Source organism: Atractosteus spatula, chromosome 15, assembly GCF_055471065.1.
Source record: "Atractosteus spatula isolate fAtrSpa1 chromosome 15, fAtrSpa1.hap1, whole genome shotgun sequence".
In the NCBI taxonomy this organism is placed as follows: Eukaryota; Metazoa; Chordata; class Actinopteri; order Semionotiformes; family Lepisosteidae; genus Atractosteus; species Atractosteus spatula.
Genome location: NC_142720.1, coordinates 18,040,448 through 18,286,822, shown reverse-complemented (window position 1 = coordinate 18,286,822; position 246,375 = coordinate 18,040,448). Strand labels below are relative to the sequence as shown.

The window sequence follows — 246,375 nt, the reverse complement described above, 5'->3', positions numbered from 1 at the left end:
TCTCTTCAATTGGGCTGTAAAGTTCATGTTGACTATGCCTCTTGGAGCTTGAAAAGTCGGGGAGTTCTTCAATAAGTAAAATGAGATGATCTGGGGAGATTGTTTATGAACTTGCCTGCAATGGACAACCGAGATTGTCATAATATTTACAAGCGGATTAGTCTCCTTCCTTGAAAACTCTCACAATCGTAGGAAAATCATTTTGATTACAACTGTGAAGAAAGGAGAAATTTGACTGCAGAAATTGCAGAGGGATCAAAATTTCATGATTGCAGTAGGGAGGGCGATATTGTGATCAACAGCAGCTTTTCAGAAACTGGCATCTGGATCAATGAAAGGACACAGCACAGTAAATGCATTTAAATGTACCCGAACAGCAAAAAAAAAAAGTCTTTATCCAATACAATCCAAAGCAAAGTGATGTATAATAAATTCTTTGTGCCCTTAGAAAGGAAACATGGGTTAAACTTACAAAAGAGTGGGCCTCTCTGTGTTCACTATGGAGACAGAAGGGTGGGTGCCTCCTAGTCTGTCTCGAAAGAGAGAAATAGTCACTGCACTGATCTACACTGTTCTGAAATGTATTTACATTAAATGGTTGCTGATAACACTGCCTGCATTGTCTATTGATATCAGAATACCACAGCTCCATTTCCATCTGTTTTTTTATTTCTGGCTGTGAAAAAAACATAACGGCACTTATTGTAGCCATTACTGAAATATAACTGCCTTGATGTGTATGTTAATCTACATATCGGGCTTCAACTAAATGTCTCAGCACCTGCTATGTTTGTTGAGCCTGCTAATACTCTTACATTAGAAATCCTCAGGTTTCAATTGTTTTGACACTTTCCACATTGATTCTGTTTTTTGTAACTGGTCTGGAGCCCATATTCATTATGGGATCTTTGCATATGCTGTTTTAAATATGTGAAATATACAAAGAAGAGCAGACTGCTCTGAATCGATGATACCAACCATTTTCATAAACGTCGGCATCTTCACCTCCCTAAATTAAATAAGCAAAAAAATTAAACTGTGCGATTCCTGCTTTTCATCTTCCCATTCAAGAAGAGACATGGGGAAATTGGTTCAGTAAGTACGGCACATGCAAAACACCACTGATGGAGCCCAAGAGATGAAGAATGGCCTGGGTCCATCTTGTTCTGTTTGATGGAGCCGGCTTGGATCCCTGGGGCCACCTGGCAGTCCCCCATGACTTCCCTCCTGATGTCAGCATGGCGTTCCTGTGGAGCTCACAGCAGACAGCTCTAGCCGTGTACAGTCCCTGAGAGTATAGACAAAAATGTCTTCATCTTTCATTTATGTTCAATTTGTTTATTGTTTTTTCAGGGAAAATAAAGAATATTACATGGTACTATATACAATAATGAATAAAAGTGAACAATCATCATGGCACCTAAACAAACTTTGTAAGTTTCCTCCTTCTGTTATAGACCAGGCATTCCTCCTTTGGAGCAATAGACGTGTTGTATCTTACAGAGACCTATTTATTGATGGTTGTTTTGCTTCATTTGAGCAGCTATCCATCTTTCATTTATGATCAGAAATCCACTTAAGACCTCAATACCTATTTCAGGAGATTTCTGAACAACAAGCCAATAACAAGACAAAGTCTTTTTCCTGTATAAAGGGGCACAGGTGCAATTTGAACTTAAGGAAGAAGAAACGGGAGAAAAAACAACTCGGACTAGTAGGACATGCAAATTCCAACCCTGGTACCCTGGGAAACTAAAGGTTTGAAGGAGCAATTTCATTCAGGTCTGAGAGTAGCTAACTGCTATACTCAGGCAATCTAAGCAGGGAAAGAGGGAATGTTTAGTTTAGCAGGGGAATGGATCTGCAAAGCATATACATTGCCATTGTTTATTATTGGAAACCCAGATGCACATTAATTATGATCTGGCTGAGGCTGGGAAACGTCAGGCCCCCAGCTCTGTGTCAATCTTTTCATTAGTTTACATTGCCCTGGGATGCAGCTCCCACAGAAACACATCCTAGAATCTCCAAGCAGGGGAAAAAGGTTTAAATTTTCATGTGAAAAACATAAGAGGAAGAAAATACTTACCTCTCTACAATCAATTAAACAGATTAATGCAAAAAAGGCAACAGTTTACTTTCATAGTTCCAGGTTAGATACATTCATATATTATGCATACACAATTTTTTCTAATTAATATATTTGACAACACTTTTCAAAGTTCTACAAGCTAAAAGAAGCACATTAAGGCAGATGGCAGAGCTGTAAATTATAGTGAATGCTGCTTTGAAAATGGAAAAAGAGTATACATTTAAAATTTAAATGTCTTTGTGCATCAAATGTTGTTAAGCTAATTGCTTTGCGACAACTGTTTCTGTCTTCTCCATGTTGACATCCCTGCAGTGACATAAACATGACACTGTTTACAACACCCCATGAGGAATAACAACATCCAAGAATTAAGTGTACTGATTATGGAGTGTTTAGTCAAAACTTGGCTTAACCCGCTTGGCTGAGGGCTATGCTTTTGATCACAGGAGGAGGAAGCTGGGACCCCCCATGCAAAGCGAGAAGTGAACAAGGGGCAGCTGCAGAGGTGAAGGTGTGATGCAAAAAGATATATGCAAGGGAAAAACAGTATACACGTACAGTATTTTAAGTGTTTTAAGAGAGGAAATGATATCAGGAGTGATCGTGAATTATTGACAGCTGAGTCTGATTGAATCCCTGCTGAACTTTCGTTATAAACTCCATTAAATAACCTGACATGCAACCATCACACCCACAAAACTCAACACACTACTCAACGAAGCAAACTTTACAAAACCTGTATCCATCGAACACTGTATCAGGATTCCCTGATACAGAAGGACCAATCCCACCCTTCACGCCCTTCCCTCTACCAAAAACTTAATGGGTTGCAAAAATGTCCAAGACAAACGCATTGACACTGACCGCACTGTTGAGTTAACTGGTTTTGAATTCCACTCATGGTGAATGGTGAGAACACTACTGTATAAAACATATTCAGGATATAGTCTTCTCCGCTCAACAGAAAAACCCACCTCATCACTTTTTTGCACAGGAAATGTGAACTTACGTTGACAAGTATTTATATAATACCACTCTGGAAGCTGTCCAGATCATCATATTGGCATTCTTGCACTTTCTTTTCTTGCACTTTCAACCTGCTAGGCTGAGTGCAGTGTGATTCTCTGGCAAGGAGCTCATTTCAGTACTTGGTTCTTTTTAAGCTTTGTAGGATTTGTCTTGCATTTTAACAATTTTGCAAGACCTCATGTGGGTTAGCTAGTATCTACTGTAAAAACTATTATTGGTATTAAATCATTTAGAGGACATTATTCAATAAACATGACATCATACTGTTTGTACCATATTAATTGCAGTATTATTAACATGAAGTACAATGAATGAATGAAAATAAACTCAGAATCATTGCTTCCGTTAACGCAGGCTGGCACTGGCTCCCCCATGACCCTGTTTTGGATAACACATTTAGAAAATGTATGGATGGAATCATTACACTTGGAACTAATGGAGTTGCTGAGGAAAAAATTACCAAAACCCCGACAGGATTTGCTTTTCACCTAGTTAACAAGCTTCTTCCACATTCACAGCAAATCTACCGCCATTACCACAGTTAATATTGGCAATAATAACTCTTTATATATCACAATGAGTAGTAAGCATAAGTCTATTAAAGTATGAGCCCGAAGATATTGCATATACAGTACCTGAGCATGCAAAGGACTATGTAGTTAAGACATCTTGCTTATTGCCGCAGGGTAATGCACTACATAGAGAACATGATTGCATCTATCCTTTTCAAGTCCCTCATTACTCACCTGCAATTCACAAAATGAGAACAAAATGCCCTAAGCTCTTCTTGTCAATCACAACAAAAGGGAAAAAAGAAAATTAACTCAGATTGCCTGACAGCTTTTAGAAGAATATGTAGACCTACTGTGTATGACGCACTTTTAATAATCATAGCATACCAGTCATAGATCTATCAAAGAGAACATTTTCTCATATCATTTAAACAATATCCATTGGTGGAAAATAAAGATACATAGTGTCTACTAGACTAAATTTGAGGCCTCTTATAACATCACTCAGGTAGACTCTGTTTGCCTACTGTTGTTATGAGAGGCATACACCGAACTTACGAGTTATGTAAACGATCTTCTTCTTCGCATTTTCCCACTTATGTGGGGTCTGCTTGTTTGCACCGATTTTTCCACTTCGTACGGTCTGCGGCGTCTCGGCGGGTGACTTTTGCGAGGCGCATGTCGTCTTTCAGCCGATCCAGCCAGCGCGTAAATGGTCGTCCACGGGGCCGGCGGCCTTCCACATTCAATTCGAGGGCGGTCTTTGCCATTGACGTGTCATTGCTGCGGAGCACGTGTCCATACCATCGCAGGCGCCATTCCCTCATTTTCTCAGTGACTGGGGCGACTTTGAGTGTTTTTCGCACCCCTTCATTCATGACATGGTCTAGTCTTGTCAAGCCGAGGGTCCATCGCAGCATCTTCATTTCCATCGTATGGAGTGCCTGTTCATGTAAACGATGTAATTAGTTATTTTCCTACCCCTTATATAGTTCAACGCAATACCTTTTCACAACAGCAAAACCATTCCTAACTTTGGTTCCTACGCCTGGGAGATTTTCAGTGAAGTATCATTTCTACTTTTTGTGTCTTCTCTAATAGTCTTATTTTATCACATAGCCATAAAGTTTCAATTCTAAATACAGTATGTCTGCAGTCCTGCAAACAAGCTGTCCCATCAGTCTGCAGTCGCAGTGCTGATAATGTAGCCCTCAGTTACACCGGGACCAGCACTGGACATATCTTATCTCTCTGACCCTCAGAGGGAAAATCTGAGGAATGCAGACTCTGGTCATTGCTGCTCCAGGGCTATCAGGCATTCTTTATCAGCCATTGATTTGACAGACCTTGTCTGAGGCTGTTCTGAGTAAACCGGAGGTTATAAATTACAGCCTTGTTTGATTTTTTTTGTACTTTATACTTTTTTCTTGGCCCACTTTAAACATGCTACCATTGCACTGATTCAACTATGTCAGAATACCTTTATCAACAAGATGACCGTTATGGGAGATGACTTCAGGTTTAAGCATTGCAGAGAAACCGCAAAAAAATAAGACCATCACATCAATAAAGCTCATAAAAATTCTCATCTGTGTCACACAGTAAGTAAATCAGGGTTTGTTTTTTGGGGGTGCTTGCTTTGCTAATGAAAAAAAAACACACATACAGTACAAATATGCACATATTTACATGTGAATTCCTGCTGCCTTTTCTTTTTCTGGATTGCGGACAGAAGATCTGTGATTAGCTCTGTTACTCTCCTCATGCCTTTCATGAGATGTAAAGAAAGACAAATATAAAAATTCACATCGTGAAACACTTTCTTGCCAAGCATATTTTATGACTTTGATGTTTCTGAACAATGAAAAGAAATCAATTGATGTACTGGCTTTCATTTTAGTACATCAGAAGCTTATTCTAATTTTGAACCTGTGCTTGTTATTTTTTGATGGATAAGTGCTGTAAAGAGGTAAGCACTCATTCAGGCTCTTCAATTGTGCTTTCTGTGTCACAAGAACCAGGGCTTTCTGGGGATTGTGTTAGTACAAGCAGGGTATAACAAAAGGAGTTTAAATGCAGAACACTTTTTGTTTGATGTTTCTGTTTGCTACTTCACTGACGCTTACAGGCTTGAGACACAGAAAACATGAAAGATTAGGGCATTTTGTCTGCCTTTGATTTTAATGTCAACAATTATAAGAAAAAATGTGATCTGCTTTGAAAATGGTTGAAATAAAAGAGAGCAGTGATGGAGCTGTTTGTTCAAGAAAATACAAAGCATGTATACCTGAGAGCTCAAGTATTAACATGACCTCTATTAAAACAAAAGAAAAAAAAATAGCTGGTTGATCCTTCAGCAGCTCAGTAGAATTAATTATTATTCCCCTATTAAAATTCACATACTGTATTCTGATCTGAAGGTCTGATAAAACATGAGAAGCACTGACCGTAACATAACCTGAGTGGTTTGTCAGGCAGCCGGTACTCTAAAATTGAAAACGATGTGCTTCATTTCATTGCCATGCTCTCCACACAAACACCAGGCCCATCGTCATAAGAATTCTACAAACGTGTCTTGCCGTAACTATGGTGCTTGTCAGCAAAGGGAATTTTGCTAAGCAGAAAAAAAGAAAAGAAGTGCTTTACTACAAAGATCAGCTGTTTATCATGAATGAAATGTGAAGTAAAAAGTCTCTGGGAGAACTCCTTGCACTTTCTTCCTTTCTGTCTCCTCAGAGCATAAAGCATTTCAAGATCACAGCTCCCAGCTCTTCATTATTTAATGGGCTGACATTTGCACCCACTTTGGAAAGCTTTAAGATTAGTGACCCGCAAAGAAAAGCAAATTCTATGAGGTCAGGGCTGTCCGGAACTAATAGGACTCAGAGTGCTGTTGCCAATGCCAGAGTTACACAGGAAAGAAGAGACTGAATTTCCTGTTGCTAGAGATACTGAACTTAAACAATCATGCTGGTATTCCACATACTGAACACCAACATATTTTGAAATCATGTTGACCTTGATCATCACCTTGAAACCTTAAAAGTGTAAGAGTGCAAAACTGATGTGTTGACTCCCACTACAGTCTCTGTTTAATTCAAATACTCAACAGAGCTCATGACTGTAATGAGTGAGTAAAACGCCTGCTATTATTCATGACACATGAATTGATGGATGAATGCCATGTAACTCCTTGTGTATCAGAGCTTAATGCACTGTGCGAGTAACAGAAGTGATGTCACCCCTCTCTGAAATCTAGACAGTGTCCTTTGGCATGGCAGTGTTATCCTCTTTCTGGGTGTTTGGAGCCCATGAGCAACCAGCATCATATCCCGGCAGGGGCAGAGAGCTACATTCGTCACACTTGCTTTGTAACAGTTTGTTGTACTAGCGAAACAGACTACCTCTTGTTTCAGTTCACTCTGGTTTCAATCCATGGATATATCAAAGGCTCAGCAGAAGAGAGATTTGTGAGGAGCTGCAGGAGTACAGAACCAGTGTCTAGCTCAGTAGACAAGGCCTCCCACAGCTGGAGAGTTGCAAGACACACATGGGAATGCTCTGATTTGAGTCTTTCAGCAAGATACAAGCCCCATACGGAGAGTACTGATTTATCTTTCGTCACGGAGAGGACTCGGTGCAGGACCCTAGAGATTCATCAGATGTGTAGCTGTGGACTGGCCATGCAGAGATCTGCTGCTTGACCTCTGACCATTAGTGCCATTAATCCTGGGATGCAGGCCAAGGCAGGCTGACATGCTGGGCTTGCCACTTGCTTGCTTCACACATTCACTCTCCAGCCCTGTAGGCAGAATTACCCCACTTTGTAATCAGCGTTGCAAGAATTCCACCCCATGTTGCATCTGTTCACAACACAGGGACAGCATCTGCTTTGCTGCCTCTAAAAATATCAGTGAAAACGTTTCATGTAATCCATTATATGAGAAACAAAGAATTACAATTTTGGAAATTCCTCATTTTATGGGTCTTTATTTATGCCAAATGCTTGAAATATAGCAATAAAATACAGTACATACAGTTAAAACATACAAAGAAAGAAAATCTGCAAACTGAAAAAGCAATACATTTTAATGGTAGTGGTAACATTCAGGCCAATACTGTTATGCAAACAATTTGTTACCACCTTCAATGCAGTTCTAAAATATAAAACATATATTCCAGATAAGTATTTGGACAGATTTGTGTGGTGAATATAAAAATGACTTTGTCTGAGAAAAAAGAACAATATAGGTGCCCTAGGAAGATTGCTCACATACCTTTTGTTCATGTTTTTCAGAATGTTGCTCTATTTAGGAACAGTAAGAATAAAACAAAATAAAGGGCAAATAATCCATCCCTGTTTCTGACAGATTCTTTAGAGTAATTTCACAGTTTCACACAACCCTTTGTCTTGTGAGTCAGATAACATGGCAAAAAGCTGAAAGCAACTACTTAGCGAGGATGGAATGGGAAAAAACAATGCAGACTCAGGCGAGTGAAGGGTTAAGGGCCAGTGGACTTCAGCCTCTTTCCCTCAAAAGACCTCACCAGCCAGGGTGATGTCAGCTCTAAACACCCCTGGCCTCCCAAATGGAACACACAATTCCTGGCAAACCATCTAATTCAAACTAGAGCCTGAGCTCAGCTCCCAAACAGCCGCCGTGAAATTCCTCATTTGAATGCCCCATTGAAAGGCCCAGCTCATCCTTCCATAGTGCCCCAGACCCCATTGAAGGTTAGGCAAAAGAATGAAACAAGTCCATTCTGAACAAGTGGATACTTCATAAACTGCTGGAGTGTGTCACCACCATCTACTAAGCAGGCACTCCTCTCTGATGTGAATGGAACAGGAATGGACATAGTTTTCACAGATAAATTGCAGTTCTATCAGGCCTACACAAGTACGTAAATGCATATTGACTGTATTCTCCCTGGCACATAATAGGGAGTGCTATTTATTTAAGTCCTTATTTATGTGATGGCACGACAATTTCTAGAGGAAAATAATACAACATTTAACATGTTTTTGCTATTTGCCGTGCCTTTAATACTCTTTTAATATTAAGAGTTTAATGATACTTGTTTCATTAAATATCCAAAGCCTAGCATTGAAAGTTTGGAAAACTTGGAAAATGTTTGTAAGAAAATGTATTGTTATTTATAAACATGATTGAAACATATACACCTGAAACAGAACTTTCACACTGTGAGAAGACCATTTTTTTAAACAAAAAAATGATTTGGTTACAACTGCTTCAGCTATGTATTTCTGAAAATATCTGAATGCTAATTGAAACTGTGTCAAAGTACATAGAAATATTACACATGCAAATGTCAATTGACAGGACTCCTTGTTTAGTTTGCAAATCAAGCACCTTTGGATTTATTGATTTCAGCACTTGAAAAGCTAACTCCATAACCTGCCAGGAGTTGATGATAAAGACTGAAAAGGAGCTAAGTCAACAACTGGCACATCACATCGTTTAATAAATGAAGTTCTGAAAGCTATTGCTGTACCCCTGAGTCATGTCCAGTTATTTGAGTATTATATCTAGTACACAATTACGGAGAGCCATGGGGTTTGTGGCTTAAATTGGTCCATTTTTCATTACTGATGAGATCTGAACTTAAAAGACTGCCGACACTTTTCCCCTTCTGGTATTTCCAGTCCCCCTAAAGATCAGCATTTCTGAGTTGTGTGTGCAGTGTGGTATTCTACATGTTTAATTTCCTGTCTGGGTAATGGATTAGCTGCAATTCTTTCGTTAGTCAAATTCTTTTGCTGTGCATGTTTGAGTGTGTACAGAAATAATCTGTTCTCCGCAGACCTGGTTGCAATGTGACTGGGAAATTGTAAACATGCTGGATCTCACTGATTGTGAACATTGTCAAAGTTATCTGATATCTTTTAAGGCAACCCTAATATATAACTTTAGCTTTGAGCCTCTTCCTTATGGAAATCTGTCTTCTCGTTCACTATGAATTTCGCCCAATAATAAAAACTGAACAGAATATATCTTTGTAACATGAGTAATGGCATCACACTGTTTCCAGGCAATATCCAGAGACATCTGTTTCATCCCAGCAGCTGCGTGAAGCATGTGTGGGGAAAAGACAGCAGATCCATGACTTCATGAATGGCATCCTTGAACTGTAAAGTGTGAACAAATTACCATGATTGAAGAGCAGGCAAAAAGAAAGTCAAAGCAATATAACACTCTTAAATGCTATGTGAAACATAAGACATATTTAGGCTGATGTGGGAAAAGTGTAAATAGAGGAATAATGGAAAATCTTTCTAATTTGGCAGTGTGTCTTAAGGGATGCATTATTCTAGTTTTATTTGGACAATGTCTTAGTCTACAGCTGCAGTCGCATGGGGTAGAGTGCATTTATGCTGCAGTCATACATAATGGGGCTCTGTATGGTGTCAAGGTGTACATCCATACACTAGGCACAGGCTCAACACACAGGAGTTCCATAGTGGGTAGGAGCAAACAGGGATTTTTCCAATCACAGCAGTGAAAAGCAAAATGCCTTGACCATGACACCACATACTTTTAGTTCACACATACATTGGTTTTCCGTTTTTCCACAAAAGAAGTGTTATTAATCATCTCTCTCCCACCACCCACTTTCTGTTTACTTTGGGTAGCAGAGTCAGCAATCAGTCCAGTGGCTTCAGCAGCACATTAAGTGGAACATCTGTTTTGATAATCTGGAGACCAAAACAACAGCCTTGCTAATGCATCTCGCTATTTGAAACACTCCCAAACAAGCATTCCATTAGACCCGGCAGCAGTGTAAATATGTAACCTGCTCCTGTTTATCAGTTCTGCCTAATGCTGTCATAACAGGCAACCGCCCCCCACAAAACTCTACCCCAACTAGTGGAGGTGTCTCTCACAGTGTGCCCTGTTGAGAACCCCCCCCCCCAACACATACTACTGCCCCCTCTCTTTAGTTCTCTAACAGGCACTGCAAGCTTCAAGAGCCTTTGTGGTTGTAGCTCTGCCTTGAATCAACTTCAGAGACAGTGTCCAAATATTTGCCTAGCTTTGGAAAGATGAACACTGTTGATTTATGGGCCAAGGCCATGGAACGTTAAAGCATCCCCTCTGTCATACAAATGGCTATTGTACAGACAGCATTGACCAGCATTTCTGCAAGGCTGTGCAAGAAAAGGAAGCCAGGGAGGATGATTCAAATTAGCAGCATGAGCGTCACATGACTCTGTGTGCTCTGGTCAGGCTGTGGTCTGAACCCCAGGAAAACAGCTGCAAGGAAGGGAGACAGAGACATATATCCAGGCAGACATAAACCAGCATTTCCTGTGTGCTTTGGACAGGTTTTAGACCTTGCTAACCAGATGAAGTAGCATACATGGCCCTGTTTCTGCAGGGGTAACTACACTGTGAAGCAGCAGACGTATACACCTTGAATTATCCCAGACTTATATGTTGAATACACATATATGTGTCAGTTTGTATTACAACAAAGTCCCACTCCTGAAATTCTACAAAAACATAAATGTTTCATGTACAGTACTGTGTTGCTAGCCTTGTCAGACTCATTTAATTCAAAACAAGCTGGAAACAAAGATAAGATACATACTGATAAGATGAGAACACACTGGTGCCAAAAGTCTTTATCTTTGGAATTCAAGGTTTTCCTTGCATGCCAAGTGAATAATGGTCAGTGTTTTCTGGGTTTACATGTATATTACATAGTGTATCAGCAAAATGCCCAGGACACACATCCACTGTCAGTGATTTCATCTGAACAAGTATCTTAATCTTTGCTATGTGCATGTCATTTTCACTGAAATAATCGATATAAATGTATTAGAAGAACCTAGACTCTAAAATGATTGTAATGAAACACCACTAGATAGTAATCAAACTGACTGAGAAGAATTAGGAAGCAGGTTGTAAGAGGAAATGTTCTGTAAACCACAACCAGGATCATGGGAGCTGAAAACATTCACACAGAGCCTTTCTGGCCTCTCGATAAATCTTCTGTTAATCCCAAGGTCAGAGGAGGATTAATACAGAGAATCAGCCCCTTGGAAAGCCCATCTTAACCAGTTGTGTTCTCTTTCAAACAATGGAATTTTGTTTTAGCTTGATTTAGCAGTTTAAAAGAGAAATCCTGACATATGAGTTGGGTTTAGTTACAAGTTTCCCTGAGACATCTGTTTAATTTAAGCTTGCTTTATGTGCTGTTAAGCGCTCCTACCGTCTGGAGAACATTATATTCACAAGATTACCCTCTAATTTGCAGAGTTGTTACCTAGACACCAGGTTTGTGGTAATAAGACAGAAACAGAATAATGCTTGCATTATTCTGCATTGGATTGGATGTGGAATCTGAAGCAATTGTGATAACCTTTGATTCAAGATAAATATTAGATTAGATAAAGTTAAGTTTGTAGCCATGAGATCATTTCATCATTTGTAAACAAGTTTCTGAAAGTACAAAAACATCTTGCGCTGTGATGTTTGAAGTGCTTTGAAGTGTGTTGCTTCTAAGTTTGTCAGCAGTACCTGGTACATCTCTGATTACCACAAACACAAGCATTCAAGTACAGGCTGAAAAATGCTTTAAACATGGCTCACAGGAATGTTTTACTCTCTGCTGTGCCAAATTAGCAATGCTTTTTGATAGTGGTTGATATTGATGTTCACATCAACTCTACTCGGCCCATGAGTCTTCATTTGGATTAAGATATAGCAGACTGGTGCATAACATTGAACCCATACTGAAGTGGGAAGTCTCGATGATGGCTACAGCATCAGGAATAATCCTCTAAAAGGACTGGATTATACTCATATTAGTGTTGCTTTCACTTTATTAGCCACGGGTTTCAAGATGTGGACAACATTAAGCATTGCAGTGTGAATATCCCAAAATTTGCATTAATGTGCTACTACCACCAAAGTCATGCTGTTCCCTTTCACCCACCTCAATGGGGGAAACGTTTTTCAAATGGGTTATGGAGACATGAGCTTGAAAAGAATTGGGGAGATGGACCCATCAATTCAAGTCACTGTTTACCTGCTCAAAATATTATCTATTAGCTGTTTATTGTTATGTAATGGAAAGAAGAGCAAATCTCAATTCCAATGTACCTGAAATACATGACCAGTTAAACAAGTTATTTTTCTTAGGACAAAAATAGCATATTGGAAAATAATGTCTCGTACTCTCTGTCTCTTGGTACTTTGTTGCAATCGATAGTCAACAAATTATAAACAGCAAATTACAAAATTATTATTAATTCTCTTAAACAATAATTTAATTGAAAGAAATGCATAAAGTGTATTAGAGAACCCCCTAGTTTCCTATCTTGACAGCTGGCATAAGCTCCAAACAAGAAGCTAGTTTACCGGTGCTTGTTCAGTTCCAATGCTGACATTCAACCGTGTCAACATTCTTCATTAGGAGGCTATTGCAGCATGAGGAAGCCGAGGGCCATCCACAGATCTGTTGCCAGCTCCCTCCTAGCAGTTTGATTTGCAGCCAAAATCTTTTTAACTTCAGTCACAGATCATTGTACTTTCAATGGAAACTAATTACAGAACGAAAGAAGCAGCACTTGCTGACAGAAATATAGTAATAATACATTTTATCATAAGAACATTTCAAAAGCTGTAATGCAGTGTACAATACTATAAGCACCTGTGCAGTATAACAAAAATGTATCTGTATGCAAATATCTAGCTGCTAATTGTTTCTCAATCTGCTGATAGACTTTCATACAGTAGCTTTACAGTTCTATGAAGACACATTATTTGCAATGATTTTATTTAATAGACTAGATTCTATTAAATTTGACCTAAGGAAAAAAGGCAACAATGGGCCTCTAAGAGGTATTATGTGATTTTTTCTCTATGCAGATCCCAAGTCCTCAGATCAGACAGATCAAGGCAATTTTTACCTAAACATAGTACAACTCGGTCATGTTGGCATCAACTCCTGCTTTGTGTTTGCTCCATGTTTGAAGTCTGTCCATATCAGAGATGTCTGCCAGAGCGAGAAGGGCTTGAAAGAAAAGAAAATGAGAAGCAGCCTGGTGCCTGGGGACCCTGTTTTTATATCTGCAGGAGCTTCTCTGGGGCTCACTTAATTGTTAAAACAACTGTTCCTCAATTCATGAACCTGAATGCAGAACTGCTCTTCGCTGGTAATATTCACCGGCAAATCTCCTGTGTGCCTGAAGGCTCTGTCGTTATTATCATTCTTTAAAAATCGTTTGGAAAGCACAAGCAAGCCAGAGGAATTGCTGCTAATCAACAGTCGGCATCGTCGGCTGCCTGTGAAGGTGCCTGGTAATGGGGAGTGATCATGAGTGCGCTGTCAAAGGCTCCACTTGCACAGAACTGAGAGGTGGTTATTTACAGCTCCTGGGAGACGCGCTCGGGCAGTGCCCTGTTCCCTGACACGCACAGCTCAATACAGCCTCAGAATCTGTAAAGACATAAATCAGAACACCAACAGCCCAGAACCATTCTCAAAGGCATTCCTTAAAAATTCATCAGTTTTCTGAGAATGACAGAACAGGCCCCTTCTCACCACTGCAGCAACACCTTCCCTGAAGGCAATGTGACTCGTTACTCGTTAACGCATGGCTCTGTCAAGAGAATTAAATCCAGTAAACATTTCTTTTTGAACATTTTGTTAAAAAACCAACAATGTCTCGGTCATGCAACAGCTAGCAGTTCTCACCCATCTATTAGTGTGAAAAGAAATCAACAATCTTCACTGTGACAGTAAAGTCTTACGCAAATTATGAAATACTGCAGTTATTCAATAGTCCTTTGATGCAACGTTTATTAGTTCAGTCAGTAGTTTTCAATAAAAAAAGAAATGGGGGCTGTGAAGATGGAGTTCATCTGCCTATGATGCAGCTCTGCCAAGACTACTCCTCTCTGAAACAGACTGGTCACCATGCTGCAGGGGCAGAACAGTGAGTTTGCCTGGGACCCTCCTTTCTCAAGCTGCATCACAGCTGGTTGTCAAGGACAGTTTCACATTCCACAGGCAGCACAGCAACAAATCATAATCCGCCGGATTAAAGAGCCCCACCAGGCCACTAAGATTCACTCCAGCAACCTGCACTGTATCTGAAGGGGTAGGATGATCATTTGTAAGTTTTGAAGAAGTATAATTGCCGAGAGCCAAGACCAAGAGATAATAAAATGAGTCAGCTTTTATAGTGCGATATCTTGGCAGGAACACCTACCAAGTTGGAAAAGTGTTGAAAAAAGAGTTATGAAAAACAATCAAACAGCAGAAAGAGCAAATATTTCCAAATTAACCTATATTTAAATTAATGTTTTGTTAAAGTGATGCAGTCACAAAGTACAGGACCCTTAATGAGAAGAAATTTAGCCCTCTTTAAACAAAACATTTCAATATTTTTTAAAGCATTTACTGGCCACTAATTGGAGTTTTTAACTATAAAAGATAGCTTGCTCTCTAACTGAAGCTGAATGTATCTTATCATCTATCAAAAGCATTGCAGGTAGTGTTAACCTTTCAGGAGATTACCATTACTATGACCAACAGATTATACTATATCCGTACTGCAGGAAGATCATTTTTAATACTAAACAGAAATGAATAGTATTCATCCTTTAAGCCTTTACCTTAAAAGACATTTAAAAGACTCTTTTACCTTAAGAGTCTTTTTAAGTTCATGTACTGTAATGCTTCACTTATGCTACACAGATCTTATCTGACAGCCAGACAATGGTGATCAATGGCGTGCAATTTCTTATTTTGTGAATGCTTGGACTCTGACAAGACAACCTTATAACTCTTTTCTTTGGAAGTTAATCTGCATGATGTTTTCATTCTCTATACTGTATGTAAGTGATTTTTACTGCATATATATTGTAAGAGGGCAGATCCTTGTCTGAACCACATTCCCCAGAATGCTTTGGGGAATGAGCTTCTGTCCACAGTCACCTGACCAGTTGTGATAAGACAATTGGTCAGGTGATGATTTAAAAACCAGGAAGCAGAGGCTTCCAGGGTCAATCTGTGACCTTTGTACTATGGAACTTGAGTTACTGTACAGTGAGTAACTTTAGAAGAGTCTCATTGTGAGACCTTATTTGGAAGCCAGTAAGCAGTTTATTTGCCTGCTATGACTAGTGAGGGACTTAGGAAGCAGTCAGTGAGAAGCTCAAAGAAGAGCTAGGATTTTGTTTTGTGTTTTGGTGCTTTCCCGCATAGTAAATAAAGTAAATGTGTTTTTCCCGCATAGTAAATAAAGCACCAGCTTCATACATTACAGATGTGGTTGTGTCTTTTTCTTGGGAGTGGCTATGTAAAACTTGTTGGTTTAGAAAACATTTCTGTGAAAGGGACTTAGAATGCACTTCCTTTTTGTTTTTAGAGAAGTAAGAAGAGAAAGAGAAACTGGATACAGGAAAAGATCCAATTGTTTTGCCATAATTCTGGCCTTTAAACAAATTACCAGAGTGATGTCATTGCCTTGTTAGAAATGGTAGTTATTTCATCTTAAGTTTTCAAATTGAAAGTATCACCGCATTTAAATGCAAGAAATTGTTTGCAATTTATAATAAAGTAGAATTTTTAGTACCTCCCCAAAACCTCACAACTGTTTAAGAGCGTAATGGCTGATAATAATTGGAATTGTTTCTTCCCTGTGATGTAAAGCACTTTGATTTTGTAAAAGAATCCCCCAAATTAATACCTGACAACAAATTATTCTATATTTATGGAGTTTCACAAAGCCAATAATTTTCAAGCCATCTCTGCTTATTACAGTATTGCATACAGTTTTCATTATGTAAGCAGATATGAGCAACAATTTTAAGAGTAAAAGTTAATACATTATGGTTAGCTTTCATCAAAATGGAAACCATATTTTGCTGGAATGTTTGTAAAATCCTTGCTGTTCCACAAATAATCCTGGCCTAGTAATGAAATTACACAAAATTAAATAGTCTAGGACTTGTGCCACTGGTTGATTGTAGTTTCAAGTCATAGCCGAGAGGTCTGTTTACCATACAGTTAAAATGTCATGATGCCTGATCAGTGGCACACGTCTGGCTAACACTTTCTGACAACAGTGGAGGGTGATTCACAAAGAGAACATTGTCAACACTCTGACACATTCCATACACTCACAATTCAAAAATAAATACCTCTGAAAAATACTTGATTGCACTAGTGGTGCAAGAACAATGTGAGTTATAAGGATTAAGATAAAACTCTGGAATTTACCGTCTTGTCCTTCTCTCCACTTGACTGTATATATCGCATGTGCATACGTCAAGAAGACATCATTATGTTTGCAGCAGAAAGCTGGAAGAGGCCATCGCAACACATAACTAGGGAAACCATCATCCATATTAGCAACAGGTCTACATGATATAAGAGAAGCAAACAGACAAACGTGTCAAGGGGAAAACAATAGAGCACACATTTTTCTTTTTCTTTTGGAGACCACGTGTCTATTAAATGAATACCTGCTGTCTGGTAAAAGAGTCGCAGAAAACGTTTTTTCATTACTTGGGACCCAAAGGTTTGTTTGGAGGAGCATGTTTATTTTGCTGAGACCCTTCAGACCTTTGACATAATCCAGTCCCATTTCTGTGGCAGTGGGGGAGTAATAACAGGTTGGGACTGCCTGTGTGGAAGAGTCACAGTACTCTCTCTCTCTACTCTGGCCTTCTGAGGGGAAGCCTGAGACAGTCCAGGCCTGGACTGGGGGTATTGCCTAACACTAGGACTACAACACAGCTACTCTGTCTCCAGAAATAGATCAAGACCAAGCAGAAACATCAGATTGGAACAGCAGGATAATTTTGGCATGGCAACCCACTGGTTGTACCCAGAGCCTGGAAACATCATGATATCCTGGATTCTAAAAACACAAACTCGCATTTATTTTGTGATCTCAGCAAAAAAAAGGTCTTTTTGATAATTAGGTTCTGGGCGCCTTTCTGAGATAAACCAGGTTTATCCTGCGGTCACTGAAGATAATGTGGTAGTCCTCAAATGAAATCATGGAGACATGAAGAAAGGCAAAGTGAGAGTTATTTTGGGCTTATCCCAGTAATTCCTTTTCCTTATGTCAGAAAAGTAGCAAAGGTATTCCCATTTGAAAGAAAGTATGCAATTTTGAGCAGTCAGGGTGAACAGATGGATTATTATATTGTGTAGATTTAATAATGCAGAGTTTTCAGATCATGCTAGTCCTCGTCTGGTTTTGTTGTTTCTGTTTTGTCCTCATTTCCATCTATTGAGGCACTGCGGAAGCCTTCATATTTTCTAGACCCAGAACAAAGTGTTCTTTCCATATATTCCACCATGCCATATTTATTTTGGAAGTCAGCTTAGTGTCCTAACTAAACCAAATTCTGTTTTGCAAGTGTAAAGCAAACTCAACAGCAAAATGCTTTGTATGTAGGAGAGAGGTCACCCACTGTACAGCTGAACAAGCTATACCTTCTTAATATCACCTAACAATTTTCTTTTCATTGTGTACGTTTGACAAGATCAGTCTTCAAGGCCTTTTGCCTGAAAAGACTAGGCTACTCAAAATCAACACTCTGTACCGCTTGCAAGTATGATTCTTTATCTCCAAAGAAGTTCTTCTTTCAATGGAATTTGACAGGAATTTCAATGAAATTCTGTCCTAATATTCAGCCGTCTTGTTAGAGTGTTCCAATCTTCCACACGTCTTGTAAAATCCTAAATATTTAAATAGCAGCTGTGGCTGTAGTTTTTTTTTATAGCTCCAAAAATGTTGCACCTTCTTGAGGGCTGTATCTGCTCTGTGGGATATCAGGTGTGAGCAGAGGGACTTTATCCAGGTTGCAATGTGAATGCCAGGAGTAGAATGGAACTGCAGAACAGTTCTGAGTGGTGAAAGGTGGAAATGACCCAGCTATTCTCTAATGATGACAAAACACTATTCACAATGTTATTCATTCCAGAATGTTGTAACCACCACTCCTCTACCTCTAAACATTCTAAAACTAAAAATAAGCATTTTGACCCTGCTTATTTTTCAGACCGCTTTGACATACCAAAGCTTGGGTGTTTGAACTAAAGCTTCCCTGACTTTCAAACATGAAGTGGTTAATGTAACAAATGAGAACAGAATTATCCTGTATGTCAGGCTGCAGTTAATATTTCCCTGCAGTGTTATCTCTCACCCCCTGGTGGCTGTGTTGTTTTGTCCTGTTTGACGCCAGGCTCTGGGCTCTGTATATTTTCATGGCTGGCTAGAATTTCTCCCCTGAGTAGCGGGACAAATAAACCCACACATTTTTATCACTTAGCAAATGGAAGATCACAACACAACAGACTCACGCATTGCACGCAGGTGCCTATTTGGAAAGAGTCTCAGTAGCTTATTGCCCATAGATTGAATTGATCTTTTGAATTGATCTTTTAAATGTCATACGGGTAATGTGTGTTCTTGCATACATTAACAACATTTAAAAATGAAATCAGTGGAAGAAAAAGGAATTCATATATATTTTATATATATTAAATATTTTAAGTTGCTTTGAAAATATGTATATTTATAAATGTCCCATTTATTATCATTTGCAGTGGTGCATGGTGCTGTATAGATCTAAAAGATAGAAATGGTAATAGCAGCAGTAATTATATTACTATAGATCACTGCCTTATTGAAAACAAGACATTTGTCAAATATACTGCATTTATTTGCAATGTGGGATGAAAGAGTTAAATGGTACAATAATAACATCAACAAGCATTGCATGTGTGATTCAACACTTTAATGCAAATGGACTAAAATATACCAGTTTAGTTTTGACCTAATAAATGATACACTTGTCTACAATTAAACTAATGAGGTTTACATACACCTGACGTCTATACTGCATTTTAAATGATTTATGTACTAATGTGTATGTGAAGGGGTGGCACATTGGTTAACTTTGCTGCCTCGCAGTGCAGGGGCCTTGAGTTCACTTCTGGACCTTGGGTGGCATCTGTGTGTAGTTTGTATATTCACAAATGCTCACGTGGATTTCTTCCCACAGTCCAAAACCATACAGGAAGATTGACTGGATTCTGGGAACTTTTGTCCCTGATTTGCGTGAGTGCTGGTATGTGTCTGTGTGTGTGTGTGTGCCCTGCGATCGACCGGTGTTCCTTCCAGGGTGAATATTGCCTTGTGAACATTGCTTGCCAGGCTCTGGCTTAATGTGAATCAAAGCAGAGCTGTCAATATACAATTTAAGCAATTACAGGAAAGAGTGATGACACATCACTGAGAAGCCATAGCTACATACCACCTGAAGTGCAACTTAACTGAGAAGGAAGTAGGCCAATTTAATTTCTGTATGGTACTTATTATGGATATAATTGTGCAAAAACACATAGCTTCTACACATTGCAAAGACTTTGGAACATGTTTTGGCACCTTTCACATCAAATGTAAAATGAGAGAACAGAGGCTTGATAACATTAATTTTCAAACAACCTCTCACCGGAGAAAAGTTATGAAAATCCTGTTCCAAAAAAAGGGATCATCCAGGATAAGCGCAGAGCAGTCAGCCTGCTAGCTGTGCAGACAGAAGCAGAAGCAGGGCTGGGAGGAGAAAGGAACAGCGCCTGGCTGTGTGCTGCACTGCGGTGAAGCCATGAAATTGTCTCTGCAGAGGCAAAGAGGGGCGCAGAGCCCAGACAGAGAGGGACAGCGCCGCGCGGCAGAGGGGGAGGTTGGGCTTTGAGGGAAACAGCGGGTGGCCCATGTCAGGTCACGCTTCCATTCAACTGCGCCTTGTTCTCTCCCCCGAGCTGTCACTCACGTTGTCTAGGGGCTGACAAATGTCTCCCAATACTGCAAGGGGAAGAGGAGGACATTCTGAGCTGCTCCCAGTACGTCTTTCACGCAATCATATTTACTAATACTGTCCTCCATTTAACAGGCATCCCAGAGCACCTAACAGGATTGCAAACAAGTTTCACGAGTAAACTGCTACACAAAAGCTTTTCAGTTTAGAAAGTAATTTCACAGGTAAGAAAGTAGCTGAATGTACAGCCCTTGTCCTTAGCACAAGAAACTCACTTGTAGTTTGTAACCTGAAAGAATGATGTACTGCAGATTAAGCAATACCTTAACATATGAAGGACCTAGCCCATGAAGAATGAATATAGCGAAATACAAATTATATCCATATATTTAAGTATTTGGCAATTCAGAGCTGATCACAGGTAGCCGTCAAGACTAGGTGACTAGGTTGCTAGACAGGTAGCCTTAGTGACTAGAAAGATGTGAAAATCCAAAATAGTCTCACTGAGATGTCACTTCTTTTAAAAAAGAACAGTGAAAGAGAGACGTGGACAGAAACTGTGACAATACCTCGATCCACCACTGTTCACAAGGGAGATACACCGATGGGAAGAGTCTTTGGTAATTTCTCAGTAAAACATTTTCCTTGTCCTGTTTTGTTTTAAGGCATTGGTGTTCATGTCAACACTTTTGATTTCAGACATTTTGCCTGCTGATATAATAATAATAATTCCTTACGCTATAACATACCTATTTATTGAGACAGTTGGAAAATGAAAGGCTATGGTGGGAAGAGTTTTTGTTAGTAGAAAAAGCTGTATAAGCAAGAACAGAAATGACACCTTTTATTATCACAGAGTAGTACAATTTGGTGACGAGCACAGAATGATATAGAGACATCCCAGACTTTCTAATAGGCTTAAAATGCCTGCTAATTCATGCTAGGCAGATTGACACTAGATGCTTTCCTATGAACATCAAAAGGTTACTGCCCTGGGGAGTATAATTGCTACCCCTGTTGCTATTAGTCTAATAGCTTCCGTCTTTAAGCATAAAAAATGGAGCAAATTCAAGTCTCCTGATTTGTGACAAATTACCACCCTTTGTTTTTCTTTACAGCTTTAGTGAATGGGTCAGCTACTGTTGAGCACTAAGAGCAATTTTTAAAATTTAATTCCAAAGACAAAACAGTGTTCACTCATTTCATCAGAGTAGACGCCTTTTGTTCCAGAAACGAAGGAGAAATATCTCGGTATATCCTTTACTTACTGTTTACAATTGGAGGTAACACTAGCACACTTATCCAAATTCAAAATTCCGTCAATATAATAAATGGTTAAAAAACTGAAAAGAGCATATATAGTGCTAAAGGTTTATATGTAATGTCCTGTTCAATTATCATTTTATAATTATATACTATCACAATTTATTTTCTTTCTTAGTACTCCAGGGCTGAGCAGCACAGCTTGGTTTTTTTTTTTCAGGTAAGAAAACAAGAGCAGAACCTGTTAACAGCACCATCTGGAGTATAAGAGCTAGAACTGACATTACTGTCAAGAGCATCATTTGTTCCCAAACTCCTGAGATGTAGATCACAAACACAATCCTCAAAGTTAGGGAAGAGTTACATATGGCTTCCTGAATTAGTTAGACCAACCCCAGGTCCAGCCACAAAAGTGAAAATTATTTGCTTATGGGGCATGCACTGTATATATTTGGAATACAATTCAGATTGTTCTGCTTTTGATCCTAATTTGCTCCATCTGCAAGTCAGACACTACTAAGGCAGCTTTAATGTAGCATAAAATAAGCAGATTCATATGAGCTGGAAATCTCTACTTTTTTAATGAGACAGTTCTAAGCCAGCTCACGAAATCCTGCAGTGGCTATAGTTACAAAAGGCAAGCTTTCTCATCTATTCGGTGTCAAAGACATACAAATGTATAAAACCTCTGAACGAATGTACCTTTAACACAAATACCAATTGCATATTTTAAATTTCCAAGCATAAAAACATTAAATTATGTTCATTCTGACGGCATGGTCATACAGTGAAATACTGCACTATAACAGAGTGGTTTTAAACAATGAACCATAACATATCAAAATTCAGAATAAGAAAATAATCCAGCAGTGAATTAGCTGTACAGCCTCTCTGCTGGAGAGAAATGATTTAGGATTTCTCAATACTACACTAAAACTGAAGCAACTAATTTACTGTTTAGTCTTATTTCAGCTAAATTAACAGCAAGCAGTGGATTTATACAGCTTTTGCTACATACTGAATCTCTTGATGATAAAAGAAGTATGAAAAAGAAAACCATAAAGTGTCTTAAAAACACTCTGCAAATGTATTTCCTGATACAAATCCAAATTTCAGGGACTGGTGGAACAAAAAATGTACTTACAAGGCTGTACTTCTAGTAGATTAACAATATTTGTGATTTATTGGGTTGGTTTTGAAATGTGTTGTCATAAGCATACTTGAGGTATTTTATAATCAATAAATGATGTCTCTTGTACAGTACATTAAATTATCTTTCCACCCATCCATTTTCTAACTTCCTTACAGCACCAGGGGATTGCAGGTGAGCCAGAGCCTATCTTTGCAAGCGACAGATGCAAGGTGGGATACTCCACGGTTGGGACACCAGCCCATCACAGGGCACACACAGACACAGACACAGACACAGATACGCACACATTCACACCAGGGGCAGTTTTCTCCAGAAGCCATCTTCCTACCAGTATGTCTTTGGACTGTGGGAGGAAACCAGAACACATGGAGGAAACCCACACAGACATGAGGAGAATGTCCAGACACCACGCAGATAGCATCACAGGTCTAGAATTGAACCCGGGACCCCAGCAATGCAAGACAGTATTGCAAATCACTGTGCCAGTGTGCTGCCTTTATTTCTTGCCTGTCTGCCTTTTATTTAATCTGCTTTTTTATTCTAAAACCCGTTAATCTTAATAAGTGAGAGCAGCTACCTACTGTTAAGTTTCACACAGTCACTTCACCTATCATGGTCAAAATTCATAATTACTGCATTAGGAATCTTTAAGCTTTATAATGGAGGCTGCCAGGAGGTATTCAAAGGTTATCAGCAAGAAACAGGTAGACACAAAGCCCTGGGCTCTAAACAGTAGTGACTGTCTCTCTTTCTGAGTCATATTCAGTCTCAGAGCTGCAGCTTTCTGAGATAAGGAACGATAAAGAAATTCCAGGAACCAGTGCCTCTGCTGATCCTGTCAAGCTTTCTGAAATTCCTACTTCATATGGTATTTAGAGTACATACTTCACATAAATTTAAATTAGGTTCACAGGCTTGTTATCTACAGTGCATTGATTGATATGAAAATAAATAGACCATTAAAAATAAGAAAATTAAATAGCTTAACTTGATAATAAAGTAAACAAATATTGTGGCATCAGGGACCAAGTGGAGTTGGAATTTGTCTGGATGGCCGTCTGGGATCCTCTGAGACTTCACTGGGCCCGTAGACTAAACCCTAAACACCACTAGATATAGAGGTGTGTAAGACTGGTCCTATAATTGTGCTAAAGCAAATGTGTTGGCCTGTCATTTTATTCTTTAAATTCTAGTAGCATTTTTATAATGCTGGCAGACTGCAAATTGATTTTTAAATTAGGAACCATCATCGAGAAGGATTTCTTGAAAAGGTATCTCAACTGAACGAAACATAAAATCGCTGACTCACGGGTCTTTGTGATCAAACAGGATAAATATGAATGAATACACACATCAGAGATATATACAGTGCACTACTGCTTTATATTGCTTTGCTACAACATGTCTGATAAAGATGTTCCAACAAAGTACAGCATGTAACTGGCCACAGCCCCTACCCTTGAAAGGCAGGAACTTGAGGTAATGTAAGCAGGACTTCCAGCACCAAGAAATTTCATGCTTCAATTCAAAATCCATTTTCCTTTCTAAATATCTGAACTTTCCTGTCAGTTACAGATGAGTTTTGAGGTCTAATGCCATTGCGCTGCAAGAAACATTTTTTTATTAAGACATGTTTTGATTCGAAACAGATTCTAAAGGCCACATTTGTGGGAGATTTGCATGCCAGAGGAGGAAGTTGAAATTGTAGGAACATATTATAATTGATGCCGTAGTGAAGTTCATATATAAATAGAGGGCAAGTGAGTTAAAGCCACTCAGGGTATTTAAAAATAATTATCTATAGTTTATGTGTGAATAACAAATGTAGAGCTGGTGTACATATCAATAACACAAGTCACAATGTAGCCATAATAGTAAAATCATCTGCATCGCTCATTTAAAGGGTCACTTTTATTATTTAGTTCTGAATCATTTGACTGCTTTTAGCTGATTCATCTCAAGAATATAAAGTTTATCTGACTTTTGCTAGTACCAGCAACTTTTTCAGTCATCTGTTCATTTTGGTTTTCGTTTTAGTAACTAAAAACAGCACATGTAGCGAGCAAAATCACAGAGTGCCATTCTGAGATAAACTATATTAATTAGATCATGCTTTCCTGAAACACACACACAAACCCTCCCACACATACAATTAAACTGCCTAAACAATGAATGCTTAGCTTACTGTTGTGTGGCGGCTGTCAAGCGGTTACAAGATTTTAGGGTTTTGCCCACATGAAAGTAATAATTAAAATTCTTCGAGTAACAATTTCTTGAGTCATGCTTCAGACCGAATTAGCTTGAAAAGCCCTTATGCTTCCAATATAAGCATGACTTAATGCTATCATAAAACCACCAAAGCACTGCAGGTATCTTGCAGTAATTACCGCACTGGAATCTGCTAAGGATGGGCTATTCCTTTTCAAATACATGCTGTGAGAGCTCTTCAGTCTGGGAGGGTGATTTGAGAACTGTCCTAATAACAAAACCTGTGGGTTGCGGGTTCAAGTCCCCACTGAAGATACTGCTGCTGTACTTTGAGCGAGGTGCTTTATCCCGACTTCTCTATTCCACCTAGCTGTATGAATTGGATCCAGCATTGCTGGAGTTAGGTTCTGTGATGGACTGGTGTCCCACACAGTTAGTGCTCAGTGATTGCTTCACACCTAGAAATCAGGATAAGCTCTGGTATGATGAGCCACTGTGTGTGGCTCGAATGGAAATACCTACCTAATAACACAAAACACAAACCTCTGGTGATCACTTTTAGAACTGGCCCATGTCTTCCGACACTTAAAGTTGCTGCAGACTACAAAAATAATTGTGAGAGAATGAGCTCACTTACAGTATGTTTATTTACAGTAAATGTAATACTGTGGGAGAGGAAATCTTTGAAAAAAATAGAACCTATTTTTTCTTAATTTTATTTAAAAAAAGTAAAATGTAATGAATCGTCTATGGTAAGTACTCTTTTTTTCCATTCTGATGATTGCTGTCTCACCTGTGTTTGATAACATGTCAGTTTATAATGATTGGTCCCTTTGATACATCATAAAAAAATAGAAATCATATTTTATTTAAATAAATCCAGAATTTTTTTGCATTTATACACATTACACTTCAACAGAATTCTGTTGTGAAGAGCAAGTAACCAACCTTGTGTGAGAGTTTATATGGCAGGGCAGGTCAAACCCACACCTGAATTGATTGAAACACCCGACTCATTGATTGGAATACCTGACTGCGATAACGCTCTTTTCAAGATGTCTTTATCCGAGAGGTTCACATACTTTTTCCATCAATGACCTTGATTGTTTAAACTATTTGTTCAATAAATGTATGGCAATGTAACATGTTGTGTGTGTTGTTTGTTAAACAAGACTGTCTCTATTTATTATGATGTCTTAGATGAAGATCAGATCACATTTTAGCAGCCATTCATGCAGAAATCCAGATCATTCCACGGGGTCCACAAACTTTTTCTCACAACTGTAAGGCTTCTCTTTTACATGCTTTTATCCAATTACCTCCTTCCGCAAGAATGGCTTTCAAATATAAATGAGAAAGTAGGAAAGTCCTAGGAAAAAAAAGAAGTAGAAGAGTTTCAGTTCATAAAATGGACGTTTTCAACTGAAGCTCGGGAAGGATGACATCAACCAAGCCTATCGCCCCAGCTGTTCTCAATCATAATCATTCCTGATGTCATTTCTCAAAGCCATGTATCAGGCACAAATCCCTGTTCTTTTCACATTTCGCCTCACGTGTCCCTCCTCCACCCCATCTCCACCTTTGCAGAGACCCCTTGGTTAACTCCTCACTCTATGGGGGTCCCAGCCTCCTCATCCTATGGCCAGGGGGCTGGCCTTCAGCCAGGTGGGTTAATTAAGCAAAAATCTCACTACTCCTAAATGCTCAATAAACATCCTCAGGCACGTCTAATTCTTTGGTGCTGTTATTCCATGAGATAAAGAGATTGATGATTGTGGTTGTAACGGTTGTCTTTGGTAAGAATGTATTACTCAAATACCAAGAACTTGAAAAGAGTGCAAAGGACATATATCTTACCAAAAAAGTACAATGTTTCCTAATGTAGAAATAAAAAGAGAGGTAAATAGAATGTTACTTATAACATACAGGACTTCTAGGACTCTTTTGAGGACATACAGTACATTTGGTTATTCAGAAAAAGAAAGACAACTGCCTTGATCTTCAGCTGATCAGATGTAATTATCATTTTTTTCCACAACATTACAAACTATCGTATAACTCAGGAAAAATTATGTTTTACATTATCGTAGACGTGGTCATCTTAGTTGTCCATGCTGAAAGACAATAAGAAGATCCTGTACAAGAGAATCTTCTCTTATAATGGATTCACATGTAATAGCTATAACACCTTATACACAACTTAATTCTATTATTACAGAATGAGCAATTATTTAATGTTTAGACAGAAATCCTGTTTTCAAATGCCAACACTGAAACAAAAAAAGTGTGTGCAGTGAAGTGTGTGGCAAGTGTACATTCATTTGATCATTAGATTAGATTGGCAAAAAAGAGATGCTTTCCTGATCTCCTAACGTGTTACTGTACTTCAGGGGCGTAAGTGACTTAATCATAGATATTGGGTAACATCTGTGGAAGTATTTAATACTGTATAATTACATGATAATCAGTTATGAATAAAGGATGATCGATTTATAATTCCACTGATTTAAATTAAAATAAAGTCAATACCTCTTTTGTCAGGGTCATGCATTTTCCATCATGTGGAATAAATCATCCTCATTAAAACTGCAGTCAAACTCAGTAGCAGTGACCCGGGCAAGGCCAAATGAAGTTCAGCCTGCTATTGGGGAAAAGCGGCTTTACTTTAATTCTGACTTAATCCTCTGCATACTTCATAACTCTTTCTCTAACATTAACTCCAGCCTCAGCCCTGTGTGCCTACATATCACACTGCAGATTTCCTACTTTCATTCAAGGATGACTTTTCCCATTTTTTTTCTGCTTAAGGTCAAAACATTCAAGCTTATGACGGACAGAAAAGCCGTTGATGTGACAAAAAACACAAAGACAATAATAACAACAAGATAAGAAGAGTTATCTTACAAACGACATGTAAGAATGAACCACTTGGCCAGAGAAGAAATAACAGCCAGACATAATGATGACAACCAGAATGATGTTATTTCTTTCCCTTTTTCTACAAATGAATAAAGAAGCAAAGCTATAAAGTGATGTAAAGAGGATGGAAACCAAATGTTAAGGTCTTAGACTGATGCCTTTCAACCTGTTAAAAATAGAAGCTGAGGTTGGACCTACAGTATATTCTAAAATATTGATTAATTTACAGTAGCTTACTTAATAAAATCAAATCATTCAGCTTGTTTAGATTTTCTGTAGGTAATTGATTTATGTATCTCATTCAGCCATTTTTTGAAGGAAGCCAGGGATTCATCTTCAACAACATTGCTGTGCAGCATAATACACACTCTCGCGACTCCTTGTGTAAAGATGTGCCTTTTATTTTCCGTTAAATGTACAGTACTTCCACGTTTTCACTGTTGATTTTGAACAGGCTTATGGATTGATTTTGTCCATGTCTTTGAGGATTATGAGTATTGAATCAAGTTCTCTCAAATGAAGTGGACAAAATGAAACAGATTCAGTTATTTTAGCCTGTCAATTCACAGAATGAATTGTGTTACTCCTCTTTTAAGTGAATCCAAAAAAGCAAATTTATTTTTTAATGTGGTTACAAAACAGTCTGAAATGGCAAAAGTGAAAATCTCACCGGCTTTGTTTTGTTTCCAAATGTTTAAGGAGTAACTTTGGTACAAACATCCATCCTTACGTATAACTGCAGAAGTTGTCTCTTTGATACTTCTGTGGTCATGTGGATGTCAGACCATTCAGCAGTGAAAGCATAGGTTGAAAGCAGGTAGGAATACACACCTACTTTGGTTTCAAAGACTGATGATTATTGGAACTTGCAAGGAAGTGCTAATTGTTGGCTCAATGGCTCCCAATTGGCTCCATGTTTATCCAGCTCTTCATCACTCAAAAATTTGTAAGAGATTTGGGGAGAAACAGAAGGAGAGCTTTAAACTTCACGAAAGCTCTGACTCTGTATGCCCTGGTATATTACAGCCAGCCCACCTACAAGGTAACAAGCACAGAGCAGAATACAATTCAGAATGGGATGCAGCATTTCATATGGAGTCTAGGCTCAAACCTCATCCTTGTGTCTTGTGATTGCTTATGTGCTCCTACACAAATTGAATTGCTTTTCTATTCCCAGCACATGAAGCAGAACAGGAAGTCCTGATTAAAATGAAAGACTCATTGTGTGAGCACATCTGTGACATGGATGACCTGAAGGGTGAAGAAGGATTAAGTTGGACTGTGTGGACTTTGTACCATGTAGGTGCACCAGATATGCCCGGTTGTGTGGGCTTTCCAGCAGCCCCCATTGCCTGAAGCTGTCCAAGCCACTGAGAAGGAACAATTGATTCCATGTTGTTAAGCTAGATTGTAAATGACATGTACGTTTGAACACTACCACACTTAAGCAGGGCAGTATGGCATCTAATGTTTTTAAAACACATGTAGTACTAACAAGTCTTACACACATACTTGCTGTTTCTTTCATCTTCTGAATGTTATTTTTCTGCAATGGTATTATTCAAAAGGATCTGGGATCATTTAGCATAAAAAGAACTATATAATTGAGGGGTAATGCAACATTATTATAGCTGGCTCTAAAGAAGTAAATTTTTCATATTACCCAGGTACAGTTCCTTGCAAACATATTTAGGCTCCTGCACAGTTTTCATATGTTGTTGCTTTAAAGATTGTGTTTGTGAAACTTTCAAGTTAATATTCTTATATACAGTACACGCAACTTAATCCACACATTAAAAGCAAAAAAGAAAAGTAAATAGAAAAATGGAAAATTTTATCTTATGCTTAGATGTCCCCTGTTTGAGCGTTCAGGGCAAACCTTATATTTTGAGTAAAATATTAAGTTTTTTTAAAAAATGTATCTTTTTGTAATTTCTAATAATGGTACACCATGAAAACAGTCTGAATATTTTTTCAAGGTACTGTATATTCCCAAGAAAAATGTGCTATGATCCATACAGATTGCCCTCCAACTATATTCACAATTTCTAACAATTAAACTGTTGAAAAAGGACTCTTTATGTACCATGCATTTACTTTATCCACACTTCTCCCCTGTCTGAGTCTGCTGGAAAGGTATGGTACATGTCCGTCCTGTACACAGTATTTTGAACTGTTTTGAAAAATGAGAACCGAACTATTTCAAAGAGCCAAAGTTCTCAGAGGCCCCTGTGTATCTAACCCAAGTCATCGCAAGTTCATCCCTGTCTCAGCAGCTGTGCATTTAACAAACAAAGAAAATAAATAACTGTAGTGCTCCAAACAGCACCATAAGGAGCTTCTCAAATAGGAAAGAAAGATAGATCCTGTTAACAGTGTGTTACATTTACAGGCAGGCGGAAACAGTATAAAGATTTATTTGGCACTGTGCAAAACCAGCCAATTTAGACAAAGAGAAATGCATTTATGATTTATACTGAAAGGTTTCCAGTAGCACTTTTGGGTTTCAGGTTTCAGCTCTGAGGTTTCTGCCACACTGCTCCTTCTCCTTCGTTCCTCCTATCTCTCTTAGTTGCATTCCTCCTCTCTCTTTCTCTGTTCCTTTCCCATTCTCTCCCTGTACATTCAGCGTTTGATGCAGCTGAAGACAGATCTGCGTCTGATGTAAAGACCACAAGCCACACTCAGAAACTGTAAGCTTAGACACAGTCTTGTGGAGAGTCCCTTGTTAAAGCCAACTGTCAGTATGAGATTCCTCTGATGAGGTCTTAGCAACTGTAGTTTGGATGGTTATTTCTGCACTTTACACACAGATTGACTGATTGCTCTCTGTAGATGATTTATAATTTTTTCCTGGGTTAGAATATTTTTTATTCTATGTATGATGGGTGAGCCTCAGTCATAGGGATACAATCATGAAAGAGAGTTAAGTCATTGAGAAATGAATCAACATTAAATGTATGCGAAGTTTGTTTGGGCTTTTCTGCATTTAACAGTTGTTTTAATAAAAATATAAGGACCAACTGCATATGAATATATGGCAGGATAGTACACTTCCTGCAGCATACTTTTGTTTCCTGTTGGTGAATGTAATCCCTTGCAATAGAAGAGGGGTATAAATGCTACATCTCAGGCTTTTACAGTCAGATTCAAAGGATAGGAGCAGATAATGAGACCCTGAGAGAGTCTTTGAGTGTGAGTCACAGTGACAGCTGCAGTGATGAAACTGCAAGCAGGCTGTAAATTGAGTGACACCATCATGTTGTTATCACGTCAGCCAGGCGATGCTCAGTACTTAGAAAATATCGAAAACATCCTCACACAGAACTGCAGTGGGTGCAGAGGTTGCCAAATGGGTCACATGACACCTGATTCCACAATTGCAGGAGACAGTACAGGTTTTGAAATGGGCATTGAGCTGAAGGGAGTCAGTATGTTACTGGAACTTTATTTGATTGGTATTTTTGATTAAATGCCAATAAGTACTACCTGCCAATAATATACCTGTTCTGTATAGGACACAAAAAAGATACGTTTTTTCGGCTTTTGTTTCATCTATCCAGCCATTATCTTTCTATATTAGTGCTTAAACTGAAAGAAATAATGTACCCATTAAGCACAACACATTCATCAAATTAAATGTTGTTGCTTGATTAGCCTGCTTGGCACGTCATTGTAATCACAGTTGTAAAAAGTTACAATAATGATGATTAATTAAATGCTTGAAATTGCTTGTTTACCCAAAAAACCGCGGCCAGGAGCCTCAAAACGGGCTCCCGACTGGAGCTGACGGAACTCTGGAAAGAAACAATGGGGGAAGAACGTCAGAAAAAGATGACTGAGATCCACAAGCTTACAGAAGAATGCAAGGGTGGGCCAATGCAACCAATACATCACCATGGTTGGACCTAAAGAGTAAGGAGCAGAGGTACAGTCAGACAGCTCTATAAATAGGTCAATGTGCCATCAGGAGCCTGATGTGAGAAGCAGTGAAATGACCAATAAAATATGGCCCTCAGATGAAAAAGAGTTTCAGGCAGAATTAGTAAGATTTATTTAAGGCATTCAGTCCAATTATCCCATTTTGTTCTTTGCCTTATTTCACCTTATTTTAAATTAAGAGTTAATCTGCTGTTACTTACTACATAGTCACACAAATTTTCAGTAACATCGGTCAGCTGCTTACTTGCTCTGAATTGTAGAAATGAACATTGATCATTGATGTGTTTGCTTGCACTATAATTAGACAATGTTAATCATCTAACTATAAATATCAGTCACATGCTTGCTTAGAAAAGTTCTTAACCTACATCAGGTGTCTCCAAACCTGGTCTTAGAAGGCACGTTCTAGGTCTCTGTAAAGTATCAGCACCTGAAGAACTGTTTAATTAGTCCAATTAAGTCCATAATGAGGTGTTTTTGGTTACTAAGAGATGAGTTGGAATGAGAACTTACACACAAACTGCTCATCTGTGGTCTGCACACTTGTTGTTTTTTGGTTTAAAAGGCAACTTTAAAATTGTATCTAGTCGCAAAACATCTAGAGATTTATGAAGACATATTCCACATTTGAAGCTTGTTATCTCACTATGGTGACCACTAGGCCCTCTAATTTCAGGACACCTTTCGACAGTACTACTGTAGCTATAAAGGACAACTGTAAATTGAAAGCAATAAAGGTAAACCTAAGCATTAGATATTTAATCAAAATATTTTGCTACTTAAGCCAAATCACAATAATAGTCTTTAAAAAAAAAACTTACATCTTTGTACTTTAATTTCTAACTTTTTTTAATGTTGGCATTCTTGTTAATTAACAAATCTGCATAATTGGAGCCCTCTCTATCCAGTTGGGGATATACAAATTAAAATATAATAATGCAGGAAAGTGCAAGAAGCAAAACAACAACAAAAAGGAGCTTAGGGTTTTGGGCCCCAGAGTAATTCAACCCATAAAAGCACACAATGGTCAGAAAGCTGCCAGAGCAGGGAAGTGATTAGTCAGCCGGTGATCTCTGAGCTATCAGCACAAGAGCAACTACTGTGACTAGCCAAGCACTTGCTGGCTTGTAGTGACATGTGCGCCACACCACCAATTGGTGCTATTGGTGCTAAATCGCCTGAGTGTTAATATCCAGTAGAATAGTATCCAAAAGTGAAAATGATGGAAAGACGATCAAGCAAAACTAGTAGTAAACCCAAGGTGGTTTACCTAACAGAACAGTTTTCTGGTTAAGCACAAATGGGCAGAGGGGACAGCAAAATCATGGCTGATAGTCTCTCTAAAAGAAACAAACTTTCTGTTTCTGTTTCAATGAGCTGGATAAAAAAGCTTGGAAACCTGCTATCTCATCAGATCCCAAAGTGCAGTATGGTTAAAATACTGTAGTTATAACAAACTGCATACTGGCTTGGTCAACCCAAGTAAACAAGGATCACTTACCCTTTTGAGAGATCAGGAAAACTGCCCTTCTTGAATTGGCAGTCTAATGTCTTTTGACAATACTTTGTAGTCCAGCCAGGCCAGAAGCATAGATTAAGAGTTAATGGACTCTTTCTACTGGTGGGAAAGGGTTAATGTTTTTGTGGCTACCTCTGAATACAGGCTGAAGGTTTCTACCAACAAATAGCAATTAAAAATGGATTTATTCTTCCACATATTGGGAAAGGTGAGGTAATGCTCCTTCACATTTTTTTCACTCCATCTCTCTTCACAGCGGCCTGCTTTCCTGCTTTTGCTCATGTTGTTCGCCACAGCTCTCTCAATCCATGTAGGTGTAAGATCTTAATTCAGTCTGTCTCCTGTTTCAGACGAAAGCCTTTGTTTTTGAACTCTGGTTGCTGAGCATAGCAACAAAGGTAGAAGACAAAATCTGTGCAGGTATCCAGGAACTGACATAGATGAGGAAAAATATTTTTGGTTATCCACACCTTTCACCAGAGCACCCAGACACAACAAACCCATGTGGGATGACAAACTGGTCATGAAACAAATGTTTATTATACTTGCAAAGCTTGAGAGCTTAAGTTTCATTAAATCTGTTAACAAGAACCTTGTTAACAGAATTTTGTAGCCAAGAACTTCCACAGTAGCCTACAAGCCATTACAGTTATTTTTTATTTTTATATTTGCAGTGTTATATAGCAGGAGTAAACACAATAAAAATAGACCAGTACAATATTATCAATTGATTTTGCTTGTCAGAGAAGCTGAACACTCCATGGAGAGCCAGAGACTTTATCACCATAAATGTTCAAGGTCTGAAATCTGAAAATAATTCATATCACTTCAGTAAAACAGAGATGATCACAATTACAAGATGGTGAACTATTTTGTGTAGGTATGGGGATAAAATGGTATAAAAGTATATAATAAATGTATGAAATATACTTTTTATTCAAATGTTTTGAATAATATACAGTATTTTTAGATAAAACATAATGTATATGTTCCCATGAAAAAATAGTGAATAATTTAATTTAATAAAAAACAACAGAAACAGGGGATGACTATTGATGAAAACTGCTGTCCAAAAGATTTAGCTATTTTGCATTCTTCTGCTCTTTTAACTTTGTTCTTTTTTTACTTTATGCAGGAACTATTCTATTGAGATGTCACCATCTGCCATTTTTAAACTGAACTTGGTTTCTTCACACACAAAGCTTCTTCACAAAGATAAGATGCATTAATAATTACGCTGTTACAATAATATGAAGCATTAGTGCAAACCCTGACTTGTTGATCTTCCAAACATACATATATTGTGACACTTGATAGTGCCTAAGATTTGTAAGACTTTAGCATATACAGTACGTCAGTCTTAAGGCATGAAATGGTTTTTGCTCCTTTATAGCCCATGGAGTGCTCATGTGTTTGCCATATTCTAAATCGCTCAGGTTGAAAAGCTGCTAGAAGCTTTCTTTTTTTGAAGACCAAAAAATGATAATTATTCTATGTTTTGATTTAGACAGCAATTTTTGTCTGGTCTATGACCTTCGTATAGAGAGATTGTTGTTGTTAATAAAGTCCTGTTGAGCTTTTGATCAGCAGAGGATGGTGTTGTGACTAGTGTGGTTCCTGGACTGGTCTCTGGTTTTTCAACTTTTCGGTTAATTTTTCTGTACATATTTGCCCGTTTCTATTTCCTGTTGTTTGATCACGATGCCTGGTGGGGGAGGGGAAGGGTGTAGGGGGCAGATCTAGCTCTTATTAATTGTGAATGCACCATCTTGCACACACAGTCAGACAGGCCAATACAGGCAGTGAACAAGTCATGTGTAATTCTAACTTGATGTGTGCACCTTAATATAACTCAAAAAGTATTAACTGCAGTTAGGGACCATTTTTGGTAACGCAAATGTTTTTGACAAATCCGGAACAACTAGATGATCAAAATATAAAAAATGAAAATATTTTTTTCTTCGGTACATTATAATTGCTGATAATATGTTGTTTTTGTAAACCTGTTGTCTTATGATTACAGGTCACCATCTTTTTAGTTTCCCCTTATGTGTCTCCTAAATTGTCAGAAAAACAAAAATGTATTTTTAACATTTAAATTCACATGCCTTTTGACAATGTTTTGTGTGGTTCAACACATGCTCTGCTAACTCCATCCTTTATGTTGAGTTCTCAGCTTAAAAGAAACAAAAAAACAAAGTTCACATCTTTAAACTATAAACAGCCTTGGTAATTAATTTTGCCCGGGTTTTCCCAAATGACAACTCAAGTCCTTTCAGCACTGTAGACTGTACAGCACAGCTGGTAACAGTTATTGAATAATCACAAATAAAGACATGTTTGTGGTGGAAATTTACATTTTCCAGATTAGTCCGAAATATCCAATATTTGACTATTTATTTTTCTGCCTTCTTGCCATCAGTTCATGCCACTCTGACATAATTACCGGCGCAGGAGTGCTATGCATAGACCTTGCATCTGGATTCTGTGATTGTGTCAATGAATTGGAAGAGCCGGGAACACAGCTTGAGCATAACTTACATAACTTACTGCAAGCATGCAGTGTCTAGAACTTTATCAATAGTCCACATTCTTCACAGGAACAAGTTGAGATTAATTCCATGTTGAAAAGTATAACAAAAAAAAAATAATGTTTGGGCCTTTGAGCCTTCTACAGGTGTGAGGTTCCAAAGCTGAGATGCTGTGATTCTCCTTTTTGCTTTTCTGTGTAGAATTAAACTCTACTTGTTCCTTTGCAGTTCGCACAATGACACAATACTTCACATATACTGATGCATATGTTATCTATGTATTGTATATATTCATAAAAATCTACATCACGTTAAAGCAAGTTTTACTTTATTTCTATTTATTCCAATAGATGTTATTTCACACACTGCATATGATATATTCTTGATACTGCTGATATATCATGTACTGTTTCCCTTCATCTTTATAATGGCTAATCTGGGGAAAGGGAATTTTTTAGAACAAATCTTGCAAAATAAAACAAGAAACACTGTGTTAAAATGAAAAATAATGTTCCACATCAAAGGATTATGCTTTATGTAACAAAACAAACAAAAATACAAATGAGTCTCAAGTTTAAATATATTGCAAAGTCAAAGTCTTTTGTCTGGACATATTACATTGAAGAGCAAAGTCATACAGTAAAACCTTTCAATTCCTGACAGTTCGAACTGCCACTTTGAGCAGCTATCACATTTTGTTTCTATCTTCTTTGTTTTCAAATTCCTAAAAGGGAGAACATTAATAGCTATACAGTACAGAAGAAGATAGAGATATCTAGAACAAAATTAAATAAAATTACATTTCCACTGGCATGTTTTCTTATTTAGATAATCTCTATAGTACATGAAGCTGTGCTGGAAAATGCACCAAAAACAGTAATTCAAAAAACAACCAAAGAGATAACTAGCCATTGGATCTCATTTTATTCTTTCATTGTATTAATACATTTGAAAAATAACGATTGAACATTTAACTGATTAACATCAGTTACATGTTTTTACTTATAATTATAAAGAGGGGGGATTATTACAGTTGGCTGTCTCCATTGCATTGCCCCACCCCATGCAGAATTGAGTCTCCCAGATCAGCTGGGTGTGAGTTTGCCCTTGTCTCAGCCGAATCTCGCTGAACAGGAAATGAAAAACAGCATCCTGTTGCACGGCTGAGAACGGCACTAGGCCTGCCAGTTTTGGATCTGTAAATTAAAACCAGGACATGCTTGAGAGGGAAGACGCGAGGCACTGCGCCCACTGCAGACTGAAATTAGCTGGTTTCTAGATCCATCTAGTGGCAATGTCGCGAAATTGCAGAACTTTTGACATGCATTTTGGAATTGAGTATTGGAGATTTTCTTAACAAATTGAAAAATATGAAAATCCGTATTTAGTGCATTTACAGATTATGTAAACGAGCTTGAGGTGGTTTTAAAAACAGCATAATTCTTTAAAATAAAACAATAAACATGATCTATGTCAACTATCAAAGTTCACCTCCCTTTGTATTTTTTCTGTTGATTTTCTGAATAATGACAATATTATATATTGTATACATACAAGACGAGACGTCCAGGGGAAGATTTCACAAGAACTGTTGTTCTAAATGATCATGCAAAGATCCCATGACAGAATAAACTGCTAAGCAAATCTGTAGCGTTAATCCTTGATCAGCATGGTTCATTTTGACCATTAGATAAGCAATTACAGTCTTTTTACAGCAAGTGAGTAAATAGCAGCAGTATTTTCTTTTATCACATCATTTTGGAATGGGATGATTTGGCAACAACTGTCAGATTGTACGATTAAAAACAACCAATAACAGGCAAAACAACATACAAATTCAAACAAGCCGCCAGACCACACTGGCTCATTGTGACCGGAAAATGACATAAGAGTCTATAGTAAAAACATATTTCTCCAACCATTGTTAATGTGTTTTGTTTGCGTTAGGGTTGCATTTTACATTTAATTGTTTTTTGAGGGTGACATGCTGGCTGGCACGTTTGAATTAGCTCCTATAATACTACATATTGGATGCTTGGATCAGATTTTTTTAAGCTGGGTTTCTTAAAGAAAATTGTGCTCTGTTACTTCATCATCCTTCCAATAATTAACTTTTCACATATCTGTCTTGCAGCAACAACTTAATGTTCACATTGTGCACTTCAAGGGCAGAAAAAACAGGAAAGCACCCCAGCTAAACTCTTCCACTGCAGACTGCAGCCAGGTGGAATGATGTTTACATTGAGTCCACTGAGCGTCAGCACAAACAGGGTCCAGGAGGAGAAAGGGAGCTCAGAGCATAAAGGGTTTCTGCAAGAATGCCTTGAAACCCAATCGCAAGGGTAATTAGCACAATGAAAACAGGCCAGGAAATCTGGCAAACTTTCCAACAAATCTTTACCCCCTCCAACGTAATTGCATTGTGACTAATGTACAGTAACAGTGACAAATGGCATGGCACACAGTGTGACTTGACTCCTGATGTGTCAGATAACTGTGACAGCTATAGCATCTTAGAGCGGGGTCTGTCCAGAAGACGTGCTTCATAAAAACACTGTGAGTCTACAGAATATACTGTAGGAGCTCTGCTACTCTGACACACATCAAAAACCTCAGGCTAGAAACCTACCCATCATACTCTACTCTGCTCTCTAGATTAATTCCTACCTCTAATGAAATAGGAAGAACATTTATTTTGTCATTTATTAGAATGACTTATGGTTTGGACAGTACTGTATGTCAGTATGTCATTATGAGTCGATAAAAATTGAAAGCTGAATCCCAGGTCAGGTGGCTCAGAATAGCATTTTTGGTGATTTGCAATAAATAAAAGTGTCACATTTATTTACATTCATTTACACCTTTAATATTTATTTAAAATATGAACAAAACAAAATCTAAAGTAACATTCGGCTCTTTCAAAGGAGGCCTCTGCAATGCTACAGTGGCCTTCAGAACTTTCATTTTTCCCTGGGATATATATTTTAATGACACTACCTAAATCATTTATCTATAGCCTCATGAAGTTAGTTAGCATTTTCTGATGTATAAATGTTGAAATCTTGAAACCCTGGATCCCCTCATATAATAATAAAATCCATGATTTTTATAGTACCTTTCATGGCATGGATCTGATCCTTCATTAAAGCATAGTGTGGCCACAGATGGGTAGAATAGATGAGGCATTTATTTTCACAGAAGCCATCTAGAAAAAAACTACAAAGACACAGTAAGATATCCAGTGTTAATCATCACCTCTCATTCATTGCATGGGAGCAGTGCATGAAGGGTGGTCTCCTGCCTTCAGATTTAGCCAGCAGCTCTGTGTGCCGTTCTGTTCACAGCCCTTGTCTTCCCATCTCCTGCCCATCAGCTTGAAATGATTTTCCAAACAGCATGAAACAAAAATACCAGGGAGAACGATCATTTCAAAGCATAACTCTGTGGGCAATTAGAATGAAAAATGGAGTTTAGATGAGGTTATGAAAACAGAACTAATGACTAGTCTGTGATCATACAAACATACCTTTCAAAGCTAGAGTAAAGCTTTTTATAAGGTTGACAGCTGTGATTATATTTTAATTATTATTGACTTCATTATTGACATTAACGCTAATAATACTAGTGTAGGTTGTGGGATGTAACTGTAAAATTCCAGTAAAATTATTCTGGTTGAAATACAAGTTTCAAGTTGTTACTTTCACTCAGACAGAATTCATTAACAGAAAATGTTCAGTGCATAACAACGTCAATGCACAGTTGAGGTCGTTTCCTTTATAAATCCTGCATTTTGTTTTTGGAGCAGTAACAGTCTTCCCTAGGTGCTTACAAAAGTGACTTTTCTTAAGAGAAGGGCATTTTGAGTCAACAAAAATTGAAAGCTGAATCCTAGGTAAGGTGGCTTAGAATTGCAAACTTTTGGTGGTCGCAATGGAGTGGGGGGTACAATTATCATTGAGGTAATTATGGTTCAGTTTTAATAATGATATTTAGATAAGACAAGTTAGGATATGTCAATCTTTTGATAGTATTGTCAAAAATATAGGACTTGCTGTGGTGCTACATTATAATTACTGGTACTTTACATTATGATGGTAATCTACTTCATGCACCACTGAAGTGCAGTCATACCTAGACAATGCAATACAGACATTTTGCATCAACAATCCCAGGTGACAGCGGCTCAGGTATACAGTAGAAGTGACAAATGACTTGAACTCAAATTGAATTAAGGAGAATCTTAGGGAGGACAGGTCCGGAGAGGAATTTAATTAGGACATTAGGGTTTACACTCCTACTTTTTAAACAGTGGTATATGATCCTGCAGCACACTGTCCCAGGTCTCCAATACTGGGGCAGTGATTTGGAAATTCTGTTCCAGAGGCAAGAGGACCACCTACTGGTCCATCAACACCACTTAGAATAGTAACCTTTTCATACTTCCATGACCCTTTGCGTAGAGAAGTGCCTCTTGTCCTCAGCTTTAAAAGCATTTTCACATACAGGACTTTCCACATTTGTCTTTTTTTGGTTCACATTTCCATGCTTCTGTCCACTTTACCCACTATGCTGACTGTGTCACTCTCGTTGAAGATATTTAATTACTTGGCTCAGTTCCCCTCATTGTCTTAAATCAAGGCAGTCACGTTCTTTAGCTCTTGAGTAGGGTATCCTGAGTTTACAGCCACCCTCTGGTTCCCCTGGAGACTATTCAGCTTCAAGCTTCCCAGTGAAGACAGCCCTCCAGGCTCCTGTGAGGTCTGAGGGGGACAGTAATAATTTATAATAATAAATAAGTTGTTCCAGAATATTGGTCGCTAATACTTTATTTAAAATACCAAATCCAATACACAACAGAGTAAAATGAGGAGGTTGGCAACATCACAGACTGCATTTTGAGATCATGCCAAAGGTGGCAAGACACTATAAAATACGTAAGAGCATTACGAAAGATACAACCAGGACGTTCACCACAAATGTTATGAGGCTTGCAAGTTGTAGGTATAGGAAAGTGATTAAAAAGAAGAGTTTGCTGCTTATTTTTAATTCAGACCTTATTAACATTTTACAAGTGGAACAATACATTATGACAAAAAAAACAAACTAAGTTTCCAAAATTAAAGACCCTGGATCCCCCTTGTCCCCTGTGTCTGGTTTCTTGGTGTTGTGCATGAGCTGGGCCAGAGAATGAGGGCTATACACAAGGGAGCTGTTTCTAAAAAAGGTACAGAAGTACTCTGGGAACAATTTCTCTGGACAATTTCACTGCCATTTGGGGGAGTTCATTTTTAATGTGATATGACTGGAGAGAGAGCATTGTTTAAATACTCCAAACAACATTTTAGAATTATTTCCTCCTAGCCCGTCTGAGAAATCCAGTCCAGTTTCACTGAGATTACATAATTTTGACATCAAGGTTATTTAAGATAAACAATTTGTCAAGTAGTTTTCCGGATTTTCCGTGAGTCAGGATTAATATGAACTAGACTTGCATTAGTTTACATGGGTGAAATTAGAAAATAAACACATGTATTAATCTACGATAGTGAAATTTTACCTCTTGGTATGTCTTATGTTATCTCATTTACCTTCTTATTTAGTAAGTTTTTTTTTGTTTTTAATATCTTGTACAGCCCTATTTTGTATAGTTTTCTTTTAAACCTCTTTAGAAACAGTTTAGATTTACTCTGGAAGAATATTATTATTATTTGCACAGCTAGCACACTGCTAAAAAATGGCTAGGTTTTGGACTATCGGTTGCCATTTCGCAGTTGAATTTCTCACCTGAGGATAGCTGCAATGAGAGAAATGAGAGAATTTTTTTCAAAAGTCAAATACAGAAACTTTGTAACTTTTGTATGCTAGAACACTTTTATCTCAGTTATGTTGTGATACAGACAAGATTTGCAGACAGACAAATCTTGGGTATGTACATTTCAGGGGAATGAGGCAACTTCAGGTGCATTAAAAGCTACTAAACTTTTATTCCCTACAACATTCACATTATATGTGTCAACATGGAATAATTATTTTAGTAAAACACCTTTAAACCTTATTTTTTTATGTCTCATCGCTGGCTTTCCTCCAAACCCATTTTGCTGTCTGCAGTGTTGTTGCAATAACCTAGATTGTAAAACAACTGTTGCTGAGGGTGTGAGTGAAAAATACTCCACTCTTAATTTGGGTTCTAGTTCTGCAAAGTCATATTGTATTTGACCTCTGTGTGGGAATTTTAGATTTTTGTGAAAAGTCTGGCAGCAGTTATGACCATTAATAATAAAAACAACTAACAACAGCTAACGGAACGAGAGAGTGATCCGCATAGATGCAAAATCATGGACGTTTAAATGCTATGTCTATTTTAACCACTAGGAGGAGTGGTTGCACTGGCAGAAGCTTTGCTTTTTCCGACCACAGGTATTTTTAATGTAGTCCTTGCTATCATTACAGCAAAGAGAACAATTAAAGAGAAGAAAAGCAGACGCAATAACAAAAACATCTGTGAGCGAATGAAAGCACGCCAGCTTACATTGTAAAACTGTTGCTGCGTTGTTTAAGATTAATTTTTGCAAACCTCTTCTGAGATTCATCTGTTGGTTTTCATAATTATCGATGCGATAAAAATCTGCATATTACTGCTATTTCACATTACAGTTGCCTCCTGAACAATTAAATATACCATTCTCGGCTCTTGACAGAATATTTGTTATGACTGATGTTGTGATCAGTAAGCTTCACTGTTCTACTAACTCTCTTTCAGGATTGATTTCTCTCAGCTCTTGACATACAGATAATGCCGCCTTTTCTTTTCTATTCCACCACCTTCTTTTCCAGTTCTCAGTCCTTGATGCCGTAATCCAGCAACTCTTCCTTGTGTTTGCAAAACTGAACTATTTATACATTTGCCTGGGAACTAGTAGAGGTTCATTCCACACTGAAAAGTAAAAAAAGAAGGAAAGAAAACACCACTGAATCACTTTTCAGCATGGATTTAAACTCTGCTTCTTCTGTTGCAGTGCAATGTGCTGCCGGGTGGAAGCTCGATATATTTGAGCTTCTATCACAAATTCTATCGTGACAAAATAAGCAAAATGTTGAGAAGATCCCGCTGTTAAACAGCTAGGGCCCCCAAAATCTTGATGCTCACTGCATCTTGAAGGGAATGGGGTAGAGCATTCTGAACATGAGTTAATCTATTAAGAGCTTCAACAAATTATACACCTCCCCCCCCCATGTCAGACTTCATCAGAGAGATGCCACTGACCCAAGGCTGTGTGATAACTCTGTCCTTCATGGATACATGACTCAAGGCCATGGCACCTCAATAGATTCTGGCCAGCCCACGCGTGCCTTATGTCATTACAATTAAAAACAGTAAGAGATTTCACATGTTTCTTCTTCTTTTGATTCATGGAGCTGGAATGAACATGTCCTTTGTGTTATCCAGTGGCAAATAATGTGAGGAAGGAGATGGGTTATAGAGGTGGTGAAAGATCAAGAAAAAGGCCCAATGACTTCAATCCCATGACTCATTTGCAGGTCAGGAACCCCCTTAAAATGAACAGGAGCATGAGAAACAAAATAAAAATAAATGAAAAGAGATGCTTCTTTTAAAAGATATTTCCATTCCCCCCCCCCCAAAACCCTTTTTGTTTTCCCCATAAAGTCTTCCTTTGTCTGAATTGGACTGGAAGGCTGTGTTTCACAGCAAGCTCTCAGACACAAGAGAACTTTCAAAATTGCCAAACCTACAACATTATAACTATGGTCTCTGGAAGGTTTTAAGACGGATACAGGATTATACGGTTCTTGAAGAGAATGTACAGTAAACAAGTTTTAGACATGTGTCCTGTTTGTTCAGCTAAACTAAAAACTAAATGTGAAGATTTTTCGAAAAGTAATTTATGTTGTAGACTTTGAGCAGCATTTTTATGTGTTATCTACAAAAATCAAATATTAGATTGAATCTGAGGGTATTGCTTGCCTTCGCTATACTCATTGCAGTACAATGATGGTACAGTTGAACATCAGTAAGCTTGTATTAATAAGACCTAATCGACAAGTCATTTTCTTTATAGGTTTGGTGGTGAAAGACGTCACTTGAAGGTTTAGAGGAATGGCAGACACACAATACCAGAACAAAATACCGATTGAGGAGACAAGACAGCGACGATAACTATGTGAGCATTAAAAAAAAACACGCTGATAGAGAAGATCTTTTCTTACTCGGTTTCCAGTTCACTGAGCTATGCGAACGCTATGGGTTTCCGTGCAAGACTGAGCAGCAGAGAAACAAACGTAGGCTGATTTTTTTGGCCACCAGCACATGTCTGATGGCTTCCATCGCTGGTCAATCCTTTGTGGTCAGTTCTCCTTAAAAAATCCAACCCTACCATGCACAAACCTGTTACCCAATCCAGGAAAGTGCATGCTGTATATAGAGATATGTCACGTTTTAATATATATACGATCTCAGCCACTCACAAACGAGAAGCGGGGGAAGCTCCTTTTGCCAAAGCAGGCGGAGTCGGAAACGCGAAAGCTGGGAACTGCCTACCTACTCTCCTCCGGCAGAGGTGCGTGATTGTGGAAGCCCAGCGAGAGAGCTTGAGCGAGTACCCGCGAGTAGCGCAGCAGAGTTGGGGCTGAGAGTTACTGCGACCCGGCAGACGCCAGCATCATTTAGAGCAGCGGCCGACTGCGGCGAGTGGAAGCTTTAAGTTTGCCCGCTGGACGCTCATCCTTTTCTTTCTCCTCGGCAACAATTCATTAACACCACAAAGCAGCAGCAGCCAGTAAATACAGGAATAACTCCTCGTGGCTGCTTGGACATTTCTTGTAGAAATGGACGGTTTCGCCGGCAGTTTAGGTAAGTGACTCTCCAGCTAAAGCATGATGCACTATTAATAGAATATCAGTCCACGGTGGTTGAACTGGGGTGAAGGCAATTTAAAGATCGTATCGCTCCACTCGTTGAGGGAGCACTGAATAACAGATCCTTGTAAGTATTGTTGCACATCGCCTCCTTTTTTTGTTCATTTTTTGAACCATTGTTTTACTGGGTGCACGATTTGATTTTTTTAGGTTGATGCAGATAGTTGTGGCTTATATACTGCTGAGGGTTCTATACAATCGTTGGCATTTAGTTAATATTTTTGGTGCTTTGCTTTCATAAGCTTTTGATTGCCAAATTTGGTGTCAGTGCAATAATGTTCTAATATATAAATGAGTATACTTTACATCTGTGAAAGTCTTATAAACATTGTTTTGACTTTATTTGTAAGTTAAAATTGCAGACGAATTTAAACTACTACAATGCATTTCTAAAGCAACCAGATCTCCACTTCATTGCTTGTGTGCATAAATCTTCAAAGGGAATAGATGAAGCATCGCACTGTAGTTCTTGGGCATCCAGTGCTAAATTGCGTCGAGTTGAGTATGCAGTTTTTCTACAGACTGTATTGTCATACCCGTGATTTAGCCGATTTATAGTTTAAGGTGAAGATGATTTTTTTTAATGCGAAGAAAAAACAGGGGAACGTTTTTGATGTATGACAGTTTAAGGCTCCACTGAAGTTTTAGATTTTAAGTCTTTATTTTTCAGATGTAATGTTCGAAACTGAAGGAAGGAAGGGAAAAAAACAAAGTTAGCTTTCCGTCAGAAAATGCAACCCTCGGTTTTGCTGCTCATCCTTTCTGTGATAACGTGAAGGCGCCGAGCAGCGAGGTTTGGTGCTGAGGAAGTTTTGTTTCAGATTGAAGGTGAAGTGGAGGCAAGGACAAGATCTTCCAACGATAATAGTCCGGGCCCTTTAAAATCTGAATTTTCCAGCGATACTGCGAGTGATTTTGTTTTATTTTAGTAGTGCTTTGGTTACAAATATTGTATAAAGTAAACATCTGGCGCTGGTATCAGGATGTTTATTTAACGTGGGTAACTCTCAATGGAAAACATTGTAATCTTTGACACAATTGGATCATGAAACGGAAACTTTCTCTATTGCGAGTCATTCTGCACATGTTTCATTGTAACGCACTGCTCGACACTTCTCACATACTGTACATCTTTTTAAACATTAAACGCTAGTACGTAGAGGGTGTCAGTCATCAGACACCCAAATAAATTAGCGGTAAAGTAGAACACGTCAAGGAAAGATCGTCCCTGTTCTGTCTTGGGGATTACTAAAGCAAAGCCTTAGCAACTCTCCTCTGATATTCCCTGCTGTAGCTGAAGCCAAGTCCGAACTAAAATATATCCAACCCTTACAATAAAAAAATATGTGTTGAAGAGCGTGGTTTGGAAACATTGTCTCCTTAGTTCTCCTTAGTGGCTTGAAGCAATCGTTTCAGGTCCACAGTGACACCCATTGTCAATATATTGCAATAAAAATACAGTACTACAGCAAAACGTCCCTTGCACTATACTACAGATAGATTTATTTTAGAAACTAGTAAAGGTTTGTTCCATGCTGAAAAGAAAAGAGACACAACCTTTCGCCTGTGGAGCCTTCTTCAGGTGTCAAGATTTATTTTACGCACAGACTAAAACAGGCTGATTGTAAACCAATGTGCTAGACAAACATATGACAAGATCACAGAAATGTAATCAGCTTCATGCCATTTCAGTTAACAGATTAGAAATTGGAAGTATATCTAATCAATTTACGTGTTGTTGAAAATGGTTTAAAAAAGTCAAGTAATAAATAACGTGCTTCTGTTTGCACAGACCTGCAGCTGATTTTTCCACCTTTAGTATTTTTTGCAGTCCCTCTGCACAGTATGCTGTGTTCACCTGAGATGTTGTATCCCAGAATGCTCTGCTGCTAGCCTTACAGGGCATGGAGGAAGACAGCTTCATGAACGAGTGCTTCCCAGTAACGGGTGTGCTGTATGCTGTGCCAGCTGGTACATACTGTAATAGACTCCACCATATGCATCATTTTCGGAATTCCCTATGCCTTTCCTAAAATACAATCTCTTAACCTTTTGTAAATGATTTACCTATTTTATAGTTTTGGGGTTCTCTGTGCTTCTGGCTAGCATGTGATAATGACCTATTCCCAAAATGCACGTGAAAAATATGCTAATAATCTTCCTGCCATCCTGTGTATTGTTGTGTCAGTTTATCTGTTCACTTTGGACCTGTAACTGATTTTCAGTCCTGGGTGGTGTCAGGGTTAGTGAGGGCAGAGGGATTAATGTCTGGCAGAGGACTGAGTCTAGATTAAACCAAATTCTAGATTGACCTGGATGAGTCTCATCCTTGTTTGTATTTTCTCTGCAAACCCAGCCCTCTGTCACCAACCCATCTTCATGGTGACACTTTGAATAACAGCTAAAAAAACAAAGCATGAAAGCTTAGCTGTGTATCCATACTCATACTGCAAGTACTGCACATTTGACAGCAATGGCCACTGTGTTGATTAAGGCAGAAGTGAAGTTACTGTTACTCCGTCCCTCTCTCATCCCTGGCTGCCACATTGTAGACTTTGTCAGAAAGCCTGGTGCAGTCAGTCAGCTTTTTAACTGTCCGATAATATCTTAAAATACATTCCTAGTAAATCAGGTGTGATTGTCATTAAGCAACCACTGAGCAGTGGTTTCCATAAGGTGTAGCGAGCCCAATCTCCTAAACAGCAGAAAAGACAAGGAGAGGATTAGGTTACAAAATTCCTTCATCTTAAAAAAAACACAGAAAACATTAAAAAAATCCTCTCCTGAACCCCAGGCTGCACGTGCTCTTGAATGTTTCCAGATGGAAGAATGCTGCCTTTTGACCTCATGCATTTTTCCCTTTTCTTTTCTCAACAATGTATTCGACTGCAGCTGATGTGAAAGTGATTGTATTTTATTTTAATCCTGAGGTCAGAAATTGGCTTATATTCATTTTGCTGAAATGAAATCTCGACATCTACTGGAGAAGGGCGTTATAGACAAGTGTGAGAACCGTAATATGTCTTATACCCCTTTAAAACATTTTATAACCACTCAAAGAAAATATAAAACTTTTTTTTTCTTACAAATAAAATAATGAGGTAATGACTCCCCTGTCACCAGAATTTACTTGTGCTGTTTATTTGCTTTCCATTAGCCACAGAGGTGCAGTTGGAGACTTCAGAACTGGCACCACCTGTATCTTAAAAACAGTGAAAACTAGAACCTTTGCGTTGCTGCTTTATTGGATGACTATATGTTCAAATAATTTTAACAAGTAGCAGAAAAGTATTTGAATATCTGAAATGTGTAATGTTGGTTCTGGCCACCTTGGCACCCCTCCTAATGAGTGCCAAACCTACCTCAGCAAAGAACAAGTGACCTGCAACAGGGCTTGTGAATGCTCTTGACAGGCATGGGATGTTGATTTTACTACAGCAGTCTCATTCGGCACTGTTCAACCTGTTAGGAGTATGTGTAGCTATACTTAGTATTCTAGATTTAGTAAAATGCCTTGGGGGCAGTTATTATTTAAAGGAGCTATAGCAATCTAGAGAGAATGCAATCGTATTTGCCTGCCTTTTGTCTGTCTCTGTTCCTGTCTGATGTGTATATTTTTGGTGATTTATTTGTGGCTTGTGATGGGAGGGCCTGGCTGACAGCGAAACCTATAGTTTTGGAGGGCTAGCATGAAAGCTGGCCACTCAGACTTGTTGAGTTAGATGAGGCTTCAGTTTCACAAATAAAAGTGAGCATCTAATAAACATTTCGACTACAATCTTCTCTCAATCCTAGAAATGTACAATCTTTCAAAGTATTAATGCGTGGGATTTAAAATATAATGGTCTTTCCAAATACGATGGAGACGGCACATATGGCAGGGTTTTTTAAAACTAATTCGAGCTTCCTCATGTTTAATTTTGTGTCCTTTTCCCCACTGTAGGTTGCTACTGTACTTTCTGTTCCCAAATTGCCAAATACTTCCTTGAGCTCTCACTAGAGGGAAGCATGATGCACTTTGACTGGTTTTAGTCAGTCTGATTTAGACACTCTAACTGAACTCAGTGGGAGGTGGCCAAGCATTCAAACCCCATCATTTTTCAAGAAATAGACCAATAGTTCCACAATCCTTATTTAACAATGAAGTATGGAATTTTAAATGGTTCACAGTGGCTTAAGGCAGCGTGGGATCAAAGACATATTCTTCACTTAAAATGCCTTATTAAAGATTTTTATTAATTAATGATTTCTCTGGATTCAGTAAAATGAAGAATATATTCACACTTCTCACTTCAAGCCTTAAACCATCTTCTGTTTTTTTCCCAATTTTACCTTGAATCAAATTTGATAAATTCTCAAAATAGTAAGTTCCTAAAATAGAAAAGAAAACACTACAGTTCAGCTGACAATTAAACAAGAGAAGCCAAATTAGAAGCAGACGTTAGAAGAAGCATGTGTCTTTGGAGGAGCGGATTTCCCTCTGGAAGCAGAGAGAAGCACGAAGAAGGTGGATTCTGATAGTAAGTGAGCCACCACAGGTATGAAATAATCTCCTTGGCAGTACAGGGGTTAACCCACCCACGACAGAAAGAGACCACTGGGCTAGAGGCTATGCTGTTAAACTTCCTGCCTCCAAATATAGCCAGGCTTTACACAAACCAGATGGAAGGCTTAAACATTCCTTTTGAAGAACCTTCCTGCATGAGACTTTCTGTTAATTAGGTTTGCAGCCACAATCAGACAGTCAGGTGGTTATGTCATTAGAGTGCTTGGGTTTCAGTGTAGATCATGGCAGAACAGTATGTTAAATATCATTTCTTAAAGATGACCGCCCCACCCCACCCCAAATAATTGTATTTATTGCTGTATTGATCTGGTAGCAGGCTGCCTTTGTTTTATTAATCAGGTTGGGTTTTGCATAGGGCCTGGGTGATACAGATTTGAGACTGCTACACTGTATATAGTGAAATCTATGCCATGTATGATGCACAGAAGCAGATTGTGGAGTGAAATATATGTAAAAAATTTATATAATATGATACATCAGCTTTTTTTTCTGGTAGTTAATATTTCATTAAGTTTGAACTTTGACACTCACTGACACACTAAAGCTCTAAAACCACATTGTCCCAGCATGTGTGTTTAACAGAAAACCATATGGAAGTATTCGAACTCCCTAATGAGGCCTCCCACATTTAGCAGAGTGTGGTCTGGAGGCTTAATGCACTGTATTACAGGTTTTGATGCATGATATCCCAGCTTCTTTTTAAATAAGGTTTGCTTTAGCTAATCATGCTCTCTGATAAGGTGTGTCAGAGGGATATAATCCCACCACCAGCCTGGAAGTAGGTCACTGTGAAAAAGGGTGAACTGGGATTCGTCTGTAAGAGGGCTGATTGACACAAGGATCAATCATAGTTAATATTTCCAAGACACTCTGCTTGTTCATTGTTGTTATCTCCATGACATCAAGGGGAAACAAACTAACACAGTATTGTTTTTGCCTGAAATATCTATCCATTTTGATTTTCACGTAACATATGTTTTTTGTACTATAGTCTAGCTTAGAAATCTAAATCCATCATCACAATTTATCTGTTCATCTAGCCATTTTCAGAAAGCTTTCTATTCCTGACAATGGTCACTGCAACCACAAAGGTGTCCTGCAACAGCTTCTACCTCCAGGCAATAAGACTGCTAAATAGCCAACCTGCAGCTCCTTCAGCAAATCACCATAATGGCTATATGAACATACAGTTTTCATTGTATTCAGCATACCGCACTACTTGGACATAATATATTGCATACACCCTGGACACATAGCAGCTCTATTTATATTGAGTTTTGTCTGAGTTTATTTTATTCAATTTCTATTGCATTATTATCTATTATTATATAACCTTATTTTGTAACCGTAATTTTGTGATTTTTATCTCCCCACCCCACCCCGGTGAGCTCGTAGAAAAGACATTTCATTGCCAGCAACTACTGCTGCATGCTGTATTGTTGTGCATTTGATAAATAAACCTTGATTGATGGATTGATTGAAGCACAGGGCACAAGGCAGGAATACACCCTGAAGAAGACAGCAGCTCACTTGAGGGCATACAAACACCCAAGCCAGAAGGACGCATTAGAAAAAACAGTTAAATCTGCCAGCATGTCTTTGGGAAGGTGGGAGATAACCCAAAATTCCAGGTGGAAAGGGAGAGAATATACAGTATAAATTCTACACTTAAGAACAGCCCCAGTCTGACTCAAACTCCCTGGACCAGTGAGCTGGGCTGCATCATTGTGCCAACTGCAATCACATACATTGTTTTGAATTCTGTTATTTAAAAACAATACATGTGTAAGATTGGAATTAAAGAGAAAGCAAAGTGTTCTCACTTGTAGATTACAATAAGTTATCACATTTTAAACAACCTTTATTGTGTCAAACCATTAACAAAAGGGTAAGGTTTGCATAATGTTGTGATGCAAGAGCTTTCAGAAATAGTTTCCGGAAATACCTGTGTTGTAGAGCTCCAGTTGTGTCCCTGTTTCAAGTGGCTTGCAGGTCTGTGCATGGGCTGTGAATGCTTTTGAAAGACGTGCAGCTGTTGCAGTGTGTGGGTGGACCTGCATCTTATTGCACTGTGAAACCGTTCAGCTCTTCATCGTCCTAATAATGATCTCCCAGTGATGTCAGCAGCGTTCATGAGCCTAGACGGATGGGGCATTTGAATGCTGCTTGGACATGGGCAGAGAAAGGAAGGGGTCATGCTGTGCTGCATTTCCAGTGGTCATTTTAGGGAGAGGTTTGATGTTTGTGTAGTTGAGCTTTGTGATACTGCTTTTCTCCTATCACTTGTGCTTACAAATTATTTTTCTTGTCAGTGTGGTAGGCCAATTTCCTGTGCCTTCACTTGTTTGTCATGACAGTTTTAACATTACCCAAACCTCTCTTCTCCCTTTCTCTCTCTTCCACTCCTCCTCTCTCCTCTTTGTGGAATGGGGGGTCTACTGTATTTCCAGCCTGCCCCCAACCCTATCTGATAGCTGGAGTATAGAAAAAAGCAGTTGCATTTCCTATGTTTACACGTTACTTGTTTCCTGCCTCAGCTGATGCAGTCAGTTAAATGCTTTATTCTTAGATCCTGTTCAAGATTTTCCTTTCAATAAAATATAAAACAAAACGAATACTACCCCCTCCACCCCTTTTTGCACCACAAGGCAGTGCCACAGAAAGGAACATTGGTAAGAAAACTCCTCCATTGAATGCCTGAAATATAATAGGATCGCAGACTGTATATAGCAGGCTTAGACTCTGCATCGTCTCCTGTCTTGGATAATTCGATTTATTTTACTTTTGGATGGAGTGGAAGTTAGCTGTGAATTTCCTACCCCTCAACTCAATGACAGTATTGTGAGGCAACCCTTCAGCACCAGCAGGGTTTTTCAGAGCACAATGAAAAGGACTTTTGATAAAGACTGTGCTTCATGTTATAACACGCTGTCCCTCTCAGGGCTTTTAATTGTAAATGAGTTTTTTTACATGACTTGACTGCTCCCTGTCCCCTACTTATACAGACTCCTCAACCCCTGGCTTCTGCCTTTTTTGGTGATTTTTTTTTTGTTGCTTCCTTTTTTTAAAATATTTACCCCAAATAGTTTCCCTCTACTGACACCCTACAGCACATTCTGATTTGTAAAACTTGGTGTTCTCTCCTGTATTCAGCTTTCTGACATCAGTAATTGTTTCAGTTGCTTCTGACCCTTAAAGGTTAATGGAAGAACAGTCAAACAGCGGAGAGGACAAATGGGTTGTTAAGAACTGAAGAAAAGCAAGTAAATTTAATGAGCTATGGCTGAAAGAGATGTCCCCTTGGGATGTGTGGATTGAACAAAAGAGTATGAATCAGACGCTTCACGTAGTATGTGAAAGCTCACTTCAGTGTTTAATGTGCTATTTTAAACATTTGATTGTTTAGGGTTTATTTATTTTATTTGTAGTTTTAGGTTTAAAAAAGGCATAAGGAAAAAAAGCTACAGTACATTGTAGGCCATGCAGGACAGCACTGGAGTGGCAGACTGTCATTGCCAGAGAGGAGAGCCCAGCTGAACTGCAAGTTAGGCCAGCTGGACACATGCATCCCTTGGACTCCTAAGTGTGAGAGTGTTAATAGGCTGGAAGGTTCCATTCAGTTTTTTTGCGGGTGTGGGGGTTAGAGTAGGGCATTAGCAGTTGATGTTTCTCAAGCTGTAATTCCACTGGCAGGGAGCTCGGATCCTCACATGCTGCAGGGAGCTTTGGTTTTTGTTCCACGTGAACCCCCAGTGACCTAATCGTAACTGACTGAATTGAACAAATTGAGAGCATTGCCTCTGGTTTCCTAAGCAGTTAGTACTTAAAAGATGCTGTCAAACAGCCTGCAGAACTGCAGACTGGAGTTATCCCCCAGCTGTCTTAATCTGCCCCTGATGTGTTGCTGTGATGTAGCGCTGACCATGAGCTGCAAATCCTCAGAACTAGTTTACTGGTGATGTTTAGCCAAACTGGATTTTGATGTGTACCTGAAAAAAAAAAAATCTGAGGAGATAGAACGGGGGTTTATTTAAACTCATTAACTTAATAAACTGCTTGTGAAAACCCAAGCTTAACAAAATGTATAATGGTACAGATTTCCCTCTCTTCCCTGACTCTGCACAACATATGTCGCATACAGTTCCCGGCTGTCGCACGAGTTCTTAGTGTGTGGAGAATCAGATCAACTGTGAATGCTAAAGCAGAGGCTTCACATAATTTGCTTTTTTCAGTTTTTCTTTTGTAATACTATATAGAGTCACATTGTTCTCTTTTTATCAGTTTCCTACTCCAAGGGAGGAATAGTCCGGGTATATACAGAAATAATACAAAGAGAACAGTGGTTCCTTGGTCATGGTTAACCATTTTTTATCAGTAATTGGTTTTGTCTTTGAATGTCTTTTTCATATCCTTCTGTGATCATACTCTTCATTTTACTGACCTGCAGTGTTGGTATAACCAGCCTGAACTTTTTTAAATCCTCATGCTCTTGTGAAGGGTGGTTGTGATGATGAATTCAGTTCTAGAAAGGCATCTGATAGTTTGTTTGGATCAGTGCAACATTTATGTGAAGAATAACCAGAGGGGACACAGATGAATAGAAACAGAGCCCAATTAGTGATACCCATGTGCATGTTTGATCAAGCCTAGTACTGAAACTTGTTCACTGGTTTTGTATAAAAGGACTTGAGTTTGGGGTGGCTTATGTATGGAGATTCTTTAGTAAAGCCACACAGTGTGTACATCTTCAAAAGCCTGCAATGCCTTTTTCCCCTCTGTAATGGGATTGTTGGAGCCCTGCTGTACCTCAGCGAAGTCTGGTCATGTCTTGAGAAGCTGCCAGAGCTGGAGAGGCACCAGAGACTAAATAGCAAGATTAGAAGGACAAGAGAGGACTTTGTCTGTTTGCTGTGTAAAAACACTGAACCCTCCCCCTGCTTGAGAGGGGCCTTCCTTGACATCACAGCTCAGAGCTTTTCCTGTTCTCAAGGCTATTAAGTGAGGACAGTCATCCTGTTCTGACGAAGAACAGTGCAGATTTCTGCTTTGAAAATGCTTTGCATCCTGGTGAATGGATTCTAACCACTGACAAAAATATTCTGTCCTGGGTAGTCCTAGGGTCAGACACAAGTGCTTTTGCTTTTAAAAACAACTAAATACCAGTATCTTCATTTTGCACTTGAAATGAGCAAATTCTAAAAGAAGTATTTGTGTTTGCATATTAAATTCATATTAAATTCATAAGTATAGTGTATGCATTGTCAACAACCATAATATTCAAGGAAGTCACCTATGAGGCACTTGTTCATCAAGGTGAAACCTGCAAATCACACTGATGCAAATTGCAAATTATCGATTATCACAACAAGAAGAGAGAGAATACAATTTTGTAAGAAAAGAAGATCATTTTTATTATACAGTTGATATCAAAATAAATATAGAAAACTCTCAAAACAAGAAAAATACTGAACTGAGTAGGCCCTATTTTTAATATGATTGTGTAGCATTACTTATTAATGAGTGGTATCTGTTTATTATATGTATTGTGTGTTTCTATCCCACATTAAATTGTGATCATATGTTTGCAGTTGCACATTTGTTAATTAACAGTGCAGATTGGGAATAATAGATTCCAAATACATGTTTTATGTTTGGACACATGTCAAAAACTGGAAGTCTCAAACTTTTTTGAACCTACAGTAATTGTTAAACCTTGAATCAAGACATTGAGCTCGGTGACTCGAGGAAAGAAAATCAATGAATCAGTCAACCAATACACGCAAAATAATTAATATCCCAGAAAAGAGTAGAAGACCTAACCCAAAGAGATAAAATACACCTGAAAGTCTTTGGTGTGATGCATTCTATGACTGCTGAAAAATGCATTTCCACTTCAAATATACAAAGATGCAGCACCATGGACTGTTCTGTAAGCCTGCCCTCCCCTTGGGTCTGAACTCTCTGCCAGGGAGAATTAGTGTCTTGAGCTTTTCCTTTTTTTTGTCTTCATTATGCATGAACATTTTTCACCATGATGAGGAATTCTATCATTAGATCAATACTGAGGTATCAACATTTGATTGCAGGTTTTTATAGTCCATGTGAACAGTACTTGACAATAATTACACTTATACAGTATAGTGCTTTTCTGGACACTGTGGGGGGAGAACTAAGTAATGAAGCAATTTAGTAGATTATTATTAGGAATTATTTGGAGGCAATGATTAATAAAAGCCAGGGGCAAATTTGTCTAGGACACTGGGGTTAATACCCCTATACTTTTTTGAGAAACATCCTCGGATTTTTAATAACCATCTCGGTTTTCCATCTCTTCTGAAGGACAGCACCTTTTTAACGTATAGTGTCCCTATTGCTATACTGGGGGCATTAGAACCCACACAGACCACAGGGAGAGCTCTCCCTACCGGTCCCACTAACACCTCTTCCAACAGCAACCTTAGCTTTCCCAGGAGGTCTCCCATCCAGGTACTGGCCAGGCTCACACCTGCTGAGCTTCAGTGGGCTGCCAGCGGTTGTGAGTTGCAGGCTGATAAAGCAATGACGGGTAGATTGATGGATTTATGATATTGGCTTTCTTCTGTTCAGAAGTCACAGCAGTATCCCTTTTGCTAGGATGGATGAGAGTCAGCTGTTGTGATATAAGACCCACCAGCCTTTGAACCTAGTATAGAATGTGGTTAAAAGGGTACAACAGGATCTATGTTCTTTGTCCAAAATCGTCCCAGTGTGTGTGAGACCAACTGATTACATTTATTTCAGTGCCATTCAATCTGCTGGTGCCAAGTCTTCCTTCATGCTCATGAGTCTCAGTCAGGCTTTCATGCTTTCTCTTAATATCAATCAAGAGAATCAGGTCTCCCAAAATCTCATTTACTTCTTTGTTTTGAGCTGATTGATAGTACAACACAAGCAATAAACACCTTGAAACTGAATTCCTTAGATCATGTAGTTGATCTCGATGTGTGATTCTACATCAGTCTTGCTTGTACTGTAAAATATTTATTTTATTCTGCTTTGGCCATCTGTTGTTGTAGTTAATACACCGAGCAGTTTGAGCACATAAAAGTGATGTACTTCAACACTCGAGTTTCATTTACCATGAATATTAAAAATGTTCTTTAAACTAGAGCTATTCTCTTCTCAGAATACAGACAGTACACAGTATTATATACCAGGACATGCAAAAGCTTTTGAATCTTAAAAATATAATAAAAAATATATATTAATTTATTTTTGCTTTCAAAGCCAGAAGCAGGAAAATCTCTGATACAGTATGTGGTGGTGCATGTAACGCAAGAGCCTTAATTAAGGATGACATTTTCATCATAACAAGATTAAAAATTCATATTCAAGATCTAAAATTCAACTTCAAGAAAGATGGAATTTCTGTAGCCCTGAAAGCACACTGAGAACAGTCTGGAAATTAGTTATTAAAATACTAATAAAAAGATTTATAACTGTTAGAAAGTTTATCTTAAAGCATTTTTAAAATGTGAGTTCAGAGCTGTAAGAAGTTATTTTCAAAGTCAAGGTGACGAGTGATTGTTTTTTTACCTATTTTTTCTGAGCCCGTGGTGCTACAGTTTAAGTGAAACAGTTTTTTAAGCTTCCATTTTCCCGTCTCCCTGTTGTTGTTTTCTTGTCTTAAGTAAATAAGTACGGTCAATTCTGACATTCAATTATATCCTTTTCCCCACTGCTGTAACAGTCTAAGCTGTAAAACGCTCTGTTTCTTTTTAAAATCGTGGTCTTACTTTAAAAACCTTTTTCCCTGTGCTGAGGCTGTATCAGTACGGTGCCATCTCTTGTCAGATCTCCTGTGGGGTATGTGTTCTGCGGAGTTGTGTGGGTTACCCCGCCCCTCGCTCACTGTCACAAACGTCGACACTCTGCCTTAGTCAGCTTGCACTGCAACCTGCTTATTTTTAGCCGTTTGTCACCTACAAATCATGAATATGCTGTGTTGTACATTTGCTGGTGATCACGTTGTGTCCCAGCTTGCTGCAGGCAGCCTGTAGCCTTTGCTGGACCTCAGTGTCTGACCCTTGCTGTTTCTTGTGCACTTCAGTCATGCAGCAGCATCACTTGTTCACTGAACATCTTTTTCTGTGCTAACAATCTAACATGCTTTGTCAGAATATTACACTTTAAATTGGTGTTTATGTTGTAACAATGCCTACACTTTTATAGAAACATTTGTACTACATTTGCAGCGTGACTATGCAGTGTATAAGTCTGCAAGTCTGCACTAGGGCTGCTGTATGTGTAATAAATAACTTGAACAGCAGCACAGCAGAATGAGGGAGCAAGATTTTTCCCACAAAGCCTTTTTTTCAGATTAGCAATGTCTGCAAACTGCTTAATTTCTTGCTTTTATATTTAAGGGTGTGGTGGGTTTTCAAAAATCTATTTTAAGAGATTCAAAGTACATCATTACATACAGTATATTACATCACCTCTGTATGTCACTGTTTCTGAAATGTGATATGGAAATCCAAAGACCAGTACATCTATGAAGGCAATCAACCTGTCCTTAATATTTTAGTTGAATTACTGGTTTTTTAAATGGAAATCATATATTTTTCCAGTTGGAGAAAATGAAGCATAACATGTAAAGCATGACCAAAATATGTAATGTATTATCCATTTATGGAGGTTCCATCTGTATCAGATGGAAAACCTGAATTTTTAGCAGATCGCTTTATTTGAAATATGCAGTCTGCTTCAGTAGTTTTCTGCTATGACTGCATGCATATTCGAACAGGATAGTGTGGTGCAGTAGCCCGTGGTTTTATTCACAGCCTCAGGTGGAGTATGATAATTTCTGAAGAAGTCCACTTAGTGTGCAATTTGACTTTTGGGCTGCGTGTAGCTGCAATACCTTGTGTTCTTGGCAGGGGATGCTGTCTGTCTGGCTAATTATTCAGTGGTAATGAGGGATTTTATAAGTTTGTACAGTACAGAAGAAAACATTTGTCCTCATGTCACAGTGCAGGTGAGATGGCATTGTGTTATTTACAGTATATCCTGCCATGGGCACACTTGTGGGCACACCTCATCTTGTGGAGGACTGAGTGAGCTGGAGATGCCAGTCCATCCGTAAAACTTTACTTAAAATAATCACGTCAGGAACTTGTTTTTACACAGAATGCACCGTGAAATGCTAATGGACCTTGAGATAACTAATAATAAGAGTTAATAAAACTCCTTTAGTAGTCTTTGATCAGGAAATCAGGGTTTTCAGTTTAACATCTGGGCATACAGCACACAAGTAAAGTTCAAATGTTAAACATTGCATTTCATTCACAGTACTGCTAGTATTATGGTACTCTATACTATTTTCCAGTAGGGTAATTTTTACTTTTTAATAGCCAGAAAAGGGACTGTGAATGTAAGGAAATATGGTCCTTCACCCTGTGAAAGAAAGGCATTTCTGATTTTCAAGCTACATTTTTGGTATTTCTCAGGAAGTATTGCAGTGAGCAGAAGGTTTCAAATTAAGAGATAAGAATTAAGGGGAGATAATGTGTTAGTAAATTCCTTACTAGCTATGTCACAGTCTGTGTAGTAGTGAATGCTGCCTTCCTCTGTCTTTCACAATCAGAGGCAGACTTCTGTTGGGATCTGCTTTAAAGAAGGTGAAAAATGCTGGTCTGCAGAGCTAGGAAGGGCTACATCACTGTGCTTCTGTAGTGTGAGCCACTCTGTGTTAGAGAGGTGTACAATGCATCTGATCTTAGTGAATCAGTAATAAGCTGCAGTCTGTAACGGAGTCAGTATAGTGTCGCTTCACTTTGCACTTCACTCCTTTAGCTTGTGAGCAGTGTGTTCAGTGAAATTATGGACTACAGTGCAGTTCCATTACAACACTTCACAAACCCCTTCCCCATTGGACAGAGTCTGTAAGACCCTTTGGTTTTTGCAACCAAAAGCCTTGGTGGCTGTTTTTTGAAACGTGGAATTAAGTCCCTCTGCGCTGAGCAAAAGGAGCAGTCTTTTCTTTAGCCTTGTGTCATTGTTCGACATTCTTGGCTACAACATTGGAAGGCTATGTTTTCGATAAGTCTGCCTCCCTTCTTTTGTCTCCAAATAGCATGTCAGAGGGGTAATTCTTCAGAGAATATTGTTTTGGGATGCCTTTGTGACGAAATGCAGCACACAGCTAAAGTTCATCACAGATGCTCCTCTCAACCTCACTGCACATACCAAAAAAACAGCAGTGTTTTTTCTGATATACGAGTTATACATTTCGGTGTTGTACTGTACCTTCTGAGGGCTGGTCTTTAACTGTAACCGCATACAGCACCATCAAAAACAGCACCACACCTGTAGTAGGTTTAGAGCTCACCTGACGTAATTTTATTATAGTAATATTACCAACAGGAATTTCTTGAATTTTAATTACTAGTAGATGTGCTGATTGTATGATTAAATATGTGCTGCCAAGAGGATATTCTTGAAAATGATCTTAATCACAGTTACATTATGTGATTTAAATGAATGAAGCAGCACAGTGCCCAGTGCTGAGGTTTACTGTGTTGAGTTTATAGAAACTTCATTCTCCTGTGACTAAATACTAAACGTTTCTGAATGCAGTGGTTCAAATTGTTTTACTAGCTTTGGAAAAACAAAGCTATTGTGTTATTGTAGTTTTGTATACAGTATATGCATGTAAATATCTATAATATTATATAGTTATATTGCATCTCACAACTGTTATTGTATTTGTGTTCAGACTTAATACATTTGAATCCCTCAATGGTGGCACAGTTATGGTTAAAAAAAATCTTTATGATACTGTTTGTTTTTTTGGGTTTATTGAACAGGGACAGCGTACAGCTCTTAGGCTGTACCAGAGTTTGCTAAAGAGCTAATTTATATCTGCAGGACAAAACCAACCAAGATAAGATATATGCAGACATATAAAAAAACATATCAAGACATACTGTATTATATGACAAATAGAAAATATTATAAATGGTGACATGCACAAAATTAATGGCATGTTAAATTAATAAATATATCAAAGTACCGTATGGTACCATTCCAAATGCGAAGACAGCAGTTTGGTTATGTACTGTAAACACCCATTAGCAAATTCCTGTTTGCAAGCAGAGACTTGATCTAAAAAAGCATTACGATTTGGATTATAGCAAAACACAGCACTGTTTTGTGATAATTAGTGATTTGCATTCCTGATAGGAGAAACCTAAGGAAATTTACCCTGAACAGGCCTTTAAGGTATTTGGCTGGGTTTCCTTCACAGTTGTGTTTGTCTCTTTGTTAATGGTGTGACTCATGCAGCATGCAGTAAATGTTTTCCTACTGCAGCTCTGTTGGTCTGTTTGCAGGTCAGCTGTTCTCTCTCCCAGTGCTTTCCAATCCTGTTTATGACCTCTGAGCAACAGATGTGATTTTTTCCTTATCTCTGTAGGAGTACTTTGTGTGGATTTGAGGGTGTGTGTGTGTTGTGTGTATGGAGAAGTGTTTTTTTTCCTGCCTCTTCCCATTCTGACCATGATGAGTTTTACTTTGTGTTACAGCTGACAGCATGCTGCCCTGTCCTGTAGAGGGCAGACAACTGCTGTAGCTTAGGTCTTACTGCATTACGTCTTTATTGATCATTCTTGATAAATAGATCTTATCCTCTGCAAACTGAGAATAAGGAAGAATTTTCCTAGGTATTTTAAGCACTTGTGAAAAACATCTCGTTGCTTTTATGAACATGGGATATAAATAATAAATATTCTTCTGAGGCAATTAGAAACCAATAACCACTCTTATCTTTCTGAAGCAAGTGCATAAGTTAATACAATCCCTATTTATTTTAAAAATAAATTTAGAATTTTCATCCATCTATGCATTTTCTAACTGCTTCATCCTATTCAAGGTGACAGGGGAGCCAGAGCCTATCTTGGCAAGGCAGGGTACACTCTGGATGGGACGCCAGTCCATCGCAGGGCACACACAAAAACAAACACTAAGCTACTAGTACAGTCTGTGGACTGTGTAGTAACCAGAGCACCCAGAGGAAACCCATGCAAATATGAAGAGAACATCACACAGATATCTCCCCAGGTCCAGAATTTAACCCAGGGCCCCAGCACTGCAAGGCAGCAATGCTAAGCACAGAGCCACCGTGTTGCCCTTAGCATTACCAATTAAGTCATTATACAGTATACCTACCCAATTTAGAAACTTACCTCATGAGTGTGACTCCTTAACCATTGTATAGGGAGAATGAGGAAGTGCAGACAGGCTCCTTTGACCTGCCTGCACATTGTGTCTTTAAAACATTCTGCATGCTCTGCCATGACTTACTGGAGACTGGACTGGAAGAGAGGCACATCCGTAACTGTGACATCACTGCATGCCTTCAGGGCATGTATTCCTCTGGATACTGAGTGTCCTGGCTAAGAACCCTGGTAGCTTCTGAGCCAGTTATGTGCTGTTGCTGGAGGATTCAATGACTTATTGTGACCCAGGGTAGAACCTTCAACATCCTTAATCATGCAATCCCAGAGTTAGAACCTTTACTATTTAAACTACTCCAGATTCCTGAATCAGACAGTTTACTGCATGTGAAATGACTTCTTTTTCCAGCTGTTCAAGAGGAGAAACTCTTAAAATAAGTCTGTTTTAACTGTTTTATACTGTATATGAGTTTTCTGTTTTTGTCAATGTTGGGACATTTTGTGACTCACTGATTTTTTTCCTAGGTAAAAACTGGGATCCATCTCATTTATCCTGTTTAAACAAATAACAAAATGACTCCCAGTCACAACAGTACAATACTCTGGAAGATTACAGTGTTTTTTTTTAAGCTCTTGAAGGTTGTAAACAAGATTGCAAAGTTAGTTCTGGAAAATTGGATGAAAACTTGTGAAATGCGAATTGGATCGATTGGAATCAGAGTGTCACCCCTTGAGTAAAGTCAGGGGAATAAATTTGTTGCTGTGTGAGTGTATGCCCAGAATCCTGTACTCTGTTCAGGGCAGCTGGGAGCCTATAGCCATGCTGTGACTTGTTGTATCACCTTCGCAGACTTTGAACTGGTCTTGTTTTGCATTTATTCTGAGCTGACCCAGCTACCAGGAGAGACTGTATACACCGGCTTGTAGTCATAAGGGTCTTAAATGCACACTTAGGGTACCACAACACTAAAGCCGATTGCACACTGCTTCAATTTTGATTGTTTCTATTGCTGTACATTATGTACAATACCTCTTCCTCCTTTCTCTATGGGTTCTAGACAGGTGGAGGAAGATTTCTGGCTGATGGGTTTTGTGAATTTGGATACTGGAGCTAAAGTTAAAGTTTAACATATCTCTGATACAGTGGTGTCACATCTTTCATCTCGGCCAAGTGCAGTGTGGTTCTGTTTTCCATCTTGATTTTAACAACCAAATTTTATTTCCTTTTACCATATAACCTTGTTGGATTTATCCATTATCAGAAAGTCATTTATTCTTAGTGAAGGTTGTTTCAAGACTATATAGCTGATAAGATTGGATATTGACTTAGCTGTCTTGTAAAACAAACTTTTTTTGTCTTGCAGGAAGATGCTTTAAGTCATTTGCTTCAACTATGTAAAGTCCAGGCAGTTTGTACTGATCCTCATCCTCTGTCCTGTGCTCTTGTGAACTTATTTTCCAAGAATCTGAAGCTCACAGTAGCGTAGGACATCCATTACTTTTTCTTTCCTTCTCCATCAGCTATTCAATACGATGAAATATTGTGTGCATAGTATTACATATAAAGGAGAAAATAAATAAGAAACTATCTTCCAAAATTAAAATTGTGTAGAATAACACATTTGAAATTGTACTCTTCCCAAAAAGACAGTAACTTGTTCTTCTTTGTTTAGCATAGCAAGGTACACGTGTGATACTTTCTGCCAAAAGGGGGGAAGAATAATATTGTAACGCTTACGGCCGTCAGGTACTGTGTAAGAGCCGGCGTACCAGAGCAGGTGACGTCACCGCCCTTCCCTATGATAGCAGGACTACAGCTACTGGGCTGTTGAGAGATCTCTCTTTAGCTCACGGGGTTGGGTCGCTGCAGAGAGACGCGGAAGTCCCGGGTTCGAGCCACCTATACTTTGGGCCGACCAGATGCGGCAAGGGCGCCCGCCGGAGCCCCCGTTGCGTTACAATATCAATACAAGTCTGAACTGGTCAAAATGTATTTTTGTGTTCAAAACCTGTTATTTCCCTGAAGCATAGATCTTGCTGAATATAAGTCATTTACCTTATGCCAGTGATCCAGGAAAATAAATAATTTGATTATCCCTTGACAGTTTGGCTATATTACGTGTTTCCTTTTGAGAAATGTAGCAGAACTAATCGTTCAAGAAAAGGTTTAGCAGCATGAGACCAAGAATAGTGAATTAGATGGAGCTTTGAGAGCATTCAACATTGAATGTAAAGGCACATGTTTTGTGCAGATAAAAAACAGTACAATAATAGCTGAGTTTGTTTTAAATTTTTGCTTAGTTGTTTAGTAGCACAAAAACAAATGGCAAAGAAAAAATTATAAAAATAGAAATTGCACTCCTGATTAATATACTTTTTCTTTAAACATAATTTGAACCTCAGCAGAATCATTACAAAATGAGAAGAAACAAATGCCTGCTCTCTACTAACACTTACATGGAGAAAATATTAACCCCAGGACAAAAGACTCTAATATCTGTAGAAGATGTGAATCAATGGGTATATTGCGTTTTAATTTCTATTAAATGAAAAACCGTGGACACTTTTAAGTTTTTTTTTCTCTCCTTTAATAAAGTGTGGGCACTTCTGCTATGGTTTAAATTTAATTATATAAAAACTTTTTTTGTAATTTGTGAGTTGTGTTCTTTACAGTACAGTTTATGTTCCAAAAAAGGCCATAACCAAAACCAGAAATAATTCTGCAGAACATTTATTCTACACTCTTTGGAAATCTGTAAAAAAATAAATTTCAATTTATGTAAAAAGCTTCTCATAAAAAACATGAAACATATTGTAGTGTATATTTGCTGCTCTGTCTGTCACAAATCATAAGCTTTTATGAAATCATTGACACCTCAAACGTCTACAATTTAACAATACAACTTTGTATTTTCTTTATAACTATAAATGGAAATTAATTTTAGTCTATTCTTGTGTTAAAATTAGTCTGCACCTTAATTATGTGGGGACTGACTGAAGAAGCCACATAAATGTAAAATCGCACGAGGTCATCCACACCTACGTGAATCTATCTATAGTTATATTTTGTGAATTGTCACTGTTTTAGGGTTGACGTAGTTCACACTTATGCTAGTGTGTTCATTAAAGCTATATTGTGACGCAGTTCAATATTTCCATATTTTGCATAATCTATTGAATTTGGCGGATGTTCTGCAGGGCCAAGTGAATTCTGAGCATTTGCAGTCCCATCTGCACTCGTGTTCTGTTTGGCTCTGGATATGACTCATTTGCACAGTAACTGTTGATGACCAAAGTAATGAAACAGTTTTGCTGAGAGAGTTCCTTCATGAAGAGCGTACATCTGTTTCCTTTGAAAACTGATTACCTTACAGCCATTAAACATATTATTACAACTATTATCTGCATGGTTGTTCATGTATATACAGTGTAGAAAGTAACATGCACATTTCTTGTGCTATATTGAAGGACTTTGCATATGAAACCTTTTATCACCTTTTCTCAATTCTTTTTAGTTCCCAAGGGGTTTTACAATCAAAGATTTAAAGAGAATTGCTCATTTGCCTGAGCATCGTAAAATGAGCTCATCAGAGTGAATAAAGGAGAAAATACTCATAGTTTGCTTCAAGCACATATATTGCTTCGCCATCTTTTAAAAGGATTCTTTAATGATTACTGGGAGTTACGTTGAAATGTTCTTCACCAAAACTCAAATGTCACTGAAACTGTTGAGTTTAAAACATTGGAAAAGCCATTGCCTGGTGATCTGAGGGTTAATTAATGACTTTGATGAATCAGACATCCAGTGTTTGGTAGTATGCAGATTAAATCAGTGATTTACAAGAAAAAATGAAGTACTCCTTTGCCTTTCTGAAGTCCGTCTGTATCAGTTGTATGCATGTTTTCTTGCATTGAGGGCAGTGTCATTTGCATTTCTTATAGATGAAATTCTAAGGAGTATAGTGCTTTCTCAGGTGTTAGAAATAATGTAAAATAGCTCAAATGTTCCATTAGAAATGTTTTTATGTGTAATTTGTAATCTGTTTTCGATTAATTTCTTTTATGTTCAAATGCTTCCTACACTATACAGTGTAGTCATGTTTCTTTAATTTGAATCTTTTTTAGCAATTCAGGCTAACACCTTTCTCCAAGCCCCGAGCTCTTTCAAGGTTTGGATTGTTTTAAGTCAGATAGGCAAATGTACGTTTTTTCTTAGTTTGTAGTTTCTGTTTGTGTGCTTTTAAAACAACGTCTTAGATTAGATTGTCTTAGTTTCTATTAACAGTGGGCTTTAAAGGGATTTGTTCCACTTCCAGTTAAAATGCCACAAGCTCACAGCTTTACCCCCATTTTCATTAGTGTTCTGATCAGAAACGGGCCTAGCAGGAATGCAGGTCATGCTTAAGGATAAGCAGTGAAGAAGGCTGAGGGGACTCTTGTAGGCGATACCCCTGTTCGTACCCATAAGACCAAAAGCATGGCCTCCTCTGAGGCCTGAGTGGTCTGCTAAACCTGTACTGAAGAACAAGAAGAGAGGGAGCACTCTATTTGCTGTAGCTCAACTCTTAAATCAGATTATTTTTTTCTAAATTTCATTCAGGTAGAGACGTGCAAAATTGCTTTGCCAATTCAATGAATGGGGAGCTTTGGCTAGGCCAGAGTGGGCATGCGTATAATCAGATTTAGTCAGGACACTGGAGTTAACGTGCCTACTGATATAATGTTTCTTCCAAAGGATGGTACCTCCTACTGCCCAGTGTCCCCGTCAGCATACTGGATTTTCGAAATTCTGGTCCAAAAGGAAGAGTGGCACCAACTGGTCATCAACACCACGTCACTACTTACTGAAGTAAACAGCTTTTTCTTTGAGGTTTCCCAATTACTGCCAGGCCCAGCCTTGCTGCGCTTCCAAGATTTAAGGAGATCAGACCAGAAGAGGAAAATAATGCTTCTTTCAGTGCAAGATCAGTTTAGCTCTTTCTTACTGTTAATGGAAATGGGGACAATTGTTCTTCTTATTTAGTCATTGCTACAAGTGAAAAATTAAAATGAAGGCTTTGTAGTTTTTTTTGATGAATGACTTTATGCAGTATGTGTTTTTACAGAGAAACCCTTTTTGGTTGTGTCAGGAGTCTTGACATTTGTCTTGACATCAGGCTGCTTAAAGTCTTGAAAACCCATCGGAGCATCTGATTGTAAATCTGTGACATGCATGTCATCTTGACAAGGCTGCCTGTGGAGAACAGGGGTTTGATGCTGGAGTGTTCATCACTCTCTCTGCTCCCTTGTTATCTCTGACACATGCACAGGTGAGGAGAGAAAGAATGCTTCGTGAGCCCATTAACTGTTGGCAGGTCACACACCTGTGCATACTGTACATGCTGATTTCCAGAACATTAAAAACTGAATTGGAAGATTTATCTCCCTAGAATGTGTCCCGTGGAGTGGAATTAAGATAAATATGAATAAGATAAATATCACCTATAAGATAAGAACCAGGTTGGGTCCTGACAGCAGCTTGCAATGCAAGTAAATTATAAATATTAATTTCACCCCTATTAGTCAGGGAATACTGAACATATCAAAGTGTGGGTTTTCTTCATTCTTCATCAAGCTTAAAAAGACAACTACTCAATAAAACAAAAACACATAACACAGAACATTTCCCAACTTTTTATTATAGATATTTCCCAACCCTGACTTCTACATAATTCAGTAAAACATTTCATTCTCCTTTAAACTCTAAACACCTTAAAATGGCAAAAAAGGAACCTGTGTCCTGTTAAAAAAAGATTTTTCCCAGTACTACATATATCTGGAAAACCCATTTCTCTGTTCCAGACAATGGCTGGTTAAGCAAGTACAGATTTCTTTAGCCTGTAATTCCACAGATAGGAAATCAGTATTTACACAAATGTATAAGACAACATACCTTTACTTAAGAGCACAGTACTCACCCCATGCTAAAATCACCTGGACAGATCCTGGTCCCTTATTCAATATGGAGGAAATCTCTCTCGCGACCAAGTTGCTTCTCTTGTCTTCATGGCTTTTTTGATTTTCATGGTTCTCTACCCTCCATGTTTACTGTATGGTTCTAGCGATCCTGTTTTGAGGCCCACTCAAAACCTTCCCTGAATGATGAAGGTTTGCTTAATGACCTTACACAGGTCAGTGATGGTCACAGTTAAATATTGATGCTCTAAGTAGAGGCTGACGATTGCTACCACTATTTGACGATGGTTACTGCCGAGTTCCTTGGACAGCTGTGTAAACATGTTCAGAGAATGCCCATTGGATCTTCCTTTTAGAATGGGGTACATTTCTTGGAAACTCCAAACATGTGGCTACATCCCAAATTGTAGCAACATGTTAGAAGTCCGGCCAACAACAATCGGACTCATCCTGGGATTTAGAGAATGACTTCAGAGGATGGATTGCTGGAACTGAATCTTCTCTGTACTGCTGGGTAGAACAATTTAAAGGAAATGAATTAAGCTATCAGTGTTATGTAAACATGTTTGAGACTGGAGTGTGAAGATTTTATTGGCAATGAAAATGGAAACTTGTTGGGGAAAAAAAAGTTCTTAAAAGTATGGCTTCCTCCTCTTCAACTTCATATACGTAGGAACAAAAGGAGTTACACTTGAAAAGTGTAAGGCTGTTATCCCAGTGTCCTGGCCAAATTCCCCATTGGCCTTTACCTGTCCCGACTTCCTAATAATTGCCATCTATGAACTGGCTTCATCATTCTGTTCCTCTCCCGACTGATAGCTGGTGTGTGATGAGCGTATTGGTGCACTATGGCTGTAGTCACATCATCCAGGTGTGGCTGCACATTGGTGGTAGTGGAGGGGATCCCCCATTGCCAGTGAAGTGCTTTGAGAGGAGTATCCAGAAAAGTAACAGGTAACTGGTTTATTCCATTCTGAAAAGAAAAGAAAGAAAAAATGTTACGCCGGGCATAACAAAAACACGACACAACACACCTGAAGAAGGCTCCACAGCCGAAACGTTTTGTTCCCTTTCTTCTCTTTTCAGCATGGAATAAACTCGTTACCTGTTCCTTTGCAGCCTATGCATGCTGACGCAGCTACCTACTTGAACTAATCCGGAAAAGTGTTGTCTAAGTCCAAGGATAATTATTTTGCTTAAAGACAAGGGATCAAACTGCTGTTTTAGCAGCACTGCTCCAGACCTGTGCCATTTCTGGGATTGCACTATTGTTTTTTTCTGGGGTGGTTATGGGGCTTACTGTGTGCAGGCAGACTTGTCTGTTTGAATGCCAGTGCTGACAGAAACATAACCAAAACAAAGTCTAGCGAGGCCAGAACCAGCACAAGAATTCCAAGCACGCTGTGCTGTGCAAGGACCTGCTGTTTACCATCATGGCAGGAACTCCTGCTAAAACTGAAGTGTGTGCTTGCTGTTCATACACTGACCACTCTGGCTTAACATAAGGGTGGCCCTGAAGGTCTATTTGTGGTCTCTTTGGCACACATGCCATGCAGCACACAAGCTACACGATGTAATCTGTAAACCAAATGAATACCCTGTTCCCTACGATAAACTGAATAGGATCTTCAATAATCAGCCAAATGAAGTCTGACCAGACTCCTTTGGTGTGGTTTTGAATGAAACGTTTTGCACTCATTATGATATTCTGTTTTGTTGTAGTTTCTGTACCTTAACCACTGCACTAAGGGAAAGTTAAAAGACGTTTAAGGTTTGTTATACTTTATTAGAATCACTGCAGACACTGCAAAATGGAAAGTAAAGGGTTATGCCAAACTTTTGGCTTGAAGCATTCTTTTACGTTAAGCAATCTCTAACATTGAATACAATCTGAAAACCTTAAAAAATAAAAACTTGAATATAAAAAGGAAATTTCTTTCATCTTTATTTTATCAGTGCAGGTACAGATCAATAATGAGTAAAATTATTTAAAAATGAAATAAAGACAGTTTTTTTAAAACAGTTCTTCACATTTTTTGCAAACAAGGTCAGATTTTTGGGGGGAATGAAATTGGAACTGAATTTCTTTTGAAGTTTCTTGTATTTTCATTTTTTTTGAATGCCAGAGCATTAATTGGTCCTCCAGGAACTGGAATGCAGAGACTTCAAAGGTGTTGGTGGTTTGTCAGTTCTATTTGTTGATGGCCTGGTTTAGAAAACAACAATTTTTGTTCTTCTCTGTATGGCTGTGACAAAATTTCACACCCTAAAAAGTATTTGTTTTGTCTACAACTTTTCATTGGTACTTGTATTATAGTTTCACAAATACATACACTATAAAGGAACAAGTAATAGGTTTATTCCATGCTGAAAAAAAGAAGAAAGAGAACACAACGTTTCGGCCGTGGAGCCTTCTTCAGGTGTGTTAAATATCAGTAAGTATCAGAAGAATAGATTTTTGGAGACTTCTAGCTGGCCATATATTTTTGTGGACATAGTGTCTCTACTGTGGGACAAGTGCGCAGGTACCGTGTACTTGATCACATACTTGAATAGGACATAGCATCTGGAAATGAACTGTGCATCTGTGACACCTGAAGAAGGCTCCACGGCCGAAACGTTGTGTTCTCTTTCTTCTTTTTTTCAGCATGGAATAAACCTATTACTTGTTCCTTTGCAGCCTACGCATGCTGACGCAGCTACCCACCTGAACTACTACTACATACACTATATCTAATTATTATTTCTCTGACATTTAGGCCTTTCTGTGATAGGGATGATATGGCAAATGATTTGCTACTAGTAGTAATTCTTTCTTTGTACTTTCCATACAGAAAGATCGCCTAGAAGCTTTATTGCTGAAGGGGTTCATTTAACCACCTCTGAATTACAGCGACTGAACTGTTTCACATGCAAAGTCATTCTATGCCAAAAGGAACAGTCAACAGAATTGGTTCAGAATTTCTAGCTCAGCCAGAAGTGTGGCACCTACTGGTTCACAGATGCACAGTTCATTTCCAGATGCTATGTCCTATTCAAGTATGTGATCAAGTACACGGTACCTGCGCACTTGTCCCACAGTAGAGACACTATGTCCACAAAAATATATGGCCAGCTAGAAGTCTCCAAAAATCTATTCTTCTGATACTTACTGATATTTAACTGCTTGTCCCTTTGTTTAAAAGTAAGTATTGCTAAAAAAAAACAGCTTTTCCATTCACCCCAGAACCGTTAGGATTTCAAGAAGGGCCAGTATATGTTACACCTCCATTGTGCGGTGCTAATCTGCCCTGCCGGTTTATTAATGAACTCCCATGACTTTACCTCAGCTGTGCACATGCAGTGAGCCTCTTGGAACAGGTTTTATTCTGCTAAATGATCTTCATGTGGTTTGTAGGTCTTGTAGGTGTTTGTGCCCTCTGCCTTGCAGCGATATGAAACCAAAGACAGGGCGAATAGCTCTGGTTTCCAGCTAATACAGGAAGAACTTGGCCACCCTTTGTACAGGAGAAGCTCACCCATCAGGAAATGAGCACAACATTCCTATTTTTAGATGTTTTAGGGTGACAAACTTTGAAGGAAATGCCTGTCAATGCCATATGCAAAGCTAATTTGTCATATCTGCCAAGAGTTATGGATTTAATGCCAATTAATATATGTTGTGTCTCTTATTTCCAGTGCACCGAATTGGAGTATACTAACAAATGTGCTGTGCTTCAACATGAACTGGCAGCGGAAGGCTAGACAACTCATTGTGCTGGCAGTGAAAGCGATGTGCTCTTTAATAACACACTCAATTTATCAGATCACGTTCCCTTTCTGGGACAGGCTCTTGCATGTCAAAGCTTGAAAACCATTAGGCATAATAAGACACGGCTAACAACACTGCGAAACAAGGAAGGAGAGTGTGTACATGTATTTAAATAGTAAACTGACCTAATTTTCATTTTTTTATGTTCCTGGGGGTACACTCTGATATGTGGTGAAAAATAATTTTGAAATCTGAAAAATCATTTAAAACCCTGCCTGTATTAGTGCCCTATTTAAAGTAATTGGCCAAAGTGCACAGCTTTCCTGGAAATCTCTGGCAGAAGGGAGAAATAAAGAGGATTGGATATCATATCCATAAAATTATAATGCGGGGAGGTTCTGTTTTGAATTTGAGATTTTGAATGTATGAGAATTGTTCTTGTGATTACTGTATGTTTTTGCTGGGAATGGTGAAGCTGTTAGGTATGGCTGATTAGTATTCTATATATAATAATACTGAAAATAAACTGAATATTGTTTTCTACTATAAAATACGTTTTTAAATATCGTACCTTATTTAAGTAACTACCTTACTTGATGTTTTATTATATAGTGAATCAGTCCAGTTATTTGGTTGAAATTTTAAGAAGTATTTGATTTGCATATTAATAATATATAGGGAAAATAAGGCAGTGGTTTGTTTTTTCATTTCTTTTTTTTTACTGCTAGTGGTTTATGTTGATCTAATCTGATTAACCAGTGATGCTGATTAAAGTATTCTGTTTGTTCCTACTGCTAGGTTAGTACCACAGTGAACTGCTGTCTTCTGCATGGTACACAGTTAGCCCAGTATCTTGGTTGTCTGTAAGGGTGCACTTACAGACAAGAACTGCTTAGAACTTGAGCAGGCAAAGCTTATTTTACTCTTTCTGCAGTGAACCTGACCTTATTTTTTTCAGAGGACAGAGCACTGACACAGCCCCATGGCTTGTCCTTCTGCAACATTGTCGAAAGAGCCAAAGAAAGCAATTGCACACATTTTTTTTTCATACCACGAATGTGAGCGTGCAAGGCTTCAGCAGAACTTAGGAAAAATCCGTTTTTGATTTTTCAGTTTGTAAGTGGTATATCCTGAGCTGCTGTTAAGGTGTGCCTGAAGAAGCCATGCTTTGGCTCCTGTTATTTCTGGGGTTGGCATTTCAGGGTTGTCTGGTTGCCACCAGGAAATGGGAACAAGAAGCTGCCCCAGCAAGAGAAGACAGGCAGGTCCCATATCTGGCAAAACATTGCATCCCCCCAGAGCCCAGCAGTCATTGCATCCAGAGACTGGGCAAGGAAATGCCTCAGGAGGGAATCAGATGAGGCCATTCTTAATTCCAATTTTTCTCTGACTTTCTTTTTTGATACTATACCATGATACAAATTAGTGACTCATTCGGTTTTTAGCAGTTAAAACCGGTTTCTAGTAGCTGAGATTCAAGAGTGAATCTATTAATACTTTCTTTCTTCTCACATCCTCTCTGTACACCTCCGCTCTCCTTTATTTAGACAGATTTCAGTGCTTTTAGACCAGTTGTTAGATGTAGAGGCTGGAGGCGTCCCCTACTTTTTCATGCACAAAGAAGCATCTTGCAAAATTCTGCTCACATTAGCTTCCTGTCAGGCACCTGTTTTCAAGTTACTTCTGTCTCGGAGATTTGTAACTCCATTTTAGGGGAAAGGACCGTTCTAAACATAATGTTTCTTAAAATCCTGCCTTGCAAAATGGATGCACGTAGCGTGCCAAACATACATTGACAAGAGCGCTTGTGTGGCGTGAAGATGCACAAACACGTGGCACTGGGGAGGGCTGAGAACCTAAATCTCGTTGATTCCTGTGTAAATAATTAGTGTGTCAGGAAGAAAAACAAGCAGGATGGAACAGAGCTGGTTGTATCTCCTGCCTCTCCCCCTGTTTGCTCAAGACTTTTGGCACAGTCATCTGCACAGGCTGGCAAAACAATAGAGAACCACAAAAAAGCACCAGAGACTTCCACTGTGTGGGATGGCTGGGCAGGAATGCTGCCCTCCCCTGTAGTGCTGAAGGGGGGGTGTTTCGCGGCACAACACAAGAGGAATTCTGGGGACCTGGGCTTTGAAGTGATAATATCAGAACCTGAGCCTGAAACAACATCTGCATCCCTGGCTGCTCTGCCGTTTTTTTTTTTATTGGCTTCACCGTTTTGCTGGGAAAAACTCGGAGCTGAGAGACCCGCTGTTTCTTGGGGCTCTGGACATTTACACAAAAAGCATTTAAAGCCGACTTCACAAAAATGCCCGACTGTGTCACACCCCTCTGTGCTGTGAAGCAGAACCGATTTGCATGCTTGCTCAATGTGGAAGTCCAGCCAGTTAGCCTGTGGTTATTTATGAGACAAGTTTTTATAGATTTCATTTTTTAAGTATCATTTTCAGTTTGAAAGGATTGCTGAAGACTAAATATGGCTTACATAAGGAGATTTTTGTTTTCCTTTATTAGCTGCTCATACGCACTTGAATTCTTAAAGTTGTGGATCTAAATCAGCCCCGCTGAGCAGTCGTTTTGTCCAGTTTGTTAAAAAAACAACATGGAATATTGGAAGAGATTATTGAAACAGATGACAGAGTGGCTTCAATGTGTGTAGAATTCAAAATTATATTTTGTAAATATGCACAAAAATACACAATGCATTATTACTGAAAATAAGCACAATTGGGTGAATGCATTACTCAGAACATTAATATTTGATGTGCATTTGAAGAGAGTAGGGATGTTATCCCGGTGTCCTGGCCAAATTTCCTCCTGGCCTTTACCAATCATGGCCACCTAATATTCCCCATCTGTGAAATAGCTTCATGACTACTGATGTGTGGGGAGCATACTGTGGGGATACACATTGGTGGTGGAGGGGAGTCTTACCTTTAAAGACTTTGAGTGGAGTATCCAGAGTGTTACATTGTACAAGTGTAAGGAATTATTTTTTTCCAGAGTCTTACAACTTCATCCCATGGGGATCAGCGGCCTGATCCTGAGGGAATGGGTCATCTGGTCTTTTCTGTTGGGAGACTGGGCGCCTTATGCAGGCCTAGTCGCCTCTTCTCCACAAAGCTTCTCAAGCAGCTACACACATATTACAGCCATTTAACATTCATGCCTGTGTTATTTTTCTTATAAACATTAACATTTGTACTGGTAGCAAAGTCATTTGCACTTTTACCTGTTATGCTGAGATTTCAATGTGAGGAACCTCACGTCCCTTTTGGGTAGTTTTTCTTCCTTGACCACTTTTATCATGTACCGGTTTCACAAATTATCTTCAGGGTCCACATGTGGCACTAGGTAGAACGTGAGCTTCATCTATTGTGTTTTAAACTCTAAAATAATTTCACTGCCTATACTTTGTAGTATCATGCATTACTTAGGATTTGTGCTCCTTTGACATAATTAGATTATGTTACAAAGGAACAAGTAATAGGTTTATCCCATGCTGAAAAAAAAGGAAGAAAGAAAACACAACGTTTCGGCCGTGGACATCAGAACACCTCACACCTGAAGAAGGCTCCACGGCCGAAACGTTAGGTTTTCTTTCTTCCTTTTTTTCCAGCATGGAATAAACCTATTACTTGTTCCTTTGCAGCCTACGCATGCTGACGCAGCTACCCACCTGAACTATTAGATTATGTTGTCAGGCATCTGATGACATTTGGCCATGTCAGCATAACACTGCATATACTTTGCACCAAATCATATCCTTTGAACGGTTCCTTTCCTATACATTACAGTACATATCCCCTGTACTGTTTTATTATGATAAGATTAGTTTTCATCAGGCAATTATTCTGCATGTGCACAACAAGAAATTGTAACTTAAAAAAACATTCATAAATGATTGTGTTCAAACTTGTTGAACAACAGTCCCTAAACAGACTGGGGTTTTTATCTATTAAATGTGACTGTCACTTCAATGGTACACAAGCTCAGGCCAATGGTAAGGCAATTATATCCTCATTAGGGCTGATTTCTTTCGCCTGTGTAAAATTAGAGCTACCAGAGCACAGGGGTCTGAATACTTATACAAGCAGCATAATTCCGTTTTTGACTTTCTATAAGGTATCTGCTGACAAATAACTAATTTTGTGTTTAGAATTTTCAACCTGAGTGGTTTGCAATAAAAATACTGATTGGGAAAAGATTGTAAGTGTCATTTGTAATCTAGCAGTATTCCAAAAATGTTAAAGGGTCTGAATACTTTTGCAAGGCGCTGTATATGTTCTATACTTTGCAACTTATAATTGTAAACTGGGTTTTCCCCCAAGCAGTAGTACACAACTGACTGAGTGCCTCCAAAGATAGGGTGGAGAAGAGCTGGCCAGGGATCTCTCAGATCTCTCTGCTTCCTGGAGTCTTGAAGTCTCTGACATCTGGTGATATAGAGGAGCACCATAGAGGCCTGTGACCTGAGTGGCTTTCTCCCTGTGTGCGGTTACAGCCTTCCTGAGCTGTCAGCCAGGCTCAAGGGCTGAATGTGTGCAAAATAAACACTTGTTTGTTGGACATAACAGAAATAACACTGGACTGTGATGTCTTGTACAAAGTTGCTACACAGTCACCGAGGATACGGTGCTTCTCTACTTGCACACTGCAGTTTCCATTTATAATCTTTCCCATTAAGCATGGCTCTCGTGATTCCTGTTTCCATTTGCTCTCTCGGTTCGAAATGTTTCAGCTGAATCTGTTTGACATGCTGCAATGAATATGTTAACAATCTCACAGTAACCTGTTTACCCTGCAGTTACTTACAAAGGATGTGATGGTGGCTGCTATATCTAATGCAGACTAATAGACCACTTTCATCCAGATCCGTTTCTGTCATTTCATCTAGTGCATGACTTGTGGTTCCTGAATGATAAATAAAAATAGCCAGATAGAAACTGCTGTGTGCTGCAGAGTAAAAGATCATGGTGGTATATTATGATACGTCCTGTATTTTTATAATCCTTCTCTTGGGATTTGTTTGGATGTCTTAAGCGCACATTTAGGAAAAATCATAAATGCACAGCCTTGTATTTTCCAGACGGCTAGAGTCATTTACTTTTAAATTCTACAACCATTTAAAATGACCATTTTGAAATTAGGTTTATGTGCAGTTTCTACTTTTAGTAAACATTGACACATAGTAACACTATGTATGTTTATTTTATAATACTGCACACTAACTTAACATAAAAGTTAAATTTCAATGCTTTTATTTGCATTTGTTTTCACATCAGAACGAATTTTATTAGATAAATATAGAGAGAATCTGCTCTGAAATTAAGAGTGGTGAGTCACTTTTCAGCGCTGGTTTGGTCTGGCTGATAAACACAAAAAATAAAGTTTAGGAGGTTTCTATATTGCCTCAGCCAGTGAGCCTTAGCAGGTTTTCAACCAGGTCTGCATTCCAGATGTGTTGTAGACTAGTTTGGTGTTGGCTCTGAGCTGTGCAACAAGATGACTGAGATTCACAAAGCCATTTACTGTACAACTGGCTGAGCACTGCCAGGGCAGGGTGGGCATGAGTAGGCCAGGACTTCCTACAGCAACTACCTGTGGGACTTTTTAGGTACCGGCAGGCTTGCCAGTTTTGCTGCTGAGAGCAACGCCTTTTCAACAGTGATTTCCACATGGTGACCAGCTAAAACAGCTGGGCAATATCAGAGCTGGTAAGCAATTGCAGATCTGAAATTGGTAGGTTGTTGAAAGAAGAAAGTAAATGAAGTCCAAGATTTATTCTTACAGCCGGGGTGATCCCCTGCCACTACCCTTGATGGTAAGCAGTCAGAGGATCAGAACCCATCATGTATTCATGACAGAGCACTTGGACTTCCATGTAATGTAACACAGCTGGTCCACATATTACGATAAATAACTGATGCTCTTCAATGCTGTGTGAACCACATACAGATTTAGAGATGCTAGGTGCAGTCTTTTCTTCACATACCCACTCAAAGTCAAAGCAGAGGGTTTGGCAGAGGGGCAAGCACTATTATCTGTTCCGGCAGCTGTGCTATGCCGCCTCTCAGAACAACTACAAACCTTTTTGAAGAATTTGTAACATTATTTCCACCAATTTTACTTGGAAACGGGCAACTCGAACTTCTCACATTGTTATTGTGTCCAGAATAAATCAAAACCCTGACAGGATATCTGTATTTTTTTGGCAAGCAGCAACGGCCATGTTTGACGGAATAAAATGAGTCTTGGAGAGCACTTAGACGTTTTTAGAGATGTGAATTGTTTGTTTTAAATTTTTACTTCCTCTTTCCCGAAGGTCATTTCCATCTCTGTTAAAAACAGTGATCCTTTTCCAACTTTGCTTTGTCCCTTTCTCCACATACGGCTGTGATTGACGGAGCTGGGAGAGGAAAAGGAGAGAGGAATTCTGTGGACTCCCTGTAGCCAGCTTCTTGTCTATCCCCTTGACAGTGGTGTGGCCTGCAGAAGGACTTAGTCATCTGGCCACAGATTGTTTTTCTGCTGTTATGCTGAAAACAATGTCTTCCTTTTGATTACATGTTGTATCTGAGAAAATAAGTTGGTTCCAGAGTTGTTTTTTTTAAATCTGATTTGATTCTCCTTGGCTAGAACAGACGTCTTACACAAACTACGAATTCACTGGGTTAACCTTTCATTATGACCAAATTGGAAGGCATTAATGATGGTTACCAGGACGTTTTTGAGATTAAATATATTTTATTCTTGGTTCCGGAGGTATTGAAATTCCAGTTATTGTTTTTGACAAACGATAAAGTGCTGTCCTACTGGTTTTTTGGATTTTACTAGGAAACAGTGAAAACTCCATAGGATATAGTTACTGTAGAAAACCCTTTCAGGCATTAGCTCTGAAACAGCTAACAGGTTCTTAAAATGACAAAGTGGGTATACTGCAGGCTCCGGCTCTTTAATTTGTGGCTTTAAATTTGCAGGCCCACTGTGCCAAGATGACTTTTGACTATTAGGAGACCCAGTGGTTAAGAGGTAGAATTAGCTTGAATTTTCAGTAATAAGAATTTAGAATATTTATTTTTTTAATGTTTCTACATCTTAATTGTATTGTTCTCTTTTTTGTAATTCATACAGTACATTCACTTGTATTATATAAAGAATTTTAGTCTGACTTTGGCAGCAGCTTTTTTCAGTGTTCACACCTTCATTACTAGTGACAGGATCAATGTCCCTGTTACATTAGCTTTCTTGAAACTCATTCTCCTGAAAAGAGGTGATAATTGCATAATTATGAAACTTTGTAACAAGGGGTTGTGATGCCCCACTGATGTGTCAGTATTGGAGGCCTTAAAAATGTGGTTAACAGTCTAAAATTGTGCCCACATTGACTGTTGGCAACATTTCCTGCCATATCAGCATGCTGCATACCACTTATGGTTTTTCTGTGAACTCTGAAAGAATGATTTTTATTTTTGGCGGCAGTTTTTTTTTTTAGACAGTAAAGCCTCTGTTTCACTTCTTCAAACATGCCCGTCATTTTGAAGTGTGTCTTCAAATCTCAGGATGTGTGACGGTGCTTTCCACCACCCCCGGCCTAGAAGTCTTCAAAGTTTCACAGACAAATCAAAACGAAAATGTATGGAGGAGCAGAGGAAGGCAGCAGGACAGTGATTGAGTCACGGCTGGCACCCTTCAGCAAACAGAGAGCACCTTGTAGCAGAGTTCTGCAAACTGGAGGCCAAAAAGAAGGAGCATATGCACTGTTCTGTTCATACGACAAGTGCTGAATGTGATTGGTTTTTAAAATATGAAATTAAGTTTTTCTGTTGTAACACAGTTGTTCAGAATTAAAGCAGAGGTTACTTAATGTCTTGCACAATCAATTCCTTTGCATGACATTTTGTCATAAACTCATAAACTGTCATAAACTTTTCTTTGGTCATTTGGTAAATTCAGTTACATCAGAACTGTATCTGAATGATTGGGGATTGTTTCAGCTCTGGTTTGCATAGGCCTGAGTGACCTTAAGTATTTTTTTAATTGGGTGGCCAGTACAGTAATTTCTATTTTAAATTCACCCATTTAGAATTTTTCAGACGGCTACCTTTCTCAGAATCTTTCATCTTTTGACCTGCTGCAGGCTCCACAGAGCCATAAAGGAGAAATATCAATGATGGGAGGGTGACACATAATTCATCTTCATCACTGCTGAAGTCTTTGTAAGTTTATAAGCACCTGGCAGTGACATATGGAGTATAGTACTCAACCTGCACTCCATTTGAGTTGAGCCAAACAGGAAACCTTTTCACTTAATTCAATCGTTTATCATCTGTTACATCAGCTCTCTGGCTGAAAAAATGTCCTACACTGACAGACTAAAGAATCTAATGTTCTTTTTCTTTAACGGAGAAGACCGTTGAGACCTGATTCGACCATCCCAAGGGTTTTGACAAACTCAACCTAAGGGACTTATTCAGAATCAACAGTGAAACGAGAAAAGGATGAAATCTTAACTGTGGGAAAGTGTGCATAAAACTGAGAAAAGGTATAGATTATTTGCCCAAAGGGTTGTTTGAGTCTGGAACAAGCTTCTATCAAGAATTAGCTGGATAAGCACCTTAGATCAATTAGCTACTAACAATCAAATAAATTAGTTGGCCTCCTCTCATTTGTGACTTAACATGTGATATTTGTATGTTTTACATAATAAGGCAGACATACTGATGGGTTTGGAGATGTAAAGAAAAGTTTAAACCTCCTACATTGCCAAAAAAATAGTATGAGCTCTGACTCCCAGAGCAGAACATTTTAAAATCACAGCCCACTATGTCTATAATTGGGTTTGACATTTCTCCTCAGAGTTATTACATTATTATTATTTCCAGCATTAAACAACATGGTCTGACTCACTTTGGGCCCTAGTTTGTTGGGTTAGCGGCAGGAGGGAGGGGTAGACTCAATCTTCATGTCTTGTTATATTTCTGATTCTTATTACAAATTTAACTGACACCTTTTGCCTGCTCAGCAGTTACTGGACTATTAAACTTACCATAGTACGTTCTTACCAGAGTGCATTCTGTAATGTAATATAAACAAACTTTAACAGTTCTTAAAACCGTTAACCTAGCAGACAAAGGCTGGCCTAGAAAGAAATTTAAAGTCAGTGACTTTTGAAATACAGTATATTAACAAAGCATAAGTTCTGAAATTTCCTCCAGTACAATCCACCAGTTAATATTAATGAACCTGCCAGACCTTGTCTGCTTTCTATCTAAGAATTAATAGGAAGTTTTAAAGTCAAGGTTATGGGGCTCAGTAGCCAGTTATGCTTTGACAGCTGCCTTTATCTTATTTGAATGCTTCCTCTTTTGCTACAATGCAAATGTTGCACATTTTCTTAAAATGGTAAATAGCTGCTAACACAAACTGCTTTAGAAAAAAAAGGTGATGCAGTTTTTACAGTGTTGCAGAACAGTGTTAAAATTCAACTGTAGCAGCTTCTTACATTGCCTGGGGGTTGTCATTGTTGGGAGTGAAAAACAATTACACCTACATATCTAACAAGAATGACACCCCCATTTAAAAGGGCGATTAGCACTACATTAGAAAAGATGAAAAGAAAGCAGCAAGGCAGAAATAGCATTTAATGTTTGCTCACTAGAAAGGATGTACCAAAAATGTTGCAAAAAGAAACCAAGAATTAAAACATGAAAAATTAGGCAATTGTGAAAGTCTGAGATCTAGAAGTGGAAATGCCCAATGTGCATTTAACATTAAACATTTGGCTTAACAGAGAATTTAACTGAGTATCAGTCTAATATATGTTAGCTACAGTATTTGAAAGACTTATCTGATTAACATCTTTCCGTCTGCTACAGGCCTTATAAAAATGTTCCATGCTCTGTTGCTATAGAAGCACAAACTGTGACATTTTCTAAAGAGATACCCAGACAGGACGCTGATAAATGTAATCTGGTTGTTTTTTTTAATTTAATGTACCCATAGTGCAATGAGGGAGGCATGCATCTTTGAACATTGAAAGGTGGTTGAGTAGCATTGAGTGGTTTTGTTGGGCAGAGTGGCAATATGAGCATAAGTCAGGAGTGTTGATACTAAAATTATCGTGCAGAAGTCTAATATCATATATACAAATATTGATAAAATTGGAAAGATGAAAAATATTGAAATACTGAAATACATCTCAATGGGCAGTTTGCATTACAACGCCACTAGCAGATGACTACGGTAACTAAACTGACCAGTCAATGCATGCAGTTTGTTTAGATTTTGTGTTAGTGGAAGTAAACTGAAAGGTATCTTAAAAGCTGCTTGTGCACCCTTTACACAGGTGGGTTTGTCTGTGCTGTGCTTGGCCAGGCCCACCCCTGCGATAGGCTTGGCCGAAAGCAGTATGGGAGACTTCCATGTGGAGTGCTGGGCTCACCAGCTAGCGTGTCAGGGAGGCTTAGCGTTCGCAGCTTTTATGAGCATGTTTACTCAGTCCTGTTGCGTAAGAGGGGACAGTTGAAGAGAAATACCTGATAATGCTTAACCTGCAAGATTTGGAGTTGTTGGCTGGAGGTCACATTTCACTAATAGCGCCTGCCAGCGCCCGCCCGTGATGTGCTGTTGCTGAATGGTTATTGCACCATTCTCTTGACATCAGTGCCTTCAATTTGGAAGAAGAGTCTCTTGTTAACTAAGTAACCAGAGAACAGCTGATTAGAAAGGGGCAGACTGTAGAGTTGTTAGGAAAGGAATTTTTTAATGACATGGCTATTTCTGTCAGTGGATATTATTATCTTACACTTCTATGATAAAGTAGTTGCTCTTTCTTGGTGGTATAAAGTAGGCTCTACTATGAGAAGGGCTATCTATTCCTGTTTTCAGAGAGTTGATGCCTCTACAGGTTTTCTAGATGTCGTTGATGTAACAGCTCCCGAAAAGTTGGGAGAATGTGCTAAATCACTCCATTTAAGATAGAATGTAGCAGATTTAGCCCAAAGACCAGAGTGTGAATGAAAACCCACAGACACACTGAACCTCAAGGTCAGCAACACAGAGCCTGCACCAGATCATGGGTGAAATAGCTCAACAAGAGAGCAAATCCTGTTAACTTTTAGTGTTTTTAGTATGAAAAATCCATGTAGACATTTTTTACAATCACTAGGACATCCTGCCTGTGAAAAGGAACAGGAAGGAACAACTTGTCCTATGTAGATTCTTAGATGTTGATCTTCTATGCGTGTGGCAGCTGGAAAAAAAACCCCGCAGAAGCCGCAGATCTTCACATTTCAATATTTAAAATATACATTTAGTTAAGAAAAGATGAATTATCTGTCACAGGGAGCTAGCTGTTGGAAACATGAATTTGTCCATTGTACAACTGCGTCTCCAGTAGCAGAGGTCCAGCAGGAATGTCTCCTCAGACCTTTTAATTCCCTTAATAGTATGTTTGATTATTTAAACTCCTACACAAAGGATCACAAAGTTCAGCTTCAGCTTTACTCTTGAGCTTCTAAAAAATGTGCTTGTAAAAGAGGAAGAAAACAGGTTTTTCAATCAGGGTTGAAATTTCAGCTAAGTGAAACCCCTTTGCTGGTTGCCTGCGGAAGTTGCTGTCAGGAAGAGTGAGCAGGCACACTGCATTTATTACACTCCAGCTGTAACCTTGTCACTAAGCCTCTTTTGAATAATGCTTTTGATGATAATGTGGTTATGGTGATACGTGGCAGAAAAAAAAGACACCAGTCACCTGTATTTCTTACTTAGTTCCTTAGTTCCTTTTCCCAGATGGGAAGTCTTCTATGCAGTCAGGTACAAGACATAACAATACAAATTAAATCGAACATGAACCCATTATCAAATAAGAGACATACACGAGAGTACATGTATGATGAGAAAGAAAAAAAATGTATTAATAAAGTAAAATACACAATCAGTTGTCCAAATTAATATTGCACTTGAATATACTGTAGGTAGTCTTAATCGATTACCGGGTGGAAGGAGCTCAGATTCACTGTGCAAAGGCTGGTAACGATGATCAGTGAGTATTGTATATTGGCCTTCTGGATGGTTTGTTTGCCCTGTTGTTGCTTATTGTTAATATGGATTAATGTAAATGTGTCTTGATAAGTTTAGATGTTCACTCTTTCCCAAGTGACGCACTTCATACTGTACCTCTAGCACTCTTGGGTCCTGATTTTGAGTTTTTGATCAGGATGATTGCGTGCCCTGCTTGCATCATGCTGTGAGTCACCCCACACTCAATAAGGGACCATTTCCTTAGCAGAATCGATAGTGGCAAAATCTGGGAGTTCTTTGTAACAGTGTGGTTGGCCCTTGACCTACTTTCCTCTTCACTATAAACCAGCGAGGCTTTTGATCTTTCTGTGGCTTGCATGCTTAAGAAGGAGTGGTGGGTTGCAGAAGAAATGCCTCTTCGCCAGGCAAGCTGTAATTTCCTTCTGAGATACAGTGTCCTTGGGCTTCAGAGGCACTTCAGGCAAATGCAAAAAAGCAAGAGGGTAGCAAAAAAAGGAGCTCAGTATTAGTCTGTGTCTAGTCTCACATACTTATTTTAACATTCTGCTCATTGAAATTCCTCTTTAACCCTTTTATGGACATTGACTAAAATGGAAAAATTCACTTTACCACCCATGACAGGTTGTAATCCCAGTACTTGTGGGCAGGCTTTTTTTTACCCATCAGGCAAAAAAAAAAGTTTCTCATTTTTCACCGGGGGAGGTTTCAGAGTTTATGTATTGCTCAGGCCACAGTCAGAAAGAAGTTGTACGAAATGTTTTAAAAGTTTTAATGTTTAAAGAATGGAAAATGCCTGTCAAAAAGACCACAGATTACAAGTGCCCCTGATCTCTCACAGAGCCGTGCTGTAATAACTACACCGATACTGTATGTAAAAAAACTCCATTCCCATCTAACCTACTGTAGCAGGATCCCAGTATTAAATGAAGAATCTGCTCTTGCACTTAAGAGGTTAAAGGATCAGAAGCAGAGTGAGAGCGAGCTCTGGAAGAACTAGCTTCTGGGCATACGCATGGTAAAAATATTTGGGCAGCAATAGGATGTGTGCAGCTCTATGCACCCCCAGGCAAAGTCAGTTAAGGAGCAGAGCACTCTTCTTTGGGCTGCCTGTGTGTTAACTTGTAAAATCCAGTATTAAAATATTAAAACCTGCTGCTATCCAGCTGTGTGGAGAGTTAGAATGAGACACCCAGCAAGGTCCTGTGCCACACATCCCCCTGCCGTCCCCTGTGTAAAATTCAGGCCTACTCCCAGCGCCAGTAAAGTGTCCTAACGTCTGCAAGATTGCTTGGTGACGGTACATCTCCCTACCCCCCCCCCCCCCCCCCGCCTTCTTTGTCTTTCAGGCTACACACTCAGTACACACTCGGCTGGTTTGTTTTCATTTGCCTTCCAGCTTGGCAGAGGGCTGTCCAGAAAAAATGCACGCTCTCTCTTCCTCTTTCTGCTGCTTTATTGCTCAAGTCTCAGAATTCACTCAAGTGTCTGCAGACATACGAGATAATTAAACATTTCATGAGCCAATTTAACAACTTTGCTGACTTTTTTTTCTTTCTTTTTTTGTTTTAAAAAAAGCCTTGCTGTACTTTTATGATATGTGTCCCTGCAGGTATGAATCATAGTGGGGGGTCGGCTGAGAAACATGATGCTCCTGTTGTAAGCGCTATCCAAGACTTCCCAAGAGAGTCATTAAAATACACAGTGCCACTCTGTGTAGTGGTGTCTCTCTCACACACACACACACAGTGCTGACATGTGGGTGTTGTGGTGATTAAATAACATTCTTTCAGTGCAATATCCTTCTTTCAGAGCCAGGTGCCAGTAATGGCTTTTGAACTCTGGCATGATTCTAGAGAAGTGCTGCCTTAACACCTAGACTTTGCACACATAACACCACACTTTCACACACATTGTTTCTTCCACAACAAGCTGGGAAAGAAACACTACCTGATATTTGAACCTCACATCTTCCACTTTAAAAAGTCTAGAGCTCTAACCACATATCCGCACAGCTACTGTACCTTGATGTCCGTAGGGTTAACAAAAACCTGTTGCATTTTGTGCAAAGGCTATCACATGTTCTGATTATGTGTTGGACTTGCAGCACTTGCATTATTCAAAATGTAAGAAAAACAAATCTCTTAATTTGATGAACTGTAAAAAAAAGGTAAAAAAAATCAGTTCTGTGGCGACAGAGATTTAAAATATTCTGGCACACCAGAGGTTAAAGATCTCCGAAGGTTTAGCCACTCCCTGAGTGGGCCACAATTTTTTTTATTTGTATCTCCACCTCCTTCAGCCTTTCTCTGTGGCTTTGTGTGTGTGTGAGTAGCACGCTTGCATGCTGGAGCGAGAGACAGGCAGCAGGGACTAGAAAGTGAGAGAGAGAGAGGTGTCTCTGAGTTTTTATTTGCGCCAGCACAGAAGTGCTTTGTGGCTGGCCATCTGGACTCGGGAAGGATATCCTTAGAATTCAAAGTATGCCGGCGGCTCAGAGCAGCCAGACTGTGCTGTGAGATAATACCAGATCGTAGTGAGAGAAAGCAAACGCACCAGGCTCCACTTTTCACTGGACCGACAGTAGCAGCAGCACCAGCGGCAGGAGCACTGTGGGCACGAGAATGGAAGAAAGCCTGTCCAGCTTGACTTCGGCATGCAACTCCTCAGCTCTGCTCAGCAACCACTGCGCTGGTAATACGCTGCTCTCCATTTCCACTTGGGGCTTTGGGCTGGGGGAATGGTGTGAGGGATGGTACAGTAGGTGGTCTTGTGATTTGGTTGGGATTCTGCCCGGATGTCAGTGTCCACAGCTATACCTGCCATTCCTTTCGCCCTTGGCAGCTGTATACTATACTGTAGATCACGAGGCAGTCAGGTTGAGCATGTTGTGTCTGTAGATCTGTGAATCAGTGCTGTGGGGTTTAAAGTGGTTCTCCTTCAGAACTGTGCAGATCACTCCCCCCACTGACCCATGTGGAACAGAGGATGTCTGTGAGTGCGAAGTGTTCGTGCTGGACTGTGCACGTGTGCACAAGAGCGTTCTTGTGGGTGCCTGGGGTTTGCAGTGATCAGAAGCAGCTGGGGGGGAAACCCAGGCTTATCTCTTGGCCGTAAAGCTCAGAGTTGGGGTCTGATCACTGCCGGCCCTGTTGTTCTGCCTGTCTGTGTGCTGTGGTTGTGTCATGTGGGAATAACGCCATGGTGTGGCGATGCAATCTGGTTTCACCAACCTCAGTAGTAAGCCGCAGAGTGTCTTGGTGACAACTTTGTTAAAACCGGTGAGCAGACGGAGAATCCTTCTCACACGAACACAAGAAAAGTCCCTGCGAGTGACCTGCCCAGTGCACAAGGGTACACCAACATGATAAAACAACACAGCGTTTCAGCATTATATATTGCATACATAAAATACATGTGTTCTTTTACATACAGCATAATTTTGGTGTGTATCCTTCAAAATTTAGCTAGCTGTAAAAACATTAAAGCTTTATGAATTTTTCTTTAAACCATATACAGGGTACCAGTAATTAGTGTTCTGGTCTCGTAGCTCGAAATAAGCGGGTTGAAATCCCAGGTGAGACAATACTGTTGTACCCTTGAGAAAGGTTTTTCACCTGCTTCAGTAAAATACCCATTTATAAATGGGTGTAGATATACAGTAGGTTTTCTTGGATAAGTTAAATCCCCAAACCAAAGTATTCAGTAATCAGTTATTACATTTGTAACATATCCAGAATATGTTTTTGAAACTTTCCTGAAAGTTTCTGCTAGTTGAGAACATGTTTTATATAGTAAAATGCAATGGAAGTGAATAGTTGTTGGATTAGAGTTTGCTCATCTCTTGAGGAAAAGGAAAGTTTGGTCTTCATGTATTCAAGCCATGCAGGAAATGCCCACAGCAGAGGCACAGCGGCTGACCATGCGACATGTAACCATTCCCCAGGATAGGATGCCATTTAATTGAAGAAAACACTTATTTTCTGACTGAATTATTTGACATGATTTCATATGCTTGTTTTTTATATAGTGTAGAGATGACATTTCCATGCTGGTTGGGTTTTATATGATCTCTTTTAATTTGGCCAACTTATTCTTTTTACTTCCTTACTTGTGGCACAATCTGTAGCTTGATAGTGTCTGCTTGTGGTAGACCTGGTAAATATATAACTATATACTGTATACCGAATATACTGTACCACTCCCCCATAAACAAGACAGAATCCTCTTTAAAATATTGTAACTGGGCTGCTTAATTACCTCAAACAAGAATCAGAACAGTACAACGTGTGTTACACATTAGAATGCTGTCTGAGAAAACTACCCACGTATCTTTGCCTTTAATGTAAAACAGTTCCCGTCTGCTGTACAGTAAAGTGCATTACAGATGCAAAGGTGTTTTGTAACAAAGCCTGCTCAGAACAAACTGAAAAACTGTTGTATGACCACAGCCCTTGGAATCCACCATAAGCGGTATGGAGTGTAATTTAGGTTCATGAGCACTGGGTATTTTGGCTGATCATCTGTAATGCAGTGCTTTGGGAGCTCCAGTCTGGCACTTTTAAGCATTCCTATTTACTTGGGTGAACCCCCCCCCCGGCCCAAGGTGCATGTCCTCTCTAAGGCCTTGACGGCTTCCATCTGGGTTTCCTCCCAGGCGAGCTCCCAGAGCCTGCATGCCATCAGGGACATCAGACTAATGAGATGGTGACAGCGTGGAGAATCGAAGGACTAGAAGAGTGAAACCACGTCTAATGTGGGTCGTGCTGGACACAATAACAGCCTGTTCCAGCGCAATCCCTCTCGATTAAGGGTTTACTAGAAGTCAGAGTGGAATGTGTCATGAAAAAAAGTCCAGAGCAGACTTCTGTTCAGCTGCCTAACATGTTGTGAGACTGTACTGAAAAAAAAAATTCAGAATGTGGAAACTGCCCAGTTCAAGAAGCATGTGAATCTACATAAGGTTATGCGCTTTCATTTGCAGCCAAACAATGTGGGCTATCCCCTTGAGCACATTCTTTCTCTCAAAATGAGGAACAATGTTGAGGTCCTTATTTTTCCTAGTGGAACTAAAAGTTGAATAAGCTGTTTCATGTTGCTGATTAAACATCAGTGTGTTCAAACTATGGAGGACTGAAAGTGTAATTTGCATATTGGTCAGACTGGGAACCCTTATATCATGTAGTATGCTTTTCTTTCATTAAGATAGAAAAGCAAATGCACATGCTTTTTTCCTCATTTATTCTGATTTACTTTAGAACTCTTTCTTTTAAAAGAAAAGTCAGTTGATTTCTACCACATAATGCTAACACTTACTGTATTTTTCTCCCCTCTGGCCTTACAAGTTGTACTTTTATCTTTTTTTTAAAGCAATAATTTTTCTTTTACGGAAGAAAATGAGTCCCTTTGGCGTTTTCTAAAAGTGGATGCCATATATTAAAATCATTTTACTTGTGGTGCTTAAGTCTGGGCAAATGCAATGCAAACTTTTCTTCACTTTTTATATCTCCCAGTATAATCAGCAGTAGGTAAAATCCCCAAACTATATTTGAATTAAAAAACTTCACATGTGACCTGCGTTTCCCTCCTGTAAATTTGATCTGAAGCAAAGTTTTGTGGATGAATGTTAAGTGCTATGGATGTTCAAGGAGAGCGGCCCCGTGCATAGGAGAACTCAAAGTCAGTTGTCAGTGTGCCAGACCGGGTTTGTGATGCCCAAGTTACTGCTGTGTTTAATTCTGCACGGACCCAAGTGAGAGGTAAACAGCTTCAGCTGAAGCCTAACTCAATTAATACCACGTCATCTATCATTATATCCCCAGATCTGTCAGACAGTGTGTATAGCTTGCTTTACAAATACTTGGCTTGGCAGAACAGATTAATGGCTTTAAACAAACATGTTGCTACAAGCATAAAACAATTTAAACTTCTCTTCGCATGAAGGGAGGAATCCGAGTGTTGCAGCAGGGCTATTTACAAAGGGTTCCTCGGGCTGTCTGCTCTTCCATAGGAATACAGACAATCTGGGAGACTGTCAACGCAATGCATTCTCTAGAGAACAATGCTTCTGGATATGGGTTGGCTTCATAGCTGGTGCACGCTGCTGCACTTCTCAGAGTATGTGCTACAGTATGCTGGGCGTGGCAGAGAGATACTGTAAGTAAAGATTTGGTGATTATGAAGATTGGCAGGACAAGACAAAGGAATAGTTTGTCTCCCCTGCCATGTCTGCTCAGTGGTAGAGAGAATGTCAGTTGATGTGAACTTAAACCCCTATTCTTAGGCACTCTTGAGATTTTCTAGCAAGGATCATCAAAGCCTTGTAAGATGCACTTCCCCTGTTGTGTTTACTGTCCAGTGGCTGGTTTAGAACCAAGATATTCACAAAGTCTTTAAAATTCAGCTGTCTGGACATGATTCTTGAGTACTTGGATTTTGTCCTTTTTTCTGTCTTAAATTGAGCTGAAGGCATATAAATGCACTTTGCACTCATAGCCTTGCCCTCTCAGGCACTGATTAAGAGTCAATTCCCTATAACACACGTTCATCAGCCTCGCTACGCACAGACGGCTCAGGTTAGCCTCACAGTTGAGTCAGCAGAGGGTTAGCCTCTGACGAGCATGAAAGGAGTGATTGGAGTGTGTGTGAGGCTGAGTCAAAGTATCTTAATTGCTTACAGACATAAACGCACACACATCAAATCCTGTACGACTCTGTAGACAGCACTCTTTATTTAGTCTGGAAGATGTTCTTGTGCCGTTTTGCCCTAGATGCCTACCGTATCTAGTACAGTAACATTCATTATTGAAAACAGAATCTTTATATTTAGTTGGCCTTTACTATTTAATGCATTGGAATAGTGAGAGTTCTCTGAGAGTTTTCAGTTTATGCCTTGTAAAAGACAGAGTAAGCCTGGAGTCTGTGCATATACTGTATATTATGTTCATGCATGTTAATGCAAAGCACACTGGGCTGCTTGGTGACTGACAGATTAAAAGCAGCAGAAATAGGATCATGATTATAGGGAGCAGAGACAAGGGGATGCATTCCACATAGAGACCTGTCATTGTGTGTGAAGAAAGACAGTGATGAAAGCTCTTGTCAATGCTTTTCTCTGCTCCATTCAGTGTTAGAGACCTGAAAATATCAGTGTGAAGTGGAAGATGCTGATAATGTAATTGAAAATCTTGATTTAGGGTGTTGTATGCACTGAATTCTGTAATGGTATGATGTATACACTGTGTGTACTGAATTTATTTTATTTTATTTTATTTGAGATCTGGTTTAATTGGTACTCTTTCAGTTCTGACTTTTTTTCTTAGCTTGGGTAGACTCCTAAGCCATTTCCAAAGAAATAGGTATAATCACAAAGCAAACATACCTGGGAGTTTCTCTCTGAGCAACTGTCTATGTTTGCTGTGCTTCTTAGCTGACAGAAATAGGAGTGAACTCAGCTCATGCTCTTTGAAATATGATGCATACTCTCTTACAAATCTGATTAAGCACCAATGGTCAAAGTTATTTTTTTATGTGGCAGTGAAATAAAATATGAATATGTAATATTAATTTACTAATAATAATACAAGATATTATAATAATAAACATCTTATATTCCTCCAGCTTTTGTTTAACTGTAGTTTTTTGACAAGGTCTACTATTTTATTAATTCTACATGAAGGTCATACAGTACATCTCAAGAGAGCACAGAACTCAAAACAACAATGATTTGTACAACCATTCCTTTCTGTATAGAAAACAATGGGAGCAAGAAATTAGCGCAGTTAATAATTATTTATTCTCAATTTTGCCTGACAAGATGGCGTTCCATAGTTTCCTGTCTAACTTGGACCGGTTTCAAATGTCAGTAAATGAATAATTTACTGACACAATAACTGTGCATTGTCCTCAATGTGTTTATTGGATGCCTGACTTTAGACTAACAATGTGTTGTTTGCCTTGGAACAGTAGGCAGGTGATTGTTTAAAAGTAAAACTTCCTGCCAATTAATTTTGTGGTCTTAAAAATTGATAGAAAAATGTCACCTCCCTGTAAACATATACCCCCACATAAATCAGATATGCATAAAAGTAAATGTTGTTTTTCTCTTTTTGGCAATGCATCTTTTAGCAGATAATTACTGTCTAGGTCCTTGTTGGGTTTCTGAGACAGTAAGAAATCAAAGAGAATTAATAAACAGCACAGAGGCTATGTTTCAGTGCTGTGCAGGCAAACGTTGGAGACGATTTTCACAAATTTACTTTTATTGGTGCTGTTGATGCTTTTAAAGTGTATAGATTACTAAACTGAATTTTCTGCTCAGGCTGTGCTTGCACCACAGAGGGTGGAATTAATGTATTGCTTGTATGCCAACTAGTATGCCATGTTTAGTGCAGGGAATTTGCTAAGATATGACACTGGTGACTAGAACTGTAGAATCCACCAATTGTTTTCCTTTAAAGTCATTTTTGGTACTTTGAATGATGCAACACTTAGTTGGTGGGAGATGGGACTGTAGGAAGCACAGAACTGGACAAAATCATTAACATTGAGGGAGACAGAAGTGTAAGACTTTGTTGCTAGTTCCTTTCTGCAGAGCTTGTCTTTGGAAAGAATAAAAGCTGGAACTATCTGGAATTAATATAGCTGTTGGGTTTGAGATAGAAAACTGTCGTCTCTGGAGCTGTAGTAAACCAGACCAGGCCAGGCCAGGCAGGGAGCACCAGAGGTCAGTGAGTTCATGCTGGTGGGGCTGACCCAGGGGACCTGGCCTGTCAGTGAGTCACTGTACTGCATTGCTCCAGCCTGTTCACAGACAAACCTCAGGGGCAAGGAAGAGAAGGAAGTGGCATTTCTACTTTGAAGTACGGCTTTTTCATTTCATGATCCAGCGTAACGAATGGTAGTTAATGTATGTGCCGGAAGACCAGTTTGGAGCTCATGATTATTCTTGGAGCTGGATGAGCGTGTTTTTTTTTTATTGAGCTACTTCATCTCAGGGATCTCATGGGGCTCCAAGACAGAGCTATTTCAAATGTGCTTATCTCACTGGAGAAATTCCAGTCCTCTTGATTGGAACCCCTGCACCCACTTCCTTCTCTTCACTTTTATAATCTGTGGTAAACGAAACTCTTGTAATTATCTCTGCAACACAGAAATTACTATGTGGTGTGTTTTGAAAGCATCAATAAGTGAATAATCACATGTATAATTGATGGTTAAAATCTGGAAAGGAACTTGAAAGTGACTTAACTCGTAAAAGCACTTGCAGTGTTATATATAATGTACACAATACATAGATAATCTCTATATTGTAGATTAAAATCTAGGCTATGTTATTAGCCACCTGTGACTGGGGGTCCTGTGGTTGGGTGAGCTTGAGTTGGTTTACTCACTCCTTTGTGCAGGATTTGCTCAGCTTGCTGTATTAACAAAAGCCCCTCAGATTTGCCAGGAGCCTGTGAGATAGTAGTGATGTCAGTGAGAGACTGATCGTTCACCCAGCCAGTGCTAACTCTCCTGTAATGTGCTGGGGCATTGGCTGTATGTCCAATGACAAGCAGCTCAACAGTGGACACAAGATCAGAATCTCAAAGGTCGAATGTCTGTCATCCTGTGATGGGTCAGGATTTGCCGAGGCACCTCAAGTTGATTGGTTAATTTCGATTACAGAGGGTAAATGAAAATAAAAAAAAGAAGTTGGAAGAAATTCTCACTTCTGTATAAAATAAGATGTTGAACTCTTATTTACAGTATACAGGATGGAGGGCATGAGAGCTCCAAGAATAACCAGGCTGTGTGTCAAAGTAACACTTGCCCAGGTAGGAGGCAAAAAATGTCAGGACCTCTGACCTCTGCAGTGCAGCGCAATTAGATCCATGCTGGCACGGAGAGGTTTGCGCTGCTGTTAGAAACAAACATTGACACCCGGTTATAAGAATGGATCTGTACTGAGAAACAATGAAAGAATTATGCAGACTTCTCTAAGAAATCAGGAACAAATATCACACACATTTAATGTTTGCAAACAGTATTTACATGATAATATGGGTCTTAATTTACCACAACCTCTCCAGGAAGGTGATTAGCTCTATAGTGTGTGACAAGAAAGTGGGAACTCTGTGAACACTTTAGTAAAACATTTTAAATTAAAATAGTTTGGAGTGTTGTTAGCTGACCTGACCTTTTTCATTCTTGATGTTCAATAAGTATTCACTAGAATACACTATAGCGTGAAAGAGTGAAAATAACCCTTTATCTAAAGAGAAATTCAACCGAACATTCTACTGTAATCTTCAAGATCTGATAAAGAATTTGGACAAATATAGTGAAAAATATGGTCCCTGTGAAATTGAGTATATGCCTTCTTGTTTCACCTAAGGATTTTGAGTAATTGAGAATACATTAATTTGGAGTTTAGAAGCAGATGTACAGTACCAGCAGTGACCTAGTCCTGCACTGATAACTGCAATTTATTGCCTGGTTCCTGTTTAATGGTTTCCTGGTGAAGCTGACCAACTGAATTAAGGGCCCTCTTTTAAATGCTCTGTTATTGACTCCTTTCCTTTGCTTCCTGTCTGCTCTTTTACTTTGCAGAGCAGATGAAAATGACATTTTTACTAACTTCCTTATTACTATAATGGATATCAATTCTTTCATTAATGAACCCATGCTGACTCCAGTCAGTCTGTCTCTCCAAGCATACTGTATCTGCAGATTAGTGAGAATGGATGTCATGCCAGACCGCTAAACAAATGAGACAGAACAGTACCTTACTCTTCTATGGCAGTCTTCATCTTTGTAAAAATGCTTGAATGCTTACTGGGTTGCACATGTTTGAAAAGAAGGAAGAGACTTTTGAAAAGTATATGACATTGCTGTAGGCCTGCCATGCGTTTAGTTAAGACTGATTTCTCTGCATTTAATACCCTTTAATGCAGTAGCAATGTGCAAAGAAAAGGCACAGCTTAAATGCAAATATTCTAATTTATTTGTTTAGGAATTGTACCTTTTTACTATGCTAGCTTTGTAATGGTTCCTGTTTAAGGTATCAGTATGTTTATATGTGACATTGAATGACAACATCCACTGTTACATGGCTTTTTATGGCTCCTTTATAGTCACCCCATCTGATCAGAAGCTGTGCATGAATTGTGATGCTGCTGTTCCAGCAGTGTGTATTGTTGCTTTTATAGCAGATGTACACAATTCACTTTGCACTTTTTGTCGAGAAGCCTTTCAGCTATAGACGTCCCTAGGATCAGAATAGAGTACAATGACAAGCCAGGTTTCATTCTCATGTGGTTGCCAGCTCTCATTCTTTATTATATTAAAAAGTTTCTTTGAAGCACAGTTATTGAATAGTCAGGGAGAATGAGTATTGGATTATGAAACACATCAGAGACTGTTTTCTAGCCCCCATTTGCCTTTATTTCAGTTTAAGATGTGATGAAGAAGCCCTGCCCTAGTTTAAGTACAGAATGCCTTTTGGATCTTAGAAAAGCTGGGTTTTATAAAAGTTAACATTCCCAACCCCTCACAGGGTGGGATGTACTGTAACACTTTAAGTGCAGAGAAGAGGAACATTGATTGTGACAAGTGGTATTTTTTTTAGTTCAGCAGTGCCTTCCCTATCCTGCCTCGTATTTTCTCCTAACAATGACTGCCCTCACAATGCGAAAACTCTGCAGCTGAATTAGCGGAAGGAGGTGAAAGCCGGTGGAATGTGGCAGGTCATTGAGAAATGTGACAAGTCAAAGTGCTTCCCTTCCTCTCAGCCTGCAAGTGTGTTGGCTGAGAGTTTACAAAAGGGCTGGTGTTAAAAAGCTCTAGCTCCAGGTTCAGAGCCAGAGCAGGGGCAGGGGTGGGGGGAGGACAGGTTGTGTTACAAACCAGATTTGAAACAGTATTCTCATTACTTTGCAGCTGCTGCTGTCCTCTGCTGAACATACGCTGCTAAAAAGGTGATTCTCATATTTACATATTTGAAATGCTCTGCACTCCATTTGCTGTGTAGTATATGCAATCCCTTGCTGGTTCAATGGTCACGAAAAACATTTGGTGTGTATATATACCCAGTTGCAGCCCATACATCTTGATTCTCCTACAAAGGTAAAAATCCTTAGAGATTATATTGTTGAAATTTGTTTTGAGAATTTTGTTTCCCCTTGCATGTGTTTGGCATTCCTCTTTCGCTTTCTCACCCAATCGAGTCCTGATGGAACTTAGTTTGCCCTGCAGCGGGATCCCTGGAGTTTAATGGGACATCAGAACATTGAAACTTCCAGCAGTAGTGGCAGACTTCCAGACAATACCCATGGGCTAAAACACACTGGAAACATTAGGCTGCTCTCTGACTGGCAAAATGTTTCTCCACTGCTGAACATCTTTCATAGCTAGTAGTTGCCAGGTAGTTTCTATATTGTTAGGGAAGCTTGATGGCTTATTTGAGAAGTTGAAAGAAAGGCTTCCATTTCCAGGGACTGAACCTGCAATATGTTTGTCCATATCTCACACTTGTATTTGAATTCCGGCCTCAAACGTCTTGGTTTAATCCTTACCAAAACAAGAAAGTGTTTATTATGTGTCTCAAAGGCTTCTGTGAAAGGTTGTTGTACTGCACAATTCCATTGAAAACCTGCCTGTATGTTTCCACTTCCATTGTACGATTATCATTGATAATCTTTTTGATGAAAAGTCTCACTTGCAGATAGATATATCAAAATGTCCTGCTGTCTTCAACTGTGTTATAGTGGTATTTGGTATAACTGTGATGTTTCTTGTATAATATTGCCTTCTGCATTGTTTAGACTACATGTGTTAACAGCCTATAGCTTTCTTCCTTGATTGCAGTCAGGTGGTGAAAGCAGTACAATATTACCCTTAATTGTTTGTCTCTGATCTAAACATTTTGCCGGACTGGTCATGTGTTAGTACCAGAATGTGTTCAATTGTTCTTTTGTTATAATTAACTCTGCTGTCTTAGATTTGAAGAACAATTTTAAAATTTGTCACATGCAGGATAAAGCTTTTTGATGTTTGAAGGTGCTTACAGCACTCAGTAGGCAATACTGTTCTAGCTCACCTTTTTCTAGATTAATGTCATGTGTAACATAATAGATAGTTTTAAAGTCTATGTGTGGACACAGTACTCAGTATGTACATTATAAATTCCTTTCAGTATGATAAACATTGGGAGACATTAACTTGGATACCGAATGGATTGTCTCTTTTCCTTTTATGTGACTGGTTTTGTTCAGCTGTGGTATTGAATTTAAAACCTGAATTTTGTATTCTTGATAAACAAGTCCTGCTTCTGATACTGGGCACTGCCCTCTGGCATAAGAGGTGTGGTGAAGTCTGTCTTTCTATCTCTCGTTTGCAAGGTGACCTTGGTTTACTGACAGAGAAGGAAATGGGAGATCACTGTTTAAACAAATGAAAGGCACTTCAGATCTCTTTTGCTAATAGAATAGTCTGCTTTGTTTGCTGTGGGTGTGTCATGCCCTTTAGCGAATGTAGTTTAAATTTTAAACCAGATGAAAAGTATGTGTGTACAGTAGTCTACCATTTTTGCTTCCTTTCATAAAGTTTCTATGCTCCTGTTGTTATTGAAATTGTTTATGCTTTGAGAAGACATATATTTCAAATGTGATATACTGTAGATAATCTTTGGATATAACTAGAGCTACCTAATCTAAAGTAAATTTCAAACTATCCTGTTGATTATAATTTAATTGCAGTTTTAATAACTTTAGTAATTAAATTGAACTAAGAATTTAAGCAAATGTTTCGAAAGACATTTATATCCAGGTACTGTTTTTTTATTGCAATGGATTGGTTTAATCTCAGGTGGAAGGAACTTTAGAGCATAAGATCAATAATAGTTGTGTTTTAGTTTTGCTTAGGTAGGATTCAAAAGTACTTGAAGGCCTGTTTCTGTGCCCACTAATACAAAGACCTTGTAAATGAGTTATTCAGTAGTGATGAATCTGTGCTTAGACAGAATTCAGTTTTTCTATTTTTTATCAAGATCCCTTGACGCTATCAGAGATACCGTTTGTCCTAAGAGGATAATCATTACAGTGCTTCTCTTATGTGTATTTGCGAATGTTTTCAACACGTTTTAAAGAATGGTTCAGTGAGAAACAAGCTAAAGGTTTTGCAGACAAGTGGGATGGAATTTGATAACATCTATGCTGATTAAGCAAAGCAGACAATTTTTCAAACCGTCCCTTAGGCACAGTGCTGTCAGAGAAGAGACACAATTACATGCTGTTACAGACAGCATGTGATTCCCACTCATTGGTATATGGAGCTCAGTTTTCACAGTTGATGTATTGCAGTGGTGGAGTGTTAAACTTGGAGAAGGCGGAGAATTTTAAAAGTTGCCAAACTGAAATGAACTTTCATTAATTCAGAAGGAGTAGTACTCTAAGACACTGGTTATCAGCCCTGGCCCTAGAGTACCCATATTTCTTATGATGGTTTTCATCCCAACTGAGCTCCTAGTTACAGATGCTGATTGGATCATTTAAAATGAATTACTTGTTGAACCGGCCTTTTTTTCTGCACTCAGTCATTGGTTTCAAAAGCACGCTTCTGTGTGTATGCTCTTGCCAAGAATGTAGGAAATGGTACTCTGTTCATTCTCTCTTTAACTTGATTATTAAATTGTAGTTCCCTTGTTGCAGTCTAAGTAGCTCTTAATGGGTGCTGTGCTGTCCAGACAGGTGGAAAGGAGACTGTATCACACACTTCCAAAGCATTCTCTGTTCTCCATCTGCCCAGTTGTTTAAATTTCAGAGCCCTAAATAAAGGGAAGTTCAGCAGCCCAGAGATTGGCTCAGGATTGATGCCAAATCCTAACCCCATCGAACATTTTAAGAGCTGTTTAAAAAATATACAAGCTAATCAAACAACTAGTTCAGTTAAGAGGATTAATTAACCAACTGGAACAAAAAGCAGAACTCCTTCAGAAACCAGCCTGAGAACTGCAGCTGTAAATGAGCAAAATAAGAAACAGTTACAGTCAGTACAACCCTTCCTGAGATTCTGTTTCCTACTTGGTAACAACAGCAGGGGTTCACTAATTCCTGGCCTCATTAGAAAGCATTCTAAGAGTGTGGCTCACCTATTCCATTATAAACACATCTAGGGTATTAATAAAAAGTATATCAGGTTGTTTTTAGTGTTTGCCTTATACTTCAGTTTATCCTGCTTATGAGAAAGGATATTGGCAGGGAACACACAGGAAGCTAAGGAGTGTTTCACTTCAGTCCCTAATACAGCCTGTTAAAATGATTTAAAAAATACTAAACAACAAGCTGGAAGGGAAAAGAGTGAAATGATATCCTTAAATGTTTTATTTTTCTCTTTCGCTCTCTCTGCAATACTGAAGAGTCTGTCTCACCCTACTCCCCCTTCCTCCTTGTATCCCCATATTCATTGCCCCCCATCTCGTCTCGTGCTGGGTGTCTGGCAGCCTGCCTGTACTCCATGCTGCTTCAGGGCTGAGTGGTGGTTCTTTTTTCATCAGCCTCCGAATTCTCCCTCCCACAGAATGCCTTCTGCATTCAGAGGTACTGTAGCTTCTTCCAATTGTCTCACAAGAGGCATGCGGATTTAAAAGAGTCTGGCCACAGTAGCATTTAATCTTAAGATTTTAGTACAGTAAAACCTTATTTTTTCTGTCTTAAACATTTAGAAGTATTTCTTTAAAGGAGCAACACAGTGTAAGGTGCTCACATGCACTTGATAAAGACACCTGATAAGGTGCTACTGAAGTGCTTAATTTTCAATCTAAATGTGCAAATAAACATCACACTCTCGTATTTTATAGTAGCCTCTCCAGAACCTATCCCGACAAGCAACGGGCACAAGGCAGGGTCTACAGGGTCAGGGTCAATGCAGACAGACAAAAACTCAGATACAGTATGCACACACATACCAGGGCCAATTTTACCCAGAAACCAGAGCACCCGGAGGAAACCAAGGCAAGCAAATGCAGGGAGAGCATACAGACTCCACAGAGTTAGCACCCCAGGTCCGAAATTGAACCCAGGGCCCCAGCACTGCTAGGCAGCAATGCTAATCACAGAGCCACCATTCTGCCTTATAATGTAAATGTAATCAGTGGATAACTGTTTCTGCATTTCCAGAAAGCTGTATTTTCTGAGGTGAAACATATTCCTTCATAGAGCTCTACCATTAACAAGCATAAAACTCAAGACCCTCTACTCTAATTGAAAACTAAGGTTCCCAACCACTTCAACAAGTACATTATTTTGCATTCATCTAGCAATCAGAATGTAAACCACAATTTCACTTGGCAAGATTCAGAAATCCAGCTATTAGTCAGAGTATTTCTGAGTGATATTTTTTGTATTCTTGCTTTGCTATGGCAGTGACATTTGTGCAAAAGTAGTGACTCTCTACTCGAACAATTTTCTGAAAGAAGGGAATTTTCTCTCAGACTCCTGAAGTGTTCTGTTTTAGCTGTTAAACCCAAATTGAGGTCAAATTTCCATAGCACCCACACTGAACTGTGCTGTAATTCAGAATAGCTCTCTCTATCTTGTCACGTTTGACAGCAGGCAGTTAATGGCCCTTTTTAAAAGCTAACTGCGGTAATTTACCACAGCAATTTTTTCTGGTTTCCAACACTTATTCCACCATTATGCTCTGCTTTTTCCAAAAATGAATACTGTATATAGTGAAAGTGTGTGGCTTTTCATTTAGAGAAGGAAAACATTCACATTTTTACCTTCTGTGCACAGGCTATTCCTTAAAATAATTTTAAAATCATTTTGATTTAATTCATTGCTTTCGGAAAACTGAGGTTACAATAAGGAAATTGTTCACTGCAGATCAGTTCTATGTAATATGAATAATGTCCTTGTTTGACGTAATACTTTCTGTTATTACTGTATTCCATTTGTTCTGTAAGAAGAACAGTTGCTTAACAATGTACAGAAGTTCAGGTGGGTAGCTGTGTCAGCATGCGTAGGCTGCAAAGGAACAAGTAATAGGTTTATTCCATGCTGAAAAGAGAAGAAAGAAAACACAACGTTTCAGCTGTGGAGTCTTATTCAGGTATGACACTTTTTCACTCTTTTCAGCATGGAATAAACCTATTACTTGTTCCTTTGCTTAACAGTGTTGGTGAACTTGATGCTCTGAGCAGACATACAGTATAAGCGGTTGGCCATTCAGTAAGTACATTAGTGTGATGTTTGGCTTGTCTCTTAAATGACAGCATTACTCTTTTCACAGCTAAGTAACATGATTGGTAAACCAAAACTTTTTTCTCTTTAACCTTTCCCTAATACAAATAAAAGAAAACACACAAACTTCCACAACATGACAATTTTCTTTTTTTTATGCAAACTAAACAGTTCTATACACATATAATTCCAGTGTGGCTCTGTTACTGATTTTTTTTTTAAATTATTTTCATTTTTTTTTAAGTTAAAAAGGTGTGGTGTGAACACGGAAAGGAAATTTGACTTTAAGATCTATTTTTTTGTTGGCCTGTGGATTCTTTCATGTGGTGGTTTTCAGTATGGTTAGAACCAATTTCAAGTGCCTCACGGATTGTACACTGACTCAGTGTTTGTGTAATTAGGAAAGGTCAAAGAGTGCTTAATGATGCAGAAAGGCCTGCTGAGGGCAGAGAGGCCTTTTCCTTTTTGTTTCATAAGTGTTTTAACTTTCCCCACAAAAGTGTCCTGTTGCTTGACTCATGAGTTTTCTGTAGTACCTCTAGTAAGTCTCTTAGACTCTTTCCTGTAGTTGAAAATATCTTTGAGGTGTGTATTTATTGCTATAGAGTTGCATATTACTATTTCTCACCAGTGTACTCTAGAGCTGTGGCCACACAAACAGTAAGTAAAAGTGAAGATGGGGCTCTGTGGTGGCCCACTAAAATGTACACGGGCCATCTCCTTAATATTTTCCAGTGCCAGACATGCCCCATAAGAAATTAGCTGGGGCAGCAATAGTGCATCATGGAACGGTCTTCTGTACTTTCTAAAATGCCTTTTTTTCTGTAGTTTAGCAACACCATTAAGAAAGTGAAATACAGCCGACTGAGCGCACGTTTCTCTCCCTGCCTCTTGCACATGCCTGTGTCACTGTACTTTGTACCCTCTTTCTCCTTCTCCCCTGCAGATGACAGTATCTCAGGTGCCAGTGCCTCTGACGTGCAGGATCGGCTGTCCTCGCTGGAGCTGCGCGTGCAGCAGCAGGAAGATGAGATCACGGTGCTGAAGGCGGCTCTGGCCGACGTCCTGCGGCGCCTCGCTCTGTCTGAGGACACGGCTGCCGCCATGAGGAAACTGCCGCCCAGCAAAGGTACTTTCACACAGCGGCTTCTCAGGTGTTCTGAGTAGCACAACACAGAGTGTCAAACAAAGAGAAGGCGTTGTGTCCACTTTAGTCATTTGGGTGCTACTGTAGTAGATGAACGATTAATGGGACACATGTTCGTGAAGGATCCAGGTAACTACCTTCAGGAATGTTCTCAAAGACGGTTTTCCAAACTCATACATCAGAAAGACCACCGAAACTAAAATTATTCTGCAGCTAGGATCACACCTTCTCCCTTCCCTTAACGACAGACTACTGTTCTTTTAAATTTTCTCCATTCATTGGAAGTTTCATTTCACACCTCTCTGCACCCATTCTGACTTCACACCTCTTGATTGGCCTCTCTTTCTGTCCCCTGCTCCCGCCTCTCACTCCTCCTCCCTCCCAACCTTTGTTCTCCCGCTACTTTACCTTTGCCTACTGCCCTGTCTCTCTCACACCTGAAGAAGGCTCCACGGCCGAAACGTTGTGTTCTCTTTCTTCTTTTTTTCAGCATGGAATAAACCTATTACTTGTTCCTATGTGGCAAGGAAGCTTGTTTCAGACAACCACAAACTTTTGTGCAAAGAAGCTCCCTGAAGCTTACATTGTTAAATACAGACAGCCTGTAGGTATACCATAAAAAATGTATTTGCTTTCTACCCTGGTTCTTCCATTCACAGTTCTGAAAGTTCCCCCCCCGTCACCTTTTCACTGCGGACACAATTACAGCAGCAGCAGTAGCACTGTATTATTTCTGAGTAGAGTAAAGGCACATACTGTAAAACCTCTGAAAAACCATTAAAATGACAGTGAGTCCATCCAAACCTATTACCCAATAAATCGGAAAGCTTGTGTTTTAAGACTTGCGAGCACCGCATGCAGTAATCTGAACACTACATTTTGAATTTTCACTCAATAAATTGTAAATTGTATGAATTTAATTGTACTGAAGAAATGAAAATGTTGGCAAGGAAGGTTTTCCTTGTTCAATCTGTGTTTATCTTCACTGTATTCTGCCATCTCACTGCAGCTTGTTTCTAGGCCTGAGCGTGGTGTGAAGGGAACGCTGAGGGTCAGTGTGAGTAATGTATGTCTGGTCTGTGATGCTCCTCTAATATGGGACTGTTTCAGCTCTGGTCATAGCCTTTCAATTAGAGTAGAAAGCATTGTTCCCCTTTGTATTCATAGACAAGGCAGTGGGTTGGCTGCCTAATGGAGTTTAATGGAATTGTGTTGGGAAATAGCTTTATGCTCTGCACAAATTTGAAGAGTCATTATGTAATGGATTATAAATCCATGAATCGTAGACCTTAGTTTGAAAATCATCAAACAGTGGTTGTTCAAAGACACTTTTTTAGCATGAAATTTTTCAGCCCCCGCCCCAACACATGTGTATCTTTATACGTGATTTAAAATTAACTGCTAATTAATTTATGTCATATACATAAAGAAAACATCCTTTTCTAAAGTTACGACTTAATTAACAATTAACTTGTGAAAAATCCGGGTAAATAAAGGAGTGGCCTATTTCTTCTAAATGGTCAAAGCAGCAGATGTTACCTTTTCTGATATGGTTAACTTCCTGCACCTTGTCTCCCTGAAAGGCTCTGATGTGTTTGTGAACATCAGCTGAACTGTGAGACCTGATTGCAGCAGGCAAATATTTAACAAGATGTTAACAAACCAGAACTCAATCAGGCTCCATTGAACATCAGAGGGGAGTCTTAATGAAGTCTTCAACTCCCAGTACTCTGTAGAGAGCTGACAGTAGTGTACCACTGTGTCTTTGTCTGAGACTGATGCTGATGAGGCAGAGTAAGCAACCTTTTTTCCACAGTACTGAGTCTGTGCGGAGTAAGATGCCTAGGCACGTGTGCTGTTTTTATTTACATTTTATTACTGCTGTGCAGCTTGCGCAGACAGGGCTTGGATACCATGTGAAATAACAGCGTAAACCTGGAATTTCTTGTTTAGAGTAGGAGCTGGACCAAGGCGTAATCAGAAAGGGCACATAAAAACCTGACCCTGTTCAGCCTGCAGCCTCTGCGGTATTGAGCCATGGCACATTAGCAGGGGCTACCAGAAACAGCAGTGTTGAGGTACAGGTATATTCAAGACTGAGGTGAATATATCCTCTGAAATGGAGCAGCATGTTTTTCCTTATTAACTTTAGAGAGACTAATAGGTGACTTTGGCTGCAGTACTGTAGGTCCTCCTAGGCAAGAGCTAATTTTTTATGATATCAGCCTATTACATGAAATATGTATTGGAAAATATGAGCAGGTTATGAGATATTGTATGTTCAGATGTTCAAATTATTAATTGGACTTGCACAATCTCGGCTTCCCTAAAGACCTCCCTTAATTCAGTTGGGGAAGTAATTTCTCACCTGTCGACCTGGTCTGCTCATGTAGAATGGCTGGAACAGATCACCTAGATACTGTAGGTGCAGTACTTTAATAGTGGCAGTTGTTTAAGTTTAGTGTTTTACTTAGCATTTTAGTATTTTACTTATTTTACTTTAACCTTTTTTTTACTTACATTTAATTCTTTAAAAAATTCCAAATATATTTGACACTATATGTAGTTTCTCCATCAATGGTTTTAAGGCGTTAGTTACACACATCTGTGCACAAGATGCTACACTTAAGTACAGTATTTCAAGACTATGGGACAACTATAAAAGCATGAAACTTTTTTTCACACAGTGTATTTGCTATGGGTTGTTTAGTAGAACTTGTAGTGGAACTATAAATACACAGTTAAAGCACAGGCAATGAAAAATATGTGATGTGTACTCTCCTGTGGCCTAGTTTCAGGGTCAGTATAAATATAATGCCTACTTGTCGTCACAATGCTGCTGTTTACACTCCAGACATGGAGACTCTTTCAATATGTATGGTCTGTGAACAATTTTGCAATCCAGCCTTGACTCCTGGTATTAAATTTTTCCATTTGCTGAAGAGCTTTACCTGTTTTTGGTTATGCTAAATGGTTGTAATAGTTGTGGAAATAGTCAAAGCCATTTGCTTCAAATTGTCATTAACACCATACTGAACATGCCAGCACTCTTCTAGGGTTCAAACTGGAAACAAATAGCAGAGAATCTCTGGAATTGTTTAACATTTTTTTTGGTTGGTTTTAAGTTAAGAGCATTTCTATTTTTTATTTTATTGATTTTTTTCAATTTCAAGGCATAGCAGAACTACCTGTGTTTGAAGGTTTTTAATTTATGTTTGAATTTTTAAAATAGCTTCACGAGTGACAATTATTATCATCATCAGATACAGTCAGGATCAAAGAGATTAGGGCAAGAATGCTTCATCAGTTAACCTATTCTTGCTTACATTGTAACACTGACACAGCAGAAAGAGTTGTTGTAATACCCTCTAACCTTTCTGTACTTTTCTAAGAATAAAAAGAGAATTTTTTATTTTCCAAATCAAACATACTTTTTAGAGTTTCAAATGCAATGAGCAGGAGGGCCCATTGTACAGTAGGGTTGTAACTTGAAGTTCTTTTCTTTCCTTAACCATCACTCAGAGATTGGAGTTTCTTCTACTCTACTGTAAAAGAAGCTGAAGTAGAGTTGGCTGCTTGAAATTGTGTAGTGCAGGGCCAGTACAGGACAGATTTTAGTACATTTCATTTTAGTGCAGGACATTCTTAAACTCTCAAAAGAATATGCATAGTCTCTGCCCTCATCAACTCTGACATTGCAATACAAATACTAATATTTTACACTAAACAAATCACATCAGTTATCATATTATATACAATCAGCATTAAACTGGGAACTAAACTGTACACCTTTTGAAGAAGTAGTTTGATAAACATTAAGACTTACATGTGCAGTCCAGGGCTAGGGAAAGCCTAAGAATCCCATATGTATAAAAATTTTTTAAAATTTTGCAACTATTATTCCAGTTACTTTGTTCTATCATGACCGTGGGGATAGCATTAAGTTGTTCATAGTTGATGCTGTCCATTTACATTTGCTCTTCTTCCTTGGTGTCAAGAGTAAATCTTTACTTGGTTCAGCTGCAGTTTAGCCATTTCTCCACCTTTCCTTACACTGCTGTCCTCCACACAGTATCTTCAGGTACCACAAAATGGTTAAAAAGCATAAATAGCAGAGAGAACTGCCCTGCCAAGTCTGAGGTGAATACCTCCATTCAACACAGGCCACTGATTGGGCCGTATTGGTAAAAAGACCTCCTCCATCACTGGCTTATTAAGCCAGTTGTCATGCAGCTTCCCTCTGGATGCTAGCCCACATTGTCATGCACCCAACAATAGGTCTTAGCTCTGTCTTTCTCACCTCACTGGGCTGGCTCTGTACTTGACAGGCACCACAAGACACAGGCCAGGAAATCTGAGAGGTTCTTTGTTGGAGAGTTTCGTTACAGTGGGCTTGTCTTTGACAGCAGTCGGATGTTTTTGGCAGGAGTCTGCATCATGCAACAGCATGTTTTCTGCTTCTCTGTCCCATTGTGCTGTTACACAACCCCTTGAAAAATAAGTGATTGTGTGATAGCCATTTCAATTTCAGTTATTTATGAAAAATAGTGAGGATACAAGATATTTTGTTTTTTGACAAACGCTTTATAAAGCATACATTACAGTACAGACTCATTAACTGAAATTAGTACAGTTGCTGATGTTAATTAAAAGTCATAATTCTTCTAAAGGTTGATATAAAATATCATCACTGTTTTACTATTCTTGTATAATTAATATAAACAGGTGATTTTGTTACAGTGTACCCTTTGGGCTAGCCCCAAGCAGGTCACACTCACAGTTTTATCTGTCTTTCTATCTCATTAATGACATCACTCTGAGCTAATTCTGTCATTGCCATTATAATCTTGAGCAACATAATCCATCAGGTGGCTTTACCACAAAGCTGGGTGTTATTCAACAGTGCCCGCTGAAAGGCTCACTCAGCCTTGTCATGGTTATTAGTTCAAAGATGTCAGACACCATGACTCAATGGGCAGTACTGTGGTCACTCGCATAATTACTCGTGAAAAACTCAAGATCTGGTTCAAAGGAGGATTCCTGGCCTTCAGTTGATTGAGAATGTTTTCATTGAAGGCGCCTTCTTCCTGTCCTGTACTGTAGTGTGGCGCCTGTTCTCTGTTGCTTAGGCAGTTGGCTGGCCTTCAGCCCCTTTGTAGGACATCACTGGCAAGCATCTGAAGCTCACGCCATGGGCCTCAGGCTTTCCTGTTTGTTAAACTGCCAGCGCTATGGAGGTTGACAGATACCTCATTGTAAATGGTCAACAGCATGCTGGGTTTCAGCAGGACTCGCTGCCAGACTCTGTTTACAGATTATCAAGTGGAGCAGATGAAAGCAGGCTTCTTCTCTTGATTGTTTGTGCTGTCTGTTAATGGAGCATGAACACTGAAAGTTCAGTAACGCTTATTTCAAGAGGTACTGTGTGAAACCTGAACTGTAGTTCCACAACTGTTTCAAAGGTCTGTGCACACTGACAAAAACATCTTTTGAAGATTTTTACTCCAGTCCCTTTTTCCCCCCAAAGCCATAAACTTCCAAAGCCATAAAAGAGAGGGGGATACTCCTTTCTAGTTAGTTCACGTAACAAATAAAATGATCTTAAATAAGTAATGAATTAAAGAAATAATACAAAATGTGGAGAAAATCATTCCCTCAAGATTTATGAAGACGCTTTATGAATATAATAATATTCATAGAATATTATGGAGTTATGGATTGGATAATGTTTTGTTCAAAACAATTCTAGAAATGTACTGTGAAGTGTAATGAAAGCCTCAAGATGGTGAATAACAAAAGATAATCAGTAGTAGCATGCATTATCTTATTTAAGGTCCGACAACCAATGAAACAAGGTTAAGGTTGTAACAGTTAATCCAAATGCAACAGTTGGATATCTCCAACACAAACTGGCCTCTTCCAAATGCATAGTATGAAAATCTGCCATTTGGTGTGTCCTCCATAAATGGTCATGTTGCAAGGAAGAAACCTTTTTTTACGAATATGACAAGTAATAGAATAATATATATCACAACATATGTCTGTAATGTTTTGTGTTTGTTTTGTATATTTTGTATGGGTCCTAGGGGACTTGTTAAGATACTGTAGTGGGGGATCATGAACTCCAACATGTACCAGGACATTTTGGCCAAAAACCTGGTTTTGACTGCCAAGAAGCTCAAGCTTGGCTGAAAATGGGCATTCCAGCATGACAATGATCTGAAGCATACGTCCAAGTTGACTTGCACACAAACTGCACACAAAATTAATGTTCTCAATGGCCATCTTGATCTCCAGACCTTAATCCAAATGAACATTTGTGGTTCATACTAAAGAAAAGCGATTCACCCATCAAAACCAAACAGTTAGAATGACCCAGAGTGATTCGGCCTGGAGGAATGATCAAAATTCCTCTCTCAGAAGTGCCAGAACCTCATCAGAACCTCACCACAGGAGATGTCTCAAGTTTAGTACAATCTGTGTCAGGGGTGATTTACAAAACACTAACTACAGTGTATAAATAAATGTGTTTTTGTGTTTACTGGACTTAATTTGTGACAGATATGGCTTTACTCTGTGTAAAAGCTATGAAAATTACAATATATTATTTTAGTTTTTTTTCAAGCAAAAACATAATTCAGTCAAATACATGTTTTTGTTATATGTTAATTTTTGTTCCAATTTCAACAGGGTATGTATAAATCTGGATTACATTCTGACCTTACGAAATGTCATTGGCAAATCCATATTGCATTATATCTAAATGATCTGCCTTAAATTTAAAAATGTTGGCATCAATAAATGTTTGTACACTATACTGTACATCTGTTCTTTGCCTTTAACCTGGCTATGAATTAAATTATCTCTCAGGGGGAGAAACTAGTATTCTCAGGTATTCTGTAAGAACACCACACCTGACTTCATTTAACAATAATTAAAAAGACCAAAAACATTTAAAATTGGAAGGCACAGGATTCTAAAGATTTCAGGTTTCCTTATCCCACTGGCATGGGCGCACACCATTCTCTTAATTGTGAACAGCTGGAGCCAGCATTCAGACAAGCATTAGTGAGAGGTTCAGGCTGAAAAGAGGTCAGGATTAGTTTACCACGGATGATGTTTCTTCAGCAATTTGAGCAGCCCACGTGAACCTCATGATCCAGAGAAACAGACAGTCTTATGATTGGGGCTGGGGAGGCAGGGGTACATTTGTCACAGTAATAGTGGATAAGTTGACCAGTGTGGCAGCAGGCACAGAGCAGTGGTTGAGAGTGGTTTTCAGGAGAGGGGATTAACGTGTGCTGAGTTACCCAGGCTAGAGTTCTCCTTCAGCGTGTTGGAACAGGAGGTGCACTGCAGAAATTCCTCCACGGTCCTCAACACTGCCTCCCCATTCCCACCACAGGGGGCTATATTTTGCAGCAATCGGGGGAAGCACAGACCTGTAATTATTTTATCCAGTTCAGTCTGGTTGTTTGGTGGCTTAATTGTTTCACCTGGATTATATACATATAGAACACAGGCTACTTCTGCACAAGCATCATGGGATATGAGGAGGAAGGCCGGGTCAGGCATGAATTTTGGATAGTCAACCTTCAAAGGGTTTGTGAGTCATGTCTGTATTTTTTCAATTTGTTTTACTGGTGTTATATGAGACTTAGGTATTTTCTTTTTTTTATTCTGTTGTTTGTTCATTTCAAATGGCTTATACCCCTGATTTCCAGATGTTTTTTTTTCCCTGTGTGGTGTAGGATTGTCAGAAATGAATGAAGACCAACACATAACAGCCCTCTCCCTGAGGGAGTCTGTGTGTCTGTTAACAGGCCTTGCCTGAGAACATCAGAAATCTTCAGCAGCTTTTGTTCTGTAGTGCAAAAATACAGTTTAGTGCCATTTTCTTAATTTAGTTAATTGCCATTTATTCATCGTGCTCAACTTTTATTAATACGTTTTTGGAAGTTTCCAAGGCTGCTCTCTCCTTCTGCTCAGTACCTCATAGTGGATATCCCTACTCTGCTTGGATGACCCAGGCATTCTTGTTTTTGAAAATCATATGTCTCTCAGTCCGCCTGATCCCACTTCTGAGGGTAGGGGGATGCAGTAGCATCAGGCAGCCTGGTAAATCCAGCATGGGGGAGAGGCTTCACGGAGGCCATGCTTTAGCACCAGCAGTAATAACTAGGTCATTTCACTTCTCTCAGGTTTTGTGGGGCCATTGCATCGGCCTGCCTAGCAAAGAGGGTAGGCTGTCTGTGCCAGGCTCATAGCAGGCAGTGTCAGCTGGAAGCACTAAGGGGTTTAATGCACAAAGAAGATGCCAAATAAGAAGATGCTTTATTGCGTCAAAAGGATTTCTTCAGAGACGGATGCTGTTGCAGCAAATCTGCCTTCTCTCTTTCCCTCCGTGTTCTGATAGCTGGGGTTGGAAAGATAGCAGCAGGATCCAGCAAGAAGCAAGAGGATGCTGTGAGACATGAAGGGCAATGAGGAGGGTTATCCTGAGTGTGTTTTCGAGGCAGGGTGTAATGGGCTGTGAAGCAGGTCCATGCGTTTAGAGACACCAGCTCCTCCAGCTGAAGATTGCCAAGATCTGTGAATTTGGTCATGCGTGATGCATTGCTTTCTTTGCTCACAATAAAGTTCTGTGGTATGCTTTCAGAATGATTTTATTTTCCCGGTGAGTGTTTTATCTGCACAGATATTTTGGTCTTATAGGAAATGCTTATTATTGCAGCAACGCCCAGTGGAAGGATGTATCCTGGAGCCAAGACCATGCTTTTAGCTCTTTACCACAGCTTCATATTATTTCTCTAGCAAGACACTGATTTGATATTCACATTATGGAACGATGCTATAAAAGGCCGTTAAAAGCATTTGGTTTGACTCGGCTTTTACTGGTAGTCATCATTTTGCTGCCTCTGCTAATGAACTATAAATCAATTACCTCTGGTGCCTGCTCCAGGTTCCTTTAATCTGTTCTCTTTTATCCAATTAAAATGTCTGAGGGGGCGGCAGTGTGGATTCAGGCTACAATTAATCCCCCTTTGTCCTCCTTTGCCTCCATGTTCTTCTCTCCCCCCTCATACAGTATAATCCCCTCAGAATTGTAGATTTTTTTTACATACTACATGTGTTTTCAGCACAGAATGTGTCAAATTATGCAGCAGTAACCCTTTCATGAAAAACAGTATTAATTATTAAAAATGGAAACCAAAGGCAGTTTCAATAATTTTCATCGGTAGTAAATGGCTTTTTTTTTTACTAGACTTTTTTTTTCTGTAACTACTGAAAAAGGAAAATTTTATTATAGCAGAATGTCATGTTTTCGGAAAATAAAAGACAGGAGCCTGGAGAAAATAAAGCAGAATTACTGCTGCAATTACTGAATTACTGTTGTTGCATTTTTAGTGAGGAGATAAATATCATTTTGCAAAATCAGCTAAATTGTTTTCAGTGATCAGCTGCATTTATTTATTTGGCATGTGTTATTTTTTTCATGGGTTCTGCTGCAGATTGTTTGATAAACTGAGTAAACCTCATTCCTCTTTCTCGATGCTCCTTACCATGACTGCAGTCTATCTTTCTCATTTTCCACCCTTTTTCTTCTCGTACTGCTCTCACCTTCCATTCTCCCACTACAAAGCCCTGTCCAATGTCTGTCTTGTTTTGTTCTCTATTCACATTGCTCCTCAACCCCAACAGTGTGTTGAAATAATGGAACCCTAACCCTAAGGCACACATAGACGCTAAGAGGAGCTGTATTAAAGAACATGAAGAAAGAGGCATTCCTTCTCAGTCTTAAGACATAACACAAAAGATTGTTGGAGTTTTGAACTAGTTAACCAGCTATGCTTGTTGTTAGCTACTAGCAATCAAACACACTAGTTGGCCCTGAATGGCCATCTCTCATGTGTAAGCCTTTTATGTTATTACTTTTTCACATTTTCTTTTTACTTTCAAAACATATGTATATCCTGTATAACTATTCCACTGTTGTTCCCCACTCTCTCTGACTCGTTGTCTCTCTCTGTCCACAGGTCAGAACCCTCTCCGAGAGGCGTTTTCCATGTCCTGCATCGCCAATGGCAGCTCCTCCAGCCGCAAACCCAGTCACAGCTCCTCTGTGTCCGTGGCCAGGAAAGAAACACTCTCCTCCGCTGCTAAAAGGTACAGGCTGTTCATTGAGTGTCCCACGCCATCACACAGCACCCTGTTCTGCCTCCCACACTTGAGAATCTGTTCACCACTCTGCTGATTTTCACCAACTGTACAGTATGTTATTTTAAAACTGTTTGTGCAAAGTAGAAGGCTTTGAATTTTAGTGACTATTCTTTTTTTTCATTGGTTTTATTTTTTAAGTTATATTTAGAATTTGACCAAACTTACTTTGATGAATTTACAGTATGGAGACCACTTTTAATTATATCACATATATGTTACTTTGCCACCATTTCAGACAGAGCTGTCTGAGGGAAATCTGGCGACAGTGCTTAGGATGTGGCACTCTTCCACACATGTAAACTTTACAGAAACCTTTATTCTATAGTATGTCACATGTTTCCCTCAAGATTCATGTTTATTCATTGGAATATTGAGACAATGCAAAAAATACAGGAAAGAGTTAAAAAGTGCCTTCACAAATGGCTAGCTTTCAGCTGAAAATTCCTTTAAATTATTTTCATGGCTTTGGCTATTCTAAGACTTCTCTTGTTACTTACCTGAAATGTAATATGTTTGGTGCTCAATATCTCAACAATTCTGCAGTTGTGCATTTAGGGTCTGTTGAATATCACCAAGTTTTAGATTAATTTCACACATTGTAGGTGGCCTGGACCAGCTGTCTTATATCACATTTATTGTAATGGAAATTACATGAAAAGCACAGTACTGGGCCTTAATAAATAGCACAATTCTCAAAATTTCATGAATCTCAAAATTCTCAAATAGTGTTGATTGTGTTTAAACTCTTTTGCCTACATGGTTTAAGAAGTGACATGAATAATCAGGACTCTGGCTTTTAATTGTTACTGACCACCTTCCCCTTATAAATCAACTTTACTCAGGTGCACCTCTTAGAGTTTCATGCTATCAGGTCCATTACTGGCAAGATGGATCTTCACAATTACTTGTCTCTTAACAAACCTCCACAGATTTTACAGCACAGTTGCACATTTGTAAAGCCTTCCTACAAAATAAACATTTGGCTTTCAGAATGTGGAGTCATCTGTTCTGATAAATGACTCTTGGAAGCTGCTGTTTACACAGAGCTTATTTTTTTAAATGTTGCATAAGCGATGATTGGAAAGCTGTATTTCTATATCCATTTCATTGTCCGCTTGTGTGCTTAATGGCATCTGAATGTAAGGAAAAGAAACCACAAATGCATTCATTAAAGCTGAAAGTTGAAGTAGCGGAGGAGGTGGAGGTGAATTAGGGAGGAGAATAGATGACAGGATAGAGTATGTCACACTGTAAAAGAGACAGAGAGACAACCCTTAGGATTTGAATATTGTCAAGTAATCTTTTTCCCCTTGAAACCTGGTTCCAAAAGCTGAATTTCTGTGAATCAGAGGTAGGTATTTTTCGAGTGGTCATTAACACCTGAATGTAGGTGTATGATGTGTGGAATGTTCACAGCATCCTAAAATAAATGGGGAACAATTAGGACTGCCAGATTGGATAGATCAATCGATCAATTGATTGATTGATTGTGTGCCAGCCTGTGCTGTCCAACCAAGCAACATCACCATCCAGTCTGCCCTCTTCCCCCCATCCTCCTCCAATTCAAAGGTTCCTGAAGCTCTCAGGAACCAGCCTATCTGAAACAGGAACTTCTGAAACAGGTTGGTTCGGGGGTTGTCTGCAGTTTCTCAGCAGCTCTTGATGAGCCTACGGGTGTCTGCCTTTGGTCTTTGTTTTTTTCCTTTTGTTCTGTTTTTTTTACTTGGAGGGAGGGGTCCTGGACCCCAGTTTGACACCTTGTTGTTTTGCAGTGGTACAGAGAAAAAGAAGGACAAGCCACTGATGGAGGGCATAAAGGAGAAGGAGGAGTCGCAGGCCAGTGAGAAAGCACCGGCCAGCCCCTGCGGCCAGCCTGCGCTGCCCAACCAAGCGCCATCACCAACCAGTCACCCCTCTTCCCCCCATCCTTCCCAAACGCAAAGGCACACCCAAGAAAACAAGAGCTCGGCTCCCATCAAAAGGTTCCTCAAGCTCTCAGGACTGTGCCAGCCCATGTCAAGGGGAAAAGGGCTGTAATGCTTCAGGAGGAGATCCTTCACCACCCGCCTCCCCCTGTTCTCCATTGAATGCACTTCACTCTGTGATCTTTAGGCTTCAGATCCATTGGCTTCATTTCTAACAAAAGCAAACCAAAAGGAAGGTCATGACAGGCAGATCCTAACCAATGAAGCTCCGTGATGACCACCCTCTGGCAGAGTGATTTTCAAGCTTGCAATGAGTTTCATTTGTTCATTACTCATCATAACCTCCTGCTTTCATGCAGTTTTAAACAGTGACTGCATGACTCCGCACAAAGAGACCTCTAATCCTGTGTGGGAGAGGTTCTGATGAAAGAAGCTCATGATTAACATGTTTGGGTAGTAAAGTTTTCTGACTAGGCTATTATTAAAATATCAAGTGGTGATCGACGACTCCATTGCTCCACATGCACTGCACAGATTTCATCTCCCATCAGCTGCGGTTGCCAGATATAAATTCCCTTGCAGATGCACACATAATGCTTAGCATGCACACCATTAAAGGTAATCTAAAGCATGAAAGAATACCGGCAGGGTGAATACCAATTCCACATTATCCACAATGTAGATGATTTTTAATTGAAAACAGATGCATGTGTTTTTGCTTAGTAGAGAGACATTAACGGTATTTCTGGTACCTATTTTATCACAATAGGATTCATTTTGCAAACCACCTGTGAGCTTTAGAGAGCAATTTAGAAATTCTGAGCATTTTGAATGCTTTTTAGGATTATTAAAAATGCACTTTTATGCGTCTGCAGAGCTGCTCTATATTAGTTGGCAGATTATTAATTTATCTGTCACATGTGCCAAACATGACAGGGATCCAGCACATCGAACTATATTCAGTGTATTCAATAGGCCATCCAAATCAGGATTAATCCCAGAACCCAAGAGCTGCAGTAAGAGGAAGCAGCGGTAAGCACCATGCCACTGAGCCACCCTCCTTCTAGAATAAATCTGAACCACTCCTGTTATATCTTCACTAATGCCTTAAGAGGATGAACTTGCCAGATTATTTAGAATTCCTAAAAATGTGTCAGATAATGATTACTACGATGGCTGAAATCCAGTATGACGTTCATAGCCATAGTTAAGCATCAGTTTTCCTGCTTTGTTTTCCAGCAAATTTTTCACATCTGTGCCATGTGAAACACAGTGCCTTGTCATCAGCATATCCTATTTAGTCATTTCACTCCGGCAACTACACCTCGCACTGTCTTTACAGTCACTGAAATGCTCTTGCCCTTTTCACCTGTGCCCGGGGCTGAGGTTCACAGGATTGCAAAACTGCAGCGAGTCATCAGCATTGCTGACATCACCTCCTCATTCCACAGTGCGTTCCAGAAAGGCCCATTACATCATCCCCGCTCAGTATTCAATTCTAGGCTTCACACTGCCACCACTCAGAGCTGACCTGGGCCAGTGTCGGCCTGTAATCATTTCAGCTCCCGGCACCAGGACGATGGGTCTGCTTCTGTCTTTCAATCACAAGCTTGTCTTTGAAGAGTAAGCATCTGAGAGTATTCCAATTAGAGTGCTCTTTCTTATGCTTCCTCTGACGGAAAGTGGAAAAAAATCATCTTTATGCCACTTTCACACACATTGCACAGGACTCTCAGTAGCACAAAGAATTATTCATATTTTCACCTCATTCATCATTTTAAACCAGCTGCCACTTCCCACTGACTCTCCCAATCCCCATTCTGAAGCATTACAGCCTGAACCCTGGAAGTACAGTTTCTTTGCTGGAAATAACCTGTTTTGGCTTTGTGGTCACTGTGGTCTGGATCAGTTCTTTCCATTCCTGTCTGCGCCATCCTTCCAGTGTCTTTCAATACCGCCACAGTCTCTTTATGCAGGCAAGCCTTAAATTTGATTACAAGTCTGTGCTCCTGTGTGTTCAGAGTGTTTAGAGTATATCAGTAAATTTGGTTTTGTTTTTGCAAATTGGACCTTCTCATACAGAACAGCTGTGGGATCCTTAGCTATCAAAAGTGATTTGCATATGAGAAGAAAAACTAGTTTATTTTTCTTTTCACATGCACACTCTTAAAACATGTTAAAAGGTTGTCCATAGTAGCCCATGGTACTGTAGTACAGGGGGTTGCAGACAAGTTGTACATTAAGGACCATGTTCTCTCTGTGAAAACATTTAAGCATAATTTGATTATATGATTTTCCGACAGTAATATTTAAATGCTTATTTCATGATAGTAATTGTTGCTAAAGGTTGACCTCTCAAAGACTAAACAAGAGCAAGTCAATCCTATTGGTTTCCTCCTAAAATCCAACAGATTATGTATTGGGTGTGGAGATCGCAGGAGACACCACAGCTTTTCAGAACAGGGATATTAAGAAAGGAAAGGTAACTCGTATTAATGAGTTAACATATATTAACATATATATGTTCCAGAATTAATACATACAAACTATCCTCATTAAAAAGACTGAAATCTGTGGGGATTTGTATGGAAAGCAGGAAAATCAGAATGCGGTGTCTTCTGGGGTTTTTGGAATTGCTTTAGTAAATGACAGGCTGTAATTAAGCATAGACCAAAACTCAACCTACAGTGCTATCTGTACAGTATGTATAGACTTTCCTCATGTGGAAACCAAGATAAGAAGTGTTAAATCAAAAACACAGCAAACATGAAATAGACAGTTAAAATTTAGCTGAGCTAAGTACCACTTGCGCCTTTCACACTCCAGAATGGACAATTGAAAATGCAGTTGCTTCCTGTATTATATCAATTTAAAAAATGTTCTGTCTGTCCCACAATCCTAATGGGTGATCAGAGAGCTGATATGATCAAGCTAAGAGGCACATTCATTTTTGTTATGGAAATATAAGCTGGAAGATGAATGGGCAAGTGCCAGTCTGTTGGCACCTGCATCCACCTTTTTCAAAATGTTATTTTTTTTTGCTGTGATAGCATGCAAAAAGGATTAAATCGCAATACCAAGGTATCTGAAGTGTTTGATCAACTGTGATGAAGGTAGGCTTACTTTTCTCCATTGCAAATTTTAACAGCAGTAAAGCAGATTTACAACATTTCATTTACAAATCTTTGACCGATGAGTCAGAGATGAAAAAATAGCATAATGTGTCATCAGGATTGAGGCCTGGTGAAGCTTCTTAATGTACAGTATAAAGTTCTTACAGTATAATGCAGTACTTAGGCCTGAATTGCATTTTTATTTTAATCTTAAAAATAAGGCATTTAGCATTAAAGTTAATGCACTGTAACAACAACTGTGTTTACGAAAGCCTAGCTATTAATGTGCCCACTGTTGTAAAGTTCTGTGAAGTCAGGAGGCCACAAAAGAGAAATGATCCAAACCACAGTGCATTCTACTTGCTATTAACACTCTTCTTCAGAGCCTTGTTTGAGAAGTGCCTGCATGAGGGTTCTTTCTCACTTATTCTCTGTTTTTTCATCGTTTTGATGCTTTGATGCTTCAGCCTGCGTTCTTCTGAGGCCTGGGGGCCTGTGTTGTTGGTGGCCCCAGTTGACTAACCTGTGGCTGGGGGGTATGTTCTTCCCCCTCCCCCCAGTGTGTGCATGGAGGTTCCCCTTCTGTGGGATTCCGTTCTTAACCATTTCGTCCCTGCACAGTTCAGCTTGTAAACGGAAAGGCTCTCGTGTCCTGTAACTCAACTTTTGAGGATTTGTTCAGGATCGGGTCTGGATGAGAGGAGTGCCATGACTCTTGCTGCTCTGGAATGCCTGGCAAAGAGCAGTAACGGCAGTAAGCCTTTTAAGACATCTAAACATGTCTCTATAGAGACTTCTGTTAAACTGAATCGAGAAACACCAAACTCTCAATTGGAGATAACATTACAAAAGTCCAGGCATCAACAACAGTAAAGTAGCAGAACCTTGGCATTCCCTTAGAAAGAAAACCCGAGCTCTGTCCTGCCTCCAGTTTTCTCTTTCAGTCTCTTTCCGGTTCTGTGTCTCCCAGGAGATAGTTCTTCTCCACTTTGTGTCTGTGGAAATAGAGAGTGATGAGTCCTCTTTGTCTGTCTCTTACTCTTTCTCCCTGACATCAATGCACGAGCAGGGGTCACAGTGTGAAGAGGGGACCCGGGATTGAGCGTTCTCAGAGCAGCACCTGGGAGACGTCAGAAGACAGCCGCAATAAGCTGGTGAAGGCTGCTTCCACCTCCAAACTGCTGTCCAAAGTGGTGAAGAATGCGGAGAAGTGAGTGAACCCCATTAATTAATTCGCATTTATTGAAGAAAAACTTCAATAAAGAGATTAAGGTTCTTTTCTGAAAGGAGACCCTGACGATGAGAGCCATTAACTTTATGAAAAGGACAGATTTTCTTTTGTTTTTTAATTTTACCCTGACCTTGAGGTTAGTGTTTTCACTAGTTGCTTACTGTAAAAGTTAACTTCATTCTGTAAAAGAAAAAATCTACAATCAAGGTGTGAGAAATCAAAGACCCGTACCAAAGTATAATAATTAATATAAAATGTTTTTTTTAATTATTTTTGTAATTGTGCTACATTGTCAAAAGAAAGACAAGAAAATTCAATCTTTAGCAAATTTGGGTGTCCATTCATGTACACATGTCACAAGAGATTGGGTTTTATTAAAGGAATATGTGGGTGAACTTCATGAAAATTAACTTTTTGCTGGGCTCAGAAATAAATAGATTGATCCATTTCAGATATTTATACATCCATTTTCTAGCCACTATTTGCAATTCAGTGCCACGGGGGAGCCGAAGCCTATCTCTGCAAGTAACAAGCTCAAGGCAGGGTACACCCTGGATGGGACACCAGTCCATTGCAGGGAACACACAGACACACAAACACATACACATTTATACCAGGGCCAATTTTCCAAGAAGCCAATTAACCTACCTGCATGTCTCGGGACTGTGGAAGGAAAGCAGAGCAGCCAGAGGAAACCCACGCAAACACAGGTGGACCGTACAAACTCTACACAGAGAGTACTCCAGGCCTGGAATTGAACCCAGGGCCCCAACTCTGTGGTGCTAATCCTATACTTCTGACACATCCATGCACTCTGAAACATATGTGGGTACAATTACTGTATACTGTAGAGCTCCGGAAATGTTTTCAACTCTTAAAGAGAACTTTTAAGAAAATGGCAAAGCAAGATTTCACAATTTGGAAGCATGTTTGGTCCTTTGATTTTGGAGTTAAATGTGCATGCTCTTTCATCATCCCACCCAACCTGTGACAGTTTAATTATGTTGACAGTTTGATGAGCTGGACACATGCCTGTTTTTATTGTGGTCAAGGCGTGTCACAACTTGTTTCCTGTCTCCAAGACTGACTAGAACTGAGATCCAGGTGTGCTGTATTCTGGGCTGCAGACTTGTTAAATCTTATTTTGTTTACAGTTGTAGGGTATTTGGTTGTGTCATGTATACTTATTATTTTTTCAGATTCTGAAGTACTTAAGATGTTGACATTTCAGAACCCTTAGGCTGCAGTAATTTTCCCGTGTGCTAAAAAATTAAGCTTTTATTTAAACATCTGATGAATTGCCCTTTGGTAAAAGCTTTCCAGAGTGACAGCTGTTGATAGGAACAGGCAGTAATTCCCAGATGAACACACTGAGAACCAGCCTATGTGTTTGGACATCTTAAGAAAGGGATAGGACAGATGGCAGGCCATGTCTTTAATCAGAGCTTACTTTTATTCCTGTACACTAAATTAATATACTGTATTCCTGTCAATATGACATTTGAATAATCCCCAAGTGTAAATCTCTACAATCTGGATTTGCATCTTATTCTGTACGTGAGAAATTTTCACTTATGTTACCCCTGAGGGTCTGCTGAAGCAAAGGAAAACTTTGTTTCATCTATCCCACTGCCAGCTAGGTTTAAAATCAACATTCTCTCAATGTGGATTTGCATTGTCAACACTAAAATCCCAGTTAATCTGCATTTCAGTTTTCAGGATTTCGTAAGCAATATTATTGTTGTTTGTAATCATTATAGTCTTCAGATTCATTTTGTGCTTTTATGAGAGGAGAATCTTGAAGAGGGTTTCTCTAGCCGAAAACTAATAATGGTTATGAGTGCATGAAAAGTATGGCAGAATCTATTCTTAAAAAGATCCAGTATGCTTCCATGGTCTGTTTGCTTCACATAGTTTAAAACAGTAAATTGAGTGACCAAAATGTATTCCTCAGCTCTGACACATTTCTTTTTTCTAACAGACAGAGCATGATATAGGGGTAGCTGCACGCATGTAATCTATTTCTCAGACCTGTGAGGCCCAGTGCTGCAATAAAACAGAAAAAAAATATTTCGGGTTTGCTCTCCCACAAAAAAACATTTAATCTCTTCAAATTAGTCTGCTCATAGTTGAAACAGGCTGGACTGGGGTTGTGGATTGACAAGTCCTGCAATACATTCTCTATGAGCATTTTGTTTTGAAACGGAGGAAATCAGTAAATCATCAGTGTAGTGATTAAACTTTGGCTGGAGTCCAGAGATTCTAATCACAGATAATGCACAGAGTTGTCAGCAGAATTTCTCAACAGAGGCAAGGGATTTCAGACTGCGGAGTTCTCAATAGCTCTCTGTCTTGTCCACTCAGTGAAAAAGAGTTAACCCTTTCCCACCTTGAAGTGTGATCTTACTAAGAGCTTACAAGGCACAAAACCTGCTCGACCCCTCTCCCTTCCCCCCTTGCATTTCCCTCTCTTTTCTGCTCTGTCCCCCTGTTCTAGACATAATTCATTCACCACCCTTGAACTGCAGACATTCCCTACATTTTTCTTTGTCATTTATGGCAAAGCCCTTATTTATGTTAAATATTCAGTATCTTTCTGTGCCACGGTGTTACATTTTGTTTTTGTTTCATGTCCCCTCCAGGCACAAAGAGCCAGTTATCAGCCAAGGTAAGACAAACTAACATCAGTGAAGTGTTAGTGAATTGTGTGTCACTGTCAGAAAATTATTTTTTGTATTTTTATTTTGTCCTTTTTGGATTTGGGATTGGAATTTATCATATAGGCAATTTTACTTTTGCTTTTATAGTATCATAAATTATTAATATTTGAGGAGAGCAATGGCAGACGTCCTCTCCTTGAGGGAAAAGTCATTAATCTGACCATTCTGCTCTGTGCACATGCCGGGCTCGGGCTTCTGCTGCAAGACCAAGAGTTTGTGTTTAACCAGAAAGAACAGAATAACATTTTTGTTGAGCTTTCTTTAATCCAGTTCAATCCCCAGCCTTTGTATCACACCGATTGTTTTGAGTGTTTCGAGAGTCTTATTAATGTTTCAGCTTAAATTTTTCTTATTGGACTTACTATATCAATTCTATATTTTCTGAAGCTACCTGTGATTTCATACAGATGGCTGCTTACTAAGACTCTCAGCGCTTTCGTTAAAAAAAAACCCTTTCACCACTAAGTCCACATTCTCCGCCAGTATTTTGTCTCTTATTTTAGTTTTGTAGTTTTTTTTTTGTTCTCTGTTTTTGTTTGAGTGATTTTCTTTCTGTCTTGTAACCAGCAAAAATGTCCACCCGAGAGAGAAACAGCCAAGGTAAGCCCCCTGAACTGTCAGCGGAGTGAGCTCTAGCTGTTGGGCCGGTCACTTTCTTTCTCTCTCGCGCTGCATCTCTTTCACTCTGGGCTGAGCTTTACAGTTGTAAAGGTGTTGCAGGGTTCATGTTTCAGCCTCGACAGAGAGAGAAAAAGATTCAGGCCAGATTACCCGGCCCTTACTGTGTTCCCCCGAGATGAATCTGGACGCTTACATTACTGACTCACAGCTTTAAACTACCCCCAAACCACACTCACACAAGCCCAAACATTTCAAAAATGTGCTCTAAAGCTTAAAAAATAGAACTGCCAATTTGCTGGAGTATATAGGGAATCTGCAAGTATTATCACTTATTATCGTCAGTAAATGTCATTCAGAATCTTAACATTATGAGCCCGGTGTTTCAGAAAAAAAATAAATTTTATCTGAAGACCTGCAAAAACAATTGTTTGGGTGATTTTTTTAAATCCTGGAGGTTCTAAACATTCTTGTTGTAAAAATCATCTGAAACATTAAAAATTCAATACAAAGGGCTTACGTTTGTGTTAATTGTTCTAATCAGTTGTGTTAATCATGCTGGATTATTTTTTAATATAAAAGGTGTGAAGGGAACATTACAGCTGACTTTTTATATATTTTTCTTACATCACACTAAAAGAACTTTGTGATTCTGTATACCTTCTCACTGTATTCCAAATGGAGCACAGTGAGATTTTCAGGGACTATATTCTATACAGGATTGAGTGGAATGTCCTGTGCTTCTGGGGTAGCCTATTATTGCTCTTAATCTTGTGAAAAATATCCCTCCTCCGTCTCGCAGAGAGCCAGTATAAATAAGGGCCAGAGATGGAAAAGTGTGATCCTATTAGCTGTTAGCAGGGAACAGGACCTTTGCACCACGAAAGCTATATTTTCCACATTAGATTTGTCAACAGAAAGATAAAAATGCCTCCCAGTTCCTTTTGATTTTTTGAAATCAAAATTGAAAATAAACTAACAGAAGCAACAGGCTGTCACTTGGGTGGAGTTCTTGTTATCTCTAAAACTCAAGAATCAGGAGTCCGTACACAACTTCCATCATACTGTATTTGAGGCTGCTTTGTACTTCCCTGGCAAGTGGTTAAGCATAAATGTAGTCTGTTTGGGATCTTTGAAACTGTGTGCCTTCTCTGATCTCGAACCCTGCAACAAACTGCATGTCGGGCCTGAGCTCCTACTGTGGTGGTTCAGCTGGGGCATCAAGGGTTCCTGCACTGTGCTGAAAATAAACTAACTGTATCACAATGCTGAATTTCACCTCCTTAACTTTCACTGACTGACCAGAGATGTTCTGCTGGGTCCTCTGACTCCATCTCTTTTCTATATTTACTGTTATAGGGGGAAATGCTGTAGAAATACAGTAACAAGTATAGTCATTTAATTAGACTGTTAGTGTGCTGCTGGAAGTAGTGTTATTGGACTAGTAGGAGGCACCTGCAATTCCAAACCAGAACCCCAGTGTGGCAGTAGGGCATAGTGTGCACCATTCATTCAGGTAATTACCATTCATGTAATCAGGATCTGGATTTTAATATGTAGTACAATTTGTTAAAGTAGGGGTTCTTTCTTGTCTAAACCTTTCCTCTCAGTTTAATTGTGATCTTTACTGCTGTATAGTAAGAACCCCAGGTGAATTCTGCACATTAGTGAAGGATACAGTGAGACCTCCTATATGCAGTGTAGTTTTGGAATCCTGCAGAGTGAAAAGCACTGTAGAAAATGGAATAAAATAATTTGGCCTCTTTGCTATCCATTGGATATTCATTTACTCTTCTCCAGTGTTTTAACACACAGTGCAAAAAAACAATACCAAGTTCCTTTAGGTAGGCAGCTCCGGTAGCTATCTGAGGTTCTTATCATTATATGTCATAATTTATATGACTATCATCAAGGCTTTTGATTTAATTATGAAAAGAGTCTGGATATATACAGCTGTGTGATAAGTGCCTCTCACGCCAGTTCCCATTTTGGTAAGAGAAGGAAAGAGAATTTTTAGTCTGTGGCCAGTTGAGTTTGGACGTTAGACAAGTCAAATAAATTGTAATGATCCCAGTTATTGAAACTGTACCTTCCTGACATTTCAAGTTCTTCTGCTACTCACCCTGTTTATTTTGTAACTCATTTTAAATTCTTTCTTGCTTTATCTCTATTTTGCACGAACTCTTTGTGTTTTGTTTTACTTTATTTTGTGTATGTGTTAGTGTGTGGTACTTGATGTCAGTGTGAATAATTTCATAATGTAACTCACTACTACACTGCAGCACCGAGCAGAGAATCTCTCTCATATCTGCATGTTCATGAAGACCAGTGTTCCCTTCATTCTCAATGTTGGTTACACAAATTATTATGCTTTTACTGCAAAGAAAAAATGTATGTACTAAGGCAGTTTTTAAAAATATTTCTTGAGACTTCATGATCTACCTTGCTATTCTCTAGTTTCATAGAAGAATATTCTTTTGCAATGTTTCTTCACTAAATGTAAGGGTCAATTTCTCAATTTCACCCTGTAAGTTAAGAAGGGTAGATTTTCTCTACTAACTATCCATGATATTACTAGTTTAAAAACTAAAGTATTTCACAAACTTTAGTGCCTAAGTAGATTCGGCAGTCTGTTAAAATGAAAATTCAGTATAGTGAAGCTAACCAGTAGAAATGACAAATAACCTGTTTTATTTATTGAAGTTGGAAATGTTTATCTTCCTCTTTAAGAGCATTACACATTACAAACAAGAGGATACCATTCAGTCTGTGTAGGTTGCTAATAGCTAGTTGATCGGATGATCCGTTTCTCATTTCCTAAAAGAAATAAAGGTACCAGCAACATGGCTGTGTGGTTTGTTCCTGACTTTCACAATAGAGTGAGAAAGATGTGCCGCCTGTTCTATTTGTGCCCTCTGGTTTCTACTGCACAGTTGTTGAACTTCTCATGTTCTTGATAAAAATAATCATTATTCAAACAAATAACGACAAAGGATAAAAAAAAAAACTGTTGTGTGACTTGATGATCTTGCCTGGGGGAATGAGGCGTGTGAATTTGTGCCAGCAACTCTGTGCGACACACCCGAGCCTAATTACAGGGGAGGAAAGCTAAGAGGATAATATTGGCTGGTACTTTGCCTTTGTTAAGTCCAAACAAAGAAGAAGAATGTTTACTGCCTGATGGGAAAAGGTGTAGATTGCTTTTCTGGAGGACTCTACTGTATGTGCTAGGATTACATTTTTCCAACTTAAATATTTCCTCTAATTAGAGGAATAAATCTAATTTGTTTGAACCTTAGTCCTACATTACCTTTAATTACATTAGAATTACCTACATTCTCCATGTTCTTCGATATTCTGTGGTGTTAAGATCCCATCTCTGGTGTAGTGACTCAGATTCTGAATCTGTCTCTGTTTATACAGTATGTAATTAACGATCTAACCAGAAATAGGAAGTTATATGCTTTTTGTACAGTGAAGGGATAAAAGTCTATCCCCCCACCAAGACTGGTTTGGTTATGAGGGATTCCATATCCCTTCCCTTGAGCTGTTCTGCTCCATCATCAGCTAAGGTCTTCTCCATTCTCCCTCCCCCGACAGAGGGAGACTACATCAAGATGTTCATGCGGGGACGGCCCATCACAATGTTCATTCCATCGGACGTGGAGAACTACGATGACATCAGGACAGAGCTGCCACCCGAGAAACTCAAGCTCGAATGGGTGTATCTTTTCACCTTGCCTGCTTTAGCCTCCATGCCTTCCCATCTGTTTGGTTTTTTTCTCTTTTTATTCAAGGACAGCAATCTGGTCGCAAAGAGCTGCTTTCCCTTGTGACCAGATTCTTGTCCTTGAATGAAGCCACGTTTTGCTGGTGACCTACCTCATGCCAGCTTCATTCCCTTTGACGTCCCTTTCTTAACCTTACCTAGGGCTGTCTCTGTCTCCTGTGCTTTCTAACTCAGTTATTACCTGTCTCTCGTCCTCCTGCCAGAATGTCCTACCTCTCTTCCCTGAGCTTCAGTCCATCTTTCCCTTTCAGCCTACAACTTCCTAGTTGCTGCTCTTTAACCTTCCTGTGCAGGTATGGGTACCGAGGACGGGACTGCAGGGCCAACGTGTACCTTCTGCCCACTGGGGAGATAGTGTATTTCATTGCTTCAGTCGTGGTGCTGTTCAATTATGAGGAACGGACACAGAGGCACTACCTGGGTCACACAGACTGCGTCAAATGGTGGGTTTCCAAACTCAGGGGCAGACTGACGTTGCGTAAAGAAACAACACATAGAGTACCAAGCTGCACATTGTCAGGATAGCATGTGCCTGCTCTGGGCCTGTAGTAATTGTGTGGTGCTGTGTTAATTGTCCTGGGTCCTTCAAATAAAAATAGATAAGGCTTTGTGGAGGAGATGCAGTTTTGAACTGAAATGCAAATGCAAAAAATTTGGGGAAAAAATGCAAATTGCTTGGGGTTGATTGCTGTCTTAAATATTGTTAATATTGTTTCAGAATAATTGCTAGAGCTCATAAATTAGTAGATAAAAAGAATTTGCTGAAAATTTACCTTTTTTACTTTTTTACAAGACATACCGTAGGTTGTTGACTAACGTTATAAAGTCAAGTAAAGCTCTACTTGTTGTTTTTTTTACATTTTTTCACAATGCAGTTGTAAAGCCTTCTGTGAGCTCAAGATAATCTAGTTCACTCACTCAGCTAGCTGTGGCATTTTTCAGTGTGTTTGTGGTGAATAAGCAAAAACACAGTATCATGTTGAACAACTGCATTGCAGTTTGCTGATAGTTCTGAGTGTTCAATAGTTTAGTATAGTCCTGTGTGTGTAAACTAGAATGTAGTTAGAAGTATAATTAATTTTCCAGGCAGTGAACTGGGGGATCCTTTGTTAATAGTTTTTTTTGTCCTTTTTCCTCACAGCCTTGCAGTTCACCCTGACAAAATCAGAATTGCGACAGGACAGATTGCTGGGGTTGACAAAGATGGAAGGGTGAGACATTCTGCATCGTAAATGTCCTTTTATACTGTATGAATGACACCATAAGGCAGGTGGGCCAAAATCTATAGTTTGCACTGATTTTGTAAACAAATAGCTGAATGGCTCACCTTGTAAAAGAGCACTGTAGTCCACACATCACCAGTTTTACCTATGGGTTGGCACACAATCGATAATATGCTACTGGGCTTGAAGATTGATTTGGGTGACAGAGGAGTGGCTATATAATACAGTGTAAAGTATGTTAGCTGTCCCAGTATTATTCCTCCAAGGTCAAAATTGATTTTTTCTTGAAAATCAAGCAATTGGTATTTGTGGTCATGAGATTAATGTGAATGACAAGTACAATATAATGTTTAATTTTGGATAATTCCATGCATACATTTGATAATAGTAAAACACAGATATGCTTTGTGTTCAACCCAATGATCAGAGGTGTACACCTTCACTTTAGAAGATTTCAGAATGTGAAAGTGTTGGTTACATATCCCCTTGATTCACCAGCTACAAAGTACGTGTGTTACACATGCATATCTTGGAGGCCATGAGTGTTATTCAGCAGCATAATGATAGCCAGGCTAGACTTATCTTACAATATGTTGTTGGACCATCTCCATATTATTAACCTGCCAGTTGACCTGAAACATTTATCCTCTTAAAGTGTTGTTAGCCTTCATATTAAAAAGATAGGAGATTTACAATGTGTGTTTGATGCTTGCGTGGGAGTACCAAAGGACTAACAAATGGATGCACAGATTTAAGAAATAAACAGCTACTAATGCACACTCAGATGAATCACCCTACTTATGGCCAAGCCTGTCTTTATTATTAAGGGACTCCTTAATAAAGGCGTCTTGGATTATCCTAACATTACTATTACAGTCTATTACCGGAGATGTGTTGAGTATTCTAAAAGGTCATTTTTTTCATCTTTAGGGGCACTATGGCCTTGCATGTGGAAGCAATGCTTGTGCATTGTTTATCATTCTACACGTTCATTTATTCCAGCCCTTAGTGTGTAATCTAGTCCATGAAGTACATAATGGAGATAGATTGGAGGTTAACCGGGTCTGATTTAGTAAATTTATGAGTGCTGCACGCGAAGAGCCTTCTCATGCACTAAAATAATAGCAGGTGTTGTGTGCTCTGTGCCAATAATGGGAGTCCTCCTCCTGCCCGATTTTGTCTTGGCAGCCGCTGCAGCCTCATGTGCGTGTCTGGGACTCGGTCAGCCTGTCCACGCTGCAGGTCATTGGCCTGGGCACCTTCGAGAGGGGGGTGGGCTCCCTCGCCTTCTCCAAAGCCGTAAGTCGCAGCATCGACAGTTCCATCCTCCCTCTGCTTCTTCAATACTTGGGCAGCCACTGTTTTTTTTTCCGACTGTTCACCAAAAAGCAGACTGATCCACAGTCAGTATAGCCAAATGATATACTTGTATACCCCTTGATACACACGATTTACACTCGTCTTTTGTTGAATCAAAATTGAATCAACTTCCCTCTCAAATAACAGACTTGTGATATTGAAGTGCCTGTTTGTTTGGATATGGGTGTCAGTAGTTAGATTTTAGATATTGACACAGCTGTTCTGAAGTATGTAAAAGTGATGACCAATAAATTGATATCACAAGCTTTACAATGCTAACTGGAACACATTATCCCAGGGGAATCCTCATCTGTGTACTGTACAGGCAGGCAAGACTAAGTGAACTAATCCTAGGATTTTTAGTCTTCTCACACATCTGTATGGTGATGCCTTATAAGCTGCTCAAAGATTAACCCTGTGGATCAGGTTGAATCTGTTTATATGTCAGCAATTACCAGACCGAACCAGTGTTAAACACAGCTTACAGTGTTGAGAGAGCATAGAAAAAAAGTGGAACAGTAGTATTTTTTTATTTAGGTAAAATTAGGTAAAATCTGTTTCCTAATGAAATCTTAACACACTATATCGTTAGAAACTTTTTTTTCACTGTTCCTTAGAAATCATTTGAATTTGTTTCTGTTCAAGTGGAACTGAAAACAGTGACTCATTCCTGAAACCAGAAATACCTGTCACTCACTTGTCAGTTAAACTTAGTCCTAATTTTCATTTTCTGTTACAGTGCATTACATTGCTAAAGACTCAGGCTGTTTTTCTGTATCCACACAGTAATACGAGGCTAGTGTCTATTGGAGTTGCCACTTGCTTCTGCCTGTAGTTAAGCGTGTTTCATTATTACTAAATGCCTCACAGGCACTAAGGTGTACTGAGGTGCATTTCAAAGTCATGGTACTTAGCACAATTCTTTCTTTTGGCAACTGAAGAATCCTCATCAAAACAATAAAAGTGCCTACATAAGCAGAAATAAGAGGATGTGAGCATGAGGGGGAGCAATTAGCAATGAGGGAGAACATTACAGAAGTGTTGGGGGCGCAGGTAGGTATAGAAGGAGGAGTAGAGCAAGTTAATGGGAAAAGAGAAGACTGAAAGACAGTGCCAGCCTTGGCCTGTCTGAAATCTCATATTCCTTTGTACAGAACTTTAAATCTTTCATCAGGATAGCTGCCTATCAGGTGGCTCTCTGCAAGCCTTGCTGAAACCCAGGAATCTGTTGCTCTGCATGTGCTGAGAGATGTGCTTGTGTAAAAAAGACTGTCAGCTCTCACTGAGAGAAGATACTGCTGAAATATGCAAGGAGCCGTTCGGCTCACAGCTCCCATAATCGTAAAGTTCAAGCTATGAAGGCCACTGGTCTTCTCTTCTTTCTGCCCTCCAGCCCACCTGTCAAAAGGGGATTCTAGTAGTTATGAAAGCATTTGGTGCAGCAATATGCTGTACAGCATATATCCATATCAGTATCCATATCCATATCAGCCATATCAGTAATGAGAGCCTTGGTTTCAAAGCAGTTGGGGGTCTTCATGAACACATTGTGGTGCCCACCCTTTCTGTTGTGAGTGTAATCACTGGTGTGATTGGCTTGGTTTTTCACAATTCTTGGAGCTGAAGATGAATGCACTTGTGCAAAATCTAAATGATCGTTATGCAGTGCAAGCTTGATATTGTGAAAAAAAACACCCTATATCTATCAAACTACCCCCACAAGCATTTAACATCCTACATGATACCGTTTTGGTTTTCCTAGAAATACTATGTATTGAAGATCATTATTTGCTCATTGATCAAAATTCTGGATGAACTTGGAGTGCTGCCTTCTTCTGTATGGTTCAACAGTTCTGTTGCACTGGCAATCAAAGTTGAGCATTTAGTTTGACAGCAGGGCCATATTCTTTGGCAAAAGCACGAGAGAGGACCTGAAGGTTTGCCACAATGGTTAGGCCTGGCAGAACCGTTCTGCTGACATGTACTTTCACCTCAGGACTCTGGAACTCACCTGTGTGTGATTGATGATTCCAATGAGCACATGCTGACAGTCTGGGACTGGCAGAAGAAATCCAAGATAGCGGAAATCAAGGTAAGACAACCAGCCAACACAATTCCTGTTCCGCAGAAAGTATTGGTTTTTAGCATGCAAAGCTTTACTGTTTGCAACACTGCAAAAAGCTGCTTGGTGTGTATAATCTATTAACCTGCCTCACTGTTTGCTTACAGTATGTCCATGTTGGATATCTGGCCCTTGCTGTCTCTGTTATCTCCTTGCCTGAATGTACAGTAATATGTCCCCTTCTCAGCTCCTTTGTTCTGTCTGAGTGTGTGTTTGTATTATCTCTTGTCTCTCCTATTATGCTGTTGTTGGAATATTTTGCCCTGCCTGTCCTGACTTGTCCTGTTTGGCCCTTCAGACCACAAACGAGGTGGTGTTGGCAGTGGAGTTTCACCCAACAGATGCCAACACCATTGTCACCTGCGGGAAGTCCCACATCTTCTTCTGGACCTGGAATGGCAATTCCTTGGCACGCAAGCAGGGCATCTTTGGGGTGAGGAAGCCTGTGGCAGCTCAGACCAGACTTCGTACTTATACATATATGTTATTGTGTGAGTCTTGGTTACCCTAGTGCACCAAAATATGGAGTCATTCCATCAGCAGCAAATACAGATCACTGTCACTGTTCTGAATGTCCTTTTTTTCATTCGCATGTTTGCAATGTGGCAGAGCATTTATAGATTTTGATAACTTATGCTAGTTATAGCTGGGCTCTGTTTCTCTGGTGAGTTTGTTATTTCCAAGCCCCTGTATTTCCTTCTTCATCTTCGCCAGAAATATGAGAAGCCCAAGTTTGTGCAATGCGTGGCCTTCCTCAATAATGGGGACATCCTGACAGGCGACTCGGGGGGCATCATGCTGATCTGGAGCCGAAGCATGGTGGAGCCTGCGCCGGGGAAAGGGCCTAAAGGTAACGAAAACAGATAAGGACGTCAGTCCATGAGCTTAGTGGTGTCCATAGGACAGTATACTGTGACAATCAAAAATCTGTACAAATATGTCTGTGATCACTCCATCCAGGGCAGCCTCGGCTATGGAAGGGATCTTTAATTTCAGTACCTTTGTCAACAGCCTTGGTTAGAATACATTTAATAACGAATAGTTTCAGGGTAAAGCTTGGCTTGGGCTTTTGTAATTATCACCCCACTCTCGCAGGTCTTCTTCTTATGAACAGATGGGATTCACTTTGCCACTCCTGTGGGTATGTTAATGGTCATCCTTGGGCACCTAAGTGGCACACCTACACTTGCAGCTGAAATTTGAGTTTTAGGGCCAAGAGGTTGCTAGTGTGAGTCTGGCTCGTGACACATGTCTACCTGACATGTGGATCTCCCAGCTGGTCTTCTATCTGCCCATGTTGGCACAGCTATAATTGCCAGGAAGTGGAGCCTTGAATCACTGGCGTAATAATTGGAGAATCTGGTTTTTAACACACCGGTGATTTCAATAGTGATTTAACAATCACTTTGTAAGCAGGGATTTTCATTTGATTTCCATTGTGGACCTAAAGGTCTACCACACTTCCTTAAAACAGAAAATAAAATTATATATTTCAATCTTTCCATTATCCTGGTTTTCCAGTTTATAGGATCTTGTAACCTGAAGCAAAATGTTCCAGTTAAACTTGAATGCAGCTCACATTTACAGCACTGTAGCACAGAGTATGATAGGTGGAATGTGGATGCTGGTGATAATGCAAAAAGACAGTGGAACTAAAACAACCATGTTTCTTCAAGACAACAAATAATTAATTACAAAAATTACTGTAATTATCAATTTGGCAAAACAAATTTAGGAATTACATGGGCTACATGAAAATAGATCATACTAAAGCCAAATGAAGAGCAAACTATCATTTGAACTCTATTATATCATTTTAATTGCCCAGTCTGATCCTAAGTGCAGGCTGTAATAAATTCAGTGGTTAATTAAAATTATCTAGACTGCTTTAAGCAACCCTGGAAGGGATAACACTTTCCTTCGCTTACAGCTCAGAACGGGATCTTACATAGTTATCTGGATAGATAACTAGGGCAGAACTTGATGACTGTAATTAAAATCGTCATTTGTTTCTTGAGTGTGAGGTGTGCGAAACTTGAGGAAACAGTGAAGAAAATGCTCTAAATAACACCACTGAGATTCATTTTGCCTAATTGCTAATTTATCAGAAAGCATTGACTTGAAAAATCCCTAGAATTACAATAAACACAAACAGGGGAGATATTGAGAGTGTTTTGTTTTAAAGTGCAATAAAGCCTGAGTTTTTGCGTTGGCGGAATGCAAACTGGAATCTTCTCAGCCTAGAGGTAAAGACTCATCTTGAAAATAATTGTTTTCTTTGGCATGTAGGAGAACAAGATTTACAGTTCAGGGTACATTGCCAGCAAATATATAAATGAATTTTATATAGAGAGAGATTTGTTTTAATTTTATGATTCAATCTAAGTGCTTATTTGTTGAATAAGCGCATTCCAACTTCAGAGTAAGGGCTTCCAACATCAAAACCCACATATACTTTTTTGTTTCCCCCCAGATATTCAACTGTATATTTATAGCTGCTATTTGCTTTAGGTTAGCTTTAATAAATTGATCATCCAAACCGTGCACCACCCTACCTCATAGTGCATGTAGGCATTCAGATGTAGCATGGCCCTCTCTTAATCAAGTTCTTTGTAGCGGCAACTGAGATATTTTATCCATCATTGACATTTTCCTAGGCAGCAAATGCTAATGAAAAAGGGATTTTTCTATGGTTACTTGGCAATCCAGATTTAATAATGCCATAATTATGTATTCCTGAATCTTGCTCTAGGAATTTTTTTAAACATTTTTTACGATAAATCTCTGTCCCTTGCTGGTGAGGGACAGTTTGGTTTTCTAACCGGAGACCCAGCAAAATTATGAATAGTCAGTGGTTTCCTCTCTGGAAAACCCACCAGAGGCATATTTGCTAGCAGTTATGAAAGACCACAGTCAGGACTCCTTATTACCTGTGTCATCTTACATTTTGATTATCTGGAAGGACAAGAAGTATGCAAGGCTAGCTAAAAACCTTCAATTCATCCCTCATAATCTGTAAAGGCTCTATAGTCACAACCTACCTGTAACCTACCAGAGCAGGCTGTGTCCATTCGGTCAATGCAGATATTCAGCAGTGCAGGTGGGCTGGGATTGCTCCACCACAAAATATACTGCAGATCCAAGTCTGCCTGTACAGGATGCTGAGTCTTTAGTTTGAGTAGTCTCCCCCTCCCACTCTGAACCCGGAGCCTGGCTAGAAGCCTGTCATTTCAGTCTTTCAGGGATTGAACGCCAGTGCCAGCTTTGTTTAAAGTAACCCTACACTCTTCCAGGTTTGTAGAGATTCATTATGCACGTGGAGTACAGCTGATTTCTAACCTTTCTTTATTTTTCTCTGATCAGAAACAAAAGAAAGGCAAAAGCAAAACCTCAAGTCGCTGCAGCGCTCTGTTACAGTAGAGGCTAGAGTGAGCCCATTCCCTGCCGTTTGTTCCTTGTCCTCCTGGAATCTCTCTTCTGTGTTGAGAAAAGATGACGTGTAGCAAGTGCTCAGGCACTGTGGGGATAGTTTTCAGAAATGCTGAACAGAGATGGGGATTAGTGCTGCCTTAATTTAAAATAGTCCCAGGGTTAGTGCAATTTTTGATGAGAAGAAAAAAAAATACAAAGAACAACAAATGCAGCAAATGTATTTGGATATCTTTCCTCTTTTATATGAGGTACAGTGGCTCTGTTCACACTGATTGTGATAGAAGCTAAACGTGTTTGTTGTCTTCCCCTTTTACAGGGTGGTAGGAGTCCAAGTATTGAGTGATTGCAGATCTGGGAGGGTGGGGGTAGAAGGGAAACACTAGCCATATTATTGCTTTGCAACTGTGATTCTGCATTCAGTTAAGAATATGGAGTGGTGGCCTCTGGTTGATGTGAAGAATTATGCAGTTTTCTGCAGTGCACAGACCAGACAGAGCCTATGCAATCAGAGTGATCCACCGCCATGGCCTTCTGTGCTGCTGAAAGCCCTTTGTACTCTCAGTACTGCTGTCAGCCTGCAGGAGGTCTGTTCTGTCAGGCTGCTGCTGCTTTAAAAATAAGACAACCCTCCAAATCTGGGTTTAATTCCCAACATAAAATACATGACAATGAAGTGTGCGTGGTATTTAATTCCTCGAATCTGTGTTCAATGTTAGATTCTAACAAAGCCCTGATTTCCCCTCAGTGGGTTTTTCATTAAACGTGCTTCCCTTCTCTGGAAAAAGTCAAGCGCCTGTTTTTCTTTCTTGGCGTTTGACCGGCAGGTGTGTACCAGATCAGCCGGCAAATTAAAGCCCATGATGGCAGCGTCTTCACTCTTTGCCAGATGAGGAATGGCACTCTGCTCACAGGAGGTGGCAAGGACCACAAAGTCATCCTCTGGGATCACGATCTACACCCTGAGAGAGACATAGAGGTACAGTAGGTCTGACGGAGAGCACCACCTTTTGATCAGGGACGGGTACCTTGGACCCTGTGGCATTTTGCTAGTAGAGTAATATACAGTAATCCACATCCAGTATCTCCATTATCCCTTACTATAGCAACAAGCTATCGGTTCTTGCAACTCATTTGTGTCTTCCATATGATCTGGTGACATGACCAGAATTGAGTGTAGCCAAATTCCCTTTTTCTCTTTTCACTTTTCTTCAGTGTATCTTCCTTTCTGCAGACAAGGTTGTTTTGCAACTTGACTCCTGTCACCACTTTTCTTCTGCCTCTGCAGGTCCCTGACCAATACGGAACCATTCGAGCAGTGGCTGAAGGCAAAGGGGAACAATTTTTGGTGGGAACGTCACGCAATTTTATTCTCAGAGGGACATTTAATGATGGCTTCCAGGTGGAGGTGCAGGTGAGTTCAACAACCTGTCATCACCAGTCATTGCCCTCGTGGCTGGTTTTAAGTAAAAGATTCTCAAGGACAGCTTTACACATGAGGGATTCAGAGTCAGAGGTGTGAAAAGCTAGACATTAGTGAAATGTGAAATTACTCCTGTGTTGTTTCTAATGAAAATGAACAGCAGTGACAAATCCAATTCCAAGGTACGAAGTATATGTACTGTATGACACAAATGTTTCGATTAGGCTCTTCAGTGAACCTTCCTGTAAATAAGTGTTGAGGTAATTTTTCAGGAAGAGCAGAGACCTGAAGGGCAGAGCAGTGTTCATGAGCAGAATAATGACTGCAACAAACTGTTCCACCAAAATATTTTTAAAAATTGGCTTCTTTTTAAAATGTACAAGTTGGAAGCAATTTCCTATTAATCACAAAACTGTTAGCATAAAAACTTTAAGGCAATCCCAGAGGTATCTACTGTTGGTGCGCTCATTGATTAGTTGATCATGTACTGTATCATTTCTTTTCAAAAGAAATGCAGATGATACTTTTTATTTTCAGGGTATGAAACTAAATGGTGTTGTATAACGGGGTAATTTTTTCAGAGTATTCAAGTTGAAATAAACAAATGCCAGCATTCTGTAATTCCTCCTACCAACTAACAGCAGCCAAGTTGGCCTTTTCTGGTGTATACTGTTAGAGGCTCATTGAGGAATCTCATTTTAAAGGAATTAAATGAAGGTGGCCTGTTCAAGTACTGTATATCTGAGCTGTGTGGAGTATCTATTTTTACTGCCCTGTATATACCTTGTGCTTGTGGCAGTACTGCCTTTACTCTGAATAACTTTGCTGCAATCTAATATGCCCGTGCCCACCTTCTCTATGCTAGCTGTAATTTGGATCTTTCCTTTCAAGTAGTGTGCCAGAAGGAAAGACCAGGTTTTCTTTAAAATATGCTGCGATTCACAGATGCATCTGTAATAGTCTACTGCAGATCAAGATTAAGTTATTTTTCAGTGCTAGCCTTGCTGCATTATTAAATGGCTTCTGTCCAGCATTCTGATAAACATTGATTTATTGAAGAAAAAAGTCTTGAAGCTCTTGTCTGTAGGGCAGTTGTAAATTAATGTTCATGAAACATCTGTTCTGGGTAATACTGAAACTGGGTAAATCAAAAATGTATATTTAAATCATTGTTCCTTTAATCCCCAACATTCTCCTGAGAGGCATATATTGTGTTCTATATTTGGTTTCCAATGATATCTGGGTTGGATTTATAACAAGTTTTGCTCTCATCCCTCTTCTGCAGGGCCATACAGATGAGCTGTGGGGGCTGGCATCACACCCTTTCAGAGACCTCTTTCTGTCCTGCGCCCAGGACCGGCAGGTCTGCCTCTGGAACTCTGTGGACCACACCCTTGAATGGACCAGGCTTCTGGATGTAAGGACCTCACACAGCTGCTAGCAGATAACAGATAACTGCTAACTGTAACTGCAACAATACAGATCACACAGCTGATAACAGATAACAGATAACTGCTAACTGTAACTGCAACAATACAGATCACACAGCTGATAACAGATAACAGATAACTGCTAACTGTAACTGCAACAATACAGATCACACAGCTGATAACAGATAACAGATAACTGCTAACTGTAACTGCAACAATAACAGATCACACAGCTGATAACAGATAACAGATAACTGCTAACTGTAACTGCAACAATACAGATCACACAGCTGATAACAGATAACAGATAACTGCTAACTGTAACTGCAACAATACAGATCACACAGCTGATAACAGATAACAGATAACTGCTAACTGTAACTGCAACAATACAGATCACACAGCTGATAACAGATGACAGATAACTGCTAACTGTAACTGCAACAATACAGATCACACAGCTGATAACAGATGACAGATAACTGCTAACTGTAACTGCAACAATACAGATCACACAGCTGATAACAGATAACAGATAACTGCTAACTGTAACTGCAACAATACAGATCACACAGCTGATAACAGATGACAGATAACTGCTAACTGCAACAATACAGATCACACAGCTGATAACAGATAACAGATAACTGCTAACTGTAACTGCAACAATACAGATCACACAGCTGATAACAGATGACAGATAACTGCTAACTGTAACTGCAACAATACAGATCACACAGCTGATAACAGATAACTGCTAACTGTAACTGCAACAATAACAGATCACACAGCTGATAACAGATAACAGATAACTGCTAACTGTAACTGCAACAATAACAGATCACACAGCTGCTAGCAGATAACAGATAACTGCTAACTGTAACTGCAACAATACAGATCACACAGCTGATAACAGATAACTGCTAACTGTAACTGCAACAATACAGATCACACAGCTGATAACAGATAACAGATAACTGCTAACTGTAACTGCAACAATACAGATCACACAGCTGATAACAGATAACAGATAACTGCTAACTGTAACTGCAACAATACAGATCACACAGCTGATAACAGATAACAGATAACTGCTAACTGTAACTGCAACAATACAGATCACACAGCTGATAACAGATAACAGATAACTGCTAACTGTAACTGCAACAATAACAGATCACACAGCTGATAACAGATAACAGATAACTGCTAACTGTAACTGCAACAATACAGATCACACAGCTGATAACAGATAACAGATAACTGCTAACTGTAACTGCAACAATAACAGATCACACAGCTGATAACAGATGACAGATACTGTAACTATTATTTTCAGGCTCTGAAACTAAACGGCGGTATATAATGGGGTTATTTTTCAGTGAATTCAAGTTTAAATAAACTTGAAGCTTATTGAAGTTCATGTTAACGTTCAGAGTCCAATGTGACTAATGTTTTGTCAGAATTGGTGGTTAATGACCTTTTTATGACCATCAGGCCTTCATTCACCGTGTGCGATAATTGATATTATAATTACAATGATAATGTCTTAATTAGTAACTGTACAGTAGATGTGTAGGGATTACACATAAAAAACCCATACACATAAAAATTGTTGTTGCCGATAAGATTTCTCTCACTTTGTTGCTCTCTACCTCTCCCTGTCTAAAGGAACCAGGACACTGTGCAGATTTCCACCCCAGTGGTGCCGTTGTGGCCATTGGAACACACTCGGGAAAGTACGTCTGGAATATCATTCACTCCCCAGCCTGGCCTGCTACTGCACAGATACTGGGCAGTGGTGTTAAAGCTCCCATTGTATTCGTGGCATTTCTTTATTTGCTGTTTAAACCTGTTGGATCAGCTGTAGTAGTTGGTCACAAAACTTCAGTGCAGCCTTCCTTTCAGTAGATCAGTAGACTGCAGGCTCTTTAAAGTCAGTTGCGGGAAACAGCTGCTGCAGCCATGAGCAAAGGTGCCTTCTTTAGTTTAACAGGGCTTTGAAGTCTAGCTCACACAGTAAGATGTGTTCAAGCTTAGCTTCTGTCGTCACTTGCAGGTGATAGATTCTACTGTATTTTCAGATTGATCTTTTTGAGTTTTAAAGTTGATCTTTCAAACTAATGCAGAGCTAAAATGTTTATTCCAATAATAAAATAGAAGTTTAGAATTTTTCACTTTTTTAGATTTGGAAGAATTTTGTGATATTTAATGTCTTAGTTCATGGCTTTGTGTTTTCACATCAACCACACAGCACATCAAACTAAATTTTGAGAAAGGAGTAAAAAGGCTGAAGTACTGTTGCTAGGTAGTACTTTTATGACATGAGTAACACCCCCAGGAGTCTTGGACTGTCTTGTAGAATTCCTCTGAAACCAGTACTGAGCAGCACACCCCCCCCCCCCCCCTTTATGTTTCAGGTGGTACGTTCTGGATGCGGAGTCAAGAGACCTTGTTGCGATCCACACTGATGGCAATGAACAGCTGTCTCTTATGCGCTACTCCGTAGGTAGGCTGATCATTGCATCTTTCTTGACCATATTAAACCAGTACCTCTGCCCAGCAGCAGATGATCTGGAAAAATACACCAGTTACAGAATTACTTTATAGGCCCACAGCGGGTTATCGCATGCAAATGTTAGCTGCTCTTCAGCAACTGGCCAACTATCTCCGAACACAATAGATTGCCCAATTTACATAGAGTACAACTGACTTCACATAAACAGTTGCATGCGGCCTCAGTGAGCATTGTGTATATATTTTATTAAGTGGGTGTTGCCTGGAATAATTTCCTCTGTGTGTTTGCAGTGTTATCCTTTTATTCATGGTTGAAGAGTGTTTTAGTGATGTCAAAGATGCTGGTGCTACAATGAAGTGCCATACAATGACAGTACAGTTTTATTATTCAAGTACTCTACAATGTACTACAGCAGTTAATTTTTTGTAGATTTGATGGACGTTTGGCATTAATGGACATCCCATGCCCCTATTTGTCTTTCAAAGAAACCCGTTAAAATTTGATAGTTCAATGAAAACAGAAGTCATTATCACACTATACTTTTTAGAATATAAATCTAAGGGAGATTTTTTACATCTGTAGTACTATCACTAATGAATATCAAGCTTGTAGTACACAAGTGATTATTCTGACACAATTTATGTTATTGCTCACTCTTTAAGTCAACACTTTACAGAAATACTGAAGGAGCATGCGGCATCATTAACCCTAATGGGGAAGTGGAGAGCGTTCTTATTTGCTTTCGTAAAAGACAACCTTTCCAATTTCTTAGACTCTTCCCATCTGTAACACTGTGGAGAAAAAGAACAGTCTCTTTTCATGAATAAAAAAATAGATTGTGTTATTTTCTTTGCTCTGGCTTCCAATGCGGTCAGCTGGAATGAGACTATAACAACTGTGATATTCACTAACATGTCAGAAAATTGTACAACAGTTTTTTATAGTTCATCTGTGGTGCAGTAGTTGCCGATAATATGGAGAAGCCGATTGAAAATGATGGGCCTGGCCCTGTGAAATGTGGAGACAGCAATGGGTGTTACTGGGTCTGCCCTGGCTCCGGCCCCAGCCAGTAACATTTCATGCTTGTTAAGAAAACAAACCCCAGGAATATGGCTCGACCTCTTAATCCTGCCTTGGAACAAACTTGCCAAAGGATTCCAGATATAATTGCCAGCTTAATTAATCGGGAGCAGATGTCTTGCGTTATCTGTTGGCAGTGGAGCTGTTAAGATGGCAATATATTGTTCCACGTTTAAGACTTCATGGTTTCTTTATTAAACTGGAAATTCTGTCAGTCCACAGCAGACACCGTAATACTGTCTGCTATTAATGAAAACCGAGTAGCCCAAAGGTAGTAAACTAAGAGCAGGGAGTACTGATGGATTAGATCGGCTTGATACTTGAATCCCTCGTGTGAAGCCTTTTTCAGCTGTATATCTGCATAAATGGTCAAAGCATCTCAAACCTTTTGCTGCTATTCCCTTCCAAAGTTGTCTCAAAACTATGAAAAATATCTAATACACATCAACACCTCATTTTATCTGCAAAGTGAGGTGAATTGCTGTGTTCTTGCATTCCTGTGGTTCACAGCCATGTTAGAGCTGGAGAGCATTCCTGCAGAATTTAAAATTAGAGCAATATTATAAAAGAAATGGAATTAGCTCTGATAACATCACACTTCCTCACCTCAGTTTGTTTCCTCTGCAGATGGAACCCTGCTGGCAGTGGGATCACATGACAACTTCATTTACCTCTATACAGTCTCGGAGAAAGGCCGGAAGTACAGCAGATACGGAAAGTGCACCGTGAGTGATGGGGCACCACTCTTTTGGGTCATCATTATGATATAGATTCACAGTCCGGAATCTCCAAATGTAGTTTTCTCTCTTGGCACATTGCTACAACCTCTATATCAAGAGCTTGTAGAACACAGCTTTACAGTCTATGACACCCCTGAGTGGTAAAGTAATTCTCTTGTCCGTCTGTAGAGAAGGATATAATCTTGATCCTTTAATAATGGCTTTTGTTAAATAATTAAATTTTAACTATCCGGCATATTGATGAATGCTAAAGTTATTCTTCAACTGTGTGTACAGGTTGTATAGTATGAGCTGTACAAGGATGTATATTTGTCTGGGAAATGGAAGGAACATGGTTTACTTTGGGATGAATATGGAGGAGCTTGAATCCGAGTGGCTATTGCCCTCTCTTCTCTGGACATTCACATGAGTTCCAGTGCTGGGAATGTCAGAGCAGTGGTCTACTGTCCACCTTGCTGTCCCCCAGGCAGAACATTCGATGCATTGTCACCAAACTGCTTCCTCTATACCGTGGTAGAACGGTGACAATTTTTGTACTAATTGGGGAAATGTACACTTATATATGATATATACAGGTGCTTCATTTATTGCATGTAAATGGTTATACAGTTGGGCAGAACCGTGGCGCAGTGGTTAACATTACTATCTGGGAATCCTGTGAGGAAATTGCATGTTCTCCCAATGTTTGCATTGCTTTCCTCCTGATGCTCTGGTATCTTCCCACAGTCTGAAGATTTACTGGTAGGTTAATTGGCTTCTGGGAAAATTGCACCTCGTGCAAGTGTGTGTGTATTTGTGGCGTCCCATCCAGGGTGTATCCTGCCCTGCGCCAGTTGCTTGCCAGCTCACCCGTGACCCTGTTTTGAATAAAGAGGCTAGAAAATGGATGGATGGATTATACAGTTAAATAAATGTAAATAGTTATATATAATTTTCAATCTCTTTCAGGGTACATTTTCTGTAGTTATAGATTTGATCACACATTTACTACAAAGGATTATTTTATTATGGAAAACACCTTTCTGGTGTGTCAAAGAAAGACTTCTTTGTGCTCACATACTGAAGAAAGAGTTGAAAAGTATAAAACATTAAGATTAAAAATGCGTTAAAACAAAGTCAGATAAAAACTGAGATAAGGCTCTGCCTAAAAGCTTTCAAATTGTCTGAATCAGAAAATTGTTAAAATAGTTTTCCATTGAATATGCTGCTTGGCTATTATTAAGAGAAATTGTGGCTTTTTTATGTTATATTATCTTGAGGAATGGCAAACTTTTGGGCTCTTGGGTTTAGAGAGGAATTTGTTTTATTTGTTCTGTCGTCTGTTTCAAAAGCCTTTTTTAATGAAAAGGGGTTTTCTTGCAGTATGTGAGGAACCTGGTCAGCTGATCTAGTCTAACTACTGATTCCAGTCATTGAAGATCTTAGAATGTAATTTGAAAAGCAGTTAAGACAGTTTTAAAAATAGTTTTACAAGCCACCAAGAGAAACAATAAAACACATAAATAGTTTTTATTATGGCTAATATTTTCAGACAACAACTTTTATGAAAAATAGTGGGAATGCTGGCTGTACTTGTTCTAATAGCGGTCTATACATTTCCTTTATAGCTCCTGTACAGTAGGTTCAGTTGTCATATTTTATCTAAAATGTGAGATCACAATGGTTTTACATCCTTTCAAGATAGAATCACCAGTTGTAGTTTAACCCAGCTTGCTGTTAGAAACCTTGAACCTGTATGCTGCAATGAGGACAGTGCTCACCCTTTTCCCAAGCACTCACAGTTGACCAATTCACCATTTTATGTGACTCCCAAAGTAGATGATTAGAAAACAACATTTAGAGGAACCGTAGAGCTCCTACAGGCAGCACTTCAAACTCAGATGTGACTGGTAAGTGGTAGGCCTTACTCTAAGTCAGGGATACCCTAGCTAACTCAAACCCATCTACCTCCAGAGGCATCTGAATAGTAATCACACCCTGGGGTGTAGCTGTTTGAGAGACTAGTGTGGACTCAAACTGATGGCCAGACTCATCCTTTGCAAATTGAGACTCTTCACTAATTGAGCCTCTAAAGTTGTTTTTTTTTTTACTGGCTAATTGTGTAGCAATGACAAAAGCTAAACAAGAATGAGGTATACCTTATGATTTTCTGTTTTTTAAATGAAAGCTACGGTTCAAGGATTTAGAATCAGATGTATATGGATAAAATAGATGCATTTCTATGATGCATTATATTTACAAATAGACATCACAGTGTTTTAGGGGTCAGATGTGAGGTTTTTCAAAAGCATTCCGTTCTTTGCTCCCCACCACCAGGATAATTGCCACCCATTAGAATAACCACGAAGGCATTCTTCAAATTCAGCTAGTGAGGTGTAAAACTGTGATGGTAACCTTTTATGTATTTATGTGCGTTAGACCGAAACAGCTTTTTGCCAAATGCTTTTTGTTTGCTTCTCAAGGAATGTCCAACAGCTGCAAAATGTCTGGCAAAATTTAATAAGGGCTTGGCAGGAGGTCACAGACATTTTTGTGTGTATATGTTTTGGCCAGGAGCCGGCAGACTCCAAGGAAATTAAGAAGTGCCAAGAGATACACATACTGATTCCCTTTCCTAACCCTGCACTGGGTGAGGATCGAGAGTCTGTGAGATGTACCTGAGGGAGCAGGGTCGAAAAATACATTAGCAAATGTTTGTCTGTGTAGGTAAAAATCTGGTAGCGGTAATTCATACTAAAGCAGCAGGCCTCTTACACTTTGTTTGCATAGTAGTACTGAAGTTGGATGTCATTGTCTTTATGGAACTAAGATGCATTTTACTTCTAAAGAACATGTGTAATTTACCACATTTGGGTGAACCATTTGATTTTGGCTCAAGAACAAGTTGCGGGGAGCTATACAGTTTTGTTCACAGGATTATTCTCACTTGCCTGTCTAATTGCTACATTCTCACGGTCTTACAATACATCCTTTTAGTAGATAATATTAATCAGTTAACTGTTGCAGATGTTGTAACAGACCAACAGAAGATACATTTCTCTTTTGTCTTCCTCTCCAGGGACATTCCAGCTACATCACACATCTTGACTGGTCTCCCGATAACAAGTTCATCATGTCCAACTCGGGCGACTACGAAATCCTTTACTGTGAGTAAATCCAGCTGAAGAAACCAGGCCCATCAGCTGGATGTTTAGCACAAAGGGAGGCTGAAGTGTTCTGTGTTTTGTGCCTTGCTTGCAAGCTGTGACAGTGTTCAGAAGCTACTGGGCTGGCTGTCTCCTCAGTGCATGTGCTCTGGCATATTGTATCCTCTGTCAGGTTTGTATTTGACACACATGGGCATGGTCTCTGCTCATAGTCTCGCCCAACTGCACAGGATACGTAGTTTATATGCTTCTCATTATGAATGTATAGGCAACAGCATGAGGTAATGGCCATGCCTTTAATTCCTCTGGTGCAGCATTCATCCACTCTTAGTACCTGAAGCCATTTCACACTCCCTTTCTCCGGTGTTATTTGTTTTTCCATTTCCAGCTCCTTGAATCAACATTGTCTCCTGGTAAGGGAAAAGCTTTTCCAGGTCTGCACTGGATCGTTTCCAACAGGATCAGAAAATCTCCCTTCCCTAATGAGCTGAATCAGTAATTGAAACTCTGTGACTGTTTGGACTCTGCTTAAGTGGGATAGATCTACATTCTAACCCTGAAACATTTTGCTGATGTAATATCACAGGGGTTCCTTACTATGTCTGCTGGGCCTTCAAAAACTTAAATTCATAACATAATGTATTCAACACATATATTATCATCACTGCATTTCTTTTTTTTGATTAGTTACAGTACATACAGTAGGGGCGGAGCGGTGGCTCTGTGGCTTAGGATCTGCACCTGTGGCTGGAAGGTTGCCGGTTCAAATCCCGCAGCTGGCAGAGGAATCCTACTCAGTTGGGCCCCTGAGCAAGGCCCTAAACCCCAACTGCTCCAGGGGCGCTGTACAATAGCTGATCCTGCACTCTGAGCCTAGGCTTCTCTCCCTGTCTGTGTGTCTGTGTGTCTCATGGAGAGCAAGCTGAGGTCTGCGAAAAGATGAATTCCTAATGCAAGAAATTTTATAGGGCTAATAAAGTTATGTTATGTTATGTTATGTTATGTTATGTTATGTTATGTTATGTTATGTTATAGGAGAATGTTGCCTCCATCCGTCTTCATGAAAGAATGGTGTAGGATGTCTGTATGCATTTTTCTTAAACGTCCTTTCCAGTGGTTAGGATTTAAGTGTAAATTGTAATAAGTAAATACATAAAAATGGTAATTTTTCTTCCTGTGAATGAAAGTCCCTCTCCTCCCTCCCCTCTGATGAAATCTGTGGGAAATAAGAGATTTTTAAAACCTTACTGCTGAAGAGCCACCTGCTGTGCATCTCAGTGGTAGATTCTAGTTGTTGGCTTGGGAGTTTAGGTTAACAGTTTATACTGTACTTCTGGGAATGGCATGGTTTTCCATCTTCCCCAGGATTTGTAGTATACCAAATGTCTATGTTTCAGGAAAATATTATTTTCTCTTTGGGCCTACGTGCCAGTAAATAACTTACATGTAATGATTTTATTGGTCTATCCTCATGCATGGATTTTGAGTATTAGTCCAGGGCATACGGTATGTAATACAGGTCTGAATGATGAGTTCCACAAATCTAGAAATAACCTTTTTTTGTCTCATTCAGAATTTAACTAATTAGGTCACTTGAGAACAAATTGAAGACAGCCGGTCAACCGGTGTTCCTGTTCTCCTGTGCCTTTTTCTCCCTCAGGGGACATTCCAGGTGGCTGCAAACTGATCCGGAATCGCTCAGAGTGCAAGGACATTGACTGGGCCACCTACACCTGTGTACTGGGCTTCCACGTGTTTGGTGAGCAACAGCGTTCGCTCTTAGGCCTTTTTTGTGCTCTCTTCACTTTGCCTTTGATTTCTCTTTATTATTTTTCTTTTGAATCTTCACTTGTTCCATTGCTTTTTTCCCCTTTCACTTCTCCTTTTGTTTACTCCTTTTGTTCTTTCTTTACTTTGTTTCTTTTCTTCGAATGGGAAAGAAAAACAGTGACGTTCTGAACTGCTGATCTATACAACATGAGCACATTCGCCAGAGTGCAGATAGAGGAGAGTAGGCAGATAATGGTGGTGATTTTCTCTGTTGTTGGTGCTGGTTCTTACACATTGAACTGTGGTTTTCAGAAATATCTTGGCTGGTACATCAGATGGAATTGGTTGCGCCAGTCAGTCTGAGGTTAGCTACAGTGTTGAGGCCCCTAGCTCTGGGCTATAAAATCCTCTAAGGAAATGTTTTTCCTCCCTCTTCCTCTCCCTCACCCTTAATCTCTAAAGCATGTCATCAGGTATTTGTCTGACACTGGAGAATGACTATTTTCAAACAAGAAATAAAATAAATCCCAATAAATAGCACCAGACTGATTGACTTATCGCTTTATGAGGCTGGAAAAACAGTTAACTCTTGACTGCCAGATTCCATACACTAGGCCAAGAAAATGCTTCTGAAAATCTATTCCTAATGTATAATTCTGAAACAGTCAGCAGGGAGACTGCAGTTAAGGTGCTTAATATGAAAATGTGCACCTCTAGACAGTTAATCAGACAAATAAGACACTTCTGAACATGCTAGAAAAACTGTGAAATGTTCTGGAGTGAAAAAAAGCTAAATTAAAATACCTGTGATACTCAGTCACCTGGTACAAATTAGTTAGAAATGTGATTATCTTGTTAAAATTATTAGGCGATGAGAATGCATGTTATTTTAATTGATTAACTGAAGGTAACAGCAGCTGTTTGAAGTAATGCGCACATTTTGGATAAATGATGCTTGTAAATAAAAGACACTACTCAGAGATCTTAGATATTTATTAACATTTTTCTCATTGTTTTCTTGTGGATAGCTTATAGGACCAGTTACCATCTTAAATGCAGCTCCTGGTATGTGGCAGCCTGCTGTACATATTACAAATGAGTCAAGGTCATTGCTTGGAACTAAATAACATGGTTCCTACTGTTGAATCCAGCCTCCCTTCATCCTGAAGTAGAATTGCCTCTGCCAGTATATACAGTATTCAGTATTACTAAGACAAGTGAATAATAAACCACATTGCTGTGGTAGGTGGTGCTCTTACCTCTGGACTTTCATTTTCTAAAAACTGTTCAGGGGACAATGAGCTGTAGGAAGAGCTACTCTTTGAATAGAATGTTAAACTGAGTTCCTGCCTGCTTTTTCTGTAAAGATACCATGGAAAGATTCAAAAGTGCATGGGTGTTAACACTGTTATCTTGGGTCAATTCCACTCTAGTATTGCCCACTCGGGCCTTTTGACTTAAGAAATGTCCCATGAATTCAGCTGGTGAAGCAGTTTCTCACATCTCTGCTGGATCTGCAGTGTAGTGAGGCTGCTGGCACACAATGACTGTCAGGTGCTTACCAAGTAGAAGCTGCACTTCAGTTGCATTGGCTGTATTGTGTTTTATGTTTTGAGTTATTGGTTATTGTCATACCTCAAGGTGAAACACTGCCCAACCAGTATATCATTTTCTTCTACATAAGCAGACAAATTATAAATGTAAACTTCAGAATTAATTCTGTGGCGGCCATTATTAGTTACATAATTGATAAAGATCGGTGAGTTCATTCCAGAGATAGTCGTGTATGCCCAGGCCATGAACGTGCTTCAGAATTGTTTGAAAGTACAAAGATGAGCTAGCAGAGTTTTTGGAGCAATGTTTTATGGTCAGATGAGACTAAGATTATCCTTAATCGAATGAATAAATGGGGAAAGACATGAACTACCTCCTCTCTCTAAAGCTGGCTCACTATTGACTCACAGTTAATATTGCTGTCAGACATACAGCTATAACTCCATCTGCTGGAGAAAAAACAACACTGCATGTATTTTGTGGAAATGTTTTTAAATAAAACTCCAGGTTTTAAGAGAACAAATCAAACTTCAGCATTAATCTCTGTCCCAGAAAGAGAGCTCAGCTCAATAGATTCTAATGATTATTAAATTCTTTTTATTTTTGTCTCAAATGAGCAAAATATTTTTAACGATATAATTTGAAATCATGTTCCATTAGTGTGCTGGTAAAAAAGGCAGATATTGAAACTTATTTGTCTTTCATATAGTATTAGCATATAATATGAGCTTATATAATATGTAATGTTTTAGAGGCTTTGAAGAAGTACCAAGTTATTTTGAAGCATTAAATGAAAATTGTATTTAATTTGCTGACAATCAATCTGATAGATGTTACACTTGTCAATAAGTGCACCAAGACCACTCCAAGCCGTGTCTGCAATCTTTCTCTCTGGTTGGTTGTCTCTTGGTAGGAGTATGGCCGGAAGGGTCAGATGGCACGGATATCAATGCTCTGGTCCGGTCTCACAACAGGAAGGTGATTGCGCTGGCGGATGACTTCTGCAAAGTGCACCTGTTCCAGTATCCATGCTCCAAACCAAAGGTGAAGGAGGGCTAGTTCATGCTTGCTGCACCCTAAAACTGCCCCACTCTGCGTCTCATGTATTTTTTATATTGAAAACTGCCTTGTTTATCTATTGTTGTGTGCATGGAAATAAATCTTCCAGAGCAGTCCAAGGATTCTTTTGATAGCAATAACATCCCAAGAAATGGGTGTAATTGTTGAGTAGCAACCACAGTTAAGTTTTTAAAGGAAGAAAGCAATTTAATTAAGCCAGTCTTTGAATTTACTTCTTCTAAATGATATAGTATGTATAAATGTATATTCTGTAGTATGAATAGCATTGTAAGCCAGTATAAAATAATTCACATATCCTGCTGTTTGATTAGTATTTTCTGCCATTTGGTTGGCAAAATATTGACTTCCTATATCATCTTGTCATGCTGTAATTAGACCTTGTAAAAGATGGTTCCAGGACAGAGAGATGTGCTGGAGGACAGTGGTGTAAGCCAGCGACTGCTGTATTCTCTTCAGCTTTCAAACCATGTGTGAGCTGCTCATTGTACCTGAGTTGTAAGATGGTGAGACTGATGTGCTGTGGTTGCCTTTCACTCTGTTTCCAGGCCCCAAGCCACAAGTACAGCGCCCACAGCAGTCATGTGACCAATGTGAGCTTCCAGCATAACGACAACCACCTCATCTCCACGGGTGGGAAGGACATGAGCATAATGCAGTGGAGGCTTATCGAGAAGGCCTCTCTGGTGTCTAGCGAGAGCCTGAGCGCGATTGATGGGATGGGCATTCAGCTTCTCAACTCCATGCCGCGCGGGGCAGCACAGAGCTCTGGCCCCCAGGCCGGCACCCCCACAGCCTCCACGCCGCCTCTCGTCCCCACTCCTCCCACTGCCACCACCCCTCCTCCCACCCCCACGGAGCCCGACACCCTTAACGGACAGCAGGAGAGCTCCCCCGACACCCCACCCCCTTCCGACAGCACGCTGAGCCCCGAGGACAGCCTGGAGCCCAGCGAGGAGACCCCCACCCCCAGCGACGAGCAAGCCCCCAGCACTCCCAACTCCCTGCCGTCCTAGAGCTCTGCCTGGTTGCCGAGTTTACATCCTCTGTCCTCGCCTGAGCCCCGTGTTGGAGGCTGCGTGATCTCGATGCAGCATCCAGGGGGCCTCGACATTTTTGCTTTTCAGGTTCTTTTATGTTATTTCTTGAGTTGGTTACGTGAGGGCAGGTCAGGGTCAGGGGTAAAGTGAAGTGGAAGCAGACAGGCTGCTGAGAAGATAAAGCCAGTGCTGCTTCTCTTCTAGATGTTTTGTTGTTTTTTTTCAGTGGGGTACAGCACACTTTTTCCAGAGAGAGCAAAGATAATTGTCCAGCAAAAGAGGAAAGGAACAGAGACTTCTCTTCTGCTTTGTGATTTTAGGTCCAGTCATATGGCTAGGGGGTTGTGTAGTTGGTGTTTTTAATTACTTGGGATGAAAATAAAATATACAGCTGATTGAGCTTTGCAAAGATGTGGGAAAAAAATCTAATCATGAGAAAGCACACATACAGTGAACACACACACAAAATATTCTGGTGAAAAATGCAACTATAGTCCACCATTTTAGAGTTATTTCAAAGGGTGCAGAAAAAAAAACATGGGTTCTGTGACAAATCAAATCATCTGAGACCTTTAGGAATGAAATGTGGTCTTTTTTTCTTGCTTTTGTTTTTTATTGTTCTCCTGAAAAGCTGACTTTTGATTTTTTTGGTTGTTTTCTTTGCTTAAATTGGGAATTAATTATGCCCTGCTCATTTACAGTATCTACAGCGATAAATACGATTTAAGAAGAACACTTCAGACAGTCCAGGGATTCCTTGACAGCAATAACATCCTGTGAAATGGGCATTATAGTTGAGTAACAACCATATTGAAGTATTATAATGGAAGAGAGCATTGTTCCATTGTAAACAAAGTTAAACTGTCTTTGAATTACCTTTTCTAACATCATACTGGAAAGCTTTAGTGATTTTAGTACAAAAGGCAGAGGGGAGACCAACGGGAAGCTGCTGGTAATTAAGCAGTATTTGGACTTCAGCATGTATGTTTTGAAGGCAAGCTGGCACAGACATAATGACCAGGGCCTCAGTCGTGGCTTTATAAACCATGAACTGGCATTATTAAATGAGTACAACCTAATACTGACATTTTTTATATACATGTATAATTCATGAAAAGGAAATTGGATGACATACAGTACAACAACAACATGAATTTGCTGAGGTGATCTTGCCTATGCCAAAAACTCAGCTAATTGGTAGCAATCCTCTGCTCCAGCTGGAATTGTACCCTATAAAATTCTTTATAGCTCCTGGCTTTAAGCTGAGCCCTCAGTGAAAACTCTTGCTGGAGCGCTGATGGAGTTGGTGGTGGAGTGCTGGGGCATGCCTTGGCCATGGTGAGTCTTGGTCCTGGGTTGTGGAGTTTATTTTCGGTGCACCTTCTGCATCCTGACTGGTGAGGGACCAGACAGCAGTTTTTTTCACACACTCCACACACTGCCACCCGGTGGTAAGATAAGGTAAAGCAGCACAGGCAAGAAGAGGTCTCCACGGAATCAGACAAGGATATACAGACTGTTAGGTAGTTTGTCATGTTTGATCAGCGGTGTAGGGGTGGAGGGCCACTTTGGGTAATTTTAAATTTTGCAAATGTTGCGATTGTGACTACATTGTGAAATGTTCATCCTCTTTCGTGCTGTTGTTTGCCAAACAACTTGCAATAGCTGTGAACGTAACACTCATCGATGTTTCGTAGTTGTGGGTATGAGTCAATGAAGGTTCCCATGCTCAGAAATTTTCAGAGGTCTCCATTTATTTCTTGTTTGAGATCCTCTGGAATTAAGTTTATTTTATGTTCTTTTTATCAGCCATGTATCCAATGCTGTTATCTTATCAAAAGACAGTGATGTCAAATTTGACTTTTATATGATGCTCCAACCAGCAAATACACATGGAATAAGTGCTTACCCTCATTTTGTATTGATTATTGTTATAAAGACTTCTCAGACAGAACATGCATTTCCTATGATCTTATTTATACTTCAGATATCTAGATTTTTTTCAGTAATTTGCTGCATTTTGTAGGGTTGGTTAGAGATTTTTTTCAGACTGAGTTTCTTTTAAAGTCTTAAGTGTGCAAGCCAGAGTTTACGCGATTGCGCCATTCCAAAGTGCATCCAAGCTGTCATTCCCTTCTGATAAATCTACTCAGGATCAATAAAGTCAGGTATACAGCCATCAAGCAAGGAGGGAACCTCTTACTCTCCAAACAGCTTATTTGCTTATTTTTTTCCAAGCATTAGGTAATATTAAATCTACTTGTAAAGGAAATAAAAGGCTTTTCTGCATGCCAGCTGGAAGTTGCTATTTTACTGTGGAGGTTATGCAGGGTTAATCTAGTTCAGTAGAGAACTTAATCTTTAAAATTTACTTTCCGGGCCATGTGGTTATATAACTAGAGCCACTGAGAGCGAAAACCCTGGCTGGTATATTTTTCTATGGCTAAGTACTAGAATAGGCAAAGACTGGTTGGCCACATGAGTCCAAGAAGTCATTTCTTAAAGTGCCATAATCCTTATTACACATTATGACAAATGTTGTGTCTCTTAACAGAATGCGTATTCACGTGCAACCTCAGTGTTGTGTAACTGCTGGTGTGGACACAAAGAATGTCTACAATGTTCTCCCAGATCTCCCCCACAGTGGGAATAAATGCACTTAAAGAGCCAATTCTTGCCTCCGGAAGCATAAAACTAAACCAGCAGGAAAAAAAACAGGTTCAAGGGTAGACAATGAAGTACAGGAGCAGGAATAAGAGCTATATAAATGCTCACTGCAGAGTCTTATTTTTGCTATATTTTCTCATTGCTTCACAAGACTCTTATTCTAGAAGTTATAGTTTTTGAAATGAGTATAAAATATTGGTACAGAAAGGGGATATGTATTTACATTAACTGATGATAATTATTATGGAGACTGATGTAGAGGAACCTTGTAGGTATCCTGTCAGTGTCGTGTGAGTGATCTGATGAAGAAATCAGATGAAGCTGAAAGGTGTTTTGAAGAATGGTCTGAAGCTATAAGATGATGAAACATGACAGTTCAGTATTATAACATATGTGGGATTGGGTACAATGAATATACCCTTGGAAATCTCAAAAATCCTTCTGAACTTCCAGCTGGTCTGAAAAGAAAACTTTTACTTTCCTTGCATTTTAGATCATTACTCAAAAATGTGTTTTTTTTTGTACGGAGGAATGTTAAACGATTTTGCTGTAGTTCTTGGGGTGGTTTGATCATTAGAAGGGGAGGAACAGGTTCTCAGAAAGACACTTTTGGTCAGAAACATAGCAACGTTGAGCATTTATCCCTCTCCTTACTGTCACTAGTTGCTGCATCAACATAGCTCCTGGAGTTTTTTGGGTTTTTTTTAGTGGCAACAAAATGCATCCTCAATTTCTTAAGGTTATTGCTGCAGATTTGCATTGCACTTGCTTTTGAATCCAAACCTCATTATGCCAGTTTGGTTCAGATGGTGTAGTTTGTTAAGCAATGCAGAGTTCCATGCAGCAGTGGTATACATAGTATTTTGGAATAATTTCATAAAACAATATTATTACTAAGACATGAAAGGCATTACATAAATGACAACATTAATACAAAACACACCCATTTGGTGCATATATTCATCTTGTCTGAATTTCCTCACTTTCTGTTTATGCATTCAGTTGTGGTTAAGTTCTGTAAATAATGGTATACCTGTGTGTAAATACCTGTAGCTGATTGTCCATTCATTCTGTTTATAGGGAAAGCAGATCTAATCCAAACTTTGAGTTAAAAGAACGATCACTCCTTTGAACAGGCTTAAAAGAACAGAAAGTCCGAAACTCAGCAAGCTGATGAATCTTGAGTGAGGTGCACTTCCAGCCTGATTGCATTGTTTTTCTCTGATGCTGAAAACCAAGAAAGAAATGGTATGTGCATCTCCTTTTTAAGGTGTTTTGAAAATTCTAAGCGGTGCTTTTGACAATGTGCAGTGTCCAGTAGCACTGTCAGTAGAAAAAAAATCACATATATCTGATCTATCACATTAAACATTTCCAGTCATTTTAGCACAATTGTATGCAATACCTTTGCAACTAGTGCAGAACTCTACAGCTTGTAGATGTGTAAGATACTGTATATGCACTAAGTGCTGAAGCTCAGATGATATTTAAGAGGGATTTTCCATGTGTTTTAACTAGATGAAACCAGGGTATTCTAACCCTGACTGCCTTGTCTTTCTGAGAGCAGTGTTCTTGTTTGTAGTGTATAAGTGACCTTTAACCTGCTTCCTTAGAAACTGCTGCAGTCAGTTAATCGGGGCCTCCAGTCAAAGGTGTGAATGTCCCCAAGATTACTGCCTTGCTTTCTAAGAGGAACCGGGGATGCAGCAAAGGTTACAAGGAGAATAACTCCCACTTTTCCACCCTTCTCCCCTTGGTTTCCTTTTGGACGGATGGCCACACTGCAGAAGCCTCAGAAGTCCGTAACCTAGGTTAAAGTAGTGGAAAGTGACCACGAAGCTTAAACAGTCATTTAATTAAGGATTTCTGGGGTTAGCTTTCAGCCAACCAGTTCATAAACTACAAAAAGACCATGGTACAAATACAGTATAAAGCTGCTCGAATACATAATGCTGTATCATATATGAATATAAGTATTTGGCCAAAGTATACCTGCAGTGTTTGTAACAGGCATTTTGGTGATGTACAATATCTGTCTGTGGTTTAATTTCTGTCATTTCTAAAGATGAAGGGCTCGTTTTTGTTGCTGCAGTTTCTGAGTCAGGTGGGCTAGTATCCAAAATAGAACACATAATTCCCAAATTGATATGAAATGTCAGCCTTGAATGAATTCCTGTCTAGCTGTGAATGTAGGGTGACTTTCCAGGCAAGAAAGATACAGTGGGGTGTTTGGAAAGGGAGAGGGTAGGATCTCACTTCTGCTGAAAGACTGGGTTAGTGAGCCTTTAAGCTCATATTTGCAATTGCCTTTATAGGTTTTGAAATTAGGCATCCTTTGTGTAACTGTTACAGGGCAATGATTACAGAAGTTAATGTGTGGGACAATGTAATTGTTGAAGCTGTTGCGAAATGGAGAAGAATAATGAAAACAAATCATTAATGAGATATAAATGACAAAAAAAGTGTTTCACGTGAAGATGTTTGAGCCATTCTGTCTCTCATGCATTCCTGTCACAAGGGCAGAAAAAAAATGAAGATTTAAAAAAAAATAAAAAGTGAGTGAAAATTGTGTCTGTGTGTCATGAATTATGGATGAAGTAACTTCTCATGAGCAAGATGAGCATAAATTGCTGTGCAATATGCAGTTCATTATACCTTTACTTATGAAGAGAAATTGATAAAAATGTGAGCCTTTCTTTGTGTGGTGATTTTTTCCCTTAAACCTTTAGAGCAATTTCCATCACTTCACTTCTTGTAATTAATACAGTAGAAATGTTCCTGTCTGGTATAAGTTTCCAATAAGTGCTCTGAGCTGCCGTCCACTTAAACACAGGTTGGAAAACTGGGGAATAGGGAAAGCAGATGTAATACAAACTTTGAGTTATAGCAATAATGTTCAGCACTGTATCACAGAAGGTTTTGTTTTTGTTTTGTCTTTTAATCACAAATATATATTTGTTGTGGCGTTTTAAAGAGAAGAGTTTGTCTCAAGTTGCTTGTCTTATGTAATTGTAATTGTAGAACATAACTGGATTAGTCTTCAGATATCTTTTTTATTGGTATTTTGAGTTTGCAGACTATCAGTTTCCCATTTCCATCTCTGAGTTGGCTCTCCAGTTGTTTTTTTCCAGTTTTTCCTGTTCTTTCACTTCATGGCTGCCCTTTTATTGCATGTGTCATTGGGATGGTAAATTTCTGGAGAGTAAACTGGAGAGTAGCCCCATGTTGTTTTCCAAAAGCACACACTCAACAACCCCAACGTCCTGTGCAAAAATGTTGTTATTTAAAGGGCCTTGTGTTTTTATTCTGCTTTAGAAATGAACAACATCTCCCAGAGATTTTCCAGTTGATACCAATTTTCCCTAGGCTACAAATCCTTTCTTTGGCACCGTACAAAGCTTTCACCACACAATTTGTTCCACTTTTTTTAACCCTCAAATAAAATCCAGCTAAAATGATAAAACAGTTTAGTATAATAACAAAGGGGTTGTAGCACTAGATACCTGTTTTTTAATTAGATGTTAAAACCTGCAGTCATCTTGTTCGAATGTTGTGCCATATTTTTACCCCATTAATAAGTTACCAATTGCTGCTTTTTTTTCAGATATATTTTTGAAACGCACAAAGGTAAACCCGGGTAAACCCGAAGCTCAAATACTGAAATGCAAACAACCTTTGAGCTCAGATAATAAGAGAGGGATATGGAAAGAGCCTTCTCCCTCAATTTTGCGTGAAGGCCCACATCAATGACATGATATTTAAATCACAAGTACAGACACGGGGGTAGGACTGGTACAGTGCTTTTATTTCATCCTCGCAGGGGTGTGCAGTGTGGATCACAGAGGGCCCCAGGGCTCACTCGTTGCAGCGATTCTTGGAGCAGCATTTCCAGCCAGGGCGTTTGCAGAAATCCAGGGTGGCACAGCCCTTTTCCCCAGTGTCTGAGGGAAATCGATGCAGGACAAATAAGAACTAATCTCTCCTAGTCTAGCTCTCATACGTGTTTTCTTAACTTGTTTTCTTTCCTTTACAGAGGATCTCAAGGATTTGCGAAAGCGTCTTTAAAAGTGACATCCGTTTTCATTTTTATTAAAGTTTATCCTTCTGTCAGCCAGTTTAATAAAATACAGTCTTCCATAACTGATTTGATACAGAAATCAAACCTCTACCAAGATCTTGATAGTACTTGATAATACCTCTCCCCAAAACACAAATTAGATTAACAAGCTATTAATAAGTTATATGTCAGTCTTGTATAACAGATTGTACTATTTAATATTCTGTCATTTATCACAAATCAAACCAACCTCTGGTGTAGCAGGCTTGAGGAACTTTACCGGAACACTGAAGGAGCTCATTCTGGACAAAAAGGAAATCTTCTCCATAGCATTCGATAGAAAAATCGGCTGAAATGAGGAAAGGTGGAATTGCGTGGTCAGATTTTCAAAGTGTAACTTTTACACAATGCCATATACGCATATAACCATAACAGCAAAACCATTAACAAGAAAACCTTTTGGTATTCATCTCCACCCAGTATTGATGAGTGCGGAAAGACAAACTGAACCCCAGCAGTGACTGACCTGCACAAAGTGGCAGCAGGAGTAGTAGGACCAGCATTGCCTTCATCATGGTGTGAGCTGAGCTGTGCAGGGCAGCCGATGTTCACAGTCTGGGAGTGGGGCTTGCTCTGTCACTATTTATGCAGCCCTCTGTACTCTGTCACCTCCTCTCTTACGTGTACACTATACAGGTTTTTTAACCAAATTCACAGATGCCCAAGGATGAATTAGTATTGAACAGGGACACGTGTACATTGTTAATTTTGTTAAATGTTTATGTATACAGAATGAAATATTGTAAAATTGAGTGAAAAGTATGTTTAAAAATGTTTAAACTTCTGAAACATTTACATACAGTAAGAGCATGTCTTTTACTACATAAAATATGCATTGTAAGCAGTCATTATCAATGGGGAAAGTGTCACTGCCTTCTGCTGGGCACTTTTGTTAAAGCTGTCTAATTGAACCCTGCCAAGGCTCCTAACTCTGCCTGTATTCTCCTAAGAGGTTGCTATGGTAGCCTTTTTTGACAAAGAACCTCACAAGGCCAAGTGTGAAGCAACTAGAAAAAATAATTACTATGCTCCATATTCAATGTACTACAGTAGGAAAAAACATACCATTTGATTTCCAGGCAGAATGCAGTCTCTACCAATGAGGAGCAGAAATGCACAACTTGTCACAAAAAGTAGGCAAACTGCAGTAGAAGCAGACTGCAAGGCCCAAATTCGAACTGTAGGCTACATTACATCTGACATATTAAAGTTGTTAAAACACTAAAATGCTGAAGGCAAAGCCCATGTTCCTACCCTGCTGTGGTCTCCATTGAGTACCCTGTTTATCTGATTGTCTCTGTTCGAGAATGCATTTAGTCTGTCCAGATGATAAAAGCCAGCACAGCTGGCACATCAGCACATCAGCCACAATTAATGAGCCCTGGATTGGAACCACACAGTCTTAAGGGTTGATGGATAAAAAAAATCTGCAATTCAGATCACATGAAAATACTGAACCAAATAAACAGATCTCATATTAGTCTCATTAGTAACAAGAACAGCACATACATACAGTACAGTACAACGTGATATCAGACTGCTTGCAAAACCCAAGAAGAGCTAAAATAAACTTACCATAGATCTTTAATTTTAATATCACTTCCTTTTCCACATGAATTTAAAAATTCTAGAATACAATCTATCCCAATATTCTAAAGGAAGAAAAAGAAATAAAAAAGTTGACATGAACAAAAAAGTTTTCTTTTTATAGAGATACAAGCTTGAAGAGAATTGGATAAATGTGTTAAAATCACATTTGTCTACCTGTCCACAAATATTGAAATTGTTTGCTGTGTTAACATAATGTAGCTTAAGTTTTCTGAAGAGGCAACTGTGAACATTTAGTACAGTGAATGCTGCACCATGATGCAGCTATTTTCAAAACTGAAGATGAACCCGCCCACCGGCACGAATGTGATGCTTTATCTCTCCCTAACCAATGCTGAGAGTAAAACTGAAAGCAAAACTGAGTAAGGGTTATTGCAAAACAACGCCATTTTGGAGTGTAATGCAAGTTATCACTCTGTGCTAAAATGGCAGAAAGAAATTCTGAGCTGGAGGATGAGCTCACCTGTTCTATGTGCTTTGAAATCATGAATCCTGTTGTCCTGAAGTGCAGCCACAGCTTCTGTAAAGCCTGCTTAGAGAAGACATGGATGCTGAATAGTTCCCGGGAATGTCCTTTTTGCAGGAGGAGGTCTTCTACAGATAACCCCCCACTCAACCTTGCTTTAAGAAATATTGTGGAGTCCTACTTAAAGAAGAACAGCAAAAGTCCTGCAGAGCAGTCTGAAGAACTCTGCATGCTGCATGGAGAGAAAACAAAGCTTTTCTGTTTGAATGACCAAGTGCCCATTTGTGTTGTGTGTCAGACTTCCAAAAAACATAAACATCATGAATGCAGTCCTATTTTAGAGGCAGCAGAGGATTTCAAGGTATTTAACTGTTTTGCTTTGTAAAACCATTAATGTATCATAGCCACTTGAGTTTATATTGTGTTACATTTTACAGATCACTCAGATGGTTCAGTAGGAATAACTTGCTTACTATTTGCTTAATCTATGGCTTGTACCACTTTAAGAACAAGTTTGCAATGAAAAACATAATACAAAATACTGAAACCAAAATAAAGTAAATTATTATTGTAATTATTTCTAAATTCATTTGCTGATCTGATTCTGTTATAAATCTGTTTATGGTTTTGGCACAATTATACTTTTTGTTTGACCAAAGGTCTGAAATGATTTCATAGCACATATTAGATGTCAATCAGTAATTTTAAATTCTCTTTTAAAACATATTCTTTACTCTAGTCTTTAATTCTATTGAATTATAGTAAAAATCAAATATTTATATTAAAATGCAAAGTCATGTGTTTCCAATGTTTTTCTTTTGCTTTGTGTTATTGTACAGAACCTGTACAGATAATATGTGATATAAGATGCTGTATAGGGCAAAGATAATGATATATAGTGTATTCTTTCAGAATGTGCTTAAAAACTCAAATATAATGATGTGATGTGACATCCTGGAGCCCATTCCAGAAGCATGAAGTGCAAGGCAGGACTCCACAGTCCATTGCAGAGCAGATACATATACAGTATAATGTATTATAGTCATTAACCGAATCAGACTAATTAACATGTAAAACCTGCAAAAGCCTGCTTGAGAACAGAACACATAAGCTCCACGGTCTGAGGTTCCCCAGTCCAGAATTAAATCTATACATAATTAAATAACTTAAAAAGAGAGCTCCATTGTTGAGCGTTAATTATATACTGTATATGAACTGAGGTGTTTTTTGGTCGTTGAAGTCGTGAATTTAATTTCTTCATCACAGCATGAACCCTTATTTATTTTAGGAAGAAATTAAGACGGCAGTGAAATCCTTGAAGGACAAGCTGGGATACTTTAATGAAGTCAAACAAGTTTGTGTTAAAACAGCAGACCATATTAAGGTAGGACAGCTGGCATTGACAATACAAAGATTAAATTCCTTAAATGAAGATGTTCCAAATGTACAGTGCCATCATCTTATGACTTACAGGTCCAGGCCCACCTAACGGAGAGACAGATAAAGGAGGAGTTTGAGAAACTTCACCAGTTTCTACGAGAGGAAGAGGTGGCCAGGCTGACCACACTAAGAGAGGAAGAAGAAGTCAAGAGTCTGATAATGAAAGAGAAGATTGAAAACCTCACAAGAAAAATCTCATCTCTGTCAGACTTAATCAGAGCCATAGAACAGGAAATGGAGACTGATGACATTTCCTTCCTGAAGGTAAATATTTCAATTTTAAAAAGTACTTGGCGTCATTTTATTGTATAGATCTTTACATTGTTTTAAATTATTCCAAATCAAATATTCATATTCATATTGAAATCATTGCAGGTTATTCTATTGTCTTTAAAGTTACGAGACACTGTTACTGCTGTGGATTATAGCTTGTTAGCCCTGGATAAGTAGATGGGCAATAATTGAGAGACCTGAGATTAAGTTGTGGTTAAAGGCATACATAGTATGACAGAAAAGGACATAGAAACCTGTTATCTAATAATCAATAACAGTAATAACAGCAAAAGCATAACATGGACCACACTATTATGTGAGAAATAGTACTATTTTTACTCCCCACATTCCCATATTTTACATTTTTTGGAAACACGTTTTTTTAATGCAACAAGCCTATATGTTTTAGATATCTGATTTCAGAATTACTTATTTAGACCAGTCTCTTATGTGTTTCAGAACTTCCAGATCACCAAGAAAAGGTACAGTATGTGTACTTGAGCCTGTCTCTTTTTGCCGATTGTGTTATTGTGAACTCAAAGCAGCACTGACTCCTGAATTATTACAGAGCCCAATGCACACTACAGGATCCAGAGCTGGTTTCAGGAGCATTGCTAGATATGGCCAAACACCTGGGCTCACTGCCATACAGAGTCTGGGAGAAGATGCAGGGGATTGTTCAATATAGTGAGTACTGGGAAGAATTGGTAAAGCCTATGAAATTATTTTTTTCAGTAGAGCTAGTAAGTACTATTGCTTAGAATTAATCAATAACATTTTCCTTAACTATGCATCTTTGTACAAGTGACAGTGTGGAACAAAGTTTTGGGTTCTAATCACAAGATTGCAGGTTCAAAACACAGACATTGTATCCCTGAGCGAGGTACTTCACCCATATTGCTTTAGTAATATATCCTGCTGTGAAAATGTGTGCAAGTGTAAGTTGCTTTGGAAAATAACATCAACCATTTCAAATAGTAATAACTACTCATTGGTGCATATTCACAATTTTACTTATGCCTGAATGAGATCCAAGGATCATATGATGCAATTCAAGAAATTAAAAAATTGGTTTCAAAAGTCTTACATTTAAAAAGAACTTGATTCCAAACTAAATTAAATTTACATTTTCTCTGTGAATAGTGATGGTTTGCCACCGTTAGACAGGTTAGATGTTAAATCAACACCTTTTGAAGACTTTGAATAACTTGTTTCCATTTCCTTTATGTCTATAAACTGATGATTCTTGATAGCTTGATTGTTGTAGTGGAAAATCTACTACCTGCATTGTCCAATCTTCTAATGGGTCAAATTTAACCCCTTTCCTTCCCATTTTAGCCCCAGTGACTCTGGATCCTAACACTGCAAGCTCATCTTTGACATTGTCTGAAGATTTAACAGCTGTGAGATACAGTAAAGAACAAGAACAGCCCCCTAACAACCCAGAACGATTTTGTGAATTTCTATATGTTCTGGGCTCTGAAGGATTCACTTCGGGGAGACATTGCTGGGATGTTCTGGTGGAAGACAAATTAGGGTGGACACTGGGTGTGGCAAAAGAGTCAGTCAGCAGGAAAGAGGGGATCTTTCCAGCCCCAGAAGAAGGATTCTGGGGTATAAGTCTGTGGTTTGAGCATGAATATCAAACCACATCAACAAAAAAGCTAAATTTGAAGAGGATACCCAGGAAGATCAGAGTGAAGCTTGACTATGACAGAGGGGAGGTGTCATTCCTGGACACCAGAGATATGACCATTATTTACAGTTTTAAGGACAGCTTCACTGAGAAAGTGTTTCCTTACTTCTGTCCTGGGGCAAAAGGAAGTTCACTGAAAATCTGTCCTGTGAAGACAATGATAAAAGTCAAATAGCCCTGTGTTATAAAATAATAATAAAATAACACAAGCCAGGTTCTGGGTACAATCTGCCATTAAACAAAGTCTCAGTGCCTGAAGGCTAGAGTGAACTGTCACTCTCCTGAGTAAACTTCATATACTTAGATTGCATGAGCATTATGCCATCATTTATCAGTTCGGCAGTTTTCCAATACAATTTCCATTTCTGATTCTCTTTTGTGTCTATGACATATTTTTTTTTCTAACCAGAATACTAAGTTAACCAAACTAAATTAAATACGTATATGGGTTTAATTTTTTTATACCTGTCCAGCCCAGTTGTGTGCTTTTGTTTAATGAAGTGACAAACACAGCTGCAATCAGACTTGTGCAGTAGAGGTCGCTAGAGTACTTGATAAAAATCACTCAGGAAATAAGAAATTAGAAATAGCTCTCCATAATTAACAGCTGAAGGAGTCTATTATATATATATATTTGAATTCCATTTGCCATTTGCGTTTGACCCCTATTTAATAACCATCAAATAGAAATCACAGTACTATACCTACACATGCATTTATGTTAGTACTGCTATAATACTACTGGTAATAACACTGAAATATAAAAAAAATAGTACTGATAATTCCTTACACTTATACACTCAAAGACACAATACTGTAAAAAATAGGCAATATCGCATGCCTTGAATAAGATGTAGTTTAGGGATTAATTTAAAAATAATTTAGTGCTAATATGGCTCCTACTGATGGTGGATGTTTATATAATTGTTGTTTCAGGGTGACTGTAAATACAATAAAAGCACCGTCCTTCAGATGAGACGTAAAACCAAGGTACTGATTCTCTGTGGTCATTAAAAATCCCAGGGTGTTTCTCGAAAAGAGTAGGGGTGTAACCCCGGCATCCTGGCCAAATGTCCCATTGGCCCTTACCAATCATGGCCTCCTAATAATCCCCATCTATGAATTGGCTTCATCACTCTGCTTTCCTCCCCACTGATAGCTGGTGTGTAGTGAGTGTTCTGGCGCACTATGGCTGCCATCGCATCATCCACGTGGATGCTGCACATTGGTGGTGGTGGAGGGGATCCCCATTACCTGTAAAGCGCTTTGAGTGGAGTGTCCAGAAAAGCACTATATAAGTGTAAGCAATTATTATTATTATTATTATTATTATTATTACCTGTAAAGTGCTTTGAGTGGAGTGTCCAGAAAAGCGCTATATAAGTGTAAGCAATTATTAAAATTATTATAATAACTTGATCCGACAAACAGATATATTTTGTCTGTTAAGCAGTTAAGTAGATTAATAAAATGTACTTGGTGTTTCTTGCTACTAAAAAGAAAATTTAGGTTTCTGGGATTACGTAACCCTACACAGAAAGCATGAACTCTCATACTCTAAAATCCTTAGAAATTCATGCAACATGAATATGTTTGGGGAAAGGTTTTTCTTGATGTTTTTACAGGCTTAATGTAGACTGTTTATGTAATAAAACCAATGGTTTTCATTCTTTCATGCTTTCCAAGAATCTGCATGATCCTGTTGCTCCCAAGGCCTTTGTCAACCCTTTGTAAAATAAAAGCATTAACTTGTGTAATGGTCCTATTGATTCAGAGGTGGGAAGCTGCTGGCCAGCCCCGGTGCTGTTCCTGTGGAAAGAGTCTTTGTTACCATCATGTTGTCTTGTTGTAAATGATTTCCTCAGTCTCTCTGCTGTCTATAGTTCTGCCTCAGCTGAAGGTCTTCTAAGACAGTCAATGCTAGCTTTATTTCCACAGGTATCTGAATCCCATCTGAATCTGATCATCCCTGTAACATTTAACATAAGCTTATCAGTCTATTTTCATCAAACTCACATTGATTAATGTGAGTGATTAATTAAAAAAGCTTTCTATTGTGTTCTGTAATCTGGTCCTAAAAATTGTAAGAAGTATTTTTGTCTAGGGGAAAGTATCTTTATAATCTAGTAATGTGTTTGTCACCTACCACATGCACACCAGCTAATTATCTGAAGTTAATGGGAAGAGATCATTCGTTTGCAAAAGGAACATGTCCCCTGCTATGATGAAAGAAGTTTTGTATATCTTAACAATCCCGTGAAGACATTAATTGGTAGAATGTGAAGCAGAGAGACAGCCTGGAGCAGGCCCAATGTTTAACGGCCTCTGTAGACTATGGGAATTGTTTGTGTAAGCATTCTTTGGTGTCCAATCATACTGTCTGTAGCTGTTGTTATTCTAGCTCAAACAAAGTAAGCATAGTTTGTATGTAGGCTGCATTGTTCATTGTCCATGGACTCAATATGGGCACAATGTGAGAGCATTCCACAAGTGCTAAGCGAAAAACGACCATGGCCTTTCATCTATTGTAAAGATCTACATGTGTGGATGGCAGAAATGTCCCTTTGTGCCAGTTACTAACAGACATTTGTCACAGGACTGAGAATATCACTGTAATTACCTTTCAGCTGATCTGCCACTAGAAGGCACTTGTATATAGATACACCAGTGCTGCTGTAATTGATTAATTTATTAATTAAATCTTGGGTGTAGGGCTGAGAACCGCATTCTCACATGGCTTTAATTTAGCTAGGTCTGGTATATAAAGTGATTCACAAGGATAAGTGAGGTTAGGTTTTTAGAGTGTTTCTTTTGTTTTGTCTTGAGGAGCTTTTCTTAAATCTTTACACAGTCCTTTGTTTTTTGTCTGTTTGCCCATGTGCTCAGGCCTCCTGAGCAACCTGAGGAGTGGTAGGCCTGTCATGACCCCACAGTCTTAAAACCACAGATTTTGCATTTTTAAAGAAAATTTTGTGAAAAAATCATATTTCTATTTTTTCTTTTTCTATTTTTAAGTGCAACAAAACTTAAGCTAGTAAGAGTATGCAATATGTCTTGTCACAACACAACCTCCTAGATTGGGGTTAATTTCACATTCTGCAGTTAAGGATATATGACAGATTTCAACATTTGAGGATCGTATAATCGGGAGGATTTGTGATAGAAGTTGGTCTAATGAGGCAAAGCTCATAGCAATCTCTCTCATTAAAAAATGAATCATTACAGTGTTTTTAGTTATTTTTATAGTCTAAATGCAGATGTTAAAAATCACCTTTCCATTGTAAAAGACTGCCTGGAGAAGTGCAAGACATCAGGCATTGCTGCTCTTCTACAGAAGCTTACAGAGGGTGTGGTGTTACAGTACAGATAATATTTGGCATTGGCATTATAATGTACGTGTTCTAGAGATGTGATAAAAGCAGATCAGCTTTTTAAACACATATGGTATACAGCAAATAACGTGCACTTATTTAGTTTAGGCATGTCTTCTTCCAGGCACTGAAGTCCTCTCAAGTATTAATAACTTGTCACACTGCTGTGTATTTTTATGATCCCACCACTACAGTATTGTAGGCTAAATATTGTTTTAAGTGAGTATTCAGTTTGTGTACCAGAGAAATTCAGTTATCAGACCTGGCAGACTGGGAGATGGTATTGGCTTCTTCTTGGTAACTGGTTCACAGCCACAGTAGTCTCACTGAGGGATTAGAGAAATTGAAATTCATGTGAGAGGAGGGCCTGTGCTTGACAGCTTAACAAAATTTTGTTTAAGTAAACGCATTAATCAGCAGGGTTGATGAATTACACATGCAATCTGTTGAATCTGTGCTGTTGTTCCACTGCCTTGGAATTTTTTCCCAGGATTTAAAAATGGGAGGGTGGTGAAGGCTGGCTCTAAACAAATTATTAATTCACATTGTTGTGCTGTTTGAAAGATGACCTGACGAGAAGAAAAGATTTGGAATAAAGTGGTGGAAAATTTAGCCTCTTGTTTACCAGATTCTGCATAGACAGTAAACGTTGTATGTAAAGTCTGGTGTGTATGTGTATGGAAGACAAAGATGAAATTGTTCTTTCTCAGTATATAAGGAATTGACAGAATATAGCATTTTGTGCTTTTATAAGTAATATTAATAAATTAGGAAGAGTTTTTAGTTAAAATCATTTTATGAATTTAAACAGTATTTGGTACGATAGTGCATTTTGCTAGTATATTACGTAATACTAAAAAGATTGTAGTATATTAATTAAGTTTGTCACACTAATGCTTATGAAGTTTACTAAATACATTTTACGAATTTTTGTTGGACTCATTGAAACATTACAATACTTCTTTGTAGGACAGTATTATTTCTGAACTGTCTGATTCCGGATGAGTGGTGCAGTGGTTAGCATTGCTGCCTCATCATGTGAGAGTCGTGGGTTCAATTCTGGACCTTGGGTGCTATTTCTGTGTATGTCTTGCCTGTGTTTGTGTTGGTTTCCTTGGGGAGCACGAGTTTCCTCCCACAGTAATAAGAGATAATGGTAGGTTGTCTTCTGGGGAAAATTGGCCCTGATGTGAGAGTGTGCTTTTGTTGTGTGTTTATGTTAGTGTCTGTGTGTTTCCTGTGATGGACTGGTGTCTCGTTCCATGGTGTATAGTGCCTCATGCCCTTTGTTTGCTGGGATATGCTCTGGCTGCTCTGCAACCATTACTTGGATAAAGCAGTTAGAAAATGGATGAATTGAAGATTTCTAGATTGCTTTGTCATAGTTTCAGTTTATAGCTAAGCTGGCTGTAGAGCTTTCCAGTTATCATTTAATATGATAACATTCTATTTTTATATTTAATTGAAATAATATAAGTACTGTCTTACAGCATGCATGTATTGGTCTGGGATCAATAAATCAATCAATAAATTAGGAGGACAAAAATGAGTCTTATCTTTTAAGAGTCTTTCAGTGTAGTCTTCTAACACAAGGAACACCTGGGCCCTTGTGGGGAAAGTGTATTAAATTGACCAATTTCAGCATTGAAACATAAAACAGACTCTTTAAGCATTTTATTAGCAGGATAGACAACATACACACCAGGAAGTCACAGTGGGATAACACTTCTGAAAATAAAGTAATAATCTCAAAGATATTATACTCTGACCCTTTAAGGATGAGGGTACTACATAAAAAAATGACAAAAGGTTTGCAGATAAAGAAGAAATAGTAAGTTAATTCATCAGGGCATGGCAGGTCAACTGAATATCTGTACTACAGACCTCAATGAGGCTAAAGGTAAGGCAATCATCTTAGACATCTAACTGGAGAATACGTTCTCCAGTAGCAGATTAACTGATAACCCACTCAATGAGAATGTGGTATCTGGATGGCTGGAGGTATAGCCTGTGCAAATGGAAATATTTGACCTTGTGCTATTAAATTAGAGATCTCAGGAAAGCTGCCACTCAATATGGTTAACTAAGGAACAGAGAATCCTTCTATAATATGTGCAGTAGACTCCTAATTTATTTTTGCTTTAAATGAACTGATTTTTATGACAATCAATATTGTATGCATAAAATATGTCAGAAAAAAAGAAAAAAGTGTTTCTATATTCAGATGAGAAAATCATTAAATTCTGAATATCTTAGTGTGATAAAGTGAGAGGTAGCTCAATAACCAGGCCCAATGATTTGGCCTTTAACCAAATTGGCAGCCTAATAATTGAGAAGCACTGAGGAATTGGGCACAGCTGACCTACAGTAAGTGAGTCTTGAGCCCTCAGAGGGAATGACATTCTATGTGAGGGAAAGAAGCTGCTAGGATTGTTTCCGTGAAGAATTTGCCATACTTCTCAGTTTGAAAAATACCAGTTGGGATGAAAGAGTTTCAATCTGTGTCTAGGTTACAGCTAGAAAGAATAATGGACAGTACTCATGCAGCTGGGATGGATGCTAAGGTTCATCATAGGCCCTATACAGATTGGTGATCTCAGAGGGATAGCTAAGGAAATGGCAAACTGACTGCTGCTGCTTTGCCAGGAATGCACAGTTAACACAGAACACACAGGCCAAACAGGATCAGCCTGCAGAAGAGTACTAAAAAAATAGTATTAGTAAAGCCAGAGGTGGCGATAGACTTAGAAGATGATGGAAGTGTTTAAGAGTAATAGGTGAAAAAGAACTGGGCATATAGAGTGTGTCATATTGAGCATTCTACACTCTATGCCTGCAGAAGAGAGAACTTGTTTTAGAGCAGAAGGTGGAATTAGTGTCCTGGAAGGGGACTGAGAATATCTGAGGGGAAGGGTTCAAACAGAAAAGTAAAGACAAGCTACTTAAAAGAGAGTGACAATCTGAAGGTGAGAGGTGTAGACAAGAAAGGAGAGAAAACAAGGTCTTTAAGTCATTTAGTCTATCTCCAGTTATAAATCCAATTAAGGTTTTCTGAAAAAAAAATGGGGGTCTCAACATATTTAGGATAGGCCGGAATTAAAAAAAGGTATCTCAAATAAGTACAGTTTTGCATGTTCAGTGGTTTGCAGACCTTGAATGCAGTTATTTCCTCAAAGGTATTTGCAGACAAATACGTTTACATTCTGATCTTTAACTGACTGTCTCCACAGGTATGGTTACATGGCATCACTGGGTTGAACAAAGAATGTACTGTATAATTTGAATGATGCAAAAATACAATATTGTCTAGCAGTCATATTACTTTAATGATCACAAACAAAAAATGCTTGACATGTTAGCAAAAATAACTTTGACTTTGCTATCTCTACTGTATACTTTTGGAGAACTCTGTAAATCACACTGTAATGGTAAGGTAAGAATGTCTTCAGTGAGGGAGTTTGCCATGCCTTACCACAGGGGCCAGGTATATAAAGGGAGTGTGACTCTGTTTTAAACTGTTCCCAAGATGCTAGTAAGAAAGGTTCAACAGTTTATTGAGAAGTAAAATAGTACCATCTTCAGCAGGGGAAGTAATTGGCCACCAGCAGATGCCACTGAATGCTATCCCTGCACTCTCTGTTGATAGATAGGCCAAAGTCATTTCCCCTGGCAGCCCCTGGCAGCCCAGGATCCTGCTCCAGCAGTAATTACCAGAGCAGAGCTCTCCAAGGAGATGCAGCCGCATGCTGGGAAAGAGCACCAGATATCCAGTCAGACACTCAAACATGCCAAAGTAACAGATGTGTGTTAAAGTACTGTACATAGTCAGAGTCAGTTCACATAAACATGGTATTAATGAAATCAAGAGAAAAATTAATTAAATGACATTAAGTTCAATATTCTGATATTATTTTGTGAAAAGGATAAACAACAGGTATCACAGTGACAGTTGCACAAGATGAAGGCAGAAGGAAATAGACCCCGGCATCTTTGTGAAGAATAATAATAATCAAACATTACTCAAGGTTTCACACAGGCTCTAAGAAAACAAAGTCTGGAGCAGTAGGCAGAAATCAAGGACAGTCTACTACAGACCTTCCTAATTTGGAATGATTGCTTTTTATGCCCCCCCCTGTTGATGAGAGACAAAACTAACAAGGGAAATGGCTAAGCTGTTTGGTGAAGGACAGCGGGAGAACATACCCATTTTCAAAGGGATCAGTCTCTTGTAACGATTTTTCAGTTTTTTGGGGAGTATGGGACCTAACATGAAACCAGTGAGGTCTGGACTGTGCCGCTCAATGTATATTCTGGGGGAGAGCTTAGTGCTTGAGCCATTCAAAACATCAGCCCATTGTATGAAAACAGTTTAAGACTCATTGAAATTGATCTGACAAAATAGGATAGTTCAATAAATAAATGTTATTTGCAGGAACAAGGTAAACAGGGTTATAGCTCTAGGCAAGATGACAGAAACACGTCTTCTCTAAATCAAGAACAAAAGACACACTGTGCTAGAGCCGACCTAATGACTCCAATCTACTTAATCCTTCAGAAATAAACAACAAAGATAAAACAACTTATCTGCACGGTAAAATGGTTTGTTTGCTTTTTTGTAAGACAGAGCAAAATTAAATAATGAGGATCTCTGAAATAGCTGCTGCTTTTCTGCTGCTTAGAGAAAGAAACGGCAAGACTCTCAATAATTGATCTTGTAGCTGAGAATTGGGGGGCACACAGCTGCAGTTTGTGCGAATGGAAGCAGCCTTTTTCACTGAGTAAGAAAGGTAATTGATGAAACATTGCAAGCTGGCACTCTGTAGGCGGCATTCAAATTGATTAATGCTTAAAGCAGGAAAATGTTGGCTTGTCATGGTCAGTAATTGCAAACCAAATTTGAAATATTATTCTGTGAGCCCGGGTGCTTTCCTGAGCCATGCACACACTAGTTGCTTTTAATCTCTGCTGCAGCAGACAGAACTTGCTGAGGCCGATGAGCTTGGTGGCCACTCTTTTTCTTTGAATATACTTTCTTTATTCTCTTGTGCTGCGTTGTCTTTAAATGTTTGACTTCTGGTTGAACTTAACAGATCTCGTTTGAAAAATATCTATAATGATCATATAAAAAATGTCTGTGCTATGCACGTAAAACTATCTATATTTAATATTTATATCTATTAAATCTATATTTTCAGAATTTTCCAAAATGTCGTAACATTGATTCGTACACAACTTATGTTAGTTTTTAACATGAATTTTAGGCACAAATATAATTGAAATATTTTTCATTTATTGTCTAAATGATCACTTACGCAAACATGAATTAAATTAACTTGTACTCCTTTTTAATAATAAAATGTTATCAATTATCAGTTCCACCTTGCACCTGTTGCTTGCTGGGATAGGCTCCGGCTTCCTCACAACCTTAAATTGGATGAAGTGGTTAGAAAATTAATACATAGACCCCTGGAATGAGTCTTGAAATTGTGTTTGAATAGTGTTTGAACAGTATTATTCCCATCAATGTAAGCTCATTATAAATTCATCTATAATAAGGGAATTCTTAATATTTAATAAAAAGAGTGAAGAGAGTAATTAAAACAATACACTTGAAGTCGATCATTGTTTAAACCAAGGGCTGAGAGTGCAGGACCATATAAATAGTAGTCTAACAAGTAAAAAGGTCAATAACTGGCATCATTTAAAACCAGTGATTACCAGTTCATTTGAAATGAATACCAGCAGACACAGTGTCCCATAGGAACAGGACTGGGAACCATTGTTCTGGAGACCAATCATATTTATACCCTAGAGCCAGTGATTTGTGGAAAATGGGACTTGTCCTGCTGCTGAACTTTCATTATGAACTCCATTGAATCTTATGAAGCTTGTATGCCCATTACATACTGTATACTAATGCCAAGTAGAATTTATCATACAAATTGCACAAAAGTACAAAATAACTGGAGCCACTGCCAGGACATGAATAATATGAAGCAGAGAAGGGGAAATAATTCATACTGTATATTATAATCTGGTTTATGTACGAAAATATTTAAAAGGTTTTTGCTGAAAGGCTAATACATATTGGAAGGGGTCATGAACTTTGTTAATGATATCTGCCATTGAATTTTTTTAACTCCATCATGATTGTGTATCTATGGTATTTTGTTACCTGGGCAATTCAAACAAACAGCTGACAAGGATTTCTACCAGAAGGAAAGGTATGTTTAACTTCAGTTATTTACAGTATGCATTTTGTGCTTCATTATTCAGTTATTTCCTATTCATTAAATTAATTAACACCTAACACAGATCACCTCCCCCGATAGAGGAGTGATAGTCAATCACAGCCTAGCAGGACTCAATTCTCAATTATCCACTCCTGTGGACAAGCAGCAGATAAAGAACTTAATTAAAACAATATTCTGGTCTGTAGGACAGTGTCTTGTTGTGCAGAAAAACTTAGGAACACTTTCTGGAAATTTGACTTTCACAGTGTCAAAAGTGTGAAGCCGACTCAAGTGCCTTTTCGCCTTCTTGAAAGACAGAAGATAGATACAAGAGAAAGCAATACAGCATATTTTAGCTTGGCTATCAGGGAATACTAAACATAGACTGCAGAATAAGTAGCTCCATTAGCAATAGTCTCAGGTGTTTCCATCTAGACAGCTCAAAACAGTTTGAACTGCCCTGTTACAGGCACCCTAGGAATACAGGTGTGGATTTGCATTTAAATTGAAAAACCCAAATTAGTTTGATAAATATGCTCTAAGGTTCTCTTCTCCTTTTTAAAGTATTTATTTCAACAGCTTTTTCTATTTTCATTAGAATTCAGTTGACCTTTTCCTGCAGAATGGTCTGCGACCTTTTGTCACACAAAAGTCAGCCAGATTGCTCATCCTGAGTGAGCAAGCACCTTTTAAACCATTTAAATATTCCGCAATAGCAGTGACAGCTAATACACCCAAGCCGGTTTTCCTGAACACAGATAATGAAGGTGAAAACCATGCAGATGTACACAGGGGGCACGGCGATGGCATAAATGTAGCATCAGTGGGAAGGAAATACCTCCCTGCTAATGGGTGACGAGCCAGCCGAGATGCCATGACGACCGACTCATTTTGCTTTCACTTTGTTTGTCTGAAGGTTCTTTGGCATGAACATTGATATCAAAACACAGAGTATGCATGACTTTAACGTACAGTAGTTGCCAACCATTTTTAAAGAACATGGTAGAAAAAAATAGAACCTTATGGTAAAACAAGCATGAGCTATTCTTTAGTATTCTTGTTTAAGTGTACTTAGGTGTTTACATTGATTCTACTCTTAGAAATCATAATGCTCTATCTTTATTTCCATTATTAAAAATACAGTTCAACAATCTAATAACCATGAAGAAAATGAGCATGCATGCTTAAACGATTCTATGGTTTCTTTAGAAGGAAATTTCAGCTTTATCAGCTTTATTTTAAAAAGAATTTACAAGAGTAACAAAAATGACAGATATGGTAAGATAAAAAAAAAAATTTTGAACCAAAATACATCTCAGGAGAAGATTTTTTTGGAATAGTACAACAACATTTTATTTTAAAGTACTGCTTACAAGCTTAAAAAAGTTCTACATATCTTTAATAAAACATAGAGACTAACAGAAGCACTACCTTGATATAAAATGTTACCAATATGGTTATAGTAAACTAGTCTGTCTAATGGAACCAAAATGCTGGCTTCTGATTGGTTTCTGTAGACAACATTATTGACCATGACTTTCTGTCAGAAAGCAAAAGAACCACATCACTACAAAGGTTAAAAGCAAAATAAAGAGGATTCACGAGGAATGACAGCAGCCGAAAGCTTGGGCAAAATTAGTATCGTTTATTGGGATGTGGAGATTTGGCGTAACCCGCTTGGCTGAGGGTAACCCCCATGCGACCAATTGGGTAGCTGCAAAGGTGGAGAGGGGGTGGAGGAGGGATGCAGAAAACGAACGAGGAAGAGGAGAGGGTGACGTTTGATATTTATGGAGACCGGTTGCTTACGTCAGGATTAGTGAGAATTGCAGCAGCTGTGTCGAATGAGCGCAGCTGCCTTCATTCCTCCCGAACTTTCATTAAAAACTCCATTTGTAACTGGAATTTTATTTCTGTGATAACAGAGGAAGTGGTTTATAACAATAGTCACCTTCAGGCTGGACATTTCCTGAGAGGTAAAGGGTATATTCTATGGGGATTAAAGCTGATATAAAGTACATAACCAGAGGCTAACCTTTGCATTTTGGTTGCATATTCATTCTGAATACAATCAGAACAGAACTCCAACACAGTGGTATAAAAGAAAATAATCACCCATTCTGACATGTCTGTTCTAGGTCAGATGCGCTGGTACTAGTGATGGATTTTAAGGTATTCAAGAGGTTGGGGAATGGCTTTTTTTAAAGAAACATTAATGCTCCTTTGTGTTACAACTTGCTGTTAAAATCAGTCCTTGAAAACAACAATACAAACAAAAAAATGAGAATTATGTCAATCAAGCAAGAAAGTTAAATCACGGTTCATATGGATACTTTGGAACCTGAAATAAGTTTTAGTAAAGCCTGGGCTATCCTGGAAAACAAAAGTTTTATTATGGTTTTTTAAAGTCTTTGTTTTTTAATAATCACACAGACGTTTTGGATTGTACATGGCTTTTGGATTGGTTCACTGCCTTTCTGCCTGCTATTCAGAGTTCTGTGTTTCCTATAGCTGAGGATGCAGGAGCAGTTGTGCAGTAAAATCATTAGGCAGTGGATAATGGAAATGTGTTTACCTTCTGATACTGTGTTGCTCTGTTTGTCAAGTACATGTTGTCAGAGCAAATACATTTGTGCTCTTACAAGAGTCTCATAAATTTCAGTCCACATGGATATTCATGTTTTTCTATGAAAAACAGCACAATAGTCTGAAGATGTTTTTAGGCCACACTAATGAAGATACCATGCTTAAAAGTTTTGATATACATTGAAAAAAGTTTTCAGAGTTTCAGGAAGAGTCAAAATGTAATCTCACACTTCTGCATTCTTCTGTATAAATATGTTTCCTCCTGAGCTCCCTTCACACACATTTTCCAGCATTCAGTGTTTTGGTCTAGTCAGACAGACATCTCTTTCGCTTGGTGTTGCTAGACCTTACTGTTCCAGTATCTCTTCCACAGTCCTCATTAGGCTGCCACCTCATGATCTGCTCGTACTCCACAGCCTTTTCATCTGTCACTGAGATCCACTCAGAGTGCCTTTGGTTAAGAGTTCCTCGTTGTATTTGGTAATGCACAGCATTTTGTGAGGTGTTTTCCTTCTCTGCGCCTTGTAACGTCTTTGAACAGTTTGCACAGCTATTGTTTTTGATTCCCTCTCCTCAGGAAAGTAAAAATCCTTGTCAGGAAAAGAAAAATATTCACTTTTAGAAAATGTGAATGCATCATTTACAGTGTGTCTAAATGGTACATTGCTGGAAGGGATTGAATACTTTGCAAATTTGTGTATGGTTATGTAATTAGCTTGAAAGCAGACAGAAACAGATGAGTGCCTAATATTTTTTTATTGAAAATCTACTATTTTCAGCTTCCGGACCACTAATTCATTCTATCTTTTGTGTCCTCAACCACCAACACAACAATCAGGGCTTACCTTTCAGAGAACACCAGTTCCCCTCGGATTTTATGGTTATAGTTGCACATACTGTATCTATTGCTAGTAGGACACAAAAATTATAATACAAAAACATGCAGCAAGTACTTAAAATTTCTTATGTGGATTTTGTATAAACCAGTACAATTAACGAACATAATTGGTTAAAGGTATGATTTAAAGATTACTGAAAGATAAAATGCATGTTTTATTTTTAAAAATAAAATTTGCCATAAAATGCCTCAATAGGATTAAAATCCCACTTCAGCTCTCCCACATGGGACATAAGCATCCAGGAAATGCTGTATTTGTTAGGCTTCCAAGAACAGAAGCCAGAAGTGACTGCAAAGATTTTTCTTTTTTTTTCCTTCCAAAATTTCAAAACTACCATAGCCAATCAACTGCAAGCTTGGCGGATTTAGTGGTCCTGCTCTAGCCAAGGCTGCAGACTGGTGCATTCATTGAAAAACTGAAAAGCTTATTGGGATCATCTGCATTGATTGGACTGATATTTCACTGATTCCATTAACAATACAACCCACTTCAAATTTTTACCTCACAAGCTGTTGAAGTAATTTTTACATCCACACCAGGCAATTAAATTCCTGTTGAAACATAAGCTGTACCTCAGACTGCTCCTGTTAAGAAACTGTTCGGCCAACGAATTCAAAACATTTTGATTCTTTCTGGTATATTGTATATCGTTGTGGTAAACGTAACACTATCACAGTTACAGTTCAGTATACTATTGCAGGTTGTTTTTGTAATAGCTTAGTGTCCTTGACATTAAGCTGATTTATGCGTCCTACAAAAATCTTGGAAAATAATTGGGCCATTATTAGAAATAATCATTGATATCTGGTTCATTTGTATCTTACTGAAGTGACATATGTCATACTTTTTTTTGCAACCACCATCCATTCTATTGAAAACTGACTGTAATTTGTGATGGTTCACAATGGTTTTCCTATTTGTGAAAACACGACTGTTTTACCTTTTTTTTTGCTCCATAACCACCCCATTGCAATATTGATTTTCTATTTCAAGACAAAGGAACTTACATTACTTGGAAGCTGTCACATATGCTTGCATGGCTATTTACGTAAAATGGCTTAAATTATTTTATAAATATGTTTAAGTCAGTGTAACAGTGGTTAATCAAAACTTACCAAATGCCTGGCCTTAATGTTCTACTGCTGAAACACTTAATAAGAAAAATGTTGATATTCTGTTCAGGTTGAGAGGTCTTTTAATTAAGTCCAGAATGAAATAGAAATGATACAGCTGATTGAAAAAGCCATCATTTTAAAGCCAAAGAATAAAGAGACTGAACCTCTGAACATTTCTATGGATGACAGCACAATGCTGATTATGTCACTTACTTCAATCCCATTAAAGACCTAAAGGGAGTAGCAAAGGAAAAAAGAATCTGAAATGGCTTCATTATAAAATCAGAATAGAATACACTATTATCCCAATAAAGAGCAAGTGTACATAATTTACATTTGGTTTACCACTTGAAGTGTTCTACATAAAAGCCCTGTAAGTCACTTTCTTGAGTGTCAATGTTAGTGCATTTAATGCTTATCCCTAACCTTTATGAATAAAAACAACTGCTGCTGATTACATTCTGTACTCCATGACTAATACTAAATTGCACAGCCTCCTGAAAATTAATTAAACCAATGATTTTATCCCAAGTGTTTTGGGGGCTGTGAATAACAAAAAACTCCAGTACAAAAGTAAGCTGCATATCACCACACTTTTTTGAAAGTCAGTTAACAGTTTTTTACTTTTAGAAATAAAAGCTCTTCTGTGCTGGTACTGGCAGATGCTAATCAATTTGCATAACCACTATAGCCCTTGAGTTAGAAGGGGGAATAAGGTAGGTGCACAGTTTCAAAAGAAACACATATGTTTTGGAGCCAGGATACATTTTGCACACTGAGTCCCTTGGGGCCTTACAGAAAAGTTAGCAGTGTGGAGTAAGGCTTAGGGCTCTAGAGTCCTAAGTGGATGATTATGGGTTCAAATCTCAGATGGAGAACAGCTCTTGAGCAAGGCACTTTATTTAGATAACTTCATTAAAATGTCTTGCTTAACAAGCCACTGTAGATACTGATATCAGCAAATTCAATAAATAAATTTACTGGAGACCCGACTGTGTTGCAAGCCAAGAATGCTCCTGTCATTTGAACCTGATCAAGCATTGTAGCACTTGGCCAATAGTGTGCCATGATTACATGATTGAATGATTACAACTAATTACAGTTGGGTAATTGCATTACCTGGATTGGAACCCACAGTTTCTTAACTATAGGACTCAACCTGCACTTCAAAGGAGGGCTTTTGATGGTTGAAATACAGTTCTTAACAAGTTGTACTGCATTTTAAATTTAATACCAGCTTTGCTTTCATGGATAACATTTTAGTGGTGGTTCATGATTGCTTCTTTGACTTATGAAAGACAACATAAATAAGTTTGTGCATTTCATAAGTGCATATAATATTAACTGCAAATTAATGATAATTATTAAAATAGTATATAAATATATAATAGAAAATTAATTACACAATTATATATATTACTTCATTTGCAATTATATTAAGAATACAGACACATTGTAAAGTGTTAGTTATCATGAACCAGTTTCTGAAACAAGCAAAGTCTGGAAGGAGATTCATGCCAACTGAACCAATGACCTTCACAGCATGTTTAATCTTGGTTATGTTCAAGTTTAAGCCAAATCAATCACTGTTAAATTATACAGGAAAAAAAATTAAACCAACATCTTTCATTTGGTACATAAAAAAAACCGATCCTGTTTTCATGTTTGCTGCTGGACATAAAATTCAAATTTGAAGACAAGGTTATTTTGTGTACTGATAGAAACTCGGATCTATTTAATTGCCAGGCTAAACCCTGAGACAGCTCATTTATTCTTTAAAGACAAACAGGACTGATAATATCACTAAACGCATCTTGAAAAATCCTTCAGCAAGAATCATTATACCTGGTATGTAACTTCTTCTGCCTTATATCACCCAGCTGACTGAACCCATCTGAACACCATCTTTTATCTTGGCACACAGAAACATTGCTGCACAGATATGATCAAAACATAGCCATCTGAGGAAATCTACAATATATCCCCTTTGGAGAACTGAACAGAGCTGCACCACAGAATTAATATCCTGGGGAAAAATAAACAGAAAATGAAACCCCCTCAATAAGATTTTAAAAGAATCTTTGTATGCACATATTTGTATCACAAATGACTTGGAGAATTCCAGTTTTCCAACTTTCCTCTAAAATAATGTAATTATTTAATGTAAATGAATAATCTAATGTAATAATCATTGCTGCCTCACAGTTCTGGGGCCCTGGGATTAATTCCAGACCCGGGATGCTATCTGAGTTCTTTCCATGTTCATGGGGGTTTCCTCCAGGTGCTCTAGTTTCCTCCCACACTCCAAAGACACACTGGTAGATCCACTGGTTCCTGTGAAAATTGCCCCTGCTGTAATTGTGCCTGTGTGTCTGCCCTGTGATGGAGTGGCATCCTGTCCAGGGTGTATCCTGCCTTACACCCATTAATTGCCGGGATAGGCACCAGCTCCGTCGTGACTCTGTATTATATAAAGCATTTAGAAAATGGATGGATGTACAGCATTTTAAGTAGACAACTAAAGGACGAAGGTTTTCACAGTTTCCCATGACTCAGATCAGTGGTGAGGCAGGTTAGTGAGCCGAGCCAATACTGGTTATTTAATCACTCTAACACTGTGGGGCGCGAGATTCCAGCTGGCCTGGTGCTTTTGGCTTCACCCCCCGGTGTAAAGAGTGAAGGAGCAGACAAGAAGAGTTGTGAAATGGAAGTGACGTGGCATTTTATTTATAGAAGTGCTCTCAGGGCGAACTAGAATATTTAGAAATGGTTTTAAAATAATTTAAATAAGGATCTAGCTCTCGGTTTTGAGTATACATTCGATTCTCAGGTTTATTTGAGGTGTTGAGTAGCAAAAGCCCAACAGTTGAATAGATAAATCAATCAAGTAGCAAAGCACCTCTCAACTTCCCTCCTGAGTGTTTTCAGTCTTTACTCAGAATCTATACAGGGTTTCTCAAGGTCTTTTCGAGACATTCCAACAGGTATTATTAGAGTGTAGCAACCATACGTCTCTATCAAAGAGAGACCAAGACCATCGTTTATCATTCCCCTATGTACACAAAGATATCCTGTGTGACATGGGCATCTTCTACTCCCGTGGCCTTTTGAGAAATGCCGTCTTAAATTACCTGTTTTGCCAGGGAGGACTGATGTTGAGCATGGTTACAACATCAGGAAAGATGTTGTTGAGCATGGTTACAGAAGGGAGAATCTTCCATGCACCTTGAACCTATACCTCGCTCCATCTATAACCTTGTTTCTTTTTTTAACACAAGACGTTTTTTTTCATTACTCTCACAGCCTTTTCAAAATAAAGGTTTTGAAAAAAAGTTCAAAATTAAGAAAGATAAGAAATTGACAGCTCTATTTAACTGGGGGTAATGGGGGTTTGTGGTGGACCACTGACTGATTATGTGGCCACTGAAGAAGAGAATGCTTCATCTAGAACTTTGCCTAGAGGCATACCTTTGCAAGGCATGATGCTGAATATGAAGTATAATTTATCAAGCAGTGTATACACCTCAATTACATCGCATTCTATGCCTCAGTTCCTCAGTACACAAGGGATTAAATGCCAGAAAGTCACTTATGAATACCATGCAACCTGTCCATGACTATTTGCAGATGGATTTTTTGGTTGCTAGGCAGTTTTCAGGCACTTGAACCCACTATCTGAAGGCAATTATAGAGACCTTGATCCAACTGTGTTATTGTATCATTCATTACACATGGACCTCCTTAATGTGGCCAGTCACTGGCATTATAATTTGCATTGCAACATCTGAGAAGCACACTAATGGTGTTTTGTGATATACGAAGAAATCTGTGTCAGTTTGTTAGGACATTCCAGCTAGAAACACAGCCAAGGTGTGAACCTTCTTGTCCAGTATGTATGGTTGCTGAAGATGTCTTCTATTCAACTATACATTACCCTCAGATGTTCCAACAGATTAATTGTGTTTACATTTAACTCATTCAGTTCAAGTAAATTGACACATCTTGTACTTTCTCTTGTCTCTCTCTTGTTTTCATGCGAAAGTATGGTTGCAGTACATACAATGTGTGAAATACAAAAATTATCTGGATGATTTGTTTAGAAACATACTATTTCCATGTTTTTTAGACAAGGTATATAAAACAATAGATACACAGAAGAATATTTTTAAAGAGCAGAGTTATCTGTTCAAAGATGCAAGGGTCTTGCAGAAAAAAAAGCAAGAATGATAAAGAAACATTCTTTTTTTCCCCAGAATGATGTTTCCTATTACTGAAAGGGGTTGCAGGTGTTGGAAAATGCAGTATATAGCCCTAAATCCACAGACATAGAAAGTTTAAGATGTAATTACAATTACAATTTTTGCTTTTTTTTATATCATGAAGCCAAACTGAAATGCATAAAAGTATCTCCTTTTCTAGATAGTATACACTAGTTTTACATTGAGAATGTATAAATAGTCCTTGGTTCTAAAAACAATGACCTTTAACAATATAAATATAATTTGTTTCATCTTGATACTCAAAGTTAACTTCTGTGTTACGCCTTAACAGTTTGACAAAGATTGCATGGAGGCAATGAGATTTGAGAGGCTGTGAACATGAGAGAGAGGACACAGCTTCCCACATCTGATCAGTTCAGTAATCTTTTTCTACATCATGCTGTTGCCTTCTCAAGTGAAGCTTCTTCACATGAGGTTTGAGCCGTCCCTGTGCAGTATTAATCCAAGCGAGACATCCAAGAAGGTTAGGCTTCATGAATTTTAATTTATTCAAAATACCAGCACACGCATAAATAGAACTGGATTAACCTCTGTCCAGTCTAATTGGATGAGAGAAAGCAAGCAGCTTGAAGGAAGAGCATGGAAATCACTTGTTAAAAATCACTGAATTTTATCTCTTGGTGTCTGGGAGAGATTCTCACTTCTCTGCCTGAGAAGCTATTGTCCCAGAGATTATTCATGACCTTTACTGTACGGAGTTTGACCCAGAAAATATTCACACTGCCATAACCGACACTATGCAGCGTTCATTAACTATTCTAATTTAAAACAGAAATTGTTTATTAAATTTGCTCTTTACGAACACAAAAGAACTGATCAGCATTTTCAATTAACAGAAGTAAGACAATTTGCCAGAAAAGGCATAGTAGCACTTCTGCTTTGACAGGGATGTGAAAGCTAAGAGCTCCAGAGCACAGTTCTCCAGGGTAGAAAGAGATCTCCACTCCACATTAATTATGTCCGTATGATAAATAACTAATCTATAATATTGTAAAGGCCACTTCAACTGGGAACCATCCATATTAAGGAACCAGCAGTCACTTGTATGCTCACTCTGTGGTTAGCAATGCAACTGTTGACTTGATGAACACGAGACAGATTTCAATCACTTTCTCTGGCTATTTGAATCCTCAGATATCTATCCTTGTGAAAATTGTCAGAAACAGAGGAATGTGCAATTCTATGTCACACACATTACCCTAGTCTGCAGGGATTGGCAATTTGTTCATATAGGAATACTGTATATATGCACTGTTTTATTGTGGAAGGAATTACCAGTATTAGCTGTGTATGTATTTGTGTAGATACCAATTGCAGTAAAAAGAGCAAAGAGGTCATTTCTTACATTTTTCAGGCGGCTCTTTTTTTAATACTTTGGTCAAACTCTACGTGAAACAAAGTCGCTATTCAAACAGAGAGCTTTACTGGGGTAACTCACTTGGCTGAGGAGAATGACAACTAGTCAATAAGGACAGAGCTGTCAGAACCACCCTGTCCAATAGGAATGATCTGGCATAGCACCCTGTCCAATAGGGATGAGCTTCCATAGCACCCTGTCCAATAGGAATGATCTGGCATAGTACCCTGTCCAATAGGAATGAGCCGGCATAGAACCCTGTCCAATTGTCCAATAGGGATGAGCCGACATAGCACCCTGTCCAATAGGGATGAGCCGGCATAGCACCCTGTCCAATAGGAATGATCTGGCATAGCACCCTGTCCAATAGGGATGAGCCGCCATAGCACCCTGTCCAATAGGAATGATCTGGCATAGCACCCTGTCCAATAGGAATGATCTGGCATAGCACCCTGTCCAATAGGAATGATCTGGCATAGCACCCTGTCCAATAGGGATGAGCCGCCATAGCACCCTGTCCAATAGGGATGATCTGGCATAGCACACTGTCCAATAGGGATGAACTGCCATAGCACCCTGTCCAATAGGAATAAATGGGGAGCTGCTGCAAGGCAAAGTCGGAGAGAAACAAAAATTAAGTGTTCAAACCAATAAAGAAGAAGTAAGTTATTTAAAACTTAGTTCTTGTTTAAAAGGTAGGTTGGTTGAAGTGGGGGAGATTAGGGTTTGATTGCCTTCCAAACATTTGTTAAACTCAATCAAGTGGCTCTTCAGTGGGGCTCCAAATATTTTGACAAGTGAATGTAATAGCCTGTGAAATTACGTTTATTGTTGGCTTTCCACATTTGCAAACTACCACTATGAAATGAAGTTCTGCGTATTAGCACGTGCAGACTTTGGCAAACATGTCATAGTACCATTTCCAAAGAACCTGAGTCTTGACAAATATGAATAGATACAGTGATTAAGTGTTTGTTTAAAACCCTATAATGAAAGATCTGTAAGAAACCTCCCCTGCCACCAGTTAATATCATGATAAAGCAGACTATTCCTTACAAATTCACAATATTGCTCTCAATATGCTTCTTAGAGAGCCAGATTAAAATGTTTTCACTTCACAGCATTTTGTTTTGCTTTTCTCACATTTTGTATTTTTCAGAAAAATGCATTCATTTTAAAAATGGTAGTGAAGTAATAATATTTAGCAGTGAGTGTTTACTTTGTAGGCATGTTGTATTTAGTTTGTGTAGTAATTTACACAGAGCAATGTGAATATAAATATGAATCTGCTTTGACAAGCATTAGCAAATTGTTTCTGTTTAATTATGGAGATAACTGCTTGTGTGGAAGGTCAGAGTTATTTATAACATCAATGTAAACAGGCAAGTAGCAGTAAAATATCAAGGGCCCAGAAGAGCTTCTCACTATTTATATCACCATCTCAATACCCAATTAGCTAATTAACACATCTTACTGCTGCAACTGGAACAAGTCTCTGAAGAGATCTGATTCAAAATTAAATATTGGGACTTGTATTAATGATGAAAATAGCAGCAGATGTAAACACTACTGTAATTTTAAGAGGTCCTCCATTAACATTTAATTGTATGTGAAATCTAGGGTGCAATTTGTAAGACAACGACACTCAAAAACAATGGTTCAGTCACTCTTTTGGCTGAAACATTGGCACAATATGAAGATTACTAAGCTTTTGACGGATATTACAGAACACTTTGGAAAAGCTAAAATCCTTTTATGGGTAAACATTTACAACTAGTAGAATCTAGAAACACATGTGCACCAACATGAGCTGTTTCTAAATGTTTAAAATCAGCTTCACCTTTATATCTTCCATTTGCATTTTCATTAGTAGGCTATTGCTAAATAGTAATTGCTCTTCAGCTAAATGAACACTCATAATTTGTTAAAGATAACAGAAACAAAATAAAGTTCACAGTAGAGTTAGATCTCGATTCAGAAATACAGTTTATACTGTATACAAAACCCCCTGATATTAGTTCTGTTCTCTGTAGAGTGCTGGTTGTGGTCCTGTGTCCTGTGACATTGGCCCTGTGACAAAGTTTGTTTTCAGATCCATTCCTAAACCCCAGTGATATAGTATTTGATAGCTGCCTGAAGTATTCTGTCACTTAAATTCTCTCCCTGTTAATTCATGTGGACAACAGATGCGTCAGGTTAATAAGCCTCAAGGGTGAAAGAAGTGCACATACAGTAAGCAATTAACAGCTCTTTTCAAGGCAAGGAATAAGCAATAATTTAGAAGTAAAGAGGTTTGTGAACTATGAAATCCACCTTGGTCAATGCAGGCTGACAGAGAGCTTGCTGTGGTTTCTATGCAGACAGTTCCAGAGTGAATTTGATACTAAGCTTGACTTCACCATTGTTAATCAGCCACTGGTGTTAATTATTAGCATTTATGAACTACACTTGATATTGTGCAGAATGTGGAAATAGAAAAATGTCCAGCACAACATGAGCAGAACATTATATTGATCGGCCATCAGAAAATAACAATAAAATATAAATAATGTAATGTCAGAGCATAACACAATGGCTATCAGAACAACATAAAATCTGATTTAATCTGGCCTAAAGTTTCTTAAAGAAAATCATCATATGCTGTTTAAATTATTGTTATTTAATGCACTATGTCTTACTGTGTTGTTTCCATACATTGGGACTGTATTCTCAAGTATAAACAGACATACTGTATGTATAGCTCTCTATGAACATTTGCCAGATTGCCTTCTTTTTGAGAATTAAATGACAATTTCAGGAGCCTCAATGCAGGGTAGTTATAATGTCATAAGTACAGAAGTGAGATTGAGCCTACACAGTTCTCTGAAAAGACTGCTTTCTACACCTAATGCAATCTAATAGGCAGGTTAGGAGTGGAGCTCCAATAGCATGTGCATTGAATGCAAACATTTATCAAAGAGAATAAGTAATTTCAACATTAACTAGAAAGAAGGTATAATTACTGTTAGTGCCGATTAAAAAAACAGAAAAGTGCTCTGCAATTTTAGAAGATAACAGAGATTAGGGATATGAACTATGAATTCTTGTGAATTGGAAGAATTTGTTGCAACATAAATGTTTACTTGACAAGCCCACATGAAGACCCACAGAAAATATTGTAACTTTTTTTTTCTTATGGGTAGAAATATTTTTTCTGATGAAAAAAACAGAAAACAAAAACGTAGTTACTAATTTTAGTATCACCTCGAAGGGTATTATTTTCCATACAAAGTGTAAGACAGAAGAATGATAAAACGCTGAAATATTGATAACTGAAATGCCTTTTTTGTTTTCTCTTAGTGTCTGAAAAGCATGAATAGTTCAGCAGAACAGATAAGTCTCAGCCTCACAAAAATACTCTTGTATATTTTATTATTAAATCTGCCTCCTCCCTTGCAGTAGTTCTCTAGTCCACTGATATCAGGGAGAAAACATCAGAGTCATGGATGCACATTGTCTTCAAGAGCCGCACACACTGCTTAGGATACTTTAAACTGAGAGCTATAAACAAACCCTGTAGTGTGATGTAAAATAAAATCAGGGAAACTGAATGCACAACCTGCTGTTTCAGAATACAAATAGCCTTATTATAGGAAACAGTACAGCTTTATCCAATGCTGAGTAATTTAAATTTACCATTCTTAAAAATGGATTTCTTTGAATCTTGTTTTTTTCCCATTTTTTTTTTATTTTATTGTATAGTCTGGCAGTTGAGTCATTTGGTTTCTGCGTTGATTTGGAATAGTGCACTTATGACCCCGCATCCTAGGCCCAGTTCAGCTTTAACAATACAGCTGTCTTGTTCAGATTCAGGGTGTAGAGCTTTGTTCAGAGTTGTAATAGCTCAATCAGACAAGCAAATGACCATGCTGAATGTGCAGAACTGAACAACATTTTTGTGAATCTATTATGTTTCTTCCAAAGTTACATTTTGTTTGTAGAAACACTTTTTAGTTTTAGATTCGACACCTTATATGTACAGAATACATCTTGGGAGTCATTAAAAACACACTGTTCAGACTGTTCCTATTGGCTCCAGTATTCATTTGTTGTGTTTTTAATGTCTCTTAGGATCTGATTTTCTTTCACAAACATCTGTCTTTAGATATTCTGATCCACCTTGGTTGACTCCTAGAATTCAGTCCCATATCAAATTGCCATTTTAGTTTCTTTTTTTAAATACTTTGGAAAGTCTTTTATTTTTTTACTGCCTTGATGTGTTGCCCATGTGTAGTGAGACAGTGTTCATACTGCTCCATATAATCCACTTCTATCTCCATGTTTATTTATTGCATTGCCACACTATTGTACCATTCAAATAACAATTTCATCCTCGTAGGAGTACAATAAAACACCAGGTAATAGTAATACAATTATAATGACACAGTAAAATTCAGTGTTCTGAAACTGATAGATATTTCCTTTGGTCTTTAAAATTAGATTTCCAGATCTGAATTGGTTACAGAGCGATACAATGCTCCAATTGTGTGTGGACTCATCATTTTCTCCTGACAAATGGCTTAATACTATCAACTGCTCCACCAGTTTCCACGTATCAGCAATTAATTGTTTTCTACACTTTATTAAACCTGCCTGGTAGACTAGGATAATGTTTAAATTCACAGCAAGATACAGAAATCTTTGTAGCCAGTGATCTCACTCTATGATACAAGCTTCAAATAAAAGTCTTCTTTAATAAATGCCTGCAGATGCAATGTTCTCTAAAGCTTTAGCATAGTGTAAAATATAGAAAATCACATCTGATATGTCAGCCATAGCTATGTACTTAAATTTACAGTCATAGGGACAAAATGTCACCATGGTTTTACAATACATATACACTGTAGACATATAGACAACATCACAGAAATGTAACTTAAATGAATGAAAAAACAAATGCAATGGTACATTGTAATCCTCAAATGTGCTATTTTACTGTTTATTTATTTAAAAAATACCGCATTTCCTGAGATGCTGTAGATATTAAGGGTTTCCTGACTCCACGGATAATTAGCATATGCAAACACCTGTAAGACTACTTCAAAAGGATTGAATATCTGACTATGCCCGCAATATTGATATGGGGGCATCGTTGAGATCTCCCAGAATTATCTTTTTGAACACTTTTTTGAAACACAGTTTCATTGAGTTGTGAAACACATTCTTCCCTGCTTTCACACCATCTGGGATACAAGCAGTGCCAGACGGTGTATTAATCCATGGTCCCATCCCATGTGTGTATGTACTGGATTTCAACATTCCACACAAGTTTGTCGCCACAGGCCAAGGGATTTTATCCACACACTATATCTTCTTGTATTTCATAAGCTAGCAATGCTATTGTATAGTTATATCTCAGCAAGCATTGTTGTTGTAGCTCCTTTGAGAATAATGGACAATGGACAAAGCTTGTTGGGGCACTATAGTATCCCTAAACACTTTTTGTGTTATATGCTTCATTTTGTTGATCTAATTCAGTGGCACAGCATAAAGCTCAGCTGCTATACCAATACACTGATAATACCTTTACATTTCATAAGATCTTTCTTGGTTATTCCTGCATTTCCTCAAAATAGTCTGCATCACAGGCATATAAAAAGGCTTGAACAATGTCTTCTTGTATTTTCAACTTATTGAAAAGGCATTTTACACAATACAGCTGCTGGCCTGATCAAAAAACAATTGCAGTCCAAAATGTTTAAAGCGTATACAGACACAAACAAATCTATTTTCAGATATTGCCCAGTAAATCTAAATTTAGGATGACACCTGAGACAGATTTGTTGTGATCATTTGAAATTCCATCAGGAATTTAGAATCACTTCAAAAATTTCCATATTTTATTTTTTATTGGTAGATACAAGTAGCACAACCGAATGCAGAAAGGAGTGCCAACACTTGAGGAGGGACTCTTCCTGGAATAAGACATATGAAGTTATCATCAGAAGAGCACAGATAAAATGGGAACAGTAGAATATTACAAGGAAATGCTTCTAAATGGCCTCAACCTTTCATGTTCTTTATAACATTAATAAACAAAAAGAAGTTGATTTATTCTGCTGTCTCTTGGCAATCACAGAGACTTATTTTAGACCTCTATGTACATAAATTTGTACCAGACTTTCTACCATCTGTAGGAGATACCCTGGTCTCTTCTACTTCTTTTAACCATTTCATTTCTCCTCTTTAATTCAATGTTTTTATTATGTTTCATCACCCCCAAAACTTCCTCTATATTGAAGGATATATATATACAGTATAACTTCTATATACGTATATATACTGTATATCACTTCTATTTATATCACTTCCTCTATATTAAATGAAATAAGATATGATACTTATTTTAAATCAGGAATGATATCGACATGGAAACAGACCTCCAGCTCCACCTGGGAACCTAAGGAGGCTCTTATATTTTTATACTTTCTGATTTATTCAGGTTGTGCTTTACCCATGCACACACTGCACATGCCTTATAAATACTTATTGGGCATATATCTATAGAATACTAAGGTCTATAATAGAAGCAAATATATACCTACAGCAACAGGGTGTGGTGGCTCTTGACTTCCTCTGTCTCTTGCTTGCTTCCTGTCCCTCACTCACACCCCACCCCCCGGGGACGTCACACCCTGCTGTGATAATTGATAGGTGCCGAGGAAAACAATGCCAAGCTGGCTGTCGTTGTATGGAAATATATTAATTGTATATATATTTAGAAAAGTTCCCCGTTTGATTACAGCACATGTTATTAAAAAATCAGTTTTAACCTGAATTTTAGAAAATTATTAATGTGAGCATATACACTCCAAATAAGTGTCTAATTAAGTACTAGTATTAAACAGTTTACATTCTTCCAGACACAATTTTGGAGTCACAGCAATATGACTGTTGATAAATTAGGATAAGGATACAACTGCCATAGAGTCAAACACATTGTCTCCAGATTCACTTAAAATCTATTAAGCAGTACTGTGCAGAATAAAATATTTATAAATATATATAAAAAACTGTGAATGAATATATGCTGTGTGATTTCCTTGCTGTAGCTTCCTAGTCACGCATATTCTGTAAAACACATGAATACCCTCCATTCAAATGGTCTTTGGTTGATGTGACCTATTAGTTATCCAGGCAAGGCCACGAGTACTGTACTCACTGTACTGAAGGAAATGCTCAGCATGTTTCGGAATTAAAAATCTGTTGTAACTGGGGGGTTATCTTTTTTTATAAGTAAACTGACATGCACAATTTTGCTAAAATTAACCTTTTTTTATTTTAAAAGAATATGAATTGTATACTTTGCACCAGTAGTAGTTTTGATGCTATAAATTTCATCATAAAATTCTAAGCATTTGGATAAGCAGCATTTTTCAAAATAAACTAGTTTATTTTCCTGGACCTTCAATAACTGTTTCATTGGACAGCGTGTCTCAGAATCACAAATGGTCTCTCTGTTTAGGACAGCAGTACTACCTCTGGTCCTGTGGCGTTTCAGTCCTATAGGATTAACAAGCACAACACTTTAAATAGCTGAAGACTTGGCAATATGTAATTTGGACAAGTTAACATCTTATTCACTTAGATTGAATAAGAGCTCATATGGAATGAAAATGAGGGACTGGATTAAGTCAAAATTTCAAAACCTCTCACAAATTGCAAATTACATTTTCTTTGCCTACTTCAAAACAGCATACTAAGCTGTGTGGAAATGCATTACATGTAAAGGTACAGCTAGCCATAGTAGGAAAAATGTCATTCCGAGATGAATTGTTTTCGCAGAAATGGCTGGTTGCTAGGGGCCTTGATATTTAATAAGATTTATAAGACTTTCTTTCATCATGTGCAGAATCTATTCACTTCTTTTTCTACAAGAATTTTCTCCCAGTGTTGCCTTTTCAATGTAATTTGACCCTGAGCAGTTACAAATGCTTTCTCAGTGAATATTTTTGTGAAAGCCTTTCAGTGAATCAAATTGGTAATTTATAGCATGCATGCATAGACATTTGCCATGGATGTTGTATTCTGCATTGTTTTTTTTATCCTGCAACATTTTCTAAGGATGTCAGATTCTGCCTTGTTTATCATATTTTTGCTTTTTAAATAGGACTCTTAATTATTAATGGAATTTAACCTTCAAATGGATCAACAAATTATAACATGTTTTAGTTAATCTAATGTCAAATGTTAAGGCCCTTGTCGTCTTCCTTCCTGTACTGCAAACAGGAAAACCCAGAGAGGTGAAAGAGAGATCATCCTATAGTATTGGAATCTACTGTATATCAGAATATAGCCTCAAGCTCTTAAACAAAAACTAACATTTCTGCATGAAAGATTCACCAGGGTTTTAGAAAGGAAAGAACCTTTCTTAGATATTACAGAATGTTTTAGCCCCATCTGAAGCTGTAGATGATATCACTGCAGGTAAATCACCTTGCTTGCTCCTTGGGACATTGTTCTAATAGTCTCCGCTTCTTTGACACACTAATTACACTTCCAACTCAACAATACCTACTACCCACATTTTCCTGATATTTAAGAGTTTTGCATTACTTACAAATGTTATTGGAGAGGTGAGTGTGAGAATATAGAATTAATAATATTTGTATAGCACTCCCTGAAGAAATCCACACTCCGTGCAACAAATAATTACAGTCCTTTAGATCCCTAAACTGGAGTAAAATGCATATTGTTTTCTCTTGAATTGCTTAGCACGTCTCTCACATACACTGCTGTTCAGCTTTTCTGTGTGGGTGAAACTTCTCCTTCACAGCACACTGCAATTTAATGGAAAACACTAAGCATCAGTACCCAGTCTCTGATCTTTTATTTATTAGTGTGGGTGTTCATGCAGTACTTTCACCAGTATCTCCAAACAATAATCCATAATTCTCATAAATATTAAACTCCACATGTTAATTAATTTCATTCCATGTGTAGGAATTCCCTCCATCAAAGCCCTGGGAAAAGTGCCTCTTATGGATGTAATTCACACCCAAGAAACACAGCATGAATGCTTTACTCTGGTTAACCTTTGTTTAGTGTCCCTTCAAGGGATCCATCTGATAAACTGTCTATCCCTTGGTGAATTGTTCCATTGAAAATAAGGTTTCTTTGAATTTTACCTCTTACTAAAGGTCACAAAGGGGAAAAATCTCCAAGACTTTATTTAGTGAAAACAAGAAAGAATTGTTTGTTATCATTAGTTGGTCTTTCCATACATCCATCTTTCCTAGTTGCTCATCTGTCAGTTTTCCTTTTGTTTCTGAGCTGTAACTGTGCAACTTTTCAGGTACTGGCAAGATGAAAGGATTCTTAACTTTATTAATTCTCCTGATCAGGACCAAAATCAAAAAAGAAAAAAAATACTGCCTGACTTCAGTTATCTGGTCCGATGACTTGTCCTGTGTTTTGCATTTTAACTCTTGAGCAGTGAGGTGGTCAAACATTATCTCCCTTAATGTTTTTATTCACCCTACCCCTAAATCCTGGACACACAACTCTAATGTTACACACTGTGTTAAGACATTTTTCATACACAAACACAAAAGGTTCTTCAGTAGTTTGGGTAGATCCTAATGAACGTGAGAGAGAGATGGAATTTCTCTGTGTGTAGAGTACTAGGTGTGACTCACCTAGCTGAAGGAATGGCAGCCTAGCCATGAGGAAGGGTTTCCCTCTTGCCATTGTGAGGGTAGAACTAGGGAGCTGCTGCTAGAGTGTAGATGGGGGGCTCAGGGAAATGCAAGAAAGATATACAAAGGGCAGACCTGGGAGTGAGACTTACACATGGACACCACAGAATATGTGAGAGATAAAGATCTAACTTTCCTCCTAAACATCTGTTATAAACTCACTTTTTTTTCAAAATCTCCACTGCCACTCAATTTACAAGATAAGATCAATTTTATTATACCCTAGGGGCAAGTTTTTATGGACACACAGTGCTTCTGTACATCTGAACACATAACATTAATTGTATTAATTGCTTTTATAGATAAGGGAACAAATTATTATTTGTATCTATTTGATCTACACTTGGGAATCCTAAAATGTTTGCCAGAGGGAAGAAGTTCCAGAATATGAAAAGGATCTGATATAATTTTTTTCTGCCTGTCCAAACAGGGTTTATTCAAACATTTTCTGCTAAGGAGGAGTGCTGCTTTACTCCCATAACCTTCATTGCTGTTTGGAGAAGATGGGTGATTTTTAATCCCACCATTATACTATATCTGATAACGTTCTCAATTGCAGCATGGTCAAAAAGGAGCATTATTTTTTTGGAAAGAATACAAACACTGTTGAAATTGGGAACAAACACTCTCAACATGAGTGGTCCAGCTCATGCTGCTGTTAATGTGTATTCCTAAATACTGTGAATTAACCTGGGTAAGAAGTTTCATGTGAAGCACTACACATGAATGGTCACCCAACATCTCTGGGATAAAACACCATTGTTTAGTTTTTTTCACATACAAAATCATTTTAAAGGTCTCTGAACCTACAGGCCAGGTTATGTGAATTGACTGAGGGTGAAAAGAATCTTTCCAATTCCTTCTCTGGGTCCCACTGGACTTGGCTCTAATTTAGCTATACAAGGACTTCATAATTAAATAATTGTATGAACCTTTAGCGGCTGTATGTTGTTATTTCTGAGAGGATCAGAACATAAAGGTAATTTCTCCTACTATTGTTTTATTCTCTGGGAGCAGAGCACATCACTGGAAGGAGGGGCAGTATAAGAGTTAAAAATAACAGCACAATGAAGGGTTACTGCAGAGAGAAATTGGAGAGATGCGTGTGTGTGGTGAAAAGGAGCAAAAAGAAAAGCAAAAAAGAACAGAGCTCAGAAAAGAAAAAGCACCTGCATTTTTGGAGTGAAAAAATATGCTTTTTAAATTGCAAGCACATGGAATGTATTGGAGAAAGTGGATAAAGGATAAAGGATAAATACTAATGTCACAGAAAAGGCACAGAGTGGAATATAGCTGTGAACCACTGTGAACATCTGACGAATAGACTTAAAATGATTCCTTGTGCCCGGGACTTTGTCAGTAATCAGCTAAATTTTTTTGTCTTGCAGAAATCATGTGGTTGATTGCTATTGATGTTATAACACACAAGAAACAGGCTTTATTCAGGCCTAATGGATTTAAGTAAAATTTCAAAACAAATGTTAATAAATTAATTAATTAAAAGATGGAACTATCATAAGCATTCAATATGAAACAGAGTTAATGTTGGGTATGTCCTCCCTGAGCATTAACACAGTCCTGGCAGTGTTAACACATAGACCTGATCTGCCTCTGCACAGACTGCTGTGGTCTGTTCCATTACTCTTCAGCCAGTTGGTGAAGGTTAGTTGGCCTTGATTGTCTCCTATTAATGGAGTAAGTCAGTTCCGCAGATGTTCTGCTGGACTCAGGACAGGAGAGAAAGCTGGGCATGGCGAGATCTCAACATTGTCTTCCTGTAATCGTATCAACTTGTGGTCACCAGACCCATTCTTGTGTTCAGTAGGAATAAGAACGCCCAAGAATCAAGCGTATTAAAAGGTTTGTAGAGTACTTTAGTCACAATATATTTGGCTTAACCAGTTTGGCTGATGGCTGACCTCCTGGTCATAGGATGAGGAAACTAGGATTCCCAAGAGGAGTGAGGAGTGACCAAGAGGTAGCTGTAAAGGTGGAGATGGGGAGGAGGTGGGATGCAAAAAAACATATACAAGGAAGAGAAGGGGGTAACGTATAGGATTTTTAATGTTTTAGGTGAGGAAATAATGTCAGGATTGATAACAAATTACTGACAGCTAAGACTGATTGAAATTGGCTGTTTATATCCCCCTCCCGAACTTTCATTGTAATCTTTATTTAATACAGATTGCTCCCCACATTATCACATGACAGGCACCATCACATTCACCACAATATCTCCACACGAGACATCAGGTGAATCAAATGCTCCACTACCTCTGATGTTCTCGTGTGAAACATGTTAGCCCTGAATGGCCTCTGAACGTGCAGTTTTTTCTTAATGGAATGTCTTGAGACGTAGATACAGCAGGATGAAAATCTTCACACTGTAGGATCAGATGAGAGGGGATGTCTTTGGTAACCCTCTGTTTTCTAGTACATGGCCTTTCTATCTCTCAACCTGTTTCCTTGTTTCTCTGGACTAGTCTGCTGATTGTGTTGAAATAAATTTTATTCACATCTTTTTCTCCTGGGACCTTCTCTTACCGACAGGTAATCTACAATCCTGCTGACAGCGTCCTGATGATTTCCATTACTCAACCAGGGACGATCGAATCTTTCACTGTTCTTGCATTAATTAAAATCGTGTCATTTTGAGTTTTATTTAAAATCAGCTTGGTTTTTACTCAACTCAAATCCTGATTACCTAGCGTTTTTATTATATCATAGAATTAAAACTCTATATTTTGGTTATGCCAGTGAACAAAATGTCTTGAGCAATCAATAAACAATAAAAAAAATGACTTAAAACATAATGTATATCATGTACATGCCCAAAGAGCTAATGAAGCAAAACACAAACTGCTGTATTCTCACTGTGCATCAGCACAGTTACCCTTTTCTTTCTCTCATTAAGATAAGATAATTGAACTCTTTTTCAATTTAAATATAACGATTTCTTCAGGAACCGCTTCGTTTTTTCCCATTCAAGACTGTGAGACCAATAGCTTTTTGTTCTGCATCTTTTTAGATCAAATGATTAAAGATCAAAAGTTATCAACTTAGAAGTAAGGTATTATTAAGTAAATACTCAAGTTAAACACCTAAGTACCCAATTCTGGAGCTCTTTGTTTACAACAAATTTAATCTGGGCATTGGGGCAGCTTTCACATAGTGCAGTACTACAGTCAGAAATGTCTCCTGATTTATGTTATTCCTGAGTTCTTAATGACTCACAGTTGATCCAATTCCTGTCTTCACTAGGTCAGTTTAGCATTTTTCTCTGGTCTTAAGTCAGTGATTAAATGGCTACCCCTCAAGGCTACAAGGCTTATTCTTTTTTGTCTTCTGATACCTCAGAGTATTTAGCTAATTCTGCACAAAACAGTGCAATGTGGTCATAATTTATGGTCATGCTGTTATTGAATCCTGTCCTATGTACAGTAGCCAGCACATTTCTGAAATAAAAAATAAGACACAGAAAATACACATTAGCAAAAATCAGTAACATTTGGAAAGTGTTATAGTGTTAGGTAAGGATTATGTTAAGGTTAGACTTAGATCTATGGTTAGAATCAAGTAGATCATGACTGCTTATAATAAGCCTATAATGGTTATAAAGGAATATAGACATTATAATGTGGTTATGTAACCTTTGTACAGGTGTTTACTGGTTACCTCAGATTTAAATAAAGCATTAACCATTTTGTCTTATTCACTTATCGCTTTAATTACTTGTACTGGAGTTATTTTTTCACAGCTTGTACACTCATCTCAAGTTTTCAAAACGTTTAATTGAATCATTAATATGCGTTGAGCTTCAATAGCTCCTGTTTTGATAAGGCAAAACAGCCTTTTGTGTGTCAGTTAGTGTGGGTGTGGGTGAGGACTTCAAGAGGAGAAAGAAAATGAAATGGGAGTGTTATGTCGCCTTGCAAAAATGTTCACACCCTTCCAATCATGTCTTATTTAGTGAAATACACATTTATTTAAGTAAACATTTTTAATCCAAAGTGAAATGTGCAAACTAAACACTTTTTTGGTTGAAGCAAGTTAAATTTAACCTAGTACTGTCCAGTGGCTAAGTCAGTATTTACTTAAGATGCGCATCTCAAAACCACGAAACTTTTACAGAAAACCTTTTATCATTCAAAAAGGGACAACTGGAGTTTCACAAGACCATTTTCAGAACTGAAAAACACCAAGGTAATTAATCAAAATTGATTGTGTGCTGCGTTACCGCCTGCGGCCACGGGCTACGTCAACAATGTAGCGCATTCACCAGGCAATGTGGCCGAAGAGCGCCCGGCTGGGGTACAAGGCGAGGGGCAGGACGGGAGTAGTAGTGGTCAGGGCGAGGACGAGGAAAGCCGCTGACCAGTGCAGCTGACCCACTGCGAAACGGGCGTACAGTGTGATGAGATCGCCTGCATTCTTGTAAATAGTACTCTGGTTTCTCACCCTTGTTATATTTGTATCCAATTCCCACCCAATCCCCATGTAGCTACCCGAATAGACCCTATTTGTGTGTTGCTCTCTCTCTTGTCTCTCTCTGGAGCTTGCTCATTCTCTCTCAGTGTCAGTCTGTCTTTTGCTCTGCTTGCGCGCGGTAGCGGGACGGCTGTGCTGGCTGAACCGAAATGTAATAAAAGCGCTGTTTTCTTTACTCAACGAGTGTCTGGGCCACTGAGTCCATCCTCGCCAAACCCGAAACTGTTACTATATTTAATTTTGACACCTGTGTGTGTGTGTGTGTCATATTTCATTGTTTTTCACCAATAAAACCTCAAAACCTTTACAGAAAACCTTTTATCAATCGAAAAAGGACAACCAGAGCTTTACAAAACCGTTTTCAGAACCTAAAAACCGAAAAACAAGGACACTTTTTTGCTGAATCAATAAGCCAGCAAAACATGACCGCAAAAGCAAAACCCAGCAAAAAAAAAGAATATATCCCATGTTTTTACCTTATTCGGAAGTACGGTATATATCCACAAAAGGCTAGACTAACCCACCTCCAGACCTGGAGGAAACTGAACGTTATTGGCTTTGGAATAGATATTTGAAACTGGACCGCATGAAATAAGGCGATCTGATTGGTAGAAAACGCTGTCATTAAGTGTATTTTCAGCCATTCAGAGCCCTTGGGGGGTGAGACTTCCACTAGAAGCCTCAGGCTACATTCCATCTGCCTTCTAGCTGTCAATCATTGACTAAGAAGTGTTAATCAATCAGTTTCTTATCAGTGGTCCTTTTTTTCACACCAAAAGGCAACTTTCAATGCCTAACAGCAAAAAAAGACTCTCTAGCAGTGTCCAAAGGTTTTCATAGCAATTGCAATGGCTTTTATTGTTATTGCTTTCAATAATTTTTATAATTTATTTTGGGATGCGAGAAATTTCATTCCAGGTCCAGTCTTCACAAACCATTATGTAGATTTTTTTCAAATTGATCAATTTGTCCCAAAGTTTTATGCAAGCTAGTAGACACATAGAACAAGGCCTACAAGCATTTTCAGGTACCTGACAGGCCTAGAATTGAGCATTGACCAAAATTGAAAAAGACCACGACTTTTTTTTTGCCTGCTGTTTTTTGTTTTGTTTTCATATGTTTGTCTGCTGAGTGGACACATTAAGAAATAAAAGACATTTGACTGAAAGCCAGGCTCCTGCTATGTTCTGCTGCAGAGATATAACAAAATGTTTCAGGGGAGGAAATTCCAGGCGGAGATTGGCTAAAAGTGTCTCAGACAGTAAGTAACAAAAACTGCAAAGAAAAATCTAAAACTAAAATATATTAATTGCTTACGTATTCAACCCCCCATTCCCTCCAAGTGCATAAAGCACCATTAGCTGCAATTTCAGCTGCAAGTCATTTTCATCATTCAGGTTTTGATTTAAAAAATCACTTTAGAAATGTGCATACTGTACATGACTTGTAATTTAACAAAATGGAACACCATTGGAAGGCAGTAAATACATCTGGAAGGCACTGATATATGAACTTCCGTGTGGGGTTTTAAGTGAAGGAACTGAGGTCTTCAAAAATGGAAAGACATAGCTGAAAAAAGAAAATGGCCCTCATTTTCTCGCTGTTTTTCGCACAGAGAGTCTATGGTATTGATTTGAGTTTCACTGGTGTCTGCAGTGTTAAATATTTTTTTCTGAGTGACTATAAGTAATACCTTTTATTTCAGTGATCTATGAAGACACTCAAAGCTTGGACTAAAGTGAACACTGAAAGAGCTTCTGGCTGTAAATTTGATGTTTCATTGCAGAAAACACCATTTTATTTTATTGTAATTTATCTACTAAACCTGTATTGTGGACATTCTCTGTTTCTGTACTTCAAATTATAAAATAACTCTGGTTTTGTTTTAACATTGATTTCCTGAGGCGCAACAGTGTTGTAGCTATTAAATAAATGGAAATGTTACAGTAATTCAATTCAATTCAATTCTGTTTACCTCTCTGTTACTAAAAATGCCTTTAGGTGATGAGCAGGCTCCTATGATTACACCAAAAAGAGATTGCCGGCACCTGTGTTAGTGCAGAATTCCAATTCACTGTGCCTTCAGTCTGAATGAAATCCTACAGACCTCAAAGGCTAGAGGTTTACACCTCTATTATAGGTGAATAATATCAGGTTCATATTTAAAGCTTGCCTGCATTTAATAATAACTTCATAATCCTATCTGGGACATTTTTGAGATTTGATAAAAGGGCACATTTGATGCATTTAAAAATAAAACTTGTTGTACCTTACGGAATACACAAGATGTAGCTAACAATGTAGTAATATTTTTAATATATTTTATTTTGTAATGAAACATTTGGAATCACCACACCTCAGCTCACAGTACCATCACCTGCACCTGCAGGGGTGGGATGAAGGTTAACCTGTTAATGGATAGATCCCCTTATCTAATTTATCCATTCGGGAACCCTTTAATCCATAATCAGTTAACAAAATGTGTCCATTTCATGCTTTCAATGTTTGCAAAATCTTTCAATATACATATATACAATATAAGTGACCTCCATTCATAATTGTCAATGTAATACACAGTATTAGTTTGGTCACAAAATCAACCAGTGCTAAAAAATGAATTTCTTCTCCTATCCAGTAACTGAAGAAATCAGGATGCAATGGACAGATTGTGTTTGACGATTGCTGTAAGTTGTGGCTTGTTTTATTTCTTGTATTGACATTAACTGATTAAACATCAGTCAAAAGACTGAATATTCCTTGCCCTCTATATAATATCTTTATGCTTCTTACAAAAACAGAGGTTGTAGTTTCTGTCCCTTTGTTGTATCAATTAAAACTTCCTAATTGTGAGTACTTAATCATACGCATTTATAATGTGCACCTGGCCTGAAGTACTGCAGAGAGGGGAACTGCTTGATTACTGGCAGCCCAAGAAGTGCTTTGAATCATACAGACATTCTCATCATAATTTAAAGCAGCCTAGTGTGTTGTTATTTATACCTTAATTTATGACTCCCCCAGAATATTTGTATTTTGAGAGCAGTTTTTACAACTCTGAAATGATTATGATGCAAGGAACCCCTGGATATTCAGTGCCTAACTGTCAGTGCGGCTCCATCATTGAAGAAATTGAGGTAACCTGATTTTCCATATCTGTTTCCATAACGCATGGAAAAGCAAATTGTGTTTTTCCTTTTGATCACCATAAATACAAGTAGCCAATGAGGGAGAGGCACCTAATCGAAATTATATCAAATTAATTAAATCATTATTAAAACTAGCATGAAAAAGCAGAAGCCAGTGCAGATGTACTGTGTTCTCTAGTCCTAGAAAATCCACATACTGCTGAATTCTAACCTAGACCAGTGACCACGGAATAACAGTAATCAATCCAGAATATTACAAAAGAATGGTACAAGATTAATGCTGACTTTGATCAAGAGTGCTTCTTAATTTAGCTATATTACTCAGTTGGAAACAGAAAGCTTTACAGACCGCCATGATATATTGATCGGATTTTAGATCAGGATCCATCAAAATCCCTAGACTTTAAATCCAGAAGTCCAGTGCTTTACTCAGCATTCTAAGAGCATCAAGGCTAAAATTGCTTGGATGGAAATGACTGACAATTCACAAAATACTTTGAATGACCTCACACCAAAATTCTGAAAGGGAAGACTTAATAGCTGAAGAGAATTCTATTATTGGACAACCAGTTCATGGCCAAGGATCACATAAGCTTCTAGCCTCCTGCTCTGCACTTAGCAATAAAGCTGCCTGCCTGCATTGGATCTCAACAGCACTCTTCTGCATTCAAACCAAAAGATCATAAGCCTGAGTGAGCCTTAGCCCTAGCCTTGTGCATTACTATTCCCTTTGGAGTGTGTTCTGTTTCTATTATGAAACAAACATTCATAACTTATTTAAGCTTTCCAGGTCACTGTCAGCAAAACTAATGTCAAGATAGTTGCCTTTAGAGAAACATGCTTAAACGCAGTCTAGCCACCTGGTGACCCTCACCCCACCTGCCATTTTAACTGTTTACTGGATTGCTGCAACAACCATGCATAAAAAACAATTAAATTCTATTTGGGGTTTTTCTGGGAAGTTCTCAATGGCACACTCATTTTCAGAATTGCCATCCATTGCTTTTTCACTGCATATGCAGGAGATGTTTCAAACATTGTTAACTGACAGGGAAGCTGCATGGTTTCTCGTGGCAGCTCAATTCAAAGGCGATGTAAAGATCACATCACACATGTCATGAAGCTGACAACCACTGAGACATGTGCAGGTCTTGGCACAGAGCAGGAGCGGGGGGAGGGGGGTCTGTGGGGGGAGTTTCTGGGCTATGGTGGATGACAGTCAAGGTCAAGAATGAAGAGGACACTCCAGCACAGAGCTGCATTGCATTAATCAGCACAGCAGCCTGGAGCAAGTGCAGAATGCAATATCAGTTTAAATTGGGACAGGCTTTGACCAATTGCAGGAGCAAGCAATCTGAGTAGTTCAATTTGCTTCTGAGTACAGAAAGGCAATTCACTATGAGAAATGTCCTATAATGGTCTTGTGTAACCATCAGCTATGTCCATTCTCCATTACAGATATGCATGTTGGTCTGAGCGGTGTGAGGTTAGTGCACATGGGCCTCAGAGCAGTCTCCAGTGTGTCCTCTGAGTGATCCTCAAAGAACTCCTGCCAGGAGCCCTGTCTGAGCACTCCTCAAACACACTCAACAAAAAAAAAATTAAAGAATTTAAACAAGTTTACAAGCAAGAAAACAGATAGTCATAAGGGGGCGTTCCTGCAAGGAAAAACTATAAGTTATGGCTCATTTTGTGTAGGTAATACACATTTTGTAATCAAAATCAAATAAAATGTGGTGGTTCTCAGTCTGTAATTAAATGGCAGCTCAGAATTAGTTTTTTTCATTTTTGTATAATCATTTGCATAATGTCCCACTCCTGTGCAGATTGTACAAAAGTGTAACCGATTAATCAGGTAGATCAGCCTTAAAACCAGTGTGTTCCAGCTTCACAATATTGTACCAAAAATGGCTCACAGAAAATATCAAATAAGAAAGTGCAGCAGAGATTTAAAACAGAAGTCAACATAAATTATAAACCAGAAAAAATGTTTTAAAAATGTTTTAGAAGCTCTCTCACCACCCTTTCCTGCTTGCTTGTCCACTCAACTTATATCTTGTCTACCTTTATTTTGTGTTTTTTGTTAATTTAGTATTTTGAATTTTAAAAACCAAAGGAAGATGTGCAGGGTGTTTTCTTGTTTTAACAAATTAAAAAATTGGCCATCATCATATTGCTAATTTAAATAAAATTAGCAATATGATGTTGCTAAATACATGTAACTCCCTTAATCTATATTTATGGTTATTAATTGCATGATTATTCTGCCTACACAACACTATATATCTAAATTAAATCAACCTGAGAGTTTAATTTGCAAACTACTTGAGGGATCCTAGGTTCCCAGTTACTTCCATCAAACAAAGTCATTTCATATTTTCACGTAATTTCAATTTTACTTATAATGTAACAAAAACCAAAAGTGTCAACAGACGTGTTATTCTCACCAGACCTCATAAAAAACGGGACAACTTATCTAGAAGTTATCTTAACTGACTGTATTTGATCAGTTTTACAACTGGCTAAGTAGTTTCAATGCACAAATCAGAAATGTGTCTCACAAATCTCAATAAATGACATTCCATATTAATAAACATACAGGTGGATTCAAACAGTAAGTTTGCAATAAGCAATCCATAGCCATTGTGTTATAATCCGCAAGTCTGAAAACGACTAACTCCTTTGAAATTGTCCTTTCAATATTATTAAAACAGAATGAAATGGAAAAGACTGGACCCACAGTTTCTGAGCAACGTCCCTGCCTCTCTCCTTGTAAAACACTTTACAGGCTTTTCAGTCTTACAGCTAGAAGGTGAAAGCTAAGCCTACCCTGGAATTGTAATTATATGGTGAATGAATCTATTTATTTCAGGTGATACCCATTTAATTAAGATTCTTTTTTATTTTGTCTGTGGCAATCCTAACAGAGGTGCACTCTTAATCTAAAGGGGGTTATTGATTTGGTTTAACATTTATGAAAATAAAATCTACGCCTGCTAGTTATTTACAGCTAACAGTGCACTTTATCAATAAACATTGATTGACCTTTACTGTTGAGAACAGTACACTGAGGGCTGTCAAGAGTCAGTAAAACTCTACTCATAATGATGTAATGACTTAATTGGCCAAGTGTGGCTATCGGAAGGTATTCTGGTCAAATTGTTCATTCCAATCTACTGTAAGCTTGAAGTGTTTTCAAAGTAGTCCACCCAGAGGCAAATTTACTCTAAGCTATTGAGACTGGTACTCTTCCAGGAGTATGAAATCACTTGTTCATTCAAGGCCCGAAGTGGATTTTAGGTACCTTCATGGTTTACATTTATAGGAGTGTAAAATGCATGTACAATTAAGTTGATTTAACTATTTTTTATTTTGCATTAGGATTCCTTTTTTTTCCATAGAAGGGAACAGTCTCAGACTGCAAGACAGCTATCTGTTATCACAGCTTGCCTGCATTTGAGTTCTGACGTTGCCTGAGGGTACCAGAGTGTGATATACACGTACTATTTTAGCATGACAAGCTGTCACAAAGATTGTATGGGAAGTTAGGTTTAGCAGGAGCTGTTAGAAACTATTACTGCAATATTCCATGGGTGTGCTCACTAGAAATTGTACTGGGATGTCTTATATGAAAGGTATTGCATTAATAGTTTTACAGTGAACAACTGAAAACTCAAAACGGTATTATTAACAGAAGGCTCTGAAAGGCAAAGAGAAAAATGTTTTGAGAACTTTACTAGCCTTAACCATAGATATGTCATTTAAGTTTCATAATTATAAATATTTAATCCTTCACTGCCTCTACAGCTATTCCTTTTGCAATCAGAATTTTTTCAAGAACCCTACATGTGTTTAAAATCCCTTTATGCAAATGATAAACATATTCCCTTCATCACCCATCCAGAAAGACGTGCAGATCAGAGTTTATTTCCACATGTTGTTTTTGGAAATGAGTGGAGTCTCAGTAGCTGATCTGCCTTCCAGGTAATTTCCTTCAGTCACAGTTCCATTTTCAAACCAGCAGGATACACTCTCTGACACCACTCTCTTTGCTGGGGTGATTAAGACTCAAAACATGAAAAGAATCAATTTCTATTTTGGAGAGGCTGTATGTCAACAACTTTATCCAAAATCAGAAGAACCTACCATGATATCATATTGTATTCAACTGTATTCTCTCTTGGGTCAAAAAAATGATATGTACATCCATACACAGAAAAATGTTTTTACTCACTCACTTCTTTAAATGCTCTAAGAATGTTTATCTCAGCATCACTTGTGTAATTGTCAATGGCTCAATCTATTAGACATCCTCATGAAGACAAAAATCACTTCATGTGTTTTTCAAGATTATTAAAAGACAATTGAAAGGTATTGTTGCACCTTGGACAGCATCCGCAGTATAAGTAGTAAAAAAGGTAAAATTACCAATCAGATCTTACACTATGTCACATCAATCTAATTTATTTTCAATCTCAAATATGAGATTTAAATTTTAGTATTACATATAACAAACAGTAAAATCAACTGGGACAAAATGTTATACTTTCATTATTGTATAAATCTATCCATGTCCATGCTTTACCAGGTGAGGGCTAAGACATAATGTGTACTAATGTCAAAATACAGTATCATTGACATATTGAGAAGACATACATTGCTTACAAGTCACATTGATAATAATTAATGCCACCATAAAAATACACTTAAATAAAATTGCAGCAACATGAGAACATAACATTGAGTTATAGAAAAGGTTTAATGCCAAATTCATAATTAAGACCTCAAGGTGATAACTTTAGTTAAGGCTAGACCCAACATATCTGTCTCCTGAGTACAGTATGTGCTCACTATCTGCATATTTCAAACAGGTGACATTATAACAGGCTTTCAGAACAATTATACAATGTTACAATGTATTATCTTTTTCATTTAATATCATTATAGCATATTCTGACAATTCAAAAAGTTCATAATTCAAAACATTAAATTAAAAGTGCAAAACATCCAGAGAGAATCCCAAAGCCGTTTCATCAGACCTTGTAAAGAGTTGGAAAAGAGGGATTGTTTTCTGTTTTATATGGACTCAAAGAGGAGAGTACTTTTCTGAATAACACCTGGACATCATCGAAGGCAAAGTAAAAATAGTCATTTGTAGCTTGTGTCTATTTAATAGATTGCCCTTCTTCAAAAGCAGAATGTTTCATTCTCTCCCACTCAGGCGATTGTGTTTGTAAAACTAAGTGCACGTTGGTTTGTTGGAAAAGGTTTTTAATGAGTTGAAAACAGCTTTTATCATGGCAATGAGAATAGCATTTTTCAAGGAAGCATATTGGCAACGGATTCTTTCCTATGCTCCCTGCCACAGGCTACCAAAGACTGAATGTATGACTTAATTTTCATCATTTTATTTTTTTGGCCTGTGTGTGGGCTGAGAGAGCACTTGAATGCACTTTGTGGAAAATTAAAGTTAATGTTGAATCATTCAGCTGGCTCTGTTAATGCCATGTTGTGATATCAAAGAAAACATTGGGCTTTTCGTGTTGCATGCCTGCCTACATTCTTATTCTGCATAAGTGAGTGTTGTGTAATTGCTACTGTTAGGGATGAATCAGTGTTTCATGTTCTTTTGAATGTTTCAACAAAAAAAAAAGATTTATTTCAAATCTGTAGCCTTGAAAATGTTTAATTATGCCGAAAGATGGTCCAGTATGAGCCAACAATGGAACTTTAATTTTGTACAAGAGCAATTTGTAACAAAAAATAACCTTATAATAGCAAGACATATTAAATGTCATTCAATGCAATATGTGCCACACTCTTAATGTCTCGCCTCTGTCTGAGTTTTAGGTTTTTCAGAGGTACTGTATATGATACTTCTGCCGCTAATACCCAATTTAGGTACAAGAGATTGACTACTAGATAGTGTTAATAATGTACCAAAATGACTTTGACTCTCAGGGAACAACGGCATACAATAAGATATAAAAGAAACATGGCATTGAAATAAGCATTGACTTTTTATAACCCTGATTCCTGACACATAATTTTTGAATAACCTTCAATTCTGTTCATTGCCTCGGTAAATGACTGATCTGCCTTTGTATAAATGTAATTTAAGTTTCTTAGTCTTTCACCAGTTAGTTAATTGGTTCGTTAAATATGGCCTGAGCAACCTGAAAGAAATACAGTGCTCCTCTGAATTGTAATACAAGGTTTAAGAAGTGTAAAATGTAAGAATTTTTTATCTTGCCTAAAAAATGACCACCCTTATATATCTCAAAAGATTACCAGTATGTTCTGATAAAATTAAAAGACCCGATCTTCGAAAGAGGTGACTGAATAAGAGTTGATTTGAAAAGATAAATATACTTTTGCTGAAAAAGCTTTTTTTTTAAAAAAACTCACTCAGAGAAACAGACAACACAAAAGCAAGAAAATCTTTTGTTGCCCACAGTCACTGAGTTAACCTGACCTAAACATTTCCCAGTGCCAATTTTTATAGAGTATTATTATTATAATTATTAATATAATTATTTATCTTCACATTTTGAAGCTACAGTAACATCCCCCAAGCGACAACTTGTCTAAATGAGACATGCATGTGCACAAGGATACAGTGAGCAAATGTATAAGCAGCAATGAAAGCGGATGGACTTGGGGAAAAAATGAGCTTGGAGAACAAATGCAGGACTGAAGCCTGCGAGGCAACTGATGTAGATAAACTGCAATAGGTGAGATTAAAGTTTGATCTCCTCTCGTACTTTTGTTTTATACTCCATTAAGGCATCTAATGTGTGCAGACTTTATTATTATTAGACCCCATTATCCAAGGTTCAATTAATTAATGATTAATTTACATTATATGTGATGTAGTTGTATATATTTATTTCGGAAGCTTCTCTAAAAAAAGTTGCATGCTAGTATTATACGGAGAAAATTCAGATTAAATATAGGTTATTGTGAACATCTAATGAAATAAAGTATCAGGTAAAAACACACTGTAAAGTATAGTTAGACCATAACAACAAACCTAGAGGTATTACTTCAAGGCAGGATATTGAATAGCATGTAATAATTCTACTAAAGATGAACAAATTCAAGTTGTTTCTATGGACCTCTTCCTTCTATGAGAGGCCAATGGAACTGTAATGAAAGAGGCAGTGTGACAATTGACATTCCTCCCCTAGAGGGCGCTCCATTTTACTCCTCTCAATAGTTCCCTGTGATCATTTATATGTGTTCCAGGTGTGCCTTGTTGTGTCTCCCCCTATTTATTCTTAGCTCCTCCAGGGCTCAGGGCTCAACATTAGGGTACGGAAGTCACGTGGCCCGCCTAGCACCAGGATACCCTACGTCCGTCTCCGAGGGCATAGGCCTCATCCCCAACTCCTCCCGTGTTCTGAGCCCGGGGTCTGGAGGACCTCGCCCCGTTATCCCAGGATCTCCATGTTGATTGTCTGTTCATGTTTTCCCAATTCCCGGGGATTTTAACCTCATCACGTCTCAGGATGGATCTATGGTTAACGGACTCTTGGACTGTACCCTGACCCCCCTTCGGACCTGCTCGGATTTGGACACCATTCTTTGTCTCCCCCGCTCACTGTCTCATGGATTGTCACTATTACTTTGTGCACCATTTAACCCCTGTGTGTTTTCCCATACCACGCCTCCTGTTTGCTCCAGCTCTTACTGAATCGCATAGGGTCTACTACAAAACCCAACACAGACTACAGACCCTGTCTATAACAGGCAGAATGCAATCTATAGCACCAGTGACTACTCAAACTACTCTCATGACACTCTACTTAGGCCTCCTGAGAAAAGTTACATACAAATCCCCTTTCCAATCATAAGTTTTTGAATGTCCACCATAATAACTCTATTGGTCTAACCAATTCGATTGGTTCTCAAGCCATTTCGCTTCAGACTTTTATACTTCAGCCTTCAGCTTTAAGACCTTAAAAAGGGAGTTTGTAAGACTGACTGTGTCCTTCCAGATTAGTTCCATGGGATCTCTTTCAGACAGGAATCAAAAGGAAAATTCTGGGCAGCACTCCTAAAGATTATGGAGTGGCCCTACACAGCTTGTGAAGGTCTGTCAAGATACAGCTGATGCATCAAAGATCTAAGGGAGTACACTAAGCTTAAATATACAGTATATACAACTCACAGGGATTAAAATTTGTCATTTTAATTAATATGAAAGAGTTACAATTGATACAATTTTAATCAAATTGATCACTGATCAGTAATCAGAAGTGAATTACTGTATGTAATTATATGTATGACTGAAGCATGACTGATGAAATACTGACAGCAATTCTTAGAAATGAAATGTCAAAATGATATTGATTTCCATTGCTCAAGAACCTGCAGATTTCTACCAGCTGTTTTAGTGTTGTTCTACATTGTCCTGATTTCAAGAATTTGAATTGAGCATAACCCCATGAAGTTAAATTCTCAGTTTGTATTTGCTACTGTTCAGTAACAACATTATAAGAAATCTATTGATTAACAAGGACGTGTTTCTTTATATGGCTACAGATGCACAAATCAATTGACTTAAATAACAGTGGTTTAATCCTCTTGATTATTAACATATTAATATTATACATACAGTATATACAAAATATTAACATACTTAGAATGTGGTACAGGGCACTGGAGAAAATCTGCCCAGAGACATCCAGGAACAGAACAAGATCAAGGGTTAGTGCTGGAAAGAGTTACAAAGCTCAGCTGTTGAAACTGTCTATGCACTCCAAGAGAAAAAGGCAGGTAATGCATAATTCATAGAGCTACAAAAGCCCTTGTAACATTACTTGCTTTTAATATTGTCAGGAAAATGCGTATCTCAGGGATATATGATGTTCATACAGATGCAATCTTTTTGGTTATTTTTATTTGTACTTAAACTCTAAGTCATTAATCACCTAGGGACTGGAACCAGTTCTGTTCTGCTTGTTCTTGATTCTGATGTGCCAGAATAAATGTTGTGCATTTCAGAGCAGCTGAAGTAGAATTAAACACATGAGCTCACATCAGCAGGGGTTTCACAAATACACTCTTTCTCTGAGGCAGGATATGCAATATACAGTACAAACGAGAGATGTGTCACAAAAACGTACAGTGACAGATGAAAGGTATCAAAAACAAGGCATTACAGCTGATATTTGATGTGAGAAATATAATAAAATATAATTAAATTATATAAGCAAATAGGGGAATACTTTCTATTTTCCTGGGGAAGAAAAGTATAGCACATGTTTATAAATACTTTATAGAGTGTACCTACCAGGAACAGTGTACAGTGCTCTGTAGATGAACCATTTAGCCTATTGTACTTCTTCATTAACTGAAGTTATCTCTTTTTTGTGTGCCTGTGAAACCCTTTGTATCAGCAGGGATTAGCTGGACTGCCTGAACCCCTGCTGTCAACAGTTCTGGTTTCAGAGTGCAAATGCAAATCTTCAAATGTTTAGTTAGGTGTTGATTGACTGGGCATAATGTCAATTAAGAAGTGAATGATCTAAATCGCCTACATTCTAGCACTGAGACGTTTGTGTGAGGTATTTGCATTTCTGAGACACAGTTTCCACAAATGACTGCCAACCTTTGTACAAAACACAAATACACAGACACATCTATTCATGGGTTTTGACAAATAATGAATTTTTAAATGGTGAAGCATTCTTCTTTCACAGGCCAGTTAGAATATATTTTCATTTTCCTTCTGAAGGATTTCAGTAAATCTAATAGGTGTAGCAATCGCAGTGTTTTGAATGATTTGTTATTTCATTCATTTATCAGATGATAATCAAGATCATTTTCAGTTATGTACATAAATATATTCACAGAGTGGACAGGTAGAGATGATCTCCAAAATGAAGAGTTTGTTCGTAGAGGTTTATTAATTTATTGGTTCAGCTCTGTAATAAAGGTGGACATTTCTTAAACCATATATTTTTGATTCGTGATAGTCCTATATTGCTGACTATCTGAACATCTAAAAGTTTCCTTATTTTTCCATGATAAAAAATGTTAAATTGCATTCTGCATTCGTTAGATACTGTATTTCAAATACAGTATTTGATGCGGTTGAAACACTGCCATGTTTTCATACTTAATGCCAGAATCCACAATGAAAATTTACTTTGCTGTTGTGAATATTCAGGATATCTTTCAACAGCCCGGTTAATTATGCATAACCCTGGCCCTGCAGACCCATTCTGCTGCACAATCACTACCTTGAAGCAGGACATAACCAGAGACCTAAAAACCTTAGCTTCAGTTTATTAAAGCATTAATTGTACAACTAAATATTAAGATCTAACTTGGAAAGAAAGCTGAAGATCATTAAACAGAGGTCCAAGGCTTCCTCTATGCTCTACATTCCCTGACCTGCACTGACCTCACTTTGCAGAATGGATGTGAACTTTGAAATGTGCAGCCAGGAAACTCAATGCTGGTACTTACTGAAGGAGATAAGAGAACTCACTCCACCAAAGAGTACACTGCTCAGTAAAAAAAGGAACTGCTATCAACGAGAACACAATGATTTAACACGTCTGAAATGGGTGTTCACAGGCCAGCAGCACTTGTTCATTACCAGGAAAGAGAAGTAAATTATTCTGGACTGATAGAGCCCTCTCACTTCAAAGGCAATGAGCTGTTCTGGTGAGCACCTCGCAGAAATTAATTCACTCTCCACTTTCAAGTGACGTTAAATCAATTGATACACAGGGGATCCCTTTATTTATTCATTTATTTATTTAAAATCAAGGTACTCTCTAGTGCTTTTCGTTTTAGGTTTCAATGCTACCTGTGATTACTTGAGAGTTGCCCTATTCAACAAGGCAGCTTTACACTTTAAGCAGTAATCATCACACTTCAAATGTCGCCGTATACACAAATGTCCACTCTGTGTAGGTATACAAGGAGACATTTGATGGAATGTAGTAAATCCAGAAAGTTACGTGCAGGTAACAAACACATGAACCAAATGGAGTTTTAAAGAAATGTTTGGGAGGAGGTCAAGACCTATTCTCACCCACTTCCTCCTACAAACATAGTGTACCTCACCACGGCCTCTCTTTTAGTTTCTGCCTGCTTGAAGAAAACCCAAATCCTCTGCATTTTCACTAACCAAGCAAGCTCCAGAACTCTGCTGATTTGAAATTGAATGGAAAGTAAAAGTGAAACAAACTGGTAAGTGAACTCCCAGCGGTCAGTATATCCACACCGCCCTCCATCTCTCTGTCACGATTGTAATCCCTCCTCTTTAGGGTGTTCCGGTTCTTTCACATTTTGCTGATTCCGTGCACCTGCCCTCAATCCTGCCCCTCCTTATTTAAGCCAGGCGCTCTCACTACTCCTGGCTCTGCATTGGAAGACGGACGCCCGGAGGCCTGTCTATCATCAAGTCACCCTACATGCGCGGTTTGAGGGCATAGGCCTCCTATCGGCATCCTGTCCCTGCTGAGTCTGAGTTTTTCTGACTTTCATTTTTTGATGCTTGGACCACTACTAGTGCTTTTTCAATCTTGACTCGGGTTTTTTGAGTTATGCTAAGTGTAGAGAAAACTTCAACCATAGAAATTCCCTTCTTTGGACCTGTAAGGATTATCCTTAATTTCACCACTTCATTCTGCTCTTATTCAATGTTAGTTTGCCATTCCTTCAAACAGCATCCTTCAACATGCATCAACAAATCCCAAGCTTTTCTCCTCTGAGGTTACAGATTTTACATCAAATCTGAATCCAATCCACTTTAAGCATGCTCACCATTTTCCACAATTAATGTTCATGCTTCAATGTTATGGGGTTCTCATTCACCCAAGCAGAGTGGACTTTCTCTCTCTGGTTGATTTGGAAATGCAACTAAAGATTCCTTCAGATCTTTTATTTCCTTTTTGTGTGTTTGATCTGCTAACTTTACTAGTTAGCTCACTGTATTTGTGACTATGTTTTTTTTTTTGTTTGTGGGGGAAAAAGGAAATTTTAGCATTAATACTCTAGTATTTATACAGATGGAATTTACCTATTGGACAGATCTTATGTTTTGGTTTGATGGGCAAAATGTAACTCTAGCTAGGTTTTTCTAACAGATCCAATGGAAGACAAAAGTGGGCTATCCTGTTCCATTCCGAATGTTGGCTTGTTATTCCTGTCTTTGAAGGTTATATTACATACAGGCATGTAATCTTTCAGATATGCTTCATACACTGAGGTAAGATAGATAGATAATACTTCATTAATCCCGTAGGGAAATTGATGAAAACTGATGTAACTGTAATTGTGTTTCAGGATTAGAACTTCTCAATGATTTCTGTAGAAGAAATTGCATTGATTGGATTCAGAGAGACATCATTTTACAATCCATATAGCTCCTGTGGTTGCTTTTATGTCACAGGAGCAGCCAGGTTCAGTATTTATCCTAATAGCATGGCTCCTGTGACTTTTTTGTATTTTTTTTCTCACAGATGTACTGGATATAGCTCTTCAGTATGGCCCTCTACATTGTCTGATATAACTAATGGGTGGGCTTTCATTTCAGAAACATTTTACGTTTGAGTGAAAATGACATTTTGTATGAGAGCATCTCAAGCCAAGATTCAGAACAATTGAGAAACGATTTTAAAGTATCAGTGGGGACAGTTCACAGAGATGATTAGTCCAGGGTGTTATTATAGTGATTTTGTCTTCACACAATGGGAAAGATTGATACAAATCAAAATACCTTATTACATGCTGTCCTTTGTCACTTGTTTTGTAATTTAAAAAATAAGTGCTTTAATATCAATTTTAACATTAGAGATATTTTTGTTCCCTGCACAAAAGTGCACATTGAAAGAGCCAACAAAAATGAGGAAGATATATTTATATTTAGATATATGAATATATTTTTCATTATTGTATTAGAGAACTTATGATTAAAATCTAATTGTAAATAAATCCTCTTATTTGGTATAACATAACTAAGTTAGGTGATCAGCAAAACATGAGTGTCTGTTTTGATACTGCATCCTAGCTTGTTTTACTCATTATGAAAGACAAATCACTGTCTAATCGTTTTTCTCAGAACTTCTAATATAACTTTGATATTTTCATTGCAAGTATTTATGTTCTAAAAATATATTTATTGATTTAACTATAAATTTTAATAATGCAGGTTGTTTTCATTTCACAAACTTTAAGTGCCTTATTTCATTTCTATTTTATACAGAAATGTAATATATTTGCTTTAATTCTTTTACGCTGCAATGGTTTCTTTGCCTAACATGCCCATATGTTTCCTCTAAAAAAAAAGAATAACATTGTGCGTTGTGAAAATATGGTCAAAAGGTTGGTTAATCTCTGATTAGAAAAGACCAGCACCAGATTTTCTGATTACTGCTCAGTAACAACATTCAAAAACAACATTGAAGTCAAATTTATTATCCTTCATGTAAATTGTGTCACTCATTTGTGTGATTTTTTAATATATCACCTAATAGTTTAATCTACATTTTTTGACAGACTGGGGTCTGTATATGTACCTCTTCACCACTTTTCAGTATGATATAACAAGTAAGCAAACCACTTACATCAATCAGATCAATCAGACTTTGCTCAAGACAAAAGTGATCCATACAAGCCTTTCCTCTTATTGGTGCAGCAACTAATTGGGAAGGCAAAACAACATCAATGTCTATCGTTTCAGTTTCTGCTACTGACATTCGTACAGGAATTTTCCTAGTTTGTGTGGGGAAAATTGAAATCTCCCATTAAAACTACTTCTTCCTTTCTTGCACAGGGGTTCTTTATTTCATTATACAGTGTTGAACGATCAACGCCTGCATTTGGTGATTTATAGCATACACCTAACACTATATCTTTGGAATATATTTTTAACAGGATAAGATTCCTGAGAAAATGAATGAACTGATTTAGTCTTTTTCTTAAATTTATAGTAAAGTTGTTTGACTTTGTTGAATAGAATGTGTGCCGCTTGTCTTAATGCCATTTCTGCCCACATAGACCACAACAACTGAGTTGTCATCTGTCCTACGTAGGAGCTTGTCAGCTCGATACCAGTCACCATAGCTCCAGAGAGATTGCAAACTGTTGCTGTTTCATGGTCCCTGGTGCAAATCTCAGTCACAGTGTTCCAGAGAATGGAGTCTCCAATATCTACCACTAATCTCTTCTCTCTCAAAGATTTCTTTGTTGAAATCATTATAGCATTAAAAAATGGTTTTGTTGAAATTATAAGTTTTTGAAAAAATGTCATGCCCATGTACATATGTAACATAAATTATACATATACAATTGCACTCATCATCTTTTTTATAAAAGTTCTGGTTTGCATTAACATACAGTACTGGTACTTTTATCTTCTGAAATGGTATAAAATAGTGGTATTTCCTCAGAATTTCTCACAATAGCATCCATGGTTTCTGTAGATTCAGGTTACAAATAATGAGTCTTTGCTTTGCTTTTGAATCCAAAGAATTCCAAGACGTCTTCTACTTGTCCACAAATATGCCTGAGACAATCACATGTAACAATGGGACTGGAAGATTTACAATGTATGGATAATGCATGGATACTGCTTGATCTCTGTGGCGAGGACCTAACTTTTTATAACCACTACAAATGCACCTTTGAAAATTCCAAGGTAAAGACTATAAAGTGTATTTTCTCTCCGAGCTTTTCTTTTCTTTTCAATCTGTCACGCCCTCTACAGCTAGAGGGCGATCCTACCCTGTCCTGTCCCTAGTTTCCTGTGCTTTGCTTGTGCTTCCGGTGTATCCCTGTCTGGGGCTAAATATTTCCAGGTCACACTTTCTTCCTCGCTCAGCATTGAGGTGCGGATGTCCTGAGACCCGCCTAGCACCAGGTCTGAGGGCATAGGTTTCTATACGGCATTTCCTGAACAGCTGAGCCCGGGCTAACCCCCCTCTCGCCACTACACATAGGGTCTTTATTGCTCTCCTGCCATTCCACAGTTCGTCCTTTCTGACAACCGTGACAAATCTCTATGGTTATGTATTTTATTTCAACTACATCTTCTTTGAACCCTAAAAAATAGGAGCAAAGTTATTTTCATACAAAAGTGTGAAGTAGTGATACATTTTACACCCTATAAATTTTTATATGTTGTTCTGAACATGGGGACTTCATTCACTTAGATTCCTTTTTTATTCCTCTTGCATTTGATCTGAGCTGCATGCAGAGAGAGGATAGTTTGTTATGAGAATGGGCTTGCATTTAAAAGATTTGACATTTCCCTCCAGATGCTGCCCACACTGATCCCCTTATAGGGGGAGTATAATACTATACCATCTTTATGCTTTTTGGCAACTCATTTTATGTCTCTGGTATTAAAACTGCCTTATTGGTTATTGCTGAGGAGTTGTACCGGTAACCTCCTATTTATGACAGTGCCTCAAAAAATTGTTTTTTCTGAAATTCTTCTTTGTATGCTTAAGATAAGACAGCAGGCACATTCAGTGTGTCCCTGTGTTGTCACTCTCCAACTAAAGTTTCTATGCACATGGATGTCATAATGTTTGGATCCATGGCTTAAGAAAAATGTCAGAAAAAAGAAATATTTCTAGAGAAATGGGCTCAGGGTAGCAAAGTGTAAGATATTTATCTACGCTCTATAAAGCGTAGCGTAAAGCGTAGCTAGATAAATTTATATTTATCTAGCTCTTCTAGATATAAGAGCATACGGACACTTACCACTAGATTCTTCAATAGCTTCTATTCACAAGCAGTGAGATTGGCGAACACATTGAGCCATCCCCCTCGGACCACACCTACACCATCACCATCTACCTCATTATGATTTCTTATCTATTGAACATCTCCAGTCATTGTTTACACGTCTGTATTGTTTACATTCAAACTGTCTACATGTTTACTTGTACATTGTCTACTGTTTGTTTGTATATTGTCTTGATGCACTGTTTGCACTTTGTTTTGTTTTTTACACTTGTTTTACAATCGAGAGACTTTCTGTAAGTAAGAATTCCATTGTACCAGTACCGGTTACATATGGCAATAAAGTTCAAGTTCAAGTTCATTTATTTAAAAAAATCCTTTCTCTAAACTACTGATAACTGGTAAAGCACTGATTCACCTTGGTATAACGTATGTGCTTAGTTTTGCATCCAAACATTTAGAGTTTCATTGTCACCAATCACAGTTTATCCTGGGCACTGAAAAGTTCCTTGAAACCATACCATTTAGGAGACTATCAAATGACACATTGTCTTACACATTGATTTTATTTTTTCCTGATTAATATATTTGGTAGAATATGGGCCAACCCTTTTCTGTTGTTGGGATTAAAATGTTAAGGAAAAGTTTTGTTTTCCAAATCATTCTCGTCACAGGCTTCAAAGGGAGTGGAGCGACTGGCTTCTCTCAAGCGCCTCCATTTTCCAGACCTGCTGACTCATAACAGACAGGTTTGGCAGATGCCCTTGCTTCAGCAACCAAATATCAGTTCAGAGAATGGATCTGAAGGTCTAAAAAATAAACCACAAGTAATCATATTATTAATTATAGTGCAAACTAACTGAAAGATGGTATGGTAGCATGGTAAACCGACTTAAGGAGGAACTGCAGTTACAGATGAACTGCCGCTAGAGGCCACTATACAGCGTCTAATTGTTGTAAATAGCCACACTGGGTGTTGATTATCTAATTATTGGATCAATTGTGGCAGGTCTGGAATTTCAATTTCCTACTTGGGTGTACTTAGGTTTGGAATATAAAGGGTGTGTTTAATGCTAATGTTTGTTAAAATTCTTTTTTTTTATTTGAGTGTTTGGCTTTTGCTAGTACAACTAAAAAAAAAAAAGGTTTTGTGTTTGCAGACTCTTGGGATTGACCTAAATCAAAGTAGGGAGGCTGTCACACTTGCTACTTTATTTGGTGACAAACACTGTTTCTCTCATTGCGAACAACTCTATTAATACTGTGTTTTTGCAGGAATTCCAATTAATGTTGATGTGGTATTAATAACCTCTTCTCATTATCAATGGTGCTTACTAAGATGTGTTATAGGATTAGTCTAATGCTTATAAAAAAAGATGTAAGCAGAGCAAGATTAACATATTCCGAGTTACAAAGACTGCACACTAATTATACAAATACCCTCAGCCTTTTTATATTGCTGAAGCTTGGTAGCTTCAGGTTTCATACATTTATAATATATTAAGTGTCTTTAGTTCATTTCTTGAACATAAAATGTATAGAGCAGGAAACTAAAACTAAAAGTCAAGGTGCCTTCTAGTGATCTGTACTAAATTGGAAACAAACCATTATACTATTAAGTTACAATGAATTTTATAAGTAAGGACCTAAAGCACCATCTATTGAATAGGTGCAACTTATATGTCTTAGTGATAAAATTGCATTGAACAGCCCGTCTTATTTTTAAATAGTTTTAAATACCTTAATAAAAGCCTAATAGTGGCTGGCACCTCAATGCTGTTCCTGGGGGAGAATCCTTGAGATGATGTAACTTGTGGGAGACATAGCAACATATAATTATAGATGTTAACTAAAACATCACCCCATAGATTGCAAAGCAGAAAATAGTGTGTCGCAACCAGCACTGTGCCTAACAAATTGTGCTAGACCACATGAAGTAGAACATCCCTAACATGGATGTTTCTTTGTAGTGTTTTTCTCTCTACAGAATATTTCTCTATAATTATAGATGCTTCAGATTTTTACAGTATATGTAATTGTATATACTTCAAATAACCCTTTTGTTCTAATTTGTAGGAAACTGCCTTTTTTAGGATAAAAAGAAAAAAAGTGCAGAAAAAAATTCTGTGAAAAAGAAATCTAATGTTTTGAACCAAGGGGGTACTGAAAAGAACTTCAGTGGGAGTGAACATTAACTAGTAAGATTGCTCTGAGAAAAACACTAGTCCATTAACTTGATAAAGTTCCCTTCTCAGGCATGGATAGCAGTATAGGGAAGGAAGCAGGTGATGGTATATTAGCCAAGGAACTGAATGGTTTTTGAAAGGCTGTTAGCAAACCTGTACTGAAACATAGCTGGCAGTCATATTCATAATTGGCTTTGGGAGGTTAAAAATCCAGCTGAGGTATTTGATTTACTAACTAGAATGAAAAGGTGCAACTTTCTGATCTTGAGCAAAAGTGTGGGATCCAAAAATGTGAGAACCTGAGCTCAAATTGGTCTCTTGGTGTCATAATTTCAGTTACATCAGAGGTATTTGAAACTTTGGGTACTGAAGCGATATACCATATGCCTTCATGAATAAACACATTTTCCATCAGATCCTCATGGACTGGTGTCTTTGAACACTAGGAATATATGATAATGCTACAGCTCATTACAAAGGCATTTTTTGGACATTAGCAGTATTGCACTGGAAACTTCTGTTGTTGAAGTTTTGCCATACGTTCTGAGATGTGTACATAAGCATGTCTCAGTTTGGCACCCCATAGGATATATTCGCTAACCTTTTTTCTGGTATATACAGTAGTTCTCCTTTTACAAAACCCTTAAAATTCTTTACATATTTAACGTATACATGGATGCATTCTTGGGTTCTGCTTACGGGCCAACAAATTATATTAAACATATTATATATATTTGGATCTCGTTGTGAATTATTTGATTGTAGTATTTGATGTCATTAGATGTTATGTAAAACAGGTTTTTAGCACATCTGCAGAGTAATGTTTCCTTTGAGATACATTCACAATATAACGGAGTATGCAATATGGACATTAAATGTGCAGACTAAGTAAGCAGATGAAAATATTTACAGCAAGGCGCTGTGTTTATGATTAATATTGCAAGGAGTCTGTTATGTTCTTTTGCTCTTTCCAGTGCTCCATCACCAGGTCTGGTGTTTCATATCTTCCTGCGGGAACTTCACTCACAGCTCAGCAGTATAATTCTTTTTATTAGCAAGTCCTCCTGAAAAAGTCCCAGTTTAAATGAAAGCATCACTTTTGTACATTTGACTTTCAAATGTTACCCCACAAAGTAATCCCTCATGTAAAGAGAATGTCAGGCGTTACTCCCAAAAATAGACCACAGAGTACGATCGCCGCCACAAGCTACAATAAATCATTGAGCGTGTTCTGGGGCCAGGCTAGTAGAGAGAAGGCTGCTCAGATCTCATGGGCTTCACACTTGAGCAGAATTTCAGTTTTTGTTTTGTGCAAGAAGTGCACAAGTGCCTTCTCTAGAGGTTGCTGTCTGTTCTTTCTAATCATGGTACTTAGGAGTGGTGTTCAGTGTTTTCTAACTCTTTACAAATTAGTTCCTCGTGATGGAGCACAACAAAGAACAAACCATACATTAAAGCACTGATTTGGGCCTTAAACTCTTTGATATTTAAAACTTTGACTAAACTGCTAACCTGGAACTCAAAAATAAAATCTGTGCTATACTATCATTACACATTATAAAGGCATTTGCTAGGCTAATGATGTGTAGTTAAATTCATTGCTGTTAATTTCTCTGCAAAGTGGGTCACTTCTCTCAAATGTTTTTCTGATTCCATTCTTTAAATAGTTAACCAGAAACTTAATTTTGTTGGAAATGCTACATGTATATTTTCATATTCCCAGAGTTAACGTAGCATCAGCACCAACACTTTTTGCTTTAAAGTCCAAATGAGCAATGCAGACTGTCACTGCTTCAGCTGACACATGTTGGAACCCCCCACCAAGCACAAGCACCACAAAATGTCGTGGGGATTCCTGTCCTAGATACATCTGACTGTTTGACTTGGTGCATTGATTTCCTCCTGCCCGAGCCAATGGGGTTATCGGAGGTGCTCTGAGATGTGTATAGATTATCTTGCCATTGTGTTTTACTCTCAGCCATGCACGATCAATGCAGTGTTGCCAGGAGGCTTTTCCATGACTGTCACTTAATCTCAGCTGTTTGCTGGCTTCCCTGTGGCTCCTTCCTTTAGTCTCTCTCCCACCTTCCTCTCCCTAATAAATTAGCATGCTTAAAAAAGGTGTACAAATTAGGATACTTAACAGTCAGAAAATATACCGTATATATTATTTTATACTGCGGTTCATAATACTAGGTATTATGTTTAATATCTATTAAATTTACGAGTTCGTACTGTATATTAGAAATGAGCAATACAAAATGATGTTTTACTCTTAATTCTTACACTTGGTATATGATTTACAGTATATTTTGGTCTTGAAGATCACTTCAACAATTTAAGTACAATAAAAGAATTACGAAAATGTCAAAGGCAAGTAAGTATATTGTTTTGCAGTGCTAAACATGGAAGACCTTTTCTTTATAGCAAGCTCATGATAAACATTGGATGATCTAAAGAACAAAAATCTTATTATATCATGTCATCCAAAATCTGTATTGTATTTTCTGTGCTTTCTACAACTTATTATCTATAGAAAGCACACTTTTACAGCTGTGCATTTCCTGTCAATACTATGTGGAAGAACACTGTTAGATACACGGTAAGTATCTAGCACCTCCATGAAGCGAATTGCATTCTGAATGATGCCATCTGCTGGTTTCTTTGTCATGATTGGTTATATTCTTCAGTGGCGATCAGAGGTAAGTGGTAGCGATGCTGATCTATGTTAACTCAACTTAATCAGAAAATGTTGGGGACAATGTGCTATTATCCAGAAGTTTCTGTTCTGATGCATCTGTTACTGCTGTACCTGGTTCAACTGGTGTTCCTGCCTTGAATGGAAATGAACTAAAGCAGTGCATCTGTTTGGCAAAATACTTCGATAACCATTAGTCAATATGCATAAAATACTTTTTTTTTACCACAATGTTATGTGAAAATCAAAACTCTTGTAGCAGGATTCAAATAATGGCAGCTGTGTTTGAATATTTTATTTTTTTTTTGCCTCTTTCATTACAGAAAACTTCGCAGTCCTTTTTGTTTTACCCAGGATTTATGGAGATAATTTAGTGGTACTTTTGCAGTGCAGGAACCCCATCTGTCTTTTTGTTCACATGGGCAGATGGCTCACTCAGACCTATTGAATATTTCAGAGTATTTATTCCAAGTACATGGTGCTGTAGGCAAATGCAGTGCTGGAATTTTATTCTTTGTCAATGTGCCGATAACACCAAGTTAATAAAAGATGTCTATAAGAGTACAAGCATCAGGGACTCAAAAAACGTAATGGTTGAAAATAAAGAATAAGTGATACAGCTACAGATCCCTAGGCATGTGCTGCTGCTTGCTCCTACAAAGAAACTGTAACAGAAACCGTAGGATTGAGTCCTGTGTTTGAGAGCTGGATTTTTTTCATCACACGCTTTCAAGCCTGAAGGTTAATAGAGATTATAAGGATTTTTCTTCCAAAATCTCAGACTGCTCTCAGTTGAACATAGAGGTAGCCTACAATTCAGGTTGTTAACTTTATAGGGTCAGTAAAAGTTCCAGTAAAAAGAAAAAATATACTGCGGCCCACTGACCAGTTTCATGAGAAATTCTGTATCTATTCATGTGACCCACTTCTCTTTTCAAAATCGATCTACATGATCCAATAATGCCTGGGTCGTCCCAACATACACCCTGAAAAATGGTGCTCCTGTATGCACCAGAACATCTGTCTGACCTTTTTTTCTTAACTTCTAAAACATTTTTCTTTGAAAATGAATAATGTGCTCACCTCTGCAGCACACATCCTAAGAACATACAGATTTTGAAAAATTGAGTTTGTGCTTGAACAAAGATTCAATTTTTTCTCAAACTTCTGTTCCTGTGTAATGGAAGCCACACTATCTAATCCTATTTTAACTAGTATCCATTTAATTTAATTTGGTTTTCTATAATTTCATGACCGTAGTACAGGTTTAGAAGCCATAACAGTGCTTGCTGTTCTGCTTCTTGATAATATCCATTGATAGGACCTAGATCAACACAATCTATCAATAGTACAAATCATATACAGCTGGATTATGGTCTTGAAAGGCCATCTCAGATACTGCTGAGGAACTGAATGCTATTGTCAACCAATCACCAAAATCAATGAAATAGTCTTGTCTACCAAATGAGATTTGATACGTAAAAATGCAGTGAAAAGCAAAGTGATTAACAGAGTACTGCATCATGATCTGAAATATTACATGGTACTATTATTGTACTGTTGGAAAAGAAGGTCTAAATGTACAGTGAAGTAAGTGCAACAAAGGCAATACAAGGCATACAGTAGATAGTGTTGTGTGTAATAGTAATAATTCCTTACACTTATATCGCACTTTTCTGGACACTCCACTACAGGTAATGGGGACTCAACTCCACACCATACACCAACACGTAGCCCCTACATGGATGATGTGACAGCAGCATCACCATACATCAGCTATCAGTGGGAAAGAGAAGAGTGTGATGAAGCCATCATCATGGCGATTATTAGGAGGCTGTGATTGGCAAAGGCCAGAGGGAGATTAGGCTAGGACACTGGGGTTAAAACCCCTACATTTTTTGAGAAATGTCCTGGAATTTTTAATGACCACAGAGAGTCAGAACCTTGGTTTTACATCTCATCTGAAGTACTGCGCCTTTTTTACAGTATGGTGATCCAATCACTATACTGGAGTATTAGGACCCACACAGACAGCATGGTGTGCACTCTCTACTTGTCAGTATAGCATGTCATTATAGAACCTAAAGAGTTTAGAGGAGGCACCACATTGCTGACAGGCAGAATGATCTTAATGACACCTAAAAGTGAATTTGAGTGAACCGATTAAGTAGAGAAATCTATTGTAAATAATATAGTAACACAGATCATATGTGTGATCTAACATGGTCCTGGAACGTCATATTCCAGAAGAGTTTATGTGTCATCCTTGAATCATCTGTTTGTAAAGACTTTAAACACAAATAGGTTTTGATCAATTTAATTGACTTTCAGGTTCTGTAGTTCAATAAAGTCAGGAATGGATATCTGTAGTTATTGAACTACTGTTTGTTGGGGAATTTTTAATTAAAAATCTGTAAAGTAGTTAACTGAAATAATCGCCTGCTTCAAAGATAAAAAAATAAATTGTTTCAAGGGTTTAAAAATTAGTTTAATGACCTAAGACACCTGGACTGTGACCTCCACTATCCAGGCATGCAGAATAGTCAGAAACCAGAAGTGGCAGTAGTTTAAACTTGATGTGATTACCCAGAAAATTAGAGCAGGAATTACCATAATCAACCAGAGGCATAGACGATGCAAACAAAATTAAAACTATTAATCCAAGAAAACAAATTTATGAATACATCAAAAATGTTGCAAATGAATAATGAATGAGGGGGGAACAGAAACTCCTAACAGAGAAGAGTAGTGAGAGTGGCCCAGCTGTTTGACCCTTGGAGAGCAGGCTGTGTGAACATACAGTACAGCTGGGATATGGCCTCATTCATTCCCCAGTGATACCCATTCTTTAACTCCGCCGGCTCTGGCTGCTGAGATGTTTCAGCATATCTTCCAGTGAAACAGAGACATAATACAGCACTGGCTTTAATTAATCCACTAATTATCACTAATTGATGCCAATTCTCTTGGCAATAGTGTTCTCCTTAGCAAGAGAAGGGGAACCTACATCTTTCTGTTCTGAAGGGCAAAATAATTGGTCTGCAAATCCGTACCAGGAAAAAGAGAAAGCGCGAAGTGAAGCATGCTGTGCTTGCATGTTAAAGAAGCAGAGATCTGGAAGAAACACGAAGAGGGCATGCATAATTAAAGCTTGTTGCCCTTGATTAAATAAACAAGAAGGTCCCTGTAATCATTATGTTTTAAGTGCTTTACTTATAATTCTGGCCCATTACTCTTCCCAAGCAATTATCAGTTTGAATACATGAATATTTAAGATCAGAACAGATTAAAGGCAAGCAACACACCCACTCAGAATCCACTGACTTTGAATATAAACCTTTCCCCTGGGACCTCAACTGAAGATCAGGGTTCAAATTTATTAACCTTATTGATATGGATACAGGTACGCATGAGCAGTTTCACAGGAGCTAAGAAGCAAAGGTAAGAGAAAGAGTTGGCACATCCAGCTTTGTTTTAGTGGACTTCTACAGTTTGAAGCCGCTTTTGTACACTGTGAAATTCATTCATCCCTGGGAAATGAATAATGTTTCTTGTGATGCCATTTCAATCCATTGTTTTCATGAGTTCCAGACAGCACCCCAGCTCCAGAACTGAATGCATAGCCCTTGCTCTGTGTGGCAGCAATGCTAACCACTGCACCACTGTACTGCCCTAGTTTATATTATTACATTAAGCTAAACTTGAATACAATTAAAATTGCTATTGCTACACTGCTTTCTTTGGTAAGAATATCACAAGCCAATAGACAACCAAAAAAAGTTTAATCTGGCAGCAGCAGTTGACTACAAATATTTGTAAGTGCTTCCCTGCCAGGAATCTAGGCGTAATTTATATACATAGTGAACCAGAAAATAAAACATAACCAAGAAAAATACAAGCATAAACTTTGCATAACAGCTTTCTATGTTGTAGTTTTCTAACACAATCATCTGTGTTGCTGTTCAATTCCTCTCTCCCTCTACTCTAAACACGGCTTATATATTTCTAGTTGCCCTTACTATAAGCATGGTCTTATTATAAAGTATTGTAATGCTCGGAATGCTCTTGCAATTCTTTTAGCAGCTAACTTGGAATAAGACTCATGCTGCTAGCAGGCTGCCTGGGCACCACAGGGATGAAGTAATTATCAGATCCCACCTCTGTGAAGCCAGTGTGCACTTTTCCACAGTCTGTTACTGGAGTTGTTATTTTAGCCCACCTCATTGTGGTTTTCACTGTTTTATTAGGGGATTTCGTTATGCCTGCAGCTGTATCACCCTGGAGCCATCAGCTCATGATTTTAGATCCCTGCCAGGAATCCAATTGATCTTTTTTCTTTTCTCAGGAAAAGCAACTGGGCCACATAAGGGTTTCAGTGTCAACCAACAACTGCTTCTGCAACCACTACATTCCCTACATTCAACCATCCTTTATTGGAAAGCCACTTACTCCTGGCATGGGCTGCAGCAACCCATAGACTATCCAGGAAGCACAGTGCTCTGCAGGACATCCATCGGGCACACACGTGGACAATTTAGAGGCACAAATTAACCTAGTCCGTACGTTTTCAAGAGGAACAGAAATCAAAGCTCTCAACAAAAACAAGAGCAAATATGGGACTAATATTAACACTCCACATAGAAGGCAGCCCAGGCTGGAATAGAACCCAGAACTCTAGATCTGTCAGCAAGTGCTATGCAGCTTTGTTGCACCAAATTCCCTATAATTGTTACACCACGCCTATGGATGGAAAATAGGGCACAATGAATTAACAATTGCCAGAGTTGGTTCAGCAGTGAAGGTTTTATCGGTTTACTGGAAAATTAATGGAGTGTTAAGGGAAATCAGATTGAGAGGAGTTCTGGGAGACAAACAACTACACATGCTCTTGCAACTCGATGTCTGAGCCCTGAAGATTGACTCAAATAGTGATTGAGGCTCCCTTAATGAGGTTGATAATCCCAGCCTGATCTCGTTTGAGATGATCCTGACAAGCTCCTTCCACGTGTGGAATGTGGAATGGAATCTGGTGCAGGTGCACTGGAGCTCGTGAGGACCTCACAATAACATAGGAATGAAAAGCAGTCTGAAAACTAAAAACGAAATATTATTTGGATCTTGCAATATCAGCACTTCTTCTCCACAAACTGAGTTTTAAAAATGTCTACAAAAGTCTCCAGATGTTCTAGAAACACATCTTATCAAATTTCAATAAACGCTCATCTAATTCAGGGGTATGGTTGCCTGGAGCCTACCTTGGGAAGCACTGGGCACGATGTGGAGAAGCTTGCAACACTTTCAAAAACTGTTTTTGCAGGCTTGTTGTAGAAGGGGGAAAAAATCCATTATTTTAATTAACCTCATTGTCCAACGAGGATATTGCATCTTCTGATGAAAAGGTATAAGAAAAATAAGGTGGGACTTAAAGATGGCATGAATAGTGGCACAGCTGCAGCAAAAATTAGAACCAAGTTATTTTTAATTAACTTTATCATGATGAATCTCAGCAGCAATCAAAAAAGGAATTGAGAAACAGGAAAGGTATGTGACTGTGTCCACATTAAATCGGTAGCTTAGCATGTCGAACCAATTAGAATTCATGAGGTTTCAGGTGCAGCCCTGCACTAATTCAATTTGGTGGGAGGACTCACACCTCTATATTTCAGAGGCCAGAGGTGGGATAGAGATGTATTTGATTGGGCAAAAATGCATTGTGTTTTTAATCGTACTGACAGATTGGGCAGCTTGGTTCAAGCTTGAAATGACAGGCTCACTTCATCATCTTAACAGAATTGTTACAAAAGGCTCAAAATCAATATGATTTGAGGCACAAAGAAGGTAACATACAACACTTATTCACAAATACATCACAATGACATGTGCAGATAATAAATCTTATAATTTTTTAGAAACTTAATTCATTTTGAGGGGAAAGTCAATCATTTAAGGAGTATGGGAGTCCCTTACTTATGAGCTATAAGTTATATAGTGTAGCTATAAACACATAGATATGTATACTTCACAACGTGATTCTACGCAGCAGGAATTTTATTTAATATTTGATTGATATAGACCTAAAGAACAATTGATTTACTACGGGTTGAGTAACGAAGATATACATTTTTTGTCTAACCTTTTGACAGACGTCAAGCCCCCTTTCGTATCTAATGGCCTTGGAGTATTTCTCAGGATGTCTCACCACGGTATTAGGGTCCAGACATCTTTCCTCACTCTGTTTTTTCATGAGCATGTTTTTAGCACTTCATTTTACTTCCTGAAGCCCTAGTTGTTAGGCATATTTGAGGGAGATGCACCTACTGTAGGCATGTTCAGAAAGATCAATTGTGCTCCAATGGAACCTGGAGTTATGATGCTGTTGATAAGGGCTATGAGATCCAAGACTGTGCAAACATGAACATGAACAAAAGTTAAGCTGGTTGTCTGAGCAGCATGCTTAGACAGAACACAAGCCTGCCGGGCAGAACATTGGTCTAGGACATTGACTAGCAATGGCAGGCCGATACAGTGGACATGCAACGATATTCCAAGTGTTTTTTAAATGCATTCTCTTACGTAATTTCACCTGCAATAAGATCTGTCACACATTATTCACAAAGCAGTAAAAAGGGTTTTACTGACAACTGACAAATTGTATTTTCACTTTTTTGCAAAAACATATAGTAGATTTTTTTATCACCATCAATAAGAATTTCTCTAAATCAAGTCAAAAGCTTGAATGTAACATAAAACCAAACCAGGGGGGAAATATGCTTAAGACCCAGAAATCGAAATGTAATCAACCTTACAAGGGAATTGTTATTCTGTTTCTAGTGCAAACCCTTATGATTTCAAGCTTTTGATCTTGATATGACCCCAGCTCAAGGTTAGGGTTAGCTTTCAGTTTACATTACACCTCCAATAAGAGTTTTTTCATATTATTCAAGATGTTTTAAAGATAATTTTAGTGATTCTTTTCAAGTATATTCACTTATTTTGCTAACCAATATTGGAGAGATAGTTCTATTATATATATACCCATCATTGTCAATTTCACCAAATCAAAATAAAAGTATATTGTATATGTGAACATATTAGCGGAAGAAAAAAGCTTAAATATCAAAAAGAAAATACAACCAAAAGTCAAAATGAAATCATCCTTTAGGTTAGCTATTTTTTAGATCCTAGTGTAAATTCTTATTTCAAGAATTTAATTGTAACCCAAGTTAGGGTTACCTTTTCACTTACTTAAATTATATCTCCAGCATGGGTTTTTTCATGTCTTTAACAAGATTTTGATGCTAACATAGGCACATATTGGTTTATCTGTTTATACTTTGGAGATATTGTTTATATTTTTCCATCAATAACACATTTACTAAATTAGATCAAAGCCTTACATTTTAAAATTTATAACAAACTAGAGTAAAAATAAGGGAACACATCCAGAACTGTGCTAATGAATGGTACTGTATATGATAATTGTTAACCTGTTTATTTTGAAACCCTTCACTTGGAAAGGTTCTTATTTTCAATAAGCCTTGTTTAGAGTTAGAATTAGCTTTTCTCTCAAATAACATCTCTGCTAAGATTTGTTCGCATTATTCTCACAGCTTTTTCATTCAATTTGTAGTAAAAAAGAGTGTAAATGAACTGTAGTTTATGACTTTCATTCTGACTGCATCGCCTTAGAGTGAGTGCCTGTCTGTACAGTATATATCCATATCCCCCAATTTAAATCTGTGTGTGAGTGGTGAACTGTAGAGTGTGCTAACCCAGCAGCTCAAAGTCTTTTTCAGGTTTGACTGTAGATTTTTAAAATACTTTTTTCCACTGCCAGCAAAACCATTTTTATGATTCATTTCTTAAAACTGTGTCCGTTTTTTAATCTCCTCTCTGGTGCTTGATCTTTTATTTAAAGGAATGTCAGACACCAGAGGTGTGATTCAAGCCAATGCAGACTTATGTCCATTGGCACTAAGTGCCCAAGATATACTCCGGCTTTTCATTCCCTAAACACCTTAACCACTAGGCTTACTGCAAAATCCTTAAAAGGTCACATTGCACTCAATTCCTAATAACAACAAACCATCAAACCTCTATTAAAACCACAAACATGGTGATGGTACCTGCATAATGATGAGGAGGGTAAAAACTATAATCATGGCCTCCAGGAAGGAAATAAAAAAACTACACAAATACCCTGGCACCTGTCAAAATGCTTGACAAAAGATTAATATCTTCTCTACTTAGTTGAAATGGAAAACAGTTGTATCCTGTTTTACTCTAGATTTCAATTTTCTCATTCCTGCTTATAGAAAAAGCATATATAAAAACATATAAAATTGGAAAACTCTTTGAACTCAAAACTGTACTGGAAAGGCATATAAGCCTTTATTTTATAGGACGCAGAATACAGATAAAACACTTCTTACATTGCATGGGTCTTTAGTTTTGTTTTATACTGTTAGCTATTAAACTGACAACTTGCTGCCAACATTGGTTATTTATTGCTGTTCTCTGTCATGGACCTGCCCCTTTCAATAATATGCTTCATGTGTGAAACAGATGAAACCAGCAGCCATGGAGACTGTTATATACTGTAGGATAACACATCTTCTTGGAGTTTTCATTGCAAAGGATCCTTTAGCAGAGCTAAATCCATTCACTTAGCCTTGCAAATGATATTGTTCAAAATCCCACTGAGTTTCACTTTTTGATTTTTAATGCATTAGAATGCCAAATTTAAATTTACTGTGCATATGGAAACAAACGCTCAGAAAATACTTTGCTTTTTTTTAATTGGCATTTTATACTGAGCTCCAGAAGAAACTTAGCATTTATAACTGTAACAACATCACAGAATTCTTACAGGAAAATTGTATTTTGTAGCAGATTCACTGACATTTTACAGAATAGACATCACATGGGTAAAGTCATTATACTGACGAACACCTGAAACGTTAAGCAGGCCAATCAACAGTAGGCCTACTGCTGTGACAGGCTAGTAGCGTATGTGGCCACTGCTGGAATACAATACAAGCTATACATCTAAGAGACATGTTTCGCATCAGGTTGCAGATGCTGCCTTGTGGGATCCTGTCACATTCCTCTTGTAGGTTGTGGAGAAGCTTGTACCTGTTCACCAGTCTCTCAGCTCTAGATGCCTTACTTTGTCACAGCTCATTCCACAAATGATTAATAGGGCTCAAGGACTGGCAAGCAAGGCATCCACGGCATTCCAGCCCGCAAGAATAGCTCTGTTATACGAGAATGTGATTTGTTGTACTGGAAAGCTATCACATCAAGATGAGCTGAAACAGTCACACTGGCATGAATCAATACCAGTGAAGTTGTATAGTTATTAGAAACACCTGTCCAGAGCATCACACTCAAACCTCCCCATGAATTGGTCTGTTATACACAACCGCCTCTAGTGGTCTACCACTAGAGGCTGCTATACTATGTGTAATTAATTGTAAATAGTCACACTAGGGGTGGTTGCCTCAATTTTTGATTAATCGGTAAAGAGTTGAGAATTTCACATTCCTGTGTAGATACAAATTACCATTTGTTTGGTATATTCGGGATGTTTATTGTGTTAGTGATGGTTGGGGTTTCGAGTGCTGTCTTTTTGTTATAGACTAGTGGCTCCCAGTCTTGGTCCTGGTGACCCACACACCTCCTGGTTTTCATTCCATCCCTCCTTAATTAAATAACTGAAGCCTCCCTTGAGCTTAGAAGTTGCTTCAATTGCATATTTGCATTTTGTTTCTAGTCACAAGTTTGGGATTTTATTTCACTCACAAATACAATGGTTAAACTTGTGACATGTTTAAGAGCTGGAAACAAACTGTTCAAATTAATCTTATTATTATGAAGTAAATGAAGGATTTGTGTAACTAAGGGCTTGGCTGGAACACAAACAACCAACTGGTGTGTGGGTCACCAGTACCAGGACTGGGAACCAGTACTGTAGAGGTTTGGGTCTGCACTGGTTAAGGGTAGGGTCTGTTATGGTTTTGTTTTGCACATCTACACAACATTTGCTGATATCTGTCAGGTCTATCTCTTTTGAGAAGAATGAAGGTTTTTTGTAGAACTTGGTTCTACCAATTAGATGCTGCTGTCCAGTCACACTAGGGGTGGTTGCCTCCTTTATCTCCATGAGAGATTTTGCTCCAACATAAACATAGCACAAAGATGTGAATCAATACATGGATTTCTGATACTTTATTTTCTAAAAACATATTAGCATAAATAGACTTTATTTGGATACTCAATATGTAATATGATTCTGCAGCTCCTTGATAGTCCTAGATTGTTCAGTTTCTGCTGTTTCTGGTGTGATACCGAGTATTTCGGATATTAGATATGGCTTTGCAATGGCACATTGCCCAGCCTATTAGACACCTTTAACATCCAGCCTCTCTCTTCCAAAGAAGGTCTCTAGTTGGCTTGTGTTTAATTGCCTTTTAGTTATCAATCAAAAAGAGTATCTGTTACTCATCTTCTGTCAAATATTCATTTTCTCCTCTATACCCGAGGAATGTAAAAGCGTATACTGATATACTATTTTTGACTAAACATGGGTTGTATGTGACTAACTCAGCTGCCCATTCACTGGAGTGGAGAGAAGTGGGTCTTTGGCAAACCCTACAGCCACTGCAAACGCCCCCTGGGGCCCAGTGTTCTTGGAGAAATCCCTCATAATGCCAGCTGAGCCGTTTGGGTGCAGATGGAGGTTGGGAGCAGATTTTCAAAGTAAACCTGATCATTTTAGAAGAGCATTTGGAGCCAGGGTGTAGCCTCCTGTTTCTCGGCTGCTCATTGCAGCTTATTGTGTGTTATCTCCGAAAGAGTAAAGTCCCTCACTACTATGGCCAAAAATGCTTGCACAACATCAGTTCCAAAAAGAATGTAAAAAAATGAGATTGATGCATCACAAATTTCAAAGCACTTAGAATACTATTTGTGGGAAAATGACTTTCACAATGCTAGATACTAGAGAGTGGACTATTGCAGCAGTAGATGAAGAGGAAAGTAAAACAGGGCCATTGTACCAGTTTTACTGCTTCAAGAAAGGAGCTTGGAATTATGCTTGGACATACATTTAAAGACTCTTTCTAATGTTGAGCATCCATGGAGAATTGTTGCTCCTTATTTTCGGGATCCAGCAGTTGGATTATTAAAGGATCGTGGTCAGTCACTGAGTCCTTTCATACTGCACATTATCTGTTTTTACTTGGCAGGCCACAGTGAACACACAGTGGTTTCTTAGGGGACAAATATTCTGTAAACGTACATATGGGCAAAATGATACCTGTGCCTTTTAAGATCAATGCTCAATGTCTATTCATGCCTTTTGTTCCTAAGAGGTCATCAGACTAGTAATGATAGTGTGACTGAAGTGGCTGACAAAGTATCCTGTTTTGAAGGGGCTCAAGTTTTATTTTGCCCTTTTTAGTTAAATGAATGTACAAATGAAGAGCAGGCTGTTAACACTAATTTAAACAGGAGCGATTTAACCCTGTTGATTGAGAGGTGATTTTTCTCTGCAATCATTTGCGGCTCTACTTCTTGAACAGAAAATGCACATTGCTGCACAGACTGAGTGTGATGGTGGGCAACAAACAGTTGTTTTGTGTGGGTGTAATTTGTGAAGACCCACTGGGCCGAGAGAGAGCATTAACTGCAAATAACACAAAAATGCATCTTCCTCTCTTGTTAGAATAAATATTTAACAGATCGACTGAAAGCATTACTTTTGTAACTTCTTAATGTACACAGGTTACTATAAAGCATTCAGATAACTAATATATGCAATTTATTATGGCTCACTTTCAGATTAAGAGCAAACAATTTAAGGTAGAAGCCGTTCGATTGTTATGGTTTTTGCTGATGTCTGACAGTGTGGGCTCAAAGCTCCACCATGACTGGACAGCAGTGCTTGAAACCAGGGGACAAACTGCTTCCCAGCTCTCAGAGGGCCAGTAATTACTGTGGGCATGAGAAGCAGCTGGAGGCTGATGAAAAGCAGTGCATAGAACACTTCAAAGGCCTTTCATGCTCTGTTGTATGGACAGTTTGCAATGGAAATGGTAGTTCAGATTGAGAGTATACATCAACATAGACCATGAATCATGATTTTATTATTTTAGTTATTCTGCAAATAAACCTACACTTTATACTCAAATACAACAGGCTGTGTTTACTGCTTGTTGTTTATTTATTGTAAATCTTGGAAAACGTTCCGCAGAGGCTAGAGGGACTGAAGAACTACTGATTAACTGGCTGCATGATAGCACACACTGTATATAAAAACAGTTTTCTCTAAATAATTGAACTGCAGGAGAAATCAATTTAATTTGACTAAAGTAATTGACATTTTGGGCAGAAAGTAAAATAAATGTCTGTTATTCATGAAATAAGGAAATGTACTCAATGAATGTAACAGGTGATGTAGTTAAAATAAAGACACCTGGAAGTGTTTCAGCTATCTCATTATATTCTGAAAAGGGACTGTCCAGAGCCTGAATTTAGCCTAAAACCATGCAGATCAGCCACTGTGTTGCAACTGAGATTCATACATGAAAACTGGAAGAAATAGAAAACACTTTCAGATAATAAAGGAGATGAATGCATGCTTGGGGTCTGGATAAAATATTTCTGCTCACTGCATTTAAAGTGCTAAAAATGTGGGGGGAAACTTTGGGAATGTAGAAAGATGTCTTTCCTAGGCTTTGTATCAGCTAAAGGGATTTTGTAATCCCCCAGCTGCAAGTGAAGGATGTGATGTATGTAAGCAGTAAAACATAGTCATTGAGTTTGAAGCTGTCATTTTAGCTTTTAATACTCCACACAATCACAAACTGAGCTGAGACTGGAAAATTAACCAGGTATTAAAGTAACATACATTTTTTTATATTGAGAATGTTTTTTGAATCAGTGAAAAATGTCTTTGATGTTCGATTTACACACAATTTAATGGGTCCCTATTTTCAGAAAAACTATCAAATCACAAAAATATAATGTTATTGCAAGGGAATGAGAGGTGGCTTTGAGTGAGAGCCCCCTGTTAATGAAGAACAAAACTGTGGAGTGATGCACACCTGGACTGATTATGTAACTGGCACTCAGAGGAAGTGAAATTCCAAACAAGGTGAAGAAGCTGACAAGATAGGTGTGTGGAATTAATCACTGCTCTGGGCTAAGTAAAAGGTCTGTGAGAAGCTAGGAGGAAAGGGGTTTCATCACTCTGGATCTACACTTCAACCTGGTAGGCAGGAAACAGAGCACTTCAGAGGGGAGCTCTCATTAGTAATTTACTGGAATGGGCTGGCTTACAGGGCTGTGGGACTCAGTGAGCTAGGGATGCCTGAGAAAATACAGCTTAGGCTGTACCGTAGGCCATCACAGGCTCTAGATAGATGGATGGCACGGTAATTAGAAAAGGAACTGTTAAGTTCCCAGATGTGCAAAAAGTCCTGAAGGTGAAGGAGGAGCAGTGTGCAAAGTTCCTAAGTTGCCAGGTTCAATGGGGTTGAAGTGCAAGGCTGACGAACAGAGTTGGCCAGTTGAACCAGGGCTGACTGCAGGCTTTGGTACTTGAATGAGTAGGGCATTGCCTGTCAAGGCAGAAATATGCATTCTTGTAGTGGAGAGTGAGAAGTCTAGATGGCACAGATTGAGTCCCGACTCCTCTCTGGGTCTTACTGTCAGCAGAGAGGTAATCTCAGGGTGTGAAAAATGCAAAAAAACAAACCAACTGCTGCTGTGTCAGGAGTGTTTGTAAGTGTTGGTTACAAAGAGGCATTCCTGGCCAAACAGGATCAGCCTGTACAGCGTTACGAATAGTTACTTCTTGTTAGTGAATACCTGGTGCTTGGTAAAGAGAGGAAGGTTATCAGTTTTAAAATAAAGTGTTTTACCGAACATTGCTCCTGGGTGAGAGATTCACTCTAGCCCTTGGTTATACTAAAGTAAATAGTAACTAGTGAAGATTAAGAATTGGGTGACCCAGTTATTTGGATTTGAATACTCCAGTATGTGGAGATGAATGAAGCTGGAGAGTGAAGAGTAGATGCAGTGCTTAGTGACTAACATTTCTAATAGATTTCATTTTATTAATAAACATTTATACAAAGTAAACAACGCATGGTTTCATAAATAAAATTAAACATTAAAATTAAAACCTAACACTTGCAAATATCTTATAGACAATTTCTCAGTAAAGCTACATGTTTTGTGAGCTTCACTCTCAGAAAGCATGTCATGTTTTCTATAATGTTCAGATACAAAACATGTGTTTGTGGAGTTGTTGGTATTAAAGGATTATGTTGAATTCTTTTACTTTGAAAAGGTGATGAATTTGGTAAGAGAAAAAAATCTGAAAAAAAAGCAGATTGACAACTTGTGAACCTATGCTCTTTCCAGCATGAGCATGAAGGGAATGGGAGATTGGCAAAGAAATATTTTAAAAATGTAATGTCTTCACCCTTAATTGACCCAGTTAAACTCTGCTGATTTTCTCTTTTTAAGAAATGAAATTTCTAGTGTTTCACTTTACTGTTTTTGTGAAATTTGTGTGTAATAGTTGGAAATAATCGAGTACAGTTAATGACACATAACGTGCATTTTTGATTTTTGAATTGGAGGGTGGGGGCCACAGGATGAGTGATTATTCACCAAACAAAATTTCTGAGTTGGCATTGATTGTAAAGTCAGGCATGATGAATCACTCCCTTTTTATTTTCATCAAACCTTGAAATGGCAATTGTTCTCAAGGACGTGTGCTCCCTTTTGTGTCCTAACAATAAACCAATGAGCATCTATTGCTCATACAAAACAAATGCAATTCTATTATTTTTCTAAAGGTTAGCCTACAGTTTTCTGAGTTATTAAGTGTACAAATAAAATCTGTTGTTTTTTATGACAGGCCAAAAAAAGATGACAATTTGAAAGGGTATTTTTCTTCCTTTATCTCAAAGGTCTCTTCTTGTTTTCAAACTTTGAAGGAGAAACGGTATTAAGTAGGTCATTGTGTGACTGCCTGTCTTCAGTCTTTCAACAGAGCTCTGTACAAGCACACAAGACCTTGGCTAATGCAACTGAGTTGTTGCCATGAGAACAAAACACTACAGATATAGTTCATAAAAACGTAGTTTGCACTCATGCAATGCTATGTGAAAATTATTTGTATAATTACAATACAGAATGGTCACATACTTATATTCATTGATTAGCCTATCTTACTTCAATAATTTGACAATAACTCTAATAACGTGTGTTAAGTTTTGGCTTTCTAAATGGAAGTTATTAACAGAAGTTCAGGAGGGGTAACAATGATGAATCTGTCTCACACAGCTGCACTTATTCACCTTTATAATGAAATTAGCTACCGAACTCAAACACCTCCCCTTGCATTCGTCTCAAACATTTTCCTCTGCTCCATCTCCACCTTACAGCTTCCCCTTGGTTCTCAGTCCGAACAGGGCTCGAGTCTCCTCCTCCTGTGGGCAGCAGCTATCCATTGACCAAGTGGGATAAGCCGAACTCTTCACACTAAGTATAACAAGCATTCCCACTGCATTCAATTCCTGGATGTTGTTGTCTGTAGTCCTTTAAGAACATTTCAGCTTAGAGGTTCCAATTTCCAAAACTGGACGCGGATTAAACAACCTTTTCACTGTATTGCTGTTTTAAAGTACCTCATACGAGATGGATGGATTTCTATTGCATACCATTTTACTTTATAATGCAATCTATAGTTCTTGTCAGATGTAGTGTATTACCTCTTTATGAAAGCCCTTCACATTCTCTCAGATTTATAACACTTAAAATTTCTTAAAAGCTCTTTCTATACCAATAGGGTTGTTTTTTGTCCATGCATTATCTTTGGTTTGCCACACTGATAAATGCCTTTAATTATTACAGAAAAATTGCAAGATTATTCACCACGCTAAACTCGCCTCTAATTCTGTCAGGTTCAACTGAATTGCGACTTTTTTTTTGAAGCATTGTTCTCTTTCATATTTTAATAGAAAGATTTATTGATGTAACCAATTTCTGACACTCTATTCAGCAATACACTTGTTAATGTTTTTTTTTCAAAATGTTCTAAAACAACATCAGACCACTAGTGTTTGCACTTTCTGCCTTCCTCCAAATGCCAGGAAAAAATGTAGTACAAGGAAGTACTTTAGATAATCTGGCATGACCTTGTTATTTTTGTAAAGAAAAGAATTTGAAAAAAAACTGAAGAAAATTTGAAGAAGGAGGAAAATGTAAATTTAGCTGTAATGAATTTAGACATCAAAATTATTTTCCTAACCTGTATATTCTAGAGAACAAATAATGCAAACAAAATGCTGCAAAAGAACACAGACTGAAGGGCCCATTGCATACCAGTGAAGAACCTAAACAAGCAATTGCCTAATTTAGTTCTCTGTGTGGATGGCTCTCATTATAAATAAAACCTGTGATCCTCCATTGACATTCAGCACTCCTCTAAGCTTGAGGGGGTATGCTTTGTTTCACAAAGCATGGAAAACTGTATGAACCATTTTCCTAAGGGACAGCACGTGTCAACACTCAGACTCTACATTGCTGCCCCTAAGGAACTCCCACTCAAGGTCACAGGGCAAACAGACAGAGGTCAAGGCAACTACACAAGTGGAAAACGTAGACATGACAGGTTCTCAGTCTTATGTAGACATAACCTACCTTCTCTGTGGAGATACAAACCTATTTTTGGATTTTATTTCATCAGATTTTTTTGTTATTTGCACACAAATATGGCAAAATGTTTAAAACACAAACAATAAAATAACATCAACCAAACACAAATGGTCAGGTTTAAATCAGATAAACGATAACTTCTGGTTCAAATAGTACTCCTGTAACTATTGATACACCACACCAATGCCTAACCTGTTTTACAAAATATGGAATGGTTTATCATGAACTTTACTGCGTGCAATGTTCCACCTTTTCTGCATTTATCTTTTAGCATGTGGTGTTTCTTTAAACTTTGATCAATTTGGTTTCCCTTTTCAAAACACAATTTCTAAAAAAATCAAGCTGAGCAGCTTTTCATTTAACTTCTCAACAGCAGTGTTGTACCTCATCAATCCCTCAAGCACAGTTTACAGGCAACACTGATCACTAATCCCAGAGCCTGTTTAATTTAACCTGTTGCAGTCATACAGTGTGGCAACTCATCTGCATGCACAGTCGTGCATTTATTTTCACCAGCTGATGAATGAGATGAAAGAATGGAGATGTCTATGGTGTTTAATAATGACTATTACAATATTTAAAAAATTACTCCGCAATGGTGAACATCTTACATCTTGTGGGTAATAACCATTTTCGTCAAGTGATCTAGTGAAGATCTAATACCTGTTAATTGATTAAAGGAAGGGATGTTGTAGTAAATTATGCAAATACAGAACACTGCATACATAATAAACTACAGCAAATTAAGCATTAGGAACTCATTCACTCCATGTATTTTTATTGCAATATTTTAAACCAAAGAGTAAAACAAACTATTGTACAAATGTGCCTTTAAAAATAAATTTACTCTCCCCAAAAAGACATGGATGCAAGAGAAGCATCCTACGATATAGTCACAGTATAACACAGATCCGGACACCTTTATTCTACAGCAGCTCACTCATTATTGTACAATAAGTGGAATTAATTATTGTAAGAATCAGTGGCAACAATGTTATATTACATACACTTTAACATGTAGAATTCAATTTTTGGCTGCTAAGCCATGTCACTGTTTATGATTGCCTTTGGCTTTTTAAAGAAAACCTAAACCCTTTTGACAATAAATCTTTTAATTTTCCATCTCTCAAGTTGAGTCATTTCTTCTTGCAGCCATTAGTTAACATGCTGAATATAACATTTTGTAGTCCCAAACCATTTATCAATCCAAAATACATCAGAACATCTGCAAAATGCAAAAGGTGAACCATCCATTGCTAGACACTACAACACACTGCTTGCATAAGAACACGGACTGTAATGTGAATTGATCCCTGCATACCATGGTGACTGCCACATCGATTTCTCCTTGGGTTCTGTTAATTTCAGGTTCAAGTGTTCACATTATAAACAGCTCATTTCAATGTGAAGTAGTCTGAAAGGTTGAGAGGGTAAGGAAAACAAAAACTAATTTTGTATAATTGTGGTAGTCAACATTGTACTTGACCCTGCTATAATATTTAAATGTAATGGCTTCTTGGGGTTAAGAGGCTGTTCAAGACCATAATGTGAATGGGCATTTTCTCTAGACATTTGCTTTTAAACACAAACAATGGAACCTGCCTACACAAAGACACCAACATCAAGATCCCTTTCAGTGATGTCTGACTAAGAGGAAAGGACTTGCCATTAGTGCCTTTTCACAGCTCCACTCAGGCAACCATAACACCATAATAACACCAATCAAGGCAATCAGAATTGTTCTGCCATTCATCTGGGTTTTTAAAGGATGCCCTCTGAAAACAAAAGCTGTTTTGAAAACAAAAGCTGTCAGAAGGGAAAAATAAATGGCAGAAAAAACAACTGGCTCTAAAGAAGTGGGGTTATATACAATATTAACAGGCTAATCATGGAAACGAGGTTGTCGCTGATTGGGATTCCTGTACAGTGTCATTGTCATTAGGGGTTTTATTAACACCAGATAAGAGGACGGTCAGGAAGACAGCATTCACTTCTTCCTGGGCTGGGAGGCCATGTAGAGAGCAATGAGGCAGTAGAGGGTTCCTCCTATCGTGAGAGCCATGGTGGTGCGGTACAGCAGCTTGTCAGGCATTCCCCTCTTCAGGTGTACCGGCACCCCGTCAGACCTCTGGTGAGAGAGTGTGGGCATCAGCAGGAGAGCTCTGAGCTGCTTCACGATTTCAGTTCAAACATGAAACTGGTTTTTAGTCAGTTAAAATGTTGAATCTTGCAGTTGATATTTTCCATTTTACCTGTAGTTATTAATATATTATAGTCCCCAAAACAAAAAAAAACAAAAGTCCCCAACTTCAGTCAAATTTTTGACTCTGTTAAAAAACAATGAGATTGATATTTGAAGTTGGTCATTTTAAACTGATTTTGTCACCTTGTGTTATTACTCTGGTGGGATAGGTCAGTTCAGTTTATTGTCATATGCACAAGTGCAATGAAATGCTTATTTTCATGTATGCTCCAGTGGAAAGCTTATCCATTTAAAGCAACAACTGTCATCTATTTTTTTCTTCATTACATGCTTTTAATCCTAAATTACATGACAGGATAGTTGTGCTCTAACAACAATAAAGAAAAACCAAACCGTAGGAAAGTACCAAAAACCCACTCTTAAGACATGAGACAAAGCAAGATATTGTGTTTTTAAAAAACCCATTACAACATGGTGACCCAAATACAGAATATTGCAATTCTGTGCACTTAAACAGATGCTTATTCACAAGACATCAAGTATTCATTCTGAGTATTGCCATCTGACCACGTACTCAGCCTCTTCTATTATCTAGTTTATCTATTTTAATACTATCACCAAATACCAAGCAAAATACAAGAGATTTCCATAACCTGTCTATATACCGTCACGCATTCGTTAAAAAAGGAAGTTTTAAATAAGAGATTATCTTGCTCTTTACAAATATTCTTAATTTCCCATTGTATCATTGAAGATCTTTTTTTAACAGGTGAAAAACATAAAGCACTCTGATGTGTTAAATAGTTAACAGGTTTAAACAAGCAGTTTAACATACAAGATAATATTATATCACAGTATTTTACACAATATATTATGTGCAGCAAAAACATAAGTCAATATACCTACACATACAGAACATGACATTTTCAAGACAGAATAATCTAATTTATAGTTGTAGTGCCTCTGAAAACAGAAGGAGAAATGTATAAAGAAACCACTCTCTAGTGACTAAGAGAGTGAAAAAAGAAAAAAGACTAAGAGGGTCACTACAAACAAAATTTCACATGAATGGGAAAGAAAGCGGCTTCAAGTTCCCTGTCTGCAACAAGATATCCAGTCATATATATATTACAAAAACAATGTAACGACCAAAATGGCCTACTCTCATTTCCAATCATTCTAATAATGCCTGCCTGAGAGCAGAACAACGAGATTTTTTTTACCTGAAATAACTTCTGGAGATCAGGAACTCTGTTGGCACCGAGGAACTGGCCAGCTTCTCCCGACTCGGACACAATTCTGGTTGGGGTGGCGAAGATCATGGGCGGGGGTTCTGCTGGTACAGCTGGTCTCAGCCCCTGAAAGACAACATCCTTCACTGTCAGCATGAAAAGAGAAACTATATGTATAGATTAACACTGCTGTATTCAACTAATTCTTTGAGTTTCGGCACTCTGACACTACAATTTCTATTCTTTTGAAAATCATACAAAAAATGACAAGGTTTTATCATCAACTAACACACTGTGGCTAATCAGCTGCCGTGACAGATTATACAACCTTTAGATGGGTGGATTAAGTCCTAACCTCACAGACTTTATTCAGACTCTTTCCTCTTAGTCACAGTCTGAATATCAATAGGCCTATAGCCTCAGCTACAATGGAATGACCTTTATAATAATGGACTGTTCTATATAAGCTATGCTAAATACAACATTACTGGGATGATTTGAACTATGGTTCACCTTTACCTTTTCTCCAGCAAGTTTTTCTTTTTCAAAAGTCTTTTAGTCTATTATATCTAAAGAAGAAAATTTTGAAATGTCACTGAATATTTGAAATTTTCAATTAAATTCGTCCTTGACTGCTGTGAACACTTGGGATGTAAAAAGGTTGGATTGTGCTGATTGTGTGTCCTCTCCTCCTTCACCCCTGCACTCCCTGTACCTGCCAGCACCCAGCTCCACACATCACTGTTGTCAGGAGCCAAGGTCACCTTGCCAAACAACTTTATTTGCTTAACAATACTTCCCATCTCCTGTCAAGCACTATTTACAGTTTAGAGAAAGAAGCTCCCAGCTGAATCACTGCCTTGCTAGAATTCCACTTGATCAGAAAGAGAAGCTGAGCATTTATGACTCCACAGAGGATTAGCAATGGTAAACCGTCTCTCAGGTACATTTACTCTAATATGTTGATACATTGTGAAGAACCAACCCATTACAGTGCTGAAAAGACTTACATACTTCTGAAGATGTCTTGCAAAAGGATCGGAAATGTAAACTTTTAGTCAAAGGAATTTATTTAAGTCACTGTAAACCATTCAAGTTGCGAACTTGTAAAGTGTTTTGGGTTCTTAAAGCGACACTTTCAAATGACCTTTTGGAATTAAATAAATCCTGTATTTCTACAGGAATCGTGAATCTACACTTGTACTACGTGCTTGCTGTGGTCTTATTGAGATTACTACTGTAACACTGACTTTAATCAAACTGTTTTTAAACTCTCCCTGCATTCAACTCATTTCAATCAAGTTGTGGCTGAATCGCGGCTGTTTTTCATTACAGCAACACAACGTCCTTCCAGGGTAATCTGAGAGAAATGGGAACTGGTGAAGGGCACTGGCACTTGTCTGGATTCTTACTATTAATGCCACAATGAGTTTTCATGGGCTGCATTTATCATCATAGTAATGTTTTACAGGCGTATTCGATTAAGATTAAGACCAGAAGACACTATCCGTATAAAATACAAAAAGTAAACCACTTGACATTGATGTCATCGTTTAACGTCCCAGGAGTATTGTCCTACAGCACCACGGCAAAAACGTCTAATCCAAAAACATCAAATACATACCGTAAACGCACTGAATTTGTTTAGATCACAATGTGAAAAACATTAAGCAAACCATGTTCTGCCCTGGTGTAAATTTACACTGAAGAAGAATACATTGACAGAAAATGAAATATGTTAAGGATTTGTACATTACGGTTCCATATATAGCTGCATACTAAATGGGGATAGGCAGCCTATTCTTCTAGTACAAGCTTTTTTCTGGTTTTAAGTTCTATTAGCACCTGATTCCAACCTACAAATGATCAGGTGTTACTTCGTATCCACTTAATTAACTAGATTAAGTCATTTAATTCTGAGATGGAATGAAAACCAAAAGCCAGGAAATGACTACCTCTGTACAATTACAATACCGTCCATATCTTTGATCAAAATCAAGAAACAGTTGCCATGATAATCCACGGTGAACCGGTGAAGTCGTGCATCATCATCATTATAAAGAAAGTGGTTAACTGGACATTTTTCATTCATAATCCTCACACTTGGCCTCTGTGAAGGTCATTGCTACCCTTGAAACCTCGCCTTTCTGACTTTACAATAACCTGATTTACACTTACCTGGGGGCTGTAGGCTGTAGCCGGTGCCGCTCCCGTAAGCCTTTGTGTGAATCCACTAAATTTGTAATACATTTTACACTTTTATTGCAAAATAAAGAGGTGCGCGATCCTCCACCACAAGCCACCTACACTCAGCGACCGGCGTAGGGTCGACCCTCCGGAGCTGTCACACACTAGTGACGTCGTGAGCTGGCTTCGCCTGCCTGATTGAAAAAGCAAGAACATTTTGTAGCCTGCACATCGCTTCACTAATTATATTTTTACTTTTAGACATAACGAAATTATGTGTTTTATTTATTTAAAATAAATCACGCGTTACTTTATTTTTAATTAAAATTCTTTTTACCTTCTTCAGTCAGGCAAAACTACCTGATAATATTGAGCCGTCATTACTAGGCAAGACAGTATTAAGTGAGCTGTTTGTATGTTGTGTCGATTGATATAGAATAAAGATTGTTTTAATAAAAAAATAATCGGTCATTTTATCGGCTTTGTATGAACTAGGCGATTTTGTTAAATAAATATGATTAGTTTAAAAATTACGTTAAATACTAGAGCGAGGTATGTCCCCATAGAACGTTTTTAATGAAGAAAGTTTTCTAATTAAATCGTATCTGATTGAAACTATTTAACTGGAATACAAACTGATTTAAATATTGTCCACAAAACAAATCTGCAGTCAAACCCTTGGTTAGGGATACGTAGTTCTTTATAGATGGAAGTTGCCCTTGCTATTTATCCCTATTCTGTTCAACGACCTCTTTCGTGCTTATCCGCCTTGTGGTGAAAATGTTAACGGTATAAAGTAGCCTGAACTGCACTTTGACGAGGGTCGTAAAATCACAAACTAGATTCGTAAAGTTTGTAATCTCGACGTGAAACAATTTCAGACATAAGGTGAAATAAAATGAATGCATTTATTCAAGATTGCCTGAGTTAAACGTCTGGAGACACATGCAGATATCAGTTATTTAAAATTAATTTGAAGTACATTTAGCGTTTGCCTCCTCGCACAGAAAGAAGGCGGATACTAAAAGGTAGAAAAAATACACAGACCTGTAAATTATGGGTATTGGTTGTGCTAAGTAAAAGTTGAATGGAAAAGGAAGGAGTAACTATTATTTTGGATATCTATATACGACATCAACTAACTTCTTAAATGTATGTTTTTGTAGAATAAAAGAACGACTGTAAGCAACTAAAATCTAGAGACCTGTGCAGCATCTTTGTGGTTTGGTGTTTGCTGTGTGTTACTTGTACTCACTGACATGATCTAGAAACTGCATAGAAAGACACTTGGAATCCTCTCAAATATCTTTCCTGCTTTCTAATTCTGTTTCATACAGCAACCTTTGGCCAAGGTAACCTGATTGGATTCTGACACAAAGACACTGAGTTAACTTGGCATTCCCATGCTGCTAGATATTTGAAAGTGTGAAAGACACAGACAATAATTGTCCTCAAACATAAATAAAATAATAATTAACGAGGTGGAAAGATTTCAAGCTTTAAAGATTAAAGTCAGCCTGAGTGAATCCCGAGAAGAGGGGTTATAGAAATATCAAACCTTCTCTACACACTGGTGTTTTTGAGCCTTTAAATGTCAGCAGTCAAAGCTTGACAGTGAAAACATGCCTCTGATCTTCCCAGACTGGACTTCCTTTTAACAGTTGGTCTCACAGGACTGTGTATATTGGATCATAGTGCTGACAGAAAACCTGGAAACGACCACTTGCGTTTACTGTGGCAACATGCTAGACATTTCATACTTGTAGAATCCAGATTTTGATCTGCCTTGTTGAAGTCAGCAATTGTCATTCCAAATATAGTCACCAAGACAGAACTTGAGAAGCATTTTGTTTTATTTATATTCAAGTATTTTTTTGCCATATAGCCATTCTATCTGGAAACCTAAGCAATATATAAAATAGATGTTATATAAAATTAAAAACTATAAACTTTCTTATCTGCTAATGAACAAAAGGGTTCTGCGGAAATTGCAGTCACATTTTACACAACAGAAATTTGATCCCCATATTGAAAATAAGATTTCTATTGAAGCAGATTATTTACTAGAAAAACCAAAAAGCTGTCTTGGGACATCAATTTTCTACAGGATTTCATATTCCAAAAGGGAAAGCACAGAAATTCATCATTTCTCAGCAGCGTTCTGCCACAAACACAGCTTGTGATTCTATTACCAGTGCTTTTTACTTTACACATTTTATCAGAAAAAAAGTACATAATGTACAAAATTCTATTTCTATGCAACAAACATAATTTGAATTCCCATCAGCTACCAGAACACTGAAACAAAGAAAGGGCCTTGTTTTATCAAGGACATCTCACCAAAATGCAATTTGTTCTGCATATTGTGTTAGCCATATCGTTCATACAGTATGAAACTGAAGTAGCTTGTAACCTGAATGGTTAATCTCAAAATTACCTTCCATAAATTTTATGATGCAGAATTGTGTTCAATAAATGTCTCAAGGTTTCTTTAATATAGTGTGGTTTGTATAAAAGATTGGGATGTCCTGGATAAATCTGCCTTTGCAGCTTCCTTATAAATTTACAACACTCTTTTGGCTTATAAAAAGGAGTGTCCTGTTCAAAGTTCCAGGCCTTTTCAAAATGAATCCACATAACGGAGAGTCATCTGAAAGTCTATTTTAAAGGACACAGCTTTAAAAGACATGGAAGATTATAAGAGTGTCCCCACCTATTAAAGGTGGAATGTGCATCCTGTATCTTCTTGGTTGTGTTTTTTTTTTCAGAATAGGAAGGTCTTTAATAACATTGGACCAATATGGATATTGTGCAGTATAATATTCTGCTTCAGATAACATAAGCACAGCAACACCTTAGATATGAGAGCAAAGGCAGCAGGAGATTTGTGAGTTTTAGACCCAAGTGGAACAAGATGCATTTAATAATAAAACAGAAAAAAAAGGCCAAGATTGGACAATAAAATAATAAATCTAATCGGATGACATTTCTAGATATTCAGGTGCTAAAAAACTAAAATATTTTCAGGAATGCTGCAAGAAAATCTCATTATTCATGTTTATTTGACCATTTGGACCGTATTGGACTTGCTTTTAATCACTTATTCTAAATGAAAATAGATACATGTTAAAAATTGATGGTATAAGCATTTTTTGTAGTTAAAGCTAATAAGAACAATAACCAGCTTTCTTCTGATCAACACCATTCCCAGTGCAGTGTGATTTAAACTCTGTTTGGAATAGAATTAGGTCTTGCTGGATTTAATTACAAAACCTAATGATTGATTACTAAATGCTTTTTATTTAGTCAATTGATAGATTAAATGTTAAATGATTCCACAAACACTCCACAGGGGGCAGTGTGCATGAGCATTTCATTACGAGCAAGCCTGTTCGGATTATGTGATTGTTCAAACAAACCAGACCTACTGCATGGTTACACTATTTTGACTTACTTACACAATTCATCATTTTCTTTTTAGATTTTTCTGACCCACAAAGAAAACCCACAAACTTTCCATTGAACATCACAATATCACCTTTGGATTATGATTCAGGTCATCGAGCCAGATGGTAACGCTGTTTTATTCAACATAACGTCTGGATGCTTCATGAATGAAGTGCAAGTGTGTAACCTCGACGGTTTACATCGCCATTTAAGTATTAGCCTGTATTAAAGCCCTACGTTTTTTTGGGGGAGTAAATGTATTCTGAGCCATTGAAAATGTTCCTGTTTCATTTCTACATCATTCAGGGATCGAGTCAAGAGGAAAATTTAAACCATTAAGATGCTGCTGCAAGATAAAGAGGTTTTTATAATTTAGCTGTCATCTGTTTTTTATTGTATGTGGTACACTCATTCTGCAGCTTCCTCTTACCATCTCTGATGAGTTGTTAAAGCAGTACAATTATAATGCGCAGTATGTGGCATACTGATGTGTTGTGAGCATGTCTTTTTGCTTGGAGTCAGACCTGGCTGACACAGTAGGTGTTGATCTCCACGGTGTGTATGCTCCCACACCTTAGCTGTGATTAGACCTGCAAAGATTCTCCAAGCGCATTATCATCACACATAATGAATGCTGGCAGCCATTAAACATGGAAAATGTTGATTAATGTTCAGGCAGGCTGAGTGCATGGCCTTCATTGTGTGAATATAAGATATTTTTGTCCAAGGATGTTTATAAAAATCCATTTCGCAGTGTATGATAATTTGAGCAATGGTTGAAATGGCCACTGTTTCTATTTGCTAATAACCAGATTAAATCAATAATGTGACTCACCTCTAATTGTAAAATTAAAACCCAGTACCTAATGGCAGCTTTGTGATGGATAGATGCAAGTTCACAGAAATCACAGCAAACTAAAGTATTGGGTCTAGAATTTGCAGTTGGTGGATTGATGGAAGTTTTCATTGAATCTTATTTAAATGTCTTTGAAAGTCTTGCAAGAATCTTTGCTTTTGTTTTACACTAACTGTGGATATGGGAAATATCTAACTCTAACAAGGACACAGTATATTACGCTATTAGCTGTGTAAAGCACAACCAGATTTCTTAAGAGCAGCTGTGCTTCAGATTAATATAGACT

The 246,375-nt window shown here is 38.3% G+C and overlaps 4 protein-coding genes and 1 long non-coding RNA gene across 6 annotated transcripts; 2 read left to right on the top strand and 3 right to left on the bottom strand.

Moving 5' to 3' along the window:
* Window positions 1-39,227: 39,227 nt before the first annotated feature.
* LOC148820163 (uncharacterized) lies at window positions 39,228-44,402 on the bottom strand. The gene is made up of 3 exons (XR_016094222.1): window positions 44,212-44,402; window positions 40,416-40,745; window positions 39,228-39,358 (listed from the first exon to the last, which is right to left on the bottom strand). It is a non-coding gene; the product is annotated as an uncharacterized LOC148820163 (long non-coding RNA).
* A 112-nt stretch (window positions 44,403-44,514) lies between these two features.
* On the top strand, window positions 44,515-154,583 carry eml4 (EMAP like 4). Of its 2 annotated transcripts, none has more exons than XM_088933567.1 (24): window positions 44,515-44,854; window positions 101,621-101,803; window positions 111,859-111,988; window positions 113,815-114,024; window positions 118,150-118,290; window positions 120,954-120,979; window positions 121,599-121,631; window positions 125,250-125,373; window positions 125,733-125,882; window positions 126,581-126,650; window positions 127,851-127,961; window positions 130,018-130,113; window positions 130,442-130,576; window positions 130,858-130,993; window positions 134,400-134,551; window positions 134,861-134,986; window positions 136,281-136,412; window positions 138,097-138,164; window positions 138,846-138,934; window positions 140,651-140,748; window positions 143,822-143,909; window positions 145,570-145,668; window positions 148,147-148,277; window positions 148,859-154,583. In XM_088933567.1, the coding sequence occupies exons 1-24, from the start codon at window positions 44,830-44,832 to the stop codon at window positions 149,324-149,326; spliced, it is 3,021 nt and encodes a 1,006-aa protein (XP_088789693.1). In that variant the 5' UTR covers window positions 44,515-44,829; the 3' UTR covers window positions 149,327-154,583. The 2 variants fall into 2 exon arrangements, with proteins under 2 accessions (XP_088789693.1, XP_088789692.1); XM_088933566.1 differs by lacking the exon at window positions 44,515-44,854 and adding an exon at window positions 85,771-86,146.
* A 1,218-nt stretch (window positions 154,584-155,801) lies between these two features.
* Window positions 155,802-157,985, bottom strand: LOC148820161 (uncharacterized). Its single transcript, XM_088934014.1, has 4 exons — window positions 157,710-157,985; window positions 156,601-156,762; window positions 156,325-156,423; window positions 155,802-155,958 (listed from the first exon to the last, which is right to left on the bottom strand). The coding sequence occupies exons 2-4, from the start codon at window positions 156,647-156,649 to the stop codon at window positions 155,873-155,875; spliced, it is 234 nt and encodes a 77-aa protein (XP_088790140.1). The 5' UTR covers window positions 156,650-156,762; window positions 157,710-157,985; the 3' UTR covers window positions 155,802-155,872.
* A 117-nt stretch (window positions 157,986-158,102) lies between these two features.
* LOC148820160 (E3 ubiquitin-protein ligase TRIM35-like) lies at window positions 158,103-163,370 on the top strand. Its single transcript, XM_088934013.1, has 6 exons — window positions 158,103-158,569; window positions 159,497-159,592; window positions 159,682-159,912; window positions 160,381-160,403; window positions 160,490-160,608; window positions 161,260-163,370. The coding sequence occupies exons 1-6, from the start codon at window positions 158,168-158,170 to the stop codon at window positions 161,790-161,792; spliced, it is 1,404 nt and encodes a 467-aa protein (XP_088790139.1). The 5' UTR covers window positions 158,103-158,167; the 3' UTR covers window positions 161,793-163,370.
* Window positions 163,371-236,928: 73,558 nt separating this feature from the next.
* On the bottom strand, window positions 236,929-241,954 carry cox7a2l (cytochrome c oxidase subunit 7A2 like). The gene is made up of 3 exons (XM_088933783.1): window positions 241,778-241,954; window positions 239,591-239,725; window positions 236,929-238,292 (listed from the first exon to the last, which is right to left on the bottom strand). Exons 1-3 carry the CDS (start codon window positions 241,847-241,849, stop codon window positions 238,152-238,154), a joined length of 348 nt encoding a protein of 115 aa, XP_088789909.1. The 5' UTR covers window positions 241,850-241,954; the 3' UTR covers window positions 236,929-238,151.
* Window positions 241,955-246,375: the final 4,421 nt, after the last annotated feature.

Excerpts from the sequence above, each read along its gene's own strand:
- LOC148820160 (XM_088934013.1), top strand. The coding sequence starts at position 158,168 with ATGGCAGAAAGAAATTCTGAGCTGGAGGATGAGCTCACCTGTTCTATG. Across the intron at positions 159,913-160,380 it reads ATGACATTTCCTTCCTGAAG|AACTTCCAGATCACCAAGAA; the intron begins GTAAATATTTCA and ends TATGTGTTTCAG. Across the intron at positions 160,609-161,259 it reads GCAGGGGATTGTTCAATATA|CCCCAGTGACTCTGGATCCT; the intron begins GTGAGTACTGGG and ends TTCCCATTTTAG.
- eml4 (XM_088933566.1), top strand. The coding sequence starts at position 86,077 with ATGGAAGAAAGCCTGTCCAGCTTGACTTCGGCATGCAACTCCTCAGCT. Across the intron at positions 130,577-130,857 it reads GCAAGCAGGGCATCTTTGGG|AAATATGAGAAGCCCAAGTT; the intron begins GTGAGGAAGCCT and ends CATCTTCGCCAG. Across the intron at positions 134,987-136,280 it reads GCTTCCAGGTGGAGGTGCAG|GGCCATACAGATGAGCTGTG; the intron begins GTGAGTTCAACA and ends CCTCTTCTGCAG.
- cox7a2l (XM_088933783.1), bottom strand. The coding sequence starts at position 241,849 with ATGTATTACAAATTTAGTGGATTCACACAAAGGCTTACGGGAGCGGCA. Across the intron at positions 239,726-241,777 it reads CTACAGCCTACAGCCCCCAG|GGGCTGAGACCAGCTGTACC; the intron begins GTAAGTGTAAAT and ends GTTGTCTTTCAG. Across the intron at positions 238,293-239,590 it reads ATCTCCAGAAGTTATTTCAG|AGGTCTGACGGGGTGCCGGT; the intron begins GTAAAAAAAATC and ends CTCTCTCACCAG.
- LOC148820161 (XM_088934014.1), bottom strand. The coding sequence starts at position 156,649 with ATGATGAAGGCAATGCTGGTCCTACTACTCCTGCTGCCACTTTGTGCA. Across the intron at positions 156,424-156,600 it reads CCTGCTGCCACTTTGTGCAG|CCGATTTTTCTATCGAATGC; the intron begins GTCAGTCACTGC and ends TCCTCATTTCAG. Across the intron at positions 155,959-156,324 it reads TCAAGCCTGCTACACCAGAG|ACACTGGGGAAAAGGGCTGT; the intron begins GTTGGTTTGATT and ends GATTTCCCTCAG.